Source organism: Pezoporus wallicus, unplaced genomic scaffold, assembly GCF_028554395.1.
Source record: "Pezoporus wallicus isolate ANWC-B61680 ecotype Strahan unplaced genomic scaffold, APGP_CSIRO_Pwel_v1 contig_8473, whole genome shotgun sequence".
In the NCBI taxonomy this organism is placed as follows: domain Eukaryota; kingdom Metazoa; phylum Chordata; class Aves; order Psittaciformes; family Psittacidae; genus Pezoporus; species Pezoporus wallicus.
Window position 1 is genome coordinate 333366 of NW_026635907.1, and position 288358 is coordinate 621723.

Sequence of the window (288358 nt, forward strand, 5' to 3'; positions counted from 1 at the left end):
CTTTGCCCCTGATGATGGAGATAAAAATCTGTCATTACTTCTATGCTTTTTCTTGGCTATAACATGTATATATAAGTTCTTAGGCTGAGCTTCTTATAGGTGATAAAATGCAATTTGTAAATGGGACCAGTTCCTGTGTCAGAGGTCCTCAGTGAACTGTTGTACACGTATTAATGAAGAATGAAGGTAGACAGGAATATTTGGCACAGACTGGGCCTCAGAAATTCAGAAGCTGCTTGAATGGAGATATTTTAGGTACTTTTGAGCCCTTAAACCCATGGATATATTTAAGGGAAATAAAAGTCAAAATTCAGTCTGCTCTAACGTATCTGCCTGTCTATCTATGTCTTGGTTTTAGGTTACCATCCTATCTCAATATTTGAATAGTTTTCACATAAAAAAATCAGTAACAGTGGTGTTATCTCTCCCTCTCCGTGCTGGCTTTTCTCCTTTTCACTCCTTCTCTGAGACTTGCTCCAAGTTTGTCACCTCCATGCTGTGAACAATAGCGAAGCCCATTAACTGGCTCTGCTGAAGAAGGGAAGCCATTTCACTTGACATCAAGAGGTTGTAAAAGTGCAATTTATCCTTTCTTATTGCAGCCACCACACACCCCGCTGAGATGCAGAGGTCTGACTTCACGCATGTGGTGAATTCAGTGGATGGGAAATCTATATCTGCTGGTACAGGAGGTCTGTGTCCTACCAGGGGAAACATTTTCTTGCCTCCCGGGAAAAGGAGAAACAGCCAACATCTACATCTGTCCTTGGCAATATTCAAGGCCAGGTTGGACAGGGCTTAGAGCACCCTGGTCTAGTGGAAGGTGTCCCTGCCTGTGGCAGGGAGTGTAATCTTTAACATCCGTTTCAACCCAACCATTCTGTTTCTGTGATTCTATCTGTGGCTTTGCACCTCTCTAAGGAGGGGTTTATCTGCTCAGTTTGACTTCAGCCACCTGTTGAGCTTAAGCAGTCTGAAGTTCTTGCTGGCGTTTTCTGGTTTCTGGGTTGTTTTTTTCTTTTTTCTTTTTTTCCTTTCTCTCTCTTTTTTTGACAAGCTCTCCTGACTTCTGCATTCTCTCTGTGTTCAATGAGGGCGGCTGTGTGAGTTGCTCAGAGAATAATTATTCTTGCTGAGACCTGAGGAGGCAATTTATCATGTCAGACTAAAAATGGCTACAGATAGCACAAGGAAGCCCACATAACTAAGCATTGAAAACTAAGCACAAAGTGCACTGAATTTCCCTGGTGAATATAGAATTTGGGGTCATTATCTCACATTTTTGCTGAATATAAGTGGACGTATTCTGAGCCTAACAGATGCATCATTTTGGCTTTATTTCCCTCTGCCATGAAAAGAGAATTTATGGCTATTCCACAGGGCTCACCAAACAATGCTATGAATAGTATCAAATAATCTTTTTGCTAAATTCTTCTTGCCTTAAGGGTATGTGTAATTATCTCTTCTGATACATTGCATATTGAATTGTATTTGATGTGCAGTGGTATGTTCCTGTTCTATTTACTGACATCTTGCAGAAAGATGGTGATTTTATATAAATCTGTTGTTTGTTCCAGAGGAAGTCTGCAGTATTGTCTGAGGGTCTGGACCTGGGCAAATAAACAGCTCCTGTAGTGATAGGCTCTCTCTCCCCCTTTCAGACCTGGTATAGAGCAAGAATATCCACACTATGCCTACTCCTGTGTATTTCAAGTTCCCAAATTCAGTCTGCTGAACTCAGGAATGGGGGCGGGGGTATATTTTCTATAAACTGAGAAAGGTTTGTTTAGGGCTACATGGAAGATAGCTTTGAATTACTTCATACATCTGATAGCACTGGAAAGAAGATGAGCCAAACTCTGCCAGAAGTCTTTTCCAAAGGCATCTAATATATATACATATCTGCATGCATACGTTCATACATACATACGTATTCAGTGATGTTTGTGAGTGCATATGTATTATTATTATTCTTTTATCAAATCTTTGATGATTTTGTGGGCAGAAGCAGATTTTGAAGATATTTCTAGACAGATATTCTGGGAATAAGTTCTCCTTAGTAAGGAGGAAGGATGCATGAATAACCTTTGACATATTAAAGGTTACACTGTTGTGAAATAGACTTTTTTTTTTTTTGCTTCAATTTAATATGAAAAAGTATTTTGAAATTTAAAAATAATGCAATTGAAAAAAGTTGAGTTGTTATTTTTGGGATATTAATATGAGGCTGGATATTTAAGAGAAAGCTGCTGACACACACGAATATTCTTTCAGGTGTTCTACCAATAGAAGTCATGTCTTTCCTGTGTGTCTTTTCTCAGGTAAAGAATATTTTCATTTCTTTCACAGGAGGAAAAAATTTTCAAAGCTTTAGTGTGAAAAAATTTAAGAGCCAGATTTTGAACCAAACTTTTTTTTTGCTGTTCTCAAATGAAAACTCTATAAATACAGCTGAAAATAGAACCACTCTCAAAACATTTGTTACAATGGCCCAAAGAAGTTTAGTATGCAAAAGCTGAAATATAAAGTTGATTTAAGATTGAAAAACTAAAAATAATCTGTGCACTTGGTTTGGTCTGCATGTGAACAAGGACTGTGCCAGGAAAATATAATGACAGGAGAGAGAATTTCTCTAACCAGTCGCCATATGCATCAGTATCCACATGGGTGAATCATTCTTTAAGGACTGGTTTGTCACATTATCTGCCCATGAAAGAGAGAGAAGACACATTATAGTTCACATGCTTCTACAGGGTATGAAGGAGAAAAGTGAAGTCTTGGCTTCATCTCTCCTTGCTGCCTCATGCAGGGTGCTGACCAGGCCATCTTTAAATCACTAAACCACAGAGAAAAAAGAAGGAGTGATGCCTTAGAGACGGACCACTGAAACAGAGCTCTGTGTTTGCACCTTGGTTTAAGACTGCACCTAACCCTGCTGCAAGTTCTCCTCCAGGGTTTCTCAATCTGACCACATACAGAGCTTGCCAGGTCAAGACATTACTGTCCTAGGGAGCAGACAGGGTGACAGCATCCGTTTTGGCTTGGTTAAAGGGGAAGTACTCAAAACTCTGTAACTTTTCAAAACTTGATCTATCAGTTCATACAGTTTAACATCTGCTTTGCTCCTTGCTGAACTGAGAGGTTTCTGTGCCAGCTCGCCAGAAATCATTTATCTGGAATTCACACTGGTTTTCATCTTTGCAAGACTTTTTTACTCTGTCTCATGGTGAGTTTGAGAGATTGAGTCTTCACAAAATAAAATCAGGCCCAGTCAGACACTAACACCCTTGGTCTTTGGAAATCTAGTAAGTGTGCAAAATGTTAAATTAGATTTCCTTACAGTAGGCTTATAGGAACAGACCAAGTGATGGATTCCTCATGAAATTCCACAGCTGTGTTTACAAAATGGAAGTTGTGGCAATATTCCCTGTCAAAATGTGAAAACCTATCTGAGTCTGGGCTAATTACAGGACTAACGAAGAACTGTGCTTTCTGGAGAACTGCATACCTTGCTGAGTGGCTCCTAATTTCCAGACCACCATTTGGGGTTACCAATGGGCGAGGCAGGACAAAGCAAAAACCACCTGATTCTTGTTATTTTTCATAGCAAGCTGAAAATTTCTCCAGATCTTCCCAATTTTTGCTGAAATTATTTCTGATAAAGTAAACATTTGTCCTTTTAATACAAAAGAGTTGGGCTCTGAAGTGAAAAAACTGATAGTGTCAATCATAAGTTAAGATGCAGGGTAGTACATGTATCATACACTATCACTGCCTGCTGTGAATGAATAGTCTTTGCTCAGTGAAGCAGCAGCTCTGAAATGTGTTGAACATATGATTTAGGATTTTGTTTACAGTGAGAGACAGGAGAAGGAAATGGCAAAATATATACAACTTGATACTAACCTGGAACAAAATTCTAAGAAAATTACACTTTTAAAATAAACTAAACTACATGGCTGCAATACTTCAACACCTCTCTCTATCCTGTGACTTCTGAAATTGCCAGCATGGTGTGAAAACCATGGTGATTTCTGTGATGTTTCTACTTGGCTGTGATGCAAAAAATGCAGCTTCAATCTTTCTTTGCTGTTTTCAGACCCCCAGTTAATGGTCTGTGCTAATTCTGTTATCACCACACTTATGCAATCCTCAAGGCTGGGTTGCATTTTCAGTTTCCCCCCATAGATAGTAAATTTGTAAAATCAAGAAGTAGCCCAAATAGTGTATTAAAAACAGAGGTAAAGGACTTGTTTCTCAGTTCATGCTCCAAAGCTCTTATCAATTTCCCATATAGGAATAAAGGCTGCATAAGATATTTTATTGTAGTTGAGAATTACTTATCTTCAGAGAGAACAAACCCCTTTCCTTTCCCAGCCCAGGGAATTACAGGAATACCTTGCACAGTCATTTGCCAGCAAAATGGATTTTATGACTTACTGTATCAAAGATTTGCAGCTGGATTGCTAGAATAATACATTTTATCAAGGTGTTTTGGACGAGTTTATGATTTTGGGACTATATCTTGACATTTTCACTTCAGTGGAGTCCAATTTTAGGATAAAAAAACAAAACTTCCTTGAAAAAATGGGCTTTTTATCCTATGCTATCATCTACATCTTTGTCACAAACAGCTTTCAGGCTCCAAAAGTTGACTTGAAACATATAGAAATTAAAGATGTTTGGAGCTCTGCTGAAATGAGAGTTCCCTGCTAAAGATCTGAATGTTCAAGGGTGCTGATCTGGCTGTTCAAGAGTTTGCTTCAGTAGCTGTGGTCAGAGACCTAACACTTCTCCTAGCACCTATGAACAAAAACCATCTAAGGCTATACTCTTCCTGAGTGCAGTCGTCTTCTGTTTGCGATTTATTCACTTTAAAGTCCTTCAAGCAGGCAACTTTGCTCTGTTTTTCACAGTCCAGGAATGACAGTCCTTAGGAACAGTGCTTGTCTCTGCCCTGTCCCTTCTCTTCTGCTACATGCCATCACTATTCACCTGTTCTAACTCAAAACCAACACATGATACAAATGCACAAGTGAAGCATGGTCATTCCTGTTTAACAGCTGGGGAAATTGGGACAGCAAAATGTTCAGGAGCATGTCTAAAGCTGCAGAGGTAGTGACAGAGAAGAGAGAAGCATCAGACTCATGGACCCAAGCCTTACATACCTGAGAGACCTTCCTCAAGACTGTACAAGTCACATTTAATTTATGACCTGATTTAGGATGAAGCACTGTTTGCCATCAATTGCAGAGCAACATTATTGCATCTAACTTTGCCAGGACCCTCAATGAAACAAAAGTCTGGCTTGACCAAAAGGGCCCCAGTCAATTCCGCTGTGTAATTCTTAAACAGAGCTGAATTCTCCTAAACTGCATTTATGCTAAGTTTCATGTCACCTCATGACCTCAATTAAAACCTTTCAGAGGAAATCAGAAGTGCTGGCAAAGTCCTGCAAGATGAATTTCTATGGCTTTCTCATGCTAACTGCTGGTATAAACTTGGCGATTTTAAAGAAGATTTTATAGTGCTGCTGCTGCTATTTTTATTGAAGGTGTCAGAATGCCAGCAGTGATAATGTCTCAGTGAATGAGCAGCTTGCTTTCTCTGGTCCCTTTCCTAAAGCACATAATAGATGTCATTAACATCCAAATAAATCTCCCTTTATGGTACATTTGGTCACAGAGAAGAATAAAGTTATGTTTTCTTAAAGGTCCCATGATTATTTCTGTTATTATTATGGACAAGGGCACAAACTTCTGTAACTTTACTGGTCTTCACTGGACAAGAGAAATTACTCAGAAGAAAAGAATTTAAGAGTCAAGGTTCACAAACAAGATTAAAACCTGCATGCTATTATCTTTACAATACATATATAATATAATTTATTGGATACACAGAACTGTGCCAGGCAAATTCCAGGTACAATGATGAGCACCAAGCTCCACATACAGTTAGCATACATATCCTACAAGTTGGAAAATAAAGGCCAGATGCTTAGTGTTCCTGAATATTACCTTCTTGAAAAGATAGTTGCATTCATCGGCTATTCTTCTGTTGATGCAGAGATTTCAGCTTAAACTTTTCTAATAAATAAATATTTAAATCCTGCCAAGGAGATTATAAATTTTCTTTTTTTTTTTTTTGAATTTGAATAGGCAATTGCACTGAAATGACCATAGAAGTGTTTATTTAATTTTCTCCAAATTCAAGTCAGGACTTCTTGAAGGTTAAAAATTGTTTTCATTATTTTAATTGCAAATAAGTATATTTAAGCATTTCTTGATCCTTATGATAAGCAAAAGCTTGGTAAAACATCCACCATGGCAGGAATGCTTTCAGCAATGATGGAATTTTAAAATAGAAACAGCAGTTTTGAGGAGAATATATTTTTAATTGCATGCCTGTTACAATAGTTTAGACTTGAAAATTAATTGTATAATTAGGATGAAGTTTAGGCATATTTTTAACTTGACTGACCCACAACATAAATATGTTTTGGTTGAACACAGGTTTTGCTTGAACAATTTTAAATCCCCACAATCACAAGTGTGCAGCAACTGCAGCCTCAAATTGTTCATTTAATGTTAATCACAGCCATTGTAATGTGGAGCCAACTGGCTCTAGGGGACATGACCTTATCACACTGGACAGATGGCAAAAAATTTTCAAGCCATGTTAAACCTTTTTCTTGAACACTTTTTTGTTCTTAACATATTCATTGCCGACACCATATATCAGCATTATAGTTTCTCTTCAGGTGAATATGACCAGTTGGCAGTAATAGGTTCAGCTCCGAGAACCTTTCAGACATTGCTTTTTGAGCTGTTTTTATAAATTCACTGTCTGGAAAAACAAGGGAAAAAAAAAAAAAACAAACAAAGAAAGGTAGGGAAAAGCTTTTCATAACCCTTCAGCTTGGCTTAATTCCCATGCAGAGAGAAGAATAAATTAATGCAGACACTGTGTTTTTCTGGCTTGGATGTCATATTTTCTCATGATTGGAAAGATAAGTGGCAGTGCAGGAAGCATGGAAAAGAGAGGGGGAAGCAGAAAATGCAAGAGAAAAAATACATTTGATAATGTTAAACTCAGCTGTAGCAGTATCTGCTAAATGTCTCCTGCATGTATAAAAGTCTTATGTTTCCCTGCATTAATGCTGGGCCTTCACTGATACACTGATGTCTGTCATACTAGTGAAAGAACTGAATATGCTTTGAAGATGCAGTGGAAAACATGTTAATAAATGCCTTTGTCATTGTATCATATTATCGTATGACTTCATGAATGTTCTGTGTAACTATGCAAGCTACAAATGTATTTTATGTGTATCAAGTTTTCTATTCCCTTGGTTTGCCATATTCTTCCTCTGTTCTTGAAGAGAGAAAAATATGGACACCTTTCTCATTATATTTCTGGGGTGAAGAATTATCCCTGTACAGCTCCAATTCAGCAAGTACAGGAAGGTCTTTGTAGGTGAAATAGCACTTTCATCTTCTATAGGCAAATATCTACATGATAAAGCAAAAGATTTTTTAAAGGCACTTTGTACCAAAACCAAGCTCAGCTGCAACTACTCTTATACCCTACTTGGTAAATATCTTGGGTGAGGTGACCTGGTGTACATTAGACATATGTTCTGCATGAGAAATGTGAATATTAGTAGGAAAAATAAGAGCATCCCACCCAGAGAGTTGTCACACAGCGGTCCTAAGAGCAGATTTACTGGGATAATGATGGAAGGAGGTGCAAGAATTGCCTCTCTCAGCAGCAAGGAGCACTCATCCCTGATAAGTAGCATCCCTGCAAAGTTATGCAGTTGCAGATGCATCAAACTGTGAGCACACGGCATGTGTTCTGGGCTGAGAAGCTCCCAGTAATTAAGTTGTACATTCAATTAAACCTAATGCCCCAATAACTTTGAAAAAATGCAAAAGGTCCATGGATGCAGAGAGGAATGAATTCCTCAGGCTCCCTTTATCCACCAATAAACCTACTATAAATGCTCATAACTGGAGGCCCAGATCTTTATATATAGCTGCAAAGCAGTATCTCCATTAGCTTCAGCAGTGACAAGCTGGTTTCTGTAGGTTTCAGATTAGATCACAAAAACTCTAGATAGTGCTCCTGTGATACTTGCGGAAAGAGACAGGGCCAGATGTACTTGGTTACATTTCAGGAGTCAGAGACAAACTTTTAATCTTAGTTCTAATCATATATCAGTTCCCTAAGGCTTTTCAAAAATAGATAGGGAAAAAGTTTAAAAAAATGTCAAAACTAATGCCAGTATTTTCTACTATTTAGAAAGCAATACTCCAGCTCTTTTACTCAGGGTTTCTGAAGAATTTGCCAGGCTTATGTTTGTTCACGTAAGTTCAATTCTCTAAAAATGAAGAAAACTGACAGTGTGGCTGATTGCAGACAGAACCAAAGCACCTCTTTCAAACTAAACCCTTAATTATTAGGCAGCTGCACCTACTGAATATTTTAGCTGCGAAGAGAAGCTCACCTAAAGAATCATAGAATCATAGAATCACAGAATGGGTTTGGTTGGAAAGGACATTAAAGCTCATCCAGTTCCAAACCCCTGCCATGGGCAGTGACATCTTCTGCTAAAGCAGGTTGCTCCAAGCCCTGTCCGACCTGGCACTGAAAACTGCCAGGGATGGAATATTTCTTGGGCAGCCAGTTCAGTGCCTCACCACCAGTAAAGAACCAGTTTAAAATATTCATGTTTAGCAGCATTGAAATTTACCCAAAGAGAGTTACAAGGTCTTCTTATCTTTCTGGCAAGTAACTCCATGTCCTCCCTTCCCTGCCTCAAATCCCATGCTTATGCAGCTCACCACAAAGTAACCTACCAACAGACTACATCTCTGGTGATGTAGGGGTGCTAATGCAGATATTTTAATTACTTGTTGTTTTCTCATGCTCTACCCTGTCTCTGTTCTTTTTTTTTGTTTTCTTTCCCCTCCCCTGTGTCTCCTGTGTTAGGTTTAGAAGGCAAACTGTGAGAAACAGAGCCTGTCCTTTTATTGTGCTAACAAAGACTTCCCAGGAAATCCAAGCCTACATTTGAATATAGACTCAAATACTCTGCTGTATATATTACTTCTCCTGTTTGTTTGCATTCCTCAGATGAGTCATCTTAGGGTAGAGAAAGTAGGAATCATTCATCATCCTCAATAAAACAGAGCAAGTGAATGAAAATATCATTCAGTGAGACAACAGACCAAATGCAGAGCCTTTGCAGAGAGGTTTCCTTTCAGATGAGAAATCAGTGACCTAAGAATGGTGGGCTGGGGTGTGGAGGTGAGGGAAGGAGGAGACCGATTTCTCAAGACAGGCTTTAGGATGTGGTTTGACAATTATTAACCAGGAAACACGGCTGAATGCAAAGTGACAAAGCAGAATGGGGAACTGCAGTGCTGCTGAACCAAAACTGAAGGAAAAGGTGCTGGTGGGTGAACTGAAAGACGAAATGTGTACTTGGCTAGAATCGATAATAAAGCACACTGCACTCAGTTTGGCAGCAGGTGCCAAGAGCTTATCAAAACCAACATATTCCTGTGTAGTGAAAGGCAGTACAGTAACTACGTGATTGCTGTGCAGACTATATAAAACTGTATAAAAACTTCCTTATTGTACTTAAGTCAGCAGGAGACAGAGATCCTTGCTGGCCTTGCAGGAAGAGAGGAGACTGATAGAGTCATCTTGTCTTACACAAAGTAGAGCACACAGCAAATACCCTTAGTATAGAAAAAGAGTAAAAGATTCTAAGATCCAAACCTAAGAGCAGCCTGATTGTTGGTGGCTTATTTGCTACAAATAAATCTAATTTGCTACAAATAAACCTAGCCACAGAGAGAGATCTAAAACAAAGCTGAATATTAGCATATGTAGGTATAAGTTTTATAAATGAATATGCAAAATTTACTCACTCAAATCACAGTGCCAGGAACTCATTACTGAATGCACTGACCCACCAATACAGAACAGCACTAATTACAAAGTGGTGATTGTCTGTGATTTCATGACATGATTAATGAGCTTGATTTTCCACTGGGTGATTATTGATTGAAATTGTGTCTGGTAATTATGTATGTAAGCTACTCAAACTTAGACAAAGATGCATTCCAAAGACGTATCTTTGGAAAAACTTTTGGCATATTAAAGTCAATGGCTTGCTGTTTAGCTCACCTGCAAGGAATTACATGGCTGATACTGAGCTTAGAAGAGCATTTGTTGCAATAGAGTGGCCTGCAAGAACTGCTGGCTGCTGAACACTTCCCAGAGATAAGAAAGATCCTTCAAATCCTTCAGACCTCTATGCAGTTACTGAAGATTTACAGGATATGTTTTTCATCTTTTACAAAACAAGGTTTTGCAATAGAGATGAAATTGGATTGGACCAGCAGCTGGCCCTGTCAGGCATGCAAGCTGAATTAAAAGAGAGCAGAAGAAAAATTCCTTCTCTATAACCTGAGCCAGATGGTTGGCAATCCAGACTCATGTCTGAGTGGAAATAGATGGCTGATTTGTCCACACATTTTTTGATTTATTAAATAAAATTGCTAGTGGAATAAAGACAAGTTAGAAATGGTGATATGAAAATAAAATTTATAGAAATATTTTTAAAAGGAGCATATCAGAGAAGACAGTTCAGTTGTACTGGCACCACACACAGCCAGAGGAAAAAATGTTGTAAATTGACAAGAAAAATGTGTTAAAAATGGATATATATATATATGAAAAAAAATCATATCAATGCCTTAAAAAGACAAAGAAGCCATGCCAGTGAGATTTTGACAGGAAGAGAGAAGCTGAAAAAGAGGTGGCAAAGAGATAAAAGATGCTGCAGATGTTGTAAACAGTGAACTAGGTAGAAAGAGACAAGAGAAGGGCATCAGAGAATTGAAAGGAATAAAAAATGTAGGTGTAGAGGAAAGAAACATTAGGGAAGCATTGTGTTCTGCGTGCCATTAGTAGTTTGATCAGATCTCAGAAAATGAGTTCACTTTGATGCAGCCCACATCACTACTTGTATAATGGGTAAAAGAAGTAAGGAAAAAAGATGATAGATGTTCAATCAGCAAAAGCTATATAAAGGGAACTGCATTTGAGGTAATTGTAAATGGGGAAGGAGATGTCTGTGCTGTAAAAAGGAGGATGTTTACAGAAAGGATCAGCAGCTGCATTTTGCTAGTCAACAACGACTGGTTCATGGCCCAAGGTAGATATCTCAGACTGGACACTGATAAAAACTATCTCATTCCCTAGCAAGAGAAAAACACTGAATAGTAGAAAAGGTGAGTGATGCACACTGTAGAGTGTCTGGGAGGGATGTGATAGAATAACCGAGGAACAACCGAGTACAGGATACCAGAATATGACAATGTTTGACCCTTGCAAAAAGACATGTCTGTATAGTACAGTTCCTCCATAATAATATGACAATGTTGAGCACACCCTTGCAAAAAGTTATGTCTGTATAGTACTGTTCCTTCATAATAATCCAGAGCCAGCACAGAAGGGAGAGGAAAATGTTTATTTTTATGATGGTCACTATCTCTCACTATCTCTTGCAGAGGGGATCCTAGCAAGTGAATAATTGGTGTGACTGGTTTTGAAACTACCTCCCAACAAGTGCAAAAAGTGCTTTCGGAAAACAAAATTAAACCTAAGGAGAAGTTGCCATAGCCAAATGTTCCTCAGGTTTCTCCAGCTGACATGTAACATTTTGATCTGTACTCTAGTGGAGGACCCTTCCGCATTAATCTACTTCTGATAGCTTCTCCCTGTAAATGTGAAAGCAAACAAATCATCCAGGTAGTTAGTGGTAGAATTTCTCCCCATCTATTGCATACAGTTTCATGGCCAGCATCTATCTCCATCTCCTGCATTCAATATTGCACTAGCACAATCTCTTTACCAACAGGTCATCATGTTTAGTTGCCTTATTTGTTATTATAACAGTAAAAATATGATACAAAATATGTATTTGCAAATAAAATGCTTCAGCTCAACAATTATAATTAGTCTAAGGACAGATTCTTGACCTGTGAAATAATGCAGATGGATTGAAATCAAAGGTACAGTGGTAAACTCTTCGGTTCAGTGGCCTTATCCCATTGAAATAATTATCTTTATCATATTCTCATTTATACCAATTGTTTATGTCTACAGAAAATATTAACAATTTCTCACATAATTTCAACTTGTTAATTGTTCTCTTTTTTTCAGTATTTCTACTGTTTACCTTAATTCCTGCTGCCATCAAATTAAATTACATACTATGCTATAATTTGTGCTGATTTGCAGGAAAGAAGAGGCAGAAATGTTTATTATCAAACAAGCTACACAATAGGTAGAAGTTGATCTGTGAGTAATGAACCTAATGAAGCTAATGTGTTTGAAGCTAACCTTTGTCTCTTTTGCCACTTTTCTGACAAGAGCTCTGAGTCCTTCCACTTTTTCCAATGATTCTCAGTTTCCCATTTCCCTCAGCACTCCTATACGTTTTAAGTGAGTACTACCAGGTTTCTCTCATGTTCCCAAAGTCTTCTAGGCTATTATGCACATCTGTTCCCCAACCTCCTCGACTCTGTTTAACACCTTTCACCATGTGAATAATCTTTCTACATAATGCTGATTAATTTCTCTTCACAAAATGCCTAAGCTCTCACCCTCTCTTCTGTCTATATATTTTTTTTGGCTTACCCTTGGGAAATAGTTGGAATATACTGCAGGCAACCTGCAAATATGTATTTTTTGATCTGCCATCTGCTGTTACCATTCAAATTAACTGGATGAGAGCTGAGTTTTTGCTACTTTTTCTTCAGTAGTAGCATTCAATTTTATCTTTCCTTCACTCAGCTGTATGGGAACTCAATATCTTTCAAAATTCAACCTTTTTCAAATTCCATTGCATCTGACAAGAAGATTAAAGGTTATTAGAGAAAGTTAAATTTACTGACAGCTGGAAAGGCAGAATAAGATCATGACTGGAGGAACATTTTCCCTTTAGGAAACCAAGCTAAAACCTGTCTCCTCAGAAATACAAGGCCTGACTCATCTGGGTAGCTGAGGGATTCTTCCAGAGAAGCATATAATTATCATGATGGTGTGGTTCTGATGCAACACTGGGAAGAATGGCTGATATACCATATGGTTGCATCTTCTTTCAGAGACACCTCAATAGGCTGGAGAAATGGACCCAGTGGAATCTTGTGAGTACAGCAAAGGGAATTGCCAAGTCTTCTGCAGAAAGGGGCTTGAGAGTTCTCATGGGCAGCAAGTTGAACAGGAGCTATCAATGTGCCTGTATAGTAAACAATGTCTAATAACCTCTTAGGCCACATTAGGACCATAAGAAAACAAAATTTGTTGTAGATTCTTTGGAGCTTCCAAGAAAACAAGAAAACATAGAGGGAAGTAACATAGCATAGACAGGCCCAAGAAAGCTGGTTGATATTCAAGGATTACCTCTTCAAAGCTCAGGAGTGACATATCTCTACAAAGTAAGGCAGGAATGCAAGAAGGTGTATGTGGATGAACAAGTTGCTCCTGGATAAACTCCAGCATAAAAAAGAGGCCTAAAGAAGGTGGAGGCAAAGACAGGAAACCTGGGAAGAATAAAGAGACAGTGCAGCCGGGGATCAAGTTAGGAAAGCTATTGCCCTGACAGAATTAAATCTGACCAAGGACATTAAGGGCAACAAGAAAAACTTCTATAGGAACATTGGGGATAAAAGGTAGACAAGGGAAAATTTAGGCCCCTTCTTTAATGAAATGGGAGACCTGGTTATGTGAGACATGGAGAAGGCCAAGATATTCAATGGTAGATTTAGGTGGATCTTAGGAAGAAGTTCTTCCCTGTAAGGGTGGTGAGGCCCTGACAGAGGCTGCACAGAGGGGCTGTGGCTGCCTCATCCCGGGCAGTGTTCAAGGCCATGTTGGACAGGGCTTGCAGCAACCTGGTCTAGTGGAAGCTGTCCCTGCACATGGAAGGGTCTTGGAACTAGATGATGCTTAAGGTCCCTTCCAGTCAAAACCTTTTTATGATTTTGTGATTCTATGAACTTTCATACCCAAGATCTCCAAATATCAAAAGCAGCTTTGAGCATAAGAGTCCTTCCAAGTGAGAGGAATAGTTGAAGAATGATAGAATACATACTTTGTGATTGAAGTTTTTCTGATACACCTTGTGAATCTTTGAAAAAACTGCTCCTAAAGTAAAAATAATAAGGAAATATTTCAGCTTTTAACAATATTTTCTCTTCCATGGTACATTTGTACTTTCTAATGTTTTCAATAAGCAATTTTGGTTTTTTTCTGATGCTGCCTTGCATGCAATGGAAAAGCTAGACATAATGAATATTTGCTGAGACACTTCATTAACCTTCTTGAAACCACCTTTAAACTCACCCTGATGTAGAAATCTGAGAGGATTTTAACAGCTGCACAATGAGACAACTGCTATAACTCTTGAACAGTGCTGAGTTGCTCAATGGATGGCATTTAAGGTTTTGGGGCAGATTTCTCTCTCTTTTTCCACACTTTAAGCAACAGTAATTATGATGATCATCGTCATAATAAGCATAATAATACATTTTCTGCAATTCGGCATTGTACCATTTTACATATACTATTTGAAGGCACTCCCATTAACTTCCAATAAGGTCAGAGTAAGAAAAAATGCAAATATTGGTACAAATGACCCCCTCTAATTGCTCTCTGTGCTCCACCATGCTTCCCCAGACCTACTTTTCATGTTAGAGTTATCAGGCTCTTTCATCTACTTCCTGTGCTGGGCAGTGGCATATTTGCAACACAGTTTCCTTCTGGCACTCTTTTCTCCCTCGTTAGCTCCTGGGGGTTCCTGTAATTGTCAGAGACGCAATTTGTGGAGGTTTTCTGATGTCAAGTTAAAGCAGTGTCTTCAAGGTTAGAAGTGATTTTGGGCTGTAGCATGAGAGGTAAAAATGCTTGTTTCCCCTGATCTGTTCTGTTTAATTAAAGATTCCTGGGAGATGTGTCCATGTTATCACTCTACATTTAAAGGCTAGGAAGGAAAGGGTGCCTTAGTCTTAGAAAAAGACACTGACTCCTGGTCTCCATATGGAATACACCAGAGGAAAGGTTGTTAGTGATCGCTAGTTGCTCCACAGGACGGGAAGGCAGATGATTAAAGTCTGAAAGCATGACAACCCTAACATTTACATTTTAATGTGTACAGATGAGGCCACCTGAGGCTGTAACTAACAGTATGACCTAATGGTGGAATAGGGAAACATGGAAGTCTTGTAATATATCATGAAGTCCCCATGACTCCAAAGCTAGGAAAACAGAAGAGCCTGCTGTTTCCATGCGAGGAATTTCACACTATCTGTAGGCAGAAAAGTTTTTATCCCCCCTTACAATAGAAAGCATACGTATATTACGCTTTTAAAAAAGAAATTATTTTCTCTTCTTGCTTTTTTGTCAGGCAGTGTGGTCTTAAATCACTGCTGGAAAGGCATAGAATTACTGTAGGAGGATCATATGCAATGACAACGCTTTAGGCTTTTTCTGCTTCTCCGTGATATTCTTCAGTTTGAGGAAGATGCAATGAAAGACTGCAGCATCCCCTGTTCTGGTAAGCTTTGTATTTGTTTTTTGTTGGTTTTGGGCTGTTTGGGGCTTTTTTTTTCTCTGTAAAGAAAGCTGATATAGACTCATGCATTGCTAAGAAAACTCATGGCCTTTCTCTTACTCCAGGGAGCAAACCCAGGACACTGAACCTCTGAGAAAGTGGTAGGAAGGAAGGAACTTTCGCTGTAGGGAAGTGAGTAAAATTACAAGTCCAGACATTCTAAATTTTACTGCCTGCTGTTTTACAGCTACTGGTGATTTTCTTTTGTTGTTGTTGTTGTTTGGATCACAAGCCTCATTATAAGCAAATTCCCCTTTCTGCTCCCTTTACGAGCTAAGTACCACCTATCAGCTTCATGGTGAGAAGACATTAAGTCACACCAGTGAGACCTGGGAGGAGAACAAAGCTGCCTAATAAAACAAAATTACTGCTCAACTGCTTCATTTCTCAGGCTTTTTGGCTGTCTCGATGCAAACTGAATGCTTCAGTAGGCTACGTGGCATTACCCATGTTCAGGTAAATGATAGAAGGGGACTTTTACCATTAGATTGCCTCATGCTTAGATGGCAAAGGCCTGAGATCTGAAGTTTGCCCTCCACAAGTAACATTTGGATATTTTTTGTCTGGAAATGCTTCAATCAAGTCTGCTCCTAAATTTATTAAGTGGTGGAAAAGGAGATGAATTAAAAAATAAGACAGTAAGTAATGCTGCACTACTCTCCATTCAGAAGTTTGGTTAGCCTTCTCCTTAGAGAACATAGAATCATAGAATCGTTAGGGCTGGAAAGGACCTTAAGATCACCTAGCTCCAACCCCCCTGCCATGGGCAGGGACACCTTACGCTAAATCATATCACCCAAGACCTCGTCCAACCTGGTCTTGAACACTGCCAGGGATGGAGCATTCACAACATCCCTGGGCAACCTGTTCCAGTGCCTCACCACCCTAACAGGAAATAATTTCCTTCTTACATCCAATCGAAACTTCCCCTGTTTAAGTTTTAACCCATTACCCCTTGTCCTATCACTATGGTCCCTAATGAAGAGTCCATCTCCAGTATCCCTATAGGCCCCCTTCAGATACTGGAAGGCTGCTATGAGGTCTCCACGCAGCCTTCTCTTCCCCAGGCTGAACAGCCCCAACTTCCTCAGCCTGTCTTCATACAGGAAGTGCTCCAGTCCCGTGATCATCCTTGTGGCATTTCTCTGGACTTGTTCCAACAGTTCCATGTCCTTTTTATGTTGAGGACACCAGAACTGAACACAATACTCCAGGTGAGGTCTCACAAGAGCAGAGTAGAGGGGCAGGATCACCTCCTTTGACCTGCTTGTCACGCTCCTTTTGATGCAGCCCAGGATACGGTTGGCTTTTTGGGCTGTGAGCGCACACTGAAGCCGGTTCATGTTCATTTTCTCATCAACCAGCACCCCAAGTCCTTCTCCTCAGGGCTGCTCTGAATCTCTTCTCTGCCCAACCTGTAGCTGTGCCTGGGATTGCTCCAACCCAGGTGTAGGACCTTGCACTTGGCATGGTTAAACTTCATGAGGTTGGCATCAGCCCACCTCACAAGCGTGTCAAGGTCCCTCTGGATGGCATTCCTTCCCTCCAGCGTACCAACTGAACCACACAGCTTGGTGTCATTGGTAAACTTGCTGAGGGCACACTCAATCCCACTGTCCATGCCAGCAATGAGGATGTTAAACAAGACCGGTCCCAACACTGAACCCTGAGGGACACCACTCGTTACTGGTCTCCAGCTGGACATTGAGCCATTGACCACAACTCTTTGTGTGCGGCCATCTAGCCAGTTCCTTATCCACTGAGTTCCATCCATCAAATTGATGTCTCTCCAATTCAGAGACAAGGATGTCGTGTGGGGCAGTGTTGAATGCTTTGTGCAAGTCCAGGTAGATGACATCCACTGCTCTACCCCTGTCCATCAGTTCTGTAGCCCCATCATAGAAGGCCACCAAATTGGTCAGGCAGGATTTCCCCTTAGTGAAGCCATGCTGGCTGTCACCAAGCACCTTGTTGATTTTCATGTGCCTTAGCATGCCTTCCAGGAGAATTTGCTCCAAGATTTTGCCAGGCACAGAGGTGAGACTGACTGGTCTGTAATTCCCCAGGTCATCTGTTTTCCCCTTCTTGAAAATGGGGGTTATATTTCCCTTTTTCCAGTCATCGGGAACTTCACCTGACTGCCATGATTTTTCAAATATGATGGCCAGCGGCTTCGCAACTTCATTTGCCAGCTCCTTCAGGACCTGCAGATGGACCTCATCAGCACCCATGGACTTGTGCACATTCAGATTTTTAAGATGGTCCTCTCCTTCAGTGGGCGCAAGGTCTTCATTCTCACAGTCCCTGCATCTGCCTTCCAAGACTTGGGTGGTGCTGTCAGAGCCTTTGCCAGTGAAGACTGAGGCAAAGAAGTCATTCAAAACCTCAGCCTTCTCCAAATCCTGCGTAGCCAGTTCTCCTGAGAGCTTCCTGAGGGGGCCTACATTCTCCCTAGTCTGTTTTTTATTTGCTATGTACCTGTAGAATCCCTTCCTGTTATCTTTAATACCTCTAGCTAAGTTTAATTCTAACTTGGCCTTAGCGTTCCTAACCTGGTCCCTAGCTTCTCGGACAACATCCCTGTACTCTTCCCATGCCACCTGTCCTTGCTTCCACTTATTATAAGCCTCTTTTTTTCATTTGTGTTTTCCTCAGGAGCTCCTTATCCATCCAAGGAGGTCTCCTGGCCCTCCTGCTGCACTTCCTTCTGGTTGGGATGCAACACTCCCGAGCTTGTAGTAGGTGATCCTTGAATATCAACCAACAGTCTTGGGCCCTTCTGCCCTCTAGGGCTGTATCCCATAGAACCTTCTGAAGCAGGTTCCTGAAGAGGCCAAAGTCTGCTCTTTTGAAGTCCAGGGCAGTGAGTTTGCTGCATGCTCTTCTCACTGTCCTGAGGATCTCAGATTCCACCATCTCATGATCGCTGCATCCAAGGCTGCCCTGGAGAGTCACATTTCCAACGAGTCATTCCCTGCTGGTGAGCATGAGGTCAAGCATGGCACCTCTCCTTGTCGGCTCCTCTATTACTTGCAGAAGTAAGTTGGCTTCTACACAATCGAGGAACCTCCTGGATTGCTTCTGCCAGGCCGTACCATCCTTCCAACAGATGTCAGGGTGGCTGAAGTCACCCATGAGAACAAGGGTCTGTGAGCGTGAGGCTTTACCTATCTGTCTATAGAGTGCTTCATCAGCAGGTTCTCCTTGATCAGGTGGTCTGTAACAGATCCCCACAGTAATGTCTCCCATAGCTATATTCCCTTTAACCCTGACCCACAAACTCTCTGTGGACTGCTCACCTGTCCCCAGACAGAGTTGTATACTCTCCTGCCTGCCCCTAACGTAAAGGGCAACTCTCCCTCCCCACCTGCCAGGCCTGTCTTTCCTAAAGAGCCTGTAACCTTCCATTCCAACACTCCAGTCATAGGAGCCATCCCAACATGTTTCTGTGATGCCTATTATATCATATCCCCATAGACGTGCCCACATCTCTAATTCCTCTTGTTTGTTCCCCATGCTGCAGGAGTTTGTATAGCGGCATCTGAGCCTAGCTCCAACTGAAGCCGGCTCATTGGCTGGAGCAGCTGGGGTATCTATACATTGCTCCAGGCATTTATTATAAGTCCCACTGGTGGATTTTGGCTTTTGTGATTTTGTAGCACTGAGAATAAAGTATGGAAATTGTGTTTCCACAATATTTTAAATATAAAGACCATGCAGGTAAGTAATCAGGGAGTTCTTTAACCCAGAAACAAAACCAAAAACCCAACAAAAGAAACTACAGGTTTTGGATGTCTTACTTGAAACATTATCAGGTATCTTTTTTTTTTTTTTAATATTGGATGTCCCTGCCTGCATTCTGATACAGTCAAAGCCTTAATAGCTACAGGAAAAACTAAAAAGCCAGATTAACAGTTTATAGATACAGAAAATTATAATCATTTGTTTTAACCCTCTTGTACTAACAGGGACTATAGACATCCCCTGAATTAACTCCCGTGTAAATTATAATTTAATTTTTAGTGAGAAAAATCATATAATCCCAGAATTGTTAGAGCTGAAACTTATCTTTAAAGACCATCTACTTCCAACCCCCTGCCATGGGCAGGGACCTCTTCCACTAGAGCAGATTGCTCCAAGCCCCATCCAACCTCGCCTTGAACACTGCCATGGATGGGGCAGCCACAGCTTCTCTCGTGTCCTGGGTTCATCAGTAACAGTCATTTTTCTCCTTCTTAGTAGCTGGTGCAGCATTGTGTTTTGACTTCCAGCCTGGGAACAGCGCTGATAACACGACTGTTTTTAGTTGTTGCTCAGTAATGTTTACTCTGACCAAGGACTTTCTGAGTCTCGTGCTCTGCCAAGGAGGAGGGGAAGCAGAGACAGGACACCTGACCCAGGCTAGCCGAAGAGGTATTCCATACCACAACACATCATGCCCACGATAAAAACTGGGGGCAGTTACCCAGAAGGGTTAGATCACTGCTCAGGTCTGGCTGGGTATCAGTCAACAGATGGTGAGCAGTTGTATTCTCTTCCCTTCTTATTTCCATTATTATTATTATTGGTGATAGCACTAGTAGTTTGTGTTACACCTTACTTACTGGGTTGTTCCTATCCCAACCTGTGTGAGTTACATTCTTTTGATTCTCCTCCCCATCCCTCTGGGAGCAGGGGGAGGAAAATAGGGAAGTGAGCGAGTGGCTGCATGGTTCTGGGTTGCTGGCTGGGCTTAAACCACGACATCTGGGGATCCTGTGCCAACGTCTCAACACCCTCACAGGGAATAATTTCTGCCTAAGAGCTCATCTCAGTCTACCCTCTGGCAGGTTAACGCCATTTCCCCTTGTCCTGTCCCTACATCCCTTGGCCAAAGCCCTTGTCCAGGTTTCCTGTAGCCCCTTTAGGCACTGGAGCTGCTCTAAAGTCTTCCATTAAGGAGCCTTCTCTTTTCCAGGCTGAACCAGCCCAGCTCTCTCAGCCTGGCTTCAGAGCAGAACTGCTCCAGCCCTCGCAGCATCTCTGTGGCCTCCTCTGGAGTCGCTACAACAGCTCTAGGTCCCTCCTGTGCTGTTGCCCCAGAGCTGGATCAGGACTGCAGGGGGTTCTCCCCAGAGCACAGCAGAGGGGCAGGATCCCCTTCCTCAACCTGCTGCTCACACTCTGGGGATGCAGCCCAGCATATGGGGGGGTTCTAGGCTGCAAGCACACACTGCTGGTCTATGTTGAGCTCCTTGTCAATCAGCACTCACAAGTCCTTCCCCTCAGGGCTGCTCTCAATCCATTCACTGTCTAGCCTGTGTTTGTGCTTGGTATTGCCCTGACCCAGGTGCACCACCTTGCACTTGGCCTGATTGAACTTCATGAGGTTCACATGGGAGCTTCAAGTATGTCAAGGTCCCTCTGGATCTCATCCCTTCTCTCCAGCATGTCAACCACCCCACACAGCTTTGTGTTGCAAGCAAGCTTGCTGAAAGCGCACTCAATCCAACTGCATATGTCATTGGCAAAGATGTTGAACAGGATCGGTCCCAGCAGCAGCCCCTGTGAGATACCACCCATTTGTGATCCCTACTTGGGCATCGAGCCATTAACTGCAACTCTTTGAGTGCAACCATCCAGCCGATTCTTTATCCTCCTGGTGGTCCACCCATGAAATCCATGCCTAGCCTGTTAATATGAAACAAAACCACTTTCTGTCTCCATTAAAACTATTGCTGATGGGATCTAAGGAACTAAATCACCATGCAAGTGAGGCTAGCAGTAGCAAAGGTCAATCTTTTGCATATATTTCTCTGTATAAATATGAAAGAGAAGTGAAATGCCTTACTAATATAAAGATGCTTCATTCCTTGCACAGAATACACAGTACCATATCTAAGAAAAAAGAAAGAGTTCAATTTCTTAAAACAGGCCATAGGGCTGGTAATTCACCCTCAGAGATTTTACAAATAGAAGCACAGAAAGAAACCTTGTTATTGTATTTAACATTAGATTTGAACGAAGTTGAACTAACTGGGTATCTGTCACTGAGAAGATTAATTGATTTCCTATGGGGAATATGTTAGATCTCATTTGTTTGGGCTTCAGTAAAACATTTTTTATGGTGCACATAGGAAAAGCCAGTGGTATTTGAGAAGAAAGGATGAATATGATAATTGCATTATGAATAAGGAGCTGGCTACCTAGGCATCCATTAGCTTTTTGAAAACCGAACTGCATTACTGGAGAAGAGTTATTAATGGTGTTTCTCCAAGACCAATCAGGACAGGGATTGCTGTGGATTTTTATTTTTATAAATGACTTTGGTATAAAATAAGTCAAATTAACAATATATGACTAAGTTTAGTTAAATAGAGGTAAATATATTGTGCAATTATTTTCTAGTAACAGAGAAGTGTAACCTATAGAAATCTTTTTTTAAGAGTAAAATTACTTTTGCAATAAGCACTAATTAATGTGTTAATAAGAATTCATTCCCTAAGGAAATTGTTTAATAAAGTTCCTGCTGATCTTAAATTTAACTTTTATCACCTCTGGATCAGGGTCATGAAAACTGTACTTTAAGATATACCAGGAAGGGGAGAAAGGTTCACGTAAAAGGACAATGATAAGCTGAAAATAAATAATAATAAATAACATATTTAGGCTGAAAATGAAAATGTTTCTAGGAAGAAAACCAGTGAGATTCAGGACACGGTTGTTCATTTTAGGATCAAAGAACAGAAGATAATCCCATTTAAGAGAGGGCTGGATTATAAAAAGGATTATATGAGATAGCTGCTGAAAAACTGATTTATAACAATCCTTTCTTCTCTCTCATTATTCTTAACGCTTCTGTGTCTTGCAATTACTAAATTCTAAAATGTGTCTAAAGAAGCCTATTTCTCGAAGACTTTTACTCACTGATTTACACCACAAGAGCTTCCCCATAGCAACCAACCTGCTTCAGCCACTGCTGGAAATGAATGTCCATGAACCCAACCGATGGCTGATGGGCTCTGTACTCTTTCACTGTGTGCTGGTCAGCACAAGCCATCAGCTTTGGGTACTTTTAGTGAAGGCAAGAAAAAGACTCATGTTAGAAAGGTTTAGTGGCTCTGCGTGAGTTTTGCTCTCAAGTTAAGGTAAGTTTACTGCCTCTGAAACATGGTTTAAGTACTCAGATGTTTGGCTTAAAACCCAACTTTAGCCTTGGAACTAATATATGTACTAATTATTACCTGCTTATTTCCTTATTGCTTTTTTGTGACAGCAATTCAAATCACTGTAGTCAAAATTATCTCAAATATAACAATTATGGATGTAATTATTACAACATGTATTTCAGAACTCAGCTTTATTTACAAAGGACGCAGCATTGATTAAAGCAGCTTGAATTATGCTAACTACAACACTGACCTCTCCTTACAAAACCGTCTGAGAAGCACAGTAATTTGAGTTCAAGGGAGAGGCAATATTACAAGGCGGCTAATGATAATCATGCTTAAGGTCACTGGCAACTAAAGTACTTACTGTACAGGAGCCTTCTGTCAGAGACAATTACAGTGAAGGGCCTTTGAATGGGGTCAAAACACAGAGTGTGTTTCTGTGACAGCTTTGTTCTTACAGTATTTATTCTCTTTCTAGTTTATCTGTAGCACAATATTAAATTTAGAGTGTCACGAGCCAAGTGGTTCATGCAAAACTAAATTGACAGAAAGCAATGATGTTGTAGTTAAACTACAGCCTTCCTACTAATGGGAATGCCTTGTTAGATCAAAAGCATCCCCCAGGATCCAGGAGGCAGTGCCAGTGGTCCTGTTCACATGGGTTATGAAAGCACTGTGGGAAGGTGCACTAAGCTGTTGGAAATGAAGAATATTCTTCTAGGGGGTTTGGGACTGGATGAGCTTTAAGGTCTCTTCCAACCCAAACCATTCTATGATCTATGATTCTATGATCACATTCTTTTGTAGCTGGCATTCTTTCCACAGCAGACATTCTTGAATTGCATCCTGCTTTTATTTGTTGCACATCTATTTTATTGCATTTTACTTTTTGTTGAGAAGAAGAAAATAGGTACTTCATCTACTTTGCTGTATCTAAACTTCTGACAGCCCTCAATTTATTTAATCTTACCATAAAACTTGATGGTACTGTGAATATTTCAAGTAGAAAACTGTCATGCAATACATCAAGTAACTTGAGTGTTGTTTCATAAATTGCAGCAGTGTCCACTTTCCAACATTGTGGCTTGGGGACCTAACTGTGCTGCCATCCTGTCTTTCACAAGTACTGAACTTTGGAGATTATTGTTTATAATATTAGTTGTCTAGCAAATAGTATTCCATATTGCCTATGGAATACTAGTAGTTGTCTGTCAAGATATTGTTTGTCTGATAAATTCAAAAGCAGAGCCAGAAAAAGTGTTTTCATGGGAACGTCACTAGAAGGCAGCTTGTCTTTTTGTATTCTTACAGCAGCGTCTTTTGCAAACATCAGTCTTTCACATTTTCTTGAGAAAAAATAACTCACCTGGGTTCTACCCTCTGTAAGAATTAGTTAGAATTGAAAGGAAAGATTAAAAAGACAATCTATCAATCATCTTTTTGACAACATTTCTCAATTAACATCTGGATTTACGGATTAAAAGCCCCTTAATATTTTAATGAAAAAATAAGGAAACACACAATAATGTTGATTCATCTTCAAATAAGTTTTGGATTAACCTGTTTGGATTAACCTTAAAAAAAAAAAAAAGTAGATTTTGTCAGGTATTTAAAAATGCTGTTATCTTAATTTTGTTAAGTGTTCTGTACAACCTAATGTAGTTTGGATTTTTTATGCTTGTATCACATTTATGTGCCAGGCTGTCTTAAGAAATAATGATTTTCATTATTTTACACTCTTAGAAAAGTGAGGAAAGCAACAGTAGATTAGAGATTGTGTTTCCTTGAGCACAGTACAGACTGAACTCTCAAGATGATGTGGGAGGACAGGAAACAACAAAACCATCATTTCCAGAATGCAGTGCAAAATCTGATTAAATTTGACACCTTCAGCCTTCAGACAGATCATTAGATGTTTATTTTAAATGTTTACTCCGTAAAACTGTATTTTTTCATCATGAATATTTTTAACAGAAAAACCAGCTTCATGAAAAGAATCGTTTTCCATCAAAAAAACATAGTGATAGGCATTTTGTCACAGAACCTTACATGAACACTTATTACTTTACAGCAAACGTTGATCCTCTTAAGCATATGGGTATGGTGGATTATTCTGCTTATTTCATTTTAAGTGACAGACAAGAAAAGCAAAATTTAAAACACATACATTACAGTGTGCATTAACCACAGACATATCAAAAGTCAAACACTCCCACTTTAGCAAATTCATGCAGTGCCAAGCAAAAAGATGGTGGTGGATTTTTTTCTAATGTACGTAAGTGCAAAAAAATCAGATAGATTTGCTGTTCCCTGGTGACTGAACATAATTTCTCTGTGTTTAAGTCCAAGTACTTCTTGTACTTCTTATACATTAACATGGGCCCATTTATGCAGTTTTGAACAGATAAAATAAATACACAAGGCCACAGGTTGGTTCTTCCATCAAGTGATCCATTTTCTTCTTCAACAGGGAAAAAACAAGCGTGAAAAAGGAAAAGAGAAGGCAAAGAAAACCTGTTCGTGCTTGGTTGTAAAGGCTTAGCTGCAAGGGCAGAGCCATTTGAGTAGATTTCACTGCAAGGTTCCGGGCAGCTCTGGGATGCACACACAGCTACTGGCGTTTGGTTTCACCCTTAATGGTACCATCTCCTCGGCACTGACTGAGGGGCATTAAATATTCATGAGTTTCTTAAAGGCTTTGGGAAAGAAAGTGCTAGAAAGGAGCATTAGCATGCTGATCTTTTTACCATCCCGTGTCAGCAAGGGGATGTTAAATAATTAAGTCAATTTAAGTCATTTTTTGCACAGAAGGAGTTTAAGATTTGCAGCCCCCGTGTGCTGGGAAATGCTTCTTTTTCCACTACTGGTGCTTTTAGGCCTAGGAAAACAAAAAGCAGAATAAAAGAGCCAGGTTGATTCCCACTAAAAAAATACACTAAGGCACAGTTTGTTCTGTGCTGTAGCCCTTGTGTTAGATTAAGAGGGCGTTTTTATGGCTCCAGATGGAAATGTGACCCCATAAAAACCTCTCAGTACACAGTATGTTTTCTAACCTCTGCCTATGAAAAGGCTCCTGGAAAAATTCAACAAAAAATATAGTTTTGCTGACCCAAGTTTCCTTTTTCGAAATAAACACCCAATAATCTGTCTCAAGACTGGAGGTGGAAAATTCAGTAATATTTTTCATTGCATTCTGAAAATAGTAAGTTTATTGTTTCCTGACATCCTTTTTCCTTCTGGTGCTGCGCATCATAGAGTTGAGGCAGATGGCCCTCTTCAGCTGAACATTACTGAAGCTGAATCTCCAGGAGGGTACTTCACCTTGGGACATTTGAAACAGAACAAGGGTTATTTTTAACTGGCTCAAAATGGGCAAAGCATGCATATCTACCTTGTAAGAACACATTCTAAGGATGTTTACTCATATTCATACAGGCACACACACATAAAAATGTCAGAACTATGGGCTGTAAAACACCAAGTACTTTGGGGAATATATTTTCCAGTCTGTAATTTGGAGTCCAGAATGGAATCGAGCTAAAATATGCCAAAGATTGCCTTGAAATTGCTTTAAAAACTCAACTCACATGGAGATCTGGGATTAATTTCCATTTTTAATTAGTATTTAACTGTTTGTACAAACTGGGAACATTTCATATGAGAGAGTCAAAAACCTCTTTCTTCTGAAGTGCATATTTAGGTGTTGATACCACACTTCAGAAGGTTCAAGGCTTTGATCTGTAAAAAGCAGAAAGGAAATGCAAAATAGCTCTCTGACATGGCAGATGACGGTTCAGCTATTAGCTGTTACAGGTAGATTCAGGTCTTTCACCCTTATTTTTCATGGCAAATTTGACAGCTCTTGAAACAGTCCTGAGACAGACTGGGAGGGGGGGGAAATCACTGGATGGGAAATGCATTTCCACATAACTCTTCCAAACGGTGTTCTGTACTTCCTATCGCAGAGCAGAAAGCCTTTCAAGTAAATTAACACATTTTTTCTCAAATATATTTTTAATACTTGCTTTATTTATATCCAACTCATTAATTTCCACATATTGAGCTCAGAACACAACAGAAAACTTTACTTACAGGGACTGACTCTAACTTACACCAAGTGGAGGGAGAAAACAAAACCAAACAAAAAAGTCACTATAATAAAAGCAATGTTTGCTATAAAGAAATGAAATAAAATCCCCTTTTTAAGTAAGATTAAAGCCAATCAAAGCCAAGTTTGTGATGTGGCTACAGAATCAGTCTTTTTGAAGCCAGGCTTCTTGCTGGATAGATTGCTCCTATGGGTCATGTTTTAATGTTTTCTAAACATGGGATTATGTCTATACCAGCCACAGGAGCACAGGTGCATATTAATAGAGTCCCTTTTACATAGCCTATGATTTTTATGCAGCATTGTTTCCTTCAGCTTTCTTTTTTCATTAATATTTAAAGAGAAAATCACTTCATTATGTTATTCAGATTCCTGTGAGATCATTCCTAAAATATTTAAAGTGAGTAATGCCAGTATCCAGAAATAGTGATAAATATAACCTCAGTCCCCTGACCTCATAATGCCTGCAGGTGGGGAAATATACTGGAGGCATTTTAAAGATCTGCATGCCAGGCTGACCCCATTTTTTATACCAAGAAAGAGAGAGACACAAGGACAAAGCCATCAGAAGGTTGTCTGATGTATTCTCATGGCCACAGTGAAGGTCTTTACAATCTTTTTCTGAGAGAGCATCTGCTAAGAAAGAAATCCTCTTCATGACATTGGCCTACAAATATAATGTCTCTGTGCTTTGGTTTTGCATCAGAAGTTGGTGATAATAACTATATCATACTTAGGAAACGGGAATCTATTTATATTTTTTAGAACAAGAAGAAAACAAAAAACGTTTTTAGAAATTACCTGTTCTGGATTAACTTTGAAGAAATTTTGAAATACATCTTTTTATTCGGAAAAACTCCCTTTCCTACTTCTTACCTTGAAAAGAGAAGAAAGAAAACAAAGATAATATTTTATGTGCAATGGTGCTTTTTGGTGTTCACTTACTTGTCTTTCTCTCATGGGTTTTCACTGTAACTCTCTGTATATACCTTTTATTTGGTAATGGTGAAATCACAGGCATTAGAGTAAGAAATGAAAGTTTCAGAGATTTGTTACCATCCATACAAAAAACTCCAAAGTCATAGAGCAGAACTTGCTCCATTGAGTATGCAAATGCTCAAACTGTATCCTCACAAACTTCCTGGTGGGGAACATAGACCAACTCCTCACATCCTTTCTAGTCTCTATGAGAGGAAGACATGGTATCTGACTGTGGAAACTGTGTAGAGGACAAACAAATTACTTGCTTTAAAACTACCTTTACAAGCAAAAAACAAACAAAAAAAAATTAAATAATACATTTTGGAATACTTTTTATTCCCCTGTGGCTAACCAAAAAGTGGTTTGCTGAAACCTGTTTAGTGCTATAGCGTGTTCAGAGAATCAAATTGTTAAAGACAGCAATTTAATTTCCTCTATACCTCTCCCTTATTGCTGTTTCCCCCTTTTCTAATCCTATATTTTTCTGGTCCCTGGGTTCTGACTCAGTTTTGTTAACTGCAGGTGTGAGTTGTATGAAACCTTTAAAGAACATGCCTTTGGCTTGTGACTGTATGGAGTATTTTGCACTCAGCAACATCTCATTTGGCTGAATAAATAAAAACCTCTAAACAAACATCTTTTCCAAAGCAAAGTGCTACTCGTGTTTTGGACTCAGCACTTACTGCACTTGTAAATATGCATCACCGTGGCTTGTGGTATATATGATTAGATGCTACACTGGGAGTTTTATTGCTTTATAGTTACTGCAGCAGCAGTAGTGGAGCACAGAGTACATGAAATTTAGATAATTGTGGATGGGAACCAAGTCATTTTAGGTACAGTTATTCCCTTATCCATAAGTGAATCTATGTTATTTTGTTATTTTTGTTTATGACACTAGCTCTAAGGAGAGCATAGCTGAGACTCTGCAGGACTTTCTCCTTCCGCCTGTTTAAACATGCAAGTATATCCATGAGTAGAAAAATATGGGTTGGTCTTCTCATGTAATATGAAGTTGACAAATGACCAGATACATCCATAAATCCTTTAAATGACTAAGGAAAGCTCATTTAAAATTCTCATCTGACATCCTCATGACTGCTGTTCAACAATACAAGCCTGTTCATGCAATCTGGCTCATATACCATTGTTTGAAAACCATCAAAACCACAGACAGCCGCATGCTGAGATACAATAATTGTCAAGTCTATAGTGCATATTTTCCAGAATTGTTTAATGCTGGCACAGCATGTGTGCCAAAAAAAGCGTAATCAAACAGGCAGTGCTCTTCATTATGGCCGTTCCATCGGGGTTTGAAAATTGCTCAGATTCAACCTCATCATAGAAAATGACAAAGTGGAGACACATTAGGACTTTGGATAGAAGTTACCTAGCAGAAAGCTGTAAGTATACTGCTATGTCAGAACGTTTTTGATCCACTGGTGCAGAAAGTCACCATTGCATGTCGATCACATCAACTTCTAGTAAGCAAGGCTGAAAGTCTTTAAAATTTCAAGTTTAAAAGAACAAATAGAGGTCAGACAAAAATATCAGTTATTGTCACAAGTCCCCCTGAGGTGCCTTGGTCAAGATTTTGTGGACCATTTCAATGATTAATACATACTGGCAGCATACTGGGTGATATGAGCAGATCTGCTTGGGTTTTGTTGCAGTTTGGCATCACGTAGTTTGTTTTCCAGGGCATATTAATGATTAGTCCCAGAACATCTCAGCTCATCCACATCTGGGATAAAGGACAGAGTGACATTCATTACATTCCTTTCTAAGACTCTCCTTTTTGTAAAATGTTCAAATAAAAATTTTAAAAGGAGACATTTGTTTATCCACTCTGCAAAGTTTAAGACTGAGGAGGAAGGAGCACAGGACCATGTTTTCCTAACAGCAGTGTTGACCAATGGGCTCCAGAAGCTTTTAGGATCTCTGGAAGAGGAGTATCAGGTAGGGAGTAGGGATGGGAATTTCTTATTAGCACAATCTTATGCCTGAGCTATTTTTAATTCTCTACCTGAAAATCATGATTGGACATATTCTGCTGCTTGGCTAGATTTTTCCCTGGGAGGAAAAATCCCTGGGAGGGAAAAAATTATTCACTGAATCTGCCAGATACACAGAAATCTGGGACATATGAACAGCATGTGTGAAAAACAGCTCTGCACATTCACAGTTAGCCTGACACATCTGGGCAATGTCAGACTTACAGAACAAACGATCTGTGCATCATGGGTGTGTTGGGTTGACTGAACACAAGGAGAAGATGCAGGCAGTAAGTGTATCACAGCTGCAAACCACTGGACTCACTGAGCATCCCATGACTGAGCACACATTTCTTTCTGGGATTAAAAATGGCACTTTGAGTCAAGAGATATTTGGAAGCCACATGCACAATCCCCAGAAAGGACATACCTGACAGTGACCTTGAAAGACTTGGCTAAAGCTCCCTTTGACAGTTCATAAAGAGCTACTGGGGGGGGGGGGTGGGGGGTGGGTGCGGGGTGGGGGGGGGGGGTTGCTTCTTATTGTGAAAAAAACAACCAAACAAAAAGAAAACACATTAAATAGTTTGCAGCCTTTCGGGTAGTTCAGAATAAACTCAGAACACAAGTATACGTATAGTTATGGAGGGAAAAATTACAGTGCATGTTCACCCATGTGTAAACCTAAGGTTAATAATTCATACTTGCTCCACAGAGCTATTGCAGTGAGATGTGATTAATAAATGTTTATAAAATACTTTACAATCCTTGGGTTTCCAGAGTTACACCAGCTATAAATCCAAGTGATGATGGGGATTACTCTTATTAATTTACCACTGCAGCTCTTTGTGCATAATCTCAGGAAACTTCTAAAATTTTAATCTGGAACAGAAATGCTGGTGCATCATCTGATTTTGGCATCTTTACATATGATTTCATCCCAGTTAAGAGGGTACCAGAAGAAGTGATTTCAAAAAGCTGAAATTACTCATGCTAACAGTGCAGTCCCAAAGCATAACAAATACAGAGCTTTAATAGGATGTTAATAATATGATGGTATACTGAAATTATTTGTTTCACTACACTATATTCTATACCTCGTTAAACTTCATAACTGACACTATCCAGGACCTGAAGTCAAAGATGTTTATGAGCTTCAATTGTGGACCAACAGAAAATGGAAAACTTTCCATATGATTTCACGTAAAATATATGGAAAATAAATGGAGGAAATATATGGAAATGGAAAATATATGAGTCTGAGGTATTTTAATAGTTTTTTTTATTATTATTTTTGCTTCATGTACCACAGACTACTAATGGAGCTCATAATTCACCAGTAACATGATATTTTTTTAAAATACTTTATGAAATTCTTAGTTTTATCATCTTGGAATAAAAGACTGAATAAGCTAGCTGCCTCTAGATAGTAAAAATAGTAAGAGCTGTCATTGTTTGGATTTCCTAAAAAAACAGGGCTTGTGTGGTACAGCTCTGCACAACTGCACACGTGTTTGTTGGTTTACGACCCACTTTAATAACTTATAAATTACTTTGACAAATCTTAACAATTTTTGACAAACTAGTGGGCACCTTAGATACATAAAGTTTTAACAAGGTTCATCAGAAAAGGTGTGCAGGGACGAAAGAGAAAACCTGCCAGTATCCCAGCTGAGGTTCAGGCTACACTGTGAGTTTTACATTTTTATTGGCACCAGAAAAGTCCTAAAACATTATCTGTATGCAAGAAAATTTTTAATTCATTCATTCATTTTTGGAATGGAAGAAATGAAGAAATTAATTGCCAACACTAAAAATGCCAGAAAGTAAAACCTACAAGAAAGGAAGATTACTTAGCTCTAATCCTTCCTCATAGTTGTTTTGTTTTGCTCTGTAAATTGACATGAAGAATTGAAGTCAAGAAGGATCCAGAATAAGGGAATTTGAGGTGAATTCAATGCCAATAAACTAAGTGAACGTGTGGGAATATTTTAGGACATGAAGGTCAATAGGAACCAAATACTCTATGCCTATGTCAGGAAATGGATCAAACTTTAACAGCAGGGAGTCTGCATATTAATTGATCAGAGGAAAAGGTCCTTCAACTATTCCATTTACCAAATAATGTCCAAGAATTATTTAGGGAAAGTGCTTCTTGGAACAAGCTAGTAAATGTTCTGTCAAATTAGCAGTATAACATGTAATATTCCAGTGGCTATTAACATTTCCTAGCTCATCTCAATTTTTGTTACTCACAAAGACACAGCATATTAAACTACTTTAAAATTAATCTAACATTTATTTATGCTAATGGTGATTTGCTTGCTTTTGACTGGTTTTGTTAGACTCAATGAAAAAGAGCAAAATAGAAAGATGGAAAAAAAAAAAGCTGTTAGAAAATCACGAAAGATGTTTACATTCCTACCACCACCATGACAATCCTTCATGGAAAGGGTGATTGCTTTCTCTTTCCCTCTTTTGAAGTCTGGGTTTGCTGATGGGAAAAAAATAACTATCACGGATTATGACCAGACATACTCAGAATATAAACTCTGTGTAAATGAAGCTGGACTGTCCTCCTGAAAATAAAATGTAAATCGGGAACTTTTGCACATTCTCCGCAATCCTGTGAATCCAGTGTTAGAAATATGTTAGCAGAGTGGTCTTAGTAGTGCTGTTGAAATCACTGGGTAATATAGCATTCCCAAAGGTGGTGTAAAATGAGCCCGGATTGTGCAGAACTAATATTTGACTCAGCTTTATAACGTGATGTCTCAGACTTGGATCCCTTGCTGGCATTTAATCAAGGTTATTGAACATTTTAGACCCAATAAAATTAAACTGAAATTTGGAAGTCCTGAGAGATCTGACTCAGTATAATTATTTGTAACAGCATGGAAGAGGATGAAATATGTTAAGGTGGTTTGGATTATAACATCATAGCTTGCATGGACAAGTGATGAGAAAGTTGAATTTTCTCTGCATTTTTGGATTTATTGTTAGTTAATATGGTGTTTTGCTCTAATAAATCATATTGACACTCAGAATTTTCAAATGGATGTCAATTTTCTCTAATAATTGATCAGAAAATGTGCAGAACTGCTGCGTGGAGCAAAATGATAAAACTATTTAGAAAAGATTTATTGCACTGCTCATACTGTAGCATCTATGACTTAAGATCATTAGTATTTTGCCTTCTTGCTCCCAGATCTGACAATATGTGAGGACAGATTTAGCAGTGTATATTTAAGAATTAAGGTTTATAAGCCACATAGATCATTTGTGAAAGGTTGCTCTCCATGGGGAAAAAAAAAAAGAAAACAACCAAAACAAACCACAGTGCTGAAACTCGTTTTTTTCCTGTTAAAACTTTCATGTATTCTCACATTTAAGCACTTACCGTAATTCGGATGAACAGATGGACAGACAGTGGAACAGTTCCATAGCCATCTGAGCAGGCTAGAGACAGGATTTGTAAATAATGGTTTATTACCACCAACAACTCCTCTCCCCCCCAAAAAAAAAAAAAACAAAACAGATAAAGAAATAATTATAGGCACATAAAAATGTAAAGGAAATAATAATCACTTCTAGCAGTGAAGTCCTGATGTGCTTCCTTAGGATTTACTCGTGTAAAAGAGGAAGAGGAAAAATGACTTGAGGACAGAACTGGTAAATTTAGAAAGAAAGACTGAACTTGTGATAAAGATTTGAGGCTGAAATAGAGAAGAAAACTAAGGATTTTCTATGCTGGAGACTTTACAGGCACAAAGTTCAGATGTAACACACCTGTAAGGAGCTGCACACATTGCAGAGGTATGGGAAACATGTCAAGACTCCAGTGAATCTTCCCCACATAATTTCCTTAATATAGTCAATATTTTCTGTGGTCCATAAATGAAAACTGTGATTCTCAGAAAAAGTTTTTACTAATTTAAACTGCGTCATCTCTGTCCAGGGTCCACTTGTGGCCGATCTCTGCCACTTCAAAGGCAGGTGATAATTAGACAAAATATACCAAGTCAAAAGAGAACTTTATAAAGTGCAGTTGCCTAAGGCATTTAGCTTGATTCCTTTTATACTGATCAATAGCAAATCACCTATTTATTTTAGTGAGAACTGAGTTAAACCACTTATCAAACCCTCATAATAGGAGCACAAAATATTTAGTCAACATCATCTACTTACCAAGCGCTTGGTTTAGCATGTTGGCTGAGCTGCAGGAAGTATACTAATGAAATTATTGTCATTTGGGAAACAGCCCACTCTCTGGAAGCTTGCCTGGATGATTTGATCTGGATCCAACATAACTTAGAATATTTTTTTTAAAAACTGAAACATACAGTAATGCAAATGCGTTAACTAGCACTATCTTCATAAAAGACTGCTGCTGTGCTAAGACATTCCAGGCTGTACAAGCATTTTTGGTTTAGAGTCTATAGAAAAAGCAGCCCTTTTTGGCCCTTTTACCTGAAATTATCATAGTAATGAAAGTCCCAGTTTCTCAGTTGAGAGCTGAAGTGTAGCCTTTATGCCCAGCAAGATTTAAGCTTTTGAGTTATACGGGTTTTGTCTCACCATATGTTTAGAATATCACAAAAAAGCAGAATTACCTTGGCAACACAATTTCTACTGCTCCAGTAAGATAATGGTTTTATGTAACTGCTGGTACTGGTCAGCCCCTTAATTGCAGCAGAGACCTGATAAAAATGAAGCACATTTTTAGAGCTGACAGCAGCGTCTGTACAAAGAACTCCTAATCTTCCTCTGCACATCTAATTGTTCATGGTGCTGTCTTTAGGAAGTTTCTCATCCAGATAATGCATTTTGAGACCCTGACAGAAACTGTGCAACAGAAATAACACACCCAAATCAAGACATGTGGCATGGAGGGTAACAATATTCTGCTTCTAATATGAAATTTAGAAATCTGAACACACATACTAAAATATCTCCCAAACACCTTTGTTCCATTCTACATGTTAATGACTTTCATATCTGTCTTAATGCAGTGTACACCCAGTGTATGTTCTAGGACAACAAACACCTACACACATCTCAGACATGTAAATTCTAGCCTATGGATGGATGAATTCTCTGCCTCACAGACCTGAATCCAGAATTCAGAGTGATGTTCATTTACTATCCTAATCTGTTTTTCTCAGTAACTTTCAAGAAAGAATAAACAGGTGCTCCAATGCAGGAAAAGACACCCTCTGCAACAGGAGTTGAACTCAAGGGTTTTAGGCAGGCCACTAAATCGCGAAATCAGCAGATCTCATACACTCCCCTTGCATACCGCTTCCTGCTGACTGGCTCAATTATTTATCAATGCCGGTCTTTAAATCCCATTGTTCATCTCTGATCACTGCTTATACTTTAATTAAAGAATTTAGAAACCCACTTTGGGGACCTGATTTAGCAGACTGGGAAGAAAAAGTTCTCACATGAAGTCTAGTTTGCTCTTCAGCCTTTGATTATATGCCCTGAGAGCAGATGTGAAGTGTTCAGGGATATGCATATGTATTTTTTCTAAAGTTGTTCACCTCCATGAGCTATCTGGACTTGTAGAAATTGTATGCCTACAAATGCATTTTTTTAGTTCACTTCTTTTTAACTAGGATGTATGAGATATTGTGGAAAATAAGCAAAAACAAAGATAATTTAAGCAGCCTTTTCTATAACAAATTTATTTTTTGTGATAAAATGAAAATATTTCATAAATTGCATAAAATCTGGGTTGTAATTTTCTTTAACAGATGCCACATTCTTTAACAGTGTGTTCGACACTGTCCTGCATGACATCCTTGTCTCTAAATTGGAAAGAAATCAATTTGATAGATGGACCACTCAGTGGATAAAGAACTGGCTGGATGGCTGCATGCAAAGAGTTGTGTTCAATGGCTCATTGTTCAGCTAGAGACCATCAATGAGCGTTGTCCCTCGGGGATCAGTGTTGGGACCAGTCTTGTTCAACATCTTTGTTCAATATCTCTGGGACTGAGTGCACCCTCAACAAGGCTGCCGATGTCACCAAGCTGTGTGGTTTGGTTGATACCCTGGAGGGAAGGAATGCCATCCAGAGCATTGTCGACATGCTTGTGACGTGGGCTGATGCCAACCTGATGAATTTTCACCAAGGTCCTACACCTGGGTCGGGGCAATCCCAGGCACAGCCACAGGTTGGGCAGAGAAGAGATTCAGAGCAGCCCTGCGGAGAAGGTGTTGGGGGTGTTGGTTGATAAGAAACTTAATATGAGCCAGCTTCAGTGTGCGCTCACAGCCCAGAAAGCCTGGGCTGCATGAAAAGGAGCGTGACCAGCAGGTCAAAGGAGGTGATCCTGCCCCTCTACTCTGCTCTCATGAGACCTCACCTGGAGCATTGTGTGCAGTTCTGGTGTCCCCAGCATAAAAAGGACATGGAACTGTTGGAACAAGTCCTGAGGAGACCATGAGGACGATCAGGGGACTGGAGCACCTCCCCTATGAAGACAGTCTGAGAAAGTTGGGGCTGTTCAGCCTGGAGAAGAGAAGCTGTGCGGAGACCTCATAGCAGCCTTCCAGTATCTGAAGGGAGCCTTTAGGGGTGCTAGGGCGGGACTCTTCATTAGGGACTGTAGTGATAGGACAAGGGGTAATGGGTTAAAACTTAAACAGGGGAAGTTTAGTTTGGATATAAGGAGGAAGTTCTTTCCTGTTAGGGTGGTGAAGCACTGGAATGGGTTGCCCAGGGAAGCAGTGAATGCTCCATGCCTGGCGGTGTTCAAGACCAGGTTGTACAGAGCCTTGGGTGAGATGGTTTAGTGTGAGATGTCCATGTGCATGGCACGGGGGCTGGAACTTGATGATCTTAAGGTGGTTTCCAACCCTAACTATTCTATGATTCTATGATTCTATGATCAAGTAATATAGAAATATATTCGTGTACTTAACAAAAAAAAACAACCTAAAACAACAAACAAGACACAAAAGTGTTATCTGGTGTAAGCAGAAGGCTCCTACAGGCATTTTCAAGCAGGGGCAAGCAAACTTTCTATAGATATTCTCTTTCTTTTAGTGCTTAAGAAAATATCTTGTGTTCTTAGAGACAGCATTGTGGGATGGGGGGGACGTTGTCTTACTTGGTACAGAAGTGCAACTGTCTTTCTGGAAATAGTAGGAGTTCCATGGATTTTATGATACCCTTCTCATTGTAGCTGTCTACACTCATCTTTTTGCAGGTTTCTCCTACAAAAAGTCATTTGAATGCCTCCATACAAGTTTTGAACTAAAGTTATGTAAAGATGAATGCATTTTGGACAACTTTAGCTTTATTATCTGTTTTTACTTTCAATGTTAAGAGTCTCACATTGTACCTATGTCACTGGAAGAGCCCTTATAAATTCAGTTATACTCCATATTTGATAGCTGAAGCTTGGTGGGAAAAAACAGCGACATAATACCTATAAGAAGGACAGGGAGAGATTTTTTATCAGGGGCTGTTGTGATAGGACAAGGCCTGATGGGTTTAAACTAAAAGAGGGGGATTCAGGCTGAATATGGGGAAAAATTTTTTTACAAAGAGGGCAGTAAAACATTTTCATGCGTTGCCCAGAGAGGTGGTAGATAAGCCATCCCTGGAGACATTCAGGGCCAGCCTGGATATGCAACCTTATCTAGCTGAAGATGTCCCTGCTCATTGCAGAGGGGTTGGACCAGTAGACCTTTGAAGGTCCTTTCTAAAGGACCGTTTTGTGATTCTCTGTTTCTGTGGAACAGGAGTGGCGCTCTCCTCATGGAAAGTGGCATAAAAATGTAAGATACATAACATCAAGGATGGAAAGAGAGTTTCATAATATTTTTCTGCCAGTCTTTTGCATTTCAATTGCCATCGAACAATATTTTAAGCCAAATTTTTGATCAGCTTAATTAAAGGAAATTATTTCTTTTAAAAACCCCTTTATAATATCTTCATTTTTTTACAATGTTTAAACACATTTGCCAAGAACAGAATTACTTAGGGCCTAAGGCTGCACTTCTAAAACAGTTGGAGGCAATCAAGTTAAAACTGCCATAGCCCTGCCCTCCTCCTTGTGCTGCCACGTTTCAAGTGCTAAACTGGCAGAAAATTCATCATTTTCTTGCTCTTGTTTTGCTGAGTGACATTTCTGCTCCACAGGTTTAGCTGATGTGGACTACTTCACAAAGAGGGTTACTGAGTATTAGTTCTGCACAAAGCAAGAAGCAATGTCATTCCTTTAAACCCTACCCGGTCATGTAGGAACATGGGGAATGTCACTTGGATAAAGAAAGATTGTCTGGACAAAATATGAAGACAGATTTTGCTGAACCCCTGGCAACCACCAACGGGCTCAGATTTTAAGAACTAGAAGAAAAAAAAAAGAAAAAAAGAAGAAAGAAGAAAGGAAAATAAAAAAAAAAAATTTTTTTTTCAAAACCCTTAAATTCTGGTATGTTGGTTTTGATTTTTTTTTTAAAGCTTTCCATTAAGGCTACCTTCAAGGGTAAACAAGAAAACAAAAAAAACAATTCATCAGGGTTTACTACATAAAACTTAAACTGGAAATAAGGAAAAGAAGTGAAACATGTCTTTTAATAATAAAAGCTAATATTTTCTGTCAAGATCTTACAGATTTTTAGTTACTGTATCAATTTTGTATGTAAATAGCCTGACATGTTTGTCATTTTTATATACGAGCTGCAAAAATATTTATATTCTTAAATTTATATACATCAGATAGCAGAAATAAGGCACTCTAGGGCTATGTTTAAACAAAGAGCCTCTCTGAAACTGGCATAGCTATGGGAAGCCTTTAAGAAACCATTTTACTGCTTTTAAAAATCCTCCTTTTTCTTTTCACAAAGGGTTTCCTTAATGAAATGGTTCATAATTCATCAAAAATAGATTAAACCTGAATATTCCAGATTAATTCTCATTCTGTGAAAAACAGCTTCTTCCTGTGTTATAATACTGTTTTGTGTTTGGTTTGTGCACATGTTTGTGGGATTTTGGGGGGAGTGTGGGGGCCATAGCATAAAGTATCCTTATCAAAATTACTTAGTACGTAACCTTACTAGACTATCAGCTTTACCTCTAAGTGATTGGTTCAATGAATTTCCTGATAATTTTTAAATTACTTCAAGAAATCCCTAGAAAGTATGGTTTAGAGAAGATTTCAGAAATACTCTATAAGCTTAGTTTACACAACTCACATAGGCAATGCTTCATTTTTAATTTCTATGCTCACATCCACATGAGGAAAATAAAGTAAAATAAATGTAAGTGGAGAAAAGCACGTAGAGTGACACAGATATCAGTGTGGAACAAAAGGACATCCTTCTTAAAAGCTCAAGATCCATTCAAGTAAATTAATAACTGCTTTAAACATTTTTGGTTTATTGGCAGATGGCTTTTTTTTTGTTTTTCAAAACAATGAGCTTGCTCAATGCATTGCTGCTTCTAGGCTCCATAGCACTTGTTTTCACTGCAAACTCAGCGGTTACTCATATTTCTTCCTCATGGCTCATAGAACCTGGACTTCTATCACATGTGGCAGAGCAGCTGGCACAGTTGTTCTGAACTTGTTTTTACATTTACAGACAACAACACACACATAAACATCTATGACATAGTCTAGCAACTTGAAAATAAGCCAGTAATAATTTTGTTGGCTGTGGTGGTCCTGTGCCACTTTGCTGTGTCACTCATGGCACTCAAAGTTCATTCAAGGAGATGCTGTGCAAAACATGAAGTAGCTTGCTCTTCTTGCAGGAGAGAATTATAGTCTTTCTATAGTGCTTGCTCTTCTTGCAGTGAAGAATTACAGGCCTTTCTATAGTGATTGCTCTTCTTGTAGTGGAGAATTACAGATCTTTCTATAGTGATTACTTCAGAGGGAAATCTTGTAATTTTGTGTATGTGGCTCAGAGTCACAGACTGAAGCAAATACATACGAACCTATCTGTAGAATGTATGTATTTAATATATCTCAGACTAATGAGGGTGTTACCTGGCCCAGTTTTCCTTCAGGGCAAACCCAGCTCCTCAGAAACAATGTCTTGGCTCCATTTGGACATTGGCATGGGTCAGGAATCATCCTATTCAAGTAACTCCCAATAAAACACAATCTTATAGTGAAGTTGTGTTTGCTTTCTATATTCTCATTAATACCTACCTAAACAAGGAGTCCTCTCATGCCACTGGGATGTTCCAGGGTGTACTGCAGGATTTCTACCCACTGCTACAGAAAGACTGGGTCTCTTCTTCATCTGATGTTTGCCAGCTCTGTGGGTGCTGCAAATGCTTTTGGGTCACTCAAGAGGCGGGAAAAGCATGTATTTACCTAATGAAATCAAAACCTACCAGTCCTAATGTTGTTTTCTACAGATAATATCCAGAGAAATTCTGTTAATTTTTATACTTACAGAAAACACTTTCTATCAGAGGAAAAGGAAAATAATTTATGCTTCTCCAGGTTTCTCAGGGAGGTGTCGTGCAACTTGGCCTCAATGTTTTGGATTCAAAACCTACAGACCCAGAAAAGGTTTCCAGAACAAATTTATGATAGAGGTCTGATTGAGGATCACTATATTTATAGAAAGAACTTCATATTCAGCAAGTTTCTGATTAACGTTTTTTGAGAGAGCATACACAACATATGTGAATATGTTTTAATCTTTTTTCCTGGGATTCTGATTCTGCCTCAGCTGGAAACAGGTATTTTGTTTTCTGCAGTATAAAACATACAATTTTCTGTGTTGTAAAACTTTAATTAAAACAAAACAATAGGAAGTATACCAAAACAACAATCTACTGAGAACATTTCCTAGTGCAAGAAGAAACAATTCACAAACCTAACCAAGTAATAACCTAGAAGAAAATATTTTGAATCTATCAGAATGAAGTAGATCCCTATCCCTTTCAGCATATAATTTTCTAGAGATAAATTAATTTTCTTTTTAGGTAAATAATACTCATACTTCTTTCAAATCCAGGCGTTGTTTTGTAGTTGGCAGCACAGCAACCCCCTGTAGAAATGTGAAAGCTGGAGAGAAAAATGATCTATTAAGCTGGGACAGTTCTTAGTAGGACAAGACACAGTGCTTTATCTTGTCTGGTGAAAAAGTAGGTGACCTAAATGTAAAAGCCTTTATCCGTTCCCTTGGAAGCCTTGCTTACCATCAAATGCATCTCACCAGTTTGAATTTAGCCAAACACTGAACTTGTATTTACATTTTTCTATTACTACTGATTAATATACATACACAAACTCATCCCAGCAGATTCCTCTCTCTCTCTTTTTGGCCAACTTTTATTAGGCATTAGAACTCTATATAAATCATATGCAAGTACTCCACCAAGTGCCAAAAAGCCCACTCATCCTTACTGAATTATTACGATCTGATGCACTTGCATATGTTCAATGCTTCTTTTATGTAAATATGGGTGTATAAAATTATATATTTTATTTAAGCTAATTTTCCTGGCTTTCTTTACAGTGAGAGTATATTGGTTTGTATGCTTAGGAGAACAGTAACTTACTCATGAGCCATACACATAGAAAATACATGCCGCGGGTATTATCAGAAACACTACAAAGTCTCTCACTCTCCTCTTGTGGCAGAAAGATGTGGAGAGAAGAGTTGGTTTTTTTTTTAGCACCCTAGCATTACTTCAGATACAGGCGGCAAGGTGGGTACAGGTGACATTCTGGGGTTTGAACACAGTGTGTGTTTGTATGATTATACATGTGTGTCTCTGAGATTATTTAGCATATATAGAGTATATATTTTCCAGTGACAAAGCAGTCACGTAGTGCCTGCCCTGCTGTTCACAACGAAAAGACTGTGCAACTCCAAAATGGAAAAAAAAAAAAAAAAATTATTTAACTCTAGTATTTTGACATTTTATTTTTCAGGAAAAAAGTGTGTCAAGAGGAGCTGTCATTTTCCTACTGTTTGATCAGCACAGCTGAAGAATGGTTGGGAAAGTGCATCTGCCTTCAAATGCCTTCCCAGAGGATGATGATCCTGCTCCTGCTCATATCTCAAAATCACCCCAGGGGAAAGGACCAGCTGCAGCCCAGAGGGCTGCGATGGATTAAACAAATTCTTCCTCCAGGCTCCAGCCCTGATAGGCTCAGCCCCCTGAGACCCGCAGGTGACTGTGGGTGCAACAGCAGGTTTGTAAGGCACAGCCTGATGTTCAGCACTCAGCATCTACGCAATGTTTCTGGTGACGCATATGGCAGTAAACAAATATCTGACACTGCAGTTTCTATATGGTATCAGGAAGGTGTTGCCCAAGGAGAACAGTATGCTTCAGTTTCAGCCTGAAGATCAGCACAGACACTTGTGTATTAGTGAAATTACTGATGCTGATTTACATCCATATAATGGATTCTTAATTTACAAACTTTCACACAAGGTGGGCAGTGTGCAAACCTGTTAGGCCTTATTATCAATTTTAAGTGAAGGACCTTTTGTGTCATAGTATGTCTTTTCCTCATCTATCTGTTTGAGTCACTGTGATTCCCTGTAAGGATTTTTACTACTCAGCGGCAAGTGGGCTGAAAAGTCTCTGTCAGGTGACAGAACTGACCTCAAATTTTTCAGCAGTCCCTGGAGGTCTGTCCTGGCTCAGAAGTTTTATCACAGAAATATTTTACAGCTTCTATAACTTAGGTCTTTCTGAAGTTTATTGTTGGCAGGTATAGCATATTCTCATAGGCTTTGTGGTTTCATCTCTTTTTCTTCTCATCTTCTTCTCACATCATGGTAATCAACTCCACACAGGTCAAAGAACTCTGAAAAGTACGCCTTTGAACATCTGCCTCCTTAAAGACATCCCTGCCGTATTCTCTGATAACTTGGATTTCATCCAGTTTTGCTAGATGAAGACTTAGGAGTATTTGGTGAGCACCTTGTTAACTAAACAGGAGAGCAGAAAAAGATTCCTACATTTTTCACTAACATCTATTTTCGGAACAGTGGGAGGGAAAAAGCCAGCAGCAAATGATCTGCATGCACTGGTTGCAAACTGGTAGCTGCACTCCCAGATGAAACCACCTATTTGAAGTACCGTTTAAAATCTTCAGCAGGGAGCTATCATACCATCTTTTATGTTAGTTCTGAGGCATGTAAATGAGAGTTTTGCTACTATCCTTCCAAAACGACATAGCTGAACATCCTACTTTTTCCCCAACTGTTCAGCTGAAACCAGCTGCTGTTATTTTCTGAAACCTACGCAGTGTAGGGAGCCAGCAGCCACCACAGAGAGATTTGTTCTCACAAGCATCCAAAGAAGCTTCAGTGAAGGGGCAACTTATTCCACAGTCACCTAACCTCAAAGTCTCATTAGAAACCTGCTCCATTCTGCAGGGAAGAAAATCCAAACTTCCCATTGACTTAACTAAGTTTTGATGGTGTTTCTTTTTATTTTTCCACTCTGTGCTTCCATATTTTCTTCATTAAAACACATTGCATGTTCACTCTGACCTCTTCCATTTATTTTCTATGCCAACCAAATTGTATCATCCACAGAGTGAAACGAACCATCATCAACTTCTATTGCTCTTAGCATCACCTGTCTTGTCTTAATAGCCTCCATCAAATGCCTATGGTGTGTGCACTTGAACCAAATCACTGGGCTTTTTTTATATCTTTTTGTCATTATATCTGCTCTTTTTCCCTTTCTAGAAGGCATGAAGACACATCTAAAGTGAGAATGGTGTAAGACATTCCAAGTTCGCTTGCTTTTCATACATTTGCTCATTACCACTTCTTCATGCCTATCCTTGCCATTACTAGTAGTCTTTATTCTGTTTTCCTTAAATAGTCTTTTACTTTGGGTTATGGCTTTTGTAATTTTTCAGGGACAGAAACCTCATCTTCTTCTGTGTGATAAAGTATATTCATCATCATGCGATAGTATGTAATTCTTTTTTGGAGACGGATGTGAATCAACTGGAAGATTTTCCATTGCTTTCAGAAAAGCTGCCCACTTACACCAACTGAATAACTTAATTGTTCAAGCTTATTCATTCAATGTCCTAGATAAGGAGGCATCTGTGATTAGTCAGCAGTGCCTAGCAGTGGAGGCAAAGTCAATTTGCAGGAACTGTCAGCTTCTTATTCAGAAAACTGAGTGACTCTGCAAAACTTTATCGTTAAAGATATTACTCATTCTACTCAGTATGAACATTAAATTAAATTTATGAAGAAGGCAGAAGATGCACTGTTTTTAGTTTGTGAAAAGCACCCAGGGGCATCTTTTACATTGTTGAGAGTAATGCAATAGAAAAAGTGAAACAAAAAATTAAAAAGAGTGAGTTTATCTAGATGAAGAGGTTAGCCTGGATACTTGGGGATGGCCCAGAAACTAATGGAAGGAGCTGCCAAGGAATCTTTGTCAGGCTACGGTGCTGGAAGGGGCTGAATGAAGTCTAGACCACTATTTACGAAACAAAACTTGAATCTACTACTTCAATCCAGATTTATTCTTTCCAGGACCAGGAATTCTAAACTATATCATTTGCAGAATGAGGCAAGAGCAGACAAATATAAAACTTTTGTCCACTGAATTTCGTAGGTGTGAAATAGACTGCCTTCTTCTTCTACTAGTTATACTTAAACCATAAATGTAAAAGGGTATTGTTTTCTTTAAAACAGATAAAAGTAATATAAAAATACTAATAATATAAAAATCTTGCTTTACTTTACCCTACTAAAATCATTATTTAACTGGAATTCTGTTCCAACTGCTGCCATGAAAATAATGGCTTTTTCACTTGGCTGTATAGTTGTGAAACAGTTGTTAAGTCTAAAAGCACTGTAAAAAAATGATGCATGACGAAGTGTGAAAATGGGAAAGTCTCATTGTCACATTAATTATCTGTTGACAGAAGATATACAGTAGGTGATGCAATGGCTTTGGATGTTCTTGTCTTTATTACCTCTTGGGGGGAAAGTTCAGATCATGAAATGAGTTTGGTGCTCTTGAGTGGACATTTGTCCTCATCACAAAACAGCCTCATAATTCAGCACGATGTAACAAAAATTGGAGAGCTCAAATTGAGAAGGCTTAGAACCAGGAGCATCAGAGAGTGATAAATCAGGCTAGAGGTGCAGGGCAATGCTGCTTGGGGTGACTTTCACAGCATCTGTGAGACAATGCCAACCCCTTTACAAATCATTTCGCCAGGCAGGCATCCTAAGGAGCTCCAAGTACTTGAAGGGACAGATGAAGCTGGAAGCAGTGCTAAAAAGGATGCTGATCAGAACTGGTGCAACTCACTATTCTATTCAATTGACATACGATTTTCTGAGAACAGAGATTCCAATACTGCATTAAAGTCACTTTATGTAATTTTGTCTTTCCACTGCTAACTTACAGTGATTTTTTTCAGGGTTATAAACAATAAGCAGTGTGCATGATGCACACTTGAATGAATAGGAGTCCCTGAGGGGGATGTCTAAATATGGCTAACTACTCTAAGTATACTTAATTGAATTATATTAACATAATTGTCTATGTTAGACATACATCTTTCGATTGCTAGTACAAATTCAGGCAAACACTGGTGCATTCCCGTAGCTAACTGTAAACATTGTGTGTTTTGTATAAAATGAATTGATAGTTTTCAGTTTAATTTTTAACAGTCAACCTCATGGTCACAGTGTTTCCTTCAGAGGTGGCTGCAGCAGCTACCTTCAATTTCACTTGCTGTTTCTACAAGAAGGCCCGCTGACAGTTATTTTGCTTATCACAAATACCACACTCTGGCCCTCAGACAGTAACGTTCACCTTGGGAGAAGATTTTGACACAGTTATAGGGTGCAAATCATCACTATCAGACACTAAACTGTTGAAAAACCCATCTTTTGCTTGTTGCGTATGTTCTTTTCTATCTGTCATGATATAGGGAGGGCTCAAATAACTTAGGCTAAGAATGGGAAACATATAGAAACTACATATGTTATTGTTTTATGTGTGTTATTTATATATATTGTGTGTATATAATATATGTAATGGACAAAATTAGGAGTCTTTTTCATTCCAGCTATGGCTTCTTACAATTCAGTCTCAGAAGATACATTTTTTGTGTGTTTAAAGAAATTATTTTCAACCATTTGTGAAAACATCAGACTGTGAACTTAGTCCATGACCTTAGTTTTCTGAGTTTAAGTTCTAAAGCCTGTATGCAAAACGCATGAAAAAGGAAAACTGAAGAACTGTAGTATTCCATTTAGACTTACAGCCTTCCCTTGATTACTTTTCAACTAGATAAAACATGTGATCTGCCATAACAGGGAAGAAAGGTAATTAACTGCCATATATTATAAATTTGGGAGAAACACCATGGATGCATTTTCAAAGTGCTATTATTTTATTTATTAGCTGTCTTTAATTATAATCCTGGAGGAAACTGAATTATGGCCCAGCTGCAACACAGTCTGACAGTGGAGTAAGTTATAGCTGCCATCTTCATGGACTATAGGCAACACAGCAAAATAAAGTGATCAGTTTCTTCCCTCAAATCTTCCAGACTTGATTAGGTGAAAGACTAGTTAGAGATGGAAAAGTCTTTAGACACAGATCTGCTGTTTTTTAATTCTGTCAGTTAGGTTTGACAGCTAAATACAATACTCTGCGATGGAATCATAATGATTAATTAAGTAAAGCAGCTGCACCCAGCTTTTTGCGCAGTTATGACTTATGTTATCCTCACAGACTATAACCTCCATCAGCTCTGCTCAATTAACTGAGGTTAAGCATTACAGATTATTGAAGGATTGGCTGATGATAAATCTGAATGACTTTTCCAATTTAAAAATAAAGGATGGCCAGGTGTTTTAGAGATGAGATCCAATGCCAAGTATTTAAAACACAATTCTCTGCTATAGATATTGGATGCAACAATTATTAAAGATGGTGTTTAGCAGATGTCAATTTAATAATAATAATAATAATAATAATAATAATAATAATAATAGTAATTAAAAGGAGCAAGAGAGAGAGTCAAATAGACCCCAAGGAAAATATTAAAAAAAACCAAACTAGTACAATAGCCCATCACGTATTGACCGATATCCAGCTCATTCCCAAGCAGCAGTCGGTCCCTTCTGGGTAACTCCCCCCAGTTTATATACTGGGCATGATGTGCTGTGGTATGGAATACCCCTTTGGCTAGTTTGGGTCAGGTGTTCTGTCTCTGTTTCCTCCCTGCTTCCCATGCCCCTACTCATTGGCAGAGCATGAGACTGAAAAATCCTTGACCAGGGTAAATGCTACTGAGCAACAACTAAAACATCAGTGTGTTACCAGCATTGTTCTCAAACTCAAGCCAGAACACAGGATTGCACCAGCTGCTAGGAAGAAAATTAACTCTATCCGAGCTGAAACTAGGACACCATACAAGCCAGACAGGACAAATAACCAAGCAGAGGAACCTCTCCCTCCTCATTAGTCAAAGAAGGAATGAATGACTAGGTGTCATGCTCAAGCTATATATGATCAAAGTGGAGAGAGCCCTATGTCCAGTACATATTCAGATACCTGAAACTGCTCATGGAAGATGTAGCAGAAGACCTTCAGAGGGTATGATGACTCATTCTTCTTGAAGGCACTAACCTAGCACCAAATATCTTTCAAAATGTGTCATGTAGGTGCGGAGTATAGACACAAATCAGAACCTGGAGATTTCATCGGCTTGGTAAATCTAAAAATATGACTATGTATCTGTGTCTGCACTAGCAGTTTGAACATACCAAGGGAGTCACCCATACTGTTAATTTTTTTAAATGATCCCTTTGTTTCTGACCATGGCAGGCCTGCACTTTTGTAATCAGTTGCTGCGCATGATGCAGAACCTAGCATAGTCCGGGGACCACTTTCAACAGCAGTTAGTGTGTGGTAACTCTCCTGTGAAGACTAAGAGAGCTTAATGGTATGGGAAGATGTTGCTCCATGCCAGATGACTTTAATGTCAGAGGATGGGCGTGTTTAAAATATGAATCCATTCAAGGATGAATCTTAGACTTTGTCTGTGTCCTCTTCTGCAACATCTGCTGTATTGCAAACAGACTTGAACAAGGTACCCCTAAAAGCCAAGCCAGTCTTGATATAGTATGTCCCTCATTAGGGTGGGTTAAATGACATAATAGGCAATACTAAATGGTTTTCAATTGACTCAAAGCTTAGGCATCTGCCTGAAAAAGACCAATGAACATCCCCCAAGGTTTCTCAGGATAGTAATTACTATGGCCTCTTACACATGAACAACTGTTTCATTTCCCCCTTCGCCGTGTGCAGTACTGGAACAGTCACAGATGTTTCCCATTGTTATTTATTGTCTCACAGCTGCCATCGGTTCAGTGCAGCCTCCTGTTGTCTCTCCACCAATACTTAGCACATGAACTCTTTGAACAAGCACATCTCTTTTTCTCTAGGATGTTCAACCTAAATTCTCTGTGGCAATACAGGTAAAATAATAATAGTAATTGCAATAGTATAAATGCAGACTTCAGCTGTTGGAGGCACGAAGCAGAAAATGCACCTTAAATGCATGAATGTGTTTGTGTGTAATACAGTATGCAATATTGTATTATATAAAATACATAGCATATAGCTACATATTACCTAACTATATACAGCAAAATAGTACTTTTGATGGAGAATTTTTGACAAGTCAAAACATATTAGAGGTTTTTCTTGAAAGGAAGGAAAAGCAGAGAACAAATCATCAGATGAATGGCTTGAATGAACCAAAATTCTTCAAAATTCTTCATAAAACCATAACCTTCTCAAGCTTAACAGAGCAAAGCAAATTAACTGCTCCCCCATATCATCCAAAATATAACTGAAACCCCATAAAATAGTCAAAAACAAATGTTGTCGTGGTTTAAACCCAGTCAGACAACTCCTTCACTCACTTCCCCCCCTTCTTGCCCTCCCCCTACTCCCGGAGGGACGGAGAGGAGAATCGAAAAGAATGCAACTCCCACGGGTTGAGATAAGAACAGTTTAGTAACTAAGGTATAACACAAATCACTACTGCTACCACCAATAATAACAATGATAAAAGAATAACAAGGGAAGAGAATACAACATCTCACCACCAGCCGACCGATAACTCGCCACCCCCCCCAGCCCGACCAAGCTCCGACCGATACCTCCTCCAACCCTGCAGTCTACCAGCCCTCTGGTTAACTCCCAGTTACATCCTGGGCATGACGTGCTGTGGTATGGAATACCTCTTTGGCTAGTCTGGGTCAGGTGTCCTGTCTCTGCTTCCTCCCGGCTTCCCCTCCTCCTTGGCAGAGCATGAGGCTCACAAAGTCCTTGGCCAAACCAAAACATCCTTGTTATCAGCTCTGTTCCCAGGCCAAAAGTCAAAACACTGCACTGCACCAGCTACCAAGAAGGAGAAAAATGACTGCTACTGCTGAACCCAGGACAAATGTGAAAAAATAACATTTACTTATATGTATTTTTCTAATGATACCATTTATTACTCCAGTACAAATGACACTACTAGTATCGTTTCATGGAAATCACAATCTTTATTTCTTGACAAAATGTATGCATGTTTTAATTGTAAAATCTATAAATAAAGTGAATAGTAAAAGAAGTTTGGGAAGAGAATGGGTCAATGAGACTATACTTCATGCTAGCTTTAAAAAAGGAATATTTAAAAGACCTATCCAACTGATCAACCAAATGATTCACTTGGACTGTGAAAGATGGCAACTGACCTTACGCAGTTCTTGAGTAAGTCAAGGGCTGAATGGTACATCGCAAATGTTTTTACACTCTGTGACAAAGCTGCATTGCTCTAGGAAAGGCTGTGAGAAAAATCAGACAGGCAGTGCTTTTTTTGTGCTCCTGGTGGGATGTAGGAGTGTGTCCAATGGTGAGGGACTGGCACAGGATGCCCAGAGAGGCAGTGGATGGCCCATCCCTGGGAACATTCAAGGTCAGGCTGGACAGAGCTCTGACAACCTGATCTAGTTAATGATGTCCTTGCTGACTGCACAGGTTTGGACCAGATGACCTTTAAAAGTCCCTTCCAACCCAAACTATTCTATGGTTCTAATGCACTGCATGTCTCCAGGACATCTTCACATCTGCTAGCCAGTCCTGGTGAGTAATGTGCAGAGGAGACAGAGCAGTAGCCCCGCAGCCTCTGGACAGCTGGTGTGTGTTACTTGTGCTATGCTTGCCAACCCTTCATGCTAAATGATAAGGACACAATGAGCATAGGGATCTACTGGGTAAAAATCTGAAGCCATTAGCATTCCCCTGGGCCTGCTTTACACATACACATTCACAAAGACATGGGCATGGGGGCTGAGCACAGTCTAACCCTAAACCTATATTAGAATGCAAAGCTGGAAGTCAACTCTTAAAGTCCTTAAATACTCAAAAAGTCCACTGAAATCAATGTTATTAATTTTTGGGATAGTGAAAAGCATGTAGAGAGGAGGCAGTAAGTGCAACCCCTTCTCCTAGAGCTGGTGGAAGCTGGTCCTGCCTTGTACACTAGCTTAACTCCTACCATGTGAAGACCAGCCAGGGATCACAAGTAAAAAACCACATTTTCTTCACTCAGTTTTGCAGAGAAGAGATGAAAGGGTGTGCTAAGTGACTTTATAATACAGAGGAGCCATAGGCAACCATGAATTGGGCCTTCAAGGAGCTACATCTGCATGAAGGCTGAAGGGAAAATGCTCCAGGACCTACTTTGGAAGATGCTATGTCAATGATGCCTTTTTGAACTGTTCTGGGTCACTGTGGTCAGCTCCTGATGGGTGGCTCACAGGGAACTGCCATCAGGTTGTACTTCCCTTTTTTTTCTTCAGGGATCCTTTCAGTTTCCGCCACAGACTATCCTTCCTCCTTATCCTCTTCTCCACCAGTGAGAACTCTTTCCTTCGTATTTCCCTCACTAGTCCATGAAAGACATCATCGATGTAGAAGCGGAGGGCAGCTGAAGTCTCGAAAAAGGAGCAGGAGTACTCTCTGGCTAAGCTCATTCCTTCTTCAGTCGAGACCTAGAGAGAAAAGTCCATAAGTACTGCCTAATGTACAGAGCATGAAGCAACATGAGAACGTTACAGTAGACATAGTCTGACTTTCTGGATCTTAAAAATCACAAACTTTTAATTTTAAAGGAAAAATATTCCAAGAGAGAAGATTCAAGAGTGAATGGATCAGAATGGCATAAGATGTTTGAACAGAATATATTGACAGTATTCATGTGCTCAGGTATGTTATTCCCCTAATTCTAGTGCATCACTTTTTTCCATGTATTTCCTCTTTTTAATGCAGTAATCCTGTAGTTTGATAATGCTGGTACCTTAATTGCACAGACTGGAACAGATGGCCAGAAAGACTTACATAGAAAATCCCTATTCAGTATTAACCTAATCCTGAAGGCAAGGTGACTCAAGCACACCAGCTTTCATACCTCAAGATTTCTCAGTCACATTAATTTCTGAGAGTGCCTTTAAGTGTTTTGGTCTTGGTAGGCCTGTAATCCTGTCACGGAGCTAATGCCTGGGCTGTAAAGATCCAAAGCCTATTTGTTTTTCAGTTCATCTTCTTTAAGTGACCTCAGGTACTTACTGTTCTCAGAGAACATGAAGAAATGTGTCTGTATTTTGACAAAATGTAAGGGGTGGAATCATCATCAATCTAGAGGGGACCAAAGTAAATCTTCTTCTAATTTGCTTGGATTTTGAAACAGGCATCTTCCTCCTAAAATTTCTATACTGGTTACCGCTTGGCATTTGACCTACCTGCTAAATGGAAGGCTGTTCAGCATACTGACCAATGTGTGGTTCAAACAGACATTAAATGTTTACCGTAAGGACTGCCACTGGCTACAACTTCAAGTACTCTTTCACTTTGAGAGCTCTTCCAGTAATGTAACAAGTCAGCAGGAAAACGAGCAAACCCTATGCGCTTCTAAATGTTAAGATAGCTTTCCAGCTAATAGACTATCATTTGTTTTCAGTATTTGAACAACAAACTAAGTGAATGAACCATATGAATGACAGGTATGGTGTATATCCAAATTCTAGATCAGAAATTCCAGCTTTTCTTTTCATTTGTATTTGGATATCATGATTTATTCAAGTAACTTTCCAACCATTGGGCAAAAAGGCAAAAAGTTACTTTTAGACAGCCTTGTGAAAGGCTACAAAATCAGCAGAATCAGCAAAATCAGCTATGAAAAGTCTTAATTTCTACTACCACAAGACTGATCTTGGTTGTTTTTCATATTTCAACTGGCATGCACCCAACCAGCATGCATCCAAAGTGCCATTTATATTTATTAGGGAAGCAAACGCTGGTGTTAAAATACAAACATGAGCAAAATGCCCTTTATGTTAAAGTTGTGACATCACCTCACTGCACTTTTGGCATCTATCTGTAAAGCTGGACACACTGATAAACAGGACTTGGGATGAAACAGAAAGTCAGTTCATTCCAGCCTGGAGATAAATCTGAACCAAACAAGTACCTGCATAACACAGACCACAAAATCCCTCCCCATCACCTTTGCATTGAATCACAAATGTTGTAACATTACTAGGATTATTCCTCTATGTTACAGGTATAATCTTAATTAAGAATATTGTAAGGGTAAGCAGGGAGGTTGTATGCCATCCTGAACAGTACTCTCTGACACAATGAAAAATTACTACTTTACAACTGCTATAATTGCCAACCTTTAGAAAAAAGGAGAAGGGTAGCAATATGGTCCATGTTTTTCTCTGGGCAGCTGTGTAAGCAAAATGTGTGATTCAATGTCTGTTGGGCACCATTGAAAAATTGATTGTCTGGATAGAAGACTATTTTGGTCTATTTTGGACTTTATAATCAGTTTTTCCTTGCTATGCCTTGTTTGAGTTGAAGGATGATTTTTTTTTTATTTTATTTTGCTAAAGACACTGCAGTTCTGTGCAAATGATTACACAGAGCTGCAGTTTCAGCGAAGATTTCATACATTCATTGCCTAAAGGAAAAAAACAAAACAAAACACATAAATTGAAATATCCTTATGCTAACGAATTTTAAGTTCATAAATGCAATTAGGGTGCAAGCACAGCAACACCCAAATATAAAATATTGCCATTCCTTTTGCTCAGTGACTATCTAGTCTACGGCCATGTAATTCCTTCTTTATTCAACTTTTTATTTTATTTTTTGTCTTTTTTTAGGATCAAAACTGTTTTATTCCACCTGCAAGGAAGAACAACTGCAGGGAAGACATGCTGCACTTCGTAATGAAACAAGACTGCGAAGAGCTGTAAGAAGTGGAGAATACTCAGGGGAAATAAATTGTGCAGGAAAACTTCCTCCCAGCCTCTGTGTGGCTGGAGGCTTGTAACTTGGCTGGATTTCTATAAAAAGCAGCAAAAAATTTGGTTTTGGACTCTGGATTCCTTCCATATTACGGAGACAACATTAAAGTTATTAATGGCAATAGCTTGTTTCAAAGGATGGTATTGTTCTTAAATCTTACCCTAAGGAACTGATTAACTGCTTTGGGAAAATTTTATTAACTAATTCAGCATGTGGAGGACACCTGGCACAAACAATTTCAGGATGTTTAGCTGAAGCGTTTCAGCTTCAAGGCTGAAAACAGGCTTCTCTGAAATCTAATGTTGTCATAATTACCATTACTGCTTCCAGCACCAATGAAAATATAGCTATGGTAATTTAATTAATCTTCATGCTGAAGGAACTCTAAATATAGAGGAATGTCTTGAGGAAAAATACACATTTTGCTTTTTGCTCATAATCCAGTCAAAAGGCTAGACACCTATGGAATGAAAAACAAGGGATAAAACCCTTGATGAGGTCGCTGACACCCACATAATTCCGGGGATTTACCTTGTTCCCATCTTATTGCCAGAAGAGAAACTGTATCACAGAAATCCACCCCAGATCCGTACAGCTCAGGGACGTGCTGACAAATTGCAGCTTCCATGGGTCTGTATCAGCAGAAGATATGATCTGTCTGTCAGCATGACATGGACAGACAGGTCAGGCAGCGAAGTCATTCTGTTGAATATATATCTAGGAAGCAGAGCTTTATATCTCATATTCAGAGTAACTCTCCATGATTGAATCTGGCATTGTTTCCCAGAGTATAATTCTGGATATATTGATTCCAATTTAGCTCGTTCCTTTGCAGGTAAAGCTTAAGAAGGGAATGAAGGTAGAAGACTGGTGCAGTGAAGATAATGAAAAATGAAAATTTGAGAGCTGGCAGAAGCTTCCTGAGTTTGATCCAAGCTTTAAAAACTCTGATTGTCTCAGCAGAGTTTGGATCAGGACTTACAGAAGCAGGGCGTGAAGCTTGCTGTATAACAAAAGAGCAAGAAAAGTCCATAAAATGGGCAAAGAAACTTCATGGACATGATATGTGAGCACCAGGAAAACAGTCTCTTGACATCTTCGTTGCAAAGTGCATGGTTCTGAGAGCCCATTTAAGCACATACATGTTGAGAGGAAAGACATACCAGTTACAGCAGTATGTGGACCATGGGGCTTCAGGCTGAATTTGGGAGTTTTTCATGTCAGGATAGTTCAGGGCAGTTGGAATGCAGCAAAGCTTCATACAGACAGGAAGTATTCACTGTCTACAAACCGCATTTTATAGCATTAAGATTCTGTTTGTGGCGTTTGCAAACCTCCCTTGGAAAATTACAACTGAGATTAAATGCAATGCTGACAGCCTGTGAAAGCTGTGATGAATGAGCTGCCACCTTTAAGACAGCCAGTTCTCCACTAAGGTCAGTTCCTGTACAACCAAAAGGAGAGCACAAAACCAGTTGTGCTGGATGGTGGGTGGGGAGGCACTGGCAATCACTGGACCCTATGGGCAGAACATAAAAATATCTATCTGAGAAACAAAGTGCAAATAAAGTAAACAGATCAATAGTCTACCTCCTTGGATTGTCATTAGCTGGAAAATCTCCATCAAGATCAGACTATTTTCTGTACAGCTTTGTCTCTCCTTTGGTCTAGGCAGCAACAGAAGCATCCCAAAGTAGACTTCATCTACAGAGATGATACTAGCCGACTGGGTAGTTCTGGTGCCCTCGCTACAAGAGAGACATTGAAGTGCTTGAGAGGGTCCACAGAAGGGCAACAGAGCTGGTGAAGGGCCTGGAGCACAAGTGTGATGAAGAGCGGCTGAGGGACCTGGGGGTTTCGTCTGGAGAAGAGAAGGCTGAGGGGGGACCTTATCACTCTCTACAACTGCCTGACAGGAGGCTGTACTGAGGTGGGGTCAGACTCTTTTCCCAAGTAACAAGTGATAAAAAAGAGAATGCCAGGGAGATTTACACTGGAACGATTCCTTCCACAAAGGGTGCTCAGGCATTGGAACAGGCTGCCCAGGGCAGTGGTGGAGTTACTGTCCCTGGAAGTGTTCACTAACAGTGTAGTTGGGGCCCTTAGTGACATGGGTTAATGGTGGTCTTGGCAGAGCTGGGTAATGATTGGACTTGATGATCTTAAAAGGTATCCTCCAAACTAGTTTATTCTATGATTCTATGATTCTGGCTCAACAGCATTATCCAAGGTGAGTATGGTAGTCCCCATGCAGGAAAGCAATGCATTTCCTCTTGTGCCACTCCTCCCTGCAACAGCATGGTCTATTTGAGATGGCTTTTTGCAGTTTCTCCCCTGTGATTGGGAACTGCAGTTTGCCATGAAGAGGCCTGGAGCCTGCAGGTAGAGTGCAAGGTTGCAAGGATTCTTCTAAATTTTTGATAGAGATTTCTACCCTTTCGTCATTAATTTTGAAATGGCAAACAGAGTGATAATTATAGATCCAAAAGCTTCATTTTGTGAATTATCTTTTTTGAAGACAGATCTTGATCACTAATCAGAGACAGAAGGGGACACATATCGTTCTGCAGAGTGCTCATCTAAAACCTACTGAGGCTAACAGGAGGAATTCCAGGGGTTTCTAATCAAGTTTTGTATTTTTGACAGGCAATAATTTATGTCAGCTGTAAACAAAAGATAGCTGTTTAAGAACATGGGGAGGGAAGCAGTACTTTGAGCAGCCTTGTTTGACCAGCACCACAGTAAATAATAAAAGGAGTAGGAAAAGCCATGTGTACTCTGAATAATGTGTCGGAAAGTTCCATGTCCTTTCCCTCCAACTCTTCTGGGTTTTTGATGTTTCCCAACAGGCCCCATTCAGAAAACAAGAACCAGATGCCACGTTGTGTATTAACACCTGGATATCAGTTTAGAGACATGCAGGCAATCCATAAGAATGCACACAAGTGTTTGGGTCTCTTCCCATCACAGTCCATTCCTGCAGGGTATCACAACAAACATAATAAGCTCTTGGTACAGATGAAAACATATAATATGATACACAAAAAAACTAAAGAGATCAAAGGTATTCACAACTTCCTCATTCTCTTATAAAGAGAAAAACAGAAAAGTCATCTCATAGGTCAAGAAAGTGAATGCCATTCTGGAAAATAGCCAAAAGTGGCTATTGCCTGTATGACATGAAAGATATTTCTTTTTAATCCCAGGACTGACCACTGGATTTCTGCTGAATGCATTTCCTCACAGCACCTGAGGGTTTTCTTATTCATGAATAACAACCTGGACTGGCCAACTGTCACTAGTCTTAGTTCACCACTCCATGTCTAAGGTAGCAGAAATAAATTAGGTGGTCCCTGGCCACCCAGCACTGACAAGCATCAGGGACCTATACAGTAATCTGGACAAGGTCAAGCTCTGTAATTTGATAGATGGGACTAGGGCTACTGAACACTGAGCTGTGCTCCTATATTGCCACCTGCCTTTCTTAGAGCCAAAGGCTTTCACTGTAAGCATTTGAATCCCATGTTGAGAAATATGCAATCCAATCCACTAAACTGAAAACAGGTCTATTATACCTATGTCATTTTTGACAGTTACTAATTTTTTCCTTGGGCAAGTGTTGTATCAACAGGCATGTTGGCAGAGACTTTCTAGAGGCTGGTATAAGGATCTTTCCAAGTGTGAAATGCTATTGTTCAGGTCAAAGCTCAAATACTTGGATATTACAGCTCAAATACTTGGATATTACGGCTCAAATACTTGGATATTACAGCAGTGGCTGGGGTTAAAAACCTGAGCAGAACCAGATAAAACAGAAAAATCAATCTTTCTGTCTTTTTAAGACAAGTACCACTGTTCTTATTTGTTCACATTATATTTGTCATGGAATATGTTTTTAAAAGAGAAAAATGTTCTAAGTCCATCTACCCTTTCTCTCTTTCCCCAGATATTTACATTTATAAACTGCCCATCATAGTCTTGCCACTAAGCAATGACATCCCTGAAAGGAGGAGAAAAAACAAGATCAAGTGGAAATCAATTCAGGTGGAAAGAAATGTTGAATACTAGACTTTGAGAGGAGCCAGTGTTTCCTCTATGGCCAGACATTCAATATGACTATGCTTTAAGTCTAAACAAATGCATAGTAAATGCCAAAGTAAAACAAAAATCCTCGGTGTTAAAACCTCATTTCCATCTCTTTCAACACAAATATTCTGCTTTGTTTCAGAATTTTAAACTAATTTTGAAGTAAATTATTTCTTAAAAACATAATGTTGAAACTTTTCTTTCTGCAAACATAAATATTTTAGCCATTATGTATGATCCCGTTCTCAAATGTACACATTACAGCTACCAACTCAATCTGGCCAAGATTCCACTAGAATTCACAACTGGTTTCTGCTGACATAAACCAGCATTTTTCATTCAACCAAACATGTGCACCTTATTTTTTATCTCAGCCCTGGCGAAGCAGACACCTCTTTTCAGCAGCCTGAGCAGTAAATGAGCAATGTGCTGCAGAAATGTGAGAAGATAATTTCATGTCAGCACCATTACTCTTAAAACCATTTGGAAGTCTTCAGAAGTAATTAGTTGAACAAACCTTACTGTGACTTCACGGCAAGCAATTTTGCAGTCTCAGCTTTGCTGGCTTTCCAAATTACAAGGCTAGATGAGGTAAAAGCTGCCATACAATTAATCACTGTTTTGGGGGTATTATAAGGGTTTTCCATGTTTTCCTTCCTGCCTTGCCACTCTGTGATACTTTTTGCTGGTTTCACTCTTAAGAATTGTTGGTGACCAGAATGGAGTCTAGCCATGGGTATAGATAGGATTAGCACCCTGGGCCATGGAGAAGATGTGGTTTTGCTGTGTGAATTTACACCCTGACAGACTGGTTGTCATGAAAATGTCATGGCCCAGTACTACACACCTCATGTCCAAAGCTGTTCCAACCTCTACATTACAGAGGCTAAGATATTCTTTCCCTTCCCCTCATAACCTGGCCTTTGTATTTGGACAGGAAGGAAAATGCAGTTTTAGCAATGCAGAAAATAATAGGCTTGCCTGGAGTTTCTGTGATGAGCTTTGTGTATTATTTTTAGGGGATGGAGAATGGAAATTGTGGAATTGTAAAACTAATTTGCTATTTTTAAAGGAAACTATACAATAGTCTTGAGAAAAAAAAAATCTAGGAAAATAAAAATGATTTTTCTGTCCCAGATTATGCAGTTCTTGCCTGGTTAATCAGTGAGGCAGGATACAAAACACAGCTTAAACTTTCTGTTCTGAGGCAGGAAGAATGATACTCTCATTTGATCCTAGGGAACTGCAAATTGTTAGGGGCTGGGAAAGTAATCTCATGAAGCATCAACAAACACTTGTTCTTATGCTTTTCACCATTGACCACTGTTAGATTAGAGTGACATTTTCTCTGACCTGCTAAGGTCATTGCTACATTCTTATATGAAAACTCTATTACTAGCTATTCTGTGAAATACATCTGTCTCACTCTTTTTCTTGTGAAAAAAATCTTAATGCAAGGCCGATTCATACTGAATAATAATTACTGGAGGTTTTTAGCATCTTTTGAGATAGATATTACTGCTCAGCACTGATTTCTGCCTAGTCTTTCTCTCCCTTTTGGATCTTTTTATTTTCTTCAAACCTTGGATCCACAATATCCTTGTAACACACGATCTATGCCTCCAGGAAATTTCATTTCTGCTTGGGGGAAATGTTTTGAGTAAAGAGAAACATTCTCCATGCAGCTGCTAATTGCAAAGCAAGCAAAACACGATGCTCCTAGATCTATTGTTTCCAACTTCTGCTAATGTTACTTCATTATTTCACAGATGTAATGCTAAATACTTAATGTCTCATTTCATGCAAAAATCACCATGGAGTCAGGGTGCTGTCGGCAGGTTAGACTCTGAACTTGTTCTTCTCTACTACAGACTGCACTCTTGGCTTTACTTTGTCAAAAGCAAGACTGATGAGTGGGTAAAAGCATCTTTATACCAGGAAATGCTCCTAGAGTGATGGCCTCAGGATCTGACTGAATTGGATACTCAGAGCCACATGATCTTGCATCAGTCAGCAATAGCTCTGGGTCTAATTTGAAGAGAATGTGGAAGTGTTAAATCCTTAGCATCAGTCTTCAAGATGAACAAGTATGGGTCAATTGCTCAAAGCATTTTTCAGAGATCTGACAATTTTCTAAATTGTCCATCATCTTTAAAGGTACTTTGATTGCAACGCTCTGCTATAGATGGCTATAAGATAGTTGCAAAAAGCAGTTTCTATGTCAGTTCAGCTTGGAATACCTAAATGAAGAATACAGACTTTTTTATGGAAAAAAAAAATAAGAATTACAATTTTAGGTTCACAAGAAAGGAAAATCTTTTCAATTTTTCATAAGCAACAACATCAACAAAAAAACAATTATAATCTGCTAACAACAGATGCTTATTAAAAGGTTTCCATGTGAAAGAAGCTGCAAATGTGCCTTTCAGCCTTTTTTTTTTTAAGCAGATAGAAAGTTAGTAGGTTGAACTCTTAACAAGGCAAGTGATTTCTATGGTTTTGTGAGCACAAGTTAACTATCAGGACAGCCACCCCCCATATCTTTTATCTATATGTAGACTGATGTAGCCTATTTTGATTTACGTGTTAGAAATTAAAATTCCACTCGTCAATTGAATTAAGATCTTCATTAGACTCAGGAATTATGCAGACTGGGTACTAAGTAAATCCACTTAATACCTGGTAACCTGTGCAATTGTCTGTGTCATTATATTACTTTGAAGATGTAACACAGCCTCTTAACAGCAATATTTTGTCCTGAAAACACTCCACTGACATGAGGAGATAAGAAAAGAGGGTAGAAGTCAGTCTCTGTTTCCAGTGTCCTATTTTCCAGTTGTCTGCTGTACACTGGGAAATGTCATTCAAGAAATCTGAAGGAAAACAGAAAGAAATCCAAAGACCTAAATAGAAACAAGAAAGAGGCAGAAACAGCTGTACATTTATTTGTATATGTTTTTATGTATAGCCACAAAGAACTGCAAATGTAAGTAAAAAACCCACACACAACCAAATAAAAATACTGGTGATTCACAGAACTGAAATAGCCTTTTGAGCCTAAGTTTGTGTTCAGTTAAATGTCTCATTTTTATCCATATAATACACTACTGGAATTAAGCTCTGGAAGTTCCCGCTTTGCTTAACCTGAATGCGAGTTTCCAACACTGGAATAAAAATGTCACAAAAAATGTCTGTTCCAAATTCAACAGTCCTGTGTGTCCTGACACCACACACTGCTTCACACCATGAGAAGTGCAATACACATATATTCTAGCATACTGTTTTCACATTTAAACATATTTCCAGACAAAGCTTGCAGGCAGACAGAGAACATCATGCTAGACTCCTGGCAGTAAAAAGAAAATTGCAACAAATCTCTCCCTCCTCCTTTCATCTCCAAGCATTTGTCATCTGCACGGATTCAGGGATTCTGTCCATGCTGCTGAACTGGGTATTCAAAAGGAGTGAGGCAGAGAGAGAATATATAATGGATTTATAGAGATTTGGACTGCAACAGAATAATTTAGGGTTTCGGGGTTTTTTTGGAAGTTTACTGAAGCAAGCACATTTTGAAGTGTATGATGTAACAAAGCGCTTTTTGCACAATTTACAGAATGTTTCACTTTTCCACTCACTACTTGGGTTCCTTTTCAAACAAAAAGTTTCTCAATGCAATGAGACAGGGATATTATATCAGGAAATGGGAGTGGTGAGCTGGGTTGTGCATTTTTTTTCCTGGAAAACGTAATTAATTTTGAGGGTTTAATAATTTTGAAGTTTATTGGGAAAGTTTGTCAAACAATCTTATTATGGGAAATACTTACATAGTATCTTTATTAAACTAAAGGCATTGATCTTCCCCATATCAATATTAGGCAATCATTATCAATCAGGCAAAATGTTACACTTTTATAGAATATGAATTGACTGAAAAGATCATGGGATCTTCACTGAAGGTTTCTTTTCCAGCTCCTCTCTAACGTGCTGAAAGGAGAGCTCATGGGTGAGCAAAGTCTTTCCTTTGTCAGAGGAGCACTGAAAGAGAGAGGCCCATGACATAGGAACATTAAAACAGGAATGACAGCTGTATAAGGAGCATCTACTTAGCTCCATCATGTGTTGTCATCCACCAGTGTGGACAGTGCATAATAAAATACTGAGTCTGAAGAACTGCATGTGAAGGGGATAACAACGAGAAATGAATGTGCTGAGGGAGAAAAATTAAAAATTTTAAATGGCCAGTGGGTAGGAAGAGCTGTAAGAATGCATTTAGCTAATTAGACATAACAAGCTCTCTTATTGCCTACTAACCTCACTCAAATTACCTCACTTTCGCTGCAGGCTAAGAACATGCACTTGGATAGTTTCCGTGGTAACTTGCTCATACATATGTGGTTAGCAGGCCCTGCTGGCAAAGCTCCCTGTTCGGCAGGCAGTATCTTTGGATAACCCTTCTGCATTTGCTGCCTGTGGGCTTTGATTTTTACTCAGAAGACTGAGCACCTTAAAGTAAACAAAAGCAATAGCTAACAGCTGACAGAATCTTAACTTTGTTGAATATAGCCCCAAACTTTCTTGCATACATCTCCAGGACATTTTGGATACTTTGCTAACAGAAACTTATAATCATAGAATCATTAGGGTTGGAAAGGACCTTAAGATTATCTAGTTACAACCCCCTGCCATGGGCAGGGACACCCTACGCTAAATCATATCACCCAAGGCCTTGTCCAACCTAGCCTTGAACACTGCCAGGTATGGAGCATTCACAACCTCCCTGGGCAACCTATTCCAGTGCCTCACCACCCTAACAGGAAAGAATTTCCTTCTTATATCCACCCTAAACTTCCCCTGTTTAAATTTTAACCCGTTACCCCTTGTCCTGTTACTACAGTCTCTAATGAAGAGTCCCTCTCCAGCATCCCTACAGGCCCCCTTCAGATACTCCAGAGAATACTCCACGCAGCCTTCTCTTCTCCAGGCTGAACAGCTCCAACTTCCTCAGCCTGTCTTCATACAGGAGGTGCTCCAGTCCCCTGATAAATTTAAGCAATGATGATGCTCAAGGATTAATTAGTAGGCTTTTTAACAGAACCTGAATTTTTGACTGAGGACAGTGAGGTTAGCTGGGATGCTCATTCTTGTCTATTGCCACAAAGGAAAGGATATAGTGAAGAGAAAGGAAGTAGAAGCAGAAGGGTGAAGGTGGAAGGGTAGAGGAGGGGAGGAAGATAGATTAGATCTTTATTGTGCTATCTTGGGGACAGAACGAGACAACAGACTTTTAACAGAATGGCAGAAACTCCTTGCTTGAAGCATCTGTTTAACCTCCTCTGTCCATCATGTATCCATCCAATTATGCAGATACTCTTTTGATGTGTAAAACATGCTGTATTAATACACCTTGGGATCCCAAATCATAACTATGGCCATAAATTTATATTCTAATCCAGGGTAATAAACTTTTCAGTCCACCACTGATAAAGCTGTGGCTCATTTTACCTAGGGCATGTGTGAATGTGCATTTCTTAAATACATAACTAAGCCTAGGTTTGAGGAATAAAATTACTGGTACTAAAAGCAACATCTGGTGAAAAGCAGTAAGTGCTTGAAGCCTTAACAGTTACTGTCACTAGCAATTCAGGACATGTTATCACCCCATTATTTTTTTACCCTTGGAAATAAAATGAGTGTTATTAAATGGTTTAGAAAATGACAGCTGCCTGTGGTAAAGTTTTGTTGTACTCCATGGAAGGAATATTAACAAGAGGGTAAGTATGGTACCTTTGAGAAAAGGATTTGGAAAAATAAATGTATATCACATTTCAGAGAGAAGAGGGAGTTGCTATGGCTGACAATTATTTTCAGCCTGGAATTCAATATATTCTACTTAAGAGATAAATAAAAATCGAATATTCATAGCATGCTTCAGGATGGAAGAGTGGTTCCACCTAGAGCAGATTACTAATATGTTCAGTAGAGTTTTGACCACTTCCAAGGAAAGAAATCTCACAGCATCTCTAGGCATTTGTTCCACTGTTAAACCACTCTTATGTTGTAGAAAAATCTCTCATTGTTAATATGATTTTCTTGTGCTGCAATACTTTTTTATTTACTCCTCATCTTTTCATTGTACACCTCCAAGAAAAATCTGTTTTTCTCTTCAATCTATTGATTATTAGGTGGCTGAAGACAGCGAGATGATTCATCAGGCTGAAAAAAAATCACAATTTCAGGTCTCTCAACCTCTCCTGTTACTTTTTGTCCTCTATCCCCAAGACTTCCTTGGGGATTTCTGCTGAATTCCCTTCAGCACAGCAAGTTATTTCTTGAAATGTGAAGCCCAAAATAGACTCAAAATTCTAGATAAATTCCCAAAAGTGCTGAATAAAAGTCCAAGGATCACTTTCTTGGACCTGCTAGCTACACTTTTACTAATACAACTCAGAACGTGTCTGGCCACCTTCACTGTAAAGGCACTTTGCTGGTTCATGTCAACTCATCCACAACTTCCCTGTCTTCTTCCTTTCTCTCAAGTGGTACTGCTGCATGATGTTGTCCATCCCAGGTGCAGGCTTAGCATTTGCTTTTGATGAACTTCATGCAGTTCCTGCTAGACCATTTCCCCAGTCTGGCAATGTCCTCCCTGACGGTGTATCAACCACACCATTCAAGTAAGTACCTCTCATGAAGATACCTTCCATCCGAGAATCTACTTGTTAGTGGATATTCAGAATACTGCCTTGCAATCAACATCTGAGGAATGTTACTAGTAATTTGCTGTTAGGGGGACTTTGTACTTCTCATCACAGACCTTTGACCTTGGTGGTCCAGCTAATTCCCCTCCACTTTGTAATCTATTTATCCAAACCGTGTCTCAGTTGTTTGGCTACAAGTACAGTACAGGAGACTGAGCTGAAAGCTTTTTAAGAGTCAAGGTAAACGTAATTTTCCACAGAATTCAGTCTTCTGAAAGCCACTACAGAACTCAGTCATCTTGTGATTCATTATATGCTATTGGTAAATCTATGCTAGCTGTTCCTGGGCACATTCTTATCTTCCATGTGCCAGGGCATGGCTTTTTAGGATGATTTGCTTCATAAACTAATCATCCATTTTTTAAAACAGCTGAGATTTAAAAAATGTAGTGACACAATTGATTTAGCTTTGAATTTCTTATCTCAGGTGTTGATACTTACAAATAAAGACATCAGCAAAGGATCTACAGTCCTATCCAGGAACTGGAGTGTACGCTCAGCAACTGAGCCCCCTTTTATTTCAGCCTCACTGAAGCTTCTTCCGAAGCTATTCAAAGAATCTAAATGAAAATGTAATTGCTGAGTTGAGATAAACATAATAAAATATAACTCTGTACCACGTTAAGTATAGACAGGTGGAGATTTTTGATAATTACAGATTTTGGGTCGCAACGTTTTTTCTGCCTTTGCCTGTTTTTGGTTTTTGTTTCATGTTTGAAAAGCTCGATTAGATACTTCTGATGATTTTTCTTTCTTTTACTGATACTCAAAAAAAGTGCAAAATGAAAGTACACCACATATTATCAAAGACAGCAGCATACAGCCTTACAGGCTACGCAGTGAAAAATGGAGTAGAAGTATTCAATTCTCATGCCATATGGGCAAGAGGGTTGAGCAAATGAAACAGAATTACTGAAGTAAATGAAAAAAATTCCTATTACACCTCGTTTCAGGCCTTAATGAAACAGTCTGGAAAAAAGCAGTCATCCATCTCTGACCAGGTGGTACACCTGACTACACAAAATAAAAACTGGGGAAAAGAGGGCAGCGAAAGAAGGGAACAGCTTAAACCACAGATGGCTTAAAATGATCCAAGAGAATATTGTTTTTAATCCAGAATTGCTGCATCTTTTCATATACAGCTCTGGACACCGAGACCTATCCATGAAAAAAATGGTTTGTGTTGTTTTCTTATATAGACTTGATATTTATGGCAATGGTTATTTTTCTATGATGTCTCTAGTGACAGATGAGCTGTTTTGATCTATATCTGCTATTCAATACTGCTTTCAATCTGGAACACATGCTGAACTTTGCACTTCATAATCTGATGGTGAGGCACACTTCAGACTGCATAAAAACCTTACCGATGGGATGAGTAAATAGCTTAAATGAAAATTACACTATAGCTCATCCACAATAGGGTTTAACAGTTTTCAATTTCTTTGGTCTTTTAGGGATAAAGTGTACAATATTGACTCACTTTCTTTTCTGTTACTAGTGTTTGGTGCATTGGTAAGTCATGTAATCCTGTGAAATCTACAGAGTTACTCTTAGAAAATACAATTATTTAACTGTCCATGAGTTGTAACAGTTCTCTTGGCTTGCGTAAGGATCTCTGTTCCTCCATATTTCTTGGGTACAACCAAAACAAAAGTTTGCTGAGCTGGGTGTCAGCGGGTTGAGTGCACTACTAACAGGAGACCATAAGATGTATCCCAGTGGCATTCCACCTGCCTGAAAGTACTGGGCTCTTGTGTGAGCAAAGAGATGGACTTGAGAGATTACAGTTGGAGTAGCACATACTTACAGATAAAACATTAACAACCCAGAATTTATAGGTGTTTTCAATACCGAATTAAAGTATTCAAGTGAAGTATACGAAATATAGCATCTCTTCCTACCTTTCTCTTCCTCTGTTACATAAGTTTGTAGCTTAATCATTCTAGAGCAACAATTTCAAGTGTTTTAGAAGTTTTTCTGAAAGTTTGCCAAAAAAATTAGAAGACAAACCTATTAGAAAATAACATGAATAAAGACAAACCTATTAGAAAATAACATGAATAAACCCCAAATATACTTACTGAAGAGAATTATCTTTTGAAGATAACCCTACAAGGGCTGGTAGTTATGGGTATATGAAAAGCTATATTTAGAACTCTATTTTAACACTCCCTGGTACAGTCCAAGAAGAAATGGAGATGTAGGATTTTATCTGTCAAATCAATTGATATAACTGAGAAAAAAAAAAAAAAGGGAAAACATAGGGAAACATTAAGCTGTACAAGGAAACATTAAGCTGTACAATCTGGGTTGTGGGTCTGAAGCTGATTAAGGGCAACTGCTCTAATTTTAACTTAACAAAATCAATTATTCACACTCTACAGATAAATAAGTACCATAGCACCTGCGGAGGATACTCAGGAGAATGACACAGATCTTTAAGTGATCCTTGTGATTATTTCAGTTCTCGGTGTTTCTGGCAATGACACTGTGTACCCCATTCAAAAGAGGGAGGGGAGGAGAAGGGAGAGGAAGAAAAGGAAATGGAGGGGAAGGGAGGGGAGGGAGCTTTTGCACTGTCAAGAAATGATCAGTAACAATCACCTAACTTATAGGCAGAATGCGTTCCTTGACACTTAATAATACCCATTAGATGTTTTCCCATCATTTTTCTTTACTTTAAATGGCCCTTCCTCAAAATTTCTCACAATGTCCATTTGCTCCTTATCAACATAGCCTGGTACTTATCTACTTTCATTTACTCAGGCTAGAGCAATTAAGCTGCCTTTAATTTCCTCTGATAGGACCAAATTGATACATGTTTTCTGCACCTATCCAAATTTGAATTTGTCATCATCATCAATAAACAACTACAGGTAATCTTTACAAAGATTTACTTACACTTTTATAATACCTTCAATGTTTCCATGCCATTGATAAACATATTACTCTGAATACCTCTTGAAGTCACATTTATTTTATGCACAGTTGCATGGCATTTGTGGCTTATAATCACCCTGCAAGTGGCTGATATATCCAAGATTTTCTCTCCTGTCGTCCAGCTGATGTGTTATAGTAAACTGCCTTGGTATTAGTCCTTAAGGGCATGGCCTTGCACTTTTTGCAATTTCATTTAATTCCACTTCTATCACTCCTCTGGGTCATAGGGTTTTCCTCTACAACAATCCTGTTTCTTGTAGGTAGAAAATGTTCCCACTTTGTGTTATCAGCAAACTGTGTTAGTATACTCCTGCATTTTTATGCCTAGGTCATTAATGAAAATGTTAAAGATCAGCACATGGAAAGGTAATACCTAATATTCTTAGGAAATTGATGCTGTTCCAACTGCTGTTGCCTGGTGGGGTCAGAACCAAACCCTTCTTTTCTAAAAAATTACTTAAATTTAAGTGTGTGTGTGGTTGTATGTGTGTGGAATCCAGCTGTCATAATTTTTTTGCCAGTAAATCACCCATCTCTGTTGGCCCATCTCAATGAACCCATCTGTTGCGGGTATACAGAACACAGTGGAGAAAAGGCTGATTTATGAAATGCTGGATGATTGTCCCTATTTTTATTAATGTGCGATTATGACTTCTCAGCTATATTGGGTGAAAACTGTCAATTTCCATGTGGAAATACCGGGCTGACAGACACTAAACACTCCATGGCAAGGAGCCATGAAGCTGTGCTGCTCCAGACACCCCACTCTACGAATAGCCCTTTGTACAGCTCCAAGTGCAGTGGGGGAGCTTGGTTCATGACCCACGATGGTCAGCGGCACAGTTTTAATTCCAATAATCCAATGCCTCGAGGCTTCTGTATGAATTAACTGCACAGGCTTGCTTCTAAGTGCCATTTTTTGGAGACAGTGATAGAGCAGATGGGGATTTGTACAGGCCAAACTGTTAAAATCCAGTGATAAGGAGGGGGAAAAAGAGGAAAACAAAAAAAAAAAAAAGAGAAAAGCCGCTAAAGACAACCCTTTCGTTTGTGTGCTTTGCATTGCCACCTGCCAACCTCAGGCCTTCTGATCTCCTCTCAGTGAACCGTAGAGGCAGCAGTTGGAAAGATCATATATATGCTCAGGGCAATCTGTCAGAAACTGCTTTATCACATTCCCCAACACTAAAACCTGCGGAACAAAAATCTATGTGTTTAAAACTGTAACTGCCCCATATATGGGAGAGCTCTTCTTTTAACACAGAAAAAAAAGCACTGAACATGGATGCTGCCCTGACATTACTGGTGTTTTTTTATCATCAGTAAAATATTATTTTATTTTTTTAATCTCCCTTAAGCATCTGTACCTTGTTTGTTAGCCTCTGGCAACACAGTTGTAATGTCATTCTCAAGAGAGTATGTTGAATTCCATTATACAACAGACAAAACAAAAAATGGCAGAAGAAAAAAAAAAACAGATATAACTAAAAATAATTAAGTCATTTTAAAATATTTTCTATTTCTATTTATCATCTGTATCAGCCCTATTGAATCCACTACTGGGCTATACTTTTTTTCTAAGAGATGAGACACATAAATGATGTGTGATTTTGTGTTTTTTTAAACTAAGTGCTCACTGTTTTTTTTTTGTATTAAAAAGGTAAAATTAAGTATGCACAGACTGCTTTTGGATGAAGAGACAAGAATTTGTGAGCAAATCTGTACCTTTTCTATCATTCCATAATACTTCTATATACCACCTAGTATATGCTATATAGCATATCTTCTTTCAAGTTCAAAGCACTCTTCAGATATCCAATTAAATTTTATATCAATCTGCTATATGATATAATCTTACAATACCTGTCAAATCCAGTGATAGGTATCCAAAGCAGATTTGGATAATGAGGAATAGATGGAAGGAAATAAAATATTTTTCGATCTGTACTGTCATCCTTAAAATAATTAATAAGCTGTATTGAATTGAATATAAAGCACAGTATAATGTCACACTTGTTTACCTGTAGAGTGAATAGATTTCTCATTATTTTTATTTAGTCTATGGGGTGGATAGTTTATCTACCATACCATGGACTAAGGGGGCTGTTGGAGTATTGTCTTTTCATTCAAACTTCATTTCATATGGGTGCCACACAGAAATAAGCTTGGCATCTTGTCTGAGTCTGTACAGTGAAAAACCCATGTACTGTCAGAATCTGGCAGACTTGGACAGTTTTTGCTAGAAAAAAGCTAGACATTATAATGAGGATGGATCTGAATTAAACTGGCAAGGTTCTATGTTGGGATGTTTTCACAGCATTTCTCCAAACAATTCTTCAGTACAGACATTCCAGTGAGTTTCAGTACCTCCATGATGCCTAAATGTGCTCACATCTTTTGAAAGATAAGTTTAAAAAAAATTAAGTAATTACCCAGGCAATATAATTTCTTTGGCAGTCCTCACTATACAGTGCTCTTCCACAGTGCTCAGGGATTCATAAATGTACTGACTGACCAGTCTGCCTAATACAGTCTCATTAATATAATTTCTTTAATTTTGTGCTAGAAAGTAGCAGGTTGTTGAAATACTTAGCAAGTCCAGCCATCCTTGAGAATACCATAACCTACTTTCACTCACGTTTATGAAAGGTGAATTCAGATCTGTGAGCATATAGCTGCAATGCCCATTCATTACTGAAGCAAAATTTAACATATATTTTGAGAGTGTTACCTTCCTTTTTCTTTGATCTCCATGTCTTGTCAATGCTTTCAAAAGTAGCTATCTATTTTGAGGAAGCTTTTGTTTAGTTTATGGTTAGAGAACTGCAAATTTGTCCTAATTTTCAAAGGTCAGGTTATACAGTCTTTTCTAAATAAGAGATGCTTTCTAAATATTCCCTGAAAAAAAATATCCCAAAATCTACTGTACATATACTTTTTTTCTTTCATTTACTCATCAGTAGCTTAACTTTGCTTTCACTACAATTATATTACTGACTTATGATATTTAGAGTGAGGCCAAGAAGAAGTGCTTTTGAAAATCAAGCCCACATATTACTCATACATCATCATCAGAGTCACTTTAAAATCAATGACAGTCATCAGTCACCCAAAGAAAACCTAATCAACCAAACAAAGGTCAAAAAGACACTCACTTGTATCTGGCCATTTCCATGTGGTGTCATCCATATTGTTAAAAAAAACCCAACCCAAAACCTGACAGAGGCAATTAGGTAGCCCAATTAAATCTTTTATCAGATTTCACCTTTGCCATATTTTCTTTTCATTTTGTGCATTCTTTGTAATGCATTCTGCAGAAGTGTTTTCAGTTGCCTATTCTCCCTCCCTGCCCCCCCCCCCCCCATCTTTTCAGATAGAAGCATGTAGCTCTAGAAAAGAAAGAAAAGTAAAGTATTTTAGAGGTAATGCAAATCATCTCTGGATCTGGTGAGCTGTCTTAACATAAAAACATGTTCCCCTCCATTTCCCATTATAAGTAATTGTGGTTTTAGGATAACACAGTCATCAAAAGGTGTTTTATGAACCATTCTGCTTTTACAAAGCAAGCTGCTGCTTTGTCACTGGAAGAAATTGACAATCACCCATTTTACAAAACTAGTTATAATAAGTGTCTTCACAGCCTGTAGATCTGCTTTCTAAGACTTGCAGATAGCTCCCTCAAAGCAAAAGCCTCTTTCCCACAAAGCAAATGTGGTGAATTTTGACTTCTAGGACTGTACTTGCATCAATAGCTCTAATGATACCAGTAAGCAGACTCTTCCACTGCCACACTTCACAAAGTTTTGGCCTCATTAAACCTCATATTGTAGCTATTTATTTATTGTGGGTGCCTCTATTCAAAGATTAAGGATAGAGGTGCCAAGAGGCATATAATCTGCTTCTGTATTTTTCTCATTACCACAGTCTAAAATGCATATCATACGTAGACATAATATACAATATTTATAGACTTCAAGGTAGGATTAAAGAATCAGACCTCCTCAACAGTAACAAAGGCTATAGAGTTTCACTTGTATTAGTACCTTGTGTTAAAAATCATCTGAAAAGGGAGGTATCTAACCTTGCTAGGAGGGAGACGAGAAGGAGAAGCTTTTGGGATGGCATGCTGTAATGGTGAAGCATTGCTGAAAATATAAACAGGCTTTAACTGAAATTGAATTTAGCTCCCAGCCATGGCTGCTTGTTTCAATGTGGGCTACAGTAAACATTAGCATGAATTTTGCCCCCATCTCTATCCCCTCTGGGGTATTTAAACTCTACAATCAAGTCGCCTCTCAACCTCCTGTTACTAAGGCAAACAGACTGAGCTCTTTAAGTCTTTCACAGTAACGACAGTCCTAAAGGCCTCATCCCTGCAATAATATATATTTTATGAAATGAAAAAGAGTTGTTTTTTTTTTATCCACTCTGGTTCAATAGCAGTGTGATACAGAAGTTGTTCTAACAGTCAGAAAAACAGGGACGGAGTAGTACAGGAAAACTGGACTAAAGACAGCTTGATTCTAAAGTAAAGCACAATGTGAAAATGGGTGGATTTTTTATTATAGCAGTATCTAGAGACTGTAGACAGTGTTGAGCTAGATTACATACTCCACAATCAGACACAGCCTAGGGATCGGTGAGCTTAGTCTACAGAGACCCATGAAAAGAGAGGTGAGCTGTAATAATACATAAAAGTCTTTTGTGTGATCTTGCTTACTCACATGAAAGGTCTAAAAGAGGGCTGACTCCTGACTCCTTGTGGATTGTCTCTCTTGCTTCCCTTTTGCTTTAAATAAATGTATGTGTTCTATAGACACTGATGCCTGAGAACAAGATCTCTTCTGCTCAGTCAGTCTGCTGGTGTATAGCCCTTTGGCTTTTTCTGGTGAATATGTCTGATTTTACCCTGATAGATGCACCCTTTGACTGGTTTTGAACACACTCCTGATATGTTTCTGAAGCACAAATAAGGACAGCACAGAAAGAGCAGTGGTGATTGACTCTCCTTTCTCAAAAAGGTCAGTATCTTCTCTGCAGTAGTAGCCAGCCACTATCAGAAGAGGGCTTGGAATCCCTACATTGAACAGGCTTGATGAATTAAATCATGTTGTTGGAGGGGCTTTTTTTTGTTATTTTTTCTATGTACTATGTAATATACAAATTGCTCTTGACACCTATACTGGTTCTTTACTGCCTTTAATCTCCTCCCCAAATTGTGCTCTACTATATGGGTATGGAAAAACAGCTGGAAGGTAAAAAAGTAATTCACTTTTTCCCAGCAAACATAATTAAGAGTAATATTTGTTTTGTAAACTACCTGTCAACATACTCTTTCTAAGGGTGATTAGCAAGCAAATCTATACAGCTAAACTCCGTATCCCAAGGAAAAGTCCCCTTGCCTATACTGCCTAGCAAAAATAGCTTGTAGTTTTACCTCCCTCCAAATCACCTGGAGACACCATACAGGGAGCTGCTACTTCCCATAAACCAATACCTCTGAGTGAGTATCCTGACTATTAAACAGCACAAATAACTACAGATCAGTGCTTGAGCCCACTCCTTGGCCCTAACTGTAGTCAGAAGAGGTCTTAGACCAATCTCTGCATCATTAGGCTTATCTGAGACACACTTTGTTTAATAAAGTGGGTTCACACAAACTTGTATCCAGAGACACCTGATTACTCCAGGATTGTGCTACAATTAGTAGACACAGTGTTAAACCACCCCCTGGAGATGCCTTCCCCAAGTCTGAGGCTGCCTTGGTTATCTCACTACACATTGGACGAATGACCAAGTGTGATGTGTGCCATGGAACACCTTGGATTGTTGTGGCAGATGTCTGGGTGGACTTTCTTTAGCTACTATACTTGCTGTTTAGGACTGCTACCAGGGGAGAGAGGGCAAAGGAGAGATGCAGACACAGGGACGACACATCGTAATGTGCAAATTCACTTGTTAGTCCATGCAGAGATCTCTGAGCATTTCCCAAGAGTGTCTTCCACTCTAGAGACCTAGTGCTAGTACTCGTTGCTATTATTGCTATTACTGTCATTATTGCTACTCATTTACTCTAGTTAAAAGCATTACTCTAGCTAAAAGCAGAGAGGCAATCACTTTTGTGGACTCAAGTGTGGACACTACCATGGACTTTGTTTCTGCAAAGGAAGTTTTTGTTCCTGGTATTTGCAATTCTAAAGCATATCCTTGCTTTAGGTCTAAAGCATTTTTCCTCATTCCTCTCTGCTGTATCAGCTGTTTACCCTGCTTGGCCTTCTTACAATGCAATTCTGTCTTATTCTTACCATCTCATATAAAAACAGGTGCTGAAGGCTTAGGGATGCGTATTTTACAGCTATACTGGATTTGATGGGTGCTGTAAGATACCCATTTAACATATGAGTCTGAGCAACTCTAGTAACAACCAATATCCAATAAAGCTGATAGAATTATTATTTGTTGCTCTTTTACTGCGGGAAAATCTTTCACAATGTGTGATATACCCTGATTCATATCCTGTCATTTATCAAGAGACATCTTCTTATTAGACCTTGTTAACCAGAAAATAAACCTTTTTTTCCACTTTATGAGGTATAAAACATGATAAATAATAATGGGAGAAATAACTGTCGAGCACTTTACAAATTATATGTTGTGAAAATACAGTACCTTGATGTTTTCTCCTAGGAAAACATATGCTGCAGCAGTACCATGATTCAGAAGGCGCTTTGCTTGTTAGGGATAAAATTAATGTGGATGGACAAATATCAGCTTAAAGTTCAAGTTCAAGGTGAATGTGTCTAATGTCAAACATGGTATTAAAATCTTATGCTATATAGCCACAAAAAGTTATGTAGAGATGAGTCAGCAGATGACTGCTGGCAGCGTTCAGCTGGATAAAGTGAGCACCTGTGTAGCCTAAAGATATCTGAATGCTTCAATATGCAGAAGCCACCTCAGACTCTTCTGTGCGCCATGAAACTGCCCCCATTTCAATGTATTCCCACTGGGTGACTGATGCTTGCCCATTCCCTTTGGGTTTGCACAGTGCTTGGGAAGCAATATTAAACATTTTCCTCAAGATCAGAAAAAAAATTATTTGGTTCACACAAGTTTTTTCGTTTTTTTCTTTTTTTTAACATGTCCATAAATACTTTTACCCCTAAAAGCTATAGTGAGCCAGAGCAGGAATCTTTTTCCAGACACCTAATCAAACTGTATAGTTTTTATTAGCTAAATAATAGTGAGGAAAATGATTAAAATAACTAAATTACATGAAGAATGTCAAGAGAGATGTAAATTTAGGCTCTGTTTTGGATTACATAGACAATAATTCAAATATTAAAATTCTTAAATAGGTCATTTAAATATAACCTGCAGCATTCTCTAAGAATTCTTCAAATATCTTTAGTACAAAAATGCAATCCGCTGGTGTTTTTCAAACATGTTTATACACAAACACACAATTTTATAAGGATTTCACTTCTTTTCTGGAGAGAGGGAGAGAGGGAAGGAAGGAGAATAAAAAGATGAAAAGCAAGGCAAGGAAAAAAACTAAATTTGTGAAAAAGTAACCAAAAAGGAAGCAATTTGGACCTTGCTAATGTCGGAAGTTGGAATTATTGTTGGAAGTTTGTATCTCTTGATTAGTTCCATAGTATCTAAGTAGTATATAAAAAATAGCTTTTCTTCTATCTTGTTTAGTGGTAATTTCCAAACCACACTGAAGAAAACTTGGGTTTCCCAAAGTACAAGATGATGCTGACAATTTACCCTTACCAGAAAACTCTATGACCTGAAAGCACAACAAAATTAGAATCTTATTACAGGCTTGGGACCAGTTTGGGGTGTAATGCTATTTTACCAATTCTCTTCTCTGCAGGATAAAAGTGATCTAAGAACATATTATCTATTGTCTTCAAGACTGCAGTACAGCAGAAAGGAGAAAAAAAATAGCAAAAAAATATGGCTACAGCTTTGCTAGAACGCAAGAGCTCATGTAGCTCTGACTACATGTAATTTAACATATAGAGTAAAAAATGCTTAGATGGTAAAGAAAAAAAAAACAATTCCAATATCTGAATCCTTAGCCTTGTATTTAAATTTTAATTTTAATTGATGCAATTGCTTTGTTTTCCTCTGTTTTTTTTTCATAAGATGTCATTTTCATTTTATGTTTGAACTTCTGTATGTCTTAGAGTATGTGAGGTTTTTTTCTATGATTTAGAGTTCATCACAAATTGAACCTCAGAGATCTTCTGAAAAAGAGAATATTTATATTATGTCTTAGCTGGGGACACAAAACTGAGAATATGCTTGATTCAGAATACATCCTGAATACAAAAAGCTGTTCTCATTCTATGACCTTTAAGTCCTTAACTAGGTTAATGGCATAATCACCTCTTGCTGCCTGTACAGCTAAAAACAGGTAACAGTCAGTTCTCCTAACATCTGAACAGCTCTTCAAAGAACATAAGCTTTCCCTCTAGTGGTGAGGAAGCCACAATGACTTCATCCTTAATATTTTAATTATCTAAAAAATGATCTATTCTAGACTGAAGCTCATCTTTATTTACATCTTTCTGAATACTCATGAAAATAGCTACTGTCATGAGATTATATTACAAAATTTGGACACACAGCCTCTGAATTGCTATCATAAATCCTGAATATCAGATGATACATACAGATGGTTTTCTATAGATTTTGGAGAACAAATTATGATGGTTTTAAAGAGATTTCAGATGAATTTCTTTGCTCTCATGGTGTGTGAAAAAGTCACCTTCTAAAGTATTCCTCTAATTCTTTTCTAAAATTGCTTGAAACATTGTGACCAGGTATTTGGAGTTTTTTTACAAATGAGGTAATCAGCAATGAGAAATAGAAAGCTTGAGTCATAAGCCAAAATAAAATGTCTTCATTTAGGTCATAAGTGGCTATACATTTCTCAGATCAGTATCTGAAAAGGGGATTTCCTATGTTCCAGTGGAGTAAATTGCCAAAAAACTGTGGACTCTGTCCTCGGAGACATTCAAAACTGGACACAACCCCGCGCAAACTGCTCTGCTTGACTCTGCTTTGAAGGAGATGTTGGACTTGGCCGTTTCCAGAGGAGCCTCCAAGCCTCAAGTAGTCTTTATCTGTGATTTTATGATTCTATGACTAAAATTTAATTAAATTGGTCAGTTGTTTAGAAAAATATATTTTATAGCAGCTCATAGTGCTGCAATAAATTTTCACATGCCTAAGTCATAATGGTAATAAGTCATAAGTCATAATGGTAAATCATTGCAAGGCTAATTTGCAAAAGGACAAACTTCTCCATAACAATTTCAGCTGAGAACAATTTGTTTAAGTTGTATCTGGACACAGAGAAGTCAAATGTTTTTTTCACCATAACAAGACTCAAACCTCCTGGACTACAGTGGTTCCCATGTTCTGAGTTTATCTGTGTGGGGATTTTTTGCACCACGTAAATCTGCTTTGCATCTGAAGACAAAAGTTAAGTATAGACAGAACAAGAGATCAGTACATATCTGGATGAAAACAGCTCTTCAAGTCTGAAGGTAGACTTGAAAACAAAATCCCAGAGGGCATCCCACTGATCTGCTGCATTGGAAATTTACAGTCTGGTATTATTCATAATCTTCAAAGAATGTAAAGTTAGGAATGGGCTACTTGCAAAGAGTAAAATTAATCTGGTGTGAACAAAGAGATGGATTTCTTGGGTTCACAAGGTAAGAAGAAATCTCCTGCTAATCTTGTTAATTTACTGCAGTAGCAAGCATCATGCACCTCGATTCATTTCTACAGAGATTATAGGGATGTACGGCTTTGACATATCCAATTTAATTTGCCTGTATAAAACAAAAAAGTAGTTCAGATATAAACAGTGAGTTAAACATGGCAGTCACACAAGTACACAAATTACAGATAAGTCAAATTATACAAGACCTGAAGAGCTATGTCCTGGTTTCCAGCAACATATGTGCAACATTGCAGAAAAAGCCTAGTGACCTCAATTCAAGTAACAGAACAAGAATATACCAAAAAATGTCTCTGAAATGAAAAGGTTTATCTTTCAAATCTTTCAAATGGCTATGATTATTGACAATGTATAACACAACAGTTAGCAGTGATGTGCAGATGCACTATTTGACTGAGTTTTCTACCCTGTGAGGGCCACACAGAGAATTTACACAGAGCAAATGCAGGAATGAAAGTAAGTAAAGAAATGAGATTAAGGAAATGCTCTACTAAGTGACTTTTGCAAAGGTCTACTGCATAAGCTTTCCTGTTCTTGTTATTGTCATTGAGTGGAAAAATACGGAGGTGAACATGGAAATTTTATTCAATAAGAATATCTTTGTTATTGATTTTCTCTTAGATAATCCATTTCCCTGTGTGAGTAATGCCATAGTTTATCTCATTCAGGTCAATTCTGAAGCCTGTTTTCTCTTATGTATTGGTTCTGAGTTCACTCACTAAATCTCTCTTCACCCTTTATTTTATGTAAATGAGGGGTTTATATTAGCTCAGCAGTCTTCAGCACTGTTCGCTAGCAACCCCAATTTTCTTGTCATTTGTTTTCTGTGAAGCAAAACAGAAATGTCAGGATATTACAAGAACGGTTTCAAGCCTTATTTTGTAAAATTACCATTGTTTAGTGTTTTTAAGTATTTACAAAGTAGCTGGTCCTACACGAGCTACATGTAGAAGAGAAAGATAAATAAGTCTGTCAACTATTTTTTAGAACTATCTGAAAAGTACATGTAGTTATCAAATATAATAAATCAAAACAAGAGAGTATCTCCTTTATGAAAAGAAATACTTTGATCAAAAAGCATTTATGAAAAGATACACCTATTTAGCTGTAAAAAATGTATTTTTATTTATGATTCTCCTCGCTGTTCCCCTAAAAGTTGCGAGTAGCTGATATCACTGGTGAGTCTGGCTCTATGTGGGCATTTGAAGTTGCACAATCATAAGTGGAGATGCTAAGTGATGGAGGATACTAATATAAGTTATCTGATTCCAAGCTCAAATTTCAAGTCCAACATGTGCTTTTCTTGCAAGATTTAACTGGCTGGCAGCACATCTTTGCGAATGAGCCCTATTTTCTGAAATAAGATGTTTTGGCCTATGTTATTTTGGTGAGCATCATTTTCATGCTGTGAAGATAGAATTCAAGTAACATCTCATTAACAGTTATTACACTCTTCCATCTCCTATGTTGTACATTTCTTGCTGTTCTTTTTGTTCTGCAAATGCTTCAAACTTTTCTCTCTGCACATACACTCCCAAGCCTTACAGTCTGTTTTTCTCTTATACTGTACTATTCTTTTCATTCTGTGAAACCACTGGCTCCTTTTTCTAATGTTTTCTACTTACTATTGACTACAACCAGTCACGTTATTCAATGCAATTTAAGTGTTTGAGGCACGTAGCCTGTCCTCTGCTTGCAAGCACATGCCGAGCAGAGTCATCATTTGTCACTGTACACCAGCAATCTACAGCCGTCAATTTGCAAGGTAAGGTTTGCTCCTGAATTGTTTATCTCAGCAGTTACATACTTTGAATTCAAGGAGTGTAATTTCTAACTCAAAGGAAAGTAATTGAGTTCCAGGAAGAAAAGCTGTGGGGCCTTGGCCTAGGAATCTAGTTCTCAGGTCCCTTTCTGGGATAAGGAGAGAGTTTGCTGCTGCTATTTACCTTTCTCCTTAGTCAAATCAGCTTGGCTGAACATCTGTTATGCTGAATATTGTTTGAGACAAGGTATCAGTGATTTTTATTTGAGCAGTGTCAGGTGAATTAACAGTACCTGGTTTTCTATATCTGCAGAAAAAAAACCTCTAAAAATTGGGTTTTGAACATTAATGCTTTTGGTTTTGAACTTAAAAACTTTTAAAGCCTAAAACTGGAATTGAAATTCCTAAGCCAGGGATTCATATACCTGGAGATCAGACCATCATTTAATATGAGCAGCTCATGTGACTGAAACAGTGTTAAATTCTGACCATACTGCTATCAAGTAATTTTCTGTACAGCAGACCTGTTTGGAGAGCATGTAGATATGATGAAAATGGTATCAACTTTCTCTTTCCAACCCTAACTATTCTATGATTCGATGATTCTATTCTGTTTTCTTCCCCCTTTTTTTTGGCCACATTGTCAGAGGAAAAGATACACCAAAAACCCCAATCAACCAAATTTGTAAGTAAATAAATCATCTGGCAAAAAATAAAACCTTATCAAAATGATTTAAATTGTTTTTCATTTTTGTTCCAGTAAAACAATTCACAGTATTATTTTGTTACATGACTAAACGTCAACCCTGAGCAGTTAAAAGTCATGAGGTATGTATGCTGCATACCGAAAGCATACATTAATTGTGCTATAAAAGAAAGTCTTGTCTCAAAGCTCAAAGACTTGTTACCATGAAATTTTTTGAGTCACATCACTCGTGAACTACAGTTTGTGGTGGGATTATTTTGATCAAAGTTAATCTCTCTAACGAGGACCTCAACATCAAAATGTGTCTTCTAGGACTCCTTGTCTATTAGAAGATTAGAAATAAGCCCTTCTAGGATGGGTTTTAACCCATCATAAGAGAAATGTCTAAAACAGTTAAGTAAAAGGATGCGCAATACTGTCCTTTTTTTGCCAATAAACTACTTTAAAAATTCCCCCTAACTTTTTAAACCCCTAAGTTATCTGGGTTATGTAATTGGCAATGCTTGATTGTACAGCAATTTTGATACGTAGTCAAATAAGTCAAGATTATTGTTCATTCCTATTGCAAGCAGAGATAAAGTCATCATCTCACTTTTCCTTTCTTTGTTGTATAGTACTATTTGTTATAGCACTACATTGAACTGAAGTTTTTAGACTTGTTTCAGTCCTCTAATTTCGGGTTTTGTTTTGGTTTTTGGAAAGTTTTATTGGTTGGTTGGGGTTCCTTAAGAAATGCCAAATAACTAAAATTTCAGAAGCTCCCTCCTGCACAAAGGGGTTCTGACACAATTTGGCACAAAACCTGTGGTGAAAACAAATATATTAATGAACAGATCTAGATCAGACTTAATGCAGAAACTGATTTTGTTTTTTTTTTGTTATTGTTCTATATCATACTGTAATAAAAATAGTGGTAAATAAAAAGCATATATTTTATGTTCACACCCATATACACACACACACCATATATATTTACTTTTTATCTCTCAATTACTCATGTAGACAGTACTTAGTAGAACAATCAGATGTGTCCTGACAGGGAAAAAAAGAGAGATTTTAGTTTTACAATGCTATCAGGCTTCTCTGATGAACTTCTAAAGTAATCTAGGAAAGACATGTTCATTAGAGTCTCATTACTTGCCTGGGTAATTGCTGTTCGTATCAGAAACACAAATCACAAGAAAGGCTTATTAAAACAACCTATTAAAAATCTCAGACAGACTTACCGATCTGCAGTATCTGCCACTAAGTCATGTAAACAGTACCAAGGAAATTACAAAATTGAATGCTGTGTTAAGGTTACTTTGTCGTGTTGCTGCATGTGAGAACAGGATTTTTTTCTCCTACTATTGTGAATACCTTATCCCATCTACTGTGCAGTGAGTCAAAAACCAGAATATCTATCATTCACTACAGCAGATAATTTCATATACTAATAGACTTTAGTTCTAGGAACTTTATTCTTGCTGTTGAGTCTTGCTTTTTATCTGTTTCATCCTCCCACTTATTAACTCTTTTTATTCTTTTCTATCTGCCTACTTTAAATGCATCATCCATGTTCACAGCTGATCACTGCCCCATACTTGTCCTCCTACTGACCTAACCAATTCTCCTTCCTTATGCTTCTAATGCGTGCATAGATGACAACTATGGTTCTGCTTCAGCAAAGCAGATAAACAGTGCTGAATATTAAGGAATACTCTTTATATTCCTTAATATTAAGAGACGTTAAGTATTGTGATGTTCACTTTAATATTAAGGACATACTTTTGTCAGTGATGTTTACCCTGACCAAGGACTTTGTGAGGCTCATGCTCTGCCAGGGAGGAGGGGAAGCCGTGAGGAAGCAGTGACAGGGCCCCTGACCCAGGCTGGAAGTCAAACCACAGCACTGCACCAGCTACCACGAAGGAGAAACATGACTGCTGCTGCTGAACCCAGGACATCATACCATCACCATTAGAGTACTAAAGCAAGTGTCAGGAATCACACAATGCAAACAAGCCTCCCAACCAGTATTCCCCAGCAACACCCCAATACCCAATAGTGGGTGGAGAAGAGACCTGATATTTATGAAATTGTTGTATTTTTATTTCAACAACCCAGAATACTGTCCAGAAAATGCCAGAAGGACCTTTGCCTCTTTTTCTCTTGCATAGGAATGGGTTTTGCTCAATGGCAAGATTTGTGCACAATGTAAGGACTTTGCAGTCAAACTTGTAAATATACCACTGTTGACAGCTTTTAAATGTTTGATCAGTTACATACTAAGATGATGCAGAAGAACACATTTGGTAAATATTTCATGAATGTCATCAAGATAAGGGCAGAGTTACATCTCTAAGAACTTTAAAATTAATAAAAGAAACTTGTAGGATTTTTTTTTCCTTTCCTAAGCACCAAGCTTCTATTTCTTAAAATGTCCTTAGGAGTACCCTAGAGAATGTTTTCAGAGGCAGTCACACACAACTAAATTCATGCTGTTACTTTAGGAAGGAAAATGCTGTTACTTTTATCTCACTGGACACTTTATGCAATTTAAAATGGCTGAGGTAATAGATACTCTTCATAATTTCAGGATAAAAGGTTTGCATGGCATTATGTTTTTCAGAAATGTAGAGGCAGAATTATACTAACAGAGTGTTACTGTCCTGGTGAAAAACAGCAATAGCCAAAAAATTTAGATTTTTTTTGTCATTTAGAAATAACCTTTTTCCTCTGCAGCAAATTATGGCTCTGATATGTAAATAAGGGATCTTTTCACTTGCTAACAACAATCATTATTTGTAGATAAAAATAATTTTTAAAATAACTATAAGATTACAATAAATCAGTAAAATAATAATAAAAAAGAGTGGATACAGTAAAATCCAGATAAAGTTAAGGCTCAATAAAATAAAAGATACAAATTGTTATCCTTACATTATAACATATATTCATATATCCCACCAGGCTTAACAGTCCACTTTCACACCGTCTCTGACCATGAATTACATTTGATTTTATGTATCTAATACAAAGAAATTACAAAGAATATTCTTACGTAAAAAATCACCACTGATAAAAAGCTTGTTCTCATACGGTCACTTTTGGTTATATTTATATGTATCATATTCTCCATGCAATCTTAATTCTGATCATCTGTGCAATCTTACTATAGAAATCAGTAGTATTTTCTTAGCTAGACCATCTAAACTTTTACTAAGCGTACTTGACTTTGCTTTAATGATGCCTGTACTTGTGTTCAATCACTCTTTTTTTAGCTTTACATTCCCACCACTTGTGGCATTGAATAGAATAGGGTTCTCCATCTAACAGTCAAGACAGAAGATCTCCTCTGTCATCCTTACTTGTCTGATCCTCTCTTGCATCATCCATAAAAAACAGAGAGGGTGGCTACTGACAATGATCCTTATTCTGTATGAAGAAAGGAAACCTGCCCAGGAATGTTATGCCATTCATTTTGACTCCTCTACTTGCTTTCAACAGTGAGCAGCTAGGAAAGGGAATGTGCCCAGGAGATTCATCACAATTGACAGAGGTATGGTTTCTGTTTTTGAGGACAGTCAGATTGGTCTCCAGGGTAGAGGAAAATAGGGCCATGGCTGTGTGAAGTTAGGTTGTTGGAGGAAGACATATCTCCTTGGGAATCATTTCTATCAGTGAGGACATAAAAGGCCATCGTTAAACTTTACTTCTTCAGTCCCTGACTTGGAAGAGGATTGAAGGATCTTTGCATTGCCCTTTGAACCCATGACTAAAATGGAAAAGCACTCGAAAGATATCACAGCAAAAGACACCCAAAATTTTAGGAAGGATGAACACTCTGTGACAGTACATGGATCTGCCTTGAGTAGTTTTTAAAGAAAGCTCATTTGAATTGTCTCTGTAGCTGGCTGCTGAGAAAAAAACTGTTATTTGCAAGTTGTTGTTTAGTAGGTAGACATTAATTTCCACCACAAATGGTATTTTGCAATAATTATTTGACTAACTTGAGCAGTTACTGTGTATAGTGCCCAGGGTTGAAATTAAAAAGAGAAAAATTGAAATGAAAAGCTGACTCTTAGCCAAAGCTGAAGGGATGCTGCTGATACCATCTGCTAGTACAGCCCACAGGAACCAGGAAACCACAGAATTAGCTTTATGTGAGGAATTATGTGTCATCTACTTTTTAGGGAAGATTAACTGGAGCCTGTTGTCCAATTGCAATATTAGTACCCGTTTAATATGGCTTCTGATTTTGCTGCAAGTTATTCTAAATCCCTGTTGAGAAGTATAAATGCTTTAGCCAAATGACGCAACTGTTGCTGCATTGAAAAACTAGGTGAAATCATAGTCATAACTGGTTTTCTTGTGCATTTTCCAGAAGTGCAACTAACAAGCAAGTCCTAAGGTACCAAAACCCAGATTTTTTAGATTATTTTTAATTTGCAGTTCCAAAAGTGGCTCTTTCTTTAGTAAGCAGCATCCGTATGTGGAGAGAAGACCTGAGTATTCTGAAGACTGTTACATATGAGGATGAATGAGTGAAAGTTCTGAGGGATTTTTTTATGTCCTAGTCCAAATTATTTTATAGATATGAAACTATTATATTAAAACATTTGAAAGATGAATTTAAATAATTTTTTTGTAGACTTCATTCAGCAATGAAGCAACCTAAACCCCAGAAAAGTTCCAGTATAAAGAAAATCACAGAATCATAGAAACAGCCAGGTTGGAAAAACCTTTAAGATCAGTGAGTTCAACTGATAATCAAGCACTGCTCAGTCCACCACTGAAGCACCGCATCTACACTTTTAAATGATTCCAGGGATGGTGACTCCACCACTGCCCTGGGCAGCCTGTTCCAAGCCTGCATACCATTTTGGTGAAGAAATTTTTCACAATATCCAATCTAACCCCTGCCCCCCACCACATTTCTTCTTCTTCTATCACTTGTTATGCACAATAGACCAGCCATCTCCTGGCTCCTTCCTCCTGTCAGGCAGTTGTAGAGAGCAATAAGGTCCCCCCTGAGCCTTCTCTTCCCCAGACTGAACCCCCCAGGTGCCTCAGCTGCTCATCATCACACTTGGGCTCCAAGCCCTTCACCAGTTCCACTGCCCTTCTCTGGACCTGCTCCAGCACCAAAATGTCTCTCTTGTAGTGAGAGGCCCAGAGCTGAACACAGGATTTGAGGCGCAGCCTCAACAGTGGCCAATGCAGGGGGGATGATCACTGCCCTGGCCCTGCTGTCACACCGGTGCTGATACAGGCCAGGATGCTTTTGGCTTCTTGGCTGCCTGGGCACAAACTGCTCATGTTCAGCTGCATCAGTCAGCACCCCCAGGTCATTTTCCATGAGCAGCTTTCTATCCGCTCTTCCCCAAGCCTTCAGCGTTCATCAGGGTTGTTGTGATCTAAGTTAAAGGACCTGGTACTTTGCCTTGTTTGAACTTCATGCAATCAGCCTCAGGCCATCAATCCAGCCTGTCCAGATCCCGCTGTAGATTCTTACTACTCCAAAGCAAGAAGATCAGCACTCCCACTGCTCAAATTGGTATTGTCTGCAGTCTGAAGGTGCACTCAATCCCCTCATCCAGATTACTGATGGACAGAACCGGCCCTAGTACTGTGCCCTGGGGAACACCACTTGTGACCAGCAGCCAACTGGATTTAATTCCATTCACTACCACTCTTTTGGCTTGGACATCCAAACAGTTTTTTATGGCTCAGCTCCAAGACTTGGGGGTTCAGATGTGGCACCCTGTGCCTGATGCAGACAGAGTAACGATATTCTGGGAGGGAATAGAAGGTACTTTCCAGCAGAATATTAATATAAAAAGGATGTGATATAAATTAGAGCCTTGGGTGACATGGTCTAGTGTGAGGCATCGCCACCAATGGCAGGGGGGCTTTAACTAGATGATCTTAAGGTCCTTTCCAACCCTAACCATTCTGTGACTCTGTGATTCTATGATTCTAAATAGAACAAAAATAGCTCTAGCCGTACCTGAGAAAACAGTAGTAGCAGCAATTGAAAAGTTTTTCACTAGTGTTATTGTTGAAGATGTAAAATGAACTATGTATGAGCAGAACATTTCCAATTACATACCTTATGTTGAGCTTGAACCCCAAACTAGTGGATTCTCTGTTTGATGACTCAGTGATCTAAAATGGAGCCTGAATTAGGAGCAAAGTTAGTTATTGTCCCTGGGTTTAACAGCTACAGAGAAGCTTCTATGTAGTTTGACTCTACTGATGCACATGGAGTGAGGGAGGTAATGCAACATTAAGCACTGCGATTTATGTTTTCCTAACTGTGTTAATACCATGCAGCTACTAAAAAAAGCAAAAGCAACTGACACAATGTAAAGTGAGCACTAGGCTTTTTTTATCAGTCATTGCCAGATGCTGGCTTCTCAGCTAAATGCAAGTTCCTGCTAGCTCCACAGCTGATTTTGCTAACTGCAACAGCAGTATGGACGTGCTCTTCTTCTAGAGATAGGCTTATTTTGATAATAAGCTTTTTCTTCAAAATTAAAATCCTTATTTAAAGGAAACTTTACTTCTTTGTGTGTAAGGTGGGAAGGGTTTTAAAAAACATATTTCAGGGTGTTTTCCATCAGGTTATGCCCTGTGTCCTTAAGGACTATAGGATAAAGAAGCCACATACCCTCTGTACTATTCGTCTTGAACTGGATTTAAAAAAAAACAGTGGTGTTGATATGGGAGAAAATAGTCTTCAGCAGTGAACATGGTTAGCAGAATCATTTTCTGCTTATCTAATAAATTTACACATAGAAATCCCATTAGGAATTAATGCATTTTCTGCACAAGGGCTGTATTCCCAGCACACTATATTTTAGAGCAAAGCAGGACAGGTATTGAATGAGAATATTTTCACTAAAGGAAATGAGGTCTAAAAGAAAGTGTTATGTCAAGAACAGGATAAATTCAGAGCTCCAATGAAGTCAGTTGCCAAATTTTGTAAATTATGTATTAACCAGCAGAGCAGAGCTTTTTCTGCTCATTCTCAGTATCAAAGAATCTCTAGGAATAAGAGGCAGGCTTCCTGACTTCCATGCTGTATGAAGATTCTCATGCTGTATGCTCCAGTAATTACTAACCCCATCATCCATCACTACAAAAAAAGCACTGCCAGTGATTTTGTTCTCATTGCCCAGCATCAGGTCAAGATTTTGCTGTTATCCACAAAGTATTTTTACTTACTGTATAGCCTTTAGGATTAGCATCTTTGTGCTCTTATATGGACAGTTTTCAGTTCATTTATTAGAAGAGTATGCACTACAATGACTAAAACTCCTGCTGAAACAAAGTATTTGTATTATAAATTATTTCTGATGTACCCAGTTCCTGGATTTCCATTAAACAAGAAATTACTCTTGTAAATGAAACTATTTACCATACCAATTACTAACTAACACTATGATATCTTATTTTAGATTATGTTAATCAGAGAAAAGTTAACCTTGAGTGCTATTCTCTGGTCTGGTAATGTAATTGAAATGGCATCCAGAAAATCTTTATTTCTGTTCCTTTCGCTCCTATTATAGAAGCTGCATAAAATTATATAATAATCTAAGCATGAAGTAGGCAGATAATAACTGACATTTCAGATCTACTAATACACAGATATAAATCAGATAATTTTATATCTCAGCAGATTTATTAATCTGAAAAAAATATGGTTTGAAGCAGTGGAATTTTAATAATTACATTCATGTTAAATTACTTTCTGAGGCAAACCTCTTGCTAAGTCTACTCTTCATCTTTTTTATTTTTTTTTAGTAAGTGAAAAAGCTACACAGGACTTCTTTTTTTTTTTCCTCTAAAATAACCTCTTTAAGAACATCACATAATTACAATGTTGCCATTTTTATGAATAAGGTACATCTTTGCTTTGATAGGCTGTCAGTGTTATTTTAAGCCATGAAATATTTGGAACAGATACTTCGTGTCACACTATGCAAATGCCAGGTGTGAAATATAGGTTCAACTTGAGTCAGTGGGACTCTTCACTGACTTCAGTGAGGCTAGGATTTCTCCCTATGAATTCAGCTTTCAGTATCTTGTTGTTCTCCCTTCATATACAGCCAAAAGCAAGGGTTGATGTACGAGTGGAAGTTAGCTAGTAGTAGCCCCAGGAAGTACCATACCACACCTAAATCATATCGCCTTTTCTATTTCTTCTTTGCTTCAGGGGTGGTAATTTGATGGTCATCTACAACAATATTAAATTGCTTTACGTTTCCCACACATGTACTGCAACTCCAGTTCTTTACTTTGAATTGCAGAGACATAGATTAGTTTTAAACTTATTTCTAGACTATTCCTTATACAAGTCTTTGTGCTATCTGGAAAAGGAGTAATTGAGCTCTACTTGCTTTGTGCTGTAGAGACATAAAAGAAATTCCTACTGTTTGTCAGTGAATGCCTTGATAGGACATGGAGCCTGATCAGTCTCCTTCAGCAATAAAACGAATAGTATGACTTAAAAGTGAAAATATTTTGCCTTTTATTTTTTGCTGAAATTTTTCACTCAGGCTCTTTTTCCGACTTTTTTCTTTTATCCTGATACGTTTTACAGGTATAGAGAAAGGATAGAAGATAACAGTATTTCTAATCAAACTTTGGGTTTAAGCGCTCACATTAAATTTCTTAGTGTTGTTTTCTTCAAACTGTTATTGCTGAAAACAGCCAGGTTAGCATCCCTAGAGCTAATTTTGGTATGGAATCTGATTCAAAAGGAGCTGGAATTCCCTTCAAAAGCATTTTTTTTTTTTCCCTGATACACTAAGATGAAAAATTACTAGTTTCAGAATATCAGGTTCCTAATTTAGTGTCTGAATCTGAGGTAGGTAATTAGGATCAATAGTACTTATCAAGGCTGATGAACATGAAAATGTTGTCTTATTTCAATCTTTTTGAATCTGAAACCTTTCCAATCTTGAGGAATCATGATAGGGCTAATACATAACCTACACTTATGTGTTTTGTTCAATATCATAACAGCTAAAGCCACATTGCAGAGAAATATTTTATTCAATTTTGAAGAGAGGTAGCTTATTTTAATGTTGTGTTTATTGAATACAATGACCTAAAGAGTAGAGTAGCAAACACACAACCTGAAGCCATGTTGAAGATACCCATCTATTCATTAGAGAAGTAGCTAGAAGAGAATATGATTTTGGAGAATGATGTGGTGCTTCAAACATAAGGGAAGTCTCAGAGGCATTGCACTACAAACTGACCTAGTATTCCTCAAACTGTTTTCAATGGCATGGTTTTATTACGTGCTTTGGTACCTAAGACTACACTGACAATAAATTCTTAAATTGTTTTATAAAGGTATCAGGATAGCTAAAAAGATAAACTTCTTCATCCCCTGTATTATGGAAATGATCCTTCCATTGTCAATGAGGGGTAGACAGGCATCTTGGTGCAAATTTAGCACCTAACACAATCTGATATTTTAAAAAATACGCATTTTTTGATACTTTTAAATAACTGCTACCCTTTGCAAAAACCTGAGCTGGGAGCCTGAATCTTGCTGTATGGTAAGTTTTTACAAATAGTGCTGAAGCATTTAGGTCCCTTCAGTGTTCTTGCAAATATTAACAATGTCTAAAAACCCAGGGACAGCCCTAGTGAAATAATAGTGAAATAATTCACACCTGAGTAATTAATACCTTATTGGGATACAACACCAAACTTCTTGACAATGATCACAATATTATAAATGCCTCATGAATTACCCTATAAATGCCACACATTCTTTTCATGCCACATTACAAATTCTCACTGGGTTTTGTCTTTTCCCTACTGGAATGGGACAAAAAATTAAATTATATGCCTTTGCCCATAAAATAAAACTGAGATAAGGGATGCTGAAAAACAGGAAATTATAGCAAGTTCTCAAGAAAATTCACTTTGTACATTGAGGTCCTGCATGTCTTTCCTTCTAGTGGATTTTCTTAGTAAGAATGCCTTAGGCCTGATAGATATGTTTACTACTTTGCTCACTTAGGTATGCAGCTATGTATTGAACAGCAGCTATCTGATGCTATATTGGATGCAGTACATCAGAAAAAACACTCTTGACATGTGTGACATAAATTAGTCATATAAAGGGCATCATTGCTAAACTGTCTGAACATAAAACAAAGTTCACTTAATATTGCTGAATGAGCTGATCAGGTAAGAGTCCTCTAGCTGTCCTTATTCCATCAGTAAACACAACTAGAACAAGAATTATAGGGAGAGATCAGGCAAAATGCCTTTCAGCTAAGCAGAACTTAGTAGCCCTAATGTAGGGTCTGATGCTTCCTTTTTAAGAATGCTTAAAATCAATGGCAGTTTTATCAGACTCTTTAGTACTTAAATGTATGAAATTCACAGTTAGGCTGAACAGATATATTTACTAATCAAAATCTAGATTTTCAGAAGTGTGATTATTGTAGTCTGATAGAAAATCCTTAAAGGAACAGGACTCTATTTCACACCTGCAATAAGAGATAACATGAAATCAGTTCAGCTGGGGACAAAAGGGGCAAAAAGGGATGAGTATTTAAAAAATACATCACAGATTGAATAATGTCTCTTAAGTCTAACCACCTGCAAGTTAGGAATCAATTCTCAGCTCATTCTCTAGCCTTTTTTTATACTCAAGAAAAGAAGTAAATACTGCTGGGCTACCACCTGCCTTGGATTCCTATTTTGGGAATGGTTGGGCTGTTCTCTGAATATTTTTATTGATTACAGAAAAAGTCTGAAAACAACATTTGTTTAAAAACTTATTTTTAACATTCTTATGTGTAGCAGGATGAATCCCACCTCGAGCATTTTAAAATTGCTTTCTTGATATGACAGAAGTATAAACTAATTTAACTAATGAAAAACCATGTGGTGAAACTGCATTTTGCAAATACCCAAAGAGCTGGTCACCACTGTAAGCTGGTTTGTTGTTTTTTTTTTCAAAACCACTTAAAGACCTGAGACACATTCCACTTTGTAGCTCAGCCCTAATCCTAAGAGAAGTTACTAACTGCTGACCTCAGCCACACTGGCTGATTCGCAGCACTTTTCAAAAATTTCTACAGTCAGGGTGTCAGCTGACATCATATACAAGCACAGTAACTGAAAGACATTTTCAGTGTAACAAAACCTCTTTTACTTTATAATAGACATTTTCTTCTCTTGAGTGGCCCTGTTAGAATGCACTTGTTCATCTATGCCAAATTTTTACACTTTTTTACCTACGTTTCTGAAATTTCTGCTTTCTTCCTTTCTTTTGAGGACTCATATCGCTTTCATTAGAGCTCATCAAGACCTTAAACTAAACCTCAAGTAGTGGCATCTGACTATTGGGCAAAATGGAAAAGTGTCATCCTGCCATGTCACACTAAACCATGTGTTAGCTCTGGCTCATGTATTTAACACCAGAAATAATTTCATTTTCTGCAAAACATTCCAAAGGCATTTTGCGATTTTCTTCACAGGAGAATATTACATGACAGCAGCATATTCAGATAGGCAGTTAATGAAAGCAGTCATGCCCTTTCTTTGAAATACCAAGGCTCTCATCAGTTCTGGTCTGGAAAACATGTAGCTGCGGACAATATTTCAAGTTAATGTGCTCTTTGAAGAGGAGCTGGGTTGTTCTTTACCAGCTAAAATCATCTGCCTCTCTCTGGTACTGTAGCTACGTCCCAGAGGATCAGGAAAGTGTCTCCTCATGCATAGCTGCTTCATGGCACAACTATTTGTAGATAAGTAAATCACAGGCAGATCAAATAGCACAGCTTCTTCTTAGGACTAGAATAACTCGTCTGTATGAACCTCTAATGCATCATGATTTGTTTTTCTTTGCTTTGTACATAGTAGCAGCAGTAAATACTTGAAGTCACTTTCATAGCTTTGGTAACAGACTAAGACATTCTGGCCTTCCCGAGGAAATGGCTTCTCCTGTGATTTGTCATGTCCAAAAGATTCACAGAAGGCATGACATGGCCTTAAAGGACAAATTAGAAAGAGCTCAGTTTGATGGACAAGAGGAAAGCAGCTTTTGTCTGCCTGATCCATGTCAAGTATGGACAACAAGCCAGTGTAAAGGTCAGTGTGAACAACAGCCATGGGGAATTTCAGAATTCCAAAGACAAAGAGGCATGGCTGTGAAGTCTGTAAAGCCTGAAATGAACAAAACACTTTCTGAAACTCATTTTACACTTAGCAAAGAATCGGGTGTCTAACATGTTTCAACACATTTTCTCCAAACCTTCTGAGTCTGCATCACTAACAGCATTTTAGATCAAAGCATACTTACTAACAAAATTATATGTTTCATTTTCCTCTATGTGGCAAGCAGATATCTTTTACAATGGATAATTATAGAAGTGTATCTCCTAATTTACAGAGATGGATTCAATGTTCCCACAAACATGTCCTAACTGCTTAGTCACTCATTAAGCCATCAATATTATTGCTATGAACTGCCTGGGGAAGGAGACAATTAAAATTCCATTTGTTTCAAAACTTATGTGAACAGATTCAGAGCATGCATCTAGATAAAAGGCAACCCAGAGAAGAAAAAAAAAAAAAAAAAAAAAAAAAAAAGAAATAAAACCCGAACAGTTTGGGGTGATGCAAGCAGGTTTGGGTGAATTTTCAGATATTTATGTGCCATGAAATGCTAATGTGTTTTGTAAGTGCAAGCATGAAAATAGATTTAAACACAGAAGTCTATAAAAAAACCAAAATACTAGCTGATTAGCTTTACTGCCTCCAAAACTGTCTGCTTGAATGTCACCCACATTTGTTGCAATTTGATGACCGAATAAACCCTATTACTGCTTCTAGAATCATAGAATCATAGAATAGTTAGGGTTGGAAAGGACCTTAAGATCATCTAGTTCCAACATCCCTGCCGTGGGCAGGGACACCTTATGCTAAATTATCATAACTTCTGAGACTGTGTCATATCAAAGACAGACTCTGTGATGATCAGACCCTTGGTGTGCTAGGCTCTGTGAAAGGGGATTGGGAGATATGACCTCTCCATGGAACAACTCAAGATTTGATTTCAGACATAGCAGACAAGTATATCAAACAACAGCCCCATCGCACAGATTTATCTCTAATTATCTGCTAGCAGAGTGCAATAATTCCTTGTGGACCCAGACTTCAGTAGTAAATTAATACTCCCACTCCCTGTGCTGTCTCAGCTACTGTGACTGTAAGACCAGAATTAAAGTTCTGCGCCATGTCTTCAAACATACTTCCACACTACTCACATGCCAGTAACTTCTACAAGGTAAATTCATTATGCATTCTGAAGAGGAGATGCAATCCAAGTAACAGTCCACCAGCGTCCCAAAGGAAAAAAAAATAAAAAAAATCTTTCTGAGTATGTTGCATTTTTTCACACTAATTATTCACACTTTAGATTTTATGCAGAAAATGCATATCATATTCTTAAAGACCAGCATATAGTAGCAGCAGAAATAAATATTCCTTAGACAACTGATAAAGTTGAAGGTTCTTCGCAGCTCGTAAACAACCTAAATATTGCATGGCCTGTAAAAAGGCACAAAAAAAGGAAATCAATTCCAAAACTGAAAATGAGAAAAACAAAATCCCAATAAACTAAATTAACAAAAATCAAGAAGGGCAAGTTTGTACCAGTGACCTTAGGTGACCTACATTAGAGGGTAATTACTACCCAATCAATAGTCCTTATGAATAACTACAGACACAAATGGTCAATGGAAAGTGATAAAAGAACGGTGATCAATAAACAGTATGGTCTAGCATACAATTGTCTGAGAAGCAGGGGTAAATATGCTACTTTTTGATTTAAAAAAAAACAATTTACAAACCGTGATTCACACAAGTTTGGGATTTAAGTAGTTTCCACAATATACTACATCGCTATTCTATTTTAAATCCTTTGTATACAACTGAGTTTAATGACCTGGACATAATGTGTCTGCTTAATGATCAGCTTCAGTATAATGCCGTTTTATAGAATCATGGAATCATAGAATAGTTAGGGTTGGAAAGGACCTTAAGATCATCAAGTACCAACCCCCCTGCCATGGCCAGGGGACACCTCAAACTAAAAATATCACTCAAGGCCTTGTCCAACCTGGTCTTGAACACTGCCAGGGATGGAGCATTCACAGCTTCCCTGGGCAACCAATTCCAGTGCCTCACAACCCTCACAGTAAAGAACTTCCTCCTTATATCTAATCATAACTTCCCCTGGTTAAGTTTTAAACTGTTACCCCTGGGACAGTGTCGAACGGTTTGCACAAGTCCAGGCAGATGACATCAACTGCTTCGCCCCTGTCCATCAGTTCCATAGCCCCATCATAGAAGGCCACCAAATCGGTCAGGCAGGATTTCCCCTTAGTGAAGTCATGCCAAAATTGAAGCCAAAATTTCCCTTTGTCCAGTTGTCAGGAACTTCACCTGACTGCCAGGATTTCTCAAATATGATGGATAGTGGCTTAGCAACTTCATTCGCCAGCTCCTTCAGGATCCGCAAATGGATTTCATCAGGACCCATGGACTTGTGACGTTCAGATTTTTAAGATGGTCTCGAACCAGATCCTCTCCTACAGTGGGTGCAAGGGCTTCATTCTCACAGTCCCTGCATCTGCCTTCCAAGACTTGGGTGGTTTGGTCAGAGCCTTTGCCAGTGAAGACCGAGGCAAAGAAGTCATTCAGGACCTCAGCCTTCTCCAAATCCTGTGTAGCTAGCTCTCCCGAGAGCTTCCTGAGGGGGCCTACATTCTCCCTAGTCTGTTTTTTATTTGCTATGTACCTGTAGAATCCCTTCCTGTTATCTTTAATACCTCTAGCTAAGTTTAATTCTAACTGGGCCTTAGCTTTCCTAACCTGGTCCCTAGCTTCCCGGACAACATCCCTGTACTCTTCCTACGCCGCCTGTCCTTGCTTCCACCTTTTATAAGCCTTTTTTCCCTCTAAGCTTCCTCAGGAGCTCCTTATCCACCCAAGGAGGTCTCCTGGCCCTTCTGCTGCACTTCCTTCTAGTTGGGATGCAACACTCCTGAGCTTGTAGCAGGTGATCTTTCAATATCAACCAAGAGTCTTGGGTCCCCCTGCCCTCTAGGGCTATATCCCATGGAACCTTACTAAGCAGGTTACTCAAGAGGCCAAAGTCTGCTCTTTTGAAGTCCAGGGCAGTGAGCTTGCTGCACGCTCTTCTCACTGTCCTGAGGATCTCAAATTCCACCATCTCATGATCACTGCATCTAAGGCTGCCCCGGAGCGTCACATTTCCAACAAGTCCTTCCCTGTTGGTGAGCACGAGGTCAAGCATGGCACCTCTCCTTGTTGGCTCCTCTTTTTTTTTTGTTGGTATATGGATTGCCACCATTCCTGAAGAACCCCTATGAAACTTGCACGGTGCTTGAGAAAATAAACGTGCTCCACTGAGCTATTTGGGATCAGAATCAAATCACAGTTTTGTTTCTGTGCCACTGAACTGAAAAGAGGAAAGCAAGGCACTAAGCTTGAGAGCTTTTGCTAAGATGCTGTACCTCCTGATGATGGATATACAATTCTAGGGGCCTAAACAAGAGTACAATGAAATATCTGATGAAGGTAAGAAAGGAATTCTTCTACTGAATCCAAGCAGTCTTGAATCTGTCCCTTAATGAAGACCCAACTGCAAAAAATAACTTAGTTTCATTCTCTGATCACTGCTAGCATATCAGTCATGAGCAGACTTTCAGAGTTGTACTTTGTATTACAGAAACTGTTCCTGATTTCTAATTTTTGCAGTTTAATTTACATTCACTGAGACAGCAGTCAGTCAGCTGTATAATACAAACTGCATTTACTGCAGTTTCACATGTACACATCACTCCTCTTGCAGTCAAAGAATGTTGATGAAAATTATCCCTGGGACATGGTTTCTACAGGCAACACATGGGTTTTTATAAAGGCAATATTTAACTATTCCTTGTGAACCTGAGTAGAATCCACTCCTAAGTGTGTGGATGGTCAGAATAAAAAAATAGAAACCAAAAGTAATCATGCAAAAGTACTATGATTTTGGTAATATAAAATTGGATTAAGAATCTCTTCCCTACAAAGAGAAAGACAACAGACTTACTGTTGTAGGAATATGGCAACACGTGTGGCAGACCTTCCTAAAATCAATTCATGTACACTGTCTTGAAAGGTGCTTAGATGATTTCAAAGTCTAAATTAAAAGAATGTGCAACTTCTTGATTCCCTCAAAAATTAATTTTTAGACTTTTACCTATTCTAATATTAACCACAAACAGTAGAATTAATCAAGTTACAATTCTATTGCTAATACTGCTTTAGAGCTCATTCTTCTGGATACCAAGAGCATAGTACCCTGATTCTTTAGGTATATACCAATCGCATATTCCTTGTTCAAGTTGGTGCTTATAACTCATTGTGGTTTGAAAAACTTAATCAAGATCAGTTGCCTGTATAAGTGTTATGAACTAAGGGTTACAATGTCTAATATCAAAAAAGGCAAAAAACATTATCTCCCTCCTCCCATCTTTTTGGGCATATTTTTCACTAATCAGGATTGTTGAAGACTGATCAGAATGCATGAATCTGGACTTCAGAGTATGACAACACCTTTGATTGCTGTCTCTCCCATCCTTTTGCTTTCCCATGATTAATCTGCTATTATGAATAGTCAGTTTACTTCTGGACACGAAGCTTGGAGTGACACCAGTCTGAATCATTTTACCCTGGGGTAGTGCTATCGTCTGTTCCACCATTACCCACATTACCTAAATTGCTTCAACATGTTTATGCACAGCTAATGGATTGTATTGTAAGGAATAATGTTTTGGCTAGACATAAATCTGGTATTAGACCTCATTTAATGATAAATATGCAAATAGACTTTATGCATGATTTGTTTGTACCTCTACACAGCACTCAGTGGCAGGCAGTATTGTTGGTAAATGATAGTATCTTCATAACATTAGATTCAGATGATTGTGGCGTTTGATTAAAATGCATTAAACTTTCTGCCTATGCTATTTCCTTGTTGGGGATTGATTAAAGAGATTATGATGTGTTTTCTTGGGTAGGGCTGCATGACTAGTTGCTGGTGGTTCTCTTTGGAACAGCCATATTCATGAAACTGACTGAACAGTTTATGGAGTTCAGTCCTTCAACTTTTACTCAGTAAAGCAGAACTTAGTCCCACAAAGCCTACAGAACTATTCCCATGAACAGCTTCTGGTAGCTTATCCATCAATTTACTCTCTGCAGTTAAAAACTGACAAAGTTTTGTGTCTGAGCAATATACGCACTTGACATCCTTTAAATACTTCAACAAAGGATCTGCAACTCTTTAAGGAAAAAATCCTCTTTGTTTGCTACTCCTCATGAAGGTAAACAGTCCTCACAGTGCCTGCAAGATTCTCCAGTGCATTAGCTCAGTCAGGACCGATCAATTCTTCAGATGAAGCCCTTCTTGAGTAAAACAAGTTTGCATGCCAGTTGGCCTCAAAGCCAGGGATCAGATCATGGCCTCCACTAAATTTATTAATTAAAATTACATATGTATATGCGTATGTATATACATTCCACTATATACTTACTTCATCTTGAATTTCACATATGTGTGTTATGTTTGAATAGCAGCTGAAACCTCTAGCAGTTCCTCAGACAGACAGGGAGCTTATGCATTGTCTTTCATATGGACTTGCAAAGCCACGTGAAGGTGATATTACCTGCTATCCTCCAAGCATTGGTAGATTCTGCATAAATAACAAAGTTCCACACCTTCCTATTACAGGTTGCCCTAGGAAGCTGTGAATGCTCCACCCCTGACCCTCAAGGCCAGGTTGGACAGGGCTTGGAGCAACCTGGTCTAGCAGGACGTGTCCCTGCCTGTGGCAAGGGGTTGGAACTGGATGAGCTTTAATGTCCCTCCTAACACAAGCCATTCCATGATTCTATGTGGGTTTGCTGAGGAGCCAACACGGCTTCAACTTCTGCTGTTAGCCCTGACTGGTATAGTGCACTTCTATTACACTTCTAAGACTGCAACTTTACAGTGTCTTCATTTGTATCAGGACAGCTTGCCTCCCATCTGTCCTGTAGCTTGGTTATGAGCAATATGTATCTATGACTTACATGTATATTAAGTAGAGAATCTTAATGTAATGGCCATTATTATCATTAGTGGTAATATCATAGGAAGGAATTTCCTGTAATATGACTGTATATGTAATGTGTGACATAAAGAACTGTGTGTTCCCTGAATATCTATAACTTAAAATCTATCCTTCTTTCCCCACTCCTCATGTATTAAATATAGTAAGCCTAGCTGCAGGCGAATGATAGGAGAAAATCATAATATACAGGCTCTTAAAATGTTCTGCTTTCTGTTGACCTTCTTTCCTAGTTATTGCAATTGGGTAAGGCTCTGGGATGTATCCTGGTAATATCAGAAAAATAGAATGTAATGGTCCTCTTGACATGTGATCTCATTAGAAAACCATCAAATGACAGTGTTTCTCACCAAGAATAATACTTGTTACTATTTTCAACACAGAGATAAAGGACCAAATGCACTGCAGAGAAACAACATCCTGGAGCTCAGAACTCAGGCAACATAAAAGCAAATTATTTTACAGGCCAAAAGTTTTAACTATGCTAAGCCCTTCTGCTACCATGGCTTGTGGCCTTAGTTTAATTTTACAGGATTGCTGCACAGGGATAACATTGCCTGATCCTGATGTGCACTTAAATGTGATCCAATTTTATTCCTTGCTTTGTTGAAAAGAGTCATCTTTGACTTTGCATGCAAAGAATAAGGCACTGAATTTCCATGTACTACTTTCGATGCCCAGGAACAGTCAGTCAATCAAGCCATACAATACTAAAAGAGGGTAAATGTCCTCGGCACACTGTCATAATTCACCAAATACATCAGGCAATAAAATCCTGTGATAACTCACTTTTCATGACAAGCCTTGTAATGAGAAGTGAAAATGGGACAAATTCATCTATTCGTTTGACATAGATTGCAACTAGAAGAAGAAAAACTAGCTGAGAATTAACCCATTCAAGTCATGATCACGCAGCTGAAAACAGATGTTTCTCCTTGGCATTATTCTTGGTAGTGGTTCTTGATTTTGTTTATCTTCTTTTCTCTCAAGTACCTCTCCAGCAGCATGACTAGAAAGCAGCAGCTACAAACGAACAAAAAGAAACTTTTGAAAGTGTCTACTCAGCTCATACCTATTTCCGTGGAACAGAAGAATAATAATCCACACTTCCATTGAATTTGGATGCATAACTGAACCACTGCCTAATAGCTATTTCTCCTTTAAAGAAACCTGCTCAGCTGCCACAAACAGATAACTCCTCCCCATTATGGAAACACTATAGGTACAAAACATGACATATTTAATGATGAACTGCAAAGTAATAAGAAAATGAAAGGAATTAATTAATCCCATTTTCAAAAAGATGGTGCTGCGATCCACGTGCCTATAGCCACATCCAAAGATTAATGCAGTTTTAATTCTTGGGCAGATGATGGAAAAGAAAGCTGGAAATCAACAGATATGAGTAATGCAAATTCTCCGCATATTTGCAAGAAGCCATGCAGGATACTGTTGAAAGAAGGCTGATTCTGAAACCTTTGCTGTTTCCAGTATTTCAAGACTCTCTTGGGGAGTCTCAAGTGAATGGAGGGGTTTATGCACCTTGATTTTTATAAATAAGAAGCCTAAATATCTTAGAAATCTCAGGAGAATAGAGTGGAATGGTGGCTCAACTACATAAAAAACATATAAACGCAGACAGCTTTTAATAAAAAACCTTAATAAAAATATTAAGAATATGACATTGCTGACATGTTCTGGAAAACTACATCATGTAGTATCAAAGTGACCTCTGCCCATCTTGTCACACCACATCAGCTTTTCTTTGTCACTGCGTCTGTTGACAGCACATTGTGTGATGAAGTACTACATAATATGAAGGACAATATGAAACGAAAAGGGAACCTTTTGTGACATGTAGTGCATTAAAATGTTAATAATACAAGTAACCAATAACATTTTGATCTCCATGGAATGCTAGAATGAATGCCTCACATTGTTACACAGAAACATGTGTTTACAGATTTGAGTTTAAATGCGTTTTCAAGTAAATGGACCAGTATCCCATTATTCTGAATGAAAGTGAGATAATCTTACATTGAGGATCATTTTCTCTCACAATGTATGTCATTCTGTTCTCTTGTATGGTGTCAGTAATGAGATCTATTCCCTGGCTAGTCACTTGTCAGGAGAGAATGAAAGTGATTTGGTATCTATTGTGATATGTATAAGAAACTTCTGAAGGAAAACCACAGGAAAAAGTCTCCCATTCTCTGGAGAGCTGAAGTTCTCAGAGGAGCAAAGCAAACCACTTTCACATCCAGTTTAACAGGAGTCCTTAGCTGGGAAAGAGTATGGACATAAGAATAAAAAAAAAGAAGAAAAGAAGATGGCAGAGGAAGCAGTACATAAAAAAAGGGAAGGAAAAGGTGGACGGTAAAGCAGCAATAAGAAGAATGAAAAGAGATTAAGATTTACTAGTAAAAATGATAAATAATAATGAAAATATATGATGGAGGTGGGAAACCATGGGAAAATGTGGTTGGAGCAGAGTTCACACAAAAGCACATATGAATTAAAAAAAAAAAAAAAAAAAAAGCTGGAAAGCAAAGAGGAACTGGAAAGATGGAATATTCAGAAGATAAAAAAGGACTCTGGTGACATACAGCCCAGTAGTTACTATTTCAGCTGGTACAATTCATCTCATCTCTGCAACAGCAAGGAATACATGATTTTTAATTACTCTGTTTCTTGACTATGAAACAGAACACTGGGACAGAGTATTCTGTCATTAAATACTACATTTATTACCAGATTTTTTTTCTAGATTTTCCTGACACAGTCCACCAGAAAACTTGGGGGTTTGTTTGTTTTGTTGGGGTGGGGAGTGTTTGGTTTATTTTTTACTTTATATAACTTCTCTTCTAGATATGGTTATCTAACTTTTATTCCTAACTTTATATTACAAAATAAACAAAGATTCTTACTATGTGGTACAACTGAACATCAAATGTTAAAAAGCTTACTTTAGCCTACAAAGACACTGAGTATGTTCCTAGGAGAAAAATTCACTCAGGACTAGTAAGCACAAAAATTTCACCTCTGGCTCAAGAAGCTTTTAGGCCAGAAGCTGCTTGGGGCTTAGACTGTGTCCTAAAGAAAAGGTCATTATCTGTTTTCCTGACCTCCCTTGGCTGTCCTGGTGGGCACGGTCAAGGACCAAAGGCTGCAGGAACGTGATCTGCTTCACAAAGCCACATCACTGGCGCTTTGTCACAAGGAGAAACAGCTGACACTGTTTAAAAATAAGACATGTGCCTTGAAATGAAAACACCCACCATAGATCCTAGAAGCTAGCTCCAGAACTGGAAACAACATGGCTGTACCAATGCAGTTAAGAATGAAGTCTAAATAAGCAAGACTACTCAGCGCTTTGAACTGCTTAGTCTTAGAGGAGAGGCTAAACCTTTTCTGGCCTACAAATTATCTCTATATTTCTCATCTGCACAATTTTGTTTATTTTGTGTCAGGTCTGAGATCTCTATATTACGATATGTAGAGATACATACAGTATCCTTCTTATGACTTCTATTTTTTGTATTTTTCTATCACTGATTGAAAAAAATGAAGAAGGAATAAATTTAAAATTGCATTTCTCTGTATTTTACTTTATATGTGCACTTAACATTATCTTGCATTTATTCCTCTTCAGGCAACTTTCCAAACTGCATTAAGTAAAACTGTCATCTTTATATATAAAACATTTTTTTGAAGTTCTTTCATATTTGCAGCATCAGTCAAACTATTTATCAAACCAAGAATGGATCCCTTTCATGTCAATGAAATTGGCATTCATTTCTTTTTAACAGACTGGCTGAGCAACCAAAGTAATAATTTTTTAGGAAATGGATTTTCTGTAAATTGTTTTCTACTAAGCTTCAGTTTCAGGCAATAGATTTATTCATGTGATAGTTTTTTGTTTCCTTTGTTGAAAGATTTCTTTTTATCAATCAATTAATATTTATTTAATAATTCATTTGACCTAGGCAGGCATGATCTAAAAATCACCTCTCTTCCAGTTAAGGAGCTAGTTATGATTTGGAAGTACACTCACTTTTACTTTCTGGATTCTTTAATTCTTCATAAAGGAAACAAAGATGTTTATAATAGGACACTTAATAATGAATTTGGCAATATCTTTTGACAAGCTGTAACTGTAATTCTGTAGTTTCATTTTTTGTTTTGTAACTCTAGATGAACAAGAAGTGAAGGTGACGAAAATATATCAGTTACTGAAAAAATACTATGGAGAAGTAGAGCATACTTTTGCTGCAACATTTCCTTAGAGGAAGGCTCCTTTATTTTGCATATCAAAGCAAGATGATACGGACTATTGTAACTTCTCACTCTGAAGAAAAAAGAAATGGTTCTGAACTGAAGAAGAAGAAAGAACATATTTATTCTTGTGAGTTCTGCTTCTCTAATGTTTAAAAGGTATCCTGAGCAGTGTGGTAGATCTCTACTCCTTTCCCTAAGAAGTCAGACTTTCCCTGAAGCTGTAGTTTTCAAACCAAAGCATTGGTAGCTCTTTCTTAGCATGTACAAATCCTCTCCAATGACTGAGAATTATGATTCTACCAAATACACTGAGTTAAAAGCACCCAGAAGAAAATAAACCCACACTGAATGAAAGAACTGGAGAACAGCCAGTCTATTCTAATAAGGAAACAGCAGTGTGATAGCCTCTTCTGGGCCCAACTGAAGCAAAAGGTTTTTTTTTACCTTGGGCCCTTTAAGCACATATAGTATGCTAAGCTGTGTATGCTATTTCAATTCCTATTGTTTAACATGCAGTGAAATAAAGAATTATTATACATACTTTCAAAGTTGTATGATGGAGAAAAACAAATTATCTATGGCTGATGAACAGGTTAAGTGGTAGAAATGAGAATAAATAATGCTCCCTAATCATGTAATCAAAATATTACGGTTTTAAATTTAATATTTTCCTCTTGTGCTTATCTTCACTGAATTGCCTGTACAGTCTCTTTTTCTAAATACAGCCGGAATAGTTTCTTGTTTTTCTCTCCCTTCTTTCCTTCATATTACAATAATGAAGCAACATTATTGCTGGCCTCAAGCTGCAAAAGACAGGGATATATACAGGCCCTATGAGCACAACGATTTTTAAAAACACAATTTAGTTTTGAAGCTCCCGTTTTGCATCATTAAGAACTAGCACTTGGGTGGCATCATCTAATCAATGTCCCTCTCCAAATTGTAATTAGTGTTATAACTGAAAGAAGCAAACTCAAGTCATCATAAAACTCAATCATCCAAGATACCATTTTTGTAAAGCTACAAAACAGATGGTTGTTTTTCTTCTATATGATGGTTTCAGATTGTCCTGGGTTCAGCAGTAGCAGTCATGTTTCTCCTCCTTGGTAGCTGGTGCAGTGCAGTGTTTTGACTTTCGGCTCGGGAACAGAGCTGATAGAGATGTTTTGGTTTGGCCAAGGACTTTGTGAGCCTCATGCTCTGCCAGGGAGGAGGGGAAGCCAGGAGGAAGCAGAGACAGGACACCTGACCCAAACTGACCAAAGAGGTATTCCATACCACAGTACGTCATGCCCAGGATGTAACTGGGAGTTAGCCGGAAGGGCTGGGAGACTGCAGGGTTGGAGGAGGTATCGGTCGGAGCTTGGTCGGGCTTGGGGGGCGAGTTATCGGTCGGCGGGTGGTGAGGGGTTGTATTCTGTTCCCTTGTTATTTCCTTTATCATTATTATCATTGGTGGTAGCAGTAGTGATTTGTGTTATACCTTAGTTACTAAACTGTTCTTATCTCAACCCGTGGGAGTTGCATTCTTTTGATTCTCCTCTCCGTCCCTCCGAGAGCAGGGGGAGGGCAAGAAAAGGGGGGGAAGTGAGCGAACGAATTACCTGACTGGGTTTAAACCACGACACAGATGAAACTTCAGTAACAGCCTTTAGGTTCTTTGAGCAGCTCATTTTACTCTTTTTAAAGGAGCCTCTTGTTTTTGCACTTTTTCAAAGTTAAAGTGACAATGAAGGCTGTCAGGTTGACAAGACTGGAATCTGATTTTCCTTTTTCTGTAACTGCCCCCCATCAGCAGTTCTTCCATTGAAGGCAATGGAAGTGCTCCCAAGACTTTCCAGAGGAAGAATCAGGCCCTTCATTTTTTATGCCATTATAGCATATCCAGGGAAAATTTCCTCTTGCTGCCTTACATCGCTGTTTCAGAGCTATAAGGTAGTGAATGGCTGCCCTGACCATGCTGTTTACTTCCCTCTTTGTTTATCTGGCCTTTTGGATTCTCTGAAGACAACTGAGCTTGCAAGAATGATTTCTATACAGCCAACCTGTTAAAAGGGACTCTCCCTTAAAACTTTGATGGTACTATCATCCCATTTCATATTAGTTAATGATGCACCATCAAATTCTTTTCTGTGGGATTACAGAGTTCAGTGATCTCTGTCGTGGTTTAAACCCAGTCAGGTAATTTGTTCGCTCACTTCCCCCCCTTTTCTTGCCCTCCCCCTGCTCTCGGAGGGATGGAGAGGAGAACCGAAAAGAATGCAACTCCCACGGGTTGAGATAAGAACAGTTTAGTAACTAAGGTATAACACAAATCACTACTGCTACCACCAATGATAATGATGATAAAGGAAATAACAAGGGAAGAGAATACATCATCTCACCACCAGCCGACCGATAACTCGCCCCCCCCCCAGCCCGACCAAGCTCTGACCGATACCTCCTCCAACCCTGCAGTCTCCCAGCCCTTCCGGCTAACTCCCAGTTACATCCTGGGCATGACGTGCTGTGGTATGGAATACCTCTTTGGTCAGTTTGGGTCAGGTGTCCTGTCTCTGCTTCCTCCTGGCTTCCCTCCCCCCTGGCAGAGCATGAGGCTCACAAAGTCCTTGGCCAAACCAAAACATCGCTATCAGTTCTGTTCCCAGGCCGAAAGTCAAAACACTGCACTGCACCAGCTACCAAGAAGGAGAAACATGACTGCTACTGCTGAACCCAGGACAATCTCTAAGCATCCTATGCTATTTTCTTTTAATTCTTTTTTTTTTTTTATTAAATGGGATATAATTTCAAATTTTTAAATGCTATTTTGGGGGTTTTTAGGGTCTTTTATTTTGTTTGGTTTTTTGTTTTCACTTTTGTTTTTTGCCATAGTTACACACAGACACAGGCATTACACCTGTTAAAGTATATACAGCTAACAGCATACCAAAATGTGTGAGATCTCATCTGATGTCTACAGTACACAGAGGAAATGTTCACTGCTACTGCAGCAACAGATGAGCAAAAATGTGTTGATTAGAAAAGCCTACATATATTTAAGTACTTTGAAAGGACATTATAGATTTCAGTCTAAACCTGGGATGGTTTAAAAAAAATCCAGCTAATCACAACGGGTATCATAGCTCGACAGACATGGAAACAGCAAACATGACCATGGTACAATTAACTAATTGTTGTAACATATTTGAGCTTGACTGTGAAGCTGTTTACTACAAGACACAGGGTATGACGAAAGTCAGTGGAATTCCTTTCATTTACTTTCATGAGCTTTCTGTCAAGTTCATAATATTTACAGTGTTTGAAATTACATAACTTAGACATAGCTACAGTCAATCAGAAAATATGACTTTGTTTCCAAATAAGTTTCAAGAGCAATGTTTTTTGGTAAAAGCTGTTTGTGGAAAATCCAATTTATCAAAATAATATAAATAGAATTTTTTTCACATTTTGATGTACAATTTTGTAAGTAAAGTTCAGTTTAAAAGAAGCTAGTTGAAACCTTGGTGAAAGTAAAAAAATCCAGCTCAAGCAGAAATATATCAATGATACTTGCTCATTGTGACAGGCAGCAAACTATCAAATAAACATATTGGCAGGACATGGTCCCAAATAAACTATTAATATCCAAGAGAACATTTGTTATGGGGTTAGATAGCTTTTAAAATGATCTCTGAGCTTTTCACTTATTCTCTGGCCTATACTATGTGAATACATATTCCTTCTTTCTAAACCAATTGTGTTTTTCTGGCTGTCACTCCCTAAAGACACCCTTTGTCTTAAACCACCTGGAGTTGCAAAGGGAACCAGACATGTCTGTGTAGGTGCACAGCTAGTAGAAACGGTTAATGGGATTTTCAATTTCCTTTTCATTTTTTCTTTTTCCACTTTAGGAATCTAAATAATTGAAAAACTTTTGTGAATTACAAATCCCATTGAAATCCCTGTATACAATAATCATTTAATTATTTAAGCCTTTCTACTGTTATCATTAATGGAGTAGTTGGAATTTATTTTGCACTGTGTATACTGATTATATTCCTAAGAGAAGGAAAATCTTTTTTTTCACATTTTTCTGCACTTTTCTATTATTTTTCTTTCAAACAGAAGAGTAGTTAGAATCTTCCTCAAGATTTCAGAAGAGTGAACCCGTATCATTATCCGGAAAGCTAAGCCTATTCATCAAAGTTCAGTTATTTAGAAATGTGGCAGTTAACGGTGCTGTTAGTGCCTGCTTTATGAGGATCAGGGAACAGAGTGTCACAGGGTGGAGTTGACAAATGTTGTCTATGTATGGAAAAAAGTGACAACGAAGGGTAAAATGCATCCTCTGAATCAGAGGATATGTTGGTACTTCTTAGGAGAGTGTTTGAACTCTCCCATTTACTTTTATTTCTTTTTTTAAGATCTAACAAATACAGCTTTTGGTGATTATCCCGCTATTTGCTTCTTGGCCTCTTCTCACTGATTCCAGAATAGATTCTCATTTCTGTATTAGTTTTTTAATTAGAAATGTCTCTCTCTCCCTCCGAGCAATCTCTGTGGCTCCTTTTTGAGCCTGAAGGAATCCCAAGCTTTCTCTGTGTCTTTTAGGCAGCTAGGTTTGATGTTTGGCTCTCTCAGTATTGAGATTTTTCTGAGAAACCTGGCAAATACGTATGGCTGATGTCAAAGCCTCACAGGGACAGTATGGATGCCAGGGACAGTATGGATGCAGAAGCATTATGCTTATTTAGTTTCCTACTGATGAATGCATGCACCTCATTTTTTAACACTCACCTAACCAGATGTTCAAGAATAACTATCTACAGCTAAAATCTAAGGGACTTGTCTATTCAAGACTTACGTGATGACCCACTAAGTGTACAGTCGTCTGTAACAGCTGCCTTTCAAAGGCTTCACAGCCCATCTTGTATGGTAAATTTAAAAGATCAGACTACCTGTTATACAAACCTGTGCAATTTCTGATGGACCATGCACAGTATTCATTGAGAAAATCAGGGATGGGTTTTTATAGCTGAAACTCATGCTCCCACTTCCTGCTTATGGTGCAGTAAACTCTGGCATGAAGACATCAAACATCATGTTCTGATAGGTATGCATCTTGCTCAAGGATTACATTAGATCTGGTTCCTAGCACATGACATCACTTTGTCAGAGATACTCACAATCTCTGATATTATATTCAAAGTGTTTAATGACCCACATTAAACACATTGGAATAATATCTAAATTAAATATAATAAATTAAACACCTTGGGTATAATATCTGCAGCATTACCTGAAGTGCCTGAATAAAGACTATAGTTGATAACTTTACTTTTCAAATGCAATAAGGATTTTTAAACCACCATTAAGATCCTGTCTAGCAACAATGAATCTTTATCCAAAGCTTTCTTAAAGCCAACTATAGAAATAACTTTTTCTTAAGGATCTAAAACTGAAATCTCGTTTCATTCAAGTCCAAGATTATTTTTCTTTAAACTACTTTTTCTAAGATAAATATACAGCAGAATGTATTTAAAAAATCAAACAAAGTAGAACATTGACAAAACAAAACACTTAGCTGATCATATATCACTCCTCCTATGCTAAGGGTGAGCCATGTATGACAGATGGTGAACATTTTCCTTATTGTACTACAGGAAACCACTCAGACAATACATCAGTAACTCATATAAATATGTACTTGGAAAGGAGCAAAATGAAATAACTTAATATATTAAATCAATAAATTACTATGGAATAACCCATTTCCTATGATTATTAAAGAGTACATGCAGCTTCAGATTCCTACAATAATTACTCTGAGACTCATCTCAAGGCTCACAATATATCTTGGTAGTAGATCAAACCCTGTAACCATTTTGCCCCGTGAAAACTGAAATTTTGAGGTCTTCTTCTGAATTGAGAGAAAAGAAAAAGAACCTGCATATAGATCATCTGTATTTCATATAGTAATCCTACAAGGACTACTAGCAACAAAGGGGTAAGCAGGAGGTTCATACAACTCTGATATCTCTGTACCTTCAAAGTTTTTGGAAGTGCCGTAAAACACTTTTCACTTTGGTCAGAATGTGTCATTTCATGTACACTTTCAGTTTGATATAATCTTTATAAATGCATTGATTTTGAGACATTCTAAATAATTCATTCACCTTCACTTTGGACACTGAATAAAAGGCCATCTTGCACAACACCAAAAGCAGTTCAGAGAAGAGCAAACTGGATCAAGGTTCTCTCTCACTAGACCCATCTGATTAGAATCCCATGGAAAACTCAAGACAGTTCAAGGGTCACTTTAAATAAAAGAGAGAAGCATAATGTTTTTTCTGCTTGTCCCACAGGATTTCCTAGTTCTATTAGACAACTACCTTACTATAGTTTTGATTTTGAGAATCTTCACTGTATTTATGAACTGCTCCTGAGTTCCAAATATTAGACTCAGTGTAAGTACGCAATGTTCTTATTAATAGAATCATGGAATCATTGAATCAACTAGGTTGGAAAAGATCTTTAAGACCATCAGTTACCCCAGGACTGCCAATTACCCAATTGTTACCCCAGCACTGCCAATTCCACCACTAAACCACATCACTGAGGGCCTCATCTACATGTTTCTTATAATACTTCCAGGGATGGTGACTCCACCAGAGCCCTGGGCAGCCTGTTCAAATGCCTGACCACCCTTTCAGTGAAGAAATTTTTCCTGCTATCCAGTCTAAACCTCACCTGTCACAACCAGGCCATTTCCCCTGCACATGTACTCGCTACATGGGAGAAGGGACCAGACGCCTCCTTGCTCCATCCTTCTCAAGGGGGACCTTATCACTCTCTACAACTACCTGAAAGGAGAATGTGACAGAGGTCGCTTGTCTGGTTGCCCACTAGACCAGGACTGCTGATAGATGATGGAGAGTGGCTTGGCAAGCTCCCCTCTGCCAGCTCCTTCAGCACTTTTGGGTGGAACCCATCCAGCTCCATAAACCTGTGTATGTCTAAGTGGAGCAGGATCCTGTTTGCTATTTCTTCCTGAATTATGGTTACTTCAATCAGCTCCCCATCTCTCCAATCCAACTCAGGGAGCTGAGTACCCTGAGTGTACAGCTGAGGATGGCTGGTGTGACTATCAGAGACTGAGGCAAAGGCAGCATTAAGTAGCTTAGCCTTTTCTTCATCCTTGCTTACTAAGTTTTCTGTAGTACCCAGTAAAGGATGGAGGCTCCCCTTGGCCCTCCTTTTACTGCTAATATGTTTGTAAAAATATTATTCATTGTACGTTATGGCAGTGGCCAGGTTAAGTTCCAGATGTGCCTTTACCTTTCTAATTTTCTCCCTGCATAACCCAACAATTAATATTATCCACATCTGTGGAACTTTTCCTGAAAGCTAGTTGCGTCTCCAGATGGTGATTGACTCTTCAAGAAAGTTCTGTAGGAAACAATTAATTTTCATCACTGTCCTTCTTTAACCATAGGTGCACCTGGCAGAAAATGAACCACAAAGGATTTCCACTTTATCGTTTTATTATTTCTGATCACATTTAACAGACTGCTTCTGTATACCACTCAGACTCTCCCTAATTTATCTCTATTACAGATGCTCCTGATTAAACAGTTATTGTGCTGTGTTCTTACAATTGTTTTGTTTAAACACTCCATACACACTATCCAAAAATGGTGTATATGGACAACAAACACAAAACCCCATGAGGAATAACAGAGCAGTTTCTACCTGTACACTCTGACAGATAGGCTGCTGTGAATTTCATTTTCACTGGGATGTTGAAAACAAGATACAGCACAGCACCTCTCCTTATGGGTCTTTCCTTGCAGAAAGAAGTTATCATCAACTCATTCCAGATTGCTTGTGCCCTATTGTGTTGTCCCTCCAACAGATATTGGGGTGGCTGAAGTCCCCCATGAGGACCAAGGCTTGTGAATGCAAGGCTACTCCTGTCTCTAGAGGGCCTCATCCACTCGGTCTTGCTGTGAAGCTCAAAGGCAGCCTTGGCTGCAGTGACCATGAAATGGTGGAGTTCAAGAGATCCTTAGGACAGCAAGGACCATCTGTAAAGTCCTTTCCAATCCATGATTCCATATGATATTATGTTTAGTCCAAACCCTTATGAGGTTACTGGATGTGAATTTAAGATTAAATTGTGAGCACAATATAGGAGATGTGGCTACTTGGGTAGGCATCAGCTTCTTTCTGTGTGCTGCCAGATGCATGTAGTCAGGGAATAATATTCACCTGCAATCTAAATATAGGTGTTAACAAAGCAGGACACAGTGTCATATAGATGAAACTATACAATTCCCACACAAGAGCTTGCAAATAGGCAAAGTCAGCTAAGTTTCTTTGAAACCACACAGTTAGACATGTTCTGTTAATTTATTAGCATTCAAAAGAAGAGAGAGGAAACCCTTGCTAATAATAATTCAGTAAATGGTAAGAACACTTATTATATGCATGCATACATAATTACATTACTCTAGCTGATTGTAGCCTTACAGATTATCACTTCTACAGAAGTGATAATCTGTAAGGCTACAATCAGCTGTATAGATAAGACTATACAGCAGACCCAGACCTTTCACAGTATCACAGTATCATAGTATCATAGTATGCTAGAGATTGGAAGGGACCTCGAAAAATCATCTAGTCCAATCCCCCTGCCGGAGCAGGAACACCTAGATAATGTTACACAGGAATGTGTCCAGGCGGGTTTTGAATGTCTCCAGGGAAGGAGACTCCACAACCTCCCTGGGCAGCCTGTTCCAGTGTTCTGCCACCCTCACTGAGAAGTTTCTTCTCAAGTTTAAGTGGAACCTCTTGTGTTCCAGTTTGTACCCATTACCCCTTGTCCTATCATTGTTTGCCACTGAGTAGAGCTGGCTCCATCCTCGTGACACTCCCCCTTTATATATTTATAGACACTAATAAGGTCGCCCCTCAGTCTCCTCTTCTCTAAACTATAGAGACCCAGCTCCCTCAGTCTTTCCTCATAAGGGAGATGCTCCACTCCCTTAATCATCTTCGTTGCCCTGCGCTGGACTCTCTCCAGCAGCTCCCTGTCCTTCTTGAACTGAGGGGCCCAGAACTGGACACAATATTCCAGATGGGGTCTCACCAGGGCAGAGTAGAGGGGAAGGAGGACCTCTCTCAATCTACTAACCACCCCCCTTCTAATACACCCCAGGATGCCATTTGCCTTCTTGGCCACAAGGGCACAGTGTTGGCTCATGGTCATCCTGTCGTCCACTAGGACCCCCAGGTCCCTCTCCCCTACACTGCTCTCTAACAGGTCGTTCCCCAACCTATACTGGAACCTGGGGTTGTTCCTGCCCAGATGCAGGACTCTACACTTTCCCTTGTTATATTTCATCAAGTTATTCCCTGCCCAACTCTCCAGCCTGTCCAGGTCTCGCTGGATGGCAGCACAGCCTTCTGGCGTGTCAGCCACTCCTCCCAGCTTAGTGTCATCAGCAAACTTGCTGATAGTACACTCAATTCCCTCATCTAAATCATTGATGAATATATTAAATAATACCAGTCCCAGTACTGACCCTTGAGGCACTCCACTAGTTACAGGCCTCCAACTAGACTCTGCCCCATAGACTACAACTCTCTGGCTTCTCTCCTTCAGCCAGTTCGCAGTCCACCTCACTACCTGATCATCCAGACCACACTTCCTCAATTTAGCTGTGAGGATGCTGTGGGAGACTGTGTCAAATGCTTTGCTGAAGTCAAGGTAGACCACATCCACCGCTCTGCCATCATCCATCCACCGTGTTATTTCCTCATAAAAGGCTAAGAGATTGGTCAAGCATGATTTCCCCTTGGTGTAGCCATGTTGACTGCCCCTCATAACCCTCTTATCCTTGATATGCCTTAAGATGGCACCAAGGATAAGGTGTTCCATCACTTTCCCAGGGATGGAGGTGAGGCTGACCGGTCTATAGTTACCCGGGTCCTCCTTCTTGCCCTTTTTGGAGTGACATTTGCTTTCCTCCAGTCCTCAGGCACCTCTCCCGTTTCCCAAGACTTGGTAAAGATGATGGAGAGTGGTCTAGCAATGACTTCCGCCAGTTCCCTCAGCACCCGCGGGTGCATCCCATCTGGACCCATGGATTTATGGATGTCCAGATTGCTCAACTGGTCTCTAACCCATTCCTCATCGACTAAGGCAAACCGCTCCATCGACCTGACTTCATCTAAGGTCTCAGGGGTACAGGGCTCTTCAGGACTGCCTGCAGCAGAGTAGACAGAGACAAAGAAGGCATTCAGTAACTCTGCCATCTCTGTATCTTCTGTCACCAGGGCACCCATCCCGTTCATCAGTGGGCCTACATTGCCTCTGGTGTTAGTTTTATCTGCCATGTATTTGAAAAAGCTCTTTTTGCTGTCCTTGACCCTTCTCGCCAGGTTTAATTCTAAGGAGGCCTTAGTCCTCCTAGCTGCCTTCCTACATCCTCTAGCAGCAGCCTTATATTCCTCCCAAGTGGCCAGCCTCTCCTTCCATGACCTGTAAACTCTCCTCTTCCACTTGAGCATACCCAGCAATTCCCTATTTAGCCACGCAGGTCTCCTGGCCCTCTTCCTTGACTTCCTACGTGTCGGGATGCTCCGATCTTGAGCTCGGAAAAAGCAATCCTTGAAAATCCTTGAAATCCTTTTCCTGTTGAAAAAGCAAAGATCTTCTGTGTCTTTAATAAAAGTAAATGGCTCCTTGTTACTAATTTCCTGGTGGAAGATCTGTAATACTAATTTCACAAACCTGAATTGAATTTTATGGAACAAACTACTAGTTCTACTGGGGTGAAAAACCCTTAATCTGCAATACAGACTGCAGGATTTTCTTCATAATTTTTGTCCTTTGTTTTAATCCTTAAATGATACGAAAAGTGACTTTCCTCTGGGAAAAAAACTGTATTCCTCTGAGCCTATGTTATACAGGATGTACCTACAAGTCTAATGGACTCCCTTCTAAGGTAATTGCAAAGCAATGAAATTGCATAGACAGTGTTAATAGTTATTAATTCAGATCTGTTTCTAAATTCCATTTCTACTGTCCTACCCCCCCCCCCAATCTACATATTATTGAGCCACAGACACATAGATCTCAATAGCTGTCTTTAAAATATAAATATTATGTTTGTATTGTGTTAATCAACAGGGCAGAACTGTGAAGGAAACTTGAAGAGAAAAAGAGGCAAAAATCCCTCTGAATGTTTTTTCACAGGTCCAGCAAAGTTACACTATCACTCTCACAGTATATAGCAGAATTAAATTAAGATCATGATATATGTAACAGAAGCTACAGCTTCTTTGCACAGATTTTGATTCAGATGTAGGTATTAAGTACCATTAAAAATGGAAACAATCAAACCCACTACAAATGTGCAAAGCATAACCCTAAACAAATGTCTGTCTTCCACAGACTTGCTTAGTATTCAACCCAGTGCCCCACAGGCACAGTCTAGATGGCAGTTTATTGTAATGTAATGTAATAACTTGTATCATTCACATTCTAGTATATCAAATAGTTTTGAAAACAGAGGAGAGAAAGATGATTTAACTTCACATGTCTACGATCCTTTTCCCAGTTTCTATAACCTTTCATGAAATCTGACTGCAACCCTGCTGGTTACAAAGGGCTCTGAGAAGTTTCCTTACTTACACCACCTACACATTAGAAACTTTCATAAATTGAATGCAGGTATGTTAAGGTTCTAAGATCTACCACAAAGTTCAGATTCTTCAAAGACCTGGAGAATTTAAGGGATTGATCAGAACGAAAGGGTTGAAATTATTTCTCCTCTGAACACGGTTTTCCCTATAACTTACCCATCAGTTGTTGATGCAAGTTTTGCTAGATAATTTCATATATGAAAAGGCCTCATCTTTATGGACTTGCCTGATCACAGAATCCCAGACTGGTTTGGGTTGGAAGGGACCTTAAACCTCATCGAGTTTCAACCCCTGCCACAGGCAGGGACACCTTCCACTAGAGCAGGTTGCTCTAAGCCCCGTCCAACCTGGGCTTGAACACTGCAGGGATGAGGCAGCCACAGCTTATCTGGGCACTCTGTGCCAGTGCCTCAGCACCTTCACAGGGAAGAATTTCTCCCTAATATCTAATCTATATATCTATATCTAATATAGATAGCATATCTAATATATCCAATTTATATCCCATACCTCATCTGATGATCCCAGGGCTGTGGCGGATGCTGACTGTCATCACCAGACCTCATCCTGACCCTGATTTTCCAGTTCCTATTCCTGGCTTCTTCTCCTTGGCTTTGCCTCTTCACCACAACTCATTTGAGGATCTGTATTCAGCCAACCCTGATGCCCATACCTGGATATACTCTGCTCACTTCACTCAGGTGCTGTGCATGGGTTGACAAAGCCAGGTGCCATGTTTACAATGCTCCCGATTCCTAACTCCTGGTTCCCCTGCACTTACAGAGCAGCCAGCCCATCCTGCTTTCCAGCAGTTACACCAGTTAACTAGCACAGCGCTGTTTTTTACACTGAACTCAGCGATGCACATAATGATCTTTCATTTACTTCAGTAACAAGAATTTCTGCATGGTTGAATAGTTTCCTTGCTTGTAGAAAACTTATTACCTGGATCCTCATCAGCTTAGGAAAATGAGGAGAATTTGCTGGTAATCTCCACTGTGAGGCTTCTCAAAATGAGATAGGAGCCCAGAAGGACAGTATCTCCCTAGGTCCCAGAAGTGAGGACATGTATGTCTGATTCCGCTTCAGCTCATGCTTATAGGTCTCTTAATGGAGAAATAAACAAGAAGCAAACCCAGAAACTTGTGAATGATGCAATCCATTAAGCAGCATGCATTGAAAATTATGATGAGCCAGTATTCATTGTAATAGTATTGGAGCAAAATTGATGGACAATCTTTAAGATAAACAGTATTCTTATCTTTATGAAGATTTTGAATAATAAATAGATTCATGCAAGGAAATGCACGTTCAATGGTAAACAACAATGAGAAAGAGGGATAAATTTGCTGAAAACTACACTGTTGATAAAAACTGCTTGAGAACATTTTTTGTTGTAAAATTTATATATTAAATAAATTTACATTCTGAGTCAAAATCACAATTAACTACAAAGACAGTCTCTGTTAGTTTCTGCTTGTGGATGGGGCAGGGATCTCTGTAGAATGGTCCCTTTAGGAACCATTTCCTTTGGGCAAAATTTCCCCCAAAACAAACTGTTTTGTCCACTAAACCTATATAATTTGCAGAACACACAATGCTCTCAAATATCGGAACCCCTCCATAGCTAATAACAGATAGAACAGACTTGTGTTCCATAAATATTTTTAGTTTGATATAATTTCTCCTGCATTGGTAATGTTAGATTCAGAGCAGCTCTGTGGAGAAGGACTTGGGAGTGTTGGTTGATAAGAAACTTAACATGAGCCAACTTCAGTGTGTGCTGGAAGCCCAGAAAGCCATTCGTATCCTGGGCTGCATCAAAAGGAGTGTGACCAGCAGGTTGAAGGAGGTGATCCTGCCCCTCTACTCTGCTCTCCTGAGACCTCACTTGGAGTATTGTGTGCAGTTCTGGTGTCCCCAACATAAAAAGGACATGGAAATGTTGGAACAAGTCCAGAGGAGGGCCACAAGGATGATGAGGGGCCTGGAGCACCTCCTCTATGAAGACAGGCTGAGAAAGTTGGGGCTGTTCAGCCTGGAGAAGGCTGTGTGGAGACCTCATAGCAGCCTTCCAGTATCTGAAGGGGGGCTGTAGGGAAGCTGGGGATGGACTATTCATTAGGGACTGTAGTGAAAGGACAAGGGTAATGGGTTAAAACTTAAACAGGGGAAGTTATGATTGGATATAAGGAGGAAATTCTTTCCTGTTAGGGTGGTGAGGCACTGGAATGGGTTGCCCAGGGAAGTTGTGAATGCTCCATCCGTGGTGGTGCTCAAGGCCAGGTTGGGCAAAGCCTTGGGTGGCATGGTTTAGTGTGATTTGTCACCTGCCCACGTCAGGGGGGTTGGAACTAGATGATCTTAAGGTCCTTTCCAACCCTAACTATTCTATGATTCTATGATTCTATTTCCAACATCATAAGCCAGAAAGAAAAATTGAAGTCCAGTATGATTTGCCAGCCTTTTTTTTTTTATATTTGGATGCCAAATGCAGGCTCATTACAGCTTGGTGTAATCTGGATGTTCTCATCTAAAGAACCATATGAAGGAGTCTTCCTACTAATTCTTTTGACTCTTATAACCCATGATTTTGTCATATACCAGTGATGAGCCGAGTGGGTAACCTTTCTGCCTCATCTTAAACATGTGATATTCCATACAGGAAGATGTATTATATAAAGTGTTTAAAGGCCTTTGAGACAAAACCAGTCATAAATGGTTTAGAATCATCAGAATGAAATTATTAGTACCAGATAGGCATTTACCACATCCCACAGAAAGATGATTAACTGATTGCACAGAACATTTGTTTCTTCTCTTGAACAACAAGATCAGGAGAATCCTACCCAATAAGGGTATACTCATAACAGTGCCTTTTATATTGGTGTTGATGTGCTAATGTAACAAACCCCAGATCTTTCCCCGTTGTTTCTTGTGTGTGCCTGGAATTTTTCCTAAACTTCACAGCTGAGAATAAGCTTGCATTCAAACAGCTTGCACACGAAGTAAGTTTGCACTGAAGACTAGTGTCCAGTTTGCACTCAGACTATAACTGTATCCATCCACTGTTTCTCCCTGGTAATAACTAGTTTCATAGGGATCATTTTTTCAGTCATTCTTGCATTATGAGATACGCAGAATCCAAATTTGCTTAACATTACTCACACTATAAAACATAGAATAAATGCAGGGACTCTGTGTCATTGCTTTTGACAATCTAGCAACATCTTTTTATTTCAATTTCGAAGTAAAACTTAACTAACTGCCTCTTTGAGGGGTACGGTCTTTTACTGAAATACAAATGAACATACTGTTTCATGGAAGCACAATGACAATGTAACAGTTATAGACTATACTAAAAGTCCACCAGAACAAATAATTTTGGTTTCAGCCAATCATCTCTGTATTATTAGCTATAGGATAATTAGAATACAACCAATCTTAGTATAATTACTTGCAGCTTAATTCTCACATTGACCTGATATTGCACACCACTATGGCTCATTACACTTGTTTTATTAATGCAGTGTATAAAAAATATATTAACATTCTTGCTAGGTACAATATAATCTTCTTGTTCACCCACACACAACATAGCTTTTGTTAAATGTGAAATAATAATAATAAAAATATCACATTAGAACTCAAATGCTTGCTAGACTCTGCTTTCCAAGAATCACAACAACTTTACATAATTGTCCAGACATTTTTCACTGCATATTCCTAACCATGCTATCTGGTGTAGAAAATTATATTTATATATGCTTCTGCAACATGCAAAGATACTGCATTGTATGACAGCAGGAATTAAAATAAAATGAGTTCATAAAATCAGTGATGCCAGTGTATTAGCCGTTTGCCCTCAATAGTCTGCTATAATAGTTATCAAAACTGCATTAATCTTTCTTACTGAAAACTATTTAAATACCCCTGATTATCATTAAAATGTTATTTTGTCTTCAGCACAACAAATTAATCTTTGCTATTGAAGATAAATAATCAGATTTTTTCCAGGCTTTGCTTGTTAATGATGCTTCTGTGAAGCAAACATAAGAGAAAACTCAAAGTAGAAGAATTAAATGAAAAAAAATGACAGGAAGAACTAGAAACTTGTTAACAGAAATTACAGACAAGTTTTATCAGTTTCCACATAAAAACAGTTTATTGTTGCTGAAGGCTTTTTTAAGTGTATCTTTTCAAGTGAAACGCCCACAGTTATTTATTGACTCTTAACAGAATTTATTAGAACACAGGCCACAAAACCAAAATCTGTGGCTAAGTCATGGAAAAATCCACAATACCCACATGTCTGAGTAAACCAGGACTTGAGCAACAGCCAAGCAAGAGACTCCAACACAACCAATGTAAAAGAGCATGCATTAGTTATTACTGACATCTGACAGTTTCCAGTTCATCATTTTGGCAAGAATTAAGAGACTGAAATAAAATAACCCTACAAAAAAGCCTGGACTAATCTGGAGTGACACCTAATACTTGAAAGAAACACCTTCTTAGGAAGGAAGGCTTTTCGGAGTTGTATGAATGGTGTATCTCATGATTTCTTTTCAACCAAGTTGTATAGATTCCTACTTTTTCCAAAACATGTGAGACCCAGAAAATGGGGTTATAGGTGCAATTCTCACATGGGATCCAAAATATGAGTGAATTCAAAGAAAACCGGTTCACTCCTGAGATATGTGGAGGAGAAGGCAACGTTACAAACAGTTATATTGTCAGTTCATAGGCACCTCATTTGTATTGACCAGAAGACCATTCTGATATAGGTATCACAGAAGCACTTTATGAAAGACTGATCTCAGAACACAGAGATTCAGAAACAGCATTAAATTCATAGGTCATTAAAATTCAATGAAACTAGATTAGACTTACTTTTTTAGGCCTAAATCATCATTTTTAATCTAGATTTCCAGTCTTTATTTTGGACAGATAAAGCAAAAATTGTGAGATAGAATATATTATATATATATGACAGTACATCTTGTGAACACCTGCAATTATTTAGCATAACTAGCAACTTCCAAAATTTGTGTTGGATTTCAATAACCAAATAAATGCTGTAATATATATCTGGAATTTATCTGATAAAAAGTTTATGGGATGATAAGTATTAGGAACAGAAATTATGTAGAAAAATAGGTAGCCATAGTAGAATAACCATCTCAGCTTTGCCTGAAATATTAGTATTGATTCAGCAAAACTACTCTGCTTTTAAAAATGCAGTATTTCACACCAGATTAATGACTCAAATCATACAGACTCTTCGTGAACAATCAGATTCAGTGGTGGTGTTTGCAGCTTTGGGAAACGAGAACAAAGTGGCAACATCTCTGTAGCTGAAGGTGCAGCTTAAAGGTAATAGAACATTTATGTCTTTTAATCTGGTGACTAGGTATAGACGGCTATGCATTACAATACTGAAGATTCAGTTCTGATTTTGAATTATTCCTCCAGATTGAAGGACCAAACAGCTGGTGCTGTAGCAAGCAACTCAAACCACTTCTGACTTGATAAAGCTCCGTCTTTAAGTATACTGAAGCTAAAGGAAAGCCCTGCATGAATTTCATTGTCTTTGAAGAAGGCTCTCCAGAAAGTAGCAATATTAAAAATACTATACAGACTAAGACTATAGAGTTTATTAGGAAGAAAAGCCGAGCATAGCAGGACACTGTTCTTCACTTATTTTTAGCTGTGCATAATGGTCAAGTACTTCACATTAAGGGTAGTAAAAGCTTGAACTTGTAAAGTTTTCAGTTCAAGAATGTTTGCTCTGAAAGTTCCGATCACCTCTTCATACCCAACAGTAATTAAGGATTTAAAGTTATTTAGTTTGGACCAGATGATCCTTGAGGTCCTTTCCAATCTGGTGATTCTGTGATTTTTTTCCTTAAAGTAAACACAAGCCTTATCTTTTAAGAATGTCCCATCCCTAAAAGTCCAGTTTCAAAGGCAGTTTTATTAAGGTTCTTCTTCTTGGGAGAAAGGTGAAAGTAATACTAAGAGCATAGAAAGTATGTTTGATTTCTGCTTCCTGGCACACCAGATAATTGGGATAACAGCTCAGCCCACGGACCTACTGCTTTCCCCACATTGCTATAAACGTCTCAGGTCTGCGCTATAGAAAACAAACACTTTTTATGTTTCCTTATAATAGCCCTTGGATTCCAATTTGTCCCTCACTTTCTTAGACAAATGGGGTCATGCAGATTCTTTGCCTTCTATTTGACTAGTCTTAATTATTTATTTTCTGTCATTCAGGTTTATGACTATGCAATAAAAGACAGGTTTAATGGGCCAGTAATCCAGGATGGGAAATCATCCAGCTACTGAAGCATTGAGGACATCAAATTAGTGGCACTGCTGATCAGTTTTTTCCCCAGCTTGACATCTGTTTGCAAGCACTCATAGCCAAAATTGTTTTGAAAGGCAATGTAAGCCTTAGGCTTTGGAGCTTGCCTCCTCAGATGCATCAGTAAATCTCTCCACCCCTTACTACTTGTTACTTTCTGCTGTGAAATTACACAAAGCTTGAACACGGGAGGCACCATTTTCTGGTGTTTGAGCTGAGGAATAGAAGTCAGGATTCCTGGGCTCTGTCTCTGACACCATTCCTGATTCTCTTGTGACTCTTGTCTTATGTGCATACTTAATACGTACATTAAAACAGATGACATGTCCACACATGTAAGAATAATTTATGGAAAACTTTAGTTTGAATTGAATTTCCCATCATCATGTGATCATTCTTTTATTTTCCTTTCCAGAAGCTATTCTAGTAAATATGACTACTGTTCAGAATCTCCCTACATTTAAAGATAAAAGAATATTAAAAGAGGCATCAACTTATGGGAAAAAAAAAAAAAAGATAAAAAAAGAAAAAAAAAGGACTCATGAGACTATTGTTCTGGACTGTTTTATAATACAGACATCTTTATCCAGTGATTTCTGCTTTAGGCTAACATTTCCTTGGAAAATAAAGTACCTTAAAAAAAGAAACAAACTAAAACCAAAAAGAGTCCCAGTGGAAACCAATTGCCAACCATCATTATCAGTAATCATCACATCACATCAATGCTTACATAATAATGATCATAAGTACAGTGATTACTCTATATTAACACTATGCTAATATTGCTGTACACATTAATGCATAATATTTGAGTGTATGCAAATGTAAATATTTATGTAAATGAACGTTTTCATGAGACCTTTGTGTGTTTGCCCTATCAAATTTAATTATTATGGTCCATTTTTTATATACATTACAGCTGAAGGGCCATGACATTAAGTAAACCAGCCCATAGTCTGTCTTGTCCCCCGTGCTATCTCCAACAGCAGCAACTTGCTTAGGGACAAGACATCAAAGTAGTCCAAGCATAGAGAATCTTCTGCTATATCCTCACAACTTTTAGAAATCTAAGGCTCAGGCACTTCCAAAGCTGGAAATGTCATGTGTTATTTTAACAGTCATTGGACGGGTGGTTGAATTACTATTTTAATACATAAGAACAAAGCTTTTATATTTAAAACCCTGCAGCAGTGAGTTCCACAATTCACTTATGCACTGTGTGGTAAAGCATTTTCAATTGTTTACCACATAATATGGTTAAACAAGTTTAATTTAATTCTTTCCAATTCTTGTATTGTTGAGATCAATGAATATTCTTTATTTTTTTCATCTTTTCCATGACTTTTTCTCTCCATGTTAAAATTCACCCAGTTTCCTGACTAAAACAAAAACATTTGTTTGATACAGCCACATACGGAAGCTGTTTAGTGCCCCAATGACCTCTGGCTATCAACTTTTATATTTTCAAATTGTACTGCACCACTTTTCAGAAGAATGGATGACAGTCCCACTTTTTATGGTATTTAAGCAATGCTTAATGACATATAGCATTTGCTCTGTTCTGCTCTGCTCTATATTCCCTTGATAACATTCCAGTTTGGTTTTTTGTTCCTACAAAGCACTGAGCTGACAGAATCAGTCAACTGTAATTCTCAGCTGGCAATTTTCAGTGGTGATTTTTCTACAGACCTTTGCCATGTACTTATTGTCATGGCTGTCCCTTTACTACTTTACGATCTGCACTGAATTTAATTTGTGATCCAGATTTTAAATGTATTAAGAATTAATCTTAAACCTTACCATGGTCAGCTGTCATTTTTACTACCCAAATACTTAAACAGCATTGAAAATGTTTCATGTTATTGTCCAGTTGCAGGTGGATATATTTAAAACAAGAAAATCAATATCTACATGGAGTTTCAATGATAGTATCTGTTCATCATTTACCATGTATTCCCGCCTTTGCTTCTACTTTTGACACTTATTAACAATTGGCAAACCTTGTTTCCATTTTTTTTTTTTTAGGCACATAACCACTTTGGAAATTTAAAGGAAATGTATCAACTGGAAACTGTTCCTTGTATGTTTGTTGACTTCCTCAAAGAACTCTAAAAAACCTCCTAGGCATGAGTAACCTCTGTGAAAACTATGATGACTTTTCCTGTAAAAACATAATTATTCATGTACCTGTTATTTCTGTTCTTTCTTAAGGTAACTATCAATTTGCTCAGCAAAACTCAAATTTACTGGTCTGTAGCTCCCTAGTCTGTTATGAACTTGTCATCTTCCATTTCCCTGGTGCTGATTACATTTTAAGCACAGTTACTATTTCAGCGATTTTATACCTGAACTCTTCAGAATTCTTGGGTGAATACCAACTGTTCCTGATGGTTTGTTACCATTAATATTATCAGTAAGTTCTATAACCTTTCATTTCTAGCATTTTATAAACAGCCCAAGTACTGAATTCAGACAGTCATCTGAGAAGCCCTCTAGCCTGAAGTCCTGATTCTTAAACTTTGTGAAGCTTATGTTCAAACTGCAGATCCTCTATAACCATCAGTCTGATATAAATAATGAATGAAAGAAAATGTCATCATGTCTTTTTTCAGTTGTAGGTACCCACATTTCTATCATTCAGCATTCTCCATTTTTCCCGTAATTGTTCAAAGTATCACAAACCCCTTTCATTTAGGTACACTATTTATCAAGATAAAACCACAGATATGGAGAAATGAAAAGGCAGAACATAACTTACTTTGTTTGGAGCTTAGAATTTCCGTAAGAATCATGAAGAGGGGGAAAAAAAAACAAACAAAAAAAAATGGTACAGGCACCATTGATAGTCTCATCAATATAGAAAATTTGAGATATCCTAAATTATCTATTTTCAATACTAAACAAATATAATAAATACTATGACAAATACTAGACAAATAAAAGCATACACTGAAGAAGTAGAAGGCTTTATATATTTAAATAGATAATGGCATTATGGAGTTTCTGAAAAACAGCTTATTACTTAATTTCAGGTGACATGGGACTTTTTCTGCTGCTTGTCTCTGGTTTTACTTTTTGAAGGAAAATAGTCATTCCAATCCTACTTTTCTTTGATGAGTCTTCCAAAGAAGAGCAGACTTTCTAGTCACAAGGTTAAGGAAATTGCTAATTTCAAAAGTAAAGATTTTTATACTACTGTTTAAGTTTGGCATAACAGTATGCTTTTAATTTATGTGCACAAAATAGGAATTACAAAATTCCTATCAGAACTATTCTATCATTTTCAAATGAATTTTTTTTTAATTAATTATCTTCTCTTTCCCTTATGGTCTTTTTAACTTGTGCGCCATAAAAAAAGCAATTTCTCTTTTACAGACAATAATTATTGGAAATGTCATGTAATCAGGACAAATACAAAATTATTTTTATGTGCTATAGTTCCAAAACTGTTAAAAGCAGTATTTTTTTTTTTTTAATTTAAATTTAAATGACATGATGCTATGATGACAGCCCTGGAGAATGAAGCACTCTTTCTGTCCACTTTTTCTTTCCACAAAACAGTGGTTTCTTTAGCAGTGGGATTTTCTCCAGCAGATTCTGAAAAAACTAAATGCATCTCAGATGGACCAAGCATGGGCACAGATGATTTAATTATTACCTTTAAGCTTTTCACCCCTGTTACTATGAAAATGACAAGACAGATTTTCAGAAGAGACTGCAAGGGTTTTTTTACTATTGTGCCATCTAAACACAGTTTCATACTCCAGATCCCACAGAGTTTGAAGAACAAAATACAACTGACTCCCCTGGATTTTTGATTACTTATACGGACACTCTTCATCTGGGAATTATCCCTACACATCATTCTCTGGGACTGGTTCCCACGCAGTAAAACACAGAGGACTGAAGCATATGCTGTCAGCAAGGAGAAGAAGTCAGTAATTAACTGAGACATCTGAGTTTTCCCCACATTTCACTGTTTCCTTCTCACAGGCTCAAATGTTTATCAAATGAGGTATAAAACCTAGGAAGAGCAAATACATCAGATGAAGCAGTATGATACTCATCTCAAAACTCACAAGTATAGTAACCTTATATATTTTTAAAGTTTTATGCTGCAATTTTCAGGAACTCAAGTTTTTGGTTTTTGTCTTTTTTTTTTTTTTTTTTTGAGCCACCAACGCATCTGAAGTCCTGCCTGATGTTTTCCAAAGGACTTTTGGGCGTCAGTCTCACTGATGACAAAGCGTTGCACACTCATCCTTGATCTCTGTAACTCTCCTGTTCTTCCTTTTTTCCTGAGAGATGTCAAGGATTCTCACAATTGCAGATCCTCACTATCAAATCAAACTAATTCTCAAGTTCTAATCCCCTCCTGGTTTTGAGAGCATTATAATCCTGAAAAGGTTAACTGGCATCACCAGTCATCCCATGGTTGCAGACAATCATGAATGAAATCATCTCCTTCACTTCTCATTGGAAAGAAATGGGATTAAAAAGGAGTACAACTTCTTCATAAGCAACATTTCTTTAGTGCGGTACACTGGGAAATAAGCTACATAGGTCTGTAGCCCAAATGAACTCAGATGCAACTAGGTCTGATAAGTGCTCAATGCTATTTTACTCGAATGAATCTATAGATCATCTTCTCTACTCCCTCTTCCTACCTCCAGCTCTCCCACCTTCTCCTCTGACTCCAGCAAACACACAGCCACCTGGAATCCCTTCCCAACTTATAACAAATAAACTATTAATAAAAACTACAAAAAAAAAAAAAAAAAAATCTCAATTTTTAATTAAATGGGGAAAATCCCTACAATTTTCTTCTTACTATATGTTAAGAAATAGAGCAAAAGAGATCAGGAATACCACCTCAAGCCTACATTACTACATCAATTCAGAATTTAGCAAAAATACATAGATAATTCTGAGACTCTGGCTATACCTCCTAGCCTGATCACCTGCAGCCAGCATAAACCTCGTGTTTGACTTAGGTGGAAATAAGCCTATGTGACAATAGCTCATGTGTAGCTTGAAGCAATTTCTAAGGTTTGACACAATGATAGGAAGGTGACTAGGTTTGGTATCAGTGGGACAGGACTAAGCACATCTAGGGTAATATCACCCAGATTCCAAAGGTGGGCAAAAACCAACAAAATCTCTCTCTCTCTCATCTCATGCATTCCTCAGGTTTAAAAATATAAAATAATTGTGTGCTGCAGAAATGGAGTCACAGAAACAAAAGCAAGTTCTACTGCTTTAATAATGAGAGAGTGTATGATTCCTAGCTAGGAAAATAATGAATTATCCATGGTTTTGGTAATGATAAATGTCATAGGATATAAAGATGTAAAAGATGTAAAGATACTGTCTCCCCCACTACCTCAGAGGAGGTATAACGCCAATTCAAAATTTCAGTGGGTGACTGTATTTGACAGGAATACCCAAAAGGTGGCCCGTGGTGCTAATAAATATCCTACACTGAGCACATTGCTGGTGTTCGATTACACTGTTAAAGTATGCAGGTAGACACAAGCACGCACAAGCCCCCGTGCATTTGTGAGCCAAACAAGGAAAGTGTTTGTACCAAACACTTTAAAAAAGATGACAAGACAGATTGTTTTTCTCCATATTAACCTTTCTGGATTGTAGTAGGTGGTAAAAATGACGTAGATGGAAAAAAAGGGAAAGAACATTCCTTGAGCAACACAGGAAATAAATGCAGCAATAACAAAGGGGAAGCCCATCCTTTTTTCTTTTTGTAATAGTAGGCATCAGGACAAGGCAGATGACTATACTAACCGGTATTAACTCCAACACTGACAAATTTCAAATAAACAACATACCGTACCCTGACTCCAAGACTGGCTCTGGGTTTCTGAGCAGCAAATCTGCGTGATTAATACTGTAAATGACTAGCACTGAAGGCCGAATTGTGACATTTTATAGACATTTAACATATTTTCAGCTGTGGCAATGTGCTTTGATGTTGCTTTATCACAGGTAATTTTCAGGATATTCTTGAATTAACTATGCTATATTAAACAATTTACTCAGAAATTTAAAAGCTGCCAGTATAGATAGATTTTATAGTGTAAAATTTGGACATTATGGATGACAGATAGGAAGTTTCCAGAATGGATATAACACAGAGATATTTCTCCCTACAATTTATTTTTCAGATTTTCAGATTGGGTTGTTTGGGTAAAGGCTGTTTTGGGATTCTTTTCTTCTTGTCATCACTGCACCGCTTAAACAACACTGCAGTGTGTGAAGCTGATATGCTGCTATCCTTAGCCAAGTTAGATCTGGATGAAAGGAAACTCTGTAACTTTCTAATTCACCTGGAAGGGGAGAAAAATAAAGTAATCAAAACAAGAACACAATCAAATCTTCAAAAGCCAAAAATGATTAAACTGATTAATCGTCTTTTCTTTAAATGCTAGGTGCTGCTCTTATTGTTTGTGACACGATGAGTTGTAATTAAATTCTGGCAACATGTCTTTCACTTTGAGCTGCTACTAAAAAAACACACAGAAACTATCCTTTCTACCAGGAACTCACATTTTACATAAACAGTTCTTTTATACTCACAGTTTATATAAACATTATATGTTGCCTCCAATACTAATCTGCTACTTTGCCAAGGTACTTTTGTTTTTACAAAATTGATCATTACTGCCTCACTTTCAGGACAGCATTTTTGCTCAAGCGCAGATTAATGTGAAGAACGTGCATTAGTTCTGCTCTAATTAAGCATATACTTACACAGTTTCTGGAGCTTGAACTGTGGTAAATAATATATAAGAGTTAGCCTGAAACTTTGATTATGCTGATACAAAAATAGCTGCATGTATATAAGAAAATACCTTCCCATTGCACACTATTCTATTTCACATATATGTGCCCCAGTGGAGAAAATGAGAGAATAAATCTTGAGAGATGGGAGGTCATATTGCTTCAGGATGGTGGAGAGGCAGAACTGTGCCCCACTTAGTACTGCCTGATGTGGTATTTTCATGCCTCTCTCCTCTCTGCCTGGCTTGTGCACGGTGGGTAACGTAAAAGATTCACAGACAGGACAATGAAGATTTCAGCAAATAAGTTCAAAAATGATAAAATGGAATATCGCAACCAGATTTTTGGAGCAATCCATCTTGAGAAGGGCAGGAACCGTGGTGGAAGTCACACACAGATCCCTCCTCACACCTTTCTCTGCTGGCAAAAAAGTGAACTATGGAAGTCCTTCAGGGATAATTAGCTTTCTTGCAAATTTTGCTTTCCAGTACAGGAATTGGGCTGCTGACTAAGCCCTAGTCACTCAATGAATTATACCATTGTGCTTTTCCTAGCAAACTGTACCTCTCTGTGTGGTCACTGTGTAACCAATGGCTTTACCTCTGAGAATCTTCGATGAAAGCAACAGCACTGAACTTACAAACAAGTCCTACACGAGATTATTTTGCAGACAGTGTGTGTGGGTAGTTTTGCTACAGAACTTGCTTGCTTTAATTAAGAAGAAAGATCCTGCTGGCATGGCTGACAAATAAGAAGTGCATTAAAGTCTTCATAGTGTCTAATCTCCCAGTTTGCAGACCAAACAGACAAATCTCAGAGTCCAAGTTCGACTTGAGGAGAAATCTAGATCAAGAAAAGAGTGAGAGAGTATCTCTGCCCCTTCTCCAAAGCATTGAAGAAAGTATCTCTTCACACCTCTTCTCCAAGGCATTCTCCTGATGAAGTCAAACACAGAATCATTGAATCATAGAATAGTTAGGGTTGGAAAGGACCTTAAAACCATCTAGTTCCAACCCCCCTGCCATGGGCAGGGACAAATCACACTAAACCATGCCACCCAAGGCTCTGTCCAACTTGGCCTTGAACACCACCAGAGATGGAGCATTCACAACCTCCCTGGGCAACCCATTCTAGTGCCTCACCACCCTCACAATGAAGAACTTCCTCCTTGTATCAAATCTAAACTTCCCCTGCTTAAGCTTTAACCCATTACCCCTCGTCCTATCGCTAGAGTCCCTAATGAATAGTCCCTCCTCAGCATCCTCTGGAAGGTTGCTCTGAGGTCTCCAAGCAGCCTTCTCTTCTCCAGGCTGAACAGCCTCAACTTTTTCAGCCTATCTTCATACGGAGGTCTCCAGTTCCCTGATCATCCTCATGTCCCTCCTCTGGACTTGTTCCAACATTTCCATGTCTTTTTTATGTTGAGGACACCAGAACTATATGGAATACTCCAAGTGAGGTCTCCCGAGAGCAGAGTAAAGGGACAGGATCAACTCTTCCGACCTGCTGGTCACACTCCTTTTGATGCAGCCCAGGATATGGTTGGCCACACCAAATCAGGCCCCTGGTACATGGGGAGGAAAAAGCCTTTGAGGTGGAGGGTGAAGGTAAAGCAGGTAGACATCGGGAACCTTTTAAAACAATATGAAGCGTGTTGCTGGTTAATTTCCCTAGGTATGAAATGACCTTGTAGAACCATTCCTAGTGTATACCCCTTGCTGCATTGTTCTGCTTTAATTATATGCAATTAGTTGTCTTTATTTATATCTGAGTATCCAGCTTTTCTGTTAGAAACATTTTTGATCTGCACTTCAGCTACTGTTTCTCTATTGTTTCTTCTCTTACAGAACAGCCTGTTATCTGCACCTTAGTCCCCTTCAAAAGTCTTCTGCTCTCTGTTGAAGGGATTACAGGGTTTACTGGATGGTTCACTGCAGGTTAACGCAATTATAAAACAAGAAAGACACCAACAATTTCATTACATTTGTCTGTGTGTCTGATTACATTTACAGAGCCTGAGTAATATGAACTTGTGGTGTGTTTTGTGGAAATATAAAAGCTTTGTAAAAACAAAGAAGTCAACTAGATAAAAATGTAAGTTTGCTAGAGAAAGTTAATAGATTTCCTTTCAAGAGACTACAACTGCCAAATTGACTGCTATGATTCCACTGGCATAGAATAGCACACACTTTTGGGGGGGGGTCAGGAAAGCAAATACTAATATACTAAATACTAAGCAAATATTTATTTTATTTAAAATATAGTAAGAAGAATTCTGAGTATGGTGAACAGTCTGGAAGAAAGGTTGAAGAATCAGAAGCAATTAAAAATAAATAGCAATTAGAGGTATAGAGGAACATGACAGAATCCAGACACATATTTTGGTAATGTAGGAAAGTGATTATCAAAGGTTTGACAGTTTTCTAAGATAATAAAACATCATGACAACTTTCACTAGATTCTGTTCCAAATATTCAGGCAACTGTCATAGCTCAATCAGAAAAGCAAAAATGGCTTATATTATTCAGAATTTGAAGAGCTAACAAAGACTATGATGTGGGATAGGCAATATGCAGGCAAGAAAATATAAATGATGATGGCAACTCCTTGCAAGTATAATTCATTTTCAGCAGGCATTCATGCTAGCAAAGTGGAACTGCATGGATGTCCATGGAAAATGAACAGCTGAGTTGACATCAAGATGGGTGAATGAATCAATGTAAAAATTCAGTGCAACACTCAAATCAACAGTTTTAAGGAATTGGTTCTTCTGCGCCATGCTCTCCTTTGGCTTTTATTCATTATGGATACCGTTATGCTTTTTGTAGTCATTATTTAGGTTAAGCCTGACTTAATGCATCAGAAATATTTTAAGATCACAGCTCACACTAATACCTGGAAGGAATCACCACCTAGGAATGACTATTTATTGGATTTTTTTAATTCAAAACCCAAAGACAAGCTGAGCATTTTTCAGAAGCTGTCTGTAGTTAGCAGCAACAATAACAGAATGAATCAGTAAGTATAGATTCTCAACTGAGAGGACTTCCTAAACAATTTTAATAGTATTCATCGCACTCGAGTATTGCCACATAAAGGCTGGGAACTTAGTTGTCTGTGTCTTCCTCTACAGTCAACAAAAAGCCAGATATCCTTATGGGAAGGTACATCTCATTTTATGATACACCTCAATGATATGTGATATCTGTTTCTCTGGATGGATTTTATAGAGAATCTCTCCAACAAATTGTGTTTAATCACTTTACCAGGTCTACAGTTAACTCAAATGTATACTACTCTTTGTCATTAAATGGCAGAAAAAGCATTTTCCTTGAGATGGCGTTAGAAAGTTCAGAACAATGAAATCTTTCATTCTGTGTGTAGGGCACCGTCCTGGTAAGTGGGGAACAAGGGTCTTCAGTAGACAAATTCTTCCACCCAAATATCTTTAAAAGAAAATGGAACTGGAGCATCTAGTAAATAGCACTTCATAGTCATGCACTGGAAAATGAAAATAACATCATATTCTTTAAGTTTTTTCTTGCCTCAGACAGGCACCAGAAGGTATAGACTGACAACGTTTGAAATATACTAAACAGTTATTCATACAAAAGAAACCAAAACAAAGGCTGCTGGTTTTTGTGTTTGTTGGTTTTTTTTTAAAGAAGAAGAAAAAAAAAAGATCAAACAAAAACACATTAACTTTCTCAAACTCAACAGATATTTCAGGGTTTTAGAAGCTGGAATGAATATAGTGCAACTGTCAAAATGAGAAATATAAAAGTTGATGGTCACAATATCTGATAACCAATCAGCTCATCTTGAATGAATTCCAGAGAAAAAAAAAACTGAAAAATCTCATCAAAGTGAGAATGTTAAGTGGGCAGCTGGTTCAGATCATGAAAAAGCATTAAACCACTGTAATCTTGGTTTGAGAATTATCTTATGGCATAATAAGACTTCAGAAAGCAAATATAATGAAGCCCCTGTCATTAATTTGCACTCCAAGTAAGATACTATCCTATGTTAAACACAAATTTCATATTGATTTTGCATTTCCTACTGAAGGAGGAAGGCTCTATAGATAGAGAAAAGCAAGGAAATGTTTTCAAAAGCCTTGCTCATATTCAGATTTCTGCTTGAAGCTAATAAGACAACTCATGTGTGGAAGGGTAAACAACTGCATAATTCTTTTCAGGACCAAAACTGTACTGGAAAACCAACAACTTTGATGACAGGCTTCCCAGAGAGGCCAAAAGTTGAATGAAGCGTGAGCTGACCTCATAACCTTGGACTCAATGGACATCAACATGTTATCCATGGACTCAACCAAGCCTGTAGCTTATTCCTCTGGGGTCAAACAAAAGTGTATAGGAAAAACTGCCTCATGCTAGATAGGTAGAATTTCCAGTGGGGTTCTCACATGTGAATTAAAAGTTTGAAAAAACCTGCTAGAAAGTCTATTCTTTCCAACTCAGCACATTGTTCAAAGGAACTTACATAGCCAGTTCACCTCTGAATCGCTGAATACAATATATTGCAATGATCAATAGGCAAAGTCTTATGGATATTTTTTTCAAACAAGACTTCAGCAGTGCCACATGCCTTTAGTATGAAATACCTTAATTTAAAGCTGCATTTAGCATGATACAAGCTCAATTAGAATTAGTTTTTTATTGTATTTTTTAAAGATTAATATGTTTTAATCAGATATTTATCTTTTATACAGATTTTAAACTTCAGTAAGAACCAGATGTTCATCTGGGGTAAAGTTGCAAAGCTTACCTGAAGTAAAAGTATCTACTGTACTTCATGCCATCTGGTTCTAGAAGTTTCTGAAACTTTAATTACATTGAAAATTACATTAAAATGGCATGATAGCTTTATTAATCTAATGACTTTAATGTTCAAAAATACTGAAATTAAAAAGGTATCTAATCAAACATATAGGGATCTGTTTTTCACATCAAACAGTTATGTGATAAAATCCATGTAATACTTGAACATTTCTTTAGGCCAATGGCTAAAAATCAAGGAGTGGACACAGATGAATGTGTAAACCATTCATGCCCACTCACTTTCACAGTAAATCTTTGAACACAAAACAGAACAATGCCAGAAAGGATTGGGCACAGCTGCAGTAAAAATGGGTAGAAGGGAATGGAGGATATAGGAAGCCTTGTCACCAGAGTGGATATGCACATTCAGATAATGAGTTATTGTACTTTTTTCCGTTCAGTTTTTACACAGTTGTTTCCGCACATTGTTTCAGAGAAAATGGAAAGTGTTTTATTCTTTAGGCTGATGAATGTAATTAAAATTTGCTTTAAGGACAGCAGACAAACCCATTTCTTAAGACATTAAAAATGAGAGGAATATTTAAAGACAACAATAATTTTACTGAAGCCATCAGAAAATATAACCATTATTTAAAAAATAATAAGATTGTTGGTTTTGTTTTTAAGTAATGTGTCTCCTAGCACAAAATTTTAATTGCAGATTAGTTTTATTTTTGTAGTCCTCTTGATAAATTTGAGGCAAGCCACATACATCATTAATTGTATTGTGTAGGGGACCACATTTCAAACAACAGCTTTGTCTGACTGAGCTACTATAGCCTGTCTGATTGTTGCAGAATTGTCATTAAATGGAAATGATGCTCGGGAATGTTGAACTAAATGTTATGTTTCTAAATACCATGAATAACATTACAGTAGCTTTAATGAATTTCATAGGGGAAAAATGTTGTTAAACAGAGCAAAAATATTAGCCCTGCTGCCGTGGCCAAATTCCAATCTAGATAATTGCATTCTGACACCTATTCTTTCTCAGTTGTTTAAATTGGGTACATTTGTGTATCTCAGTGTCTGGATTGAAGAATGTTTGAGAAAGCCCTTCTGACATTGCTACACCTGTTGACAGTTGTAAAGGGTTAATGGAGGAAAAAATTCTGAAGACCTAAATCCTGGCTCATGGAAAGCTTCTAAAAAACGATAGGATCATAATTTGGAACTGCCTTGATACACATTCAAGGCAGAATCTTCAGTGACAACCTTGTTTAACATTTTTTCGTGTGTCTGTGACATCTCAAAGACATAATTTCTAGTATCATTTCCAGAGCCTCACCATGCCCTTTGATCTTGAGTACTGCTTGTGGTATCCCATTCACACACTGGTGCACACTAATTATCCTGCTTGGGAGACCAGATAAGATCATCAAGGAGCATGTAAAATATTTAAATCAGGCATATATTTTCATATGCACTGACAGTGATTAAAATAGAAAAGCCTGATAAAACATAAAATCAGAAAGAGGTAGTGCCAAATGTCACTTACTGAATAGAAAATTCCTGGAAAACTCATCTATAGGTAACTGCAGGTAATCATATCCTGTTTCTGTTGGGATTAGGTGAAATGTCCTGTTCTCTCAGCAGAACAACTGAATCCACATTCCTCCCTCTCTGGTATACAAGTATCCCAGAAACTGCACAGACTGTACTGCACGATACACACGGTGTTGTTTGAAGGCTCAAGCTGCATGTTAAACTGCAGCTGGATTGTTACCATTATGGTTTTGTCACAGTGATTTAGTGAGAAAGTCAATGATCTGGAAATAGATGTGATGTTTTAAATGTATGTCATCATATCTTCTGGGCTAATTTCAGTCTTATCATTGCAATGGATTTTCTTCAGGTAGAAGAAAGAAGACAAAGAAATGGTGAGAAGAGTGACAGAATAAGTGGAAAAGAGTCGACAGAATCATGTGAGCACAGATGCTAATGAACTGAAAAACATCATTTGCTTTAATTATTACATATGTCTGCACAGAAGTCAGTCATTTGAAAGGAATCATAGTGTGTATAAAGAGCCTCTTAAAGGATCCATATAGGAAAATCGGGTCTTTCACCTTTATAAAGTTTAAGGATATTTTCCATTCAGTGCTGGCTCACAAACCAACCCATTCAAAGATGGTGTCTCTCCAAGTCATTCCTTTGCACACACATACACGTAAGTACAAACAGCAAGGAAGAAGCAGAGAGGAAGCAAAACGAAAAGAGTAAAGATTGCTAAAGACTGTGAGAGAGCCACAGTCAGTGCTCTCATGGTGAAAGAAATCTACTGCTGTATGGGTGGTAGTAGCTCAAATCTTGTATACAAATCAAAGTGAATTCAAGGCTCATGTTTTTCTATCTTATCTGAAAATCCTGACTTTTTTTCACGCAAAGATAATTCCAAAGAGAATTCTGTTTTAGCTAGAATTCTTTTCAGTCTGAGTTTGAAAAAGCTTTAAATAAAACTAGTAATTTCCAAAGAAAACAATTATTTTTTTTTGCCACAAAGATCCTGACTGAATCTTTTTCCATTTTGAACATACATATTACTTCCAACAAAAATAACAGGATTCTTTTCAAAGTAAAAAAAAAGAACATCTGAACGCTATGAAATCTACTTTAACATCCATAACATATAATTGAAAAGTACTGATAAGTTCTTAATTTATTACCAATCCTAGTGTGTTGCTCTTAATTAAACCTCATCTTGCAGTAATAATTCTCAGTTGTACTATACAACATATGCTACAGAAATCTCTGAGGTAGCCAAGGAAAACCAAGCCAAAAGCAACAGCGAAGTTGCTTACCTGCCTGAATTCTTCAAGATCTATTTTGTTTCCCACCAGCACCAAGGGGATGTCATAGGTGTGCCGGACACGATAAATGAGTTCCTTAAACTCAGCAGCTTCTTGAAAGGATTGGCGGTCTGTGATGGAATAGCAGATAATGAAGCCTTCTCCACCTCGCATGTACTGGTCCCTCATGGCTGTGAATTCTGCCTGTAGAATAGGAAGAAGATACCCAGTATTTCAGCAGACAAAATTACCCATTTGGAAATAACAAACTTGCTGAGAACTTCCCTCATTCCCCACATAATTTCACATTGTTTGTTTTACTGTTTTAAATACTGCTTGCTGAACCTTGTACATCCTTCTGGGGTCATCATCATGGATAATACACCACCAGGATGTCTCTTAGGACCCTTTTCTCTCCTTTTCTCATCAAGGGAACTTTGTCCTTGAAGAATGTGAATTACTATGCCAGTACCTGCATACAGAAAATACTGTCTCACATATTTCTAAAACCTTCTGTAGCACTTTTGGTACATACTTGCCATTGAATGAATGCTAACAGGTGTAAGAGAAGAGCTTTATTGTGATCTAGAGATTGAAGACAGGTACAAATCCTTATTATGCACTCAATTCAAAAGCTCAGTAATATCAAAAAGACATTTATTGTCTCCCACCAGCTTTGGAATATGCCTAGTAAAACAGGAATATAATCTGCAAAAAGTTCTGCTCTTTCAAATGTTCTGAGAGAAATCAGGGGTTTCACTTCAGTGTGTGATAACACTATTAAATGAAAATGGACAATTTCAAATAGTGAGAGAATTGGCTCGATCTTCTCCTCCTGCATTTTTCTCTGTTTATGTATACATGTATTGAAGCAGTAACACTTCTGGTCATAGGTATGAGTTTTTTTTAGAAGTATTTAACAACTGCCACACTGTATTAAAAAAAAAATATTTAGTTTTAAAAAACTAGTCTCAGGTACTGTGGCGTGAGAATATGCTTTAAAGTCAGTTTCTTTTTCAAGTTTGTTTGCTCTTCTTGATCACAGCCCAGAATAACCCAATACCATGGCAACAGTCGGTCAGGATCAGAATCCTCCAAACAGAGTCAGTTCTCCAGAGATATTAAGATTCAGGAAGGTCTGATAAAGTAAGGAATACACATATCAACATGGGACCATTTCTAATAGCAGCAGGATGCAATATCAAGTCTTCTATTTTTTAGTCTGCTGAGAATTTAGGCTAGGATTTTAAAACAGATTAGACTATATATATATATCCTCAGATCTTGCTGAAAATTCAAGGGAAATGGATTGCTTATGCTCTTTAAAAGTCTCAGCCTTAAATCTCTCTCAGTAGTCACTCATATTGATTGATAATACTTCCTGTGAATAGATTTTCATGTTGACCATTATCATTTATTCATGATGTATCTTTTACCCAAGGGCTTTCTTATATATCACTCAAAATATTTCACCTACTACAGGAAAAAGTTCATAGACTAAGCTCCAAAATAGCAGACTAATAGGCAATTTAAGGGTAGGATTCTACTATGAGACTTACTTAGAATTTCGTAATCTCTAAACTATCACCACTGGCGTCCCAGGAGTTTATTAACTACCAAACTGCAGCACAGAGTGGATCAAGCTATATTCTATCCCAGCCCATCTCAACTGGATGTGTAAGAAGTAGGGCAGTGGTAGGGAGAAACACAGAAGATGTCAAACAAAAGGGATTCTACACTCCCCTGGTTTGGGCAAGACAGTGAGGGGAGTTCTGTCTCTGCTCCCAGGTCTTTGCCTGCAATCTGTGTAAGAGAGTCACTGGATTAATAACCAGTGCAATACCAAGGTCTCCAAGTTGTGAGCAGGGAGTGTTAATAACTAAACACACAGACACAATCCCTCTCCCTTACTGACCCTCAGATCCCAGGCTTTCCTGACAGAACAACAATCTTTCCAAGCCCCTCATCCTCTGTGCCCCTGCTTTTCTTCTCTTTGCATCATTCACCTAGAACTACCATGATTAGTGGAGTAGCCTCTTTTGTAGTAGGAGCTGAACAAGGCCTTCATCCCTTCAGACTGAGCAGAAAATGTAAACCTTATGCAGAACTAAACTGAATTTAGCTGCCTCTGCAGCTGCAGGTCACTATCTAAGCCCCCATTACAGATAATAGTAAGCTAGTCAATGCAATTAATGGACTACAGATTGCGTATGTTCATGAAAAACAGTTATTCCCTTAGGTCCCTAATTACCTACTTTTTTATCTGTTCTAGAGCCAGCTGAATATTTACACAACTGAACGAACCTGCTAGCTCCTATTCAAACTCCAAAAGTAGATGTTTTGGTATGGAACTTAAAACCCAGCCCAGACAACCTGTCTTCCTGGGTTAGAGATCTCATAAATCAGGTATTGTAACACTGTATGATTATTCTACACAGACTTTTACAAAGAATGAGCTCTGCTTAAGTAAGTTGGTTCACCTCCAGGAAGTGCTCAGAACATTCTCTTACAGCCATTTATGGCAAACTAAGAAGGAATTAGGTCACATAGCCCCGTTTAAGTTACTCACAGTAAGTGACAGTCTTCAATGTGGGGACCCCCAGGACCAGTCCCCTGGAATGCTTAATGGCTTTTCTTGACTGCCAGGATACTCTGGGTTTCTAATTTTACATTGAATCATTCCAAAGGGATGAAGTATTCAGCTTTTAGGCACTGCCATTCTTGAGGCTGAGTCATTTACCTATGCATTGTGGTTCATGCCTGGGCATAGACATGACTTTAAGGATATGAATGAATTTAATTCTGCAATATTTTATTATGATGTGTTATTGCTGCTGATATATTGGACTAAACAGCCAAAACACCTTGTGTCAAGTTTGCAGTGATCCACCTTCAGAGGCATTAATTATTCTGTGTAAACTAGACTGGGCACATCCACTTGGTTTTCTGTTGTTAACTCAGTTAGTCATTTCCAATCTTATTTTTCTGATGTTGACTTTCACTTTTCAGCTTTTTCCCCTTGGCATAATTGCTCATTACAGAGTCAAGGACTCCAAGGTCAAACATGAAAAAGCCTCTTCTTGGATTTCAACAAAAATGTGTTTACTTCTCTGTTTACCAAGAAACCCAATATAATAATAATATACACTAAGACAAAGTTTTCAATAAACATACTATACCCCTTCCAATAATGTATGGGTGTTACGTATAGATGATGAAGGACTAACATGTAATTAAATTCTTTGTTCTTTTTTTGAGTCTTACTCCAATTTCACAGTCTTCCATGTATCTCTACAGCAAGCAGAACAAAAATCCAAGTTGACCTGGGTTTTTTTGATGTTCACAGTATCACAGTATGCTAGAGATTGGAAGGGACCTCGAAAGATCATCTAGTCCAATCCCCCTGCCGGAGCAGGAACACCTAGATAATGTTACACAGGAATGTGTCCAGGCGGGTTTTGAATGTCTCCAGGGAAGGAGACTCCACAACCTCCCTGGGCAGCCTGTTCCAGTGTTCCGTCACTCTCACTGAGAAGAAGTTTCTTCTCAAGTTTAAGTGGAACCTCTTGTGTTCCAGTTTGTACCCATTACCCCTTGTCCTATCATTGTTTGCCACCGAGTAGAGCCTGGCTCCATCCTCGTGACACTCCCCCTTTATATATTTATAGACACTTATAAGGTCACCCCTCAGTCTCCTCTTCTCCAAACTATAGAGACCCAGCTCCCTCAGTCTTTCCTCATAAGGGAGATGCTCCACTCCCTTAATCATCTTCATTGCCCTGCGCTGGACTCTCTCCAGCAGCTCCCTGTCCTTCTTGAACTGAGGGGCCCAGAACTGGACACAATATTCCAGATGTGGTCTCACCAGGGCAGAGTAGAGGGGAAGGAGGACCTCTCTCGACCTACTAACCACCGCCCTTCTAATACACCCCAGGATGCCACTGGCCTTCTTAGCCACAAGGGCACAGTGTTGGCTCATGGTCATCCTGTCGTCCACTAGGACCCCCAGGTCCCTCTCCCCTACACTGCTCTCTAACAGGTCGTTCCCCAACCTATACTGGAACCTGGGGTTGTTCCTGCCCAGATGCAGGACTCTACACTTTCCCTTGTTATATGTTCAGAGGTATACGAAGATAGGCCCAAAAGTTTCACAAACTTGTGTTTTTTTTTATACTCGGGTTGGTTCTCTTATAAAATACGCAACAGTACATCTGTGCAGCTGGCACACTAATTGTTTCCTGCTGTAAAAGTGGCTTTTTTAAAAATTATTCATGAATAGTACTTGATGCCATTTGCTACTCAGTAAGGGGAAAATATGAAATGTTCCCAAGTCAGCAAGTGCCAAGGGGAAGAGACAGAAGGAGATCACACCTCCTCAAAAGGAAATCAATCCTGAGACTTAAAGTGAAGATTTGTCATGCTTATAGCACTTTGCAGCTTGACATCAGTCTCTAATACTCTCTTGTGTATTATGACTAAGACTTTAACTGAAAACTGTGGTAAGAAATCTTCCGAAAGAAAATCACCATTCATCTTGGGAGACATGTTATACTTGACAATAAGCATCAAGTCTAGATAGAAACAAAATAAAACTTTTCTAAAAGTTGAAAAAATTCAGAATAACTTTTTCATTTTCTTTTTCCATTATAAATGAGTGCAGCAAAAAACCTAATACTAATCCTCATGTGCTTATATATGTCTACCTGTTGTTGAAGAAAGTTAGCAAGAAAATCACTCAATACCAGTTGCTCCTAAACAGATGCCACATTTGCCTTTTAGTAGTTATCAGGAATCTGCCATGATTTCTCAGTGACAGAATGGCCTTACAATGACATAAAGCAGCTCCCTCAACATGCTAAAATGCATCACATCCTGTTGTATCAAACTTACAGAATCACAGAAGAGTTAGGGTTGAAAAGGAACTTAAGATCATCCAGTTCCAACCCCCTTGTCATGTGCAGGGACACCTCACACTAAAGCATGCCACCCAAGGACCTGTCCAACCTTGCCTTGAACACCGTCAAGGATGCATCAACTTTCTCAGCCTGTCTTCATATGAAAGGTGCTCCAGCCCCCTGATCATCCTCGTGGCCCTCCTCTGCACTTGTTCCAACAGTTCCATGTCCTTTTTATGTTGAGGACACCAGAACTGTACACAATGCTCCAAGTGAGGTCTCACAAGAGCAAAGGGGCAGGATCACCTACTTCAGCCTGCTGGTCACGCTCCTTTTGATGCAGCCCAGGATATGGTTGGCTTTCTGGGCTGCGAGCACACACTGAAGCTGGCTCATGTTAAGTTTCTCCTCAACCAACACCCCCAAGTCCTTCTCCGCAGGGCTGCTCTGAATCTCTTCTCTGTCATACCTGTAGCTGTGCCTGGGATTGCTCCCACCCAGGTGAAGGTCCTTGCACTTGGCATGGTTAAACTTCACAAGCATGTCAAGGTCCCTCTGGATGGCATTCCTTCCTTCCAGCGTATCAACTGCACCACATAGCTTGGTGTCATCGGCAAACTTGCTGAGGGTGCACTCAATCCCACTGTCCATGTCACCAACAAAGACGTTGAACAAGACCAGTTCCAACACTGGTCCCTGAGGGACACCACTCGTTATTGGTCTCCAGCCAGACACTGAGCCATTGACAACTCTTTCTGTGCGGCCATCCAGCCAGTTCTTTATCCACTGAGTGGTCCACCTATCAAATTGATGTCTCTTCAATTTAGAGACCAAGATGTCATGCGGGACAGCATCGAATGCTTTACACAAGTCCAGGTAGATGACATCAACTGCTCTACCCCTGTCCATCAGTTCCATAGCCCCATCATAGAAGGCCACCAAATTGGTCAGACAGGATTTCCCCTTAGTGAAGCCATGCTGGCTGTCACCAACCACCTTGTTGTTTTTCATGTGCCTTAGCATGCCTTCCAGGAGTATCTACTCCAAGATTTTGCCAGGCACAGAGGTGAGACTGACTGGTCTGTAATTCTCTGGGTCATCCATTTTTCCCTTCTTGAAAATGGGGGTTATATTTTCCCTTTTCCAGTCATTGTGAACTTCACCTGACTGCCATGGTTTTTCAAATATGATGGACAGTGGCTTAGCAACTTCATTTGCCAGCTCCTTCAGGACTCAAGGATGTATTTCATCAGGTGCAATGGAGTTGTGTACGTTCAGGTTCTTAAGATGGTCTCAAACCAGATCCTCTCCTACAGTGGCCCCAAGGTCTTCATTCTCACAGTCCCTGCATCTGCCTTCCAAGAGTTGGGTGGTGTGGTCAGAGCATTTGCCAGGGAAGACTGAGACAAAGAATTCATTAAGAATTTCAGCCTTCTCCAAATCCACGGTAGCCAGTTCTCCTGACAGCATCTGGAGGGGGCCCATGTTGTCCCTAGTCTGTCTTTTATTTGCAATGTACCTATAGAATCCTTTCCTGTTACCTTTCACATCCCTAGAGAAGTTTATTTCTAAGTGGGCCTTATCTTTCCTAACCTGGTCCCTAGCTTCTCGGATAACATCCCTCTATTCTTCCCAGGCCTCCTGCCCTTGCTTCCACGTTTTATAAGCCTCTTTTTCCTTTGAATTTTCCTCAGCAGCTCCTTATCCATCCAAGGAGGTCTCCTGGCCCTCCTGCTGCACTCTCTTCTAGGTGGGATGCAACACTCCTGAGCTTGTAGTAGGTGATCCTTGAATATCACAGTCTTGGGCCCCCCTGCCCTCTAGGGCTTTGTCCCATGGAACCTTACTAAGGAGGTTCCTGAAGAGGCCAAAGTCTGCTCTCTTGAAGTCTAGGGCAGTGACCTTGCTGCACGCTCTTCTCACTGTCCTGAGGATCTCAAATTTGACCATCTCATGATCACTGCAACCAAGGCTGCCCTGGAGCACCACATTTCAAATGAGCCCTTCCCTGTTGCTGAGCATGAGGTCAAGCATGGTACGTCTCCTTCTTGGCTCCTTTATTACTTGCAGAAGGAAGTTGTCTTCCATGGAATCGAGGAACCTCCTGGATTTCTTGTGCCAGTCTGTACCATCCCTTCAACAGATATCCAGGTGGTTGAAGTCCCCCATGACAAGGGCCTGCGAGCGTTAGGCTGCTCCTATCTATCTATAGAGTGCTTCATCCACAAAGTCCTCTTGATCAGGCAGTCTGAAACAGATCCCCACAATAATGTCCCCCATAGCTGCTCTCCCTATAAGCCTGACACACAAACGCTGTTGACTGCTCACCTGTCCCCAGACAGAGTTCCATTCTCTCCAGCCTATCCCTAACATAAATAGCAAGTCCCCCTCCCTGTCTGCCAGGCCTGTCTTTTCTAAAGAGCCTGTAATCTTCCATTTTAACACTGCAGTCATAGGAGCCATTCCACCATGTTTCTGTGATGCCTATTATATCATACTTTCGTAGATGTCCACGCATCTCTAATTCCTCTTGTTTGTTCCCCATTCTATGGGTGTTTGTATAGAGGCATCTGAGCCGAGCTCCAAATGAAGCCGGCTCATTGGCTGGAGCAGCTGGAATATATCTGCATTGCTCCAAGCATTTATAATAGGTGCTGGCAACTGACTGGGTGTGTTGGGATGGAATGATGCTGCCCTCCCCCAACACATCTAGTTTAAAGCATCCTTGACCAGCTTGGCAAGCCTCCTACCAGAACTGCTCTTCCCCGTCTTTGTCAGACCAGCTCCAGCAACCCCCAGTAGACACGGCCTACTAAATTGAGTCCCATGTTCTAGATAACCAAACCCCTGATTATGGCACCAGTGTTCTAACCATTTATTAACCTGACCAATCCTCCAGCCTTTCTAAGGTCCTCCCCTTTATCCTGGAGAATTGACTAAAAGACTATCTGAGCTCCAGAGACCCAAACAACATCTCCCAGGGCTCTCTAGTCCTTCTTTATGTTCTCCAGACTACTGCTATCTATATTACTAGCACCCACATGTATCACCAGAAGTGGGTAACAGTGAGTGGGACTTACTAGACCACGCAGCCTCTCTGCAGCATCCCCGATCCGAGACCCTGGTAGGCAACACACCTACCTTGAGACTAGCTCAGGGTGAAAGATGGGTGCCTCTGTGCCTTTCAAAGTAATGTCCCTTACTACTACGACCCGCTGCTTTTTCCTGGCAGCACCAGTAGTGATCTTCTTTACCAGTGCATCAGCCGGTTGTTCATGGTGCAAGCATGTTTCCTCATTAGCACCCTTCACGACAGCAAAGCGATTCTGGGTGGGAACAACAGATTTAGGAGGAAACCCCTTGCTTTTAATTGTCCTCTGCCTCTTTTTTTTTTTTTTGTGTGTGTGTTTTTTTTTTTGTTACTATTTCAAAGCTTCCTGGGTTAACGGCCTCCTTCTTTCCTCCGTGAGCTACAGGGGACACATGAGGCCGCTGCACAGTTTGGGCCTGGAGCAAGCAGTCCTGCTTCCCCTCAGCTTCCCTGACATCTTGCAGCCTATTGACAGCGTCCCGCAGCTCAGCCCCTGCTGCAGGAGCACCTCCACCAGGGAGCACCGAGTGCAGCCCTGCCCATTGTGCCCCCTCCCCTCACCAGACCAGTGCAAGCACTCTCTGCACCCCGAGCTCTGCACTGCAGCCTCCCCTCTCATCGGCTCTGTCTGGGTGCCTACGCTGCCACCACCGGGGCAGCCAGAGCAGAGCTCCCGGACCGGGCCCTGCTCATACGACAGTGCTCACCAGCCCGCTGGAGCTGCCCGCGCAAACTGCCTCGACCCGCCCTGTTTGCCCTCCCCCGATCCCTCGCGCTCCCTGGGGCAGGTTTTTGCCCCCTCAGGGCTGGTGCCGCTCCTCCCGGCTCCGCCCCCTGTGAGTCCCTGCTCGCCTCAGCTGAGCTGCCGGCTCCTGGGCAGGTCCTGTCGAGGACTTGAGGCTCCCTCGGTGGCTCTCGCCGCTCTGAGTTGAGGCTCCTGGACGCTGAGCTTCCCTCGCTCCAGTGCTGAAGGCGTCCTCTCTCGAGCTACTCAGCTCAGCAATTGACCCAAGCTTACTCCCATAGTTTAGTTAACTTGTTTACACCCAGTTTAACTTACTTGTCCCTTGCTGATCCCCCTCTACTAAACACAACTTCTCTGTAAAGGCTGGGATAAAGTCCTAAGAGTGTTAGTCCTTTCCATGTTCCTCATCATTATGCCACTCACCAGCAGTCCTACATTTTTCCTTGCCTTCAGTTAGTTACCAGTGTGCCTGCAGAAACCTCTCCTTGTCTTTTATATCTCTCAGAAGTTTCAACTCACGCAGCACTTTGACTTTCACAGTCCAATCCACTCATGCCCAAGAAATACTTCCATACTGATCCCTGGGAGACTGGTCCCAAATTTCATCATACTGTATATGTTGCTAGCTTTTCTATTAGCTTTCAGGAGAGCAACTTACCAAAGAAGAAAATATTTAACCTCTGTTTTCCTGCTTTCATCTTCATTCATTCTCTTTTATCCTGCTTTTCATAATGAGTAAAAGAAAGCTTCCATAAAGATCAATATTTTTCATTAGTTTTAATTTTTTTTTTAATATAAATAGAACGTGCATGTCTTCTTTTCTGTTGCTGTTGGAGATTAGAATCGTTTCCAAATAAGATCAGTAACTTAATGTTTCCAGAACACAAAACAAAAGCATTGAACAGCAAAGTCAAACCACGCTTAGATACTTAGATCTTTATGAAGGATTAATTTATGGGCTGCCATCAGACATAACATTCTGGATCTAATGTTCAGCTCAGGACAACTGTACCTTGCTGACTGAAAGATCCTAGGAAAGCGTATCACAGATTTCACTGAAGCCAAGCATGGTTCTTCACTGTTTCCTAAGTATTTTCTCCTGAAGAATGCTGGTGAAAGAGTGCTGGGCTAGAAAAGCTTTTATTACCCAACTCAGAATAGAAATTGTTAACAAGCAACCTCTTCCACATCACCATTTTACATCAGCAAAACTCAAATCTGAAGCCATTTTTCCTGTGTTACACACTGCTAATAGACAGCTGTGGCATCCTCCAAAAAAGAAGGGAGGGGGAAAAGGAGGAAGAAGAACTAACAACAAAAAATTACACAGGCAATGAGCAGCAGGTCACCATATCTTTTTTATTGTGTGGTGATGTGTTTGAGGAGTAAACACAGTGCAACGCTCAGAAGTGTGGTCCTCCTCCACACTCCTCAGATGTGTAGTACTTAGAAATTTAAAGATGCAGCACCTCAGAAACAAAGGTGTCATGTTTTCAAACTACACACACACCCCACACATTTTGATGTCTCTTCTTTTTTATGATCTTGGCTTGTATCTCTGGAGGAGTTCAGAGTCTCCCCAGGGAGACCAGCCTCACAGTTTTAAAATGCCATTTTCTATACCTTCTTGTCTTCTGCTTGACTTTAAAACAGGGAACCTGCTAACAGATGTTCTTAATGAAAGCTGTCTCCCTGATTACCGCAGGGGTCATTCTTATTATGAAAGCGTTTTTTACATTTCTAGTGAACACTCGGGGTGTGTGTAGTATATGTTCTTGGAAACGGGCAGGTTATTGATTATCTATGACAACGAACACACAAGGGTAAAATGAACAAAAAGGAGGGGCAGGAGGAATCTTTCAAATAGTGAATGAGAGAATCGCAAGCGAAGACTACACTACATAAAAGACATGAAAATGCATTGTTCACTTAAAAATAAAATTAAAAATTTTGGTTGTCAGTAAAAAAGTTGAGAATTTCTTCTGTCCTAAGAAAGCTTTTTCCAATATGGTCAAAGATTATTTTTTAGCAACAGATTATTTTTAAAGCCAAAGTGCAACCCTCCAATATCTCTCTGTTAACAAATTCTCTTACACACATAAACACCAGAGTTGACTCCACTGAGATTACGTATCATTCATCTGGCACTGCTTGTCATAAAGTGCACTTGCTTTTCTTTTACTACCTGAAATAGATTTCCCTAAGAAAGTAGACTGTTGAGAAGTGCTGTGGTAATTATTTGATTTTTCACTATTTTTTTTATCTTTGGGGTAGTGTATGTGTGTGTAGAAGCAAGCAGCTTTTAAAAGCTTATTCACAATGCAAGCAGCAAGAAATTTGCAGCAGTTACATTTCAAATGAGAAAGCATGCAGATAGGAAGTTGTCTGGATATTACATAACCACCATAATACTGTAATCTAGAAGCAAGGCATGTGACTCATTTAATCTCAGTTTTCCCACTAAAAACATAGTCACCTACTCTACATTATTCTTCAAGACGCTCTACAGTCAGGAGAGAGACATGATTGACTCTAGAGAGTAATTCAACCCATCCTCAGAGAAATGCTTCTCTGAGTGTACCTCTCTCACTACCTCAACAGATACTAAATACCAGTCCCAGCCTCTGAAGTCCAAAATATCAACCACAGCCCCCGCCCACTCATATCCTTCCTGCATTTGGATGATAAGGCTTGTCCTCTTCTTCATTTTAAGCTTTAATTTATTTTCTACAAGGCTGTTTTATTTCCAGTGGAGTTCAGAAGGTCAAGAGGATGCAACATCTAGTGCCTAAAACCAATAGTGTTTTTCACTTCACAGCACTCAGCAGTAGGAAATGTAATCTATCCCTCAGCATGGGTTAAGTTACAGTAGGAGATAATAAACAGACATACTTTTTCCATCACAGAAGTCAAAGTTCCAAAACTGCTCACAGCACTGCAGCAGGCACCAGCTAGAGGTTCCCAGCAATGACACAACAGAAAACAAGAAAGCACTGAACAATATCAGCATCACTTTCATGCTCTTTTTGCTTCTTTCCTTGTCTCTAGTCTTCCTTTGCAAACAGCAACAACCAAAGGAGTTATACAGCAAAAGATACGGAAAAAGCTGCAGCAGGTGGTACTCAGCCACCTGTGCCAGCCTAAACCATCTGCCACATCACTGGGAGGAAGGAAGAGAGCTGCATATCAGCTCAGACACAGATCAGAGAAAATGCAGGAGCTCTGGCTTAAATACCGGAGGAAAGGGATTGATTCTTCTCTGCACCAAGTCTCTACACTGTTCTGGTTATGTACATCAAACCCCTGTCTCACGACCCCTTTTGCCTGCTCTAATAATGATCCAGGAGCAGTTCAAAATGGGATTAATATAAATGAGAATTAGTCTGTAAACCTGCAGTGGAAGTGGATTATTATTATAATGAGTGCCTTGATTAATGATGAGCCAGTGTCTCACGCCTTATAATTACAGGAAGAAATCCTTGCTTCTGTTATAAAAGCAATATCCCTTTCCTTCTTTGAACTGGGGGACAAAATACACATCAGTGATGATGGGAATGGTATAAAGATAACATAAAGGATGCATTCCATGTTCCTAGCAGATTAATGTCTTTCTGAACTTAATCTGACAGCTTTCGAAGGCAATATTATGAACTCCTCATTGTACAAAATCAATAGCCTTTTCTTAACTCTGGGAATGTGCAAGTAAAAAAAGCTGAGACAGATACAGAGCTTAATCCATAAAGCAGAAGACAACCAGGCAACCATATCAACCCTACTGAAATCAGTGCCTATTTGACTGTTCACTCCTCCCCCTGTTTAAGCTAATTCATTTACCTGGAAAGAGAAACATGCAGGAAGAAGGAAAATATTCACAACAGGTATCTTTTCCAGGAGACACAGGTATGATTTACACTTCTGTGACAAACAGCAGCATTACTTCTTAACTGCTATTTTCCAGGGTCAGCATACACTCTGGAAATGGAAGAGATAAGCTCACCTGGGTTGAGTGAATGTCAGGGAGTGCTACAAGACCTTGCCTATGGGCAAGAAGATGGTCCAAGATGAGTGAGTCAAGTAAATGGATGGCTGGCAATTTAAGAAGCATGGTAAGACTCACACTGGACAGGAAACGCAAGCACAGTCTTATATCCATAATTTTCACAAAATTTTGGCTGAAAACTTTCCAAGATAATTTCCCTGTCCTACACTTATGTTCTTCAACATCAACCTGTTTCCTCCAGAAACAGGTCTGCAGTCCCAGACAGGGTCTGGTATATCACTAGACCACAGTTCAGGATTCTTTCTGAAGACTAATGTATGTGCATGGAAAAAAAGGATTCTTTCACACCAGTTAAAACATCTTTAAATCTCTGATTACTGGAGATACTTTGTGAAACTCTGAAATCCTCAATATAGAGAATGAATTAATGAAAAATAAACACTTTCATTTCTTAATCTGAGTTATTATATCAGGTTAATTCATGAAGACATTAGTCTCATCTTCATTCAGATGAGTCTGAGACTTCAAACTGGTACGTCTAAATTTTCACCCTTTCTGAAAATCACTGCTTTGTGAGGTTAGATTACTGACTTATTTAAATCACCATGTGACACAATCTGTTTTAATCATCTGTGAACTCATGTAATTTCCCACATGTGGGCTTAAAGATTAAGGTTCCCCTTCTTGTTTCAGCAATGATATGTCTTTCCATCGTATCTGGTATTGCTCACAGTCACAGACAGTGCAGGATTAATTCTCATGAAAGGTAGGTGTAGGTGTTCCTTCACACCCTGAACACTGATGGATCACTTGCACTGCCCCGTTTGCTGACTGCAGAACATTTTGTATGCGGTTGCTATTCTGTTATTCACATGATACTTTGCATCATTGCTGGCTTTTGAAGTAAGACTTAACCACATCACTCTGGTAGGAAAAAAAAAAAAGTAAAGATAAATAAATAAGGGAAAAAAGACAAATGAGAACAACTTCCAGCAAAATAACTCAGGACTTCAAAGAATAACATCACATAGTGACCCTTCTTTCTCACTTGGGAATTACCAAATAACCTGCACTGGCACTTCAATGCTCCCTGCAGGAGTAGCTTCTCTGCAGTGATGTTCCAAAAGTTCCCACTCTAATTGCCCTTCTGCCTTCAGGTGATAATGTGTTTGCCAGTTTGCTGCAACTGTGCTTTTGTTAACTTTATTAATCTTGCTCTTCCGAAGATGGTCTGTCATATGCAGTAATGAAAATATACAGTCCATCCTCTGGGAGATGATATCTACTTTTCGTTCACCCCACAATATGGATGAAATCACCGTATCAATTCCCCAAAACGCCAGTACAAAATGCCTCTGTGCTACACTTCCTAATTCGGAGAACTTTTTTTTTTCATGTTAATGCTAATGGTTTCTCTCTTAGGCATAAACACCTTCGTAATTTTCTCCTAAATGCAGGCACTGAAGCAGTCTTCACTGTTAACTACTTCTAAACCCGCCAACTGCATTTGGTTTACAGTGCGCCACATAATACTTCCCCCCCCCCCCCCCCGACATGCAAGAAAGAATAAAGCCAATTTTCATCTTTTATCACAAATGCATCATAAATGGTAAAGGGAAAGAATTAGTAGTTTGGTAATTACATTTTAGTAAACAGCAGTGTAAAAAAATAAAGACAATGACCTACTAGTGAAGAGGTAATGACTGCAGCTGCAAGCGAGGGCTCAACAGGGATTCAGACAAACTCTTGTCAGCTTACACAGACATGGCAGAGTTGCCATCTTCCCCAGTGAGGCTTGTGCAGCCTTGCAGAAGTGAAGCTGTGAGGCTGTGGAGTCAGCCACCTCATTGCTCTGATAAATGGCTGCAAATGAAATTCTAGCTTGCATATTCTTTCATGATGGCTTCCATAACAAGCATGCTTATCTTAAAAATTACATAACGTAGGTACTTCTCTCCTCTCCCCTGTGCCCTACTCATCACCAGAGATATAATTTGAGCTAAGAATCTGAAAAAGGGGGAGACAAGGGAGAAGCAAACAATCTGCAGCGTAGCTATTTTATACTTTTGTAGTATTTAATCAATTGCGCCCTCATTTCTGCCACTGAAATTTAGCTCAGTGTTTATCTGAGGGATATGCTCCTTGGGGACTGCATAAATCATTACCAATACGAATGCAAAATAGCTATGTTATAGTTGCACTGATTTTGTATTTCTTAGAATATTAAAATCAATGACATAAAAAGACTGTTGTCATGTCCCTATGAGTTTCAGCATTAAGGGTATCCCACCGTTCTGTTTTCTTTGCATTTGCAGAAATGTTTCTGGAGTAAATGATATGGCTAGGTAACATTATGTACACAGTGATAGTCACTGGAGTGGCATCTATATATAGTCCTGCAACACTGGTCCTAGTGACCTCCTGAGGACATGTGGGAACAGAAAGAGCAGGAACTTCTGTTACTTTCACAGTGAGCAGCGCACAGAATGTCTCTGAGGTACCTTTACAAACAATGCAGCTATCCCATACTAAGGGATAATCGCTGCGACCAATTCTTCTCTAACATTTCAAACAGATGTCTAACTTTTTAAGGAGCTGATCATCACTTCGTACCTTTAGCATACAATGAAGATTTCATCCAGATGCATTATTGCATTGTCTAGGCTTTCAAGAAAATCAAGAATAGTTTGACTGAAGCTAATTGACTTCTGGTGGGGTAAATGACACCCATTGTCAGATCCTCAGCCTTTGTGTCTGCCCATAAAATGGGAAAAGTTGTCATTTCTTTAGCAAAAAAAGCTGTGAGGACAGAGAGAGCTCCAAAACTTAGGTCATAAGGTATATAGGTTAGATCAACAGATCCTGAAAGATGGTGAGTAGCTTCTGAGATATGCCAAGACTGTCCAACACAAGGACACAACTCATCTACAATTCTGAAAGCTAGTGGAGTGTGACTTCTTCAGCTTGCTTCACAGTGTTAGTCAGTTACATCTATGTAAGCTATGCAGTCTTTCTCCGATGGAAGTCAGAAAAGTATATGCCTGAAATATATTCAGTTTGAAAAGGAAAACAGAAAACTTTCCATAGTTTTGCTAATTATTTTCTTGAATTTCTACTTTGCTTTTTATTTCCTCTTTTAAAAATCTGGATAAATGCACTAATATTCCTCAGATTATAAAGAAGTGGTGACAATGAATGCAAGTAAAATTTACTGATGCTTACTTTTTCTGTTCTGTTTTGGGCTTTTCTGATGGAGGGAGATGCCACTTCTTGGGGGAGAACTATGGAACTTCAGCTGTGAAAGATATCTTATGCTTTGAGGCTTTTCCATACCCTCTTGCTAGTGTGGAATGAAAATAACATTAGAAAGCATCTCCAAGACAAAAATCTCATGCAGTTTTGTAATTCAAAGATTTGGGTGATTCAGATAAGCCCGTGTAACTTTTTGCAGTCTTGTTTTTGCCTGCAGCCACCCCCATTCGATTTATTGGTAGAATATCCAGCAGCTACAGAATAGCATAAAAAGCAAGTAAGTTTTGAAAATGATGGTTCTTTGGGACAACCCATTTTTTCTGGGAAGCATTAACGCCCTGCTCTGCAAAAGACCCTTCTCTTGGTTATTTGTTACTGTCAGGTCAAATGGCAGCAGGAGATGCTTTTGCACAGGATTGTTTTCTTAGCACACAAGACAGGTTTTTAGTCCTGAAAATACCTTTTTGATGTGCATTTTGTGAAAATGGATACAGGTAGAAAACACTTTTCTGCCCACCGGTCTCTGGTCTGTGTGCAGCTGCTTGGTAACAAGTAGAATGGAATTCCGGGTGAGATTATCTAGGACAATTGCATATATATAAAGAAATCAGGACACACTTAGAACATATCTAATGTCTGCTGGAAGTAACTTCAAAGGGCTTAAGTGCCATTCAGTACTGGAAAGAAGAAGTACACAATACAGTTTGTAATGTTAGAAGAAAAGGCAAATTTACATAATCAGAGTCTTCTGGAGGACCTGAATGCAGTTTTATCATACAGCATATGTTTATGTAGGTGTTTTCCATACAGTGTGTACCAGTCAGAAAAAAAGAAAAAAAAATAATCAAAACTAAACTCAAAAACATAAACCAAGAAATACTGCCAGGAAAGATTTGGAAAGAATTAAAAAGGATTTTGCTATATTATCAGAATTCATAATAAGGTATTTTCTTCTTTTAAATGTTCTCATTTGATTTCAAAACATCATAAATCATTCAGCAGTATCACTGTATATTTATTTTTGGAAGTTATTCATTCAAGAACAGTAAAAAAGAAAGCATTTCAAGATTAAAAGAAAAAAAAAAAAGAAGAAGGATTTATGGAAAAAGAACAGACAACACCAGAAAGTTTTCCTCCATTTGCAGTATGGAACCACTAACATTGACTTTACTAAGCAGAATGGTGGTGAGGGGCAGGAAACCAGTGTCACTATACTCAATAAACTCCAAAGTCCATCCTAAATGTCTGCTCCCTGCAACATCTTATTGCACCTGTTTGTCAGAAAGATAAATGCAGACCTAGAAACACAAATTGTTTCATCCTTTATTGCACCATGATTCACTTGTTGACAGGGACATGAAAAGAAGCTGGGAATTTTAGTTGCTAGTTGCCTGTTCTTGCTAAACTAATATATTCCTTTTTTGACAATATGTGCCTAGACCTTTCCCCACTGAAGCCAAAGAATATTTTGCCTATAACATGAAGGAAACTGGAATCAGGTCTGCAATTTCATCTATGATTCACTGGAACATTTTTATTCACTGGAACATTTTTTTCACTTGTTATCTATGCCAAATAAATGTTTCTTCAAAATCTGTCCACTCCCAAATAAAATGACTTGGTCATGGGAGAGATTTTAGTTCTTCCTATAAAGTGCAGAACAGGCTGTCTTGAGAACCCATCAAATTTTCAGTGCTATGGTTTGACTAAGTATGTCATCATCAGCCTGTGAAACAACAACATATGAAGAAAATGAAATTAATGGTCTTCACCTAATATACTATGTTAATGGTTGCTACTTAGTTTGTTACCACTATGCTTTAGAAAGAAAGAGGATTTACTGACTACAGCACCTAGCAGAAAGTGCACTAAAATTATTTTCCCCTTAAAAGAACATCTCGTAAAGGCCCATTAAAATATAATTACTGACAAAAAGGCATTTTAAATTTCCTTGAGATAAGCTGCAGTAGTGTAGTTTGAAATTCCACTTCCATTGATTCAGGATTAGAGCAGCATGTTTAGATAATAAGCAGAAGAATCTCAGTTAACAGCCTGAGTGAGTCATTGGACTATAGTGTTTAGTCTGAGAAAGTGTGTTTATTTCAAGGGCTCTTGGGACTAATATGGTTCCTCTTCAAAGCCTGAAGCAGGGGGCAAAAATCACAGTCCTGGAGGTTGGCAGGATAAACATGCCCTGTGATTTGCTAGCAATTTGAGAGATGGATTTCACTGGAGAGCACACTGTTGTCAGGTTGAATAGTGTCTGCCTGGAAATGAATTCATGTGCATACAGCCCCAGACAAAGGAAAATCTTCCTGAAATGGCTCGCCATCACATTTAAGTACAATTCTTCAAGTCTCCAACTCACACTTAAGAAATATACTGGTTCACTAAGTTTATCATAAAAATCACACATTTTAAAAAGCAAAAATGGGTGCAATAATCTTGAACTGTACTGTCACTGACAGGTACAGAAATCCATTTAACTGCGTATTTCCCTCCTTGTCTCAAAACAATTTAGCTTTTCTACATAGGGTCATCTCAGATTTGTTCTTTCAGTGAAGGGAAATCTGACGCTCTTTTGACGTTCAGCGTGAGGTCTAAACAAGGAGGTTCAGTAACGTGTCATCAGGAGGAAAATTGTGGCAAGCAAAAAACCTCCTGTGTAAGCCAACAGTTTGTAAATACAGAGGAGAGATAACTGCTGTGTATGCTCCATGAGGAGGAACTCAATCTGGGCTCCAGAAGTAGCAATGAATTCTTAAGTCAGAAAAGAGAGTGAGAAATCACAAATGAGTGAGCAGAAGGTTTCTGTATCTCTGTGTGGAGGCTTGTGCATGGCTGGAGTAGTTAGGGGTTGTCACTCAGAATAATTGTGTAGTGAACTGAACACAAAACAAAGGTCTGAATGTCCTTTCATTTGGACCAACAAGCATAGTGAAAATCAAAGGAGATTACACCAGTTTAAATAAAATACATGTAAAACCAGATGAGGTTTATGACACACTGGTTAAGGAAAGGGAAAGAAATTCCAGAACTACTTCCATCACAACACCTGAAGCAACATTAAGGGATAGAAAGAGACATATGGGTGAATTTCAAGGGAGAGTTACTCAAAGTGTCCCATGAGTATTGTTGAACAAGGCTCAAGCTCTCTTAATAATAATTTGCATTTGCAGATTTCCATTAAGGTTTCATTATTTACTCTGCATGCAAAATTGTAGCTAGCCTAGAGGGTTAAATTCTGACTAAATAAAATTCAGCATGAAGCTCAATCTGAAATTTATTCTCTATTTGCTGTTTAGAATCGCAGAATCATACAATAGTTTGGGTTAGAAAGGACCTTAAGATCATCCAGTCCCAACTCCCCTGCCATGGCCAAGAACACCTTCCACTAGACCACATTGCTCAAAGCCCCGTCCAACCTGGCCTTGAACACTGCCAGGGATGGGGCAGCCACAGCTTCTCTGGGCAACCTGTGCCAGCACCTCAGCACCCTCACAGGGAAGAATTTCTCCCTTATATCCAACCTAAATCTACCCTGTTTAACTTTGAACCCACTGCCCCTTATCCAATGTACTTTTGGCTTTGTTTTAATTGAAATGTAAATGCAAAAATACAACTTTAGATTTAAGAACAGAACTTTTATTTACATAGCCAAAGGTGTATCATTGATAGCTTCTTCTAACAGCAAATGCAAGTCTAAGAACACACTGAGTCTTTTAGATTCAGTTGTGCCATTGAAAGAGAAAGCCAACATCAACTTTTTATCAGTTTCTTGCTGCACACCATGTTTCCCAGCCTAACAGTAGGAACTGCTCAAATAAGATCTATTTATGACAGCTACACCAGCAATACCTGCTCTTAAAACTCTCCGAGGTAAATGTAACCTTATTCTGTCTGAAGTTGATTGTGGTGAGCAGACAGGCCACCCTGCTGGCATGTAGTGAGAAGCAGGGGTAGTGAGTTCAGTGAAGCATAACTCCTTATGCTAGCCCTACATACATTACGAATGTGCCTCCCATTGTATCTTCTGGGGGAAAACAGCATCAAAAGAGCACTAGAGGAGAAACGATGATGTAGAAAATATTTATCCAGAGCTCATGAAACATCAGTCTGCTTCCTGACAGAAGCAAGCTGTTGTATTTAATCGTGTCTACGTATATACTTGGGAAGAGGAAGATCAATAACTAGATGAGCAATATTACCAGTCTATTCATGGTTTTGGTTTTCACTTTGTTTGAATGTTTTTTTTTTTTAACTTCAAAAAGTTGAGAACCAGAAACATATTTCTGAAGAACAACCTATGTTTTTGGTGCTCCAAACTGTATCTATGAGTTAAAATAGAAAAGATTTTTATCCAGTTTCAGGTATGAAATTAGATGTGGATTTTCAACTCTGGGCTTGACAGTAACGATCAGTATTAATTATTACTAAATCACAGTATTTGGCCAATGTTGAAGTGTTCAATCAGTACATAGGTACAGCAGGGAACGCAGAAGCATATTTGGTGAAATATATTCTCCAGAACAATACATTAACTTCAGTCTGTTTCTCTATTGGCATCTTTTGTTTCCCAAATAGTGAAAAAATACAATTTTAGCTCCTTGATCTTCTGAAAGTGATTAAAGACATTATTCAAAATTGATGGTGAAGTATTTATGACTGTGAGGCCTCCCAGGTAGAAACGAGTTTTCCACTACATGATTTAGAAGCTGTAACACCATCTCTGCTTAGACATGAAACTCAGTGGGGCACCATCACAGCACACCATCATCAGCATGACTGGGTGCTTTCAATTTTTATCTTCAGTCACCAAAGACACAGCAGGATTTCAGTCTGAACTTCATCAAGTACCTTTAAGCATTCTGTGAGGAGGGAGGCTATTTTAGCTGTTGATTTCAGTGGGAGTTGGGTTAGGTCTTGATTTACTCTGGAGTTTTGAAGTGCAGGTACAATCACAGAATCATAGAATTGTTTAGGTTGGAAAAGACCTTTAAGTTCATCTAGTTCCAAATCTCCTGCTATGGCCAGGGATACCTTGCATTAGATCAGGCTGCTCTGAGCCACATCCAACCTGGCCTTGAACACTGCCAGGGATGGGGCAGCACAGCTTCTCTGGGCAATCTGTGCCATCTCCTCAGCACCCTCACATGGAAGAATTTCTCCCTTATATCCAACCTACATCTAACCTGTTTAACTTTGAATCCATTGCCCCTTATCCAATATACTTTTGGCTTTGTTTTAATTGAAATGTAGATGCAAAAATATAACTAGATTTAAGGAAAGAAATTTTAGATAAAAAATAGCCAAAGGCATATTGTTCATTGAGTCCAGTCATTAATACAGCACTGCCAAGTCTACCACTAAACCATCACTGAGGTTGTTTTTTTTTTTTGTATGGTAAGAAATAAAAAAATAATGTCAAAATTGTAGTTTTGTGGGGATTTTTTTCCCAAAAAAGTGAACATTGCTGACAAAAGATGAGCTTTCTTTAATTTGAAAAACCTATTTGCAGCTACTTAGAAGTTCAGTACATAGGAAAATTTTTTCCTTGAATAAAAAAAAAAATCTTTCAAAGAGATTGAAATTCTGGCTTAATTTTTATTTTTTTTTTTTTATTTTAAAAGGCATTCTCAGAAAAATAAAACCTCATTTAAAAATATTTGTTCTATAAAAGAAAAAAATAAAGGAAGCTTCGGTTTTTTATATCATGTTAAAAGAAATCCTGTATAGCATTTTGCTCCTTTTTCCATTAGCAAAAATCTGGAAACATAAACTCTGATTCATCATTCATTCATCTTTAGCTCTGGGTAAGAAAGTATTTTACTTTATAGCATAAATTTACAAAATAGGACTAAAGTAAATTTAAAGTCAATTAAATTCACACCTTTGTAGACATGCCTTGAAATTCAGCTTAAATTTTCTGGGGAATCAAACACTTTGACAGGCGACTCAGCAGCAAGTCACTGGTTAACTGCTGAGACTGTATAGTTTGGGGTCAAAGAAGAATAATTCAGGGCATCTTTTGATTCCTAAAACTGGGTTGAGTTCTCTTTGAAATTGGCCTATATTTAATTCCCGTGTAAAACTCACACCACAATTCCCCTGAACTATATTAAACTTATACAACCTGATGCCATTTTAATTCCTGGCATCAGACCATTTCCCACCATTTGCAATGCCCAACTAAGGTGCATTTAGAAGTCTGGGGAACCTGATATCAAGGTTTCCAGGCTTATACTTCCTAAATCTTTTTGTTTGTTTATTTTAGGGATTTACTGTTCTTGCTGATTGACTCAGTACAAGGTGTGCATGCACTATGGAAACTCACAAACCTATCAAAGCCTTCGAACAGAACCTAACTCATGCCTAAGGAAAACACCAACCAGCTGCAACATTTTGATTAAATAATAATGTTTTGAGATGGAAGGGGAGTGAACTGAGTCAGGTTCTTGCATTTAAACTCCTTTTGCCTTGCTGGATGTGAAACTTAATTCCTTGATAGATGCTCATACATGCCTAAACATATTACATGTATACTGTTTAAGACTTTCAGCATTAAGATCTTCTCTATATGGGTGAGCATTTGATGCTTAAATATAATGTGGGGATGAGAAAAATGGTAACAAAACACTTGAACTACAAGCAGAAGATACCTGTAATATATAGAAAAACAGGAATGATGAACATGTAAGATAAACCAACAACAGTATTTATTCATTCAATGATTGTGACAGATCTTTCTGCATACTGAGGAAAGGCTTTTTTGTACCCGGAGAATTACAGACCAGTCAGTCTCACCTCTGTGCCTGGCAAAATCTTGGAGCAGATTCTCCTGGAAGGCATGCTAAGGCACATGAAAAACAACAAAGTGCTTGGTGACAGCCAGCATGGCTTCACTAAGGGGAAATCCTGCCTGACCAATTTGGTGGCCTTCTATGATGGGGCTACAGAACTGATGGACAGGGGCAAAGCAGTTGATGTCATCTACCTGGACTTGTGTAAAGCATTCAACACTGTCCCACATGACATCTTGGTCTCTAAATTGAAGAGACATCAGTTTGATGGATGGAGCACCTGGTGGATATAGAACTGGCTGCATGGCCGCACACAAAGTGTTGTGGTCAATGGCTCAATGTCCAGCTGGAGATCAGTAACAAGTGGTGTCTCTCAGTGACTGATATTGGGTCCAGTCTTTTTAAACATCTTTGTGGGTGACATGGACAGTGGGATTGAGTGCACCCTCAGCCAGTTTGCCAATGACACGAAGCTGTGTGGTTCGGTTGATATGCTGGAGGGAAGGAATGCCATCCAGAGGGACCTTGACATGCTTGTGAGGTGGGCTGATGCCAACCTGATGAAGTTTAACCATGCCAAGTGTAAGGTCCTACACCTGGGTTGGAGCAATCCCAGGCACAGCTACAGGTTGGGCAGAGAAGAGATTCAGAGCAGCCCTGCAGAGAAGGACTTGGGGGTGCTGGTCGATGACAAAATGAACATGAGCAGGCAGTGTGCGCTTGCAGCCAAGAAAGCCAACCATATGCTGGGCTGCATCAAAAGGAGTATGACCAGCAGTTCAAAGGAGGTGATCCTGCCCCTTTACTCTGCTCTTGTGAGACCTCACCTGGATTATCGCATGCAGTTCTGTTGTCCTCAAAATAAAAAGGACATGGAACTGTTGGAACAAGGCCAGAGGAGGGCCACGAGGATGATCAGGGGACTGGAGCACCTCCCATATGAAGATAGGCTGAGAAATTTCGGGCTGTTCTGCCTGGAGAAGAGAAGGCTGCGTGGAGACCTCATAGCAGCCTTCCAGTATCTGAAGGGGGCCTATAAGGATGCTGGAGAGGGACTCTTCATTAGGGACTGTAGCAATAGGACAAGGGCTAATGGGTTAAAACTTAAACAGGGGAAGTTTAGATTGGCTATAAGGAGGAAGTTCTTTACTGTGAGGGTTGTGAGGCACTGGAATGGGTTGCCCAAGGAAGTTGTGAATGCTCCATCCCTGGCAGTGTTCAAGAGTAGGTTGGACAAGGCCTTGGGTGATATGGCTTAGTGTGAGGTGTCCCTGCCCATGGCAGGGGGGTTGGAACTTGATGATCTTAAGGTCCTTTCCAACCCTAACTATTTTATGATTCTATGAAAAAAAAAAAAAAAACAAACCAAAAAACAAACAGCTTTTCGTCTTCTACTCAATTACATTTTTCTGTCTCTTCTGGTCAGATTTTGAAGTTATAGTATGCCACTGAAGCACTCCTTTAATCTTCTCCTTGGTTAATTCCTCAGTGTTATTCTGCCACTGCTCCCTTTATGTTTAAAAGGCAAAGATTGTTTCTAGCTTTGTGATCCATATACCTGAGGTTAAACTGTTTAGTTTAATCTCTGATTGAATGATTCACATTGGGAAACTACTCACCTGTCCCGCAGTGTCCAGAATGTCCAAATAGGCTGGTTCATCATCAATTCGGACTTGAGTTTTATAGGCATCCTCTGAAAAACACAGTGCAATACAGCTTAAGCACAGGAGTGGCTCAGAGAATGGAAAATGACATAGTTTTGCTTGTTTGGAGTAGGCTTTTTAAAAGGTCTCCAGACTGACATAACTTTGCTTTCTTTCAAGTCAAAAAGACACATTTTGAAATCACTGCAAAGTATTAGCAGAAGGGAGGGATCTAGTCTTTTCTATCACACTACCTCAAAAATTTAAAGTGAATATGCTTCTCTTTAAAAGGATAGCAGACCACAGGTGGTGTTTAAGTCACAACAATTCAGAAGTGGTGTGCTGGTACTATGCAGCAGAATGGTTTTCACTTGCCAAAGTGACACTTCCTCACTAAAAAGCTAGAGCTTTTCTAGCAAATAGTTGCAAGCTGAAGATTGACTAAATTACTGGGATAGTCTCCCTGTGGCTGAAGTGGGCTTCTGGCTTAGATATGTCAGAGCAATTAATTAGACCTCTCTATATCCCCAGAGAGGATGCAAATGGATTCTTATAATTAATTCTGTAATCAGTGTCCTCACATTCATCATGGCTGGGGGTGGAGGAGGAAAAAGCTGTGCTTGGTGGACTGTTCCCTTAGCTCATGATTTTGTCAACCTAAATTTGGAAGATAAAAACCAAAACAGGTGAACTACTATTTGCATAAATTATTTTCCTCACATTTCGACTTCATTCCCTTCTCAATACTTTTACATTCTTTCTAAAATTAAACAAAGCTTTGATACCAGGCCATGTTTATACTTGAAACAGCCTTTGACATTTTCTATGTTGTTTAAACTATGATGTGTAGCGGCCTAAATAGTTTTCTTATCATGTGATAACATGCTTTGGCTGTGCATTTAGAGAAGATGTGTGAAGACAAGAGAAAAGCATTTAATGCATCTAAGTGTCATTAATCATACAATGGTTTGGATTGGAAGGGACCTTAAAGCTCATCCAGTTCCAACTGCCTGCCACATGCAGAGGCACCTTTCACTAGACCAGGTAGCTCAAATTATCATGGCCATATGGTTGTCCCTGTCCAAAGACTCAATCCTGCTAGCCCTGGCTGTCAGGACTAGGCTCTCAATGACTACTGAGATAATACTGGAATTATGAGTTTATATTGCAGGTAGCTGGAATTCTCAGGGTATTCGAATTTCTGTGATAATATATATATATGACACTTCATAATAGCATGTAAAAACCTGCCTTCCGCCAACACAATGAAAATATAAAGCATTTGGCTGTGAAGGATTTTGGATGGTCTTAACTCAGCCCACTCCTACACGGTCAGCTCAAACTATTTTTAATGACATAATCGCATACAGTAATTTCCATGACTCCTGCTTCTTTTAGGCCTTGGTTCAGCAAATTATTTAGCCACATGCCTTGTTTTAAACAAATACCTAATCCCATTGATATTAGGATGACCCAGGGGCTTAATTAATTGTATGATACATTGCATAGCTGAGAAAGCCAGAACACTCCAACCAACACATGTTTCTGTCAATAGATCTCTTTCTAGGGATTGCTGAATAAGAAATTCAGCTCCAAAGAGGGATCGTACAGAGTGAATTAGGCTACTTACAGTTTAAATAATCTATTACGGCACATTGATACTATGTGCAGCAGAATTTTTTTTTAATTTTTATTTTTTATCTTTTTTCTTAGCTGAAAATGAAAAGCAAGATATGAAAATATGTAAATTAAAAAGGATATTTCCATCATATGAATTCTATTAATAATATGAAACATTAGTAATATATTTCCATGCATGTGGGTGCCCATTTGCATTACATTCATGCAGATGTATTAACATCTGACCTGCATAAATTTAGCTTGCACTCTTGGCTTTGCAGCTGGATACTCTAAAGCCAGTATACTGTGGTCCTGTTTTTCTCTTCACTTAGACTAATGTGAGTTTTAAGGCAGTAGCTTTAACATAGTTAATGCAGAAGCATCTGCATACTTGAATTCAACTTGGATAAACATGAAGCTGAAACCTAGATAAATCCTACTCTGTCTTCTAAAAATGCATTAGGTTTTCAGAGTTAGTTATAACTAAAAGACCTACTGGCCTCTGAAAATATCATAGTTTTCACTAAGCAAATGTAAAATATTGACATCTGTTACCCTGCTGAGCTACTGCAGGTGAACTCCAATATCCTGTCCCTGTAAACAGTAAAGTTTCAATTGTTAAAACTATGTCTATAACCCTTGTACTTTTCAAAGATAACACTGAACATGCAAATCCATTCCATTTAACTCTTCTTTTTTTTTCTCAAACTATTGACCTTAAAACACTTCATAAAGATGTGCCGGAATCACTGAGCCATTTTCATTCTTAAGATGTGCTAAAATCTTCTATTGGTGGTATTTAAACGTACTCTTGTGAGCATTAACCAAGCACATGAATCTAAATGGTTTTCTAGGCAATAGTATTTGTAGGATCTGCCTTTGCACCAAGAAATGTAGAGATGAAACAGGAAGGAGATATCACTTGTCTTTGTAATATTCTCTGCCTGCATATTTGCAAAAAATTAGAAAAAAAAAAGCATAGTGTAGCTAATTTAGAAAAGCTTAAAAATACCCTTACTTGAGGTGTGATAAGAGATACTTGGGGTATTCTCAACATGTATTTAAATGGAAAATAAATGGGAGACTTAATGCCTGCTTTTCTTAGGACATTTATTTTAGAGGAAGTCCTGAAGCCCACGCTATCAAGAGAATTGCTATCTTGCGCTGACGCCCTCGCATCAGGTGAGAGCATAGCATCCATTATGACCTATCAGCTTCTTAATGTTCAAACACAACCAGTCCTTTGAAAGTCGCTATCTTCCACTTACCCTTTGTACCTACCGATCTCCTGGGCTACCAGGGAAATGAATTTTTCCAGCACAGGAGGTAGAAGGAAGTTGCATAAATCGAAAACCCTATTTCCCATCTCATGACATTTGGACCAAGAAGACAAACTAAGAGTGGAGAAGCTGTATCACTTAGTTCTGGCCTGCAATTAACACTTTAATCTGTGATTTCATCTCAGTAAGTAATAGAAATAGAGCTGAGTGAGGGATTACATAGACATCTTCATTTTACTCAGTAGGGCTACAAGATAGGGACATTAACCTGTAAAGAAACAACCTCCTACAGGTCAAGAGTTGGATGTCTGTTATGTTAGACCTAAGTTAACTTTTTTTTTTTTTTTATTAGTAGCTGTGATGCTAAGCAGAAACCCTGGAGTCTTTGCATGCTTCCTAAAGGATTTCAGAAGGGACTACTCTGTGCCTAATCTCTTTAGTCCAGGCAATGTAATACGCATTATCATCACATAAAGGAAACAGAAACCCTGAGATCTGAGTGGAACATGCTGTTTATATGTGGACTGAGAAGAGCAGAAGTGAAGATGTTCCACGGAAATAGCATCTGAGTATATATAAAACAAAGCTGGAAATTCTTCATCAGGAGCACTAGCAAACTCACTGCCTAATCTCTTTTCTTTGAAAATTATTCACATTATTACAAATGCAGTCTAGTGTATTTACTATTCACCATGTTTTGGCATATTACATTTTATTTCACCTAATTCATTTGTAACACTAACATAATGATCCCTTCAAAGTTAATTGGGAGCTGCCAAACCACGTGCTTCTGGACTTCACATCCGACAGCCCTAAGGAGTGATATTTATTAAAAGACCAAACTCCAGTTACTGTTTCAGTAAAGCATTAAGATAACATACAAAAAAAGAAACAAGAACAATAGTCAGACACCAGACAATAAAGCAGATAATAACTGTATGTCCTGCAGCAGCAGTCATTTTTTTTTTTCTCCTTCTTTGTAGCTGGTGCAGTGCTGTGGTTTTTGACTTTCAGCCTGGGAACAGCGCTGATAACACTGATGTTTTTAGTTACTGCTCGGGGGGGGGGGAGTTACTGCTCCTCATTCTTATAATCTATATAATACATGAGTATATGAGTATATGAACTGGATAGATAAAATATCTGGTAAACTTATTTTTAAGGAGAATTAGTCTCTTTTTTTCTTCCATATAGAATATAAATTTCTTTAAGAATTTTAATTTTTACAAACATTAAAAATAAAAATTAAAATAGATAAAAATTGCAGCTAAAAAGTAATATACCACTTTGTTTGAATTATTACTGAACATTTACTCTTTTCCAGGTTGGGAAAAAAAAGATAGAGCTCAAGCTGTTTTCTGAATACCACCTATTCTTTTTTATTCTTAATTCTTTCCTCCTTTACTGAGCATTTCATCTAAACCAGGAAAATGTATTTTCTCAAAAGATATTTTTAACATCTTTTTCTTAATTGCTTGATTGTCCTTTGCAGTACTATGAAAGAAAAAATATATTCTTCCTTAAGCTTTTTGTTTTTCTTGCAAAATAAGCACATTCTCTTTTTTCAATTTCCTTTTTTATAGGACATCGTTCTGTAGACAAAATTACAATAATTAATGCAAGGCTGTGTTGCCATCAGTTAGCACTGGAGAAGCTAGATTCATAAAAAATATATCAAAGCAATTTCTTAAGTATGCGCAGGTAACTGCTTCATGCCAAATGGATTTGGATCGTGTACAACTTAAAGGCGAGTTGGAATGTGTTTTTCATCTGCATTACAGACATGTTCCAGTCCCTAAAATATAGGTCAGCTGCTTCTTTCTTCTGTTTTGCTAATTCTGGTGATATTTCTTCTAAACAAATAAGCTCTCTTCTTTGATTTATACACTATAAATTGCAGTTAAAAGCAACCAGATTCAGATGTACAGATGAGCCAAAAGATATTTTATCTGGCTAAGTAGATGACAATGCAGCAGAAGGAAGTCCAAGCTCCATAAGCCACACCTGGAGTTCTGCCTCTTGTTGATCTGCCTGTGTGCCAAAAAGACAGCAGGATACTCAGCTCTTGGTGTGCTTAGATTATCATCTACTATGTATGCATTTTAATCCAGAGATGCACCTAAATGCAGGATGATCATGAGTCCTTGGCTGGATGGGTGCTGTCTATATTTACAACAAGGCATTTTTAAATAAAAAGAGAGTGTATGAATAGGCACTTAAACCACTGTACAACTACTACACATAACCTCCTACTATGCAACATAAAAATATGCATGTCATAGGAATTGCCCATCAAAATACATCAGTCTTACAATTTCCCTTAGCATGCAATTATTTTTCTGGAATATGAGTTTTATAATTTGGGTGAGCATTGCTATCAGTGTTTTGCAGACAAGGACACCAAGTTACAGAGGCTGCCTTCTTATGAGCTATGCACACATGATAAGTAATGAACGACTTAGAATAGTAGAACTGACAGATTTGATTGCTTTGTATTCTTTAAATACATAGGTAGAATCCTTTAAGACAAGGCAAGTGGGAAAATTAGTACTAGATACTTAAATATCCCACTTCCAGTTCTGTCTAGTGCTGCACAATTCTACATTATACCAGAAATTAAGAATACTTCAGATTATTATTTCCAAATTTTATTTCTTAGCATTGAACTGATTTTGTCATCGTGCCGTCATTTGTTTGGCTTTGTCAGGTCTCTGTCAACTCTTTCAGGTTTTGCTCAATTTTATGTTAACAGTACAAGTTGCCTGCTCCTGCCTGTATAATGCTAATAACAGACAGCATCATTCCAGGCATAAGAATCTTGATATTGTTTTGCAGAGCAGAGAAAAAATGACTGCTGCCTTCCAAACCCACAGACAAAAAGTCTTCCTTCAGTAAACACATGCTTTGAACATCTCTGCTGTTTCTATGAAAAAGCAGCAGGTAAGTAATGCAGTGTTTAATGCAGACAGAACCTGTCTGCTAGCTTTATTCTCATATAAAGACTATAGCATAGGCCTTGAGAAAATTAAAATAATCTGAGAAAAAACAAAAGCATTAGTCATCTTAAATGCTTATCATAAAAGGAATTCATACATTTATTCATTGTACGTTCAGTTACATGATGAGAAACACAGCACTTTCTATCTTACAGTTTTCATTTTAGCATTCAAATTACCATACATATATTTTCAGATAAGATACTAAACTGAGGTTTTGGCCAATATGTCTTCAGAAAAGATTCTGCAACCTTGTTTTCAAATGGCCTTGCTAAATTTGAATGCACACTACTGTTGTGCATTCTGGCTTTCCTTATTATAGAATCATAGAATCACAGAAGCATAGAATAGTTAGGGAAGGAAAGGACCTTACGATCATCAAGTTCCAACCCCCCTGCCATGGGCAGGGGTAACTCACACTAAACCATGTTACCCAAGACTCTGTCCAACCCGGCCTTGAACACCGCCAGGGATGAAGCATTCACAACTCCCATTCCAGTGCTTCACCACCTTCACAGTAAAGAACTTCCTCCTTATATCCAATCTAAATTTGCCCTGGATAAGTTTTAACCCGTTACCCCTTGTGCTACTACTACAGTCTCTAATGATGAGTCCCTCCCCAGCATCCCTATAGGCCCCCTTCAGATGCTGCAAGGCTGCTGTGAGGTCTCCACGGAGCCTTCTCTTCTCCAGGCTGAACAGCCCCAACTTTATCAGCCTGTCAAATTACGCCTGTATTAATTTCAATGCAGGATGCAATTCTTTGTGTCTTTTATTTAGCCTTTGTTCAGCGTTACAACATGCTCTTAACTAACTAGTGTTCTGGTTCCTGTGTCTACAGTGGCACATAAAACCAAATCCTGTCATGTTCATAAGATAATTCATGATTTCGAGGAGTAAAGATGCAAACAGAAGTACAACAAGGTATTTCTAAGTCTGAAAATAAGAACAGAGCAACTCATAACGATTAGTTGATTTCATCCTCCTGAAATAAGCACTGTTAATATCCTTAGTGGAAAGCAGCAGCATAGCTAGACTATACTCAAATAAACCTCTCTGCTTAATCCTGCTACCATCAACGAAAAGTGGTGCCTAAATACCTGGAGGGGGACAGGGCCTAAATTACCCGTTCAGCATTCAGAATTGCAGCAGAATAAAGATTTGAGCTTAGGCCCAGTCAGCCCCATGCAGTCTGACTATCTGTCATTAGTAGTTTTTAATTGAGCCATCTCCATTGTCATATTCTCATCTCCCTCCTTTAACTTGGGCTCTGGCTGACATTGACCGTACTCTGCCTACATCTGGTTACAGTAATCAAACTAAAAGCTTCTTCAGCCTAATGAGCATTCTGTTGGTCCTCACCTCACCACAGAGCTCCTCTTTCAATGCCATTATGTATCTGTCTTAAAACAGCTGCTCCCAAATTAACTTTCTCCCCCTTGTTGGGCTGCCTAATGTTTCAGATCCATGCTCTGCAGGGCAAGACCGATAACACGCAGCTGCTGAAGGACCCTGATTGATTTTCAGCTTTAGGTACTCACATGGCAGCTGTCATGGTGACCTGAAATGCACTCAGTGCCTTCCAAATTGGAAAATGGGCTATCCATTGCACTGTCTTTCGTATTTTCCTTCCCCCCCCCCCCCCCCCCATTTTACCTATAGATACATACAAGCACTTCTTCTTCAATGTGAGCTACCATTTTATTCTCTGCTGACAAGCAAGGGAAGCAAAGGCAACTTCATCTCTGTGGTAAGCGCAAGAAAAGAAGCATTATCTGTGCTCTAAAACTGTGCTCAGAAAACTGAGTGAACTGAACTTTGAGAGAGTTAAATATGGTTTGTCTTCTCCGTTTGGGCCCTCATTAACATGATGTTTATTAACAAAACTGTTGGAAAAGGAGACAATGGTCTGAGTGGCTTTCAAGAAGAACCAAAATTAAGAGCAATTTTGTTGAAAAATGTACAACAGAAAATTCAAAGCAAGATACCATTTTCAGGCAAAGAAGGTCAAAAAAAGTAAAAGCTAAGCAGCTAGCAAGGCAAACTCCCTCCTGTGTTCCCTGGTTATGCAGCACTTTGCTGCAGATCTCTTCAATCCTGGCTTAAAGTATTTATACTGTGCAAATAAATGGTAACAGTTTATGTGCACTTAACACCTTCAGTCTGCATTCATGGTAAGCAAATGCTCCACAGAAACCAACCCAAGCCACCCACCATTCATAACCATACTGAGTAAAAAAGCCCACCTTCTCCACTACTCCTTGCCCTTCACACAGTGAACACTTTTAACACTGCTGATTTGGAAGCATTGTGGTTCTTTTACTTCAGTTCTGATTCAATATCCTGACGCAACAAGTCAAAAGAACCTTCTATACTGAAGTTTAAGCTGAGTATTGACATTTAATCATTCCCTGTGCAATAACTATCAGTCATGATCCAAATGCTGTTATCTATGAAGACACCATTTATGACTCTATCTACAAACATGTATAGATACGATCGATTTGTACAGGATAGGGCCTGCTGCCCAAAAAAATCTCACTCAGCTCTTCTTCTTGTACTGCAGTCCTTCAAACAGGATAAATTTTGCTTCTAAAGTGTCCCACCCATGTGAATAAGACTATTTGGGTGACAAATACGTTCCTCAGAAGCAGCTCTCAAAGAGAAAATACGATTTCTTACAACTGTTTGCAATTTTGCAAATCAGGGCTAAAGTAACTCCGGCGAACCTTTGCTATAGGACTTGCTTTCCTGCTAGAAACCACTTGCAATATAGATAATGCTACTAATATTTAATAAAGGCATATCATTACTTTCACTGCTTCCAGGAAAATGTCATTTAACTCAAAGGTATACATGAACAAAGTGAACAAAGTGCTCCTGTTTAATCAAAACATGATAATTAACAGGAGCCCAAGTACCCTTATCTTGGGGAAGAAGAATAGCAGGTAGCAATTTCACTACTCTTTCAAGTCCGTGATTGTGCTGGTGAGTAGGAGGATCTGACAGCTACGAATTCACTTCTTGTCATTTCAGGGGGAGCAATTAACAAGTTGACTACATCTGTATGGCTATTAGCTTGCATGGCGCCTTGGATTTAGTAAGGTGTAGATGGCTGCTGGCTTCCTTGAAAGAAAGGTTAATGGGGACATTTGTCCTGTGATGAAGAATTCTGAATTGAGCATGATGAATCATGCACATCTAGGAAACCATAGAATTAGCGTCTCTTCCAATTTAAAGTATAATTAAAGGAGTACTTTTACAAATCAAGATACACAGGGAATGGGTAATCCAGTTTTCCACTGGTGACCCCATTTAAGGGTGACAAATCTCACTTCAGCTCCTTCGAAGTTTAAGATCCTAATCATAATTATTATCATTATAAGGGATTAGTGATACTTAGAACCACTGTGCTAAACCCACAGAGTAACTTAGGTCCAATTTCAGTCACCAACATCACGCCACCATCAGTCACCTAATTCCCAGGACTTCTCAATCTCTTCAGTTGCCACATAACATTACATTTCACCCCACTTTAGCCCTAAGAACCTAGATTTTCTTTATAGTATTTCACATTTGATACCATTATTGATCTGACTAACTTGACACGAACATATTAGGGTGAGATAAATCACACTCTAGAACTTTGGTACATTTATGTTATAAATTAGAAACCACAATTCACGTGTGAGTTCACTGTGGTTTATAGTTCTGGATGACCAACTCTTATGCTTTAATGTCACCAGCCAGATGGACACTTTACTCGCCCTTAAATATTATCAGGATCTATAGACTAGGAGTTGAGTTCCCCAGATTATATGAGCGGCTCAGTCCAATGGAAGTGTGTATATGAATCTCTACTAGAAAAACTACAGTAGGTAAGAACCCAAGAAGGAAATGTCCCAATTTTCTATGATAGGTTGATGTTTAGAGTATCACTGTAATCCTGGAGAAAGGTTTGAAGAGGTCAGAACTGAGAATAAGCTATATTGTTATGAGAAGAAGCACCCTTCATCTTCTTTTTGCCACTTCAGTTTATTAGATGGTTGAATCAGAGAACTGGTGAATCAATGCAGGGCAAAGTGAGGACTGTCAGACTGAGTCAAATCAAAACCACCAGCTGCTGAGATAGAGGTCTTCTGCCTGAATGAAGCTGATACAAAAAAAAAAAAAATAGCCTGAGTAGAACAGACAAAAATATTTGAACAATGGTTTCTATTCTTGGCTGACTCTTTCTAAATTCTAAATATAGTAGATATGAAAGAACTATAACAAAACTGTTTCATTATTATCATTATTACTAATATTACTGTTATAAAAAAATTTACCACAGGAATATTTTTCTACTGTCAGTTACAAGAAAAGGTTTTTTTTCCCTCCTAAGTTTTAATCAGTGTTATCATAACAACCACAAGGTCACACTTGTATACATTTTTTGCTAGTTTTCTTCTCTCTGTTTAGCAAATATGCAATTAAACTCAGGGGTTTAGAAAGGTTGTATAATACTATGCTCGATCCTCCGTTGATACGTTATTCAGTGAGATGGTAAGATGGCCAAGGCAGAAATATATCTTATTTCTAGCACAAAAGAGAGATAATGGCAGATAGATAACTATGAACCATTTAGGGATAGTGGTGGTTTTTCTCATGTGACCATGCAGCATAGGTCTCTCACTGCAACACAATGGAGAAACAATTTCCTTTCCTGTTCCAGCCATGTTAAGCAGGAGTTAAGCAGAGATTCTATGATTCCATGTTTGACAAAAAAATAGAATTGCTCATCTACTTGCTTGCTTTCTGAAACAAGGGAGAAAGGGAAGACAGATCACCAGCCAGTTTATTAATTAAAGTAATTCAGATTAGGTAAATGCTCCAAATGAGAATATAAGGAGTAGAGCAATAAAAGATCAACAATCTAATCCATTTTTCACTTTTACAGAGTGACCCAAGGAATCCTACACAATGATTTTTGCTTGGCATATTTTCTCAGCTTCCAGTTATTTGCATCTCAAAGGCCTTTCTAAGTAAAAGCAGAGTTTGTTCTTTACAACCCTTGATGGCTATTTTTCCCTCTAGTAGTTTACTAGAAAACCAAAAGCCATTACAAATGGTTTTTGAATCCATCTACATTTTTGGCACAGATACTTAGTTATCAATATTCTTTTTGATAACAGAGATCAACTTGGGAAGGAATTCTGCCTCACAGACTGGTGTCTGAGAGCAAGTCTGCATGAGATGGTGATTCAGTTTCTACATCTTGCTTGTCCCAGAAATAAAAGATCTCTTTCATTCCCACCTATACTCACATTTCCCCATATATGGTTCCATACTATCCCTTTTGCCACTTTTGTGGCTTACAGAACTATTTTTACTAAGGTGATTAAGCTCACTAATGTGGTATACAACTGTTCTGTGTTGGGGTGGCTTAGTTTTCTTCTGGACTGCTGTTGAATCAGCTTGTCCAATGTATGCCAGAGCACCAGTAAGAGTGAGAGCAGGGCATAGATGAAGAGTGGGAATTCCTTCTTTACCACACAAATTAGCTGTCAGATTTGGCTCGTTTTACCTTACAAAACTAGAGTTTCTGTAGAGCCTCCAAAATCTGTTCCTGCCAGGCAACAGGCCATTTATTATTCCTTGTTCACAATTTAGGGTACAGAAATTAGATAGCTCTACACTGAGTCTACTCTATACACTATTTCACAGAATCATGGAACCCCAGGTTGGAAGGGACATCAAGGAACATATGATCCAATCTTTCTTGGCATAGCATGATCTAGAGTCAATGTCCCAGCATCCTGTCCAGCTGAATCTTAAACTCTGGGGGATCCACCACTTGCCTGGGGAGATTATTCCAATGGCTAATTGTTATCACTAAAAAAATTTTCCTCCAGTGTCCAACCAGAATCTCCCCAACAGTAACTCGTGCCCATTGCCCAATGTCTTTTCCATGTGACTCCTTGTAAAAAAGGAGACTTCATCTTCTTTGTAGCCACCCTTTAAATACTGGAACATGGTGATAAGTTCTCCCTTGAACACTCTCTTCTCAAACTAAACCCAGCTCTCTCAGCCTTTAGCTCCCTGAGACCTCACAGGTCTCAGGCTTGTTAACTGTAGTTGCTGTCTGCTACCACTGTGGCTAAAGTGGTTCTGGAAGCGTAGCTGCTGTGTCAAGTTATCTAAGGGTGTGTGGAATGATGGACACAGCCAGCCAACTGCATTTCCAAGACTAAACTGCAAGCCTAAATGCTCTCCAAGGCATTCCGTTTAACATCCAGCCTCTGAGCAGGTGTTTGATGAAATCGTAAGGGAGAAAATGACAAGTCTAGGAACATCTCTCTGGGCCACTTACTCCCTGGAAAGACACAGACTGCATCTGCAGGTCTGCTATGGTTTATATCAGTTTATATCAGAGATATTAGCAAAGGAAAATTACTACTTTAAGCACTGTTTCCTAGTCTTTGAAAATGCTATGTGACAGGGAGTTGTCACCTGGTGTAAACAGCCCTCAAATAATTACATGATGAGTTGCATTTGTAAGAAAATATGAATGTGACAGAGCAGTAGCAGACATTAGGTATTTTTCCAGGATGTTAGTGGTGATTCATCTTGAGAAAGGACAGGAAAATGTAACTGGTTGCTTTGGTTATTTCTTGCATGAAGTCTGCAAACCTTTTAGGACTGAATAATTGGCTTATCAAAGCAAAATCCCAAGAAAAAATTTAATAGCAGAGACAGAGAACGTTTCATATATTTAGAACAGGGCGAAACTGTTTCACTGAGGAAAATATGATGTTCTCAACACAGGAAAGGGAAAGAACCAAAGGTCATCTTGAGCTTAGAATGCATCTAAATTAGAGGATATAGCTCAGATTGAAATGATCCAACTATCATCAATCTGCTCTTTACACCTTTTCAAAAATTCCTTTTCAGGATAAATAGGATTGATATTTTTTTTTTTCATATTGTTTCCACCACATTTAGAACAATCTACTATGATTTTCTAATCTCCATTCTTAATGGCTTCATACAGTTTGTGTTTCCCTTCATGGCAGGTTATCATAACAACACCAAGCAGAAGGTATTTTGTTGCCTCACTGAAATCTAAACTAGCTGAGCAGCTTAGGAATTTTTTACATTCTTAATTTCTTAATACTACTCCCTCATTTTTTATTAATGAGGGTTTTTTTTTTTTAAATCTTAGAGTGGCAGCGCCAGTGCTACCAGATACATGCCAGTGGTCTCCTTTCTTTTGCAGCTTTCAACAAAGATACTGCATGGCAAGTCGCACTCTGCTATTTCCTCCCTTCACTGCAGGACATCTACCCAGGCACTCCGGAGAGATATCACTATGATCTGTGAAAGCCCTTGTTCTGACAAGTTGTCAGGGAAGGTACTGCAACTCACCTCCAGGCACTTGCATTTAGACAGCTACAAAATATGTGTCTACATTCAAGGTAGGTATCTAAATTCCCCTTACACTCAGTAGAAGTACAGATGCTGTTCATTCCCATACATGACTACTGCTGTTTGATAAGCTTTCAGGAATCTTGCCTGGCATTCCCTCACTGGATTAGGAAGGCTCTGGTGCTCCATAGGTCCTATGTCACATCCACAGTGTTACAGATGATGACAGCACAAGACCTGTGGGGGATCCACAGCCTTCTGGATCACGAACCTGAACCAAAGCAGGATAGTGCAGCACGTATCGAATGGCTCTCAAAGCCTGTGGTAAGGAAAGTGAGCAAAAATTAACCTCCACTCACCTCTACTCCTAAATCTCCCTGAATTCTACGTAACTGGCACTTAGATACACAGCTCATATGTAAACATTTTAATTTAGGTGTTGGAATATGTGGTCTAACCCTAACATAGTAAGCACAATCTCTGTTTTCTCTTCCTCTTGTACATAAATCAAAACGCTTTATACCAAAGTGAGTATTAATCTCCTAACCTGAGTAGGAGATTACGATGCAGATAATATCAACCTATAGAGAAATTAAAACTAATCATAAAACATAGGTTTAAGGATACGGTTCAAATGCATACACCAATTTTCTTCTATATTCTTCTCATTTTAAACGATGAGTATGGAACATAAACATAGGCATGTCTACACAATCAGACTGAATACACTTGGAGACAGCCTTTGGAAACAAATTGTTCTGGTTCCAGATCATTTTACGCAAGATGTTTATCCAGTCTCAAGTAAGGCTACTAAATATATAGAGAATGATGATTGAAAGGTGGTACAAACTATTTATCTACTGATCACATGATTTTTTTTTTTAAATAACAATTTTAAAGCTCAAATCCAGCTGTGGCTTGTTCAGTCCAATCCAAGTATTTTACCTTCTATGGAAAAATGAGACTGAAATTAGGGATGGAATAGATGCATATACATGTTTTAGGTAAGAGTAGAAAATATCTAGAAACACTCTGACCCTAAAAATAGCACTTTTCTGGCAAGACACCTCTCACCCAATCTAATAGATGTGTCTCATCTTTGTCTTTTTTCACTCTGTCATTACTAATGAATACCTAATGAATAATCATTTCCCATGATTTATCCTTTTCCATTATTGTGCCTTGAAAACTGATACAGTATTCTTTATAACACAGACATTTCACATTATATAACCTTAGTGAATGTTAAGTCACATTTTGTATTTTTTCTCAAGTTCACCCCCACATTTCCACTATCTTATTAAAGATGAGTTTAACTGTGTTTTATTTGATGCTTTGGTGAATGCATTACTTCATTAGGAAACCTTATGGAAATTCATATGCTTAATGCTAGAGTGCCTCCCATCACACCCCCATTTCAATTAAAGTCTGACATTGACTCAGCCTTAATGCCCTCAACTGCTCATTTGACACAATCTCATGCAGTGATATCTCACCAAAACAGGAAGCGGCTTTCGCATCTCGTTTGCATTATGTATTCATTTTAAGATTAGTCACATGTTTAATGAGCATCTTGGAGGCTGTCCAGTTTGCTACACTATGTCATGCTTCCTTCCCTGCCACTCTGCTTGCATTAACTTTCTGTGATATTGCCAAAGACTGTACAGAGTGTAAATTGTTCTTACCCATTTGTTCCAGAAAATGATCACATCCACTGCCACTTGGAAATTGTTCCCATTGTTGACTACAATTAAATGTTAAATGTGTGCTGAAATAATTTCATTTTCAAGACATGATAAGCTCTGAAATTTTGCCTATGTACAGTCTAATATTAAAAAAAAAAAAAAATGTCCTTCCTCTCCCCATTTACTCAGAAAAAATAAATCAATTATGACTCAAAATTTTGGACTGCAATATTTGCAGCAGAACTAAAACACAATTGTTATTCCCACCTAGCATTAAATTCAAATTGCCAGGATCAAAATTAGCAATTCAGGTAGCTTTTAAGTTTTTATTCAATGTTTATATTTTAAACAAGTACTGACACATGTATTTGTGTATTTATGTGTATGCGTGTTTATTTATATGTGGTTTTAATGCCTACAGCTTGCATTTCTTGACATCAGGTTTTCAGACTAAGACGATCAGCTAAAATAAAGGACAGTTTCATATTAGAAGGGACCATTTATTGTGATCATTTATTTTGATACCATATGTCTGATGTCTGTAACACTCTGTACTTCTCAGAATAAATTCCTATTGGAACAAAAATGCATTTGGAAGGAGTATAGGTACTTTTTCTATAAACTATAATACACAGAAAGAAAACCATGTAAATTAAGTCTAAATCTATTTGCATAGTTGGTTTAGGATCAGATTTGCTCACTTGAAATGTATGTATGACATACAAATCTATGAGCACATGCATTATCTAATGTAGCAACTGAAATATGGTTTGAACAAAATTTCTGCATCATCCTACAACAGCAGCAGCTTTCAGTGATGAAGATCCCATGTAATATTTCAAAAATGTCAGTGGATAACAGAAAAAAAAATTGTAAGTACAAAGCACCATTAGATTTGAATCGCATGTATCTACTATATTGTTAGATATTAAGTCACTGAAGAAACACTGGCAACATAATGCTGAGCCACAATGAAAAGGAATGATAGAGAAAATCCATGTTCCTAGGGACTGTCACAAAAAAGGGAAAAATAATGCTCTGGAATTTTAAGCTACATGATTACTACTGCACAATGTTTAGGGTAAATTCCTAACTGTGTGTTTGGAGGGAAGCAAAAATTGGAAGGAGAAGCACATTTGGCAGCTTATTACACTGAAAAAACTCTTCTGTATTCTCTAGTCAGTAACAGCAATTTTTACCATAGTCTCATGATGGACTAGACAAAAGAGAAATATGGTCTCATCTTTGTACTCCCTTTAAACCTCACTGTTTTGTGAGTTTACAGATGATGTATAAAATAAAAATAAGAAGAAAAAAAATCTAAAAACCTTCAAAAAACAATTGCCTATGGGTATTCTTCTATGAAGGAAGAAATAGGTTAGAACATAAAATACATTCTTTATAGCAAAAGAATTGGACTTCAGAACATTTCTCAGGATTGAAAGGATTTGTGCTTTTATGAAATAGAACATGAAAACCAGTTGGCAGCCATTTATTTTAAAGTCAAAGCAAGAACTGTTGTAGATTACTTGTTTCAGGTATTTCATGTGTTGTTAGCTGATCATACAAGATCAATTTGTGGATCTTCTGAGGTCAGTGTGTCCAGACAAGTTCAGGACAGCTCATGAGCTCCATAAATAGGATACAAATTGCTGAGGAATAAAAGTGCTCGAAAATGCGTAACACAAAGCATCTGTCTATGGCTAGCTCCTTGTGACCTTTGAAGAACAGCTTCTTATCTGACAAAATGCTCAATCCCTGGCAATGTTCCAGGCCAGGTTAGACAGAGTCTTGGATGACAGTCTAGCGTGAGACGTCCTTGCCCATGGCAGGGAGTTGGAACTAGATGATCTTAAGTATTCTAAGCCTAACTATTCTATGATTCTAGGATTCTATGAAATCCTGGCATCGCATAGTCTTGGCCCTGAATATGCTCATTCTGGATCACCTAATATTCTTTTAGACTGATGGAAAATAGTTAAAATATGCCTACTAGTGGATGTACAACAGCAGCAACAACAAAAAGACAAATTCTGTGATTTGCAACCAGGGGATCAAAAGTAGTAAAAGCAATCTCAACAGCATAAAATTTTCCAGTGCACTGAGATTTTAAAATTTATTTGTTATTATAGGTCAGATAACAAATTATACCTTCTCTTTGTCTTGGGGGTTTATGTCCAATTTTGAGGGGTCATACGACAAATTTACCCAGAAAGAAATGCAAGTACTTAGCACAAGATTATACTCTGTTGTTTCAGAGCATAAATAGAATTAGGCCTTTCTCAGGATGTCCTCAGCATGTTCCAAGGGACAGAAGTGCTGAACAGATAAAACTCAGAGCTGTACTTCCAGTCCTGCCTCCAGCCAGCTGTGTGGGTTTGAATTCAATATTTCATTTCACTGTTCTGTCTCTCCCTCTCTTTTCACCTATTTAGAGTGTTGGTTTTACAGAGTAGAAGCTGTCTCTTACTCAAGGAGACCTTCATGCTGATTAGGTCCTCTAGGCATTCCTGCATTATGTACTTACAATGCATCATGAGCTTTCCTTCTCTTTATGATTATCTATTATTCATATTGTGGCAGTGTCTAGAGACCAATAACTTAAGATTATGACAGGATACAATATATGGATAAATACAGGTGGCAGATGGATAGTTAATAATAAAGATGGGTGTATGTACACAACTTAATGATGTCAGTAACTACTAATGTTCCTTTTCTCCAATTAGATCTAATGATTCCTTTTTTTTTTCTGCATGCAACAAGTGAATTTGTAGCAACTGCATAGTACTTTTGTCTTCTTTAGAGCTTACACATCACATTCTTATTTTGTAATATTTTCAATGGTTATAGAATTAGTAGTGGCATGAAGAGTTTATGCATCTTTTTTTTAGTCATTAAAATACCACAATGCGCCAGGAATTAATACCCAGGAAATGTGCAATTTGGTAGAAATAACAAATTAAAAGAAATACTACCATTATTAGTATTATTTATCATTAAAGATGATTTAGATGCTTTCTAGATCATTTAGATCTAGATGCTTTACCTAGAAATGGAGTAACTTTATAGAGGTCAAACCAGAGTTTGAAAAATCTGAATATTTCAAAGATAACAAAAAATTGTTCTTTTTTTTATTCTTTTTTTTTTCAATTTTTATTTCTCAAGGCAATCTTTGTGAATTTTAATATTACCTCCCACTTATCAGACCAAGATTCTGCCATCTTTTGTCTTTTGCTTAGTATAATTAAATATTACATGTGGATAGTCCTTATAAATGCAAGGGCTTTTTCCTGTAAGTAAAAATAACTAAGACATTATTTAATGAAGAAATGTTCACTTCTGCTGATTTCTGTGCAATGTCACATGCTTTTTTATTGCATACATTTGTATTAATAATTGTTATAATGCCCACAAGATGCTTAACAGCAATAAGTTTTTTGACAACTCTTGACAACATAGAGTCACAGCTCAGGCTGTCAGGGACCTCTGGAGATAATCTGGTCTAAACCTCTGCTTAATCAGGCCCCCCTTAGAACTGGATGCCCAGAACTATGTCTGTACAGTTTTGAGTATCCACAAGGATAGAGACTCCACAACCTTTCTGGACAAACTGTGGCTGGGTGCCCATGGCCAGACACAATACCCCAGGTGTGGCCTCTGTAGTACTGAATAAAGAGAGGAAGGATCACCTCTCTCAACCTGCTGTCAACACTCCTCTTAATGCAGTCCAGTATACCTTGAACCTTATTTGCCACAAAGCCATATTGCCAGCACATGCTCAGTTTGGTGTTAGCCAGGTGTCAGACAGAATGTGCACAGATGATACCCCATACAACAACATGAATCAGGGTTGTTCCAGGCAATCAATTACTTCAGTTTATACTCTGAAAATACCAATTTCTACACAGCTTAGAAGGGCGGAAAAAAAATTCAAACATTTTAATGAGACATAATTTTTGCCATAGTTTTTTTGAGTTAACTGTTGTAGAAACAGAAAATCACTCAACCAGAATTCATCACAGATCTCTCTTCAATCTCAGACATCCCCTTGTACTTCAATTAAACAGTCATGTAATGGTCAGCATTTAAAGCATATTTCAGTGTATTGCAGTTACATGTACGTATCATTACTGAAGTTTATAATGCAGGCAAGCTCACTGGAGTTAATAGTCTATGTGACCCAAGAGCACAAATCTATTATATTAAATTCAATCGAATCATAGAATCACAGAAAAGTTAGAGTTGGAAAGGACCTTAAGATCATCCAGTTCTAATCACCCTGCCATGTACAGGGACACCTCACACTAAACCATGTCACCCAAGGCTCTGGCCAACCTGGCCTTGAACACCACCAGGGATGGAGCATTCACAGGTTCACTGGGCAATCCATTCCAGTGCCTCACCCCCCTCACAGTAAAGAATTTCCTCCTTATATTTATCTTGTATCTAAACTTCCCCTGTTTAAGTTTTAACCAATTCCCCCTTGCCCTGTCACTACAGTGCCTAATGAAGTATCCCTCCCCAGAATCCTTATAGGCCCCCTTCAGACACTGGAAGGCTACTATGAGGTCTCCATGCAGCCTTCTCTTCTCCAGGCTGAACAGTCCCCACCTTTCTCAGCCTGTCTTCATATGGTAGGTGCTCCAGTTCCATGATCATCCTTGTGGTCTCCTCTGGATTTGTTCCAACAGTTCCATGTCCTTTTTATGTTGAGGACACCAGAACTGCACACAATACTCCAGGTGAGGTCACCCGAGAGCAAAGGAGCAGGACCACCTCCTTCGACCTGCTGGTCATGCTCCTTTCGAAGCCCAGGATACGGTTGGCTTTCTGGGCTGCGAGCGCACACTGAAGCTGGCTCATGTTAAGATTCTTATTAACCAACACCCCCAAGTCCTTCTCCGCAGGGCTGCTCTGAATCTCTTCTCTGCCCAACCTGTAGCTATGCCTGGGATTGCTCTGACCCAGGTGTAGGACCTTGCACTTGGCAAGGTTAAATTTCTTAAAGTTGGTATCAGCCCACCTCAAAAGTGTGTCAAGGTCCCTCTGGATAGCATTCTTTCCCTCCAGAGTATCAACCAAACCACACAGCCTGGTGTCATCAGCAAACTTGCTGAGGGTGCACTCAATCCCACTGTCCATGTCACCAACAAAGATGTTTAAAAAGACTGGACCCAATATCAGTCACTGAGAGACACCACTCATTACTGGTCTCCAGCTGGACATTGAGCCATTAACCGCAACTCTTTCTGTGCAGCCATCCAAACAGCTCTTTATCCACCGAGTGCTCCACCTATCAAATTGGTATCTGTCCAATTTAGAGACCAAGATGTCATGTGGGACAGCATCGAATGCTTTGCACAAGTCCAGGTAGATGACGTCAACTGCTCTACCCCTGTCCATTAGTTCCATAACCCCATCACAGAAGGCCACCAAATTGGTCAAGAAGGACTGTCCCTTAGTGACGCCATGCTGGCTGTCACCAAGCACCTTGTTGTTTTTCATGTGCTTTAGCATGCCTTCCAGGAGAATCTACTCCAAGATTTTGCCAGGCACAGAGGTGAGACTGACTGGTCTGTAATTCCCTGGGTCATCCATTTTCCGCTTCTTGAAAATGGGGGTTATATTTCCCCCTTTCCAGCCATCGGGAAGTTCACCTGACCGCCATGATTTTTCAAATATGATGGATAGTGGCTGAGCAACTTCATTTGCCAGCTCCTTCAGGACCTGTGGATGGATTTCACCAGGCACTAAGGGCATGTGAACGTTCAGGTTCTTAAGATGGTCTCAGACCAGATCCTCTCCTACAGTGGCCTTAGGGTCTTCATTCTCACAGTCCCTGCATCTGCCTTCCAAGACTTGGGTGGTGCGGTCAGAGCATTTGCCAGGGAAGACTGAGGCAAAGAAGTCATTAAGAATTTCAGCCTTCTCCAAATCCAGGGTAGCCAGTTCTCCTGAACTATGGAGGGTGCCCATGTTGTCCCTAGTCTGTCTTTTATTCCCTACGTACCTATAGAATCCCTGCCTGTTATCTTTCACATCCCTTGAGAAGTTTAATTCTAAGTGGGCTTTCCTAACCTGGTCCCTAGCTTCCCACACAACATCCCTCTATTCTTCCAAGGCTGCCTGTCCTTGCTTCCACCTTTTATAAGCCTCTTTTTCCTTTGAATTTTCCTAAGTAGCATCTTATCCATACAAGGAGGTCTCCTGGCCCTCCTGCTGCACTTCCTTCTGGTTGGGATGCAACACTCCTGAGCTTGCAGTAGGTGATTCTTGAATATCAACCAACAGTCTTGGGCCCCCCTGCCCTCTAGGGCTATGTCCCATGGAACCTTACTAAGGAGGCTCCTGAAGAAGCCAAAGTCTGCTCTTTTGAAGTCCAGAGCAGTGAGCTTGCTGCACTCTCTTCTCATTGTCCTGCGGATCTCGAATTTGACCATCTCATGATCGCTGCAACCAAGCCTGTCCTGGAGCGTCACATTTCCAACCAGCCCTTCCCTGTTGGTGAACATGAGGTCAAGCATGGCACTTCTCCTCTTTGGTTCCTATATTACTTGCAGAAGGAAGTCGTTTTCCACACAATCAAGGAGCCTCCTGGATTGGTTGTGTCAGGCTGTACCATCTCTCCAACATGTAGCAGCGTGTCTGAAATCCCCCATGAGAACAAGGGCCTGTGAGCATGAGGCTGTTCCTATCTGTCTATAGAGTGCTTCATTCACTGAGTCCTTTTGATCAGGTGGTCTGTAAAGGATCCCCACAGTTATGTCTCCCACCACTGTTCTCCCTTTAACCCTAACATAAATAGGAACTCCCCCTCCGCATCTTCCGGGCCTGTCTTTTCTAAAGAGCCTGTAACCTTCCATTCCAACACTGCAGTCACAGGAGCCATTCCACCATGTTTCTGTGATGCCTATTATATCATATCCCCGTAGATGTCCACACATCTCTAATTCCTCTTCTTTGTTCCCCATGCTACAGGAGTTTGTACAGAGGCATCTGAACCAAGCTCCAATGAAGCCGTCTCATTGGCTTCAGTGGCTGGAATATCTCTGCATTGCTCCGAGCATTTATTATAGGTGCTGGCAACTGACTGGGTGTGTTGGGATGGAATGATGCTGCCCTCCCCCAACACATCTAGTTTAAAGCATCCCTGACTAACCAGGTTAAGCCTCCTACCTAAAAGACCAGCTCCACCAGCCCCCAGTAGACCTGGCCTACTAACTTGGGTCCCGTGTTCAAGATGCTCAAACCCCTGACTATGGCACCACTGTTCTAACCATTTATTAACCTGGCCAATCCTCCTAGCCTTTTGGGGGCCTCCCCTTTATCCTGGAGAATCAACAAAAAGACTATCTGACCTCCAGAGCCCCTAACCTCCTCTCCCAGCGCTCTCTAGTCCTTCTTTATCTTCTCCGGGGTACTGCTATCTATATCACTAGCTCCCGTATGGATCACTAGAAGTGGGTAATAGTCAGTGGGACCTACTAGAGTGAGCAGCCTCTCTGCAAAATCCTGATCCGAGACCCTGGTAGGCAACACACCTCCCTTGAGACTGGGTCAGGCTGACAGATGGGTGCCTCTGTTCCTTTCAAAATAGTCCCCTACTACTACGACGCACCGCTTTTTACCGGCAGCACCAGCAGTGATCTTCTTTAGCAGTGCATCAGCCGGTTGGCTGTTCATGGTGCGAGCGTGTTTCCTCATTAGCCCCCTGTAGAACAGCAATGTGGTTCTGCGTGGGAACAACAGATTTAGGAGGAAGCCCCTTGCTTTTAATTGTCCTCTGCCTCTTTTTTTTGCTTGTTTTTTTTTTGTTTGTTTTTTTTTTTTTTTTTACTATTTTGAAGCTTCCTTAGTTTATGGCCTCCTTCTTTCCTCTATGAGCTACAACGGACACATGAGGCCCCTGCTCAGTTTGGGCCTGGAGCAAGCAGCCCTGCTTCCCCTCAGCTTCCCTGACATCTTCAGCCTATTGACAGCGTCCCGCAGCTCAGCCCCTGCTGCAGGAGCACCTCCACCAGGGAGCACCGAGCGCAGCCCTGCCCATTGTGCACCCTCCCCTCACCAGACCAGTGCAGGCACTTTCTACACTCCGAGCTCTGCACTGCAGCTTCCCCTTTCATCAGCCATGTCTGGGTGCCTACGCTGGCCACAGTCGAGACAGCCAGAGCAGAGCTCCCAGCCCGGGCCCTGCTCATACGACAGTGCTCACCATCCCGCCCTCCTCCCTGCGCAAACGGCCTCGACCCGCCCTGTTTGCCCCCCCCCCCCCCCGATCCCTCGCGCTCCCTGGGCAGGTTTTCACCCCCTCAGGGCTGGTGCCGCTCCTCCCGGCTCCGCCCCCTGTGAGTCCCTGCTCGCCTCAGCTGAGCTGCCGGCTCCTGGGCAGCTCCTGTCGAGGACTTGAGGCTCCCTCGGTGGCTCTCGCCGCTCTGAGTTGAGGCTCCTGGACGCTGAGCTTCCCTCGCTCCAGTGCTGAAGGCGTCCTCTCTCGAGCTACTCAGCTCAGCAATTGACCCAAGCTTACTCCCATAGTTTAGTTAACTTGTTTACACCCAGTTTAACTTACTTGTCCCTTGCTGATCCCCCTCTACTAAACACAACTTCTCTGTAAAGGCTGGGATAAAGTCCTAAGAGTGTTAGTCCTTTCCATGTTCCTCATCATTATGCCACTCACCAGCAGCCCTACATTCTTCCTTGCCTTCAGTTAGTTACCAGTGTGCCTGCAGAAACCTCTCCTTGTCTTTTATATCTCTCAAAAGTTTCACCTCAAGCAGCACTTTGGCTTTCACAATCCAATCCACTCATGCCCAAAAAACACTTCCATACTTATACTTGGGAGACTGTCCCCAGATTTCATCATACTGTGTGTGTTGTTAGCTTTTCTATTAGCTTTTTGTGGAGGTCTCCTGGCCCCTCTGCTGCACTTCTTTCTAGTCAGGATATATCAACCAACAGTCTTGGGCGTCCTCTGCCCCGTAAGGCTATATCCAATGGAATAATAGCCACTTGATTTTTCTAGAAAAGGTTAACAGACTTTAATAATGAAAAACAGTACTAAAATAACAGAACTTTCAAAAAACGCACTTCAGACTGGAGTTTTTATATTATTTTAATATTTGCAATATTTTTTTTCTATCTTGTAACATTTGTGGTTTGTATTTTGTGATTATAATTGCATGGACATCAGTAGCTATACAGTGTGAAGCCACAAATCTGTTGGAAGAGATTTTGTACAAAACATTTCAGGTAGAAATAACTATGGTATAATACAACCATGAAACAATGTCATTGTTATCACAAAATTAAAGATTAGTTTAAAGTTTACAAATCTTGTTTCTATTTAATGTTATTTAGGAGGAGCTTCTATGGCAATCTCAAATAGGCAAAGAGACTGAAAGGGATGAAGAAGAGAATAATCTCTACTCACCTATAGTTGGATCATGATAGTCAGGGAACCGATGACTTATGAACTGCATTGTCATTGCTGGGAAAGAGAAAGAGAGAGGGAAATGAAAAAAAATCTATTACTGTCTTTAAAATACAACAGGAGAATAACAAGCTGAGAATTCACTCATCCAAACACCAGCTTAGAAACTGAGTCAAAAGCCTTTTTTAGGTCTACAGCTGCAAGAACACATTGGTATTACATTGGTAACTGAGAACTGATGAATGGAAAAATACTAATAATTTTTTTTATTTATTTTAGTTTCTTTTTAAAATGCATTTATCAATTTTGTAATTAAAATGGTTCATCTTTTAAAAACTTGATAAATGCTTTTAAGCTGATTTTGTACACAGATTAAAATTACCACAAAGAAAACATAGAAAATAATTTACAAAGGTTATTTGTAAATGTTTTCATGATGTTGCAAAATGCCACTAACTGCAGAATCTGATTTGACGTCTAGTGCATTTTAGGAATACCCTACTCATAAAATTTGATGTATCAGACAAATAATTTGTTAACTATCTAGAACGTGGTTTCTTCTGAACAGACTGGTAGTACCTACTGACCAAATTTTTAGGGAAGTTACACAAGTCTTCAGAAAATTGCTTTGCATAATTTAGAACAGCTGGTATTCTGGAAATTACATCCCAATTTATACAGAAAACCAAGAAGCATTCATACCCTGTCCAACCCCAAGTTTCCAATATAACATCTAAAGTGCACGGATTCTGAATAAGCATGAAAACAGGCTGAGGTATTCAGCGGCCTCAGTAATATCACATTATCAGAACAACATGGGAAGTTATGCTACCTTTGTTGTTTTTCTTCAGGAATTTACATCTCATCTCATTTGAAAAGAAAGTTTTCTGCCTAAGACTGAGAGCTGTGAAAAGTCCTTCAGAAGTGAAATAAGTGAATTCCAATTGAACAGTAAGGGAAAAAAGAGGGGGGGGGAAATGGACCTTTTTTTTTTTTTTTAATATTGCTTGCTTTTTAAGCCAATTCTACTATTTTAATTTTTTATGTTTTTGTTGTGATTTGTTGTTTGTTTTTTTCTTATGCCTGCATTAAAATGCCCCTTTAGCTGCTATGTGGATGGTTGTTTAAGAAGTATCCCACCTGAATGATAACTACCAGTCACAACACCTTAAATCAAACATGAGATTCTGCCCCATGTCTTGAACATCTCAGTTATCTTCAGTAGCAGAAGTTATGAACAAGAAGTGCGACTTCTAAAAATTCTGCGTACAAATATACCCATATTTAAACCAGCACTGTTTTAGTTTAATGTTTGTCCTTCTTATATTTTCCATAATCAAGGGGTTAAGGTGATAGTTTTACAAAACAGTACAGGCAAGGAGTATTAAACATTTACTACCATGTTAATAAATTATTACATCTTTAGTGCAGACAAATATAAATGTTAAGAAGCAGCATTATAAATTCATAGTAACTCAAGAGGGGGTAACTGTGTAAAAGAAGCTCATTCAGTCCATACATACTATAGAGGAATAAATCTACATGTAGTGACACTCTTCTGTGTCTGTTATCTGTTATCAGTTGCACTGCTTTCAAGTACTGTGCATGTTTGGATACTTTCATTTTCAGGACACCTAATTTTTTAATCACAACAGATTTTTAGGCACCTCCATCTGATAACTGTTAGTCGTTTATGAAGAATAATTTGATGTCTAATGTGATCTGCCTAGTTTCCTCTAAGCAGAGGCAGCTAGCAGAGCTGCTGTTCATATGGTTTATGCCCACAAATTCTGAGCTTTCTGAGGGCCTGTACCACAAATGAGTTTGATTTGTTTCACTACCTGCTGCTTTTTCTTGCCAAGCGTTTTGTTTTTTTTAAAAAGCAAGCTACTCTGTTTCTGATCTAATTCTGTTTCCTTTTGGAGAGATGCCTGCATCACAAAATCTGTTGTCACAACTGAAACAGAAATTCTCAGAGGACACCCAGAACTCATAGTAGGTATATTTTTCCTGTCTCCTAAGACAGCTCCAAATCATAGGTCAAAACATCATTCATACCCTCATCAAATCCACAGGATCTAAGAGGACTGAAATTATTTGGAAGCATCATACTGGCTTTCTACTGCAAGGGGCAAATGTTAGCCACTAGGACATGTGAAATTATTTTCTTACGAATTACACCATGTGTGTGAACATACAGCATCAAAACTTTAACAAGGCTGCAAACAGTGCTTTAGAGGAAGATCAGAAGAGGAACTTATCTTGTAATGTTGAGTAAAGCAATACGGACTGATCGTAGTCTCAGTCCATAGCTCTACATGAGCTTGACTTGGTTATACATAAAGTTAATCTGGAGAGGTACAGAATCTGTGAACAGTGTTCAGAGAAGTACTTCTACGTAATGACTGAAAATACCTTGCAGTCAGCTGGGAAATGGTGAACAAAACCTTCTTTTTGCATGCATTTTGTTCCACAACTTTGTTAAGTGCTCCTCCTAATCACCAGCATAGGGAACCTGTTTGGTGCTTATCACCACATGCACCATCTAATTAAATTAGCAGCATAACCAAAACAGGTTATGTTTTTTTTTCCCTCAGACAGAAGGAATTGAGCTACACTGATCTTTTTAATCACTGAATTACAACATAAAACTGGTGTATAAGAGGTGGGAATTGCAACCCATCTTTCTCTGTGTGTGCTTTGAAACAAGAATTTCCATTTTCTGTTAAATCCTATTGCACATCACTGCAGCAAGCATTTTCACAGGGGGCAAACAAGCCACCACCTCTCAGGGAACAGAACAATTAGCTTTGGGCTTCAAATAACAGACCCCTTATTCCATGAGAATGGAGAACAATGAAGTCTCAAAACATCAGATCTGAGGTATAACAGCAATTGTGTCTGGATTTACCAGATATTGCAGTCTTGGCTCCTTGACATACAGAAACTAGTTCTGAATGATAGTTGGAAGCTGGTGGAACACCTCACAGTGCAAAAGAAGGAGCTATGGCATGAAACCACACAGCTGAAGCCTTGAGAATTAGACCTGTTTATAACAAGCTTTGTCTGGGCTCCCCAGCAGGACAGAAGCCTCAGTGGAATATAATGTCTTCTTCATCAGCAGTAATTTTCCGGAGAAAATTAATTTTGGAAACTAATACCAAAATTGGTATGGGTATTCCATGATGCTTTATAAAAATATTCTTCCTGCTTCCTCCTCTTTTCCTTACCCATTATCCTTTCTTCTGTGTAAATTAACACTCCCAACTAACAAATGCAAACCATCATCAGCTTTTATTGTTACCATTTTCCTTTGGAAATGCAAATAATACTGCTTCAAATTTTTATAGATGTATAAATCAGAGAATTTAAACTTTAATTTATGCCACACACAAAGCACTGCATCAAAATGTGGCTCTAAAGGAGGGTATTAAAACAGAATAAATGGATAAAAAAGGTATTTGAGTAAGTACATGTAAAAGCAGAATCAGTAAAAAAATTGTAAAAAATAAAATCAAAACAAAACCTTTTGATCCATACCATATATTGTGAAACATTTTGAATTGCAAGTTGCCTGAAATTTTTTAATGAATATTTTAGAACACGATGAACATTCCCTTTCCATGGGACATGTACATCACATGGCAACTATGATAAGTAAAAGGATCATTGTTTCAGATGAATAGTATCTTCTTTATATTCATCTGTGGCTAAGCAAATGCAGATTGCCTCAGTTGAATAAATGTAGACCTGATATACATGAGCAACTACATAACTTTAAAGTTCTCTTGTGTTTTAAAAATAAAAAATGATTTCAGTCCTTGCATTTATTTTTTAGTTGTTTCCAATCATGCTTATCCAATGTTCATTAATTCTTAAAGGCATACATGATACCTATGCTGGCACTGAAATGTATGTTTTCTTTGAATAATAAACTTAAGTCTTGTCTGCTATTTTCAATATAATTTCTATTCCCTTTCTGATACTTTTCTTTTGCCTCCCAGTACTTGCTCAGGGAAAGGCTGAGGTTGTATTTCTGTTCTGAAACACACTTTTGATCAGTGCAACAATATTAACTTTCATGTATAGAAGGTATCGACTTTTTACAATTTATGTGTTTGTACAGGCCCACAGGCCCACAGAGAAAATGCTTAGATACCCATGCAGTTTTGAGAAAAGTTAGAGTAGAATCCTACTGTCCTTCTAATTTGTTCTGAATTTGATTTATACCAACAACTTTGAAAATAACCCTATAACCATTTTTCAAGGCCAGAGAGTACATTGTGAGCTAACACAATGCTCTTTATGGTAATAGTATCCATGATATGAATATCTTGTCCTGAACTTCCTATCCCTCTTTATTCTACCAAAAACTTCTGCATATTCATACTCTCCTGTTTCCAAAACAATCTTTACCCTCATAACAAAATCCTACACTTAAATAGTCTAGGAAAATGAACCCAGTAGTTGCAACCCAGGGATCTGTGATTCCATATTGCTGATTAAATTTAGTTTAGATTCACTATTCCAGTGGATCTTTAACTTCTGTTCTTATAAACATTGAGGTTTTGAATGTACCAGCACAGAAGATGGACTTAAAAATAATACAGTATAATAAAGTCAGTGGTTTTACAGATCAGCTGATGAGGTTCATGAGAAAAGAAGAAAGCACAAACATCTCATTAGCATAGAGAAGGTAGCAAAGAAGTTACAGAGTCTAAGAACAGTATAACATGTTCATAGGAAAAAACTGGCACAAAAGAGAAAAAGCAATAAATAAATTAAAAGTTTAAGTGACATCCTTGTCTCTATCAATCTGTAAAATCAAATATCTTTCTAAGAACATGCCCAGGGCATGCTAAACATACCTGATTTTATTCTTTTAATAAAGTGTTTATGTATATATGAATATGTAAATAAGTTACAATACCAAAGTCAGACTATTTCAGCAACCAGACAGGCATTTTATCACTACTATTTTATCTCTGAAATACTGGATAGTTTTAAGTTATGGTCGTTCTGATAGTTTCAAACCCCCAAGACCCTAGGTATTATCTAAAATGCATGATCTTTTCAAATGTTCATGCCCAAAAATTGAAATGTTGACTTCTGTTGCACTGTCTTGGAAAAATGACAAAACATCCTTATAAGCGACTCTTTTGGAGCTCATTCCTGAATTTTTAGATTGACTTGTCAAGTAAAAAGTAATCTGCAATCATTCTTCTGCCCACTGAATCTTATCAAATAGACTTTTAAGACCAATGTGCAAACATATGCATGATGAACAGGAAGAGGTGAAGACAGTAGTTCTGTTCCAAAGTCTTATCCACTCTCTGACTTGCATTAATACTCACAGCAACTTTGTGTAACTGGAAACACCAGTATTACCTGAATATCTTAAGGAGGAGAGGGGAAGGAAAAGTTGGAAAAAAATCTAAATACAATCTGAGGAAGATTTCATGTATGTTCAGTTTCTGAAAGTTTCATAAATCATGGTAAAACACCAAAATAACAAAAGCTGTTAAATGTAAATTTTGCTGTGAAATAAATGGGAGATGCTAGCTATGGACAAGTTCAGGCTACAAATGAGAAAATATTTCTAGCCACCAGATGAGGGTTTTTCTGAAACGTAATTCAATCATGGATGGAAGATACAAGAAACTTCTGATTATAAGATTCTTTCTATGTGAAAAGACTGTCTTGAATCACTGACACAGAGGCTCTTTTGGAGAATTTCCTCTGTATTCTCAGTTTCAGGTGGGGATAACATTAATTTAATATATGACATTGTAAAATAGATAGCATCTATAATCAGGTCTTCAAATAATATCACTGATGGAAATGAATGTTTGCTTTCCTAAAATACTGCATGCTTTTGATGTCAAACATTTTATAAAGAACATCTGCTGTACAAAAATCTATTGGATAAGTAGGCTACTGATACAGCATCGTTTTTTATACTGCTTTTTGCTGAAGCAATATGTGCTCTGTTCACCTGTCAAAGCTGAAGGCCACAGTAAAGAGTAGCAAGCATCAAAAGGCACAGTCTTAAAAGCCAAGACATTTATATTAAGTTTGTCTTACTAGACAGGGTGTTGATCTGCTGGAGGCTCTGCAGCGGGATCTGGACAGGCTGAATCAATGGGCTGTTGCCAACGGTACAAGGTCCAACAAAGTAAAGTGCCGGGTCCTACATTTGGGCCACAACAACCCCATGTACCGCTCCAGGCCTGAGAAGAGTGGCTGGAAAACTGCTCATGGAAAAGGACCTGGGGGTGCTGATTGATGCAGCTGAACATGAGCAGCTTGCGCCCAGGTGGCCAAGGATGCCATGCCATCAGCATCCTGGCCTGTACCAGCAATAGTGTGGCAGCAGGGCCAGGGCAGTGATCATCCCCCTGCACTGGGCACTGGTGAGGCTGCACCTCAAATCCTGTGTTCAGCTCTGGGTCCTGCACTACAAGAGAGACATTGAGGGGCTGGAGCGGGGCCAGAGAGGAGCAATGGAGCTGGTGCTGGGCCTGGAGCACAAGTGTGATGGGGAACAGCTGAGGGACCTGGGGGGTTTAGTCTGGAGAAGAGAAGGCTCAGGGGGGGACCTTACTGCTCTCTACAACTGCCTGAAAGGAACATGGAACCAGGAGGTGGCTGGTCTCTTCTCCTAAGTGAAAAGAGAAAAGACAAGGGGTAATGGCCTCGAGCTGTGACAGGGGAGGTTTAGACTGGATATTAGGAGCAATTTCTTCACTGAAACAGTTGTCAAACTGCATTTCCTTTTTTTTAAAAAAAAGCGTAACACACAAAACTACACAGGAAGCATGCTGAAGTAAGTTTTAAGGTAAAAACAAAACAAAATAAACTTTAACATTTATAGTGATTGAAGTAGGAGAGCTAGTCATGTTGTTCAGACTGCAGAACAAGGGAAAGACTTGTTCATACGGTTTTGTACCTGCTTTGGTTTTGAAACCAACTTGAATTAATAATTAAAAATCACTAATCTCAGAGTATCTCTCAGCTGCTTTTTCTCACAAGCATTAGATACAAAGATATGAGTTACCACTATTTCTCTTTAAAGTGTGATCAGCAGAACAAAGACAATTACTCGTAAGGTACTCGTAACAGCTTTCCAGCAGGGACTAAAAGACAAAAAGAGAAACTTCAGAAAAATTCATCCTGGACTTGAAAAACTTTCAGTGAACCTCCAGCAAACATGTTCTCACTGCCAAAAGGTTCCGTGTTTTCTGAATCAGTATAACTCTAGTGTGAAATGGTTGTACTAAAAATTTCTGACTAACATTCAAACTTACATTCAGACTCAGGTCCTGGTGTAATATAGGAAAGCAGAAGGCACTGCATTGTAAAATTCATGCTAAAACTCTGTTCAGTGTTTAAGGAATCAAGGAAGCAGACAAGAATTGTATTTATTCCCCATATAAGAGACATCATCATAATGTGATATAAATTAACTATAATGGCAAGGTATATTGCTACCACTTATGCACCATTTCCCCCATAGTGTATCCCCAACCTCTACCAGAAAGGTCTCCCATGAAAATACTGAACAGTCCATACCCCGCTTAGCTTATATGACTTGACAAGTGCATTAATAAACAGAAATTACTTCTGGTAAATGCTGCTATTAGCAAATTTTCCCACTGTGTTTCTTCCATCAAGTTAAAATCGGTAAGATAAAATAATGCGTCTTCTACTGTAGTTCAGCAAGAAAATCCAATGGTAACTTAAGCCTTCCATTAGTGAGCAATACAAAATGTAATGACATAAAAAGGTTCTAAACCAGACTCTAATATAATGTAATTTTTAAAACAGAATATATTAAATAAAGCTAGAAAGAGTCAATCTTCACGTATTATTTCTGTGAACAATACAGTTTACCTTGAACCATTATAAATAGACATGTTTCAATTAAAGTCAGTGGATAAACATCCTAATTTTACAAAGGAACTACAGCAAATGAGAAAAATACACAGTAGGATTTTTATAAGTGAGCCGTTGCAGCTACCAGTCTCAAGCATATTTAGCTCACTGTGAAAAAGACTTTAAAGAAAGGATAAAGTCATTTAAATCCATGGAAAGAAACCTCTCAGCAACCACCATTTATGTCTCCCTTTGTTTTTTTTTAGCTGCTGACATGTTTCCATGTAATGATAACTTTAGATGCTCTGACTTGGTTTGCTGATGTTTCAGGAAGTAGTAAATTGACATTGTTTGTTGGTTTCCTAACATAAACTAGCGGTTAGTTCCTGTGATACCTTCCATGCAAAATTATATCCCATATATTAAGCAGTGATGAACTGGCAGTGACAGCAACTGCATTTTCTTGAGAGTGGGAGAATAGTTGTTCTGTAATGTGGCACCAACTCTTCTGTACTTTAAACCTATGGTCTGGAAAACTGATGGCACATCAAAGAGGATAATACAACTCTTCCATTTAATCCCACACAGAAGTCTTATTAAGGGTTAAGAAACAGACTAGCTTTTTGTTGCTGTTGCTATTACAAATGTAAGGATTTTTCAATATACGTTACAGTGAAGCAGAGGATAACATCCAGGTTCACAGACATTGAAGGCATCCAAGTCCCTTCAATTTAGCAGGGTTTATGTGCCTATCTGTCCCTGCGAATCTGAACAATAATGGTCTATGTTACAGCACAGGAAACCTCACCCAGCCCAGACACGGACAGGATTGACAGATTGAGACCTCCTTCTTGATTCCGTGGGTGGTGGTGTATGGCCACTTAGTTGGTGGAGCAATTTGTCAGGTTAATTCCAATGACAAACGAGACTCTGGCATGCTAACTAGTTACGTGACCCCCGAGTGGTCAGCGTCCAACTTCTTAAGAGGGACAAGTGGCATTCAGCCACCCGAGATTGAGCAATAACAAGTCTATGATGCCCTTAGATGTCCAGGGCCACACTGACTGGTTCAGCTTGTGCCTACGTTCCGCCAGCAGCAGGTGCGGGTAACCCACTGAACCCCATTTGTGATGGGGATAAGGGATTGCAATTCTTCCCCATGAGCAAGGAATTCCCAGGAAGTGCGGGTCATAAACTCATGTTGATTTAGTCCCTGCCCTTTGTACACACCGTCTGTCACGACTACAGGTTGGATGGTTTAGTGAGGCCCTCAGATCGGCCCCGGTGGGGTCAGCCATGGCCCTGCCAGAGTGTCGAAAACATGGTCAAACCTAACTATCCAAAGGAAGCAAAATTTTTTGCCCCACTTATTATTACCCGCTTCTAGTGATCCATATGGGGGCTAGTGATGCAGACAGCAGTAGCCTGGAGAACATAAAGAAGGACTAGAGAGCGCTGGGAGAGGAGGTTAGGGGCTCTGGAGGTCAGATAGTCTTTTCGTTGATTCTCCAGGATAAAGGAGAGGCCACCAAAAAGGCTAGGAGGATTGGCCAGGTTAATAAATGGTTAGAACGGTGGTGCCATAGTCAGGGGTTTGGGTGTCTTGAATACGGAACCCAAGTTAGTAGGCCAGGTCTACTGGGGGCTGGTGGAGCTGGTCTGTGGAGGCTAACCTGTGGAGGCTTCCCAGGTTAGTCAAGGATGCTTTAAACTAGATGTGTTGGGGGAGGGCAGCATCATTCCATCCCAACACACCCAGTCAGTTGCCAGCACCTATAATAAATGCTCGGAGTAATGTAGAGATATTCCAGCCACTCCAGCCAATGAGCCAGCTTCATTTGAAGCTTGGTTCAGATGCCTCTATACAAACACCTGTAGCATGGGGAACAAAGAAGAGGAATTAGAGATGTGTGGAAGTCTACAGGGATATGATATAATAGGCATCACAGAAAAATGGCGGGATGGCTCCTATGACTGGAGTGTTGGAATGGAAGGTTACAGGCTCTTTAGAAAAGACAGGCCTGGCAGGCGGGGAGGGGGAGTTGCCCTTTATGTTAGGGATAGGCTGGAGAGTATGGAACTCTGTCTGGGAACAGGTGAGCAGTCCATAGAGACTTTGTCGGTCAGACTTAAAAGGAATATAGCTATGGGAGACATTATTGTGGGGATCTTTTACAGACTGCCTCACCAAGAGGACTCTTTGGATGAAGCACTCTATAGACAGATAGGAACAGCCTCATGCTCACAGGCCCTTGTTCTCATGGGGATTTCAGACATGCTGCTACATGTTGGAGGGATGGCACAGCCTGACACAACGAATCCAGGAGGTTCCTCAATTGTGTGGAAGCCAACTTCCTTCTGCAAGCAATAGAGGAGCAAACGAGGCCATGCTTGACTTCGTGTTCACCAACAGGGAAGGGCTGGTTGGAAATGTGATGCTCCAGGGCAGCCTTGGTTGCAGCGATCATGAAATGGTCAAATTCAAGATCCGCAGGACAATGAGAAGAGAGTGCAGCAAGCTCACTGCTCTGGACTTCAAGAGAGCAGACTTTTGCCTCTTCAGGAACCTGCTTAGTAAGGTTCCATGCGATATAACCCTAGAGGGCAGGGGGGCCCAAGGCTGTTGGCCGATATTCAAGGATCACCAAGCTCAGGAGTGTTGCATCCCACTTAGAAGGAAGCGCAGCAGGATGGCCAGAAGACCTCCTTGGATGGATAAGATGCTGCTGAGGAAAATTCAAAGGAAAAAGAGGCTTATAAAACGTGGAAGCAAGGACAGGCAGCCTTGGAAAAATACAGGGATGTTTTGCAGGAAGCTACGGACCAGGTTAGGAAAGCTAAGGCCAAGTTAGAATTTAACTTCTCAAGGGATGTGAAAGATAACAGGCAGGGATTCTATACATACATTGCAAATAAAAGACAGACTAGGGACAATGTGGGCCCCCTCCAGAAGCTATCAGGAGACCTGGCTACCCTCCATTTGGAGAAGGCTGAGGTTCTTAATAACTTCTTTGCCTCAATCTTCACTGGCAAATGCTCTGACCACACCACCCAAGTCTTGGAAGGCAGATGCAGGGACTGTGAGAATGAAGACCTTGCGCCCACTGTAGGAGAGGATCTGGTCTGAGACCATCTTAAGAACCTGAACGTACACAACTCCATTGCACCTGAGGAAATACATCCATGAGTCCTGAAGGAGCGGACAAATGAAATTGCTAAGCCACTGTCCATCATATTTGAAAAATCATGGCAGTCAGGTGAAGTTCCCGATGACTGGAAAAAGGGAAATATAACCACCATTTTCAAGAAGGGGAAAATGGATGACCCAGGGAATTACAGACCAGTCAGTCTCACCTCTGTGCCTGGCAAAATCTTGGAACAGATTCCCCTGGAAGGCACGCTAAGGCACATGAAAAACAGCAAGGTGTTTGGTGACAGCCAGCATGTCTTCACTAAGGGGAAATCCTGCCTGACCAATTTGGTGGCCTTCTATGATAGGGCTACAGAACTGATGGACAGGGGTAGAGTAGTTGACATCATCTGCCTGGAATTGTGCAAAGCGGTTGACACTTTCCCACCTTGTCCGACCCTTGTCTCTAAATTGGAGAGACAGCAATTTGATAGGTGGACCACTCAGTGGATAAAGAACTGGCTGGATGGCTGCATGCAAAGAGTTGTGGTCAATGGCTCAATGTCCGGCTGGAGATGAGTAACAAGTGGTATCCCTCAGGGATTGGTATTGGGACCGGTCTTGTTCAACATCTTTGTTGGTGACATGGACAGTGGGATAGAGTGCACCCTCAGCAAGTTTGCTGACGATACCAAGCTGTGTGGTTTGATTGATACGCTGGAGGAAAGGAATGCCATCCAGAGGGACCTTGGCACACTTGTGAGGTGGGCTGACGCCAACCTTATGAAGTTTAACCATGCCAACTGCAATGTCCTACACCTTGGTCAGGGCAATCCCAGGCACAGCTACAGGTTGGACAGAGAAGAGATTCAGAGCAGCCCTGCGGAGAAGACTTGGGGGTGTTGGTTGATGATTAAAATAATGAACTTCTTTCCTATTGCTGAATGACCTTTTATTGAAATTAAATTCTTAATGGAGAGAAAATTCATTTGGATGATATTCAAGAAAGGAATATAAACCAAATAATGATAAATTTCCAGCTTTGAATTGATGGTATAAACATTATCCAAAGTATAGAACTGATTTGTTAATTTTACTGTTAGATATTTCATAACGTATTACCTATATTTACAATTCTACTATGAATTTTATGATTTGTAGATAATTTTTCATCACATCCACAATCTTTTTCAAAATTTCTATTTATTAGGGTAGCTAATATGTTAGCTTTCTCTTTCAATGCAAAAACATAACAGAAATCTAAAATATTGCCTTTTCCTCAGAAATTCTTTTACTCATGATTTTGATACATGACACATTTTTTTTTCCAGAAATAATAATGATGTTCAGATCATATTTAAAAGAAATAGACCAGAAAAATTGAAGTGTTTCTGAAGATAGATCTATAGCTAGAAAACTGACACCAGGACATCGCTAAAAATCCTAATAAAAATATAATACATCAAAGACATTTGTTTTTCCCCAGAATGCTGTCCTCAACAATTTATTTCCTATTCACATATTTAAATTTATATTTATCTTAGTGGAGTTATTTATCTCAGTAGAGCTAAATACCACTTAATTTGCATTATTTGAGTTGAAAAGTGTTCTTCACCACCAACATGATTTTGAACTAAACATATTTTCCTTGTCAAATCTCAGAGATGTTTCTCAGCTAATTAGGCAACACTGCAGTGAAGTCAAATCTGACACATTATTGCTTATACCAACATGAGTTCCTAATGTCTTTTCTACTGTATTAAAAGGATTTCCATAAGGTCAGGAAAGAGTGAGGCTTTTCAGTTGTGTATTCCCTCTGCATACTCACAAATCAAAAAGCCTTTTAATTATGAGCTGCTATCCAAAAAGCAAATCAAACAGTTGAGAAATCCTTGAACTGAGGATAATAAGGTATTCTGGATGGGGAAGAAGTAGCTGTTTTTGCTACCACCGCCACTTTGAACTTGGCTACACAGGTAAAATGAAACTCACAAGGGTAACAGTATTGAAAAGAAACTGTTGAACAAAGACTCAATTTCTGGGGCAAGTCTATTCTGTTGCAAATTAACTCCTAGATTTATCACTGTCATTCAGTACTGTTTCAGCATTAAAATGCACATGCCAGCTGAGATATCATAAATGCATGCATGAGAAAAGCTGTCAGTTTGCACTGGCAGACTATGAAGGGCTGCAGGTTTTGTGTGCTGACTCCAGGTGGCTCCCAACCACGACTGCTGCCTTTCTAATCCCTCTGTGGGAAATAAGACCCTTCGTGCTGACAGCGGATGCATGCGTTTATCACAGGATTCTCAATATTGCTCAAAAGCAAGACACCTGAAAGGCCCTAAATGTTCAGCTGTTATGATCTGGCCTCTGCAAATTTTAGACACCCTAGAGTAGACATTCTACAGTTCTAAACATTGGCTTTAACATTTTAAGGATACTGAAAGGAATAAATACCTAGAGGCTTCAGATCAGTTTAAGCTGACTGCGAAGGGAGCTTCTAGATCTAGAAAACAACATATAATTTGGAGACAAAACAACAGGAAATAATGAGCTAACAGAGAGGACAGTACTGGCCTTAGGCTTTCTGTTACTTTTATTTTACAAAGACTTAATAATCCACTAGACCAGATTGCTCCAAGCCCCGTCCAACCTGGCCTTGAACACTGAAAGGGATATGGCAGCCACAGCTTCTCCAGGCAACCTGTGCCAGGGTTACTCCACCCTCACAGTGCAAGGACAAAAAAAGTAAAATAGCTAAATACGCTCTTATCCTCTTCCCCCTCTCACGGTACAAACCTAACTGGAAGTTCACATCTGCCGAAAGCACATTCATATTGTTCGACACATTTACATGCTACATTGTCCTGATATATCTGCAGTGGGCACAGCTGCCAGACATGTTTGGGGGTGAAAGGTTACACTTCAGGCTCTAAAAGAGGTGACTTATTATAGCATTAGCGTGATGCCGAAAAGGTCAGAAAGATACAAAACACATACAGATGTTCTACAGGGCTGACTGTATTTTCACACAGAAAATCCACATCAGCCTATCAAGGTTTGTACCATCAGTGTGAAGACATGTTAAAGCTATCAACGGTAGCAACATGGAAAGAGTTTACAGTGGCTTTTTTTTTTTTTCTTACAGCTGGAAGGGGATGGCTCATGACCTGGGAATGAGCTCCAGAATACTTAGGCTCCCAGTATAAATTAAACCTCAGTCTTTCCTCCTTCTGGGGTAAACGTTCGTGTAGTTCATAATGCACTTTCTGCCCTTTGTGTACTTGTCATTTATTCTGGTGTGAACTTAGCTGTCTCAGGGGTTTATGGTGCTGTGTATCACCTTAGGCTTGATGGGTGATAGAAGCCATATCTATCAAAACCAACAGCCTATAAACCAAATCAAACCTAACCAAACCAAACCTCCCACCCCCAAAAAGGCATACACCACCCCCCAAACAAGACAACAAACACCACAGGTTGTCAAAGAGTCACAAAAACTTCCATCATATTAGAGGCAAAATTCTCCTTGGGATTTCTGAAATTTAATTGGAAACACAATATATTGGAGTAGGACTGATGAGTAAAAACAGTTCTTAAATAAATCCTTAAACCCAAAATTATCTTGTTCATAAAAAGCCACGAAAGTCATGGATATACTTAGCCATTTATAGATTTTCCTGATTACTGCAGAAAGTTGTTCTATAATTAGATCTCCTTAACAAAAACATTTTTGCCAATGTTTAGGAGCTGTACCTATAACACTGAAATTCTGTCTTGGTGATGTAGTGGCATCATAATCCAGTTTCCTGACAATAAGGATTTGAGATCTGACTAGAAAACACTAGAGGAACTTTTTGAAGACCCTGATAAGCTTGTAACTACCTAAAATACACAGCAACATGCATCAGTCAGACTTAACAACTGGAAATCTTTTCTCATGTACACTAAAAAGGATTTTGGAGTACTTTTAGGGGCACAGTGAAGAAGACTACACTGAAGTACTTCATATCCCAAGAGTGTGATGACACGGTGCTATGCTGATTCTGAAATGACTCAGCTCAGTTTCCAGAAAAGAGGAGAATCAGGTCTTTTTCAAAGGTACGTGAAGTGATGTAGCTGTGACAGAATGACTCATCTGTCATCAGTGTTTTAGTCAGCAAAGTCTTTGGCTCAATGGCAAGTATTTATAACTGGAAAATAAAAGGATGAAGTCAAAATGAAGTAAGCAAAAAAAAATCTGGATGTTAAGCCTGTTTTGTAATACCCAACTACGAGTTCATTACATCCGTAACCCCAAACACCATTTTAATGCTAATATCTGTCCAAGTACAACCCACTGTGCAACATACTTTATGTATTTCTGTCTGCTCCTGAATCAGAGTGAATGAAACAAAATTCTAGTTATCATCTGTGTATTTCAAAATGTATATATTTTATAATGCATGCTCATTGCTACCTTCAAGCATATATGCTTTTGAAGTCAAAACTGGAACACTTACTTTACTTTAAAGGCAGTGAGACTATTTGTATATTTAAAGATAAAATTTTGCTCATGTCAATTGTCAAAATTGTTAATCTGCAAAATTCAACAATCTTCAGTGAGTTTCTTTCTTACCATTTTGAATTAATGAAAAGGTACACTGTTGAAAATGGAATCAAATCAAACCAGAAACTATTCCTGATAGAGAAGATATTTAGAGAAACTGTTACCAAGAAAAAAAAAAAGAAAATAAAGAGTAAAATCTATTTAATTCTGTATTAAAATATTTATATATTCAATATTTTTCTTTTTACATAAATTAAACTTTTAATGAAACTAAATACTGTAATATACTACCAGCCTCATATAGTGTTTTGATAAATGGTTAACATGGTGCCACAACTTAAGTGTGAGGTTTTTTACTTACTGTACCTGGAACAGACTGGATAAAATATGTCATGAAGCAAAACAGAATCTTGTAAAATCCACAGTCAAGATAAGAATTTACATCTCAGGAAGACTTCTATGTGGTGTCTGAATGGTCTCTCTATTGGTGTATGGAGGCCAGCGGTCCTGCAGGGTGTTAGCTGAAGAGCTATATCTACTATAGTACACAAAAAAAACCAAATGTACCTCCCCACATACAGGGCTCCTTTTCAGCTGTGTCAAAAGCAAATGCCTGCACAGCTGTATAGGAGATAGTTTTGCCTTCTTGGCAGTTTGAGTGCTCTGAGCAAAACAACTTTTTTTTCCTTACCACAACAGAGGTCAGACAAACAGAAGGTCTGACTAATCAAAGAGAGATAAATAACCCAGGGAGTGGGATGAGGAGGAAAGCTTTATTATTAGTTTAAAGACTTCTGGAGCACAGTTTATGGGGAAGCCAAGTAACAAGTAGCAAACAACATGAAATGTTTATGCATGTCTATGGAACACAGTTATTCTTCTCTGTCTTTCTGTCTTGCCCTAATTTACCGTTCTAATCAACAGACCTATTTTCTGCTCTTTTGGATACTACCATCCCCCTTATAGGTTGATGTAAATAACAAACAGCTCTAGCCCTTGGCTTCGACAATATGAAACACTATATACAAAATGAGTTATTGTAAATAAGGCAAGGGCTAGTGTTGTAAAGCTGTCACCTTTACCTCCAGGATTTTCCTTCCTAATAGACCTACACACTTTCTTGTTACCATCCACAGTAATTTTTTTCTAAAATGCTGAAACTGCTATTAACCAGATACAAAATCATTTAGGGGCACCAAGCAAAGGCATGTTTCCTCAATAAACAACAGTGTAGACAATAGCTGCCAGGGTTATTTCTGCCAAAAAGAGAGTCTGATTCTGCACTCCTGAGTGCTAAAGATAATACTGAATTCTGGGGATCTGGGGAGGACCTGACTAAAGTCTTTATACTTTTCGGTCATTAGGATGCTGAAGCAATTGTATTCCAAGCTACTACTGGGGATTGTTCTAGATGGGTGTATCTAAGCTGCCACACTACTTTGTTTTTAAATTACAGTTTGAATCCAGTTTACCAGCTATAAATAACACCAAAATTAAAGAACCAAAGCATATGGTAGAGTCTAATATGGACAGTGTAGCATTTTGAAGCATTTGATTTAGTAAGGGGGAAATCTCAGCTGATTTTTGAGGTCTGGTTGCACAGAGCAATTAAAAATTCAAAGACAGTAAGTGCGGCATTCAGAATCTCTTACATTACAGTTGATGTGACCAAACCAAAATTTCATGCAACACATGAGAGTTAAAAAATGATCTACTGATACCAAATACAATCTGCATAGTCCACAAGCTGCCATTTGTTCATTTCAGAGACACATTGAAATCATGAGTCCATGAAATAAATGGAAAAAAAAAAAAAAAAACCACGGCCTCAAGATAACTACATTTTGTATTTGAATTAGACATTTTTAGCATTTTAGTGGCCTTGGAACAGTGGTGTACTGCTTATATTTCAGGCCCAGCCACAGTGCAGGTACATTGTCTCTAATTCTGTCTGGTTTTAATGGTAATTACAGTCATATCAACACAGTTATAAAGATCAGCAACTGAAGAATAAGGTACATTTTTGCAGTCTGAAATTACAGAACTTGCCAGAGTAGCCTCCTACTAGTTAATAATACAGGCCTTCTAAGCCAACATGATTTATTTTCTTGGAGTGCTGTGTCAAGGTACTAACTGCTATAAACAATGATGGACGTGCAATGATTTCATAGTTTGTGTACCAGTAAGTTTCATAGAACCATAGCATCATAAACGGGTCTGAGTTGGTAGGGACTTTCACAGATCATCGAGTCCAGATCCCTGCCATGAGCAGGGACATCTTTCTCTAGATGAGGTTTCTCAAAGTTTTGTCCAAACACTTCCAGGGATTGGGCAGCCACAGCTCTCCGGGCTATCTGTGTTATTGCCTCATGACTGTCCTCATGATCAGATCTAAATATACCTTTTCAGTTTAAAACTGTTACTCTTTTTTACTTTCTTTTTTCCTAGGAAGTGTTCTGGCAATCTCTGGTGAGTTTACAAGACGACTGATGACCAAAAGAGATTTTCATAATTTCAGAAGAGAAAAAGAAAACTTTCTGACTCGCCATATACATCATTGTATCAAAACATTATCTGGAAGAGGATATACTAGCTGCAAGTTTTTGTTGTATTCTTTCTAGAATATAGTACCCAGTTTGTTTCCTGTTCATTTTCTCACACTACTCGCTTGGCAAATAAACACTAATGCTGGAGTTGATAGCTACAAAATGCCCGTTACTAAATACACTTATTTCCTGCTTTTAATGAATTGAGTGTAAGTGTGAATGTCTATGAAATACTGCTGCAGTGACATATAAGAAAAATACTGATATTTTTTGTATATGTCACAAAATAGAGGATACTGTACTTTAATTCCCATGTACAAGCAAGGCTGAAGTCACACTTTAACAGTAGGATGCTGATCATCTGAACAAAAAAGCACAAACTACAAGTGCCACCTTTCCTTTTAAAGGAGGAGTAGGTGGCAGACACTGGACAGGTTTCTCCTCCTAAGGAAAAACGTAAAGGAAACCTATTCCTAAGGAATACTTGTAATGGGACTTACCATACAGGAGCTATAATTTTCACAGTGTATTTTCAGTATCTTTTGGACATACTTCTGTAGTTGGGTTCTCCTAGCAAAGCTGGCAAAGATGTAGTGCTTTTCCCTTACCTCACGGTTTCAGTTTCCTGAGTGTGACTGGTATGAATTTAGAAGAATTATCAGGTTCTTATGCTGTGATGGAGACTAAGGTGTTACCACAAGTTTAGTGAGGGTAAAAAGAGTTCCTTTTATTTCTATCAAATTATTTGTTGAAAATAAGAGATACAGCTGTTGCCAAGTGCTGGTGCAATTGCTTAAGCCAGAAAGAACAAGAGTAAGAACTGAAAACATTGGTGAGGTAGATGAGTTAAAAGCTGCCAACACAAAATTGAAGCTTTAAAGAAAAACATGTTTTAGGTGATTTTCTGCCACATTCTCATTGAAAGTATTTAATTATTTGTCCTTCAGACATCAGACATAAGCAACATTGTCGTAAACCTGTGGTATAAATGTAAAAACTGCCTGAATTGCGGATCTTGGCAAGACGTAAGTCTTAAAAGAGTCTTTGCCATTTAGATTATTCAGCAAAACATCTAAAAATTAAATTGTACAAGTATTCCTTAAGTACTTAAGAAATTGTTTTCAGTAGCATTTAGGCATACACTTGTAGCTAACTGTATGTTTAAGTGTTTTAGAGAGTGTGATCTGAAGCAAGGAGAATTCATCCCATAAGAAAGTTTGTAAGACAGTTTTAAACCAAAACCAGGATCACAACAGACTTTTCATTTTAAGGTCATTATTTTCAATCATTAAATACTGAACTAGATAAAATTTGAAGGCATATATACTGAAAATTAGAATCCAGACTTTTCAGGGTGAATTAATTGTTCAAAAAGGTCTTTCTGGAAAACATTATTCTTCTTTCCATTGCTGCAGCATTTCCAGATAATTCCAGATAATGTACATTTATTTTGTAGATAACAATCTTTTCTTAGCTCCCATTGCTAAATAGTGCCATTTTACTCAGTGTAACATGTGAATTAAATAGCAAGACATAATTTCAGAAAGAATACTTGGCATCATCAAATCTGATAGCACTGCACCTCTTTAAGCATTTAAAGAATATAGGTACCTGATCCTTGGGGAAATTGTTTTTCCTGCTTCAGTGCTTACTTCAGTGCTGAAACAGATTTCAAAATAAAGAACTCACTGAATTAAGAAAATCGTACATCTGCATGGTATTTTGTTTTTACTTCTAACATAATCATATCATGGGTGTTATAAAACTGATATTTCACATGCATATAGCGATTTTCATACTAAAATATCTCCAGAAATGTTAGAGATGATGACGCATAAACTCACAGTAAAGAAAAATCAGGCATGTTCTTGGTTTGTGGTCACGTGATCAGATAGTAAATTTGGATGGTTAGCCTAATATTAGTAGGAAATAGCTTCCAGAGTACATGGATCTCTGCAAATCTGACAATTTAGCCATTCCATACAATCTAGTAGCTCAGTATTTTAATGGAATGGCTGGACTCATGTTTGCTGACAATTCAATATCCATCTGAGGATCTTCTAATGCTGTGAGGCAGATGATTCAGGTCATATGCAGGTCATATGACTGTGTTCATATAGGTACCAGTGATAGCTTTGCAGTAAGCTCCATGAACAGTATAGTGAGACAAGTATTTCTCTCTGCCTGTTAGTTTCACAACTGTGTACATGTGAATATGTGTGTGTTTTTGATGTAACCTTTCTTCATTAATAGCTTTTTCTGCCCAGGAAAGAAATGAGATGACTCCTAATCTGTAAGATGACTACTTTGACTAGAGTTTACAAGACAAAGAGCAAAAATCCTGCTTTCTCCTTCAAGGAGCCTACTACCCAATAACAGGATAGCACAGAGTGCACAGTAAGTTGAATTTCAGGCGGAAGCAATGAGGAAATAAGAGGGTGTTAATGCCAACAATATTTCATCATACACCAGGAACCAGGTATGTCTCAGTTTTATATATGCAAGATCTTGTGGCCATAAACCTGATAGTGAAAATTATGTTCCAATTTCAACTTTGTCTTTAAGAACAAAGTGATAAATAAATGCCAAAATATATGAAAACATGGCAAGTCTTTTGATGAATATCCTCAATATTTAAAGTAGCAATACAAGATGACATATGCCAATGCTGATTCACTTTATCCTCTGTCATTACTCTGTCATGATGTAGCACATCAGACAAGGGAAAAAAAAAATACGTAAGACCACTTTACAGATGATCCAATTGATCCAATTGATTGGCATACACAGAATTGTTGACCATGTTATGCCTGGTGGATCAGCATTTGCCTGCCTGTCAGTTTTATTGTGCATGATATTGATGTGATTGAATTCCAGGGCTATCTGAATTACAGTGAGCATAGTGTGCTATACTATCAGAAGACAAAATTGAAAAACAAAGCAATGAAAAGACAAAATAAGAAAATATTTTCCCTGTGTATTAGCAGTTCAGCATATGCAAAGATAGATGGCATGTCTCTTAGGTTAAGTGCCCAAACTAAAAATATGTCATTCTGGAGTTCCAGCAGTATAAGCAGCGAAGTGCAAGAAGTAAATTAAGAAATAAGAGTTACAGTCTAAACGCACACCAGCACATATAATAGTTACTGTTCCTGGACTCTTCCTAACAATCAGCTATCTGTTTGGGAAAGGTTACTAGGAATTGCTGAAATAATCTCTGTGCTGTACATAACTGGGATACCTTCCTTCCCTCTCCTGCAAGAATCAATGAATTTCCCCTTTCTGAGTGAACGAAACTAGCACATTCCTTCCATGCTTGGAGAGGAACTCAGCTCTCTGTACACTGATCTACTTTACATTTTCTGCTCAGGTATGCCTCACTGTGTAATTATAGTTTGTCCCTATTTTAGCACATTATTAATCTGGGTTAGTGATGCCTCTTCAGAATATCTCAGAAAGAACAAAATGGTGTGAAAAATTCATGAGCCTATAGAACAACAACAATTTTACAAAACTATTCCTGTCTGATCCATCTAGGTTTTGATCTTGTTATTAAAAATTACGTGACCATTTTCATTAGAAGGCAAGCTATGCAACATCAAAGACTTAAAAGCTTCAGGCCCACTGAGCTAAACCAGATGAGGATAATTGGAGTTGTTAATGGCCAAGACTTGAAAATGTGAGATAGATACCTCAACTTTAGGATTTATATCATAAGATAGCTAAAGACATCATAAGATACCTAAGAAAGATCAGTTGCTGAAACACAAAGAAATTGCCAATTATGAAAGTGCCAGAAAAGAGAGACATTTTGATTCATTTGCAATATCAGGAAATTATAACCATGTACATACCTTCCACAAATGAGTCAACCATATTTATATAAGTCCCATTTTATTTAAAAAATTAAGACTTCCTAAAATTAATAAATTAATTAAATTAATAAAGCCTTACTAGTTTCTTCTTAACAATCTACTATGAACATACACAGCACACTTCTCTTGACGGCTGGAAGATCACACCTTCATTTTATTTTCTTTCCCATGAGATAACTGAGTATTTTAGCGTACATGATGCATCTTCACTGTAAGAGGTACATCCAAAGAGAAGACCATCTAGCAACAAAACATATCGGGTACGACAAACTAGATTTCTAAGTTTCTTGATAGTCTTTGAATATAGTATATTAGACACATGGCTCCGTTTTCCTTACATAGGGTATATTTAGAATTATAAACCTCTATAATCATTCAGTTTAGAGATGTCTCAGGAAGAAGTCCAGTTCAACCATTCTGCTTAAAAGAGTAGCATTGTATAATTGTATACATTTTATAGACAATTAATTATAAATAATGCAGTCTATTTCCCAAGCACTGTTCTTGAGTATTATAGGTGTGTCCCTTTAACAATTATTGTGATAATTCCTGCTATAACTAATTTCTAGTTACACAGAGTTTGATCGAAAACAAAGTTTCAGAAATGACGACTCTGGAAAAGTAGAAACATCACTTAAATTTTGACAGTTAAAGACAGACACTACTCTATACTTTTCACCCCAATATACAAAGTCAGGACATTTCAGAAGAAAAGTGTAATTAAAAATACATATAAATAATGTAGGCATTTGAGGACAACACAAGCAGCTCAGTCACTGTTTCAATAGATCTGTGTAGTGAAGGCAGATCACTGAAGTATTCAAGCACCAAGCAACAGTCTGTAAGTCTGCTTTTAAACACCAGGACCTTACAGCTGTCCACAAGTACGCTATGGGCAAAAAAGTCCCAGATACTAGTCACAACATTAATGAGCCCTGTGTGTTTATCCATGCCAGAAACTAATACGTTCCCATCAGCAAGCTAAATTATCAATGAGAAGATAAAACAAGTGGAAAACACAAAGTTTTAAAGTGGGTCTGATCAAGAGATGGTCTAGAGCTTCTGCCACACTATTAAAATGTTTATCAAAAAAGACAAAGGCTTTGTGGAAAAGCAATTAGCAAATCCTTGATTTTTACAGGAGTCATTTTCATCTCTGATAAACCTGAATCAAAAAAAGAGAATGTGACCATGACATATCTGGCTAGGAACAAAAGCATGAGTAAGCCATAAGAAAGGAAATTATTGTTTTTTCTTGGTTTCAAGGGTTGGTCACTGTCAATTAATGTAGTATCAGTCTAGCTGTGGGTTTGCTTGTTAATCAAATCCTTCTCTAACTCTCTATAGAGTGTTAAAGAGGCTTTCTCTCCAACGGGTGCTTGAAATCAGCTGAAAATAATGACTGCTCCTGGCTCACACAGAGCAGATTTATATTTAAGAAGGATGAGCTGGTCCTGAGAGTACAGTAATAGCTATCACTGACTATCTTATTTATAGAAAGATGAGTCCATTTTTGTTAATCATTACTTATTAAATATATCAGTGATTAGCTAATGTGTCCCTTATCTTGCCACATTAAGCCAAAGCATGCCTTCCAAAATCACCAGCCAACTACTCCTTTGTATAATACTGTAAAAAAAACAGAGAAAATCACCTAGGAAACCTGAAGTTTATTTGCATTACTTTATTTCCATTTATTGTGTTGAGTACCTTACAGTAGGTACCTTTCTGTTTTCTGTCATATGTACATGGACAACTATCACTTTCTTTAAATGCAGAGTTGCATTTTTTCTCAGTTTAGATCCTGAGCTGATTTAACAGAGAAGGTTTCAGCTGTCCCATTATTTTAACTAATGGGTTCCCTGTCCAAAGCTCTTCCCTAATTTAGGATCTCCTCCATATTCATTAAAGTCTATGGATTTTTTTTCACTGAGCAGCAGATCAAAAGTACTATAAATAATTTCTTATTTTAGTTGTTGGATTTCTTGAGTTCTTGATCTGATGATTAGTTCTTGGTAGAGCACAAGGTGTGCATGAACAGCTGTGCATGAACATTCATACACAGAGCATACAGCATATGTTTAAAAGTGCATATGTTTATTCCCATAAAGCACTCACTGAGAACAAACTTAAGTAGGAATCATCACCTTGACTTGCAGAGAATTTAGGCCTTAAAGCCACTTTAAGTGGTTGTGCCCAAAATTCCAGTTTTCCAAACCCTGTCTCAGTTGCCCTGAGAAACCCATTCCCAGTACCCGATCTTCTTTTTCATTCAATTTCCCTTTTAATGTAGCTGTTCAAACAAAGCTGTTTCTCAGACGTGACTGGATCTGATATTCTCATCTTAGTCCTTTGGTGACTGATAAATTCAGGACTACCTTAGCAAAGGACATGCTTGGGAGGATTTCAGAACTCATACTTTACCAACTCTTAACATAAATAAAGACATAAAAGAGCAGGGCTCTTTTAACTACTTAGTTGTGAACCTCCCTGAAATCGAAACAATCTTTCAGCTGATTTCAAATTATTTGAATCAGATCTCTTGGGTGGAAGAGTCAAGAGAGGCACTGTTTCTGCCTCAGAAAAATGTCTCTTGAGATTCTTCATCAGGGTGCATCTCCAATACTTCCAAATGGGAGAGAGGCACAGTTTACACTGTGTACACTCAAGCAATGTTCAGGGACTGAAAAGCACAAAATCTAGTTAGCTTGATTATTTTCAGGTAGGACAGTCCTGATACTCCTGATAACTTTGGTATGTCACAGAGCAGACTCTTCAAGTATTATCACTGTAGCTTCATGTCTTTTATATGTTAGAACCTAGACATTTTAAACTGCCTCATGAAGAATGGTCCCATACAGAGAGGACTACACTTAAGACTTAGGAGACAGATGTTAATTACTTCTTTTCAGCAAAAACCTTAGGTAAATTAATTCCTTTCTTCCTCACTCCTTACTGGGTTTACCTACATATGAAGTGTATAAATATCAATAATTAAGTGTTATGAAAAAATAAATTTAAATGTACCTTAAATAGAAAAGGGAGTGAATCCTCTATTAGCTATTCCTTATCACTGCCATTTTTCATTTGTCTTTCTTCTCTCTGGCCCTCTTTTTTTAAATACAAGTTGTTAGAAAAGTCTGTTCATATAAAAGACCAGATCTTTCAGAAAAATGGCCTAGCTCGTTTCTTTTAAGTAACTCATGCTTTTTATTCAGCTTTTTCCTTCTAATACTCATCCTGATTTACATTTTTCTTATTGTATGAGAATTAGCAGGATGCCAAAATCAGAATTAACATGGGTGATTGCTATATTTAGATGCCAATAAGGTGAAACATTTTCCCAGCACTTTGGTAAACAAATCTGTGTATAAAGACAAAAGAGAAAAAATACTAAATATTAAATAACCTTTTCAGGGAAGAGTAGTTCATCAAGCTATTTGTAGCTGAAACGTTTAACTACTGTTACAGACACATTAGACTAGTTAGTCGTTAGAAAGATTAAAAAAGAGCAAATATTACAAATTCAATTTGTCCACTGCAAATAATATTATTTTTTTTTCCTCCTTTTTTCTTCACCATGTAATTGCTGTTTTTTCTTTCTTATGTTAAGAACAGAGATGCCTGTCCAGGTTTTTATTCAGATACAAGGATAACCATTGATTTAGGTATTGGACATGGGTCATCTCTTCCACCCAGGGCAGCACCTGCATAGAGGTCCCTTAAGTCCTTAATTTAAATGGACTCTAGCCAGCATAAAATATACCTGAATAGAGATCAGTCCTTTTCTATCAGGGAAAGACTTCTTAATCTGAACCTAAAACCTTTTGAAAGTATTAAGTGGACTTCATCATGTTGTTTCAAAATGAATTCTCAGTGACTGAGTTGTCATTTTGCTGCACTGTTGTATTCTCACACTGGACAATTTTACTACTTTTAGTTCCAAAAACTTATACCAAGCTGGGATTCTTCAACATTTTTGCACCACCCGTAAAGAAAGAAAAGATAAATGAGTCTTTTTGAATATCACCAAATTTCACATAAACCTGAAACTCATTTCCTATCTGCTGTCACTGTGCAAAGGACAGTAACAAAATCCTGTACTTTTCTGCTGTGTATTTATCACTGCATGAGAAAAACTCTTGAGAACTGAGGAAAGATTAAGAGTAATTACACATATAAAGAGATTAGTAAAACTTACAGTGCATTTAAATAGAGAGAAGGTAAGTGTTACATCTTTGTTCACAGCCCAGGGAAGTCAACATAAATCTTGTCACTATCTTCAGCTGGCTTTGGAAGACTGACAGGTTAGCCACAGGTTCAGGTAGCGGAAAGGAAAATTAATCAAATAGCTTCTTAGACATTCAGTCAGACTCATCCAGCCACTCACATAATACTCAGGAGAAGACAGACATCTTTTCTATTTAGTTAACATGGAGTGTCATATTATTGATCCTTTAGATTATTCCTTTAGAAGAATTACTCTAAGAGTTTGTTTCTTTTTGCCTTCCTTTGAAAGTCTGATATTCCCAAGTGGGTAATGGTAATACATGTGCACGGTGTATTTTTATGCATTTTGCCATTACTGAATTGATTTTTGTAAAGAGCTGGCTTGGGAGCAACTGTGCACCAGTTTTGAAATGTAGAGTATTTATCAGAGATCCTGATATAGTTTATTTTTATACATTTCAAGACACTGGACAGTAGTAATCTCTACCTCACAATGGAATCTTCTTGACCATAATGTCGTTCGTAAGTTTTTTAGCTGTATCAACATGGTATTAAATGGGATTTACAGCAGCTTTGAGACTGGATGCTTGCAAGGCTAGTTGGTTTGCATTTCTCTTCTCTGGAGCCTTCTGGAAAACCACGTAGTCACTTTGTTCAACAGTACACACATCTGATCTCATTTAGGCTATTTTTTCCTAGGTAACTTTATCTGGTGACAAGGGTCAACAAGAAATTTTGGTACTTTCTTAATACTACTCCCATTTTAGAGGGCTTCAGTTTTTCCATGTTTTTTCATGAGCTCTGGCTATGCACTGAATGTCAGGGTCTAATATGGTTGGCCAGGAATAGATACAGAAAACAAACCAGGGAATTCCCTATGATTGATCCAATAGTTGCTGTAGAGCAAGAAATTCAGCAAATTGCTACTTAAATTCTTTTTTATTATTTATAAGATGGGATGTAGTGGAGGAATACGGATTGAATTCTTGGAACTATAAGATGATCCCTTTTGGCTGACTCTCTCATGGGATGAGAAGCCTTGCAGAATGGATAGACTGGAGTACTGGGCAATCATCAGTGGCGTGAATGTTAACCACAAATACCAGGTTCTTCATCTGGGGCAAAGTAATCCTGGACACAAGTATGGGAGAGGAATGGCTGGAGAGCAGCTCTGCAGAAAGGAATCTGGGGTGCTGGTTGACAATAAGCTCAATTCAAGCAAAGAGGACAAACTGCATCCTGTGATGGGTCCAACACAGTCAAGAAATTCATTTACAGTACTGACCTGTCTTTGAGAATTTAAACAGAGAAAATGTATCTATCTTCAGATACGGGGTAGACCTTCAGATACAGGTCTTCATATAGAAACCTGAATCTGTATGATCCATTTTACTGGTATGGCTAAGGATATTCCTTTTTGGAGGCTTTCATAGGAAACAAAGTAACAGGCATTGTCATTATACCATTCTGCTTTTGAAAATCTAGTCACCTGGTGAAGTTCCCATTTACATCTGACTAAATATGGCTTTATACAGGAATATAGAAATATACAAAGCATTAGAGATACAGTATGAGGCAAAAAGTAGTAGGCAAAATAACATGACAAGACCTGTCCTATACTTCAGTGACATAGGCAGTGTAATATGACACAGCTTTTGAGATGTAAAGAAAAAATGCCTCTTCTTTGCATAAGGAAAAAAAAAGAAAATCCTGACAAGATTTATCTGTTTAACCTGAATATATTGAGACAGAGAAAAGCATCGACAAAGAGGTGAAGTAATGAGAGTCTGCGAACAAGCAGGTGTGTGATCTGGGCTCCTCCACCTCAGTTATGCACAACATGTTCAGCTCTGACACGTGCACTAGCTGTTTACTGATATTGCACCAGATGACTCCACCACTTGTTTTCATGAAATTTGTTCAACTCAATTACTGTAGTCAGCCACTAGATAGTTTAAATTATGTATCATCTGTCTCTTATGCAAAGTTCTCACTTCATTGTTCAGATGCCAATTCATCTTACAGAAGAGAACATAAAAGACATCAGACAGCATTTATCAAACACCACAATTTTTAGGTCTGATGATGTACAAATTGGACTCCCATTCTGAGAGAGGAAAAGTAATCCTGGAGACAAGACTGCCCTGTGACTTGGGAGCTCGACATTCATTTCTTGGACCTTAATAATGGCTGATTTTATAGTTTGCATTTCAGGTTCTCCGAAGTATCTAAGGCCGTAATGCTACCTCAGTTCTTTTAGTTGAAAACTGATGAAAAGCAAAAGAATCTCAACTGCAAGATTAGAGAGACATACACATTACATACCCATTTAGCTTGTGGAAGATCAAATTTTAATGTAGATGAGTAGGTATCATAATAAAGGTGCAGCGACACCACAACAGGCTGGAATTTACTTACCTAGGTAAGATAAGTAGTTTAAGATGGGAATGTTCTTAAAAACAATACTGGTGTTGATACAGGCCTATATATCTTTCAGGAAATTTAGTTCATAATACTAAGTAGTATTTATTGTCAGGGCAGAAATAAGTTACTTTGCACAAATCATTTCCTTAGATGAATTACTTTTTCCCATTATTTAGATAATTCAGCATTGTAACGCATTATATTTATTCTTGCATGGGAGAATGGACACGCACAATTGTACTTGTTCTCACCACAGAAATGCCAGAATAGCAATAAACGGTAAGTTTTCTGCTCTCTGGAGGAATTAATTTTCTTGACTCCAGAAGAAAAGAAGTATCATAAACTACAAAGTATTTGTTGTCTTGGTATGAATTTTTCATGCCCTTGTATCACTGACCATGATGAATCTAGTGCAGGGAACAAGAGATCAATCACTAACAAGTGCCAGTGGAAGTGAGAAGCACAGCAGACGAAGTAATATCGATGTCGGAAGATCTGTCTGCTCCATGAAGCACTGACTCATCTTTCACCAAACTCTCTAACATGGCGATACCATTTTGAAACAGTTGAGTTAACTTGCTCCAGTGAAACTATGATTATCAAGTACCTGTCTGGTAAGAATCCTCTACCTGAATGCAAGCAAAGTCCCACTATCACCTAGCTACAATCCTACATTTCTGGAAAACTTAGCTACCTTGTGATTAAAAATGTTCCCTACAGTGATGTAGATTGTGATGAGGTAAGCATTCACAGTTTCCCTTCCGTTTGATGAGATAGACACTAATTTTACTGATTGCTTAGTTTACCAACATGTATTACAGATTCTCTTTTGTTGAATCATTATGTCTAGTTGTAACACCTTTATGGAATTGAGCAAAAAAGGAGAGGGGCCATGCTTGACTTCATGCTCACCAACAGGGAAGGACTTATTGGAAATGTGATGCTCCAGGGCAGCCTTGGTTGCAGCGATCATGAGATAGTCAAATTCGAGATCCGCAGGACAGTGAGAAGAGTGTGCAGCAAGCTCACTGCTCTGGACTTCAAAAGAGCAGACTTTGGCCTCTTCAGGAACCTGCTTAGTAAGGTTCCATGGGACAAAGCCCTAGAGGGCAGGGGGACCCAAGACTCTTGGTTGATAATGAAAGATCACCTGCTACAAGCTCAGGAGTGTTGCATCCCACCTAGAAGGAAGTGCAGCAGGAGGGCCAGGTGACTTCCTTGGATGGATAAGGAGCTCCTGAGAAAAATTCAATTGAAAAAAGAGGCTTATAAAAGGTGGAAGCAAGGACAGGAGGCCTGTGAAGAATACAGGGATGTTATCCGAGAAGCTAGGGACCAGGTTAGGAAAGCTAAGGCCCACTTAGAAGAAAACTGCCCTAGGGATGTTAAGGATAACAAGAAAGGATTCTATTGGCACACCGCAAATAAAAGACAGCCCTCTCCAGAAGCTATCAGGACAACTGGCTACACAGGATTTGGAGAAGGCTAAGGTTCTAAATGACTTCCTTGCCTCAATCTTCACTGGCAAATGCTCTGACCACAACACCCAAGTCTTGGAAGGCAGACACAGTGACTGTGAGAATGAAGACTGTAGGCCCACTGTAGGAGAGGATCTGGTCTGAGACCATCTTAAGAACCTGAACGTACACAACTCCATTGCACCTGATGAAATACATCCCTGAGTCCTGAAGGAGCGGACAAATGAAATTGCTAAGCCACTGTCCATCATATTTGAAAAATCATGGCAGTCAGGTGAAGTTCCCGATGACTGGAAAAAGGGAAATATAACCCCCATTTTCAAGAAGGGGAAAATGGATGACCCAGGGAATTACAGACCAGTCAGTCTCACCTCTGTGCCTGGCAAAATCTTGGAGCAGATTCTCCTGAATGGCATGCTAAGGCACATGAAAATCAACAAGGTGGTTGGTGACAGCCAGTATGGCTTCACTAAGGGGAAATCCTGCCTGACCAATTTGGTGGCCTTCTATGATAGGGCTACAGAACTGATGGACAGGGGTGGAGCAGCTGACATCATCTACCTGGACTTGTACAAAGCGGTCGACATTTTCCCACATGACATCCTTGTCTCTAAATTGGAGAAGCATGAATTTGATAGGTGGACCACTCGGTGGATAAAGAACTGGCTGGATCGCCTAACGCAAAGTGTTTTTGTCAATGGCTCAATGTCCGGCTGGAGACCAGTAACGAGTGGTGTCCCTCAGGGATCGGTGTTGGGACCGGTCTTGTTCAACATCTTTGTCGCTGACATGGACAGTGGGATTGAGTGCTCCCTCAGCAAGTTTGCTGATGACACCAAACTGTGTGGTTCAGTTGATACGCTGGAGGGAAGGAATGCCATCCAGAGGGACCTTGGCACGCTTGTGAGGTGGGCTGACACCAACCTCATAAAGTTTAACCATGCCAAGTGCAAGGTCCTACAACTGGGTCAGGGCAATCCCAGGCACAGCTACAGGCTGGCCAGAGAAGAGATTCAGAGCAGCCCAGCAGAGAAGGACTCGGGGGTGTTGGTTGAGGAGAAAATGAACATGAGCCGGCTTCAGCGTGCGCTTGCAGCCCAGAAAGCCAACCATATCCTGGGCTTCATCAAAAAGAGCGTGACCAGCAGGTCGAAGGAGGTGATCCTGCCCCTTTGCTCTCAAGCGACCTCACTTGGAGTATTGTGTACAGTTATGGTCCTAAAAAGGACACAGAAGTATTGTAACAAGTCCAAAGGAAGGCCACAAGGATGATCAGGGGACTGGAGCACCTCCTGTATGAAGACAGGCTAAGACAGTTGGGGCTGTTCAGCCTGGAGGGAGTGGAGACCTTCAGAGCAGCATTCCAATATCTGAAGAGGCCTATAAGGATGCTGGAGATGGACTATTCATTAGGGACTGTAGTGATAGGACAAGGGGTAACAGGTTAAAACTTAACCAGGGTAAGTTTAGATTGGATATAAGGAGGAAATTCTTTACTGTGAGGGTGGTGAGGCACTGGAATGGGTTGCCCAGGGAAGCTGTGAATACTCCATCTCTGGTGGTGTTCAAGGCCAGGTTGGACAGAGCCTTGGGTGAGATGGTTTAGTGTGAGGTGTCCCTGCCCATGGCAGGGGGTTGGAACTACATGATCTTAAGGTCCTTTCCAACCCTAACCATTCTATGATTCTATGATTCTGTGATTCTATATGAAGATCTCTCAGATTCCCTCCCCTAAACAAGTGTATCATAAGCATAGGATCATTTAAGTTATCCTTTGTTATTACAAAGCAGGGTGTGAATTCTCCACCCCTGGCGATGTTCAAGGCCACGTTGGACACAACCTTAGGTGGCATGCTTCAGTGCGAGGTGTCCCTGCCCATGGCAGGGGTTTGGAACCAGATGATCTTAAGTTCCTTTCCACCCCTAACTATTCTATGATTCTATGATTCTATGATTCTATGAGATGACCAGAGCTGCAGTATGAAGGCAGAACTGCTGTCCTGCTCTAACGTCTGTCCTGCATGGACCAAAATTGCCTGGGAGACTGATGCTGACCCATTCCACCACCTCTGTTGTGCTGCAGTGTGTCTGCGTTCTGCCTGTGGGTGCTACTGGCTCAGAGTCACTGAGCTGCAATAGATTAGCTGAATGAAATGGTCTTAGACTTTAAAAGCAGCTTGGCTCCCCAGACTGACTTTCAAATACCATACCATGGAGATGTCTTGTTTTAAACGTAGCTGGCAGTTTTAAGTACAATGCTGGTGGATTGTTCACTCTCACTCCACTCCCCAGGTGTATGGTAGGGAGGATCAGGAAAAATGTAGATTTCCATGGGGTGATATAAGACCAGTTTAATAATGGAAATTACAATTAAATCTAACAGTAACAATAATAATGTATTCATAGAATCCGAGACTGGTTTGGGTTGGAAGGGACCTTAAATCTCACCCAGTTCCAATCCCTGCAATGGGCAGACACCTTCCACTAGACCAAGTTGTTCCAAGCCCTGTCCAGCCTGGCCTTGAACACTGCCAGGGATGGGGCAGCCACAGCTTCTCTGGGCACCCTGTGCCAGCGCCTCAGCCCCCTCACAGGGAAGGAAAACAACAACAACGATAAAAGGAAATAGAGAGAAAAGCAGAAATGTTGCCCACCCCCACCCCCCACCCCCCCCCCCACTTTCCCCGGGGGGTATACATAAACACAAGTGATGCACAATGCAATTGCTCACCACCCGCCAACCGATGTCCAGACTGACTCAAGCAGTGATCTAGCCCTTCTGGATAACTCCTGCCAGTTTCTGTCCTGGGTATGATGTGCTGTGGTATTGAATACCCCTTTGGCTAGTCTGGGTCAGGTGTCCTGTCTCTGCTTCCTCCTGGCTTCTTGTGCCCCTCCTCACTGGAAGAGCATGAGAGACTGGACAGTCCTTGATCAGAGTAAGTGCTACTTTTTCCCTTAGGAGAAGGGAGTCAGCAAGTGGCTGGGTGGGTGTTTAGCTGTTGGCTGGAGTCAGTCCACCATAACTGCTTACACAAAGACTTTTGTCTTAAACTTCAGAAACTTTTGTGCAACCCAGCAACATTGATCCTGTTAGCTATTCTCCTCCTTAAAATATCAAACCTGAAACACGCCAGACGTTCTTTGCCCTTTGAATTATAAATTGCTATAGTATTTCCTGGACACATGACTATTTGATATTATGAAACCTACATAAATTACCCAAGTAATTCCTATGTATTTCTTCCTCTCTGTTCCATCCCATTTAACCACACACTTTAACCATTTTAATGCAGATATTCGAGAGGGTAGAGCAGAAAAGAAGAATCAAGGCGTTCTATGGTCATTTCAATGAGATAGTGAGGAAGAAATGCATATTTATTTTCTCAGCTGCATAATTTTTCCCCGTTTTTCCCCTCTCCACATATTCCAGTGTGAGTGGCTTCTCTCCATTAAGAATCATTCATTGGATGGAACTCTCAGTACAAGAAAAAAAGTGCTGTGTTCCTTCTGCTCTACTGCTAAGGTCAAGCAAAGAGTCTGCGTTAAGCTGCCAGTTCTCTTTGTGATATGAGGCAGCACAGAACACAAACTGCATTTCTATTATCTCTTCAGCTCTTCTTTTAAACACCACAATGCTGACAGTAATCACTGAGCTGAACAGATACGACACAGAAGGCACTGAGGGAACAAATAAGGCCCATCCTATCTTGGTTTTCCAGTGCTGAAGTAAACAAACATAGAATCATCAAATCATAGATGTATTTAGTTACCAGTTTAGCTAGAGATGGTTCTGAAAATAGGTGAGTTTTTAACACTGTGCCACTGTGGGAAACTCATCACGTTAAACATCCTGAAATTAATGTACATCAAGAAATAAATAAGAAAAAATATATTAAAAAAAATCAAATGGAAACAGAAAAAACTATTTCACAATAGATTATCAATTTAAGCCCTTCAACACTGCCATATTCCTGGTAAAATATTTCATTAGTGGGAAATACACTTAAAGTGAGTATGAGAAAGATAAAAAGCATTCTGAAAGATAGCACGGGCTCCACACACAGCACTAACATAAACAGCTGGTATTTTACATTGCACACATCCCTCACAAATTCTACCATATGCTTGAAGAGAGAGCCTGCAAGAAAAAAAGAGAAAAAAAGTAGGAGGAAGGAGATAGAACTCAGAAGCAAGTAACTCTATCACCAAACTGCTAATGACTTTTTAGCAACCTGTGATGCACTAAACCTGAAAAGAACTATTCATTGTATTTATCTCCTGCATTGAACTTGAACTGTGAGCCAGGGAAACCTTTGATTCCCTCAGGAATTTCATCAGGGTGCAAGCTGGTATTCTGTCTACCTAGGTCATTTCCTGAGCAATCATGTCTACTACAGCCTATCTAATCTGTTCTCAATCCACGTCCTGCTATTTGTTGTGACTAAATTAACATCAGCGGTGCCAAAGATATTCCCATGAGTTCCAACCCTGTGAAGTATTCACTGCCTGCAATTTTTAACAACTTCATTTGAGATACTCAGAGTCAGGAAGGGAACTGTTAAAAATATCTTGGAACAAAAATTTCAACTTCTACATTTTTCCTGCTTACAGACAAGCAGAAATATACTTAATTCACAAGCTTATTCAAGTCTTTGAATTACACCACTCTAAATTATCCCAACACACAAAACTGACCTAACCAATATCTGAAACTTAACATACTAATACCCATCCAGTGATGGGTACAGTGATGCTTTAGAAATATATGATGCAGCTTTGCAAATCAGTTTGATCCATAGCTCTTTGGCTTTCAATCACCAAATACTTCTGTTCTTTAAAGGCACTGTCACTGTCAATCAGTAGAAGTGGTTATCTCAACTGGGTTTTGCAGCGCTTTCTATAATTCTTTGAATAATATGTTGGCACTAGCAACTATTTTCTGTTAAGTGTGTGATACTTTACATTTAAATAAGTCTTACATGACCATGTTTCAATGACATGTGTATTTAAATCTGTTTATAGTCACTGACATTTTGTTTTGGTTTTTCCTCCTACTGCCATTTGTCCACATTTGATTATAGGAAGGTAGCTGTTTAGAGGCAAGTGTGATGAGCAGTAGAAGTTAGGGAATGAGAGTGAAGGTAACAGCTGAGTCACAAAGAATAAGAGAAAACACATAGAAACAAATAAATTTTTGTTTTGCATCTTGACATTTTTCCCAGATGGAGCAAAAACAGAACTTTTTTTTTTTTTTTTCCCCTCCTGCTACTGAGTGGAATATATCTCTAGTACCACTGTAATTCATTATTTTATTTGAGATTTTGGTGTGTGGATGGATCTAATTCTTTACATTTTGACAAAAGCTGGGCCTCCCACTGATTTCAGTAGGTGCTAGATATTGCTATAGCAGGGGCCCACAAACTCCTCTGAGTCCTGGCAGACTGTCAGAACTTCACAAAGAAGAAGCACTGCTTTGCTAGCACCCCATAAATTTATATTAATGTTAGATTTACACAGCCTTGTCTATATGGCTGAACAAGCTTTTACAGCACATGAAGTGCTGGGGAAAAAGAGCCAAGAAGATTTGTGCTGCTGTCTCTCCAGCTTCCTTTTCTAGAAAGCCAGTGAGAGAGAATCATGGGACAGTAAGTCACGGAGGCAGCAGAAAGATACAGTCGCACGACTTCTGCGTACTTTTTGGCCACCAGCACCTGCAAAAGATTTTGGGGTATAACCATGGCCCAGGAGCATCTAGTAGGATAAGCATAATAAAAAGACAGAGTCTGAAACCAATGTTCTTTGAGCACAGGAACTGCTACGCATCCTCTCAATCCTTTTCCATTGCTTTTACCCATCTTTGCCAAGGTTTTATGTTTCCTCAGTCTTTTCCCTATGCCTCTTTTTTCTTCTGATTTCTTGTTCGCTGCTCTTAGTTGTCCACCTCTGTTAGATTTCCCCCTCTCACTGCTCTGTTTGTTCCTTCTGTATCTTCTGGCTTGTTTTTTTTCTGAAACACTTGTCCACCCTCAAATATCACAATTGTTATTTTGAGCATTTAACCTGAAAAAAAGTGGAAGCCTATGATTTGCTTCTTCCTGTTGTGTCAGACATTTAATTACTTTCAAATATCTTCGTCAATTTTCATGGAGGAAAATTTTTTTAAATGGGTCTTTCAGCTTCCACTGTAAAAACAGATCAGTTAACAGATAAACACTGAGACAAGAGACTACGATGAAAACTCACAGCTATTATTAAGACACTGGAAAATCCATTGAAACTGCTGTAAGTGAAAGAAAAGCATAGGAAACCAGGTTTCTGTAGCTCATGACAGGGCTCCTTGATGACTATAATACATTGCTCTTTCTTCTCCTCTACTCCCAGTAGAGAAACAAAGTGTTTCTAGAGCATATCTACAAATATAAGGAGACCTCCTGAGGCCCAGAAATGCATTCTCTGGCTGTATGCAGTGGCATATAGCATATGAAGCAGACCTCTGGTATAGTGTGTGCTATGAGTGAACAAATGACCCTGTCACCAAGTAAAATTATTCACTGTGTAGAAAATGTGTAATGGTTACTTTGTATTTAAATTGAGAAAGGAACATGATTTCTATTTAAGAAAGTTCCAGACAAGATTTTAGAGAAAGGCAAACTTTACAGCCTGCATGGCATTCTGGCATATTTAGGAAGGCAGAGGTCTGCTGATTTGAAACAGTCAAGAATTTTACAACACTTGGGTTTGGTTTTGAACAATCTGAGTGAAAATCTGAAACAATGGTATGTATTTTGCAAGCTGCTAAAGAGACATTTCTGTAAAGACACTGCAGATCCTGTTCAGAAAGCAACAGTTCAGTTTAACACAAAAAACTGTCATGCGGGTCGCAGGCTAGCAAAGTCAGTAAAGAAATCACAGGGTCTGGCATATGAATTTTAGCTAGGGCTCCTTAATTTTGTGCATGTGAAAATGCACAAGAACTTCAAAATTAGAAAATGCGTAGCACTTCAGTGAGACTGCAAGGAAAGAAATTGAACAACAGCTCTTCTCATGACTGTAGTCAGTGTGAGCTAAAGAAATACATGCATCCATCTCTCAGCATATTACAGCTTTTACTTTGTAAGATCTTATGAAATTAACTTTTAAAACTTGCAACAACTTGTGGGTCCATCCTTGAGACTCTGAAATAACTAGTTTAGTTCTTGGTTTTTATCTGAATGAAAAGCTAAACCACTGCTTTACAACAGGTAAATGACTTGAGAACATATGTCTTTCGGAGGCCAGAATAACAACAACTGCCCAACTTGGCAACCCCTGACATAGTCTTTTTGTGTACACACAGAGACCCAGACACCGTTTCTTCTGGATGTTTTCCACACAACTTGAAACAAAGCTGGTTCTAGCCTGTGTCTCCACTGGGATTCAGTCAGTGAAACAGTGACCCTGTCCAATGCTTTGGTAACACTCGGTACCTGTCAGTGGAGCTGTGTGAGCATCATGAGTCTTCTAGCCTCTAGGAAAGCAAATCAGAAAGGCTTACAAGTATAAAGGGAGAATAGCTAAAGCCAATGAACAAATCAAGTGGAAAAGAAATGGAAGGAAGCAAAATGGAAAGTATGGAAGGAGAAGAGATGAAAGCAACAGCGAGGGGGGGGAATCTTTCCTAATTGTGCTTTCAAGAATGACCCTAATGGATTTAATCTCATCCAAATTCTAGTAGATAGCAGTGCCACAAATGCTGCAGATGTCTTAGCTTAGCAGCAGGGATGGCTTGGAAAGCAAACAGTTCCTATGGCTGCCTCAACAGATTGTTTACAGCAAAGATACCGACAGTGTCCAGTCATTGTCATGAAACAGTGCTTGTTCCCTTACTTGAGACTTCAATCTGGGCATTTCAAATGACAGATTTGTGTGTGGTTGAAAATAGGAGGGTCCTTGATAGTTGAATTCCTGTCATTAAGGAACAGCCTAGACAGTGTCTTGACTCTTAATAGCAAGCAGTATGAATGGGAAAAGTTGAGCCGTATACATCAGTGAAAACTACACTGTGTAAGTGAAGCCCCCCTGCAGTAAGTCACACCATGAAAATCATGTTCACTGATATAATCTTCCATGAGTTCTGATCTCTACACATCATTGTTCATTCAGAAGATGTTTCGAGGAAGGTCCCAAACCAGTGAATCCCGTTTCCATCAGCAGAACAGAGAACAGGTTTTTCGCAAGTGGTGAGCCAATAGATCTACTGACCTTCCATCTGCACCACTACCCAACACATACATTAGGTGTCCATTACTGCTAGGGTGCCACCTCAGCATGTTTCCAGTTATACGGGAGCCTTTACTCTCTTAAGGATGCAGTTTAGCATGGGGCTAAATTGACTTTTTTAAATGACATAAAAGACTTTCTGGTACACAACAGATAAGTGCATTCTTGAGACATGCCTTAGGATCTCTTTTAAGTAGTCTGAACAAAAAGAAAGATATTGGCTACACACATTATTAATGGCATATCAGCCACAAGGCCTGGTGACTTTTAGCACATTTCTCAGTTTTGAAGATGACAATATTACTTTACTATTAGCGAGCTGGAAGACTGTAACTGCTTTTTCTGTTCAGGAATATTTGCTCATTAATGCTCCATCTCTATAATGTAGTTTTCTATCTTGAAGCCAATTAGATTAATAAAACTTTCACCAACCTGTTCCTTTCAAAGACTATTCTACAATCTTCTCTATCTTTCTTCTGGACAAATGGTTAAGGATATATACTGCTCTTATTGACCAAAGGTCTGAAGATCTCATACACTTTAATTCACTGATTACTCTCCGTTAAGAATTCTGACCCCTTTTCTCCTCAAATTTCGGAAAACATGCTTTCTTTTCCTGATATTCATTACCTTCAAATATGGTGAATTTCCTGAAGTGGCACAGACTGTCAACATCCCACTTACTAGCCTTTTCCAAGTGGGTGATCATCATCTGGATGTTATGATGAAAGAAGCTGGACAGATCAACCTATTCACATTACAGCTGCATCCAAACCCTTTTACATTAAATCACTATACATATATATATATATATATATATATATATATATATATATATATGCAAGTTTCACGATAAAGAGTCACAGACTACTACTGGGTGACAGAGCTATTTGAATATAGCTGTGGTCATTTGCCATCATAAATCAGATTGAGTCAGCCCTTTTATCATCTCTGTTGATCTTTTCTGAACTCTCTCCTATTTATTAGATGGCTTCTGGTGTTGAAGAAACCAGAACTGCAGGCAGCTTTCTCAGTGGCCAACTGGTATCTCACATGCAGAAACCATCCTATTAAATGCAGGAGCTCTAATTGAACCCCCCGCCCCTCCAGCCATTGAATTATGTGATCTAGCAAAATAATGAAAACATGTTTAACTCATTTGCCCAATGCAAATAATTCTGGCCCCACGGTCTGCCCATAGTCAAGAAAATTAATGAATAAGCAACGTGTTTAATCCTTTCAAGTGGATAGCAAACACACTTGAAGATAAATGAGAAATATTGAATACAGGTCCAGAATTATTTGAATCATCAGCTTCAGTGGTCACAACCCAACCCGGCAAAATACTTCCAAAATAGGATAACACCTATGGAAATGCAGAATTCAGGTCATCACTAGATATACGATAGCACGGGTGACAGTGCTAAGGGAATGTGCAAGTACCTTAAGGGTTAGTGTGGATATTTCTCTCTTTGTGACCTCTGTGAACTATACCTGAACAAAAGAATTCATTATTCTCAGAGGAGCCAAAAAGGACTGTCAAGAGGAAATCAGTAAGCAGTATTGCTTTTAGTAAGACCACTGATAGAATAGCATGCAAATTTTTGAAAATCATATTCAGAAAATGATATGGAAATACCAGGGCATTCAAATTAAGGATGCAAAATATTCTCAGCAAGAAGATAAACTTCTACAAGTGAGGTTTCAGATGCTCAATGCATTGAACATAAATAAGGTCAAGGTGTGAACTAAAGACTGTCTATAGGTATTAACTTATGGGAAACTAAGAGAATAGAGCTTTTCGAAGTTGTTAATAAAGAAGAGATAAGATAAAATTGCTAGAAGTTTGTAACTACACACAGTCGAGCTTGAAACAAATTCAGTAACCTAGCTGTGAAGAAAACTGAAAAGTAACAACAGTTTTATTATCAAAGATCACAAATATATTAAAAATACATTGTTCAGCCTGGAGAACAGAAGGCTTCAGGGAGACCTTATTGTGGCCTTCCAGTTCCTAAAAGGGGCCTGTAAGAAAGATGGGAAAAGACTTTTTATCAGGGCCTGTTGCAACAGGACAAGGGGTGACGGCTTTAAACTAAAAAACAGGAGATTCAGGCTGGATGTGAGGAAAAAGTTCTTTACAATGAGGGTGGCAGAACACTGCACAGGTTGCCCAGAGACGTGGTGGATGCCCCATCCCTGGAGACATTCAAGGCCAAGCTGATGTGGTTCTGAGTAACCTGATCTAGCTGAAGGTGTCCCTGATAAAAAAAAAAGTCAATCAATAACCAAACCAGACTGAGAAATACAGTTCACTTCTCTACAATACTCCTCCTCTAACAACCCTAAGAGAATCTGTTCTTGATTTGACAATCCCTTCAATATTTTTAGGGTTGCAACAAATAAACTGGCAATCAAATCAGTCTGAGAAATAAATCTTGAAAAATGCACATTTCCTCTAAGACAAAACCAAACTTACTAGCAACAAATACTTATTAATTTTTTAATTTTAGTAATCCCTCTTCTTATCTGAAATGCAACAGGTGGCATTAAATTTACTTTGCATCTATGATATACTCATTCTATAGTTAACCATGTAATTCCATTTACCAAGAAGAGTAGGTATCTTTGCCCATAAACAAATCTAATTGAACTAGCATTAGGGGAAAAAAAAAACAAACAATGAAACAAGAACAGCATTTTCATTTGGCTAAGAAAAGTTAGATTACAGTGCAATCTGTTCAGCATTTGAAGGATGTCTAGGTAGTAACAATTTTTTATTAAACAGATAGTGTCTGTTTTTATTCACCTGTACAGGTACATCTATTTTTTCTTTTTGGTAGCTACTGCACAACCCCTCAGCTAATTATTGCTAATGTTTCAAGAATATGCAGCAGTTAATTATTGTTATTAGTGTAATTAGTTTGCTAAATATATGCCAGCATCGCATGGTCTCAGGGTTTAGAGGGTCTTTTGCATGTATTTTTGTAACACTGAAAAATAAAGCTAAACCCAGAGGTCTGAGCTGCAACATATTTGAGACCATGAAAGTGCTTGGTTAACTGTCCTGATGCAGATCTCTGAAGGTATTTATAAGGTATATACGCAAAAACTCTTTCAAAACTAGTAAGACTCTTAGGGCTTAAAACCTACATAAGGCAACCTGAAGTAGGTGTGAACAGTACTGTCTGAGTTCCTGGAACTTCTGAGCCTACCTGAAACCTCTGATTGAACCAAAGACTGAATGTCAAAATCTTAGAAATGTGTAATTCCAGTTAGGATTATATTCAAATGAGAGTCAGCAGAAATTTCCTTTTAAGTCATTTCAGTTTAATTCCTGGTTCTAGCCTAGTTTTGGCCTGTACTTGCAGGAGAGTGTATAGCTCTTCTTGATGTCTGACACAATCTACACAAAGTAATAAATTAGCATATTGCTCTGCAAGCAAAAATAGCTTATTTTCAGAAGCCTTAGAAGGGATAACTCATTTTAAGGAATCTAAGTTGGGGCTGTTCAGCCTGGAGAAGAGAAGGCTGTGTGGAGACCTCATAGCAGCCTTCCAGTATCCGAAGGGGGGCTATAGGGATGCTGGAGATGGACTATTCATTAGGGACTGTAGTGATAGGACCAGGGATAATGGGTTAAAACTTAAACAGGGGAAGTTTAAATTGGATATAAGGAAGAAATTCTTTACTGTGAGGGTTGTGAGGCACTGGAATAGGTTGCCCAAGGAAGCTGTGAATGCTTCATCCCTGGAGGTGTTCAAGGCCAGGTTGGACAGAGCCTTGGGTGAGATGGTTTAGCATGAGGTGTCCCTGCCCATGGCAGGAATGTTGGAACTTGATGATCTTAAGGTCCTTTCCAACTCTAACTATTCTATGATTCTGTGATTACAATACAGAAATCAACTGCTAGAAATGCATACAGCTTTGCACATTCAGTTAAACTGAACTCTGTTTTTGGGGTGGTGCTTTTTCCCCCTATCAAATAGTGGCCGAGATTTATTTTTTTGCCACTGATTATGAAATGTGGGGACCCTAAAGTCCCCTAAACTATTTGCAGTTTAAACATCATTACTCTGAATGTGGTGGGTTATCACGCTTGGATATGGTGACTGTCTTCTATTACCAATTCTTACGAAATTTCTACTACACCAAATAGTCCAAATAACAGGAGGTTGGCTGTCCTCTTGCCATCTCAGAGAACAGAACTCAAGAGACAAAAGAGAGCAAATATTCTATAAGCAGCAACATCAAAAGAACATCCACCTTTGCTGTCCTCTTCCTCGTTCCTCCTCACACATATGGTCACAACACTTAGCCCCTTGTAATGAGCACATAATTTTGAGTGCAAAGACCTCCATACATAGAGTCTGAAGTTGAACAGTGAGAAAAGCACAAGAGGGTGGGAAACAAAGGATCAAATTGCCCACGTGATCTCTAAAAGTGAACTATGTCCAGGGCAAAAGAAATATTTTAATATTTCTGCAGCCTGTTTCCTAAAAAAAACTCCAAATCTGAATTATTTAGTATTGAACAAAATGAGGCTTTCATCAGAGAGAGGTTTCCCACTCAGCAACTCACCACAGATGCTAAAGCTTTTATCATGACAAAAAGCAAAGAAAGTGAGAAAAGAAGGGGAAAGAAGCCAAGATGTTATCAATATATCATTCCATATATCACTTATCTGCCGAAGTATAAACTGGTAATTGAACTTCTGGGATTTTTTAATCTCTGATCTTTATTCTACAGAATACTTTCAATTCTGAAACTTCTTTGATGGTTAAAATCATGACTTACTCAACAGAGTGAATCTAGGTCATTAGAGGAAAGCAGAGCTCATCTTGGAGAGTGAAAGTAGTCACTCAGGCCTTTTTCTGCTTTTAATCCAGTGTAAATTAATTCTGCCTACACAACAGTATGCATGATTTATGGACTGACATCACTTTTTCCTTATCTCTAACAGAATTCTATCAGTTGGACCATATCTCATGATTCTACTGAAATATTCTGTGTCCTTTCCATGCTGGAAGTTCATAGCCAGTAAATTATGAATGGCTCATCTCCCTTCTTCTGTATTTTTAATTCCCAGTTGCCATTTTTTCCCCCAGAAACTTCACTTTTGTGAAAAGAACAGGTTTTCACACTCCCATTAAATGTCCTAACTACCCACTTTGTCCTGTTTTCATTTCTCTAGACCACACAGACACCCAGTTCTTGAATACTCATGTGGTTCTCAGGCTTGGAGGTGTATCACTACCTTGTATTACAGATTTGAAGGCTTTATTCTCATGAAATCAACAGCTAATGTTTTCTGAATGGTAAGATTTGAATAAGCATCATTTGTGCTTTAAAACTCTAACAATAAATGGGAACTCTAAACATTTCTCAGTGTATATGTAAAATTTGGCTTTTATGATTAAGTTTTACTATGATTATGGTATAGTTTGTAGTATCCTTTGTTTCGGTCAGTGAGTATTCAAAATTACACCGTTCTCACAATAATATCCTTAGGAAAAATTGCTGTCATCTTTTGGAAGCACTCAGGGGAAGGAAAATTAGAAAAAAAAGGAGACATTTTACTGAAAATTCCAGCTGATAAATCCTGGATACCTGCTTTACCATTGAAAATTGAAGAAAGTTACTCTGAGAAAACCAGTGTTTTCTTCTTTCCCATTTTATACAGTGATCATAGCATAACATCTGGCCAAGATTTGTTTGCTTGGTTAAGCAATACTAATGAGAAATAGCCTTTATTGACAGATGTGCCACTGAAGTTGAAGCCAAACATAACAAGAAAACAGATACAGAAAGGAAATTATATCCACTCCAAGTAATTAGTTTTTTTCTGCATCTATACCTTGTCTTGCTGTTTGAATGGGAAATAAACTTGTTTGAGCTACATAATTACTACAGTTTAGTTTCACAGCTTACTTATCCTGCAATTTCTTTTCAATCTAGCCTCGATATACTGTATTATCCTTTTTCTGTTGTCTGTTTTCTTCTTCCCTTTTTCTTTTGAATTTACACAAGATGTAATCAAATGCTTGTTGCGTGGACAGCTCAATACACTGGCTTTTAAGACAAACACTGCGCGTTCAGCAAAGTCTTTTCAAGAACAGAGAATGCTATTGTCAGTGAGAATAAATCAAAGGTGATAATATCTGGGAAAAAGAAAACATTGTCTGGAGAAAATAATGACTCCTCTGAAGAGATACCATTGTCAGACACTAGCATATCTTACCAGCGCTGTACGGTGTTATTAAAATATGCTGCAAATCTACCTTATCACCTGGAGTGAGACTCTGACAGGCATTCTGTAACTGTCTGGGAAGGAGAGGAGACTAACACCAGCTAAGCCACAATGACACTCAGCAAAAAACTCAAAAGGAGATACGGGGAAGGGAGGAGAGTCACTGGGTGCATCCCCCAACTCTGCACTATACAGCTGACTTACTTTGCAGTTAGTTCCATTCCTGCCTGAGCACAAGGACAGGCAGGCCAACAAGTTACATCCACAGTGTTCATCACACCATCACCCCTCACCAAGTGTCAGAGGGATATGACTGCTTGCTGCTAAACTAACAGCAGCAAGCTCCTCAGTGGAGCCAAGGTTAGTTTTACAGAACCATCTGATTAAAAAGGCTTATAACATTTCAGTCTGCAGCAGATTAAGCTGACTCACTGTCCCAGTCATGAACTGTTATAAAACAAGTCTTTCATCCAAGCCATGTACAAGAGAAAGAGGAATGAAACCCCTCATTAAACAATGTTCTTTTTCTGTGAACTTTAGACTCCCAATTCACCCCTCCTCCCCAGATATGCTGTTGGTGAAACTTACCGCTTTTGCCAACTCCCCCTGCTCCTAGCATCACCACCTTGTACTCTCTGGAGCCTGCTGAAGAATTGCTGGAGGAGCTGATCATTTCGTTTTCTAGCTCCATCTTGCACGAGGCAGAAGAAGGGAGCAAAAGGGAAGAAAAAGCAACTGGCAGGTGCTTTCTCTGATCTTAAACAACTATAAAAGCTGCGTTAGAGGAAAAAAAAAGGCAGCAGAAAGGAAAGGTATAATGCAAGAGGTACGATTTATCAGTCTCGCACTCGCTGCTGTGCCTGTGTAGCTGGAGAAGGTCTCATAGCAACCACTTTAACAGCTTCCAATAAAAATCTCTCTCTGCCCCCTCCCAGCTCCGTATCATTCTCTCTGTTTCTCTTCCTGGACAGAAGCAGTTTTGTGAGACTCAAGAGCCCTGGTACCTCGGGGTGTTGCTGTGTCATTGGAATCAAATTGAGCAGACCCTCCAGGAAAAGAAACTGGATCAAATTACTTAATTATGATGCTTGTTATTCCATGTAGCACTTGTTCAAATCTTAAACAATAACAAAACAGAGCAGGCAACCTTCTTGTCACCTTGGAGTTTAATATTCATGCTATATTCATCAAGTTTGCTAGATTTACATTAGATATGAAATAAGCAGTAGCTTTCAAGAGCCTTTGTTCCTCATGAAGCTTACTTTAAAGCACAGAAGTTTTTTAAGGTTAGTTTTGCCCCCACATCAATTCTGTTTTAGTTCAGTTTGCAACCATTACTTGCAGAAATAAGCCAGGTATTTTTTAAACAAGGCTTTTTTATTCTTTTTCGTTTTCCCCACACAGGACTTCAGGAGATTGAGATTTCAGGGAGGGGAAAAGATAAATAGATTTATCCAGAAAACATCCATGTAGGCAAAGAAGAAAACTGAAAACCAAATTGTTCTAAGTATTTAATACTACTATCAAGCAATTTAGCTAACCAACTTGGTCAGCACTAATAAGTAAGAATAGAATAAAACTAAAAGTTTGTGAATTACATCCAGTGTGAAAAACCCCCAGTAGAAATATTCAGCGAAAACTTAACCACAGAAGACTGCAGCGCTTCATCGATTTCTAATGTCCTTACTAGATCTGATACATTTAAAGACTAACAAAATACTTGCCCAGCTTTAAGAATTATGCAGTGTTTTTGAGGGCTAAAAAGCATCTACTGAAAAAGGGGTAGGAAGCAAAAAATTGTGCTCCCTATGAGTAATGTGGGGCTTTCATGACAGGTGGAACTATTAAGATAAGGAAGCAGGAGAGGCAACTAGTAAAGTATCTTGGAAGCCTTCATCTGTCTACTTCTCCAGTTACTTCACAGAGAGTAAATGTGTGCCATTACATAGGAATACAAAATTAAAAGTTGAAAGGCAAAGAAAAAAAGCCAAAAAATCATAGCCTGATGAAGGATATTAAAGAAAAATTAGGAAGAGGAAAAGATATAGAAAGGCATATGTATGAAAGAGAGTTTAATGGACTAAAAAAAAAAGAATGAATAAACAGAAGAGAGAGAATTCTGTTTAGAATGGAGAAAGTAAACAACATGAATACTCATTTTCCCTCATAACAAAAAATTAGGAAACACCAACGAAATGCAAAGTACCTGGGATCAAAACTTGTGAAGAGTCATCCCTAACTTAAGGAACTTGCCACTTAATGTTTTGGGCAGTAAAAATGAACTTTTAATGAAAAAGAATTTAAATGCAAGGAAATACAAAATCCACTAGGGGCTATTAAAATCACCATCTCTTGCTTAAGAAGTACTGAATTTACACCAACAGATGCTGGGAAAATACTGAAGAATCAGTAAAATAGTCTGTTTTCAGATTGAGAGCAAAAGAGAGCAGAGGGAGAGTATTCTGAGAACCTCCAGAATCAGGATGCGCTACTGTTGTCCTACATGGTTTCTGTAATAACCATGCTGTGAGCAGCTTTGTCCTGTCAGGACTGTGTGGCTGTATGGCTGTACTGATGCCTGGATGCAAACTTCATAATTCAGAATGACTTGGTCATCAAAGCATAAAACAGGACTTAAGCAGGAACTTCTGAATATAATAAAGTGATGTCTAAATATTGAATTTCAGCAGAAAGAGACAGGTAGGTCAGTAAATCCCTGTTGTAGATCAGTAAATCCCTGTTGTGACTGAAATTCCATTTTCATTAAAATCATTTTCAAGTGCTCAGTATTGATATATTAGATAAAACTAATAATGACACCAAAATGACTGCTTAAGAGTAACTGGGTTTTCCTGGTAATCTCCCATCAACACAGCAACCTGCTTCTTAGGAGAGTGTGACCTCATAACAGCTGCATTTGGCTAAAATTAAAACATCAGGAAAGTGAGTGGCTGTGCAAAATATTCCAAAGCAAAACATTAAAAAAAAAAAAAAAAAAGCTATTATAATGTATAGAGAACAGATAAGAAATAGTCAGATTTTTTTTGTTTTTTTTCCAGCTGTTGGTGTTTAGTAGAGAAAAGTGGCAAGACATTTTTTTTCCTTTGGTTTAGAGCTGGAACACGGGGAAGGGATACAAGAAATGGAAGAGGCTACAGACAGGAATTATGTTAGAACAGGAAGCAAAGTGCAAAGTAAGACAGAACTAAATGGAAAGGCACTTCCTCATCTAGAAAAACAAGGACAGTATTTTTATGGTGGAAAGAGTGGAATTAAAACATATTTTATCAGTTGAATGAGGATTAACCATTTAAAATCTCTTTAAAGACAGGTACATGTTTATTAAACAGTTTAGTAAGTATCATGACATTATATAAATACTTGAACAAACATATCCTCCTAATTTTCACACAGATGTGTCCATAGCCTTATGAGGTAATACTTCATTCCCATTTATAATGCAGGACTTGTTCTAATTGCTTTTCATCGTAACTCCCTATTGACAAACAGCCTACTCTGCCCAAATTTCATTCAGTTCAGTAGCTGAGAACAAGTATTTCTCTTCATTCCTATGTACAACAACATCAATTAGTCTTCCTGCTCCCACCTGAGCAGAAAAGTACAAGATTTTGCTTTCAGTCTGCTGCCAAGAAAATTAATACTGAGATGATTTGAAATGACTCTCCTTGAAACACATAATACAGGGCAAAAAAATCACCCACATAAATGCATTATGGACAAGAGGAAGAAAGAGTAAAAGATGCAACAACTGAACCTGAGATACTAACATTTTCATAGAGTTATTATTCCACAACAAATTCCAATCCTCTATTTTATCTGCTTCCCTGTGCTTTTTCATTTAAATAATTGAAACTTTGAAGTCGTATTTTGTCATTTAATATTGAAATAGCTGTGTGCTCAGATAGTTAAGGTCTTAAGCAAAAGACAACATACAGATAGGTATATTAGGAGTAGATGAGGTTTTTTCTAGAGAAAATGCCATTAGAAAACACATTCCATTCATCCTACATCCCCATTTGCTCTGGGGGTGTTGAATAAAATAATGAGACATTAATACAATATGTAAATGTTCTGAATTGTTTCCTAGGGCACTTTATGTTGAGGAGATTTTATCAATTAACCTGGGTAAATATTCTTGTCATTAGGCAGGGAGCTTATGAGTTTAAAAACTAGAAGAGCAAGCAAAATGCAAATCTTGACGTATTTGTGTTCCATTAAGTGATGGGTTAAAGGCATGTGAACCATTTAATAATAAGCAAATATGCATGACCCTACTAGGGTCTATGCCATTATGGAAACACTGACCACTCTTTTGCCCCTCATGTTTACGTATTAGGCACAACACAGAAAGGAAATTTAAAAAGCAATCTTTATAAAAAGGGATATAAACCCACCTTGTTGAATTGCTGAAGTGCTGCTATGGCAAGAAAGAGTGTTAATACAGAAATCATTGCACCTGATAAAAAAATGCATTTGGCACACTATCTTAACTTGATCATTTCTGAGCAGCATAATAAAGTAATTGCTAGGGGACTTGTAATATCTTAAATATGCTGAATACCTCTGAATTACATTGTTAAGGGACCTCCAGCACACCACAGAAGCAGCTGAGCATTTGTGGAATTTAGATTCCTACTACAAATACCCAGTAGTTCAATCACCCATTTGCCACCAGCACCTTGGCTTCCTTAGGTAATCCCCATCCTTTTTTTATTCTTCAAATTACTCACCTGTAGGATGTCTCACTGTGTCACATACAGTATACTTGATGGGAAACTTGACAACCTACCACCTTGAAGCTGGCTCTTCAGCTTGAACTTTTGAGGCATATGCCTTTTGTTCTGAAGTTCGTATTTCTGTCCCTAGTGTCAGTCGACATACTGTCCCCTGCCTCTGCTGCAATGAATTTTAATCTAAGCCTTATTAGTATGTCAAGTGGCAAAAAAAAAAAAAAAAAAAAAAAAAGATGCAAGACTGACTATTGTCCTGGGTTCAGCAGTGGCAGTCATTCTTCTCCTTCTTAGTAGCTGGTGCATTGCTGTGTTTTTGACTTTCAGCCTGGGAACAGGGCTGATAACAACGATGGTTTTAGTTGCTGCTTAGTAATGTTTACTCTGACCAGGACTTTCTGAGTCTCATGCTCTGCCAAGAAGGAGGGGAAGATGGAAGGAAGTAGAGACAGCACACCTGACCCAAACTAGCCAAAGAATTATTCCATACCACAGCACGTCATGCTCAGTACATAAACTGGGGGCAGTTACCCAGAAGGGTGAGATCACTGCCGGGGTCGGGCTGGGTATCAGTCTGCAGGTGGTGAGCGGTTGTATTCTCTTCCCTTGTTATTTCCCTTATCATTATTACTATTGGTGGTAGCAGTAGTGGTTTGTGTTTACCTTAGTTACTGGACTGTTATTATCTCAACCCATGGAAGTTACATTCTTTTGATTCTCCTCCCCATCCCTCCGGGAGCGGGGAGAGGAAGGCAGAGAGTGAAAGAGAGACTGTGTGGCTCTGAGTTACAGCTAGGCTTAAACCACAACAACTATTAACAGAAAATGTGAAACAACTTCGGAGTCCACAGAGCAAAGAAACATTGTGGTTTCGCTCTAGTCAAAGAAGGGAGGTTTACCATGAACAGCATCTACCTTTTGATTATCCCCAGTCAAACAACGCAACTAATGTACCTGCTGTGTAGAGGTTTGAGATACAGGGGCAGTTTACCACATTTTTGAGAACACTCAAATAGTATTAACTTTAATTTTTTTTACAAGCATCTACTCAAACTTCTTATAGAACAGAAGCACTTTGTCAAAGGGAAAAGCTATTTTCTCTGGGTTTCCAATAAGGTTTCACAAATGATTTATGATCTTACTGTCAAGAAGCACTAATGATCGCAGGTCGTTTATGGATTTTTGTTGAACCTTAATTACATTCCCAGATAACACTTGTATACATTCAAATGCAACACTGATATTCAAAATGTGAAAAACTTAAAAGACCTCAAAGCCTTAACTGCACATAAACATGTTCTCTGTGATCATGAATATATGTTTATTCTAAATTCATTCACCTTTCAGTGCTTTTGCTAGGAAAGAAAATCATAAGCACAAATATATTATGAAATACTATAAAAATAGCTTTAGAAGAGCTCTGAAGAAGTCATCTTTTTCATCCTGTCTCACTCCATAAATCCATTTCAGTAAATTGAACAATATTTTCTTAACCTTACCTTAAAGTCTTCCAAGACAGAAATTAATCCAGTTTTCCAAATGCTGAAATAAATTTCCTCACTATCCTGTTAGAAATGTATTTGAAACCCAAATGTCTTTCATTACACAGTAAGATATATCACTTTTCATCCTACCTGCTACAGATATTGTGAAAAGTCATAGTGAATATACCAAGCAAATACTTAAATAGTTACTGAATCAAATTAACACGGTAAATATAGAGAACGCTGTTCTCAGCCTTTCTTTTTCTTTCATGCTTTCTCTTTTTCACCAGAAAAAAATAACTATCAATTCTCCTTCATAGGTCATTTATTAGCCTTTTATGCTGCTTTTTTCCCAAAGACTCTCCACTGCCTGTTTTGAAGTGTGCTTCCCAAATCTGGCCACACTATCGTTTCAAGACTTCATACAATATGGATTTACAACTACTGCCGGTGCATATTCAGCTTAGCACAGTTACAACAAACACAGGAAATCAATAATAAAAGTTGTGAAGTTTGCTTATTTATTTATTAGTCTGTGTTTGAATGGTATCAGTGACAAATCGTAATCTACTGGGATTGTATCAGTTTCTGACTTTTAGCTTTTTGTTACTCTCTTGTTTTTCAAGTCATCTTAAACATATTTATTTCTGGAAAAAAAAAAAGAAGATTATTTCAGTTTTGATTGCTACAAAAAAGAAGATTCTCTCATTTTGACAGTTACCCTGAAAGCATTTATAGATTATGATAATGCCCACATCCCAGAAGCCCTTGCACTTGAAAACAGCTTTCTAAACTTCACTTCAAGCATGTGAATTTTAACACTGAACCATGTCAAATGGTGGATCACTAGGGAAAAAAAAAAAAGCAGTAGACAGACTCTCGAATTTGATGTGGTATCAGTCATTCACTTTTCAGTTTGCTGTCCATATCAGGTAAACCTACAGACTAGCTTCAGCTTCATCATGGAAACACCAAACATGATAAATCTGAATTTTTCAGATTTACCTTTTCAGATTTCATATTACCCTGGACTTTCCTACTATCAGAGATTATTTTTCATGTTGAGATAATTTTATGCTAGAAATCCATTTGTTTATTGGTATTCTGTTAGTTGAACAGAAGTGAGGACTTCTGCAGTTTTTATCTGTTGCAATTAGCAATAATTTTCTAAGTGCATAATTAAGATGAATGACTGTAACATTAACAAGAAAAACAAAGTCAATTCCTTTAAAATCATCAGTAAAAAGGTTTCTTCCAGAAAATTCAGACTTTTAGTTAGCTAAATCTCCCACTGGACATATTGTTTCCTATATTGAACAGAGGAATATTTATCAAGTTTAGAGTAACAAAAGCTTGGACTCAGCTATCTCATGGGGTGAACAATGGATTACAAGAAATGATACAAAAAGGAGGTGTCCCTGCCCATGGCAGGGGGGTTGGAACTAGATGATCTTAAGGTCCTTTCCAACCCTAACTATTCTATGATTCTATGATTCTATATACATACTGTGGTAGGGTTTTTTCTTCAGCAGTAGGAGTTCAATCTCTTCTTAACTAAAGATTTCTGATGTCTCTTTATATATACCTGTGCTTGAATTCTGATGAATCTGCTTGTTTTGATAACTTGCATTCTGTTTAAAGAGACCAGTTTTGTATGAAAAAATAGCACTGAAATCATTAGTAATCCTGCATGAAAGATTCCACTACATTTTGCAAATCTGACATAAACTCTTTCATTTAAGCTCTTGTCAAGAGGATTATGAGCCAGGTAAGTATGTAAATGCATTTATTTGGGAAGTTCCTACAGAGTTGTGTTTGTAGAAGATTAAAAATACCCCCCTTGTGATTTCCACTGCAATCAATTCAAGATCTGCTTCTCCTAAAGACACTAGACCCTGCAGTCTCTCACTAGTTAAGTCTGTTAATCAGTTTAAAGATGCTATTCTTACAAAATATTGTAAGATCAATAGGATTACATGTTAGGAAACGAGCTAATCTAACCTCTGCATAACACAAAAAGCAAAACAGTGTAGTAATTTTATAATGTTAATGAACCATAAGTGAAAAAATACATCACTGTAGGCTTCATTGTATCACTGTTTAAATCTATAAAGCTCAGCTTTAGCAAACAAACAAAATCAGAAAACGTGAAAAATCAAAACCCAGTTCTTTGCTAATTTGTTAAAGTCAAATTTGTTAAAGAATCATCAAAGACAATATTGTGTATTAGGCTGATCTTCCATGATTTAATGTCTGTTTTCATACCACAGACTGATAGAATTTAGGTTGGAAAAGACCGTGGAGATCACTGAGTCCAACTCTTAACCCAGCACTATGAAACCATGTCCCTGAGCACTTCTACATGTCTTTCAAACACCTCCGGGGATGGTAACTCCACCACTTTCCTGGGCAGCCTGTTCCATCCAGTGTTTGAAAGGTTTTTTCTTTGTTCTATGGAGAAAACTTCTTTTTAGGAGGAAGAAGGATGAAGACGTGGACAGCTCTGGAAACTAAAATACTGAACTGACTGAGGGGTTAAATTCACCAAGTGATGACTTTCTTGCAGCTAGCAGCAGCATGCCAAGATCACCAAAAGCAGTCTCTTTAGATACCCACAAATGGAGAACCTTCTGTCTGGTCAGCAAAGCATATTTCAATTAAGTCTTCACTGGTATTCCTATGAGATTAGTAAAAATATCGCCTGAAGGGATGAAAAAAAAAAACCAAACAAGTGAGCCATTCTTCAGTGATATATCATCACAAGAACTCTTGAGAAATGACAAAGAGAAGCTCAGATCTTCTGGCTATGTTATTCAAAGTTAAAAAAAAATAAAATAAAGAGTAGTTAAAATTTCTCGTATTTCTGTGAAGTGCTTTCAACAATGACTGCATAATCAAATATTTTATTACTTTATGATTACAGATTTCTCTTGACAAGGTACCTGTATGTCGTGGTTTAAACCCAGTCAGGTAACTCATTCACTCACCCCACCCCCCTTCTTTCCCTCCACCTACTCCTGGAGGGACAGAGAGGAGAATCGAAAAGAATGCAGCTCCCACTGGTTGAGATAAGAACAGTTTAGTAACTAAGGTATAACACAAATCACTACTGCTACCACCAATAATAACAATGATAAAGGAAATAACAAGGGAAGAGAATACATCACCTCACTGCCAGCCAACCAATAACTCGCCCCCCCCCAGCCCGACCAAGCACCGACCCATACCTCCTCCAACCCCGCAGTCTCCCAGCCCTTCCGGCTAACTCCCAGTTACATCCTGGGCATGACGTGCTGTGGTATGGAATAGCTCTTTGGTCAGTTTGGGTCAGGTGTCCTGTCTCTGCTTCCTCCTGGCTTCCCCTCCTCCCTGGCAGAGCATGAGGCTCACAAAGTCCTTGGCCAAACCAAAACATCCTGTTATCAGCTCTGTTCCCGAGCCGAAAGACAAAACACTGCACTGCACCAGCTACCAAGGAGGAGAAAAATGACTGCTACTGCTGGACCCAGGACATTATCCACCCCTTATTCCATACCATTCGTGTCATGCTCAGATCCCACATTTTCAATATACCATCACTCTTATTTTAGTGCATGGACCAGTCCCTATAAAGCTGCTGCATCCATCTGGTCCATGATGTCAGGCTCCATCTCTTGTAACAGTCTTCCAGAGCAGGAGAGACTGTGTGCAGTGTTCACACGTGTGAATAACCTGGGCAATAGTGTCCATTGTTAAGTCCACCCCTAGATCATGAGTCCATCTCTATGTTGCATCTCTGCTCTGATGGCCTGAAGTGCATTGGGCCCACCAGGCTTAAAATAATTCACTGTCCCCTTCAGCAGTTTCTGCAGCTTGTTGCTGGGGACTCCATACAGCTGCCTTCCATCTCCGATGCTTCCAAAGCACTGGAGGGGCCCAGCGGACTAGATACTTGCCCATTCTGTTCCACATGCCCTGCCAACCATGACTATCCAGCCTTGGAGAAAACCTCTTGGTCCCCCTATATTGTCATCTAACCCCAGACAAGACCCAAACCCGACTCTGCTTAACATTTGAGATCAGACAAAATGGTTGTGGGTAGAACACAGCCTGTGTGTGTGCCAACATGCTGATCCCCATCACAATCAGCAGGCAGGTCCCAAGGATACCCAAAGGCCATTCAAAACCTTCAGAACTCTCAAACGATGCTCCTGTACTTGTCACTGGGGCTGGTGTAGCTGCTGTGCTTGCCGGCTCTCCCACCACCGGCTTCTCTTTTCCTGAGTCCAGCTCTTCCTCCTCTGCCTTGCCGGTAAATGGTCTCCTGCATCCTCCTGGGGCTCGGCGGGCGGCTGCCGGGGAATGCTCTCTCTCGGCCGTCGCGGGGCTCGGCTCCTCCGCGGGGCTCGGCTCCTCCGCCGCCTTCTCCCGCTGCTCAGCAGCCGCTTCCTTCTGCTCCTCGACCGCCCCGGCCTCCTCCACCAGCCGCCGTCCCCTCGCGGCCTCCGGCCCCGCTCCCGCCGCCGCTTGGTCCCCAGGGCCGCTCTCCCGGGCCGCTTCAGCAGCCGCCGGCTCCCGGGGCCGCTCCCCCTCGGCTCCCCGCTGCCTCACCAAGACGGAGGCGAGGGCGAGGGCCAGGCCGGTGAAGAGCAGCCGGACGGCCAGGTACAAGTCCACGGCCACGTCCGTCCCGCCCTGCTGCTGGGGCCCGCCCGTATTACAAGCCATTGCCATAAAGCACAGTGAGACAAGAACCTTAGCCTAAGCCCCACACTTGATAAACACTAACACATCAAATACCGGCTCTAAGTAAGTTACAACATTCTGAAGCTGTGAGATCAACAAGAACAACTCTGAGAGCCAATAAATCATCATTGTGACAAGTGACTATTAATCTAGTCAGATCTGCTGTTATCTCAACCCTTCGTGCCCCACGTTGGGCACCAAAAAGAACTGTCGTGGTTTAAACCCAGTCAGGTAATTCGTTCACTCACCCCCCCCCCCCCCCCCTTCTTTCCCTCCACCTACTCCCGGAGGGACGGAGAGGAGAATCGAAAAGAATGCAAATCCCATGGGTTGAGACAAGAACAGTTTAGTAACTAAGGTATAACACAGATCACTACTGCTACCACCAATAATAACAATGATAAAGGAAATAACAAGGGAAGAGAATACATCACCTCAGCACCAGCTGACCGATAACTCGCTCCCCCCAGCCCGACCAAGCACCGACCCATAACTCCTCCAACCCTGCAGTCCCCCAGCCCTTCCGGCTAACTCCCAGTTACATCCTGGGCATGACGTGCTGTGGTATGGAATACCTCTTTGGTCAGTTTGGGTCAGGTGTCCTGTCTCTGCTTCCTCCTGGCTTCCCCTCCTCCCTGGCAGAGCATGAGGCTCACAAAGTCCTTGGCCAAACCAAAACATCATTGTTATCAGCTCTGTTCCCAAGCCTAAAGACAAAACACAGCACTGCACCAGCTACCAAGGAGGGGAAAAATGACTGCTACTGCTGAACCCAGGACACTGTATTTTTTCAGATTCTGTATTGGAGATCACCTCAAAAGGCCAGAGTCAATAAAGCCAGTAAATGGGACTTGTCGGAGTGGAGGGGTGTGGCGATGTATGTAAGGAAAACTAAATCCCCTTATATTTGTCTCACTCAACTGAGAAAACTCATAAATGGGCGAAGTCCTGTGAAATTAAGAAGTTAACTAAATTGCGTTCTGAAACTATACAAGCAGAACTTCTCCAACTGGGCACACTGCCGACAGAAGCTGATTTTACATACAAATAAAGTCCCACTGTTTCTCAGCTTACCGAGTTAATCAGTGTTTCTCCTCCAGAAGAGATCAGTTTGACTTTAAACAGTCTGGAACTTCACAGAAGCTATTGGTACTTTCAGCTAAAGCCATCCTGAAATGCAATCACTTGAACAAATCAAAAAAAGACTTGGTGGTAGGTAGTGCTTGATTGTGATTTGGCTGAATCACAGGGGAAGGAATGTCACCCAGAGGGACCCTGACACACATGTGAGCTCGGACAATGCCAACCTTATGAAGTTTAACCAAGTCAAGTGCAAGGTCCTACACCTGGGTCAGAGCAATCCCAGACACGGCTACAGGTTGGGCAGAGAAGAGATTCAGAGCAGGCCTGTGGAGAAGGACTTGGGGGTGTTGGTTGATGACAAAATGAACATAAGCCAGCTTCAGTGTGTGCTCACAGCCCAGAAAGCCAACCATATCCTGGGCTGCATCAAAAGGAGTGTGACCAGCAGGTCAAAGGAGGTGATCCTGCCCCTCTGCTCTTGTGAGACCTCACTTGGAGTATTGTGTGCAGTTCTGGTTTCCTCAACATAAAAAGGACATGGAACTGTTGGACCAAGTCCAGAGAAGGGCCACGAGGATGATCAGGGGACTGGAGCACCTCCCATATGAAGACAGGATGAGAGAGTTGGGGCTGTCCAGCCTGGAGAAGAGAAGCTGTGTGGAGACCTCATAGCATCTTTCCAGTATCTGAAGGGGGCCTATAGGGGTGCTGGAGAGGGACTCTTTACTAGGGACTGTAGTGGTAGGACAAGGGGTAATGGGTTAACATTGAAACAGAGGAAGTTTAGATTGGATATAAGGACAAAGTTCTTTACTGTTAGGGTGGTGAGGCACTGGAATGGGTTGCCCAAGGAAGCTGTGAATGCTCCATCCCTGGCAGTGTTCAAGGCCAGGTTGGACAGAGCCTTGGGTGGCATGGTTTATTGGGAGGTGTCCCTACCCATGGCAGAAGGATTGGAACTAGATGATCTTAAGGTCCTTTCTAACCCTAACTATTCTATGATTCTATGAATCTATGATTAATCTGTAATTAGGGATGGAGAAGCATCCCATGGCTTGGTCCATAACCAAATTCTTTTAAGCAACTGAGCTCAGAGTTTTGAGATGAAGAACCATATGTCTCCATCCAAAATAAATCTATTTTATGCATTAATCTTGATGGCAACTAAAATTAAAATGCTAACAAATACATCCACCTCCCATATTCTATCCTATTATGTCCAAAAATGTCTACTAATGCATTTTCCTTCTGTTTTTTCTTTATTTGGAATCAAATATGTGTGTGTGTGTATATATATGTACAAACTCATAATAACACATATATGTACGGTATAACTTAAAGAGGGTATTTTAAAACAAGACCTAAAACACTACTCAACAACATTATTTCCAAGCATGCATTCAACTGATGTGGAATTTTACCATTTTCTTGCTGGCCATGTTGTTCCATGGCTCCAAGAGATGAGTATGATACAGAGAAGCCCTTTAACTTTCTGCCTGCAAGAACACAGTAGCTAATACAAATGTCTTACCCAAATTTCTCATGAGAAAAACCTGAATGGGAGCCACATCTGGTCAGCTCTTAAGTTTCAAGTACTTTTTCCTTTCATAAGATCAGGTTTAGAGTTCTGACACAAAAGCCCTGAGGATCAGAACACCTGTGTTAGATTCAATTTTGGAGACAAACAGAATTTTGTATGTACCCATGAGACAGTTTTCAGCATTTCTTGCTGTCTGTGGATACTAATGTGCCTGGAAGACACATTAGTATAGTTATGGTTATTCATGAAAAGGGCTAGACTGCAAAATCTATTAGTTTTGCTGTAGCTGTTTGCAGTAGAGGGATCTTGCTAATATAACAAAAGGGTGAGACAATAATGGGTCTTTAATGGGAAGGAGTACACAAATACCATGTTAGACAGAGGCTAACAAATTGCTCGAAGGAACTTATGTTCTTCCTATTAACTACAGACCATAAATGATTCTTGAACACTGACAGCCATGTCAGGTGAAAAACACAGCTCTTCCAGACCCCTGAGTGGATTTCAGGAATCCTGTATTACCTGAGTAGCATCTCAGGTTATCCCTTGTAACATCCTCATTTTACACACATTGAGTAGGCTGCTCAATGTTGCATTTCTATTATTTATGCATATCCTTCAATCTTTGGGACAGGAAGTTTACAAAACTTAATTGGAAAATCAAACCCTAATTTTTATATAGGCTGTTTTTCAAGGCATCCTTTACTTCCATGCAGTCTTAAGGAGAATTTCAAGTATATTTCAAATCAACCCAAACACTTTTTTTTTCTTTCAGCTCACACTTGCATTTCCATTCATACTTAAATGACTTTAAAGACTTGCACATTCCAATGGTACTAGGATGTACTGCCTTGTTTCTCCTACCACACCTGGAAAAGGCTTCTTTCTTGCCTTCCATTTTTCATTAAGTTCCTCAATGACATACTCATACTTTCTTTTTCCTAAGGCAACAATTATTTTTTTAATCACACTATTCAATTTTTTAATAAACCATACACATCTCAATAACAGTACAGCAACTCATGTTCTTGTCTAAAGGACTACTCTCAGATAGGTATTGTTAGAAAATCTCTTTCAGCATCTTCACCACCTGATGAGAAGCAGACTATGACTTTGATGTAACTACTGTCTGTCATCTATCAATATTCTTTACAGCATTTAAGCCACTCATGCTTCAGAAGATTATGAGATACATGGGCTTTAATGGGAGAATCTGTATGTAAATTTAAAATGGATGGTTTACTTTTTTCTCAGAGAACTGGAAAAGGCAACCTCTTTCATGACACACCACTCTGATTATCCTGAAATCAGATTATCTTCTACTCTGAAGAGCACATTCTTACATTTTTATTAAATCAGCTTCTAAGATAAAGACCATTGCTGTGTCTTACTTTTTTTATATAGGAATAGATGTTCGGCTCTTTTAGAAGGTGGTCTAGTTCCAAGTTTGCCTGAAGTGAATAGTATCTAGATTTATTAAGCACCTCATTAAATAAAGTTAAATTCTTTCATGAATTAAGTGTTATTTCTCTGTGAAATACTGACTTGGAAAAATGTTACGAGTTAGGAAAAAAACAAGGAAGAGCAAAATACCATGATAAGGATTCACTGACTGTGAAGGTGGATTTGAGATATTGTAAATACACTTACAGGTAAGTAAGAAAGATATTGTTCATTTGCAGTTATAGTAAATGCTATGAAACTTAGCTACATGAATTAGTTTAGTAATTCCTTAATTATTTTTGACATTTGGCTATATGTAACATAAATTTATTTGATCATATAGAAAGCATAGCTAACAATACACCTATTACATAAATGAGTCAAAATAAATTTAATTACAACTCTTATATTTGTCTCCACTCACAGTAATGCATAAGCATCACTAAAATTTTCTCAATTTTTTATTTTGCAAAACAGAATTATCACTGCTATGTTTGCCTTTCCAGCCATTTTCTTCCATTTGTGCTCAATGTCACCATTCATTTATATGATGGAGTGACAGGATTGTCTCATTTAAATATTCTTATAACTCCTATTCATATAAACAGGTGCTACACAACTTTATTATAACTAACAGAAGTTTTAATGGCCAAACTCATGCAGACAATCAAGAAAGCCCTCTGGAGAAAGTTCCTTCCCTGCACCCTCAGAATCCCAAAGAAAACATTCCCAAAGCAAATGTCGAATACAGAATATGCCAGCCTGCATTTCTTTATCTTCTCATGTATATGCAGTAGTGATTCATCTGGCAGGTATGGGCCATGAAGCACACTAAAGAATCTTCCGATTGCAGCAGAAATGTAGTTTAATGAGTCCCATAAAAATCACCAAGTCTGACATTGGGAGGACATTGGGAATATTAAAATTGAGATTCAGGTGTCTGGAGAGCATGGGTGCACATTACCATACATTTTGCAAGCCTGTAAACTATTCTTGTCCTGCTACAATTTGCACAGTATAGCAATTAATTGTGGATTATCTTTATAGGGTAACGGTGAATGTAATCAGTCAAATTTAATTGACAGCCCACTGGAATTTAAGGAAATTTGATTTTCTAGAGTCCTGAATCTTTGGAAACCTCAAATTAAAGGCAGACAATTAAGACTGATACTGTCAAAGACTGTCCAATTAATCACAATTTGTTTACGAATGCATTTTACAAGACCGTGATTGCTCCACATCTTGTACTGAAGAAAATAATGTCAAACAGATGTTTTCTTACCACGTTTTATCTTTCAGATGGGCTTTCATTTTCTTTCCTAAACCACTGGCAATGTAAGTAGTTCCTTATGACTTGCTATTCTTTTTCACTCATATGCAAAGCTTCATCTATTCATATTTTCTTTTTCTTAGTATATTTTATGTAGATATCATATGTAATAATTTTAAAATTTATTACACAAACATTCCTAATGTTCTATCCACAGAATTTTATCCAGTTTATGACTGAATTTACATCTTCATTTCATCTACTGCTCTGGTATTTGTTTGCACAGGATTCACTGAAGCATGCAGTAGAAGGATTATCTAATTTGCCTGTTGCTTGTTACTTGCCCAGTCTTTGGGCAGAATTACTCAGTCACTTAAATTTTTTGTAACAAAAAATCCAGGTTTTCTTTTTTCCCCATACTTTGGATTTGGTTCGGAGGCAAGAATAATAATAAACTGGGAAAACTGGAAGTCTGAGCTTCTCCTGTCTATCTACTTCTCTTCAAATTGATGAAGAGTCACAGAGATCTGTCTGATTAATTAATATCCTCCAGAACAATCACTGGCATCACATTTCTTCCTCAGAAACATTCACAATCATTGGAGACTTTTGCACTGATGTTTTCCCAATGTGCTCTTCAACAGAATTATGAGATGTGTGTGTGCTTGTGCATGTGCATACATGCACTTATCCCTGGTATGGAAAAAGATAATAGCAGGTCCTCAAGTTATTTCTGTAAGCTATACAAAGGTTTTCTGAGAGGGCATCATATATCTGACAATAATAATTTTGCAGAATGTTTATTTTTATTCAAACTGAAGTCTGAATTTACAGCAGTCAGGTTTTAATGAGACCTTAATACAAGCATCACACTGCCCTGGATTTCCCTCTCGTTCCCCTTTGGCACTCTTACTGGAATGAAGAGATCAGTAAGAGGTTCAAATCCTCAACCCAATAAAAAATATTTTTGTGTACAACTTGTATCCAGCTGAAGCTTTTGTACCAGGTTTCCCATATTACTTGTTGACGGCAAAGGGAGAGACCCTTTCCACTTAAATATCGCATGGGATCGACAGCTGCATTTGTGATGTGCTACCTGTCATTCAGATTTTAGGTCTGGATAGCTCATCCAAATCTGCCTATACACCAGTAAATCATAGAATCATAGAATCACAGAATAGTTAGGGTTGGAAAGGACCTCTAGATCATCTAGTTCCAACCACCCTGCCATGGAAAATCTTTTACCAATGCAAATAAGCTAGTAGTGAGTCCTGTAGTAATATCTACTGTATTTTGGTCTCTAGAAAAAGAAAAATCAAATAGTTTTTTCTTAACTCTCCCCATAGCTGCTTGACATTGTGTCAGTTGTATTTAAGAAGTATTTTGTTTTAGTAAAACCCCCAAACTGGAGACATCTACTTCAGGAAGCCAGTCAGAAAAGCTTTTCGAAATCTGTATGACTCTTAACCTAGCATGAAACTCCTTTTACCCTCATTTTCCTTTAATCTTGTTTCCTTTACCAGCCAGAACAGTACAAGCCACTGCTTATTACAAGAGGAAACTACTAAGAATTCACAGGAATGTCCTTCATAAGAAAATATCTCAGTACCCATAAACAATTAGCTCCTAATTTACAGCATGTTTACTTCAAGTACCTAAAAACTCCTGATAAAGATGAGAGTCAGACACATCCATAAATCATAAACCTGTACAGCACTTTCAAAGTCTGAAACTGGTTTTAAGGATTTCTAGCAAACAGGTGTCTCTGGAATTAACCTGAAGTGCTCAGGGACCCAAAAACATGAGAACATGACAGGTATAGATTTCAAAGTGGCGTTTCATTTTACGTCTGATGCTAGAGGCTATGCACTGGTTCTGTAAAGTACCCACAGAGCAGTCAGAGCATATGGCCTAACATAATGTATGACAAGCCCTGATTTTAAATAACATCCCTCGAGGGCTGAAAAGTGTGCCCTATAGCAACACTCCTATAATGTTTCAATGCCACTCTTCTTGGTCATACAAGTCTATGTTTATATCTATTAATCAACGCAACAGTAGGGGCGATAATAACTAGAATTTGCAAAGGAATTTGGGAACAACTTGCAGAACAAGCATTATGGTAAAGTAATAGTAGAGTTAGCACTGTGTTTCTCAGCTTGCTGCAGTGTGAATGGCAACAAACCCTCCAAATAACCCAGCTTTACCTGAAGGAAAAAGCAGTTTGGCTTACTAAAGAAAATACATGGGTGGAGACAAGTCTCGTGGTTTAAGCCCAGTCGGCAACTCAGCCACGCAGCCCACTCTATCACTCCCATCCCTTTTCTTCCCCCCACCCCCTCTCCCAGAGGGAGGAGGAGGAGAATCAAAAGAATGTGACTCCCATGGGTTGAGATAAGAACAGTCCAGTAAGTAAGGTATAACACAAACCACTACTGCTACCACCAATAATAATAATGATAAGGGAAATAATAAGGGAAGAGAATACAACCGCTCACCACTCACTGACTGGTACCCCGCCCGACCCCAGCAGAGATCTCACCCTTCCGGGTAACTGCTCCCAGTTTATGTAGTGAGAGTGACGTGCTGTGGTATGGAATACCTCTTTGGCTAGTTTGGGTCAGGTGTCCTGTCTCTGCTTCCTCCCAGCTTCCTCTCCTCTCTGGCAAAGCATGAAACCCAGAAAGTTGTTGGTCAGACTAAACATTTCTTAGCAACAACTAAAACCATCACTGTTATCAGCCCTGTTCCCAGGCTGAAAGTCAAAACCACAGCACTGCACCAGCTATTAAGAAGGAGAAAAATGACTGCTACTGCTGAACCCAGGAAAATAAGATAGTAAGAGAGGGAGAAAAAGGGAGCAAAGTAGAAAGGAAGAAAAAGATAAAGAAAGGAAGACAGAAAACCAGGAAAAGATGGATAAGGAAGAAGAGAGGGTTGATTTGAATCCTTTATAGCTAAAAATTCAGATTGTCTAGATGCCACAGTTACACCTATGCCAGAAAATCTGTACCAAACACTACCTATGCCCAGGGCAACATAAAAGTAATTGCTTCTGTGGCCTGTTCAACAATTTCCCATGGTGCTTATCATGCCCAGAAACACTGTGACCTGCACAACAGGGTAATTTGAAAATTCCACAGTTTTGTTTCACTCCAGCTCTTTCTATTCAGTTTCTTCATCCAATCAGCATGCTTAATGCAGGTACCTAACACACCGAAAGAAGTTATTTCTTTTAAAAATTTCATTATGGCTACAACTCATTTTGTTCAAAGCGCCTTTATTCCATTACAGTGCTGCACCTTTTTGAAATCATATTTCCTATACCAGAGAAGAAGCCCTTTACTTTCAGTCCATAAGCAATTCAGGGAAAAGAGACAGAGGTCATTTTCAGTTATGGTGCCAACACTCAACACCATCAAAATGCAAGAGAAAAAGAACCAGAACTGTCATTCCAGGTTCACAGCTCTATTTAAAGAATTTAGGAACTCAATCACATAACTCAGATATTGGAGGGGAACATACTAAACCAGCAAATATTGGCTGTTAGGACAGATTCCATTTGCATTCCTATCTGCAACTTTTCCACCATGCAGACAAATAGGATTGATTGGGAAGTGCTGTAAGAACACAGCTCTGACCTACTCATTGGGTCACTCAGCTAAGGATAAGCCCTGGATTCCAGCTGATGGTTTTTGAAGAATTAATGTTAGCAATATCAGAAGCAGCAGCATCTTACTGAGACCTGTCAGAGCCAGAAAGTGCCTGCTTTCAGAATGGGTGAATACTTCAGGCAGCTGCCACCTAACCCTGCCATCATGTAAATGCAGCATTTCATCAACTCAGCAACCTCCAAAACTTCAACCAGCAATTATACTCCATTTACACAGCATATTTCCTTAACTTCTGTAGAAGTAATCACCACTCCTGACACAGTATTTTACTGGGTTTACATAGCTACTCATGCCTTTCCACCTGCATTGCACTGAAAAGCACATTTACACTCGCTATAACCATTTTAGATAATCATAATGATACTGCACTTCTTAAACACTCTGTGTTCTAGGCTCCCGTTTCTCATTCCCCATTTTCCTGAGATAGCATAGAGCTGTCAGAAAGTCTAGATTTTCATTATCACTGGTGACATGGATATGAATGGTACTGATTTGATAAGCTGGACATCACGTTCAGCATCATTTCCTCATGTAGAGTATGTGCATTAAATATCATGATGATAGAAGGTGCAAAATGTGATGTACACTTGCAGCAAAAACCCTTCAGTGACTGGCATTCAAGCAGAATAAATGGATTTCACTTAACCAGCTGAAAGCAAGCATTCCCCCTATCACAAAAGAAACAGACATCAAATGACTCTTGAGTCTGCAGTCATATAAAAAAAAAATGAGTTCCCAGAAAGCTGCATTCCTTCCTTCCTTTCATTAAGCATAATGACAAATATAAAGTGAATATGCAGGGCCTAACTATTCCTCATCTAATAGTTTGTGGGTTTGGTACAGAAAGATTTTCAGAAGCCAGGTCTCAGGCACAGTCTAAAACTATTGAAAATCATGACATCCCAAATTATCAGTAGCCACAGAAGTCTGGGTCAGCATTCATCCTTGTGACTTCCAGTTCTCCCTGTATATAATTTTTAATAGCATGAAACAACAACAGGACAACAAGATAACATGCAGTTCAGCAGATACTTAGGCAGTAAATTCTTACTACAGCTCTGAGCAAATAACAGAATCAACACTATGAAGTGGTGTTCTCCCATCTCCTACTCAGATGCATATGCGCACTGCTAGTAAGTATTTCCTTTTAGAAGATTCCTATCTGGGTGTCCACATAATGTTTCCCTGCACGCAGCGAAACGATAACTACAAAATACTCAGTTCAGTGCCATACACAGTACTCCTGTATCTTGAGATTACCCACCCAAAAATCAAACAACAGAAATGGAAGTCAAAATGTTTTACAGGATCTGTAAGAGGGTACTCACTGTTACTCACAACACACACTTGACTAATTTTCTTGGACATACACCTTCAGGAAATGTGGAATGTATACAGAATACAGCTGTGTAAAAGAAAAGAATAACATACTGTTCCTTGTATAGGTGGAAAGCTGAGAGCTTGCTATGAGAATCAGAAAGAATTAGATTTAAAATGTACAGATGAAGGAAAACATTAGTATAACGCATAACAACATGTACGTAAATCAAGTAATGACTGTTGTTGCCCAAGAGAGGTGACTTACCAGTCACCTTACTAAATGTTACTAAATTACTAAATGTTAGTGGAAATGATATTTTCTTTCTCCTGTAAATCTGTATCCCTAATTAACACAAACTAAAAGCCTAGCAGAAACTTGACTTTGACCATGTAAACCATTGTAGAAAGATCTTTTAGTCCCTGACAAACACGCTTATTTTCTTTATAGCAGCTTCCACTATAAACAATAACTGCACAGATTTAGAGGCCTAATTTCATTTGGAGGTGAGACAGTTTCATAGCCTTTTCTCCCTGAGAGGTGAAGCAGATGAAGTGAGGGTGAGAAGTACCAGACACTGCAGCTACTTATATTCTGGTATTATGTTCTACAACAGCAGTCTAAAACTGCTGTAGGAATCAGAAAGCTGCAGTTGGAATATGATCCCCCAATATACAGGCTAGTACAGAAGAGCTGGGAAGAAGGAGCACCCTCTGCCACACACGTGGGCAATTTTGCAATATACACTATGGGTGGAAAGAGAAAGGAGTTATTTATCTGCAGTTAAGACACATCAACGGAAAGAGGGCTGTGCTCTCTTCCAGTCCCAGAGCTGGTTTTAAGGTGGCATCTTGTGTTTTCAGTTGTGACATGGTTGGTTGCCACATGGATGGTGGTGTTCTGAAGCACCATTTTAGAAACAGGAACGTAAGGCAGGATTCCTCTTACTCAGTTTTAGGTTACAAAAGGAGATCAGGAGACTAACTTCTGCAGATATTTGCAATTAATAAAACATGTCCATATGCCTTATTTTAAGATTCTCAGTTGATCTTGTTTTCCCAGTGACTCTGAATGCAACTTTTTCAGATGGGGCCAAATACATCTGTAGTGGTTTGCTCTTAATCTTACCTGAGAATCCATTCAATGTTAACTGCAGGCACTCACTGGGAATGACCCTAACCCTCAGCTTGCTTTTACTATTTTATTTGGTGGCAGAGCACTGGAACAGGCTGCTCACAGGGATTATGGAGTCTCCTTCCCTGGAGACATTCAAAACCTGCCGGGATACATTCTTATGTAACCTGCTCTGAATGGCCCTGCCTTGGTAGCGGGGTTGGACTGGATGACCTCTAGAGGTCCCTTCCAGCCTGATGCTGTGAGTCTGTTATTATATTTCAGCCTGTAGCTCTTTTAGTCAAAGGAATAAATCTGAAAAGGCTATAAATGCTGGAGAAAAAACTGTTATAAACCATATAGCGGTGATGCTACATTCAATTTGGCAAACAAATCTGGTGACATTTAGCAAGGCAATAACTAATCAATGAAAAATGTATCAGCCAGATGTGCTAAATTACATGTTCAGGTGTTTACTTGTGGCATAGCTAATTTTTTTTTTTTTTAACTCTGATTTACAAATTATGGAGCTACAGAATTGGGGTTAGATGCATCCATGACATACAGGACAAGCACAGAAGCATGACAAGTCTTTTGCCATGTGAGCTTCTCTGAACAATGCTTACAGAGACATACTTCTCATTACTTTCATATTAACTCTCCCAAGGAATCCTCCCATGAACTCTGGAAGAACTGGCACAATATAGAATCAAAACCCACTAAACATCTGCAAGAACAGAACCTTTCCATGTAAGATTTTATTTTTTTTTCCCTACAATAACAGCAATAATAAAAAAAAACCTGGCAGAACAGATAACAGAATTTCCCACTTTCATAAAGGAATTCTGCATCTTCATAAGTGGGTATTGATACAGGGTTAACCAATGTAAAAGGGGTTTGTACAAGGGGGTTAGAGGAATCGCTTGCTTAAACAAAAGTATTGTCTGTACCTATCATGCCTACTAAGCAGAACAAAGGCACTAACTATTGATAAGGAAAAGCAGATGCCTGATTCTACTGATAAGCACCTATTGATAAGGAAAAGCAGGCACCTGAAGCAAGAGAAGCAAATGGTTTATGGCTGGGACCAAACCCTAAGGCCATACATGAAGACTAAAAGGTGAAAAATTCAAGAAGAGGAAGACTCATTTACTTCATCTTAAGACCCCTGCCCATGACCATAGGGGGCACTGCGCAGGCGCAAAGGACCTTCTAGCTCTGGGATAAGACATGAATATGTATAGCCGTATTGTGCAACCTTATGAATATATATAACTTTAGAGGGAATGTAGAGGGAAACAACACTGAAGTACACATGACTTTGAGGACTTATCCCCATGCGTCTCAGCGCTGAATAAAAAGCATACCTACTTTACAACTTTAACGAGTTGTGGAGTCAATCCGCGTATCAAGTATCATCACTTTGTTGTTGTCTAATGGAAAAGTTTCTTATAACCTAGAAATTATGATTTAGTTTTCATATGTACCGTACCTGTTCTCAAAACACCCTTTCAATAACAAAATCCTTCCTCATATGTCAAGGAAAAGCACTTGTCACTTCTGCTTTTAAACTCTCTATTCTTCTCTTCCTTACTGAAATCTCTGTGAGGCTTTCCTATAACGGATTTTTGGGGGATGCTGCCTGGAAAACATATGCTCTTCATAAGTGGCCTACTCACTTCACAGTGAAATCAAGAGGAATTTTTTTTCCACCGTCAGCTTCAGACAGCTCTAGATAAGAAGTGTATTTTTAAAGCATGGTTTGTAGATATATAGCAATCTGATTGACTGTTAGGATTCATATGAATAAGACCCATATACACTGATTTGAAAAAATTAGGACTAGGTCATCAATTTTGTTTTTCTGCAGGCTTGGTTTATAAACTGCTGTAGGGTTTCAACACTCCCATGTCAAGCCTTATGATGCTTTAGTATTAGCATATTTTTCTGTCCTTTGTTAAATCAAATAGATTTTTTAGGCTACCCAGCTGTTTTAAATTAAAGCTACGATTCCCTCACAGACTTTAGCTTGCTATGCTGACAACCACTTTTTGCTCTGAAGGGAAGATCTTAAGCAAGATAAGATAACCTTTGCACAGACAAATCATCTATATTTGCTGAACCTCAACCCAGGATAATCTGTAAACTGCACTTGGGAAACCCCAAGTGTTTTCAGTTTGTTCTGGACAACAGAAAGAAAATGTTCTGTTTCCTCCCAGCTATGTAAGAATTATTATAGTTTGAAATGAGCAATAGGTTTTGCATTTGGTTTGGGGGTTTTTAACTGTTTCGCTAAATGATCTGTGGTGTGACAAAAAAGTCCCAATTTTATCTATGTTCAGTTCATTAAAAACTCTGAAATCTGGGAGGTTTTGAATGATTTACAGATTTGAGTCTGGTATTCTGGGGAAGGTTCCTTATTGCACAGATGTGTTATACACAGAGATGCTAATAATGTCAACTGATAAAGTTATCCTGGACTTGAGTAACAAAGCATCTCACTCTAGCTGCAAGAGACTGTTTATTCAGCTTTGCAGAGACTGCTGCAAAGGAAATGTAGTCCATCCATCCCAAATATTATAACACTAAAAACTGTGACACCAAAGGGAAGTTGTGCTCAACCACAGAAAATTTATATTAAATACAATGATACTCACAACCAAAAAACAAATTTGGCAGGGACTATACAGGATTCTAGTGCTTCCTTATGTGCTAACATACCTACATCTCAGCAATGCCATAACACAGATCTACATAATTGATTTTTTTTTTAGTTCGGAGGCCAAATCTACAAATCATGCAAAAGGTAGCAGTTAAAAAAATCCAAATACTAGTGTGAGAATAGCTGATTTTTTTTTTTTTTAAACCGTAAATATATTTAGACTGGCTGAAACTAATTTTTCAATAAATGACATAGCCATGAACATTACTAGCCGACCAGAAGCAAAATATGTCTCAAAGCCATGTATTCAGCTTAACACCTTCATAACCTTATACGATTTCATTTTATAATTAGTGCATCTGATATTATGAACTTATTTATTTATTTATTTTATTTAGCTGGTCTTTGGGATTTTTTTATAGAGGCCCTCATTTGGCTTTGCTTTAAAATACACATTTTGCGAAGCTGAAGTATGGCCTGTTCTTAGTATTTACTGGAGATGGAAGCAAAATCCTTACAAAATGGTGAAGTGAATCACTGCTAACATTGATAAACATGGTCTATGTATAAAGACATTCTAAGCATAAGGGAGTGGACATATCACAGGTTGTGAAATGTTTTCAACTTAAAAAGTATACAAAAATTCCCTGAAAAAGGAAGATTATTAGCCAAAAGCAGTTATTTTAGCCTTCTGGGTTTTTTTACCTGTCTTGATTTATTTTGCATATTAAGTATATGTTTATTCCAAACTTCAGCGGGTTTTTTTTAAGTTTCAAATGATTTTTTAAAAAAAGGACTTAAATCATCAATTCAAACTGAACTGAGCAACAAAACCTTAATGATACTGCTGCTACAAATTGGTAAAAAAAGGGCCCTATTTTACAGGATCAGTGATGAAAAGCTTTTTTTGTAACATTAATTCAAGCACCTAGCACTTTTTTGTGCAATATTTCAGAACTGGATAATATGTTCTATTGATTTAACACAGATAATTAAAATCCTCTCCTTAAAAAAAAAAAAATAAATTATGGTTCAGAAGCCAGATAGTACTTGCAATCTGTTCATATAAAAATATATTATTCTGGCAAATGGAATATTTACAGAACATATTTTCTTAATATCCTACAAGAAATTAGTAAGATTTTTTTTTTCCTAAATAACTACTGTGTTTAAGTTGGCGAAAGCAGTCACTGGATCTAAGCTTTGTAAATAAGAGCTCTAACATTAGAATCAGTTTGTCCTAGACTCAAAGAACATTGAGATTGGTAGTAAAATGCAAAAAAAGCCACTGGCACTACTTGAACTCGAAGTACAATTATTGTCATTCGGCTAAAAGTAAAAATAAATAAATTAAAAGTTTACAGAATTCCTTTACAGCATTTTACACTGCAACTGGAAAACTGCGCGATGGTTTCTGGCAAAGCATCACTGGAAACAAATCAAATTATAAAGGTGGAACAAAAGGCTTTGCAACTTCTTATTCTCACAAAGATCCTAAGTAGAGACGGGAAAAGGAGAAAGAAAACATACAGATAGGCTTGCCACCCCGTGGATCCAGAACGTCTTCTCTGTCAGAGAGTTTAAATCCCTTCAATTGTAGCCCTTCTGTTTGCAGTCCTTGGAGCCGGCGAGTCAGAGAGAGTCTAGACACAGGCTGGTTGCCTTTATAGGGTCAGGGTATCTTCGAGTCTTCTCACGGGTGACAAGCATCCGCAGGGCTATCAGGCAAATCCTCACACCCAGTCACCTCGTGCTCTGACGGGCGCCGCAGTGTCTGCAGCGATGTCTCTGGGCAGTTTGTTGCCGGGGCAATTGATGTTCACGGCCTCAAGGCAGACAGCACAGGAAGAGCATTCCACCCCCACCCCTCCTCCTTGTGCAACAGGGTGCCAGCTCTGTACCCCCCTACCAAAACCAAGCTGCTCGTCACCAGCAGGCACTCAGCCTCCTTCTGTTCCTTCGAGTTTGGGGGTTTAGACACACACATAAAAAAAAGAGTCTCCTGACCATCACAGGCGGGGGTGCTGACACGCAACATGAGATGCCCTCTACACTGTTTGGAAAGGTACTGTGCCTTTTGGAAAGGCCTCTGTGCTTTGGCTCGCTGCCTGTTGGGTGACTATCACTATTGACAAATACTGGCAGTATTTAGATCTATGTGTAGATGAGCACTTAGGGACATAATCTACTGGTGGAGTTGGCAGTGCTGGGTTAGTGGATGGGCTTGATGATCTTAGAGGTCTTTGCCAACCTAAATGATTCTATAAAGAATCTTGGGGAAAACAAGTCTAACTAGTCTCTGTAGAGCAAAAAGTTTTTGACAACTCATGAAAACTTCCACTCTTCAAAGCACCTGATCGTCTATGGATTATGTAAAATTGAGCCATAGAAACGAAGAAACAACTATAAACTTTGACCAACATTGCTATCAAGACATTTTATTCAGTGATCAATGATACCTGGGAAAACCGATGAGGTTAATGAACAATTTTTTACAGACTTAAGTGGTTCGTGATCGTGCTGCTGTCAAAACCATCATTAGCTAGAACATACGATACAGCTGGCCAATAACAAAAATACAGACCATATTGTTACAACAGACTGAATAAAATGACAGGAGGAAGCAAGGCTTGTTATTTGTTGTTTGGGGGTATTTTTGCTTTCATTTTTCTGTTTAACCTTTGCAATAATTTAGAAATTGTTTCTCAAGCCTTTTTTCACATTTGTATTTGCCAGCTGGATTAGTCCACTGTTACCAAATTAGCGAATTAGGTTTACCTTTGGAAGAATCCCCTGTTCCCAGTCTATTTCTATGAGTTAGAAGTATCCCTAGGAGATACTGATAACTATTAATTTGCAATTTTAGGGTAGAATGACTGTTACTTCAAGTAACATAAGCAGAATTGGCAAATTATTATCTATCATAAATACAGTAACCTTGGAAAGTTGTAGAGCCATAAAATGCACATCACAAAGACAACTCTCTGGATGAAAAAGGACCCGGTATTAATGAGCAGCAGAGCACTGTCAGTCTTCCTGCTATATGGACATAGATTAATCTGTTGTTCAGTAGTTCGTAGCAAATCATGGAATGTCTGCCTTTCTTTATACTGAAAATGCTACTCCCTTTACTTGTCAGTTTTTTCTCTAAAACACAGATTAATCCTTTCCTTCCTGTGGTCATAAACTCAGTCTAACTTTGCTGGACTCTAATAACTACCTCTGAATTTTATTCTACTGTATTTTGCACTAAAAAAGTTATCCCAAATCGAATGTTGGTGGATTGCTCTGCTATTTATTTTAAATACATTAAGTTAGGAAAGCAGGGCTCTTACTGGATTTTGGCAATTACAGCAGTGGCAATTACATTTCAGAAAAAATTTCATGTAGTCACCTTTTCAAAATACCTTCTCTTCATTTAACTCTTCAACCTACATCTTCTATGTCACATGTCAATCAGACCCTGAACACAAGTTTTAAACATAACCATAAAAAAGCTTATACTTTACATTTAAGTCCCAGAATGTAACTGAAGCTTTCAAACTGCCATTTGTCAGTTCATCTTAGGTTCTGTACAATACTGCCCATTTGGAGTTTGAATTTCTGCAGGGGATTCATAGATTTTCTACTGGCAATTAAGCCTGGAGCCGTGAGATACTTCCACATTGTTTCATTCTCATATAACTTTTCTAAAAATTAAATTTAAACTAGCCAAATTTTATTTGGCTTATTTTAGTCTTATGTTTATATGTACCTTATTAGCCCTCTACTTGTACTGACCAGACTATGTTGTATGCATGCAACATAACACTGTGGAAACACTAATGAACTACACTTGCCAAGGTGCAAGATGAAAGTAAACTCATGTTCTAATGCTTTTTGTCGTCTACTGACACCCAGCAATGTTTTTTTTACATGGTTCCTTCCTTACTGCAAGCCTAATTCAGAGAATGTTCCCTATATATTTAACAAGTTTCATGTATCTACTGCAACACTGATCTGTTTGTAACTTAAAAATTATTTGAGCCTAAACAATACAATCATTTGGGAAGGTGCATATTTTCATACCTGAGGAAGGATTTGCCTTAGCAAACATTGACGTTCATTGCAAGTTACATCCTGAGTAAGAAAAGCAAATTGAGGTTTAACCTTCCTTCAAAACATATGAAGTTTTTGCTTTGGTTTGGGTTTTTTTTTTTTTTTTAGTTATGTTTTTTTCTTTTTCAAATAAAAGTTGGCTTTTAAACAAGTGTTTTGTTTTATTTTGTGCTGTTTTGATTTGTTTTGTTTTTAAGGGGGAAAGATATCTCTCTCCCAAATGCACTTGAATATTTAAAGAAGCTATTTCAAAAACTGAACAGTCCTAACTCTGAGGTGACAAATCCATAGCAAAGAGAAAAACAGGAAGGTAAAAGGAGGAATTTAAAAAAAAAATGACATAAATCAGTTTTCCATACTGGTTTCCCAGTTTGTTAGTCAGCATCCTGAAGGATTTTCCCTATTTTCCTTTTAGTTTCAAAGGTGAAGTAGAGTTTCTGTGACAATATAGATGAATAGAGTAATCGTGTCATTGCTTTTCCACTATTTTTTTCTTTTCTGACCACCTGCTTTAGGCATTTCTAAGAAAGATCATCTTTTCCATACAAAGTTCTATCATGCATGATAATTTTGTCTTTTTTACAGTTTAACTCTATTTTATATCATGCCTTAAGGACAACTATCATAGCAATACTATTGATAAGCAGAAAACACAATTAAATTATATTAAAAGGAGATGAAATGTTTTGCACTCTTGCAGTCCTTATATTTAAAATCTGAAATGTCCAATTAAGACTGAGAGACATGGTAACCTTCAATAACAGCACAATTGAACTGTATTTATGGTACTTACTTAAGAATGTTTAAAGCACTGATCTGACAGGAAGAGTCTGTGATTCTGTCACAAAATTCTTGCATAGCTTCTTAATATCCCTGCTTCTTTTCTCTAACAGTAAGTGTAGAACTATTATAAAGCACATTGCAAAACTAAAAGTATGGCCTTTTTCAAATGTTGATTTGACTTTAATCAAGCCCAGAACCATTTGGCATTTGTTACACGACTACCTGAGGCTTTAAGTCCCAGTATCACAACTATATTTTGAGATGATAGTGTAATCATGCTCTATTGGACGTGATACTATAATCATGCTCTTTGAAATCATTAATGCTATTGAATAGTCAAACTGAGTACCTTAAAAGCATTTATGTAGAATTATATTCCTACAGTATAGTTAATGTGAACAAAAGAACCAGAAATGCACTAGAGATTTGAAGAATATTTGAAAATAACAGGGAAAAAAGTGGAATAATAGAAAACCATGTGATAATGATTACCTGTTCTATCTAATGTTAAGTTACGTATTCTATTAATTGTACAATCGAGAATTTGATTTGAGAGGACATGGTTGAAAACTACAGAGCTTAAAGAATTATAAGCATTAACACTTTCTGATTTTCTTTATGCTTACCAAGCCAAAAGATGTCAGTTGATTTTTTTTTGTTTTCTTCCTGGCAATCAGAAAAACAAAACAAAACAAAACAAAACCACCTAAAATCTTATGTTCTAAACCATAAGAAAATGCAACAAGGAGGGAGAGAATCTGTTAATTTCCAGTTGTTAAGTAAAAATAAGATTAAAAACATGCTCAAAGAAAAAAAAAGAAAATTTGTCAAAAACACTCTGCATGAAAGTAATTCCCCATATCCAAATATACTATTAGGGTGCACTTAGTTACATGACGCTCTGAGTTCCATACAGTTCCCATAAGACCCTTAGAGCCTTCTAATGCCTTCCCATTATAGTCCTATGCATAAAATTCTGGTAAGAATTTCTTTGCTGAGTAGATCTGCAGCAAACCAGAGTGAAAAGCTGTTTAAAGCGGTATTACCACCTCTCAGAAAAGCTCCACCAAACTGTTTCTTGTTCTTACGATTCAAACTGCTATGCATTGCATACAGTTTGATGGACTCCCCACATTTTAAGCTTTTCAACAAGTAATTTCTCCAAGCACCGCAACAGGAATACCTGTTAAAATATTTATATAACTTTACTGCTTTAGTGATAGAGGCAACATTCTTACTGTAACTGTTAATACAACAGCACATTTGACAGACCAGTGTTTCACTTCCATGGAGTCTTGTAATGCTTTCTTGCAATGGATTAGAATGACTTTCTGTTTTATTTATATTCTGAAGTAAAATATGCTTCACATTGATAGCACAATTAGAGTTCTAACAGCCAAAGGTTCTTGCCAGTAATTTAAACCCTAGAGACAGTCCTTTTCTAGGCTTTAAAGCCCATGAATGGACTATTCATCGGTCGCATGAGTAACAACAGTGCTAAGGATCACAAAATTCTGACTGTTGTACTAAAGCACTCCTGACATCAACCACTAGAGCAGCAAATAACCTCAAATTTGTCGAACTCTCTAGACCTGCAGATTTTACAGGACTCACTTTGTCACCTATACGCTTGTGGATGACAAATGACTTGGAAATGAATTTTATTTTTCCTTAGTATAGCAGTAGCTGAGAGCTGGGGATTTTGGAGTACCCTGCCACCCAATACTCTGCAACAAACATCAGTGAACAAAAGAAAAATCACCCTGTTTTTTTCTGGGGAAAAAAAAAAAAAAAAGTCCCAAATATTGTTTCTCTGCTTTGCATTTTTTTTGTTTTCTTTAATTTTAATATTACAGACAGATTGTCTCTTCTGTTCTCCTCACCTCTCTTAACAAGAACATCTTGTCAAAACCTGCATCAAGATATAAGGACCAAGTCTGTCCCTAGCATGTCTTAAGACATGGAGCTATTTCTGTCCCCAGCACAGGACTTCATATCTGACTGCTGAAACTCCTGTTTGCTATCAGCCCACTCCTCCAGTCTGTTGAACTCTCTCTGACCAGCAACCCTGAGGAATGTTACTCACATTTGGCAACCAGTTAGACTTTCAATCAGTGACACCTCTACTTTAAGCTCTACAGTCCTGCCAGTTTTTCACCCGCTTCCTAATTCGCCAGCGCAGTCCATATCTCATCACTTTGATTTGGAAAGTTACTATGTCAGGCTGTCAGAAGACTTGCTAGTGTCAAGGTAAGCCACTTTCTCTGCTTTCCTCTTGTCCACAAAGCTAGTAACTTCAAAATAAAAAGGCAATCATCTCGGTCTAGCATAATCTAATATTGGTAAATCTATCCTGGCTGTGCTCAGTCACTTTCCTGTCCTTCATGTGCCTGGAAATTTGTTCTCAGGGACAGAGATGAAACTGCCCAGCCTCTAGTTCCCTGAATCATTCTTTGCCTTTTTGAGATGTTGCTGAGAAAAAGATCTGGTGACTTTCTATCACCAGGGTTACCTTAACTCTTCAAATGACAGAAAGCCTCACAATGCAGCTCCTTCAACCTATTCTGTCTGATTTGAAGGACTTCTGTATATCCAGGTTAACTAAGTCATTGCTTACTTGATTCTCCTCTACTGTGGGTAGTATGTCTTTCCCTCAAGATTTGCAATTAGAGTAAAGGTAGCCCCAGAAGCAGACCTGGTCTAATAAAGAGGCAAAGAAGTCACTGACTGCCTCAACCATGTATTTTACACGTAGAAGTCCTCTAATTTTTTTCCTCCATACCCTTCTCCCATGTCAACTCCCACATAGCTTTGATATTCCTTAATTCTACCCCAACATGTCAAGTGACAGTTCTCTATTTCCCTTTGGTTGTGTTTCCCCATTTCCACTTCATTATGCTCACTTTTTTTTTGTGCTTGATAGCAACCTGGAATACCTTGTTTGAACAAGCTGGTTTCTTGTCATGCCTCTTTGCCAGCAAATAAAGATAAAAATCTTGGGCTTGGAAATAGTTGTCCCTGACAATCAGGAGTCTTCTGGACTCTTCTTAAGATGCTCTGAAGGACTCTGCTGTCCTAGGAATCCTAAGGAATCCTAAGGAATCTGTCTACCCGTTCACTTAGCAAGACAAAGTTTACTTCTCTAGGTTGCCAGGTCTTTAGTCAACTACTTGTCTTACTTACTTAACTCAAGTTCTGAAATTCTTAGAATCATAGAATTGTTAGGGTTGGAAAGGACCTTAAGATCATCTAGTTCCAACCCCTCTGCCATGGGCAGGGATACCTAACGCTAAATCATATCACCCAAGGCCTCGTCCAACCTGGTCTTGAACACTGCCAGGGATGGAGCATTCACAACCTCCCTGGGCAACCCATTCCAGTGCCTCACCACCCTAACAGGAAAGAATTTCCTTCTTATATCCAAACTAAACTTCCCCTGTTTAAGTTTTAACCTGTTACCCCTTGTCCTATCACTACAGTCTCTAATGAAGAGTCCCTCTCCAGCATCCCTATAGGCCCCCTTCAGATACTGGAAGGCTGCTATGAGGTCTCCACACAGCCTTCTCTTCTCCAGGCTGAACAGCTCCAACTTCCTCAGCCTGTCTTCATACGAGAGGTGCTCCAGTCCCCTGATCATCCTCGTGGTCCTTCTCTGGACTTGGTCCAACAGTTCCATGTCCTTTTTATGTTGAGGACACCAGAACTGTACACAATACTCCAGGTGAGGTCTCACAAGAGCAGAGTAGAGGGGCAGGATCACCTCCTTTGACCTGCTGGTCACGCTCCTTTTATTGCAGTCCAGGATACGGTTGGCTTTCTGGGCTGCAAGCGCACACTGCCTGCTCATGTTCATTTTCTCATCAACCAACAACCCCAAGTCTTCTCTGCAGGGCTGCTCTGAATCTCTTCTCTGTCCAACCTGTAGCTGTGCCTGGGATTGCCCTGACCCAGTTGTAGGACCTTGCACTTGGCATGGTTAAACCTCATGAGGTTGGCATCAGCCCACCTCACAAGTGTGTCAAGGTCCCTCTGGATGGCATTCCTTCCCTCCAGTGTATCAACCGAACCACACAGCTTGGTGTCATCTGCAAACTTGCTGAGGGCACAATCAATCCCACTGTCCATGCCAGCGACAAAGATGTTGAACGAGACCGGTCCCAACACTGATCCCTGAGAAACACCCCTCGTTACTGGTCTCCAGCTAGAGATTGAGCCATTGACCACAACTCTTTGCGTGCGGCCATCCAGCCAGTTCTTTATCCACCGAGTGGTCCATCCATCAAATTGATGTCTCTCCAATTTAGAGACAAGGATGTCGTGTGGGACACTGTTGAACGCTTTGCACAAGTCCAGGTAGATGACACCAACTGCTCTACCCCTGTCCATCAGTTCTGTAGCCCCATCATAGAAGGCCACCAAATTGGTCAGGCAGGATTTCCCCTTAGTGAAGCCATTCTGGCTGTCACCAAACACCTTGTTGTTTTTCATGTGCCTTAGCATGCCTTCCAGGAGAATCTGCTCCAAGATTTTGCCAGGCACAGAGGTGAGACTGACTGGTCTGTAATTCCCCGGGTCATCCATTTTCCCTTTCTTGAAAATGGGGGTTATATTTCCCTTTTTCCAGTTGTCGAGAACTTCACCTGACTGCCACGATTTCTCAAATATGATGGCCAGCGGCTTAGCAACTTCATTTGCCAGCTCCTTCAGGACCCATGGATGGATCTCATCAGGACCCATGGACTCGTGCACATTCAGATTTTTAAGATGGTCTTGAACCAGTTCCTCTCCTACAGTGGGCCCAAGGTCTTCATTCTCACAGTCCATGCATCTGCCTTCCAAGACTTGGGTGGTGCAGTCAGAGCCTTTGGCAGTGAAGACCGAGGCAAAGAAGTCATTCAGAACCTCAGCCTTCTCCAAATCCTGTGTAGCCAGTTCTCCCAAGAGCTTCCTGAGGGGGGCCTACATTCTCCCTAGTCTGTTTTTTATTTGCTATGTACTTCTAGAATCCCTTCCTGTTATCTTTAATACCTCTAGCTAAGTTTAATTCTAACTGAGCCTTAGCTTTCCTAACCTGGTCCCTAGCTTCTCGAACAACATCCCTGTACTCTTCCCATGCCACCTGTCCTTGCTTTCACTTATTATAAGCCTCTTTTTTCAGTTGAATTTTCCTCAGGAGATCCTTATCCATCCAAGGAGGTCTCCTGGCCCTCCTGCTGCACTTCCTTCTGGTTGGGATGCAACACTCCTGAGCTTGCAGCAGGTAACCCTTGAATATCAACCAACAGTCTTGGGCCTCTCTGCCCTCTAGGGCTGTATCCCATGGAACCTTCTGAAGCAGGTTCCTGAAGAGGCCAAAGTCTGCTCTTTTGAAGTCCAGGGCAGTGAGCTTGCTGCACGCTCTTCTCATTGTCCTGAGGATCTCAAATTCTAGCATCTCATGATGGCTGCATCCAAGGCTGCCCTGGAGAGTCACATTTCCAACAAGCCCTTCCCTGTTGGTGAGCACAAGGTCAAGCATGGCACCTCCCCTTGTCGGCTCCTCTGTTACTTGCAGAAGGAAGTTGTCTTCTACACAATAGAGGAACCTCCTGGACTGCTTGTGCCAGGCTATACCATCCTTCCAACAACAGATGTCCGGGTGGTTGAAGTCACCCATGAGGACAAGGGCCTGCAAGTGTGAGGCTTTTCCTATCTGTCTATAGAGTGCTTCATCCGCAGGTGCTCCTTGATCAGGGGATCTGTAACAGATGCCCACAGTAATGTCTCCCATAGCTATATTCCCTTTAACCCTTCCCACAAACTCTCTTTGGACTGCTCACCTGTTCCCAGACAGAGTTCCATACTCTCCCGCCTATCCCTAACTTAAAGGGCAACTCCCCCTCCCCGCCTGCCAGGCCTGTCTTTCCTAAAGAGCCTGTAACCTTCCATTCCAACACTCCAGTCATAGGAGCCATCCCACCAAGTTTCTGTGATGCCTATTATATCATACCCCCATAGACGTGCACACATCTCTAATTCCTCTTCTTTGTTCCCCATGCTACAGGCGTTTGTATAGAGGCATCTGAGCCAAGCTCCAGCTGAAGCCGGCTCATTGGCTGGAGCAGCTGGGATATCTCTACATTGCTCCAGGCATTTATTATAGGTTCTGGCAACTGACTGGGTGTGTTGGGATGGAATGATGCTCCCCTCCCCCAACACATCTAGTTTAAAGCCTCCTTGACCAGCCTTGCAAGCCTCCTACCAAAGCAGCTCCACCAGCCCCCAGTAGACCTGGCCTACAAGCTTCAGTCCCATGTTCAAGGCACCCAAACCCCTGACTATGACACCACCCTTTAAACCAGTTATTAACGTGGCTAATCCCCCTAGCTTTTTTTAGGTCCTCCCCTGTACCCTGGAGAATTGATGAAAAGACTGTCTGAGCTCCAGAGCCCCTAACCACCTCCCCCAGGGCTCTGTAGTCCTTCTTTATGTTCCCCAGGCTACTACTATCTATGTCCCTAGCACCCACATGTATCACCAGGAGTGGGTAATAGTCCATGGGACTTACTAGAGCAGGCAGCCTTTCTGCCACATCCCTGATCCGTGCCACCGGTAGGCAACATACCTCCCTTAAGACAGGGTCTGGCCGACAGACAAGCGCTTCTGTCCCTTTCAGTGTAGAGTCCCCTACTACTACGACCCGCCGCTTTTTCCTAGCGGCACCAGTAGAGATCTTCTTTAGCAGTGCATCAGCCGGCTGTTTCTGGCTAAAGTGCGCTTCCTCATTAGCCCCCTGCAGGACAGCAAAACTGTTCTGCGTGGAGACAGGGGATTTAGGCGGAAGCACCTCGCTTTTGGTTGTCCTTTTCCTTCTTTTTTTCGTTGTTTTTTTTTTTGTTTTTGTTTTTTTTTTTTGTCACTAATTCCCAGCTTCCCAGGTTAACGGCCTCCTTCTTTCCTTCATGAGGTAGAGGTGAAGCTCGAGGCCCCTGCACAGTTTGGGCCTGGAGCAAGCAGTGCTGCTTCCCCTCAGCTTCCCTGACATCTTGCAGCCTATTGACAGCGTCCCGCAGCTCAGCCCCTGCTGCAGGAGCACCTCCACCAGGGAGCACCGAGTGCAGCCCTGCCCATTGTGCCCCCTCCCCTCACCAGACCAGTGCAGGCACTCTCTACACCCCGAGCTCTGCACTGCAGCCTCCCCTCTCATCGGCTCTGTCTGGGTGCCTACGCTGCCACCGCCGGGGCAGCCAGAGCAGAGCTCCCGGACCGGGCCCTGCTCATACGACAGTGCTCACCAGCCCGCTCGCCAGCCCGCGCCAACGGCCTCGACCCGTTCTGTTTGCCGGGCTCCTGAACACTCGCGCTCCCAGGGCAGGTTTTTACCCCCTCAGGGCTGGTGCCGCTCCTCCTGGCTCCGCCCCCTGTGAGTCCCTGCTCGCCTCAGCTGAGCTGCCGGCTCCTGGGCAGGTCCTGTCGAGGGCTTGAGGCTCCCTCGGTGGCTCTCGCCGCTCTGAGTTGGAGCTCCTGGACGCTGATCTCCCCCCCGCTCAGGTGCTGAAGGCGTCCTCTCTCGAGCTACTCAGCTCACAATTGACCCTTTGTCACTTGGTCCTTATTTATGAATAGAAAATCCAGCAGAGCGTATTCTCTTGTCATCCATTCCAGGTTCTGCATTACTGTCAATGTCCCGACTATTCATAAATCTCTGCATCATCCAGTGTCCCCATCATGTGACCCTTCCAGCAGAGGCTGTGGTAGTTGAATTCACTCATGAGAATCAGGAACTGCAAACAGGAAACTTCTGCCACCTGTACAAAGAAACCTTCAAGGAGCTTCTTGAGCAGAGTCCATTGCCCCTTGGTTGACCTCATCTCAGATCCTAACTCATTATCTCTGTAATGTACCTATCATCCCTTCCGCAATACCGCCTAATGGTCTCAGAGGTGTTTCTTGGCGGTCAAAGTACATCCCTCTTGGCTCATGTTCCCTACCTGTCTTTTCTAACAGAGCCTATATCCATCACTGCAGTAGCAGTTCCATAGCGTAAGCTATCCCACAACATATCTGTATTTCCACAGCTCAGTAACTACACAAAACCTTTTCTTTACATACATTTTTGTTTACTTCTTTTGATCTGTGTTTTGCTGACTGCATTTATTTGTGACAGGCACATAAGATAGGCATCTGTCACCCTGCTTGTCAATGGAAATGTGTAAGGTTCCTGTTGCTTGTCCTGTACACAGTTCTGCCTTATCTTTTGTTCTACTTTTCTGGGTAATTTTGTCTTTATCCCCCAGTAAACATAATTTAAAAACATTGTCTCTAGGTTTCTAAGCCTATTAAAAAAAATGGTCTTGGTATCATAGAAGCCTAGCATAGTTGGAGAAGGGTTGGAAAAGACCATCAAAGGTGACCTAGTCCAAGCCCTTCCAATGAGGAGACTAGATCAAATTGCTAAGAGCCCTGTCCAGCCTAACCTTGTTTCCAGGGATGTGGCATCTAGTACCTCCATGGACAACCTGTTCCAGTGCCTCACCACCCTCATTGTGAAAGGTTTCTTCCTTATATCTGGTCTAAATCTCCCCCTTTTTAGTTTGAAACCATTACCTCTTGTCCTTTTACAACAAGCCCTCCTAAAAAGTGTGTCCCCAGATATTTTTTTAAGCCTCCTTTAAGCATAAAGGGTGAAATAAGGTTTTACCAGAGTCTTCTCTTCTCCAGGCTGAACAACCCCAACTCTCTCAGCCTTTCAGATCTTTTCAGCTTGGTTCATTCTGTGTTATGTCAAAAGAAGCAATTTTGAAATTCGAACCCTATTGGTAAGATAAGCAAAAACTCAATTTCTTCGCTCTTGACACTCTGAATGCTTTACTTTGTATGTCTTACTCTAGTCCTTCCAGCCTTGAAGCTGCTACTCATGGGCAGAAGACACAAATATGAATCCTGTCAGTGGCATTGCTGCACTAGAAGCCTGGTGTCAAAGCAGAAAACTATGCCATATATTCTTGGCAGAAGGAGCTTATCAGCCTGTGGTAATATACAAATAATTCCTTGGAATTTACCCATAACAACTGACTCAAAACAGAAAAATTTCTGAAAAGATGTACCTTGAATTGTTGCAAGGAAAGGAATGGGTTAAAGGTTTTGGGGGATGTATTTTGGAAATGTTTCTTCTGACACATCATGTTATGATATTACACATCTTTTGGCATTAGTCACATCATCACTTCTCACATGGAGAAGCATGTTTAACACAATATGAAGTGACATGTCCAAAGTAATATATCATCTGTAAAATCAGACTTGTAGGTGCTTTCTGATCTTAGAAACACACCTTCTTCCTTTTGATTTTAAAAACTATTTTTCTGGATGTATTCCTCCTTGACATTCCCTTTTTAAGTGAAATACAGTTCCCCATATGCATCTCAGATTACTGATAATTGAGCAATGTAGGATGAATATATTCAGTGTATCAGTGGCAATAGGGAAGAAAATTTTGTGAGAGAGACAGACAGTGGGGCTTGTTTTCTTCCTTATTTTATATGGCTGAAGTACTTTTTAGCTTTTGGACAATCTCAGTATGAACAGTTCTTCCATCTTCAGATTTTAAGGATCTTTAAATACAGGTGAAAGCTGGGAACATTTGAAGTCTTATTTTTCTGCACTGAATAGAAGGGACTAAAAGTTGTATTTTCAATCTTCTGCTCTTGCATGGCTGAAATTAGATCTTCTCCTGGTGATACTTCTTGCAGTGACAGAGGCAGAAAGAAAACAAATTTTAGTATATCTGCTGAGCAATGGCTGATCATCTGCTGGAAGTCTTTTGAAGGGCAACTGAGCCCCACAATCCAATCAGCATAGATAAGTAAAGTCTTGTCCACATATCTTGGTAATAAGACTCATCAAAAGTCGAAAGTGGGAAGCACCTACACAGTAATAGGTGGCCTGATTTTTATTTGGGGTTTTTTTTCAGATTGATAGGAATATAACGTATAATGTGACAATTTACCTCACCTGAAGAGACACCATGAGTCTGTCCTTTACTTTGCAAAATGATTAATACTTACTTGGAAACAATAACACATATAAAAGTTACTCAAAACAACAAACAATTCCTGGTGTGATACCATGTATGTGAAGATGTAAGAGCAAATATGCCCTTTGATATTAATGCAGAGTGAACATGATTTCCATTGTAAATCATATCTTCAGAATAATAGGTAAGATTCAATTTATCTAGGAAAGATAAATCCCTAGTTTAAGAATACAGCTAAGAAAACTCCATCCTAGCGCATTATCTGAGAACATGACTGTGTTATTATTATGTTCAGTGGTATTTTATATGGGTATTAGGAAAGAAAATTCAGAAACAGCATTTGCTGTCACAGCCTCCTGGAGTTTAACACAGCAAGCTAGTAATTTCTGAAGTAATTTCTTACTTCAAAAGAAAATGATGCTGAATTTAAGAAAGCAGGAAAAATAATAAAATATCAGGGAGAAAGAAAGGTGTACTGCTTGGGGGGGGGAAAAAACACAGGATTCTAAAAAGTAATGAGAATGTGTTCCCATTTTTCACCAACTTTATTTTTGACTTACTCGAGCATTATGGTATCATACCCAATAATAATCATACCCAAGAGCTTGATTTTAAAGTGGAATACTTAAAACAGCCTTGTCCATGCTTTTTTTGTGCCCTGAGCCTTATAGGGGGCTATGTAGGTATAACTGGACCTAAGAGGGACAAATATTTCTGAAAATTTGTATTGTGTATTGTAGAGGGTGATTAATTCTTATTGAGTAGAGACTGCTTCACTTAGTGTGATATTAATGTGTTCCTTGGTGGCTAGGAAGAGGGAAGAAAAATGGTATCATAAACAAGTAAGCAAGCACGCAGCTTGGTAACTCAAGATATCATCTCACTTTATGAAATTACACTGACGTCCACTTCTGCAATAAAGAAAAAACAATGTCTTTTCCAATCCATGTGATAGTATTGACTTTTTTTCCTTTTTTTTTTTTTTTAATGGGAAGCTGGCTCTTCAAAAAAATAGCAACATACAATATCACTCTTCTGAACGAGCTACAGAATATAATCTTTTCAAAAAGAAAAAAAGCAGTTCTGGAACAACTTGAGGTAAAAAAAAAAAGATAAATAGACAAAAAAAAATAGATCCTTCAACAATTATCTGTGTTATTCAATCTGTATAGCTTAGAATCATAGAATAATATAATAGTTAGGGTCGGAAAAGACCTTAAGATAATCTAGTTTCAATCCTCCTGCCATGGGCAGGGACACCTCCCAATAAACCATGCCACCCAAGGCTCTGTCCAACTTCGCCTTGAACACCGCCAGGGATGAAGCATTCACAACTTCCCTGGGCAAATCATTCCAGTGCCTCACCACCCTTATAGTAAATAACTTCTTCCTTATATACAATTTAAACCTCCGCTGTTTAAGTTTAACCCATTACCCCTTGTCCTAGCACTACAGTCCCTAGTGAAGAGTCCCTCTCCAGCATCTCATGCTTGCTGCAACCAAGGCTGCCCTGGAGTGTCACATTTCCGATGAGCCCTTCCCTGTTGGTGAGCACTAGGTCAAGCACGGCACCTCTCTTTGTCAGCGCCTCTGTTACTTGCAGAAGGAAGTTGTCTTCCATGCAATCGAGGAACCTCCTGGATTGCTTGTGCCAGGCAGTACGGTCTCTGTAACAGGTATCAGGGTGGTTGAAGTCCCCCATGAGAACAAGAGCCTGCAAGTGTGAGGCTGTTCCTATCTCTCTGTAGATTGGTTCATCCACAGACTCCTCTTGATCAGGCAGTCTGGAACAGATCCCCACAATAATGTCCCCCATAGCTGTTCTCCCTATAAGCCTGACCCACAAACTCTTTGTAGACTGCTCACCTGTCCCCAGACAGAGTTCCATACTCTCCAGCCTATCCCTAACGTAAATAGCAACTCTCCCTCCCCGCCTGCCACGCCTGTCCTTTCTGAAGAGCCTGTAACCTTCCATTCCGACATCCCCCTATGTTTCTGTGATACCTATTATATCATACACCCGTAGATGTGCACACATCTCTAATTCCTCTTCTTTGTTCCCCATGCTACGGGTATTTGTATAGAGGCAACTGAACCAAGCTCCAAATGAAGCCGGCTCATTGGCTGGAGCAGCTGGAATGTCTCTACATTGCTCCAAGCATTTATTATAGGTGCTGACAACTGAGCGTGTGTGTTGGGATGGAATGATGCCCCCCTCCCCCAACACATCTAATTTAAAGCATCCTTCTACCTTTTCCTCTAAACTGTACTACTAGGAGTGTTACTTTTTTTTTCTTTACTTCTGCCTTTAGGAAAACTACTCAAAAGCTTCATGCCCCAGCTCTCACCCAGGAACTTGTAACTGCCCTGGTACAACTGCCTGGTAATCACTTTTTATTTCATGTGAAATAAAATTCCTTCACACAGAGATGTGACTTCAAAAAGCTCCATAGGATATTTCTTTTGTTTCTCCAGAAGCACTCACGCAGTGTTTATGCATGGACTTAGTAACAGAAAGTTAAGTTTCTGGAAAGTGTTTGCTCAATCTAGAGTTCTCCTGCAAGGCTTTGCCTCAGGCACATTGATTGCCTCAGATTTGCAATATTTTCTCTGCAGAAACTATCTTTCAATTGCAAGGTCATCAAAAATGCTTCTGAATTGTTTTTTGTTTTTTGTTTTTTTTTTAAGTATAAGCCAGGATCACAGTTTTCTTTACCAAGGTCATCATAATCTGCTGGTCCCTGATGTGCTAGCTGTCTTACAGGCAGTCCAGTGAGATCACTTCAATGATTCAAAGCCATCTATATGGAGAATGACATTAACAGGCCAGTTTAACAATGCAGTCTTAACTTCTAACAAGTAACACATCCGCCATGCCAGACTGTGCAGCTCTAAAATGTACCCCTGCTCCTACAACTTGGTCAAACATTTAGCAGCCAAGGGTCACAGATACCAGGACTAGTAGTTGCACAGTCATTCAGCAGGGAATAGGACCATACAGCACTGAGTAACAGGAAAGCCTGACATTTTGACTCTCCACTTGATTGGCAAACTATATGGAGTGATTCATGGGTATCATTTAAGGTTTGAAAGTGCAAAGGAGAAAGCTTAGTTACTGCAGTCAGAAGAGGAAATACGTCTTAGGGAGGAAGTCATACTGTATAATAAAACAGAAGGGGTGATTTGGAGGTCTGCCAGATAGTGTGGAAAGTGCTAAATAAGAAGCAGAGGAATATTGATGTCAAGAAAACTTTAAAGAGAGAGGAGGGTATTAAACAGGATTCTTTTGACTAATTCTCACCATTCTTTTGCTAGAGTTATAATACAGGAGTCCTACAACAGAGTTGGGGAGCCAATGATGTATGTCAGACAAATAAGTCACTTCTGTTCAGCTGCTTTGCTGTTGCTGTATAGGTTTAAGTAGGTTGACTTATCTCTGAGGGTGTCCTGGGTTCAGCAGCAGCAATCATGTTTTCTCCTTCTTAGTAGCTGGTGCAGTGCTGTGTTCCTGACTTTCGGCCTGGAAACAGTGCTGATAACACTGATGGTTTTAGTTACTGCTCAAATGTTTAGTCTGACCAAGGACTTTCTCAGTCTCATGCTCTGTCAGGGAGCAGGGGAAGCTGGGAGGAAGCAGAGACACGACACCTGACGCAAAATAGCTGAAGAGGTACCCACAGCACGTCATGCCCAGGATGTAAACTGAGAGTTACCCAGAAGGGCTAGTTCACTGCTTGGTTGGGCTGGGTATCAGTGGGTGGTGAGCAGTTGCATTCTCTTCCCTTGTTATTTCTTGGTGGTAGCAGCAGTGATTTGTGTTATACCTTAGTTACTGGGCTATTCTTATCTCAACCTGTGGGAGTTACATTCTTTCAATTCTCCTCCCCATCCTCCGGGAGCAGGATGAGGGGGGGAAGGGAGGGGAGTGAGAGAGCGGGCTGCATGGGTCTGAGTTACTGACTGCACTTAAACAGTGACAGAGGGATATCTCGTCCTTATGCTGCTCAAAACTCAGTGACAGGCAGGAGCTTGTACCCTTCGAAGGTGCAATAGGCTGCGACTCTCATATGGCCTCTTCAACAATACAGTGTGGAATGCTTTCCCTATTGCAAGGACTGGGTGTGTGCCTCTGAATCCCTGTGAACTATGACTCTCCCAGTCCTTTTTCCCCTGTCTCCATCATTTTTCTTGTTCACAAACCACAGTGTGTGATATACTTTACAGGAGATTGCCTGGACAATTAGGGAACCAGAATCTTCCCCCAGGTGCCCTGCATTATGCATCATACGGCTAAAAGAAATTCTTATCTAATCTTGAATACAAGCTGCTCAACATGGAAGGAAAATACTTCACATGGGAGATATAGAGTATTGTGAATTAGTGCTTCAGTATTCCAGGCTCTTGTGGAGTGAGAAAAGAAAGCTGAAACTGTCAGTGACTCACCCGTTTGTGTGCTACACTTACCCCTGATAGATGCAGCACACAGCAGTTAACTCTCCCAATGAGGTTTATGTGTGGTAATGGCTGATTGCAAGGGAATGAGTTTCTAATTCTTCAAGGGCTTTTTGTCTCAAGGCTTGTTTCCAGCAAACAATCACAAAACCAGTGTCCTGGGTTCAGCAGTAGTAGTCATGTTTTTTCCTTTGTGTTAACTGGTGCAGTGCTGTGTTTTGACTTCTAGTTTGAGAACAGTGTTGGTGAAGCCGATGTTTTCGGTTGTTGCTAAGTGATGTTTACCCTGACCAAGGACTCTGTGAGGCTCATGCTCTGCCAGGGAGGAGGGGAAGCTGTGAGGAAGCAGAGACGGGGTGCCTGACCCGGGCTAGCCGGGGAGGTATTCCATACCACAGCACGTCATGCCTGGGGTGGGGGGTAACTGGGAGTTACCCGGAAGGACAGGGCTTCCGGGTGGAACTCGCTTTCTTGGCCGGTGGTATCGTATTCTCTTCCCTTGTTATTTTCCCTTATCATTGTTTTAGCTGATAGTAGCGGTGGTGATTTGTTGCTGGACTGTTCTTGTCTCAACCCGTAGGAGTTGCACTCTCTCGATCCTCCTCCCCGTTCCTCCGGGAGCGGGGAAGGGGAGAGCCCCCGGTGCGGGGGGGGGGGGGAGACGGACACGGACCTCGATTGTTGTCAGCTCAGCACCACTCACTGGGAGTGAGTGAACAAGTTACCTGACTGGGTTTAAACCACGACAACCAGCAACTGAAAAGAAGCTGACCCGTAGTTTGTAAGTTTCTCAGCAGGAAAGAAATACATATTAAAAAGGGGGAAAAAAACTCCATAAAACATAAAACTGATCTTTCAGATTCTCTGTAACTCATTTTATTTCCCAGGTTATTCCTACCAGTTGAGCTGTGAGATCTGTTAACTATCTATAAGTTGCTTTGTGACTTTTTTGTCTCACTCTGTGAAGGACAGCTATTTCAAACCAAGAAATCACACAAGACAGGTCTGTAGCATGCAGCTGCTGCTGAATAGATCACATACATTTGCTCACCAACAGACATTAGTTACATTTAGTTAGTTTCATGGAGAAGGTGAAAAAGGTTATCTGTATTCCTTCAAAGAAAAATTACACAAATCTTAATGGGATAACACATTTTAATATACAAAGTACAACAGGAGACTCAAATACCAAGTCTTCCTCCTAGTCCAGAAGACAGTTACTAACCTGTTGTGGTCTTTAAGATATTTATCTAGTATTGACAAATGAAGAATGCAGAAGCTGTAATTCCAACCTACTTAAAATCTTGAGATAAATTAAAATTAAATTTTCCCTATCAAGTGTTAATCATGGGAGAGATCATTTGCAGTATCTCAAGTTCTTCTCTGTAAAATGAGAGGTTAAAATTTTTCCTCAAATAACACAAAAAAGAATGTTCTTGTGTTCCATGAGAAACCTTTCATCCTCAACCTGTGGAACTTCAGGAAGAAAATAGCAGGTAGTGCAAAACTGTTGTATATTTTTTTATCATTTCCTAAGATTAATGCATTAGAAATGCATGTGTTAAAACACAAGACAGATGTGCTTATTTCTCATGATTTTTTTACTTTTTCTTTACTGAACTGGTGCATAATCAGAGAAATGAGAAAAAAAGAGAGCAAACAATAAAACCCAGACAAACCAAACCAAAGTCTGAACAAGCAAACTATAAAAAAAAACAAACCAACAAAACGAACCACAAGCCTTCAATTGAAATTCTTCACAGCTAATGGATTTCTGCTTTCTGAGTTTGGTAGGCTTTGAGGTGGGCCTTGGAAGACAACTGTGATCTAATTTTTCTAATACCTTTTTTTTTTTTTTTTGCGAAAGGATAAAGATTTTTTTTTTTGCAGGATCCCCTCTTCCTACACATCAGATTTGACATTTGCCATTAATACATTTTGACTTTGAATGTTATGAAAATCGAACTAATTTTCAGTTTTAATAGCAATTATCATTCAAACAAATTTATGTCAGAATCTTTCACTTAGGTGAACAGAATTATGTTATCAGCACATGAGGTGTTATAATTTTATCTCAAGAACTTCTTTGAAACTTCGGTGCCAATACTTTGATGAGGATTTGTATAGTGTAGCTGCCAGGCAAAGAAGACACAGAGGTGAACTACAAACTCTAACTGATTTGCCATATAATACACAACTGTGACACATACATGAAGAGACAAAATGTATTATTCAACAGCTGTTGTCATTTACACTTTTATCCAACACAGAGGTTTAAAATATAAGAATTCTATGTTTATATCCTGTCAAAAAAGAAGGGGATTTTGTATTTTACTACTATTTTTAAGTAACTTTAAAAGTGAGTAATTTACTCTGTGAAGCTGGGGAAAAGAGCAGCTGAGACCTTCTGCAGGAATGATCAGCCTCCATTTTCCCCCCACTTTCCTGAAATAAGTTTCAAAGGTAATGGAACAGTTTCCTACTTTTTGAGAAGAGTTTCATTGAGAATATGCAACGTAATAATTCAAAACAATCCACTTCCCACAGAAGGCAGATTTAAGGCACACTCCTTTTCTTATTGTTTCCTTAGTAAATAGCTAAAACAGCCTACACTCAGCATCCATTATTTTGCATTTCACTCTGATTCACAGAACTTTCCCTGTGTAGTGCCTGAAGAGTTTAAATAGGACTTCAGGTCTCTAAATTAATTTTTTAAATTATTAATCTGTATATGAAAACATTTCTATGGCTCAAGTAGAAATGGAAAACAACTTTTTGATGTTCAGGAGCCATGAAACCACATTCTTCTTTTCTTTAAGAGAGACCTTAGCCCCCTTCTTTGCCTTTCCAAGGATGATGAAATTCACAAGGAATAATTCATTAAAAGAAAATATGTGACTCATGAGTATTCAGATTTACCAGCAGTATTAGAACGAAGGGCCCAGTGGATCTTTATCACTTTCTAGTATTCTGAAAAATCTCTGAGCAAAAAGGACGGATGAGGAGCAGTTTTACCATGAGAGTGCCAGGTACCTGAATAAGTAGAAATCTGTGTATAGAAGTTGAAACATGAATATCATGTCAAAGGAGGGAAACTCTTAGGATGGTCTAAGCATTTTGGGAATCTATTGCTATAATTCCCACTAACTTCAGAGCTGCCTACCTGATTAGAGAAGACCTGATGAATTGAAGACTTCCCAGATGCTAAGCTCAACCACAAAGTCACTGATGACTTAAACATGGTCCTGCTTTTCCACCATTGAGAACTTTATGAGCCATTTATCCTCCTTCAGGCAACTCATCATCTGAAATTAGGAACAGAACAATGTACTAATGTGTTTTGTAACCAAATGCTCTGGGATATGTCTTTCCTGAGTGGTATCCAAACACCATCATATCCTGGTTTTGCTAGCATACAGTTGATTTTTTCTCAGTAGCTTATACAGTGATGTATTTTGGACTTAGAACACAATAGCTACAGAAAAAATAGAGTTAAATAAAAAAAAATGGTTAAGCAGTTTGAACAGTAATGCAGTTACAGTAAGAGCAATTGTAATCTCACCTGAAACAAAGCTAGGTTTGGGTATTTTTTATGAAAGGGAATTTATAGAAATTGTGAGGGAGCCAGCTGTCTTTTTCCACTCTATTCTGCAAGTGCTGAGGTACTGGCACAGGCTGCCCAGAGAAGCTGTGGCTGCCCCATACCTGGCAATGCCCCAACCCTGGCAGGTTGGATGGAGCTTGGAGAAACCTGGTCTAGTGGAAAGTGTCCCTGCCCATGGCAGGGGCTTGGAATTGGATAGTCTTAAGGTTCCTTCACAACCCAAACCATTCTATGATTCTATGGTTCTCTTTGTTTAAATTCATAGCAACGACATAACTGTTCAGTAAACACCGCCTCACTTCAAAAGCATTCCCTGGGTTTGAGCATAACTACAGCTGTTCTTGCCTAGAGTCAAGTGATCAGACAGTAACCTGACAAAACCTTCCCATGCAGTTTTTCACAACACACAGTTTTTTGGCTGACATAAGACAAATTTAATAAAACAAAGAGCAAATTTAAATAGCATGTACAGTAAAAAATGTTTCTTTGTGAAGAATTCACTTTCTTTCTGAATAAAAAAACAAATCTACCCAAACCAAAACAACAAGGCCACTGTTTCTTTAGTCCAGTAATATCTGAAAATACTTCTGTCATAAGAATATAGTATATGTTCTAGAAAAATCTGTTCAGTCAAACCTAGTCTTATTTCTACCAAAGAGTTCAGTGATGTTCCCCAGACAGGATATTTCAATCAATGACTTGTTTCTACAAAAGGTGTCTTAGTCTTTATGAGTGGTAAATCTCTTCAGTGCACAGAAAGAAGGCCTCCATATGTTCTGAGATCACAATAATTAGGAAGGTTTGTCTAAATTAACATGAAAGGGTTGCTAAAAGAAAACTGAAGATGGGAAAAAAACGTAATTAATTGAGTCATTATTTGCCACTGTTTTTAACCCAATGACATTATCAAATAGTAGTAAGGGATGCAATGGGTTTATCCCTACACACTCACTTTTATCACTCTAGTTACTTGGACAATTGAGCAATAAAAAATACTCTATATCTCATACAAGATAATAATTTATGTTCTTTCAATCAGGGCTCATTTTATCCTTCTAATTGTAAAAAGGTTATTCATCTAAGAAGAAGCTTCAAGCTCATAGAGCAGTACCAGAGAATCTAACTTACTGTGTGTTTTTTTCAGGCATTTAAAATGTGTTATTAGAATTATTTTAGTTTAGCAAGACTATCCTATAATCCTATTTCAAAAGCATGTGTTGTAAGCGTCCACATCTATATTGTCAGTTGTTTTGTTGTGCTTATTATTATAGCCTTTGCTGAACCTGTTGCAGAAGCTAAGGGTTGATACAGACGCGTCAACAGCTCTCAGTAGAAAAAGTCCGTGACTTTCAAGGAAAACACAAGAGCTTGTTAGTTATGGGTAGTAAAATCACTGATTTGTAATATTACACTGAAGTTGCAGGTCAGCACTTAAAGTCTCTATTTTCATAAAACATTCATGTCCTGTTATTGAGCATTTATGAAAAAAGGAAGAAAAATGAAATCAACAGGGAAGGATGGCAGTGTGGTCAGGTCTTGGATGAAAAAATCCCAAATATTATTCTGTCTCTCAAGTGTTTTGTAACAGTGTAACCCTAATCAAACTTGCTATGGGGCTTCTGACAAGCTATTTATTGCCTAACTCTCTTTCCTTTCAGCACCAATAAAAAATATGTTCTAAACATTTGCTATTAAACAATACAAACCTGCTGTGAGATCATTCCCACTGATTGAAGCCTGATTATTTTCCTACAGCAGCTGCCACTAGGTATTCCACATACTTAAGCTCTATCATTACAGAAGACTCAGAGATCCATTTCTGACTTTCATGGCATCCTGGTGACTGTTAGGCTGTTCAGCTAATTTTCTGCAGAAAGAAAGTGTGAGCTCAGCTTAACAAATTAGAATTTTGTTTAATTTCTAACAGTATTTAGGTGAATAGACAAAGATTATATGTCCTAACATTGTAGGGACATTGTATTCCATATTTCCTGATGGGATTAGCCCCTTGGAAAGAGAGATGTATAGCTATCAAGTCTTTATTTCAATGAAAGACCAGTATGATGCCATTTAGTTCATTTGATTGGACAACATTTAGTAGGTCTTGCATTCTGTACTTAAAATTTCTTGGCTTGGACTATCCTTCCTGTACTTGACTAGTCTTGTAAACATTCTGGTATAAAAATAATCACTAATAATAACTTACTATTAAAATGTAAAAGTTTTTTCTAACCCCTGTACATGAATACACTAATATATGTATTAACAGGTTATAAGGTGTGTCAGCAGATTACCTGTTGTTACTACTGTAACCTGTTACTCCTACAGTAAAGATTTCTGGTTCAGTAGACGTATACACCTTATGAATCCTCACGTAGGTGGGAAAAAAATGCTTCTGTGAAATTATTCTTTTTCAGTTCTGTAAGAAAGTGTCAATATACCTCTTCAAAGTGGTAATCACGTTGGATAACCCATTTTAACAATGATGGATAGGTGTATACATGCTATGGAAAAAAATCTCAGAAATTGCAAAGTGTATACTATGTTACTTTTCTTAGCCAATATCTGAACCAGAGCACAGAGAACCTCTGTACGACTTTTCTGAAGTCTTTGTTGATTCAGCAAGCAGTCTAGGTGAGAAGAGCAACAAAGAAGGAATGTCTCAGACACAACACTGTTTTTGTGGCTGTTTACTTATTCAGAAAGTTACAGTGAAATTTTTGAGAATCCATACGGCAACAGCACAGTGTCTATCTAGCTAGAGACACGTTCGTGTATCCTTTCCTCCAATCAGTTATGTAGGACTGTAGCTTCCAGAGTTCTTTATTTACAAACATTAAAACCGTTCAAAAACATCCTCTGCTGAAACTCCTTTTGTGTTTGTTCATTTATTCAAGTACAGAGAATGGAATTAGGCCAAACACATAATCCTTAATGTGTTAGTTTAATGCCAGGCACAATTTAAGCCACTTTAGTTTGGTTCCATCTGAATGCAACACAAACATAGCTGCTCTTTGCCAGTCAAATGATATGCTTGGCTGTAGTGCAGAGGAGCATTATAGCTCCATGAGCCTCAAAACAAAAAAAAAAAAGTCTTTACATAATTAATTAAAAGATAAACTATTTCTCTTTACAATTTTGATACTCACCTCAGCCCTTAAGACACAAAGTTGTTATGTTTGTTTCAGATAGCAAGCCAGAATGAACTTTTTGTTATTGGTGTGGCTTTTTAACCTTGGAACTTAAAATAATAGTACCCAGTTTAAAATCGCTAAAATATTAGGACTGATCCATAAAGTTATGGTAATGTTTTCTCTCTGCATGTTAGAATGGGGTTTTGAACAATGCAGTGTTCTGTATTTTCCTTTTGCACATTTCCAGCTTTTATTTTTACAAATCATTCTCAGTATTGGCATGGATGAATAAATCAGATCATTACATGAATACCTGCCTGAGCATATAAATATGAGCCTCTGATACTGCAGTAAAATCTGACAATTGGATTATACAGCCTTCCAGATTTCCTGTTAAAGGTCATACTAGCACCAGTTTTGTTTCTGTACAGAGACTTCTGAGCTTTCTTTCAGATTACCCTCACGTCTTCTGTTGTAGTCTGATAATTACAAGTAAAGGGATGGGGTTTTGGAGGGGAGATGGTGGTAAGTAAGTAAAGTCAGGAATTAGAATCCTCACTTAGTTATAGAAATCCATCTTGGCGATCACCTTCTGTAATAAGTTTCCTGCATATCATGTTTCTGCTACAGTGAAGCCACTATGAACCTGTTATTGCAGAATCACAGAATGGTTTGAGTTGGAAGGTACCTTAAAGTTCACCTAGTTCCAGCCCCCTGCCACAGGCAGGGACACCCTCCACTACATCAGGTTGCTCAAAGCCAACTCCAGCCTGCTTTTAATGAATCTGTATAAGCTCAGCAAATCGAAATTTCATTATTTTATTACTGACATGTCTTTTCAGAGCCAATATATTGGGAAAATCAACAGAAATTTCAAGCACTAATAATGTTTCAGTGTAATTTTTGAGAATAATTTCTCCAGTCAAATTATACTTTAATTACATCTCCTTTGATCTTCTCTGGATCTAAGGGCTGGAAGGCCCTTCTTGAGTCATTGAATGTCACTTCCCATCAAAGGCATCCCATAATGGAACGGGATATATGTATGGATATGGTTTCTCCTGCTTCTTCAGCTGGTTGCCTTTTATTTTGTTTATCCCAACTAAATAGTGCACATTGGAAGTTCAATGACTGTTCATAGCAGAACAGCCTAATATAATTTTATATTAGCATTTACATGTCAATCTCTGGGAGAACATTTTGAAAACTTTTCTTCTTGAGAAGTTTCTAAATACCTTTCCTTATAAACCTGTAAATCTTCAACCTCTGCTGAATTCTTCACTGTTATTTCATCTAGCTTGTGCAGTGTTGGAGGGTTGCAACAGAAACCTAGAGGTAGAAACCTATCTAGTCCCATCCAGTTGGAAAACATAACAGACACTTCTATGAGGGGAAAGTTTGAACTACAAGAAAGAAGTCTTTTGTTACCCCAGTTACAGAAAGAGGATCTATTCATCCTTAGGATAGTGCAGACTGTTCTATAGCAACTTATTTTTTAATAAAAGGAAGGCTGCTTCATACCTCTCAACTGCACTTGCTGCAGTATCCTTTTTCCTTGTGGATACAACTAGAGTGCAAAATGAGGTACTTTTTAACATTGCTTCTCAAGTTCATCCAAGCAATTGCATGAATTTTAAACACATCTGACCTGAAAAAGTAGCATCTTAACTACTCCACAGGAAGTCATAAAACCAGGGAAATACATGCCTCTCTCACTAAAAGATTAGTTAATAACATTAAAAAAAAATACAAAAACAAAAACCACCAAGATTTCTTCATTAGATTATCCTTGGTATTTTTGTCTTTCAGTATTAGATATTCATTCACTCCACAATCCCGCCAAAAGTAATACCCAGAGAAACTGAAGTCTCTATTTCATACACTGCTGTAATGTCACCTTCCCTGGTTAAGCATGAGTTCACAAATCTCACATAAGTCTTCTATAAAAATGTAATCTACATAAAGAAAATCCTTTAAGAGGATGCAGATCACATACTTATTAAAGGCCATTGAAAAACACTAAATGAGGTCACATTATTCTGCTACAGATTGGATCAAAATATATTCCATATACGGCTGTTGCGATGAAATATTTAACTGTTTAAATATAATTAGTATATTCATTTTAAGATATAAATTGTCAGTCTATACTATTCTATAATATTCTATATTGTACTTACACTTTTTTACAAAAATAGCTGCTATGGTGCCTGTTTCCAGTAAAGTAACAATTTTGTGGTTTGGTTGTTTTTGTGAAAAATTCATGTAGCCATGATGACAATAATTTCAAATAACATTTTCATCTTTTTAGCTATCTCTTCAGTCAAAATTTCACTCTAAAGAGAGCTATTTTTCTAGATCATTAATTTGTGGGTGAAAAAAAAAATATGGAACTCTTCTTGAAAACAGTGATAACTTGCCATACAATACCTTTATTGGTTTTATGTGTCTTTTTTAATCTGGTCCCTAATTCCCTTCAAAATACATCATTTTGGAAAAAAAAAGGTAGTGTTTATGTTAAATATTATCAATGGCTATTTTGTAGAGCCACAAAAATATGGGTTTCTATTTGATTAAAATAAGGGTAATTTCTCATACTGAGTGGCACCCAGTGTATCCTCTCTCTGTCTAGCAAATGAAAAAGAAGTTTTGTCCGAGATGCAAAACCAAAAAGATTTTGTGTTACTTTCCTGATACATTATGTAGACAACTATCGTAACTATTCTGTCTGAAGTCGGTGACTAGGGTATAGTCAAATTCCTTCTCTAGGCAGGGGATGAAGAATGAATGAGCTTGTAAGAGACCTTCATTTTCCAACTGGCATTGGCTTAGTCCCCTGTGATTCCTGGGAACACTTCAAATGTACTGACTCCTATAAATTCAGGCAGAAAGCCAGCAGAGGAAGTTGACAAGTTGTAATTTCGTTTTAATACTGTACTTGTGTTTAAGTGATAACAAGCTACAGAAAGTGAGTAAGTGTGTTAGGATCACGAATGCTTCTTAAAAATTGAAGGTTTCCTACACTCATTGCCTCTGATGTGCAATAACTGTCAGGCTCACATTTGCCTAATGCATTATTCTTTTAAGGATCTGTTCTGATATTAAAGGAGAGCAGTGTGCATATATTTGTGGTAAATTTCAGAGATGCTGCCTTTTAATAAATGAGGGCTGATAAATTTTAAATTGTCAGACAGAAAGACCAAGAAAAAACATTTTGTTGCTTTGTTTGTTCTGCAGCACACTTCGAAGCACACTACCTTTCTTCTATTCAGCTCATGTTATCAAATCTGTAAATGTGGCTATGAAGAATGTCTGCACTTTTCTTCCTGTATAAAGTTTTCTATATAGTATCAAAATAAACACATTGATGCAGCAATTTGGGAGTCCAGTGTTTTATCAGAATTAACAGTATAACCCTATGTAGCAGTGTTTCTTTCTGGCAATATGTTGATAGCATACGCAAATTGCTAAAATGTAATGCCTGTGAAAACAAACTGTATTCCTACATTTTGAACTCTAAAATGTAGAAAATTACTGACAATCGAAAAGCACTACCTGAAATATTTTCAGATACCCATCTGGTATAGCTCTGCTGGCTTCTATTAATCTACTTCATGATACACTGCTAGAAATATATGTGCATTACTTGTCTATTATGTGGAGGAAAGTCACACGTAACAATTTCATATTAACTCCTGTCTTGCATCCCCTGAGGCTCTGAGTTCTATTTTGTCGCAGTGTTGCAGAGCTGAACACAATGATAGCATAACATCTTGTTAAGCCACTGGGCTTCAAGTAGTCAGGAGCCTATGTTCAGGAATCCCTAAAGATTTTGCAAAATATTTAACTCTTTAGTCCCGTTGCCCTAAGAAGAAGATAAGGGAACAGTTAGGTTTCTTAACAACAGCAAATCAAGCTCGTGTTCAAAGTAATAAATAATTGCAGTGTTCCAGCCCAGAAATCTGCAAGAGATCTTTGTGTTGTCCCTAAGAGACACACCCATCCGAAGAGTGGTATATAAAAGACAGGGCTATAATCACCTAAAAAGATTGAGCTTACCCAGAATTCTTCTATTCCTGTTTTTACTACATACAGGGCAATAGGTAAGAAGGCTGTGAATACTGTTCTCTTCCCTTCTGGACTGTAGTAAACTAATTTGAAGAGCAAATTAGTTTCAAAAGTCCCTGAAAACTAAGAAGTTCCTTCAGGTACATTCACATCTATAGACTGGGATTATTCTCTCTTGCTTTAATCAGGTTAAATTTGTAAAATCATATTCCTAGCAACTAAGATGTGCAGAAAGTGTAACTTCTGTTATGCAAGAACAAAAAAAGTATTCAAAAACTTTTCATTCGATATAGCAATCTAAATTTTCAAAGCTTCTTATGTGCATCATAAAGACAAATAAGTAATTTTTTTTTCAGAAACACTGAAGCAATATTTATATGTTGTCAAAATGACAAAGTATATTTCCTACTTACTATATATACAAATACAATATTAAAAATGCTTTAAAACCTTACTAAATGAATCAAAAGAATGAAGTTGGAGTCAAACACCAATACTTCCTCAAACAAATGATTTACATCTTGGCAAAGCAAATAGTTTCAACATTATTTTAAAAACAAAATAAAAAATAAACCCACACCACTTCTGAAATGTCAGTGGCATGAATTATGTTTCTCAAAACCTATTCTTTTTCATTATTCTTTTTTAGACAGAATTTATCACTATCTATTTTGGCTTGCTCTTTATATGGATTCTAACGTAGCTCAGCCTTCCAAGCAAAGCCCTTTTAGGAGGTTCCTAATTCCCTCTTACTGTCTCACGCAGCGCAATGCTAAGTAGAGATCTCTTCCCTTCTGTCATTCAGAGCTGCTCAGCAAATCTCTGAATAGAGATCACCTCCAAATGACTGTAGAATGTATGGACCATACACCACACCACAGGACCTGCTCTGGCATGTGTGCTGGCCATGTTCCCTGTTACTTGTATTACTGTATTGTTCCATTAATCAGAGAATATACGTAATCCTTATCATCACAACAACACCCTGGCTTTCCAGTTCTAAATGGTGGATTCATGTACTTTTCTGATACATATGTGAGAACCATGTGTTACAAATTTTCTTAAAGAAAATTTTCAGATAGCATGAAGTACATCTACTTCATCAATAATACCTGTATATTTATACCACTGAAAGAGTCTGCTCTCAAAACCCAGATCTGTTTTTTTCCTGAACACCCATTTCCTTAGAATCACAGAATCATTTATGTTGGAAAAGACCTTTACGAGCAAGTCCAACCTTTCACTTCCAAGTTCATCACTAAAACATGTTCCTTCATTCCATGTCCACACATCTTTTAAATACCTCCAGGGGTGATTTCTCCACCGATTCCCTAGGCAACATGTGCCAATGCTTGACAATCCTCTCAGTGAAGATATTTTCCTGATATCCAATGTAAACCTCCCCTGGAGCAACTTGACGCTCATTTCTTCTGGTCCTATTGCTTGATATCTGGGAGAAAAGACAGACCCTCAAATTGGTACAACATCCTTTCAGGTAGCTGTAGAGAAGGAGGAGGTCTCTCTTGCCCTCCTTTTCTCCAAACAACCCCACTTCCCTCAGCTGCTTCTCAGAAGACTTGTGCCCCATGCCGTTCACCTTCTGCCATCTCTTAAACTAGCTGATTGTGTAGTTTACTGAGCATGACTGCTTCTATGCATGTTCAGCAAGTGAACCGGAGTAGCAGCATAGCAGCATATCTGCCCAGCCAGGCAAAGATGTCAGATCAGGCACTGTAGTGGGCAGGTTGCAATGGACACAAGAAAAATGTCCCTTTCACAGTCTGATATTTACATGGCTGATTGAGAGACAATTGTCTCCCACCAAGTTCTCTCGGGTTTAGAGTAATTCCTGTACTCTGATGAAATCAGGAATCAGAAATTCAGGCTGATCAATGTGGTTCCGTTAGTGGCTGGGCAAGATACCATTTTTAGATGTTTTTAATCACAAGGGTGGAAAAAATGACAAGTATGAAGCACAAATGGGGTAATATAACATGAATATTGTAGGAGAACGTTTGTTTTCAGCTCAGAGAGCAGATACAAATTCAGATAACATGTATTTCATTTAAATTTATTGCACAGAATAAAAGTGACATGAATGCTATTTACCATATCATAATTCTCTCATTCACTCAGTATTATAGGACAGTTTTGGTATTAAACACAACAGTACCAGGAAAAAAAATATTAGGAAATTAATGTTATCAGCATAAATGACTTACTGTAAATTTTTTATTTGCATTGACTTTGTTCATGTTGCATATCAATTTTATGGACCATATTTCAGAGAGGATTCATATCAAGTACTGTCTGCTTCATATGGGTACTATATATTGCAGATTTAGGCAAAGGGGAAAGTACAGTTAAGTGCCTGTGGATGAATGCAATTTTTCAGTGCCATGTATCTATAGCAGAGATATCAACAAGGGGATTCTAGGACAAGCATTATTTTTGCATCAGTTTTTAACCACAATTTTTGATGCTGCCTGAAATCATAATCTTTTTTTTTTTTTTTTTGCAGGTGCTTTTTAATTCTGGGTATCATAACTTCCTCACATTTCTACATTGCAAATTATCATTGAGACGGCAAAAAATGTGAAGCAAGCACAAGTTCTAACCTGACCACTTTCATAGCAATTCTTCGCAATCCCCACCTACATACGTTTTGAAAGTGTTCTTTCATTGAGCTTCACAATCACACTGAGAACTCTATAGCATTGACACATTCTCTTCACTGAGAGCAGATTGACCAATACTTCTTTATGAAAACACTTGGCTATACTGTCCGAATAAAACAGACATCACCAGATACATCCATACTGTGCATGTATGAATGCTTGGGATGAGTCCCCATCATTTCTTTGAATTCTTTTCCCTGAGAATTCTGTACACAACCAAATGTAGCCAAGAATAAAATACTAGGATACATGGGGTCAATACTGTTCTTGAGTCTGGAGACATAAAACCTGTTAATTTACACTTAGACATGTATAACTTCTTTATGCCACTGCTAGCTTTAGAAGATTGGGTATTCAATTTTATATAGTAGAAACTCCAAGGCCATATTATTGCTTATGCAGTGTAAAATTTCCATCCCTAGAATATATTTTAGAGCTTTGTATAATTTTGGTAACTATCCTCTTTCACTCAGAAGATTGGCTCCAGAGAATGCTGTGTGAAGCTTGCCTTGGGCAAGGAACACAACCCCTTGAGACAGAGACATGTCCAGCAATATGATGCTATGCAGTAAGATTTTTTATCCTGCCTGAATGTGAATATTAAATATATCAATTAAAGCATTCTGCTTACAACAAAACTGGTGGGCAAGATAATGCCTCTCTGCTACAAATATTCCTATATCATTATTCAAGAGACAGTCATATGATTACTCCAAGATACCTTACTGTGAGATTAGGCACAAGTTTGCTTTCACCTTAATTGCATTTTTATAGTTTTAATCAGAAATAGATGAACTTTCATTTGTGAAATCTCAGAGCTTCTCCAGCCTTGTGTACCAGGATTTTCCACTGAGTATTGAAAGGTCATTTTTATCTCCTTCTCTGACTTTGTAATGTTAGCTTTAGGGAGACAGGGAGAAAACAGAAGCTTCCTGTTGAATAAGTTACAGTAAGTAATGTATTTTTTTCAGAATTTATGTGTTAACTGTGAGGTAACAACATTGATCTAAATTAAGAATAACGTAATAAGCATTATTCTTCCTCCTGGAGAAGACTCTGGGGTGATCTTACTAATTTGGATCAGAGCTAAAATGTCATCTGATGGTGCCTAACTTTCTCCTTTTTTCCAAAAGGCAAGACAAACTAGCTAGTCTTTTAATACTGATATCTTGGACACCAGGAATCCTGGTCTAACTCTTGAACCTTCGTTTCTATCCTACAAAAACTTATGAACACAGGAGGAACATAGCAATTAATGGTAGGACTACAGTCAAATAGTTAGCCAGGAACTAGTTCTTGCCCTGAGGTTTAGTCAACTCCACAGGAAAACTACAGAACATAACTTAATAAATTGCTGAATGCAACCAACAGTAATGTAAAAAGCTGAGAAAAGCTGCAGACAGCATTATAAGGGAGGGCTGGAAATCAGAAGTGATTAAGGGGAAGTTAGAGTCAGAAATAGCTACATTTCACTAAGCATTGGAGGGAAGCACTGGATAACTTTGTGGGAGTCAAGTTGTGTAGTGTCAGCTGTGTCCAAGAAAAGGTATAAATAAAAGCATGTTAGGATGATGTTACCTGGGTAACTGTGTCGGAAATTCCAAATTTTGCTGTGGATGCAGCACAGCTGGGACTACTGGAAATGGGGATGGAGGGAGTAGCAGAGGCAGGTTGTCTGTTTGGGTAAACACTTAGTCAAAGGACATACCAGGACAGCAAAAACAAGGGTTGACAAGAAAAAAAATAAAAAAGTAAGTAATGCAAGTACAAATCCACAAAGCCTGGAACAGACCAATAAACCAATTCTTGTTCTGACCATACCCAAGGTCAGAACTCCTCTCTTTTGTTCTCCTGACCAGGAATGAAAGTAAAGTGCTTTCCCTGATAGCAGAGAAATTCCTGGGACAAACAGAGATTCCTGGTATCACCATATCAGTCCCAACTCAACAGTATTAGCCTTGTCCCAATCCCTTCCTAAAAGTAAAGCCCTGGCAGCTCTATAGGCAATTTTTGTATAAGCAAAGAAATGCAACACTCAACCCTTGCAGCCTTTGTTTAAAGCAAATTCAACACCAAACACACACAGCAAACTTATTTAGAACAAGTGTCCATTAACTGATGTGAATCAAAGCAGGCTAAAATAAGGATGTATTGCTTTCATTGAGCGAATAAAGGGGAAAACAACTATGTGTGTCAGAGGTCAAATACACCTGGTTTTTGCATGTCATAAAGAAGCATCAGACTTCTACCTCCTTTCCTCTGTTGACATTTTAGTCCTGCACTTTCTTCATACTGATTTACTTATCCAAGTAATATTGCTGCCATACTGCTGCCTAATATAACTTCTGATTTTAACCTGGGATAATTCTCTATTGTTACATGCCTATTTGTGATTCAGAGCTGTTTTGTTCTCTTATGTATATCCATTGCAAAATACAGCTCTGAGGAATTTATTTCAGGAGAATGCAGTCCCCAGAGCAGCTTTTGAACCCTGGAGAATAATGAAAATAATAATTCATAACAAAAGTGAGTAGCTACTATTGATGTTGTTAAGCTTTATCCCATGGTACTTAAAGAGAGGCTAGAATACTGTTTATTTGCCCTACAAATCAATGCATATAGGCACCTCAGATGCAAACATACAGAGGTTTCCCTGTGAATCTGTTAGTGTCCAACTAGAAACTTTCATTCACAGTCC

General features: G+C 39.0%; 1 protein-coding gene and 1 long non-coding RNA gene across 2 annotated transcripts; one reads left to right on the plus strand and one right to left on the minus strand.

Moving 5' to 3' along the window:
• Positions 1-501: 501 nt before the first annotated feature.
• Positions 502-41979, plus strand: LOC130593431 (uncharacterized). The gene is made up of 3 exons (XR_008970804.1): positions 502-630; positions 15488-15637; positions 41847-41979. It is a non-coding gene; the product is annotated as an uncharacterized LOC130593431 (long non-coding RNA).
• Positions 41980-49808: 7829 nt separating this feature from the next.
• Positions 49809-228719, minus strand: RIT2 (Ras like without CAAX 2). Its single transcript, XM_057398574.1, has 5 exons — positions 228354-228719; positions 183144-183200; positions 158699-158772; positions 134309-134500; positions 49809-50982 (listed from the first exon to the last, which is right to left on the minus strand). The coding sequence occupies exons 1-5, from the start codon at positions 228454-228456 to the stop codon at positions 50761-50763; spliced, it is 648 nt and encodes a 215-aa protein (XP_057254557.1). The 5' UTR covers positions 228457-228719; the 3' UTR covers positions 49809-50760.
• Positions 228720-288358: the final 59639 nt, after the last annotated feature.

What these genes read in the sequence shown, in the direction of transcription:
- RIT2 (XM_057398574.1), bottom strand. Translation starts at nt 228,456, where the DNA reads ATGGAGCTAGAAAACGAAATGATCAGCTCCTCCAGCAATTCTTCAGCA. An exon ending in AGGGGGAGTTGGCAAAAGCG is followed by an intron (nt 183,201 to 228,353) that starts GTAAGTTTCACC and finishes TCTCTTTCCCAG; the next exon opens with CAATGACAATGCAGTTCATA. An exon ending in ATCTTGAAGAATTCAGGCAG is followed by an intron (nt 50,983 to 134,308) that starts GTAAGCAACTTC and finishes TTTTCTCTCTAG; the next exon opens with GTCTCGACTGAAGAAGGAAT.